The sequence below is a fragment of the Urocitellus parryii genome, chromosome 12 (genome assembly GCF_045843805.1).
Source record: "Urocitellus parryii isolate mUroPar1 chromosome 12, mUroPar1.hap1, whole genome shotgun sequence".
NCBI classification, from domain to species: Eukaryota; Metazoa; Chordata; class Mammalia; order Rodentia; family Sciuridae; genus Urocitellus; species Urocitellus parryii.
The window spans coordinates 30,001,615-30,255,371 of NC_135542.1; the positions used below are offsets into that span (position 1 = coordinate 30,001,615).

A 253,757-nucleotide genomic window follows, 5' to 3' on the forward strand; every position below is an offset into this window, starting at 1 on the left:
AGCCCTGTTTTGTATTTTATTTAGAGACAGGGGCTCACTGAGTTGCTCAGCACCTCACTGTTGCTGAGGCTGGCTTTGAACTTGAGATCCTCCTGCCTCAGCCTCCCGAGCTGCTGGAATGACAGGCGTGCGCCCAGCTTACTTATTTATTTAATGTGGTGCTGAGGGTTGAACCCAGTGCTTCACACACAGTAGGCAAACATTTTACCACTGAGACACAACCCCAGCCCTCAAAACCAAGCCTTGGGACTTACTTAGGGCCTCTACTTACTGCCCAGGAGGACACACGGGCTGAGGGGGAAGCACAGTACAGAAGACGGATGTGTGGGGCAGGTGCTGGGAGGCCACCAGCTGAGGTCTGGAGGCTGAGCACCCAGGAAGGACATGGGGGGTTAATTCTGCCTTGTAAAAAAAAGAACCATCTGGGATTCTCTAAGTAGCACTGAGGGCTGTGGGTCAGGGGGGCCCCCAGGGAGCTCTGGATTGCCTTCAGAGCCCGTTTCCAAGATGAAGTCCTTCCTGTAACTGGTGGGAAGTTTAAAACCCTCTTCTAGGCAACCAGCGCCTTACAGAGGAGAATGCGGGACCCACACAGGTTTAAGAAGACCGATAGACTACAGAAAAGTGTGGTGCCCTGTGGTGCCTGAGCCGGACCCAGAGCCCAGGGTCAGAGGGGCCCTGTAGTGGCACTGATGCACCGTGGCCCTGATCCACCCCACCCCTGCCCCGGAGGACAGACTCAGAATAGGCAGGGCCGCCTGGCTGTGTAGCAGGGTAGCAGAGGACAGGGGAGAGGTGGACACCAGCGGCCACGCGGTGGAGTCGGGGCCAGAGGAGCGCCAGCCTGCTGACCTCAGGGACCAGGCCCTCCAGAGGATACCACAGCCTCTCCAGAAAGTCCTGCCGGGGGCCAAACAGCCCGTGAGGAAGGCACCCCGACCCTGTCCCCCCTGCTGCAGCCTCCAGGATCCCTGCGGGGAGTGGCCCCCAGCCAGACAGTTTCAGGGAGCCTCAGACTCATTTCCTTGAACAAATAACCAAGCATTGCAAGGACCTCCTCACTGGCCCTCACACACTTCATTCGTTCCTGTTCTCCCTCTCTGGCCAGCACACTGCTTGGCACACCCCACCAGGTGAGCATTCACACATCTTTAAAAAAAATGTTTTAATAAGGAAATTATAACACTGGGAGATTTCATTTCAGTATTTCAGAAAATGTGACTGTTCCTGAAAAGGGCGTCTCCCCCAACGCTGGATACCAGAGGCTCTTTCCTGGTCTTTATGACTCCCTGACGCTGGATACCAGTGCTGGTCTTTATGAGCCACCTCAAACCTCTCACAGAACCTAAGTGCTCTGGAAGGGCAGGACTAATGTCCTCAAGAAGGCCGAGAGTCGCTGTGATTGCCGGGACGACCGTGGCCTCCACGGCCCTGGGCACCACACAGCACTCAGGGTGGGCCCTGGCCAGTGTCCCTCCCCCAGCAAGACCTCCAGGCTGCAGTGGCTCAGTGCCCAGTGCCCTCCTCAGAGCCGCTCTGCTGTGCCACCCAAGGAGCGGAGGACCCGAGAAGGCAGGCAGTCAGCAGGTCTTCAAGGAGTGAGCCCGCCATCCACCGCACCACCTGGTATTCCGTGTGCAATGTGCATGGTCAGAGCTTCTACAGATTAAATTACTTTCTTAAAAAATCCAATAAAATACTTCATACAATTCTCTTTGAAAAGTCTTTCCATTTTTGAACTTATAAAATGTTGTGCAAAAACAAATACTGACTTCAAATAAATAGGAAAAGAAGTGGGAAGACCTGGACATCTTTTAAATTAAGGTTAAAAATACCAACTGCTCTTCATATTATCTGCAGGATGAACTGCACAGAGGAGGCCCGATACAGCCCTTGGGGCACAGGCGCCCTTCCTGGTGAGGTCGGTGTGCTCAGAATTCACAGTGGACGCCCCCGGTGAGGTCCTTCACTACGCCTCCCTTGACCAGCCGCAGGAGGAGCCTGGTCTCCGTGGTCACGTTGTGCATGGTCTGCCAGTTCATGGCCGCCATGCACTGGCTGTCGAAGTAGTGCAGGGGCATCTGGGGGCGGCTGAGGTCATACCCAAAGCCTGCCAGGCTGACTTCATCGCACAGATGTGTGGCCAAGATGACGGCCACGGCGCCCATCGTGGGGACATTCTGAAAAAGAGCAAAGACCAAAGTTCCTCATTCGCTGCTTTGTGGTGCTGCAGGGGCTATGTGGGCACAAAACTGCCCGCTGCAGGGGTGGACCTCACACTACTTCACCTGGACAGCACAACTCCCCATGGGGGTCAAGGAGCCCATCTCCAAAATGTAGTCTGTGGATGCTCCCAATGTACCCTTGAGGCGCAGCTGGACAGGGCTCCTGGTCCTAGCTCAAGCTGCTTCCCAAGCTCCGCCTCTGCTGGGCGTCCTGAACCAGGGCAGGCCCACCGCCTTCTCATGTGACAAATATCCCCAGGCAACCAGAGGACCTGCCTGTCCCTCCCAGGGCCTGACCTCTGCTGGGACCCTGTGGGGGGCAGGCTGTCCCATGAACATCAGTCCTGCTGCTCTATGTCCACTTGGCCAGCTGCTGTTCTGCAGACCACATCCAGCTGAAGCCAGCTCCTTCCTACCCTCTGCTCAGGCCAGCACAGTTTTCGACCTGAATCAAGGGCTTCCTGTCTGTTCCTTTTAGACTGGACCCTCCCCACTTGGCCTAGCATGCCCAGGTCCAGGCCACTCGTGGCTCCCTGGGCTACTGCTCTCTTCCTGTCCTAGTGGCCCATGCCACCTGGAGGGTGCGACTCTGCATTCTGCTTCCCGCCCTCCAGCCTGGTCTTGGGTGAAGACACAGAGAACAGAACTGGCAGCCAATCCCAGGGTAAGCAGCCCTTCCGGACACGCTGGGCCAGTACTGCTTCAGGTACTTGGGGACCTTGGGATATTTGCATATACATAAGACACCTTGGGGCTGGGACCCAAGTCCAAACACAACACCCTGGCTTCCTGTGCATCTCACATGCAGCCTGAAGGCGACCTCACCAGCACCCTCAGGGTGGTGGCCTCGAGGTCCCATGAACTCTGCCCTGGGGTGTGGGGTTGGTGCTCAGGATGCCTTGGGTTTTGGACTGGGGATGGGTGACCTCTCAAGCTCTGCTGTGTGGCTCTCACATGCACAGGGGCTGCCTTCCTGCTGTCTGGGCCCCGGGGGCTGCCATAAACAACCCTGACATGGGAATGGGGTTCTCTCCAGTGTGCACTGATTTAGGCGGGGACAGCGAACACAGGGACCATCATCACTCCTTAGAAACTGCTCCCTGCCGTGATGTGCTCATCTCCCTCAGGCTCCCTCTGGGGCTAGGCAGGAACCCCATGGCCAGCCCCATGGTTGCCATGGAAACTAAGAGGAGTGAGGCCTCAGGGCGCCTTCCTGCTGGGCAGCCTGGACCTGCACTGCGAGCCACCCTCCAGTACCATGCTGGCTTATTCTACCTCCATCCTGACAAAGACCTCTCAGATTTCCCAGCCTCTGCTACGGAGGAGGCAGGAAGGCCAGGCGGCTCCTTGGTGCCTGTGGGGCTGGTAGTGCCGAGTCCCCTGCACAGCATTCTTTGCTCATGCCAATCTCTCCTGGGGACGCCTGTTGGTGTGTTTGCCCTGGTCACTGGCACACCTCTTCTCGTGGATTGTGAGGAGCTCTGTGTGTTCTGGGAGTACTTATTATACCTGTGCTAAACTTAACATTTAAGAACAACTTCCATGCAAGTGTTCAGAGTTCTACACACTCAGTTGAGCGACTCAGATCCCGCAGACCAGCTCACGGGCCCATGAGGAGTGAGGCTTGGAGAGCGAAGTCACCATCACTGTCACCGAGGTGATGGTGAGTGCCACCTTGCACTGAGCGGCTCACCGTGTTCAAAGGAGAGAACTTTTCTGGCCAGTGAAGTGCCTTCCGGGGTCCTGCAGCTGCATGGAGCCCTGGAAAAAGAGCACTGTCCCTCACACCTCAGTGACACAGTGCTGACCATGCCAGCCAGCAGTCACCACACCAGGAGGCGCCCGGAAGCCAGGGCCCACTCAGGCTCCTCCTATGGGGAGGCTCCTGGGTTTCTAGTGGAGTCTGCGGGAACTGTGGACTGTCTCCCCTTGAATGTGGACAACGCTGAACTATGCAGCAGGAGAGTACCTTGTCTCGGCCCCAGAATCTTGACTGGGGCTCTGGGTATCGCAGGATGTCGAAGGCCGTCTCCTGGATGATAACTGGATTCAGAATCCTGAAATGTTTTGGCTGTAGGGGGATTTTTTCTGCCACCTGCTTCCAAAAGAAGAGTCGCACCCAGAATGGCTAAGGAAAGAAAGTGAGCCCTTGTTAGGGACTGGACAAGGTCACCCCGCCAGCAGAGGGGAGCAAACGCCCACCCGCAGGACCCACAGGCTCAGCCGCTGCTGAAGACCGTGGAGCCACTCAGAACCAGCTACCGGGAAAGCAGCAAGGCCCAGAGACGAACAGCAGGGCTGGGTGTGGCTCAGCTGGCAGAGCGCCCACCTCCTGGGCACAGGGCCCTGGGCTCAATCCTCAGCACCACAAGAAAACCAAAGCAAAACAACAAAAACGGTGCTTTGGACAGGACAGGAACGTCCATCAGGAAGCCCTCCTAATGGAGGGCTCAAACACGCCTATGCCTTCCACCAAGGACCCCTGAGAGGTGGTTTCTGCTGCTTACCAGGGTTTCATTTTTTGCCATTGCTTGAAGCCAGTTGAAATCAACACTCTTAAATAAAACAGCAACAAACAGGTCAGTAGCGTGATACTCAGCATCAGAGAGTGGGGCGCCCTCTGGGTAAGTCATCCGTATGGTAGTTTTATTTCCAACATGCTCGGAATAGCCCTCAATGGGCGCGCTGTTTAACCTATTCAAACGAAAAGAGAGACACAGTGACGAGGCCAGCGCCACCACCTGGCCACACCCCACAGCACCCAGGCCATGTTCCCACACTGTCTGGGACCAGGACATGCTAGGGTGGGCATTCTGCCTGCCACCTTGGCTGGTATGACAAACGCAGCTTCAGTCACAACAGAGCGCCAGACCTTACCTCTGAATGACCAGCGATTCTACCCACCCAGGACCTGAGCCCACGAACACATTCCATCCTGGGCTTTCTTGGGGTGCCAATAAAGTTTCCTTGAAAGATTCCCATTGTGCTCAAAATATTCCTGGTTCTTGTTAGAATTTCAAAAGGAAGTCAGAGGGAATCAATCCCCACGCTAGCACAAGGCAGGCACAAACCCACGTGCAGCGGCCGAGGAGGCGGGGCTCAGGTGGGGCTCCTGGCATGTCACCAAAGCCTTCACCAGGGCACTATTTCCAGGAGGTTCTACGAACCCCGCAGAAGCAGCGCCACAAGCAGCTACGCTGTTCTGAAATCTCAAGAAACATGCCTTTGCTTCTTCCTGTGTGTTGAACACACCTGCATTTAACCTTTCCCCTCCTTCCTGCGGCCACTTCCTCTTCCAGAACTCCTGACCTCATGTGCTGTCCCGTGGGCTGTCCCGTCACTTGACATGACAGTACCACATGCCAAGGTCCTGGGCTGGCAGCACTCTGGTCCTTTCTTTCCTCTGTTTTAAATAAAGCTCATTTGGGGACCATGGATGGAATGTAAGTGAGGGCTCAGGTAAGGCCTGTCTCCTAATGAGTACGTTATATTAGCGCTGGGGCCTGTTCTCAGGACAAACACACTGCACTGCCTAGGGGCAGAGGGCTGCTCTCTGCAGGAAGCCACCAGGGATTACAGGAGGATCTTCTCTCAGTGTGGTAGCCAGGGAGATTTAGGTTTGGCACTGTGCACTATCTATGGCTTTCCCGCAGCAACAGAGTGCCCAGTGCATGTGACCTTTATCTCCACTCTTGTTAGCTCTGGAGATGGGTGTTAACCTGTTGGGAACTGGACAGCCCACATTTAGCCTTTTTTGGTGAGGAACATTCTATGGAAGGCTTTTGATGTTTCCTGATGTAAATAAAGCAGCGTGGCTCTGTTTTGCAGAGTCCAGAAGCTGGACCCGTCTGTGGGGTAGCCTGTCCTGCCCCTGCTTTGTGGAAACATTTTCTGTGCCCTGTGGTTCTCTCGCCGTTCTATTTTTCCTAGCTCTTACTTCCCAGCCAGCCCATTCCACTGAGGGCAACCCCACTTCCACTGCCCGTGCGGGATGTGGGTGGAACCTATCTGCAACTCTCAAAGAGTCCAGAAAAGAATGGCAATGCAGGTAGGTCCCTGTCAACAGTCCAACTTCAGTCCCTTGACTTCTCGGTGGCGCAGAAGAACATGCAGGCGGCAGAAGCCTGCATGTCGTCCCAGGCCAAGGACACGTGGTTCAATACTCAGCTGTGATGCTGGGCAGCAAGCCACGGCTCCAGGCAGCCTCAGGACAAGGGGAAACTGGCCAGGCCAGGGGGCCACATGGCTGGGCCAGGGCGCTCTGGAGGGCAGGTGGCTCCAATGCATTTGGGACCTAACAGTGCTTCCCACTCATGATGGGCCAGACTTGGGGACCAGAGGGGGGAAGCTCTTTGTGCCATTCTTGCAGCGTTTCTTGATAAGAAACAGGTGCAGAGCAGTTAAGAAACTTGCCCCATACCACAGGGCACTATGTGGGCGTATCTTCACTTTCAGGATTCAAATGTCCAAACCAGATTTTATTACTGTCCCTCACCAACCACAGATTTTTTCACTTTCCCCATTTCTGACAGTGATTCCACTAATGCCTTTGACCCCCGATTGGAAATCTAGATGCCCCTGTCACCACCAGACTGTAGGAAGTGCTGCCCTACCTCCCAGGAGAGCTCCCTCTGTCCCCAGGCTCCACACCCTGAGCCCGGCCCTCCATGCGCAGGTCCCTCTCCTCTGCCTTCAACCCACCCATGTGCAGCTGCTAGGCAAACTGAGGTGGGCTGTGGCCCCCCAGGCCCAGGCTCTGCTTCTCTGTAAAATGGAGACAGGCAGCTGAGTGCAGTGACCCAGGACCTGGGGACAGCCACCTGTCTTGGAACCCACCACCTTGCTTTAAGGAAGGTCTCCAAGGAAATGATGGCAGAGGGACATGGAGACTCAGGGACAAGGATACGCAGGACACTCCACAGTAATGAAAACTGAGACCATCCAAGTGCCCCCAAAGAACCCCCGAGCCCTCACAACACCTTCCTGGAAGACCTGCCAGGAATTTAATGACCTCAGAAACCACTCCTAGTGTCTAGTTCAGAAGCACCCTGCAAATCCACGAGTCACTCAGGATCAGTGGGAACTCTGTGGGGAGCAGCGGCTGCAATTTCCTCCCCTCTTCTTCTGAATTTTAATAATGAACATATTTTACTAGTATAATTGGAAAAACAGGTTTGTTCATTTGCTCTTTCTGTGGTGCTGGGGAGGACAGGCAGGTGCTCTACCACTGAGCTACCCCATGGGAAAACAAATTTTAACCCGAGCAGAACCTGACGCCAGCTCCTCACTGCGGGTCCTGCTTGCCAGCCCCATGGCCTCACCAGCCTCTCGCCGCCTTGAAGACAGGGTCCCCACCTTGCTCTGACCTCCCAGGCCTCTGTTCCCCTGGACCTGCTCATCCTTCCAGCCCCCCCCCCGCCTTGACTGTGGCCCCTGCCTGCTGCCCCTGCAGCCTGGGTGCTGAGAAGTCCCTCGGGGGCGTGGACCCGAGCTCCACCCTCACTGTCCCCAGCAGTGGGCTGAACCCCAGCAAGAGGCTCTGGAAAGCCAGGTACCTTATCACGACGTCGAACTGGTTCAGGGCAGGGCCCAGCCCCAGGCCGTGCAGTATCCCTCCGCTGCCGATGACCACGCATCGCCGGCAGGCCTTGGCTTCCCAGTGTCCGGGAAAGCCGTGCTCGGGCAGCGTCTCCAGGAGGCTCTGGACTTTGCTGGAGAACTTGCGGAACCCGAAGGGAGGGTCGTACTTGTACTCGGCCCCGCTGGCGTCAGGGGCCTTCTGCACGAAGGGTGCCAGGTCCGCGCTGTACCGGCCCTCGAACAGCTGCACCATCGCCCTCTTGGCAAACGCCGGCCGGCACTCCCTCTGCAGGACCTGCTGGGCATGTCTCTGGGCTCTCTGCAAGGCAAGCGCAGGCTGAGTGGAAGCCGCCCCTACTGGGAGCACCACCCCTCTGGGGGACAGTCCGAGGGTGCCCATCTCACTGCTCCTGGAGGCGGCAAGGGCTCTGCCTCCTGCCAGTCTAGCTGAAGAGGACCTGGGGAAGAAAGCACCCAGGAATGCCAGCAGGCTGGTGTGCTGGACAGGGGCACCTGTCGCAGCCCACGGGGAAAGCTGGCTCACGTGACCCCTCCATGACCTATCTGGTCACCCACAGATGGACAGTGCCTGTGGGGAGAGGGAGCTGGCACAGCTGCAGAGGGCTATTCTGGCAAGACCCATATCTGGAGAGCTGCTTGGCCTCCAGGTGACCATGCTAAGGTGCAAAACTGCAGGTGTAAGAGTGGCCAAGAGGAACCAATCATAGTTTTCATTTGACCACAATTTTTAAAAGGTTTCATTTTGTAGATTCCCATCCTGCAGGATAAGGAAAAGGTTTCTTTAGCAGTTGGGTAACAAGCTGTGCACAATCTGGGGGGTAGTGACCTGAAACATGGTTAGGGACAGTGGCCTGTTAGCAGCACCTGTGTGGTTCGTGTCAGCTAGGGGCAGCTGCTGAGCCAGGGGCCCTTCTCCATCTCTCTGCCACCCCGGCCTTCCTCTGAGCACCTCCTTCTGCACTGCCATGTGCACGTGTGCGCAAGTGTGCGCTCCTGTACTCCCCAGGGTGTTACATAAGGGATTTACCAGGTCTTTTCAACTCCGCCAGTGTTGTTTTATGAGGACTCGTACAGCAGCCGAGTTCTAAATGCTACCCCAGTGTTCCAGCCTAGGTCTGCAGTGACCTCCAGGGCTCTATTCCAGCCTAGGTCTGCATTGACCTCCAGAGCTCTGTCCCAGCCTAGGTCTGCAGTGACCTCCAGGGCTCTGTCCCAGCCTTGGTCTGCAGTGACCTCCAGGGCTCTGTCCCAGCCTTGGTCTGCAGTGACCTCCAGGGCTCTGTCCCAGCCTTGGTCTGCAGTGACCTCCAGAGCTCCCCGCTGCAGGCTTGTTGTCCTGCAGCCCATTCAGAAGTGGGACTGGTAGGTAGCGCCTGGATCCCAAGGGCTCTGGACTTGACAAGGGACTGCCCCACAGAGGGTGGTGGATCACAGGCAGGAGAAGGGGGTCACTAGGGACGTGCCCTGGAAGGTGTATCTTGTCCCTGGCCTTTCTCCTCTGTTCTCTCTGCTTCCCAGCCACCAGGCTGCAGGCAGTGTGCTCCACTCTGTCAGGTTGTGCCTCATCTGAGACCCGGAGCAACGGATCCAGCCGACCATGGAGCAAGGCAGCCTCCAGAGAGGTGTGTGCGGAGTGCCGACCGGGCTGACTTGCAGCCCCTGGAGCGACAGGAACCCACAGAAACAGCACACGGCAGCCCCCGAGAAGAGCAGTCTGCACGTGATCAGTGGCTCCAAGAGGAATCAGGCCAACGAGGGGACACCGTGACCTTGCACCCGGACAGCCACACCAGCAGTGGGGCCACCATACTGTCTACACTCACCCTACTGTATGCACCTACCATACTGTATACACTCACCCCTACTGTATACACTCACCATACTGTATACACCCCACCATACTGTTTACACTCACCCCTACTGTATACACCCACCATACTATATATACTCACCCATACTGTATACACTCACCCCTACTGTATATACCCCACCATACTGTACACACTCACCTTACTGTATATAACCCACCATACTGTCTACACTCACCCTACTGTATACACCCACCATACTGTATACACCCCACCATACTGTACACACTTACCCTACTGTATACACCCACCATACTGTATACACCCCACCATACTGTATACACCCCACCCTACTGTATGCACTCACCCTACTGTATACACCCCACCATACTGTATACACTCCACCATACTGTATACACCCCACCATACTGTATACACCCCACCATACTGTATACACTCACCCCTACTGTATACACTCACCCTACTATATACACCCCACCATACTGTATACACTCACCCCTCCTGTATACACTCACCCCTACTGTATACACTCACCCTACTTTATACACCCCACCCTACTGTATACACCCCACCATACTGTATACACCCACCATACTTTATACACTCACCCCTACTGTATACACTCACAGTATATACCCCACCTTACTGTTTACGCTCACCTCTACTGTATACACCCACCATACTGTTTACACTCACCCCTACTGTATATATCCCACCATACTGTATATACTCACCTACTGTATACACCCCACCATACTGTTTACACCCACCCCTACTATATACACCCTACCATACTGTATACACTCACCTCTACTGTATACACCCCACCATACTGAATATACTCAAGTACTGTATACACCCCACCATACTGTTTACACCCACCCCTACTGTATACACCCCACCATACTGTTTACACCCACCCCCACTGTATACACCCCACCATACTGTATATACTCACCTACTGTATACACCCCACCATACTATTTACACCCACCCCTACTATATACACCCCACCATACTGTATATACTCACCTACTGTATACACCCCACCATACTGTTTACACCCACCCCTACTGTATACACCCCCCCATACTGTATTCACTTATCCCTAGACTCCAGGTCTGAAGGTTGTAAACAGTGATTTTTAGAAAACAAAGGCTCAAACCTCCCATCACAGTGACATCTCAGGCATCTGGCTTTGCACATCTCCTTGGGTGGAGGGAATATCTGGGAAGCACCGTGAGAGACCTGGGAAGCTTCCCCTGCCTGTGGTGGAAAGTGAGGTTGCAGTCTAGGGAGGGGCACAGCTCTGGGGCTGAGAGCCTTCTCTAGGAGTTTCATTGGAAGGGGTAAGACTTCATTCCTTTTCCATTCTGGCCAAGAGTTCAACATCAGGCTCCAAGCCACATTTTCTAGGCTTTGAGCGGAGTGCAAAGCCCAGCAGTCACCTCTGGCTGCTGCCCTCATGGGCCTGGAGCAGGCTGGTGCAGGAAGTCAGTCTGAGCCAATGTGCCTTCTAAATGCCACGGAAGCCGGGACAGCCGGTGCCGTTCCCTTCATCCACTTCAACTCAAACGTGTAAGGAGCAGGGAAGGGACAGGTCAGGGCCTCCTTCCTGAGCTCCACCCGGGCTCCCCTTCACTGCTGCCTGAGCCCAAAGCTCCGAGGAGAACGCCTGGGAGAGGCACCCTGCGCGAGCTCTGCCGTTGATGGCTCCAGAGCTGGAAGCCAGTGCAGCCAGCAAGGGGCACCCCGGGAGGAGATGGTGCGGGGCCTGGGCAGCGGCCAGGGAATGGGACGCTCATGCAGGACACATGATGCCTGTCCTTCCCATCCTCAGCGTCTTTCAGGATGTTCACAACTAAAACTAAACCGACACCTGGCACCTACAGTTGTGAGGTCAACGCCGTGGCAGTCTGCCACGGAGAACCAGGGTGAAGGTCCTGGCCTCCACTTCACTCCACTCCGCGACGTTCAGGATCGTCCATCTCAGGAGCATAGGCACGGGGCATGTTTGTTAGTAAGAGGCGAGATTCTGTTACGGTCATCGCTTCAAAAAAGCACTCAGGAGAGGGCACAGCGCTCAAGAGGAAGGCAACCACTGGAGGGAGCCCACCTGCCGGGCACCGTGACCTGGGGCCTCGGTTGCCTTGGACCACTTCCTTCTCCCCGTCTGGAAACTCGAGGGGAGATGCCCCATGCACCTGCCCAGAGCCTGACACAGGGAGGGCTGGAGCTCCTGAGTCATGAGCCCACACTATGCGCCTTCTGCAATGTCACCAGGTTTAAAGCAACACAATCTAAATGACCAAGTCACAGAAAGAATACTACAGTGAAAACTTGGCCAGTTGCCTGGGCCGGGGGCCGAGCTGAGGACTGACTGTGAGGGATCATACACTGACATGTGTGAAGCAATGTCCCCAGCCTAACTGCGGCCACAGGGGCGAGACCCTATAAATTACCTTTATTTTCATCAAGGGAATGAGTCCTACCACTTACAGTTTACCACCACCAACTCTTAAGGAAACCACATCTGGCAGACATGGTGGGGGGACGTTCCAGAGCCTTGAGACCAGTAATGTTGCCTTGGTCACAGTTGGTCACATCACTTTCTCACCTCCCAGACATTCCAGGGAGGGGAGACAGGGCATGGGTGCTGGTGCTGTGGCTCACTGTGAACCCAGGAAGCAGAGGGCCATAATCAACTGTAGTGGGCTGTGAGGGGCAAGGTCACACACTTGCTCCACATGGCACATAGATGAGTGAGTTAGCACCACTGACCACTGCAGGGCAGGTCCAGCACACAGTGAGCACTGACTAATGAGGCCTGAGCAAGTAGCTCAGCCCTCCAGGTCTGGCCTCCCCAGCAGAAGGCAGTGATAGTCTCAGGAGAGAGCCACACAGCCCAGTGTGTCAGCCACCATCCCTAACGTGCCCCCTAGTGAGGCACCTCTTCCCACAGGCAGGCCCCAGGCCTGCTAATCCAACCTCGTCCATGGCCAGCGGGATCTCTGCTGAACCGTCAATCCATTACCTGCTAGAAAAGTGGATGGAGAGAGAACTCAACACAGGACCTCGTGAGAATGGAAGAGACCACCGGAGGGACGAGAGCTACCCTGGCGCGTGCTCCCCTCTGCTCAGAACGGGTGGGCAGTACCACACTAGCAGCCCCCGCGCTGGCACACTAGTGGACCCCCCACCCCCACCCCCACCCTGCGGCTGCGGTGAGGGGCAGCTGGGCAGCTTGCAGGCAGCGGGGCCTGTGGGGAGGCATCTGGGTGGATTCCTGCATCCAATGTCCATCACCCGGGGATGGCAGCTCACCTTCATGCGTTCAGGGTCCACGTACTGCATCTTCCGGCCGCCGCACTCCTCCGAGGTGTAGCTCAACTTGAGGATGTAAAGGAGCCACACTCCCAACACCAGCAGGGAGCACCTGGAAGAACCAGGTAGGCAGTGACGCCGACCCCCACGCAGCTCGTGGAAGGAGCCACTTCCCTCAAAGCCAGCTAGTCACCCGGCTGTCCAAGGACCTTGATAAAACCTAGGCCACAGTGCAGATCAGAGACTGGACAGAAGCACGCTCTGGGTCAGGGCCACAGAATCTAAGCTTCTGGGTTTGGCTTCTTTAAAATACTGTCAGTCCTTCCAAAAACAGGAACACGAAAGAAACAATCTACTCATAATACTTCTAGAAAGTTCTACCAGGAAATGAGGCTGACTGCAGGGAGACAGCACTGGATATCTCCCTAGGACCACCCAAAAACTGTTTTCAGAGATGTGAGCATCCACACTGTCATGTCCACACACACGTGCACACTCACAGAGGTCTGGAGGAAGAGCTGGGTCTAGGTTCTAGGGGTCTCATTTTTCACGAGCTCCCCAGGGCCCTGATGAACTAAAGGTAAGACCACCCACACGGGTTTAAGGTTTAAGTACCACAGCTTTCCATGACCCACGTCTGCCAGGGAAGGAGGGAGCCGGGCCACGGGGAATGGTCCCTGCGCCAGGTGAGGGGCAGCTTAGAGCAAAGCACCCAGCACGCGCCCTCTGCAGGTGCCACAGTGGCAGAGCTGGGCGCAGGCGGGAGGCGTGGCAGGCAGGTTTTGGTCTGGTTCTTGGTGCTGGGAGTGGAGCCAGCCCCAAGCACATGGGCAAGTGCCCTACCCGCAGCTGCCCAGCCTACTGGGCAGTCAGGGTCCTCTCTCTCATTTCAGGCTCCCTGTGGACACCTGGACACAGATCTGAATTCTTCCCTGAGACTAAAGACCATGAATGACCAGGATCCTGCCACTGCTGTGTGGGAACAGGACAGGACACACAGACACACAGGGGAGAGCACAGACACACAGGAGAAAACACACACAGACACACACGCACTCACAAGAACCCTGCAGCACGGTGGTCCTGAAGGGTGGAGGGGACATGGGGAGCAGGCTGGGGGACCTGTGGAGTCCCTGTGCTGTCTTCTGAGTTTCAAGCCTTGGGACGTGGGTGTCCCTCTCCCTGGCCCCCAGAGTCCTGCATGCTGAGTGCCCGAGGCCTCTCCTATTTGCCCCATTTCCCCTCTGGACACCTTGGCCGGCCCTGGGCGGGCACTCACTTGATGACGTCTCTCAGCAGCAGGCTGGGTCTCCGCATCCTGCTCTGCGCACTGCTGTACCATTGCAGGGGGGTCCTTGAACTGTCACTCCTGGGCTTCAGAGAGTCGCACTCACTGGGCATTGCTGCAGGAGAGGGCACAGCGGGCACAGGGTGTGTAAGCCGAACTGGGCTGGCAGTGAGGGGACAAACTGGGGAAAGTGCCACCTGGGCCTAGGTAGAGGGAGTCGGTAGTGACAGCAGGGCTGCAGGCCATGATTCCTGAGCTCCAGAATGACAGCCCCGTAGAGAGGACCCGTGGGGGCGTCTGGGGCTGGGGGGGGGACACGTGGGAGGGACATGTCGGGGCTTCTGGGGCTGGGGAGGGGGACACATCAGGGTGTCTGAGGCTGGGGACATATCAGGGAGGCTGAGGCTGGGGGGGACACATCGAGATGCCTGGGGCTGGGGGGTGGGGATGCGTCAGGTGTCTGAGGCTGGGGAGGACAGGGCGTCTGGGGCTGGGGAGGGATGCATGGGGGGAATGCGTCGGGGTGTCTGGGGCTGGGGGGTGGGGACGTGTTGGGGTGTCTGGGGATGCATGGAGATGCATGGGGGGCTAGGGATGCATCGGGATGTCTGGGGCTGGGGATGCATGGGGGGGATGTGTCGGAGCAGCTGGGGCTGAGGGGTGGGGGCGCATCGGGGGGTCTGGGGCTGAGGGGTGGGGGCGCGACGGGCCAACTGGCGCTGAGGGGTGGGGGTGTGATGGGGTGTCTGGGGCTGAGGGGTGGGGACGCATGGGAAGGGGATGTGTCAGGGCGTCTGGGCTGGGGGTGGGGACGCATCAGGGTGTCTAGGACTGCGGGGTGGGGACACGTTGGGGAGTCTAGGGCTGCAGGGTAGGAACACGTGGGGGGTGTCTGGTGCTGGAGGGTGGGGACACATCAGGGTGTCGGGGGCTTCAGTGATGAAGATGTTCCCTGTCTTGTGCCTATGTAGCCTCCCAGCTATGACGGGAGCCTCATAGGCACCACTGTCGGGGACTAGGAAAGGCACGGAGGCACCCCGAGGTATCTCATGAATTTACGATTATTCCAAAATGTTTACTCTTTTTACCTCAGTACTTGGGCTTGAGCTCAGGGTACTCTACCACTGAGCCCCAGCCTCCTGTCCCCCATTTTCCATCTTGAGACAGGGTCTTACTACATCCCCAGACCTTTTTATTTTTATTTGTGACCTTTCAGGCATATGTGGTAGCATATACCTATTATCTCAGGGACCCAGGATGTTGAGGCAGGAGTGTTGAGAGCCACAACCAAGTCAAGATGGCACCTGGCATTTTGCCAGAAGGAGTGATTGAGGGGTAGCGCCAGCGAGCCATTAGGATGATGATGGTTAAGTTAAGCTGTGTATAATTATTGGGATGATGGCTGATTGCTGTAACTGGATGATGCTGGATTGGGGCAGGCTGTGTATTCAGTTGTGCATATGGACCTCTGCTGTCCGGCAATAGGGCGGCTCCTGCTACCTTGGGTGCCCATTACTTTTGAGTTCTCGCGGAGTTCCCGTGGAGGTCTCGAATAAAGTAGTTCCTGTTTGAACCTACAAGTGGCTCATGACCTCCTGGTTATTTTGTGCCCAGCCAGACTGGAGGATCACAAGTTTGAGGCCAGTCTCAGCAACTTAGTGAGACCCTGTCAGAGAACGATTATCTAGATGTTAGTAATCATTCTTTAACTTGTGCACAACCAGTGGGTGACAAGCAACTTGTGAAGGTTGATACAGCGGGAGCCGCTTTATTGCAAGACGGTTGAGGTATTTATACATAACTGAATACACAGCTTGTTTCAATTTAGCATCATCCAGTTACAGCAATCAGTCATTAAGGAATCCTCATCATCTTAATAATTATACACAGCTTAACTTAATTAACATCATTAGATACAGCAGTCAGTCATTAAGGAATCTCCATCATCTTAATGGCTCGCTGGCGTTACTTTTCAAACCACTCCTTACAGCAAAGTGCCAGGCGCCATCTTGACTTGGTTGTGGCTCTCAGCATACTTCCCCTTCTGCTTATGATTTTAGATCTTGTGATGTTTGTTTATGATTTTGAATCACAGCAACAGCCACTTATGATTAATATGGTTTGGACTATAAAGGTGTGCTCTAACCCTGGGAGCTGGTGGAAGGGTATAGACTTGGAGCCTGCCCCTTGGCCCACCAAGGTGGATCCAGACCACGGACTGGTGAATAAAGTTTCCATCTCCTGCTTTAATATCAACTCAGTGATTGATTGTAATCTCACCATCACCTAAGTATGATTATAAAAGGGGACTTATTAGGTTGATTTATGTGACCAGAGATGGACAGTCCACATGGCCGTCTGCAGGATGGGAGAACCAGTAGCTGCACAGTCCAAGAGGCTGAAGCTCCAGAACAAGAGGATTCACGGTGCTGCCCTAGCCTGAGAGGGAAGGCTTCTGGGGACCACTGTCAGAGTTCGCTTTGGAAGAGTTCGATATCCTCAGATGATCACAGAAGCAGTAAGAACCCATTCGGGCTGGGGCTCAGTGACAGAGCATTGCCTAGCATGTGTGAGGTACTGGGTTCGATCCTCAACACCACATATAAATAAATAGAAAACAAAGGTACATCAACAACTAAAAACTATTAAAAACAAAAGAAAACATTCAAGAAGAACTGAGCTTGCATCTGCTGCTGCTTCCTTGTTCTTCCAATTTTTATTCCATCCAAGCTACCATCCTATAGGTTGATGCTGCCCAAGCTTAGGGAGGGTCTCCATTTCAGTTGGCTATTCCACATGCCAGTCATTCCTAGACACAACCTTAAAGACACATTCATAATCCTCTCAACTCCTGGCATCTCTTAATCCAATCAAATTGGCAATTCAAATTAACTGTTACAAGTCCACCCCTTTTCAATCTGATATCCAAGTATGATTCTTTATATCATACTTAATCTCCAAGTAAACACAATAGCCAGGTGATAATTCTGACTAACATAATTATCCTTCCTATAACTGAATACACTAGTTCTTTCTCCAGAATAGAAAAAACACAAACATTACTGATGTTAAGTCATTACACTATTACATTACATGATGAATAACAGGAGAGTAACAACATTTCCTCTTAATGTATGTGTAAGTACACCTGAACATATTGTTAATGGAACAGGGAAGAGTCATCAGTGGCAATTACAATCCTCATTTCTGTAACTGTCCACGTGGCCACAGCTGGTATTTATGACTAACTTCTACCACCCGCTGTGTATTCCCTCAACCTTCAGCAAGTATTTCAGCAGGTCTTGGCTCTTTCCCTGAAGGTGGGACCCACACCTTCATTCCCGAAGGGTCTGAGACTTTTGTCACCTTGCCTGGATTGGGTCCCTGTGGTTTCCCAAGTACTTAACAACAGTACCAGGAGACGCCCTAAGGGATCTCCTGCACTCCAGGAGTGTGCTTCTTTACCTCCATTGTGGAGTGACAGACAATGTCCCCTTGGGACTCTGGATCAGTCATCCCACCAGCACGGTGACTCCCTCCTTAACTTGCTGACTCAGTTCATGTATGTGCAGGGGAGGGGAGCTTAACTTCCAGTTTAATGAAATCACTGTTGCATCTCCAGGCAGAAGCATTCCTCCTTCTGGAACTAAGACTTCCAGGCTGCAGAGTATAATGTTGCAGGGACAGGAAGCTCAAACTTTTCTAGTGGGTCCCTAGGGGTGATGGTGAGAGGTACCATTTCCATCTCCATCCATAAATTCATTCCTGGACCCATGAATTCTACCAATAGGAGAGACAGTACCATAGAGTGGATGCTGATTCAGAGTATAGACAGCCTTCTGAAGTTCTTTGTCCCTGCCCTGCACTGTATCGCCACCTAGCTGGCACTGTAACGGCATCTTCAAGAGTCTATTCCAATGTTCTACCAAACCAGCTGCTTCAGGATGGAGCAGAACACGGTAAGACAGTGAATCCCATGAGCCTGACCCCACTGCCACACTTCTTTGGCCATGAAGTGAGTTCCTCGGTTTGAAGCAATGCTGCGTGGAATCCCATGGCAATGGATAAGGCATTCTGAAAGCCCATGGATGGTAGTTTGGGCTGAAGCACTACGTGCAGGGAAGGCAAATCCATAGCCAGAATAAGTGTTATTTTGGTAAGGACAAACCGCTGCCCCTTCTGGGATGGAAGCAGCCCACTATATTCAACCTGCCTCTGGTTGCTGGCTGATTTCCCAGGGGAATCATGCCACTAGGGGGCTTAGCGTTGGTCTCTGCTGCTGGCAAACGGGCTGTGGCTGTAGCCAAATTAGCCTTGGTGAGTGGACGTCCATGCTGCTGAGCACATGCATAACCGCCATCCCTGCAACCATGACCACTGTTCATTGCAGGGGTGGCTGGGGAAAGAGGTGGACTGCTGTCCACAGTTTGGGTCATACCATCTACCTGATTATTAAAATCCTCCTTTGCTGACATCACATTTGGTGGACATTCACATGAGACCCAAATATCTTCACATCCTTTGCCCGTTCAGACAGGTCTACCCACATACTTCTTCCTCAAATGTCCTTGTCACCAATTCTCCAATTATGTTCTTTCCACTTCCCTGACCAGCTAGCCAACCCCTTGGCTGTGGCCCATGAGCTAGTGTTTAATCACACATCTGGCCATTTTCCTTCCAGGTAAAATGCCCAGCCAGATGCTACCACATCTGCCTGAAGTTCTGCCCACTTTGAAGGTTTCCTTTCACCAGTGTCCTTCTGGGCTGTTCCAGAAAGGGGCAGCAGTGCCACAGCTGTCCACTACTGGGTGGTACCTGGGTATTATGCAGAACCATCCTGGAACCAAGCCCCAGTCTTCCCTTCCTCTGTCAATTGAGCATAAGGTTCATCCCACGAAGACACAGGTTCATTCTGAGGGACAGAAGGTACTGCAGCAGGAGCAGGAGCCATGGACAGTTGGCTACTTCTTCATGCAGCCTACTTGTGCCTTCAGGTCCCTCCTGTGCTCAATGGCGTAGGTACCACCTCCACTTGGTGATGGAGTACTGCTGCACATGTCCGACTTCATGGCTTGGTGGGTCTGATACCACCCAGCTCATAATGGGCAGCTCAGGTCACATAGTAACCTGCTGGCCCAAGGTCAGGCGTTCAGTTCCCACTAAGGCCCAGTAGAAGGCCAAGTGCTGTTTCTCAAAGGGAGAGTAGCTGTCTGCAGATGATGGCAGGGCCTTGCTCCAAAACCCAATGGCCTCCTCGGTGATTCATTAATGGGGGCCTGCCAAAGGCTTCAGACAGCATCCCTATCTGCCACTGACACCTCAAGGACCATTGGGTCTGCTGGGTCACATGCCCAAGTGGCAGAGCAGCCTGCCCAGCAGCCTGGACCTGCTGCAGAGCCTTCTGTTCTGGACCCCACTCAAAGCAAGAAGCTTTGCCAGTCACTCGCTTGATGGGCCTAAGTGACACACTCAAGTGAAGAATGTGCTGACTCCGAAATTCAAACAGGCCCCCCAGGCCTGGTGCTTCTTTCTTTGTAGGAGGGGCCAGATGCCACAACTTCTCCTTCACCTGGAAGGAATATCTCGACAGCCCCATATCACTGGACTGCTATAAACTTTACTCAAAGGCCTTGAATTTTAGTGGGAATAGTTTCTTACCCTCTGATACACAAATGTTTCACTAGCAAGTTCAAAGGGGTTGCTACCTCCTGCTCAGTTGGCCCAATCAACACAATGTCATTGGTATAATGGACAGTGTAATCCCTTGTGGAAGAGAAAGACGCTCAAGGTCTCTGCAAACTAAGCTGTGACATAGTGCTGGGAACAGCCTGAGGAGGGACTGTGAAGGGCTGCTGGCCTGGCCAGCTGAAGGGGAATTGTCTCTGGTGGTCCTTATGCACCTTGATGCAGAAAAAGGTATGTGCCAAATCAGTAGCCGCATACCAGGTACCAGGTGATGCATTATCTGCTCAAGCAAAGAAACCATATCTGGTACAGCAGCTGCAGTTGGGGTCACCACCTGATTAAGTTTATGACAATCAACTGTTTTTCTCCAAGATCCATCTGTCTTCTGCACAGGCCAAAGATACGAGTTAAGTGGGGTGTTGTGGGAATCACCACCCCTACACCCTTCAAGTCCTTGGTGGTGGCACTAAGCTCTGCAATCCCTGGGATGGGATATTGCTTTTGATCCACTATTTCCCCAGGTATAGGCAACTCCAGAGGCTCCATTTAGCCTTGCCCAAGATAACAACCCTCACTCCACAGGTTAGAGAACCAGTGTGGGAGTTTGCCAAGGGCTAAGCACGTCTTTCCCTATTATACATTCCTGGACTGGGGAAATAACCACCGGATGAGTTTGGGGGTCCCCTGGACCCACTGTGAGTCGGACCTTGGCCAAAACTCCATTGATCACCTGACCTCCATAAGCCTCCACTTTTACTGGAGGGCCACAAGGACGTTTCGGATCTCCAGGAATCAATGTCAATTCAGAGCCTGCGTCTAGTAGTCCCCGAAAGGTCTGATCACTGCCTTTTCCCCAGTGCACAGTCTTCCTGGTAAAAGGCCTTAGGTCCCTTTAGGGAAGGATGGGAGACACATTAACAGGAAAGATTTGTGGTACTGTACCAAGGTCCTTCCTCAAGAGGACCTCGCCTTCCCTTCATTCACGGGGTTCTGGATCAGTAGATTGACTCAAATTGGGGAAGTGGTTGAGAGGTCGTGATTCTCTGCTCTTATGATCTGGGGCAGACTGTTGGACGTTTGCCCTGGAGTTTTTCTGCTTATATACGTCAAGTAAGAATGTGGTGGGTTTTCATCTATTTGGCTTCTTGATTAAGTAGTCAATGCCAGAGATCTACAGAAGTCAGGATATTGTGTCCATTTCTTCCCCTTTGTTATCCATTATGGTAACTATGACCATGCTGTCTTTGGCAAGTGAGGGCTGCCACTTGGCCTCTTCCTCCCCGAGATCAATCATGCCTATTGCATTGAAGTCTTCCCATTGACTGACAGCAGCTCCCACAGTAAGGCCTGGCACGCAAAGAGCAATGACAGAGCCCTTCAGGGATGCTGGGGCTCCCCTCCCGAATTTGTTTCTTACAGTTCTGGTGAAGCGCAGACACCCCAAGAATGGAGGAGAAGGTTGCACGGGACAGACCTACTCCAGCATTCTGATCTCTCTGAGACTCTGAATTCCCTCATCAACAATAAACCAAAGAATGTCATGGATTTCCGGCTCATTTACAGTGGGCCATCTTTGGACCCATAATTCAGCCAACCAGCCAAACTATTAGTACCCTTTTTAGCACTGTGGGCTAGTACATTAAACCTAGAATCTCTGCTTAATGGGCCAATAGCAATAAACTCAGTTTGATCCAAGTTGATGATCCTTCCGCTATTATCCCACATCCTTAAAATCCATTCCCACACGTTCACCCGACCTCTGCTTGTATGAATTAGAAAACTCAAGAAGTTTCTTGGAGTGGAGCGGAGCTCCTGCTGGTCACACTCAGTACCTCACCTCTAGGGGCTACTTAGACTGGGCTCTAGTTATAGGCCTCAGGCAAAAGGGGTGGTGAGGCTGGTTCCTGAGAAGCAGCAGCATTCTCCTGCTGAGCAACTGGATCAAGGAAGGTTTTTACTGTTTCCACAAGCAAAGCAGGATTAGTTCCCTCCAGGGAAGGTGGAGAAGCCAGTGCCACAGAGGGTGGGGTAGGAGTGACTGTCCTGGCTAAGGGTGGAGACTCAACAACTTCTGGTCAAATAAACTCATCAGAATAGGGAGTTCAATGACCGGCGCCTTCAGGCTCCTCCCGCACGTCACCATCCCAATTTGCAGGATCCCTTCTTTCCAAAGCAGCGCCCTCACTTTGACCAAAGACACCTCCTGAGGCTGAGAGTTAAAGTTCTGTTTTAATTCACCAATTGCAGGATTAGAGTCTGTGTCTGGTTTTCAGCAACCTTAGCCCTGTGACGACAAGAGGGGAGAGTCTCCTTCAGAACACACCGAGCAGCTTTCAGATCAGTCGTGCGCGACTTCAGCTGAGAAACTGACTTGTTGAGCTCATGGTTCTCCTTTGTGACTTTGTCCAGGGAAGCCAGGAGCGCCAAACAACGTCATCATATCTCTTAGTTTTCCAGAACTGTTCAAAGGTATGACATATAGTCACTAAATGCCTCACTTTTTACAAGTGGCAAATTGGGAGCATCCAATGCATTTACTTTACAAATCTCTTTCAACAGTTTACACCATGGATTATCAGCGCTCTCCATGGTACCAGGAGGAAAGACTTTAGTAACTTTAGGTCTGAACAATTTAAACAACCAACTCCAGAACCCACAGAACCAACTAAGGAAAACCATCCTTACAACTCTGCTTCTCCAGAGCCAGTCCCGTACCAAGGTCTGTATTAGTCAGGTCTCTCCAGGGGAACAGAATCAGCAGGAAGTATGGTTATAAAAGGGGACTTATTAGGTTGGCTTATGGGACCAGAAGCTGGATTGTCCACATGGCCATCTGCAGCTAGAGAGATGGAGGAACCAGTAGCTGCGCAGTCCAAGAGGCTGAAGCCCCAAGAGGGATCAATGGTGCTGCCCTGGCCTGAGACCCAAGCCTTCTGGAGAATCACTGACAGAGTCCACTTTGGACAAGTGAAGAAGTGAGAGTCTGATACCCTCAGATGATCGCAGCAGCAATGAAGAGCCCCTTCAGGAAGAATGAAGCTTGCATCTGCTGCTGCTGCTCCCTTCTCCCAACTTTTGTTCCATCCAAGCCATCATCCTATTGGTCAGTACTGCCCACACTCAGGAAGAGTCTCCATTTCAGTTGGCTATTCCACATGCCAATCATTCCTAGACACACCCTCAATGACACACCCAGAAGCCACTTAATCCCTGGCATCTCTTGATCCAATCAAGTTGACAATTCAAATTAACCATCAGACCCAATAAAGAGTAAATACACTCAAAGTATGTCTCATAACTCTATTTTCCCCATTAGGGTTTTGCCATTTTCTTTTGGGGAAAAATCTTTTAATCTGAAACTAAACGAACACTCAAGTATTCCTTTTTATTTTTCCTCACTAAAAACAATCTCAACTCCAAGTCTAACTAAGAAGCAAGAGTTACCAATTCTAAACTGTCATTCTGTTTGAGTAGTTTTGAAATACAGCGCACAAGACCTAATAGGACCCCTCTGCTGAAGAATCTACCAAATTCTCCCATGAGCACTGAGAACATCCAAGGCATGGCATCTGACAGCGTGACCTGTGGTTAGCTGGTACAGTGCAGCCAAGCGTGGGGACCTGACCCACAGCCAGCGCACATAGAGCTGAGCTTCTGAGCCGAGGACTATGATCAGGACGCTGGTTCACAGCGGGCACACAGGGGTACGAGGAGCGGGGAGCACACCTCACCTTTTCCTCTCAATGCTACTACTGAATCCCATTCGTTCCTATCTTCAGTCCTAGAAAATTAAAACGTTTTCATTTGGGGGGAGAATCCTTAAGCTATCACTGATGCCACGCTATCAGGAGATACAAAAATCACCCAAACAAAATGCCTTTCGGAACCCTGGAGCACCTCCAGAATGTCAGGGACAGCAATCTCAGGAGTGGAGAAGCAGGAACCGAGTTCCTGGATTTCAGAAGAAGCTTCATTAAGAAAGGACCACGTGTCTGCTGAGCTGGAAAACATACATCTAAAGAGAAAAAAGCGCTGGACACCAGCAAGTCCAGCCTGCTGGGCAGCAGAGATGGCCCACCCTCTTCTGCAAAGCCTCCTGGGCTTCCAAAGCGCTGGCCAACAGAGAACGATGGGCCCTACCTGCAGAGGGCTTGCACGGCCGCCCGACGCGGACTACATCACGGGGCCAGCTGGGGCAGGAACTGTCACACACATGTCCGCACTCCAAAGCCACCCCTTGGCCAAGGCCATGCGTGCACACAGCCCTATCCATCTTCCTGTCAATTCAATTAACAGCAGAAGTCAACTCAGTTAATTTTCATAACAGGAAAGTGCCTGGGCTGGACTAACAGGAACATGGCTGCCCCAGGTTTACTGTCTTCCTAATGCTCCTAGGAGACACTTGTTCCCCACTTCATGATAGGATCTGTCTCTGCCCCCCATGCCTGTTCCTGCAGTGGGGTCTTTGCTGTGCACACTGCTGTGGTCCCCTGCTGACAGGCAGGGACTGGGTGTCCACACTTATTCACTGAGTAAATTCTCAGTTTCAGGCTGCAGGTGCTGCCCCAGGGCTTCTGCTGGCAGCGACAGTGGGCTGGTCCTCCTGCTCTCCTCCCTCTAAGTGCTGGGCTCCAGCACATCACTCTGACCCTCTCCTCGGGCCACCAGGGTGACAGCCCCCATGTCGCGGCTGCACCAGCCACTTTTGTGCAGGGAAGTCTTGTCTACTCCACCCACAGACACACCAGGGTCTTCAGGAGCCTGCAGATCTGATGAGGAAACGGCCCCTCGTGGCCCCGGTGAGCACACGGCACGCGTCTCTGTGGACCACCGACCTTTCACAAGTTAACGATGAACACTGACGAGCAGGAACAACAGGACTGGATGGCGCTTGCATAGGAGCGGCGGGCAGAGCCTCTGCTGGGAGGGACTCCCCTGCACACGGCCCCACCAAGTCCCAGAACACCTGCCCCCTGTACTGTGGGGGCACTCAGCCTGGCAACAGACACCTGGGAGAGCAGCAGGACTGAGCGCTTGGCCCGTGCCGTCCACTCCATGTCCACCTCACACCCTGACTGTGCACCCCTGCGTCTAGGGAAGATCAGGGGGGTGTGGCTGAGTAACAGGCAGGCCAGGACAAGCTGAGAGAGAACAAAGCGGTGCTGGGCTGGGACGGGCCGTCTGGGAAGGTGAGCGGGGACAGCTCCAGTATCACAGGGCAGCACAGGGCGGTCCTGGGGGGCAGCTCCCAGTGAGAGAAGGCTTCTGGCTGCAGCTCTGGCAGGGCTGGGGGTGGGACCACACAGGCAAGAGGGCAGGAGGGAGGCAGAGGAGGACATGCAGGAGTCTTCAACACCTGCAGCCTCCAGGTTAACAAGGCAGGGACAGCAGGAAACCCGGGCTGCCTTGAGGGGCCAAGAGCTGAGGTGTCAGCCAGGGGCTGTGCTGGCTGCACACCAGACACCTGACCTCGAAGGTCCTGGGCTACGCCACAGACCAGGCGGCTCCGCCATGTCTGAGTGTCCCCAAACCCTGCCTTCTTGGGCTCCTCCAGCATCAACCTGAGGCCGACCTCTCTGCTCCCCCTTCCAAATAGGAATAAAGGAAGATGGGAAGAGAGGGCACCTGCCTGGAGACCCCAATTGCATCCACCTAGGTTTCTCTGTTCATCAGTACCACGGCTGCCCAGCTGCAGAGCCAGCCCAGAGGGCAGGAGGGAGGGGACTCACAGCAAGTCTGCTCAGCCAGAGGAAGGCCACGTGGAAGGGTAGGCCATGGCTACCCAGAGAGCTAAGGTCCCAAGAGCAGGAGGGAAGCGCCCATGAGCCCTGCCCTGGGAAAGCCACCCCGAAGAGGCTGAGGAGGGAGACCAAGAAGACCTGCGACTGTGAGGACACTCTGAAGTTCCCCCATCACACCGCCACTCAGTGCCCCGCTGACTCACACAGGGACTGGTCTAAGTTCCACGAGGTCTGTGCCGTGCTCTGTGCTCTGTAAGGACGCAGAGATAAGGTGATGGACTGGTCCCTGCTCTCAGGAGACCTACGGCCAAGAGAGGACACGGAGGGAGGGCGTGAGAGAAGCTGTGCCCAGGGTGTGGCTGCCACCAGCAGATGCCCCTCTGAGGGCACCAGCATGAAAGCAGCCTGGGGCCCAGGTCCACTCCTGCCCCAGAGGACAGGCTGCTTGGTGGGATAGGGACAGTGATCCTGCCATTTGCCACAACAAGGGCAGACGTGGAGAACAGGGCACCACATGAAGTAAGCCAGAGAGACAGACAGACAAAGGCTGCATGAGCTTGCCTTTATGTGGAATTTAAAGAGCTCAAGACACAGAGTGGAACAGGGGTTAGCGTGGGCGGGAGGAAGTGGGGAGATGCAGGTAGGAGGCTGAGGGTGAGAAGCCCAGAGATCTCAGGGTTGATGCTGCTGTTGAGGCAGGGCCTTCTGAGAAGTTAGGTCACAGCTGCTGCTGTCCCCAAAAGCAACCACATGAGACAACGGAGGCACCTACCTGCTTCACCACAGAACCATTCTGCACCTACACGCATCCCACAGCATCACGTGTGAGCCACACACATGCACCTGAACAGCAGCAGTGTGCCTGCCCACGTGGGGCCTGGCCTCAGGCCTGCCAGCCCCTCACACGCACTTCTGAGGAGTCCAGGGCAAGCCCGCCCTGAGCAGGCAGGTTTCCATCCTCCACTGCGCTGGCAACGTGCCAACTGGTGTCATCAGAACTCTCCTATGACTGCTCACCGAGAATCCTAACACATAGCAACGGGGCTTACTCCCAGGACCCCAGAGGCCCTCCTGCAGGGCTTCTACACCACGGGGCTCCCAACACTCAGGCCTGGCAGTTCTGTAAGGTGGGGGCTGTCCACCCCTGGCCTCCACCCAGAAGATGCCAGCAGCACCCCTGGTTCCCCACCTACCCTTTAGTGGTGTCAACCAAAAACGTCGCCAGACACCACAAATGTTTCCTGGGGACAAGATCACCCAGCCCTGACCACTGAGATCATCATCATGTACATTAAAATTTCAACATTGTCCTACTTTAAAGTCAATGGGTGACTGTGCACAGCAAGACTGAGATCAAGGGTTGAGATCAGGGTTTTAGTCTAACCTTCCGGAGGTCTGTTTGCCTTGCACCATCTAGAGAATCCTGATTCATCACACTTGTGGTCTTGTCCTCACCTGCTGGGGGCATGCAAGCCAACCGCATGGCCAGGCCCAAGTCCATGCCCTGAACCAGGTGAGGCCCCAGCAGCAGGCCTGTGGTGGACGGAGACCCAGGCTTACTCCTGGGTGCCCAGGACCCTAGCAGAGTGCCTCTGGCAGCCTCAGCCCACCAAGGTAGGCCCAGGCCACTATTCCAACCCTTCCCCTTTTCCACTGGGTGGCAGCATCTCACCGGACTCTCAGGAGTGTGAAATCACACAGGAGATCAAAACCACAGAGGAGGTGCCGAGACCTGACCCACCAATGCCCAGGAAACCTGGGTCAGTCTCAGTTATAAACGCATCTGCCACCATCCCTGGCAGGGTCTCTTCTACCCGACCAAGCACAAGACCACTGCAGGGTGCTGGCAAGTGGGCAGATCCCCAGGCCCACTCCTAGCTGCAGGGCCAGGCAAGGACACCCAGCGGGCATGGGTAAACAGGGTCCCTCCAGCCAGGGATGGGCAGCACTGAGAAGCCTGTTCCCCAGCTAGCTCTCCCCGGGGACAAAGCAAGTGGTCAGCAACAGGCTTCAGCCCACAGGTGTCCAAGTTCTCCCCCACACTGGGCAGAGTGGTCAGGGTGAGTCCTCTGCATGGAGAGTGAAGGTGCTGCTGTCCAGATACACAGTCCACCCTGAGCCTGACGTGACACCATGACCACAGTCCACAGGAGCCCGCCGTGATGCCATCACTATAGTCCCCATGGAGCCCACTGTGACCATCCACCAAAATGCTAGCGCTTCACCGACTGAGGCCTTTTATCCAACAGGTGCTCCTCTGACTGGGACCCCATCACCACTATCAAGCGCGAAGGGGAGAGGTTCCGAGCCCCTGGAAACACAAATGTCCCCCACACTAGAACTGGCCCAGTGACCCCATGTGGCTCTCTTCCTGACCCACCAAGCCACTGCGCTCTGTGCCGGACTGCTCTCTCCTCAGGGGCTCTCAGGCCCCCCTCGCCTTCCCACCCTGTCACCTTCTCTTCCCCGCTCCACTCTGGCACACACCCACAGCAGGCCTCTGCCCTCCAGAGACATCCTCCACCATCCGTCCTGGTGTCTGCACAAGCCTGTCCTCCTCTAGAGCCCTCTGCAGAGAGCCAGCAGCCATTGCTCCTTAGCACTCACTACTGGGCACTGCTGTACCTTGAATACATGCTCCCCAGGGGCAGAGACTGTCTATTTTGTTCACTAGACTAATAAGGCACCTAAAGCCATGCCCACTGTGGAAAAGGTGTCCAACAAGTACCTGGGGCATATGTGAGCCGATGCTGGCACCAGAGCTTGCCACCGGGTGCCCACAGGAAGCTGATCAAAGCACCCCATGTGCCGAGGCCGGCGGGAGGCCCAGATTCCTGAGTGTCTACACGGGTCCCACCAGTACCGGCTCGTGGAGAACAGGGCTCAGGCCCCTTTTCAATCAAAATCCACGGGGTGGGCCTGTGGTGGGAAGGGCAGGAGAGCAAATTCCCCAACTGCCCACCATCTCGGGGAGAAGCAGCAGCTGCCGCTGTTTGATTTTTTTTTTTCCCCTTAAGAACAAAAGAAGAGATCAAATGCTCAACTGTGGGCGATTTCATAGCGGCCAAGTCACTCAACCCTAGAGGATGTTTGCTAATCTGTGAAAAGCAGTGTTGGAAGAGACACTTCTACCATCCTGGCCCCACTCAAATGGCAGATTCTCACCAACTGTTCCACAGAAAGAGGAAAGCTCGCCAGTCCCACAGGCACCAGCACTTCAGGCCCCCGTGGAAGAGGAAGAGGGCACCCAAGAAGATGGGGAAGGGGGGAGGCGGGAGGAGTGAGGGGAGAGGAGTGGGAGGGCAGGAGTGGGGGGACAGGAGTGGGGGAGACGGGGGAGGGGGGAGACAGGGGGAGAGGGAGACGGGGGTACGGGAGGAGGGAGGGAGATGGGGGGAGACAGGAGGGGGATGGGAGTAGGGGGAGACAGGAGTGGGAGGGGCAAGAGTACGGGGGACAGGAGTGTGGGGGGAAGACGGGAGAGGGGAAACAGGACGGGGGAACGGGAGTGGGGGGGAGATGGAAGTGGGGGGGAGATGGAAGTGGGGGGGAGATAGGAGTAGGGGGGAGATGGGAGTGGGGGGATGGGAGGGGGAGTCGGGAGAATGGGAGGGGGGAGTCGGGGGGGATGGGAGGAGGGGGAGACAGGAGTGAAAACATAGTGAGGGGGACAGGAGCCAGGGTGGGAGGACAGGAAGGACAGAGGAGCAGAGGCCACACCTGCATTGGTGCAGCGGCTGCGCCTGGGGCTGGTCAGTATCACTGGAGCCCTGCAGACTGCAATAAGCAGGCCCACCCAAAAACCTACCAGGCCCAGCCAGATGTCCTCCCTGAACCCCTGCCACCGTCTCCACAGGAGAGCCCAGCCAAAAGCAGAGATGCCTGCCCCACTGCATTATACAGCGGGGGCTGGAAAAGCACCTGTCCCCAGGCAGAACAAGCCTAAGCATATACCGGAAGTCAGGCCGGGGACAGGCCACCCTTTACCAGCAAATGCTTGCCTCAGAGGAGGCTTGACCTCTGTGAATAAACACCTCCACCGTGCTTCAGTGCCTGCATGGGAAGTCTCTTCCCAGGACAGGGCAGGTCTTGTCAGAGGCCAGGTGCTGGGTCAACCACGGGCAATGGCGTCTAGGAACAGGGCCGCAGCAGGCCGGAAGAAGAACCTGCAGGCCTTCTGCCTGAGTCCTGCCAAGGCCAGAAGAGGCAAAGCACAAGTCAAGGGAGCTGGACAATGTGGGAAAGGACGCTGGCTATGACTGGGAGTGATCACTCCCAGGGGATGTGCAGCACTGGGTCCTGGCGGGCACCCAGCTTGTAAACTTCCTTGTGAAATGATTTCATTTACATAAAACCTACACAAAGAGAACGAAGAAGTCTCGTCCAACCTCAGCCCAACTGTCCACCACCAGCCCTGCAGCTCCTACAATGTGAAAAACACCCATCACTGAGCCACTTAAAAGTGAGGGGACAACACGGCGATAGCTACCCTAAGTATTCCATATTTCCTAAAAAAAGGACATTCCTGAGACCACCACAGCACAGTGACAGAAGTCAGGAAACAATGGTGGATCTGACGCTGGAATCTAGCAGAAAGCTCCTCCAGACTTCTCCACTGACGGCCTTAGAACAAAACTGCCAACGGAGGCCCTTCCTGCTCCGGGATGCAGTCAAGGGCCACACGAGATATTCACTGTCATGTCTGAGGCCATTCCTTTATCTGTCTGACCCTGTCCTTCTGCAGAGCGCAGGCCACCTACTCATGGACAGTCTCCCAGCTGGGCTGTCCACTGCTGCTCCTGTGGTTTGACTTGAGGTGGGCCCTCCTGGCTGGATGAGGCCAGAGAGAGGCCGTGCCTTCCGCAGCGCTGTCCAGGCATGTCTGCTGAGCGTCCCCACCTCAGGGACGCCTGGTCTGATGGGAGTTAAAGGGGCCATGCTTCTCCCAGTCCAGCTACTGCTTTCCCTTCGTAATTAGCAGGTGACTTGCAGGGAGACACAGAGGCCCAGGAAGTGCCCTCTTCATCATGCCTGAATCTTTGGGCGCCTGCTGGTAGATTCTTGGGTGAAGGTAAAATTGGTGTAAGGTCAGACAAGTTCACTTAGGAGTAAAACTGGGGCTGGCTGATGCAGTGGCTGGAGAGAGAGGAAGTGAGACTCCTATCCACTAAATGCCAACAACCCCAACTTCCTGGCAGGAAGAGTCAAGCAAACACAGGGCTCTAGGCTTGCTTGGGAGCATGCTTGTGTCGGGAGCACGACAGTGGCCCTCTGGTGCTCCCACCTACTACAAACCCAGCCCTTCAGGGGCAGGTGTCCCCAGCAGCAAGAGCCCCTTGTCATACCAATGCCCAGCATTCCAGGGACAACAGGGTGGCTCTACTCGGTGACTCCTGGGCCACTGCACAGCCCGTGGGGCTGAGTTTAAAAGCAGGAACTCCCTGCGACTCAGACTCTGCAGGACAGGATTAGGAACTCCAACTGGCCTGATCCAAGAGCATTTTAAAAACCGATAGAGCAAGTTAGGAGCCTCACAAGTGCACAAAGGCAGCAAGACCCCTAAAAGGCCCTGTTGTCCTCCCACCTGGTGACACCCTCCACTTGCCTCCAAACTTATGCACCCCGTGGAGACAGGGATCGTGCCGTCCTCTGCCCACCTCCTGTAGGCCCAGGGCTAGTGGGGAGGAGCCCACAGCAGAGGACAGGGCGTCTCTTTTCTCCCTTCTCCTTTCAACAGTGCCTGAGGATCATCTCAGAACCTGGGGAAAGCTAATTCCTGACAACACAGGCAGCCTGGGGCACTCGGGCCTCAGAGAAAGGGCTCATCTGTGCCACTGTGTAACCTGTCTTGTTCACCTGATGATCATTTAGGTTATTTAGTAAGCACAGCAATCCTCACATACCAGGAACTGAGAATACAAGAAGTAGTAGGACGCAGCCCCTTTCCTCTTCAGATGAAGAATCCACCAGGAAAGTCAAAGCACCCAAACACTTGGGGTTCTGGAAACATCGAACAGGGGCTGCGGCTCAGCCTGGGCCTTCTCAGGAACCAGGGGCCTTGCCCAGGTGGTGATATGTGAATGGCCCTTGTGGGGCGGCCAGTCAGAGGTACCTGAGGAGCACTGAGGCTGCCCCCACCGCAGCTTACAGGGAGTGGTCAGAGATGCAGCTAAGAAGAAGCAGGGCCTCCCAACAGCAGCTGGGGGAGGAGACAGTGAAGCCCTACCAGGGTCACAGGGCCACTGACATCATGGCCACCGGAGGGACAGAGCGGCTGAGTCAGAGCCAGCAGGGCCAGGGTGGCCAAGCAGAGATGGAAGAGGAAGATGCTGGCCTGGGGGCTGCTCTCAGCACCAGTGCAGCCAAGGTCTGCCACAGAGCAAGTTCAGGTCACAAAGGGAAACGTTTTAAGAGGCAAGAAGAAGGCTCGGGAGTGCTCGTGGCAGAGCTGCTTACGCAGCCCTCAGGCAGAAAGAGGCCAGAGGAGCAGGACAGGGCACCAGGGGTCGGAGGGAGCTGCCCACAGGATTTCCCACCCTGGGGTCCCCGTAGCCTTAACCAGTGCCTTATGAAAGAGCTGCCCGTGGGGGCTGTGATGGCACAGCACAATGCCATGGCCACCTGATGCAGAAGAACAAGTCACCGCAGCCCCACAAGGCCCCCAACAAGCCAGGCACCAGCTGACTTTTCAGCACAAGGCTTCCCTCTTAATCTGCAGGGGACAAGTCTCTGGCTGAACAGTCAGGACCTGAAGGGAGAGAGAGGACCTCAGGAGGATGGGCAGTCCACAGAGTGACAGCATGACCCGCAGGAAGGGCTCCGGCTTTAAGGCTGCCTCAGCCACAGTCCAGTGGGCACTCGAGACAGGACGGCAGGAGTCATCTGTAGGAAATCACAGTGACTGGGATGCCACATGCCAGAAGAGGGCGAGGCCACGGCCACAAGGTGCTGGCGTCTGGCAGTGACGCTTCCAGTGGGCCTCAGAATCAGTCCTCGGGGAGCAGCTGGCTGGGGGCAGGGGTTGGGGTGGGAGGCAGCCTGGCAATGACCATAGCATTCAGAGGTCCTCCTGTCCTGTGGGAATGAGTGAAAGACCCAGAGGAGGCAGACAAGGACCCAAGTAAGAAAGCAACCACAGAAGGAAGGTGACCAGAACAAGGGGGTGGGCAGCAGCTGGCCGCTTGGGGGCTGAAGGAGAGGGAGACAGAGAAGATGCCTTTCCCACACAAACACACAAAGTTGACATGCTCCTGGGCCTGTGGGAGGAGTGACCACAGCCAGTGCCTTCCTCTCACACTAGTCACACTGCCCTTCTACTTGGCTCCACACGTGCGGGAACTCAGCATCTGGCAGGCTCCCGACGGAGAGGGTGTGATGAGCAGCAGCCACAGCCCCTCCTCCTAGGGTCCAACGCTCCTAGGGTCCCCCTCTAAGGGCAGGACGGGACCTGTCAGTGTGTCAGAGTGTAACTCTCTTTTCTGAGACAGGCTTGACTGTGCTGCCCAGGCTGGCCTCAAGCTCAGGGCTCTGAGCTCCATCCTCCGGCTCAGCCTCCTCAGAGGTGGGCGACAGGTGCCACCTCTGTGCCCAGCCACAGTTTTTCTTCTCATTCCACGTTGGACAGAACAAGCACCCAAGTGTCACACTTTAGAGGTTTGGGGAGGGCGTGTCCTAGAAGAGGCTCCCCTGGGGAAGGAAGTCTGCCGTGGTCTGAGTGGGAATCTGGGAGGAGGAGGAGGCAGGCGTCACTGGCACAGGGAGGGACAGCAGGCGCACGGGGAGAAGTCTGAGCGCAGAGCTCTAGAAGGGACCAGCCAGGAGGGCACGAGATGCTGGGAGGACGCTGGAAAAGCAGGCAATGCTCACCACGGGCTGGGATTTGACCCAAAAAGCAACAGGAGCAGTACAGGGTTTGTGACTTGGACCTGGGGTTTGGAGAGACCACCTCAGGCTGGACTAAAGTAGGAAGTCCTCCTGAGGGGCTGGACTGGGAGGAGGCTGCCATGCAGGGGCGGCAAGTGGTGCCCAGCCCTCATCCCTAGACAGGACAGGGCCCTCCCCGCCACATACCAGGCATTGGGACTCACCGAGGTGAGTGGTGGGACCAACTGCACAGACACGGCCCAGTCGCCTGGCCATCTCCAGGCCTGAAGGCCATGCTGCCTTCACTGTTTCCAAGCTCCTGGCCCTCTCTGACTCACCCCCTGCCCCACTAGGGGGGCAGCAATGGTACCAAGCTCAGGGCTGTGCTGAGGAGTGAGTGAGCTGGTGCCAACACATCCACAACAGGCCACGGTAAAACTGCCCAGCCAGGTCTCCTGCCCTGCCTGTCCTGTGCCAGCCAGGTTGGTCTGCAGGAGAAGTCTGTGAAGACTTAGTCTGAAGAATACAGAAGAATACAAAGTAGCTCATCAATAATGGACTCGATACCTTGCGCAGCAGCAGGGCTGAGCGCCCAGGAGCCTGCATCTTCCTGGAACATTCAGGCTTGGATCTGCGCTTTCTTTCTTAACACTGCAGGTGAGCTCAGATGGTATGTCCATCGCATGGCACTGACCTAGTGGAAGGACAAGCAAGAAACCCACACCAGCCACTAAGCCCTGGTGACCAAGAATCTGAACTCAGAAAATGACAAGCCAAGAAGAGTATCGGAGGCCACACTGGCCTCCTGACGTTCTTGTTGCTCACATCCAGATAAGAAAGGAGAACAAGATGTTTGTGAAAAACTGAAAGAGGGCGAAGAACAGAACTCAAGAGGGAGGCAACGCTAAGGCCCAGGAGAAGAAAAAAAAAACAAACTCTCCGGGTTTAAAAGAAAACACGTCTCTGCCCGGGTGGCGACAAGCCTGTCATCATGAAGATAACAGTCTTAGAAACAGCCTAGCGTTCAAAGACGTAAGCACACCCCACCAGGGTAGGCCTTTTAAAGTTAATTGGCTATTTTTATCAAGCCTACCAAATTCTATCACATGATATTTAATTGTTATAATTCCAGACGTTTAAAACTGAAGGAAGGGGTTGGGGCTATAGCTCAGTTGGTAGAGTGCTTGCCTTGCATGCACAAGGCCCTGGGTTCAATCCCCAGCACCACCAAAAAGAAAAAGAAAAAAAAAATAAAACTGAAAGAAAATGGTGACTTCATGGGTCCAAGAGCTGGTGGCCATCTCACCACTGGCTCCTGGATGTCTCTCCATGCTGTCACAGAACAGAAGGGTCTTGTGTGGCTCAAAAGCCCAAATAAGAAGTGGCTCTCCTTCTAGGTCAGGGGAATTCTTGAGCAGAGCGCAGGGGTCGGTGGACACAGCAAGTTGACAAGGCACCTAGTACCACCGTGTCACCAGCTCCAGGGTATGGTCTGTTGCACAAGAGGGGCAGGAGCTTCCAGGAGTAAGGCGAAGGGCAGCAGAAATTCTTCCCTCATGCCAGGGGGTATCAGGGCCAGAGCCCCCCCCCCCCGTGCAGCTAGCCTGCTGTCCACCTGAGAGCAGCCTGCAGCTGGAGGGACTGCCTCTCCCGGACCTTACCAGACTGCTGGGAGATCCTGCCTCAGTCCCTGGAGACTGCTGCTCCGTCTGGTAGTGAGCACCTACCAATGTGGCTACCCCAGGACTGGGTGACAGCTTTGCCTGAAGTCCCCAGAAGGAGCAATACATGCCCAGGACCCAGTAATCCCACTCCTCAGCACGGACCCACTGGAAGTGCGCATCACCAAAGCCAGACACTCGAGCGGCCACAGCTGCAGCACCAACAGTCAGATGCTGGAAGGGTCCAAAGCTCAAGACCATGTGTGGGAACCTAAGTGTTCACCATCAGCCTCCATCGAAATGAGTGTGGACATGCCACAGCCACAATGGCACCAGGAGGGGCTCTCAGACGGCTGGTACTCACACACAGACCTGCAGGATTCTAGTCACATGACACTTGGGGAAGGCAGGTAGATGGGGTAGACCCAGGGCAGGGGGCAATGGCTAGAGGGAGAACAGGGAGATAGATACCAGGGTCCTGGATCTGAATGTGACTGCATGGGTGGGTTCAGCATGGAAAACCCGCGGGGCAGTACGCTAGGATATGTCTATCTTTCTGGTATCTATGCTATACCTAAAAAAACATAAAACAGTTCCCCAGTCTGGAGTCAGGGTAGGACAGGCGTGCAGTGTCTTCTTGCCCCTTGTTCATCCTCTCCCCCCCCCACACGTGTGCTTCAGCGTGGTCTCTCTCCTGGGAGGGCCTGTGCCACCATCTGTATTTATGGCTTCCTTCCACCCAGGCCTGAGATTCACCACTCTTCCCGGGGATGCCTGGGCTACCTTATGCCACTCATGCTGATCCAGACCCGGCCTCCCCTTCCTCAGCTCTTAGAGTGTTTGCATTATTATTAACACGTGCCAATTCCCAGTTGTTTTATTCCTGCCAAAGCGTCCTAGCTAGACTATAGACACAGAGCCTGCCCTCTGGGTGATCTCAACCCTCCCGTCTCCACAGGCAGCTAGCCTGAAGGGGAAGATCCTCTTCTATCTGCTACTCACTGCCAGCCTCCCTCCCCACTAGGAAGAGCCCATGTGGGAAGCCAGAAGAGTGGGGGGGGGGGCTAACGGAAGAACAGGTTTGTCCTCAGTCTGCCTTGAATGCACCCTTAATGTTTACCACACCATCTACTTTGATTACATGGACCATCTGCAATGTGTGCCCAAATTGTAAGAATCTTCCACAAATGTGAGCTTTCAGAGTTGAGTCAGGCCAGTCCCCTCTGTTCCACAGAACCCTTGTGCCTTCTCAACAAACCCATTCCTTTTGTTGCCCAGAGAAAGAATGCCACACATCACCACGGCTGCAAGGGTCATCTCATCCTACACAAACAGCAGCACCCACATGCTGGACACATGTGTGAAAAGACAGGACATTCTGAGCACTAAGCCTCGGGTTCACTGCCATCTCTCCTATCCAAACAAAGGCTGGAAGTCAGGTGATTCCTTGTGGCTACTTGGATTGTTGGAGCCCCTCTGAGCCTGGGCCTTCAGTTACCCTGGGAAACCCTACCTTTCCTGTGTGGGAGCTCATGCCCTTTACTCAGGAGAAAAGGATCCCTCTTCCCAGTTTCAGAATGGTTTTCTTCCGCTCAAGAGGCTTAAGGGTCCTAAGCCAAGGGGAGGGCTCTGCTAAACACCAGGGGACAGGAAATGAGTCTCCTTTCTCTTTGTGACCCCAGCCCAGCCCAGCCCTTGCCACCAGGGGCAGGCAACCCATGGGTGCTACATGCAGCACACAAAACCGTTTTCCCTTTTAAATGAAAGACACATAATGAAGCAAAGGCCACATACATGAAGTAAACAGAAGAATACAAACACACTCATCCTCTAGTCTGCAGAGACCTCTTCATTCCTTAGTGTGGTTTAACAGCAGAACCAGGAGCCGGGCCTGGGAGGGATATCGGCCACCGCAGACTAAGCCTCCCAGCTGACAGGAACCCCAGCCGCACCGGGGAGGAGGGAGGCGCCAAGGTCACCAGCAGCGTGGGTAGGGGCAGGAACCCTCCTGTCCATCGCTGAGATCCGGGAGACACTCCCGAAATCCTTGCAGAAGGCGCACAACGAAGGCATGCCCGTGTCAAGCCACAGCTCAGGGCTCCCAGAACCCAAAAGGTCGCCAAATCGTGCCTCCTCCACAGGGCTGTCCGCAGAGGGGGCGGGGAGGGCCAGCAGCGGACCCGCACCGTGGACCCACGCGTCGCGCCTACCGGACCAGGCAGCAGGCGGCTTCGGGGCTGCGGTGGCCCCGCAGAGGGCCCCGCACCCTCTGGGGAGCGAGTTAACTCGGCTCCGCCAGCTCGGAAGCTTCCAGCAATGAATTATCCAGAGCCGCTGCGGAGAGCGGCGGCGAAAGGCCACCGCGGCTGGACCGGACCTGCCGCCGGCCTCTGCCTCCGCCGCATCCACACCTGAGCGGCGGCCGGGTCTACGCCGCCCGGGCCACGACCCCCGCCCGCGGCCCCCGCCAGGCTAGCCCGCGGCCCCCGCCAGGCTAGTCCGCGGCGCGGAGCCGACGCCGCCCGCGGGCTGGGAGGAGCCGTCGGCCAGCCGCGCGAGGCAGAAGGCCGCCCCCCACCGACCCGGCCCGGCCCGGCCCGGCCCGCTGTGCCGGGAGCGCGGGGCAAGTACCTTGGCCAGCAGGTGCCGCCGCCGGGGCCCGCGGCTGCAGGGGACGCCGCTCCGCCTCCGGCCGCCTTGCGCGCATCCTAAGGAGCGGGCGCCGGCCGGCCGCCAGCCCCGGCCCCGCGCCCCCGCCCGCCCCGGCGCCGCGCGCCCATTCACGCCCGCCCGCGGCCCGTGGACGCGAGGGGCGGGGCGGTGTCACGGGGCCTCGGCGGCCAATCGGGGCGCGGGAGTCCGAGGCCCCGCCCCGGGGGCCCCCACCCGTTCGGGGACGGGCGCCCGCTGGGACGGCGGGGGGCGCGCGCGACCGGCCTGGTGTCCCGCGTCCCGCAGCTCCCCGGGCTCCACGCGGTGACGTGGTGGAGCGCAGACAGGAACAAAAGGTGCTTGGATGACAGGGGCTCGTGCGACTCCTAGGTGGGTGGTTGCTGGGCCGCTGGACCAGGGGCTTCACGCAGTCACATGCCGTGCCCGCCGGCGCCGCTCCGCAGCCCTCCCCGGCTTCCTGGGATGGGGTAGGTGTCCGTGGGGCTGCACGGCCGCCTTGTGCTGGTCCACGTGCTGGAGAGAGCGCGCTGATTACCGCCAGCCGACTCGCTGAGGCCCGGGGAATGTGGTGACCTTAAGTCATTGCCGCGTCGGGACCTGGGCTTCGGTAGCGCTCATTTCCACAACTCCAGAGACCTCCTCACCTGTGTTTGATTCTGGAGAAGAAAGATCATACCGTTTTTTAAAGCACAAATATTAGCCCCAAAATTCAGAAACTAAAAAAGTTTTTTTTTGTTTTGTTTTGTTTTTTGGTGGCCTTTACAGTTGAACATAATGGTGGGATTTCTTGTTACATATTCGTCCGTGCACACAAAGTAACAATATAATTTGGCCAGTGTCATTCCCAGTATTTCCCCCTTTCCCTCCCCTCCAACCCCCTTCCCTTCCTCTATGTGACTGATCTCCCTTCAACTGGAATTAATAAAAGTTTAGAGTTCTGACTTGTACTTCTTTAACGCATCAGTGTGTGCATTTTGCTCCCCCAGCATCAGTGCTAGGAAGCAAAGGCCACATACATGAAATAAAACATGTATGAAATAAAACCCCTCCCCCGTGTGGGTGTGGCTGGGGTTCCTGTCGGCTGGGAGGGTTAGTCTGCGATGGCCCTTAGTCCCTCCCGGTCCCCGCTCCTGGTTCTGCTGTTAAACCACACTAAGGAGAGAAGAGGTTTCTGCAGAATCGCTAGCCGGCATAGAGGACGAGTTTATGTATTCTTCATGTATTTGGCCTTTGCTTCATTACGTGCCTATGACACCCCTCTCGGATGAAAAGGAAGATCGTAGCCCTTATCCACATGTATTTGCATGAGCCCAGAACCTTGGGCAGCCTGTAAGGAGCAGTTGGTTTGAAGCTATCTGTTCTTCCTCTGGTGGGGCAGGGTTGCTGGGACATTTGCTATCTGGGTGACCAAGGTCAAGAGCAGACACTGAAGGAAGTGGGGAGGACTCTGCTTCCTGCCTCCCAAGGGGGCGTGCTGTAAAAATATTTCTGGATTATCCTAAGGTGAGGACATGGGAACATTTAGAACAAAAATGGAGGAAGAGCTGTCACTGGCAGCTAATGGCCTCAGGTTGGCCCCAGCTAGCCAGACAGAGCAGCTGCCTTGGGCAGTGGCGGCTTCGAGGAGAATGCGAGCACCTCACCCTGTCCCTGTTGGAGGACAGCTGAGGCCTGCCTGCTTGGTCAGCTGTTGGTGAAGGCGATCCCCCACTCACTGTCTTGACAGGGTCACAGTGAGAAAAAGTGTTGGCAAAGCCGCTCTCCCACTGTCTTGACAGGGTCACAGTGAGGATGAATGCTGGCAAAGCCACGCTGGTTGGTGGGTAACCGAAACCATGAGATCCTTTTTTTATGTAATTGGGACTTTGCATTTTCATGCTTATGTTTCTCACAGGAGGCATGAGTATGTTAAATGCCAAATAAATTAAATTGCAGATGGCTAGAACAGAACAGGTAGTTCATGCCTTGGAAGCTGTTCTGCTACCCACCCCTCAGCATATCAAGGACAAAATAAAAGGCTATTCTTCTATCTTAGTACATTGTGGACAAACCTAATAACAGACAACAATCATTCTCTGAAAAACAAACTCTATGAGAACTAGTGCACCTTGACTGAGAAACAAACTCTTTGAGAACTAGTGTACCTTGACTGAGAAACAAATTCTTTGAGAACTAGTGTACCTTGACTGAGAAACAAAAGAAACTCTCTGAGAAAGCAGCTCAACCAGTTTTATGAGAATAAATTTAGGAATTAATTAAAATAGTTTTATAAGACACAGTTTTAGAATAATGTTAAAAATATTATTTTATTTAGATTCCTAAGTTTAGAAATTATTAAGTCTTTAGTTATATAGGTTTCTGATATGCTTTAAGAATGATTCATAAACTTTAGGACATTTTAAATATAAGATTTAAAGGGACTTTTTTAGATGGGAATTTTAGATTAAAAATAAAGTGCAGGTGTACTTTAGGTTAATGATTAATTAAGAAACTTAGAGTCTGGATACGTAGTTTGACATTAGTTAATAAGGAAATAACATATCTTGGGAAAAATAGTAAATCTTGGGAAAATCTGAAGGATGTAAATTGGTGACATGTTTTATTGATGATTCTGTACTTTGATGATTGTATGGCTGGGGGTCATATCCTGGAAGAATGTAGATCGGTGTGCTCTCAATCATGGTTAAGGAAATGTCATGTCTTGGCAAAGTTTTAAGTTATATAATCAATGACGTATTGTGAATCTATAATGATGAGAAAAATTGTAATAAAAAGGGGACCCAGAGAAAGCAGCTTTAGCTCTCTCTCTGAAGATTGCTCAAAGGGAACGACTCCTGTCTCATCATTTCGCCGACGCCACTCCTCCTTCGGGACTCCCTGGACCCCGCCGGGGCTGGCCCCCGGCAAGCTGTCTTTCTGCTTCCCTCCCAGGTCCCCCATCTCCCAGGTCCTGGCTGCCGTGGGTACCTGCTGCACCCTGGCTTGGAAGGACGGGTATAAGGAGGGTGAGGAAGGAAAGGAATCTGACTGCCTCCTGTTTCAGCCCCCAGGACCTCTCGTGAGCACCCACTACCTCATTCACCCACTCACATTTGGCAAGGAGTGAGGAATTGACTCACTCCAACTGCCAAATGAGCCCTTCCCCAAAGATCCCCAAATGGGGTCAGCTGCCAGGTCTCAGAGCCTAGCTGGTGTCTCTCCAGGTCAGTGTCTGAACTCAGAGAAGCTTCTAGATTCTGACTAGCAAGAGGGAGAAATCTGGGATGGCAAGTATGGTTTCCTAAATTTTTATTTCCTTGGCCTATTACTTGGGTCAGTCTGATAGCAGGCATCCCAGGGGCCCAGGCCCACGTAGGTAAGTGTGCCCTCTGAGTGCTGAGTGAGTTTGATGGGTATGAGCCACTGGGTTCACAGTCCCAATTGAGGGCCCCTGGGGGTCCTGAGGCCTTGAAGCCTAAGCTGTCTCACACTAATCTGTTTCTTACTTTTTTCATAAAGATGCAGCAACAAAGGTGAGAGAGGCCACTGGAGCCTCCACCAGGCAAAGCAAGGCCCAAGATCATCACAGCTCCTACCACTGAGCTCCCATCTTCTTAACACTTTCGGTGACAAAAGGGAACATCCACACGACACGCTGTCGAGTTGAGGTGCGGAGTGGTCGGAGGGGAGCACGGGTGCTGCCCACGTCTGTGTGGCAAGCAGCATAGTCACTTTTCTACATGGAACACAACTTTTACTTGAGAAAACCTCCCAAGCTGTGGTTATTCTGACTTAAGAATTTGGAAGCTATTTTCTTGAGAATCAACTAAATGCACCTGTGGTCCTCAGGAAGCCAGTCAACTGTTGCCAATGATGAAAATATTCAGACTTTGAAAGAAGCTTAGAATTTTGGAAAACTTGTATCATCATGAGTTGACACATTCCCAGCATTTAGGGACTTTTCTGTTGAGATCAATGGTGATGTTAGGGAAATGTGATTTTGGATGATCTACAACAGGTCAACGTTTGGAGGACCTACGTTTGCTCAGCGAACTATTACTTTCAGATGGCTCATGTACAACGTTACAAAATCATATGTGGGAAAAGGTCCATTTAAAATACAAGGCAGACAGTGTTTTGCTTTTTTTGTTTGTTTGTTTTAGTTGGGGGGGGTTGTTTTGTTTTGTTTTGTTTTGGTACAGGAATGGAACTCAGGGGCACTTGACCACTAAGCCACATCCCCAGCCCTATTTTGTATTTTATTTAGAGACAGAGTCTCACTGAGTTGCTTAATGCCTCGCCATTGCTGAGGCTGGATTTGAACTTGTGATCCTCCTGCCTCAGCCTCCTGAGCCGCTGAGATCACAGGTGTGGGCCACATTTATAACATAGTTCATAATAAATTTCAGGTTCCCACAGTGAATCAAATCGTTCAGAAGGTACCTCTTGCAATCCTCCGTCAGAGATGTGTAGTTTTTGTAGATGTGTTGTATCAAAAATATCCACAGTTAGCTTAAGAGAGTATTGAGGGCTGGAATTGTGACTCAGCGGTAGCACACTTCCCTGGCATGTGTGAGGCACTGGGTTTGATTCTCAGGACTGCATATAAATAAATAAATAAAGGTCAACTTAAAAAAAAAAAGAGTATTGAAATATCCTTGTCCTTTCCAGTTACATATTCATGTAAGGTCGGGTTTTCTTCATGTATTTCTTCGGAAACAATTTGCAACAGATTAAAGGCAGAAGCAGATATGAAAAGCCAGCTGTATTATATTAAGCAAGACTTAAAAGAGATTTGCAAATGTGCCCAAAAAGGACACAAAATCCATTCTTCTCATTGATAGTTTTGTTTTGGAAAACATAGCTTTGAAAATCAATTTATTGTGTTAACATGTGATGGGTTTATCTAGTTATTCAGTGCTGCTGGGAAAGGACCCCTGGGCCCCACACATGCTAGGCAAGTGCTTTACTGCTGAGCTATGCCCCCAAACCCTAGGTTTATTATTTTTAGTGAGTTAATAAATACTGTAAAAATATATCAGGTTTAATTTCTAATCTGACAAATTTCAAGAGATAAAATACTACATTCAAAATATTTTTTTTAATCCAAAGCCAGCTTCGGTAAAAGCGAGGCATTAAGCAATTCAGTTTCTGTCTCTAAGTAAAATACAAAATAGGGCTGGGGATGTGGCTCAGTGGCTGAGTGCCCCAAGTTCAATCTCCGGTACTGTACTCCCCACCCCCTCCAAAAAAAAAAAAAAAGATTTTTTGAGATCTTCAGTAATCTCTACAAGTACATAGGGGTCCTGAGGCCAGTTTGAAACTCACTGTCCAAGTGACCGAGAGAGTGCCATCTGTGACCACAGGAGCCAGACTAACCCAATCAAAGGAAATCTCAGGTCTGATTTGCTGGAGGATGAGAGATGCTTCCACTTCCTGCTAGAGAGGAATCAGGCAGTAAGTGGGCTCTGGAGCTGCTGATAAGGTAGCCACAGGAACTGTGTTTTGTCACTGTGACCAAAATACCCAATACAAACAACTTAGAAGAGGGAAGGTTTATTGGAGGCTCAGGTTTCAGAGGTCTCAGTCCATTGCTGTGGGCCTCTGGTGAAGCAGCATGTCATGGCGCATGGGCACAGTGCAGGAGAGCAGCTCTAATTGTTCCAGCTAGGAAGCGGAGAGACAAGGAAGATGCACGCTTCCTGGACATGCCCCCAGAGACCCACCTCCAGCGACACCACACCTGCCTATGCTACCAGGTGATTCATTCAAACTAGGATGGACTAATTAGATTACAGCTCTCATAGTCCAATCACTTCAGCTCTGAATATTCCTGCATTAATAGAAACTTTAGGGGACATCTCATATGCAAACCACAGCATCCTATCCCTGGCCCCCAAAAGCTCACGTCCATTTCACAATGCAAAATGCATTAGTTCATCTCCAAGGGCCCCATAGTTTTAACAGTTGCAGCATTGCTCACAGATCCAGTTCAAGTCCAGTCTCCACTGAGAGTCAAAGTGAACTGTGAGCACCTGTAGAAAACAGGTTCCATATATCCAATATACAGTGACACAGAGTGAACATTGCTATCCAAAAGGGAGGTATAAGGGCACAGGAAGAAAGAATGGGACCAAAGCTAGCCTGAAACACACTGAGAACTACCCACTACAGAACTCTGTCTGTAGCTCCTTATACAGCACCTAGAACACATGGCCATGTGATGTGCTCTCCATAGGGTTTAAGCAGCCCACACTACTGGCCTTGCTCATTGCAGTGCATGTGGGCTCTCTGTCAGCCTGGCCCTCTCTGCAGCCAGGAGCTTTTCTCAGCAGACGCCCACGTTACTGGCATCTCACCTTCACAGCTTCACATGTCACCCTCTAGGGGCAGCTGAACCAGCACTATGTGGAGGAGTCCAAGGTCTGCTACCAGCCTGTGCAATACCTGGACGCCCTGGAACCCTGGCTGCAGTGGTCTCTGCATACCTGTGCAACTCAGCATGATGAGTAAAACAACTCCTAGGCCTCCCTAGGCAAGCAGGGTCTTCCGTGATTGATCTCTTCTCAAAGGAATTTTTCCCTCTACACCCTTGAGCCTTCAGTGAGTGTGATCTTGTAAATTCCTGGGATGCTCTCAAACCATATTTCCTGTTTTCTCTGTGCAAACTACTTAGCATCTCTTTAGGGTCTGTAGTCTCTTCAAAAAGCACACTTTCATTGGCCCCAGCTTTTCATGCACTGTTCTGGCCAAACTGCAAGTTTTTAAAAATCCTTTAGATCTGTTTTTTGCTCCTAATTGTCACTGTAAACCTTACTAAAAGCTGCCAGCAATATCCATACCACTGACCAAAGGCTGTGCCGCTCTGAAATATCCCCCACCAGATTTATTAGCCCACTACCTTTAAATTCAGTCCCACAGTCTCAGAACATGTGTGAAATATAACCAAGTTCTTTACCAGAATATAACATGAGTCCAATTCCTGGTAGCAACCATTTCCCTCTGAAACCTCATAAGCACAGTCCACATTCCTATGAGTATCCTGGTTCTCGAGTTCCCACCAGAATCATCTATTATACTCTGCTTACAATATTCTAAAGCTTTTCCCACTCTGTGTCTCTAATCTTTTCAGAATTCTTCCCACAAACCAGTTCCAAAAGTTCCTGGACCACATGGTCAGGTTAATCACAGCAATGACCCCACTCCTGGGACCAATTTCTGCTTTAGTTAGCTTTTGCATCACTGTGAACAAAATACCTGCAAAGAATAACTTAGAGGAGGAAAATTTATTTGGGGCTCACAGTGTAAGAGGTCTCAGTCCACAGACAGTTGACTCTTGCTCTGGGTCCAAGGTGAGGCAGCACATCATGGTGAAGGGCCCCATGGAGGAAAGCTACTCAGCTCATGGTGGGACCAGGAAGCAGAGAGGACTGGGGCAGGGAAGGGGCCGCCGGGAAGATACACCCTTCCAGGGCACACCCCCAGAGACCTGCTCCTCCAGCCACGCCTGTCCTACCTAGAGTTACTATCCACTTATTTAAATGAAGATGAACTGATTAGGTTACAGCTCTCACAGTCTAATCATTTTACCTCTGAATATTCCTGCAGAAACACAGGAACTTTGGGGGCCACTTTATAGCCAAACCATACAGTCTAAAAGAGGACCTGACCCTAGGAAGGAAGGAAACTGGGAGCAGAGGAGAGAGATTTGAAAGAAACCTTTTCCTTTAAGACATTTTTGAGTTGCTAGATCAAACCAGTCCTACAGCTCCTACAGCCTCTCTACATTCCAGTTATAGGAGACAATGCATTCTTCTGTGAGTTAAACCAGAGAGCTTCAGGTGCATGTGAGGCCCTGTGTACCTGTTCACCCATATTCTACCTAGACCAGTGCGGTAGACCTCAGGATCTCTGAGATTCACATTCAGCCGTCATCATGGCAGCACAGATCTGGGGGGGGAGGCATAGTCTGAGAGGAGAGGGACCCAGCGGCCACTCTGAGCTTGACTGGCATACTAGAGCAGAGTTGATCTTGTGGTGTTTCATTATTTACAAGTTGGAAACATGAGCATTGTCCAGCCCAGGGCTGCACATGCCCTGCTGCAATGAGGACCCAGGGAGAGGTTTGGACATTCTTCACATGCTCCTTGGGGGCAGTGGGACACAGCAGAGGGCCACACGTGCCTGCTTCCTGGGGGGATTCATGGGACAGGGTGCATGCCCCCACTGTGCCGTGGCTTTCCTCGGGGTTTGTGAGTACACTCCACATCTTACAGTAAGAAAGTTGAGACTCAGTGGGGAGTGGCCAGCGCACCCCCCACCTCCACCTCCACCTCCACCTCCACCCCCACCTCTAACCCACCCCCCACCTCCACCCCCACCCCCACCTCTCCCCACCCCACACTCCCACACCCCCACCTTCACCCCTACCTCCCCACCTCCACTCCCACCCACCCCACCCCCTATAACCACAATCCTGAGAGTCCTGCTTTCCCCACTGCAGGCTTGCTGGGCCCCCATCAGTGCCTACCTGGAGAATCACGCATTGCTGTTACATGAGGAACAAATAGAACCTCTACTGTTACTTTTTAAACAGCACCTTCCTGGGGGCACAATCTCAAGGAACAGGTTCTGAGGGTCAGGGTAGGGCAAGAGAACTCCCAGGCTACGGTGCCTAGCAGGGGAGAAAGATGGGAAAGTGATGCAGGTGGCCCCCAAAACAAACTACTTACAGCTTTGCCAAGACCCCACCTTGGACATCAAAGCCAGGAGCCAGATGCCGTGGGTTAAGGAATTCTTAATTATGTCTCAATGCAATTGGCTGGAATTTTGCAATTGAAAGAAAAAGAGGGCAGTATGAAGATCTCAGGCAACACGGCAAAGGCTTGGGATGTGATACTCAGTGAAAAGAATAAAGGGGAGGGCACAGATGGTGTGCCACCTTCTATTTTGCAGCCCCCAATTGGAAGGGAACTTGGAGAAATGACACCCACCGTGGGGTGTTGGGGTGGGGAAACTGTGAATGGGGTGTTCATCCCCCCTTTTCAAAAAAGCTTCTTCAATGTTGTTACAATGTTGTTTTTAACAATAAATAAAATGAGGGAATTCTTGGTACAAAGTAGTGATGCCCCCAGGTGTCCAGATGGCCTTATTCTCTTTACCTACCAAAAGCTCCCTGCCTACACCCAGGCCTGGAGAAGCTGAGCCTCCCTCAGGGCCTGGGGCCTTCAGAGCAGGAGGGGTGGTGCTGGAGGCACCAGGAAGAGGGAGTCAGGGGGCAGGGTGCCAAGGCAGTCAGAGGGGCTGCATGGGGGGGGGGCGCCTGGCCCCTGCAGGCCTCCGGGGGCCTGCTGAGGTGCTTTGATGTCTTTTGTGGTGGCACTGCACCCCTTGTGCCATCTGGCTCCTCCTGAGCTGCTGACCCTTGCTCAGGCCCCCAGGGACCGGAGCCCAGCTGCAGACACAGCAGACTGTCTGCTTCCTGGGGAACAGAGGAAGTGGCCCCTTGAGGCTTTTCTGGGAATGTTTCCAGTGAGCAGCCACCTGGAGCAGGAGGGGAGCAGACAGAGCAGGGCAGACTCCTGGCAGTGGGAGGTTGGAGTTGAGCACAGGTTGGGGTTGAGCAGGGATGCAGGAATGTGATCCTTCTGCAAGCACAGACACTGTCCCCGGATTCCGGCAGGCCTTGAGGGTGGTGGAGGATCATTCCCTCACCCGGGTGTGCATTGCAGGAAGGTTTGCTCTGTGCCTGTTATCCCAGCCCTTTAGCTCCCTTAAGTCATTTCATTTTGTCTTCTCTGCACCCCTTTGAGGCACAGTCCTCTTATCCCTGCATCTTACAGTAAGGAAGTTGAGACTCAGATGCTTAGAGGGTGGAATAACTTGCCCAAGGTCACACGGCTAAGAGGTCACAAAGTCGGGACCCCAGAGCCCATCTACTGACAGGTCCAAATGGCCTCACTGAAGAGAAGACACTTTAAAACAGACTAGCCAGCCCAGGAACTCAGCCAGACAGAGGGAAGGACTGTTGACCAAGATAGGCAGCAGGGCGGGGCAGCAGGGCGGGGCACAGGCACCTGCCCAGGGCTCCAGGAGGCTCCTGAGGGTGATTCCAAGGGAGTTTAATTGGGGGTTGTATTCACTTTCTACTGTTGTGTCACAAATTACCACGAATTTAAACTAAAACAACGTAAAAGCGCTATCTCACAGACCAGATCTGTGGGTGCAACTGAACTCTGTAGGGTCTGGAGGGACTGAAACCAAGATGGTGGCCTGGGATGGGGTTCTCATCTGGGCCCTGCGGTCTTCATTCAAGCTCACTGGTCTTGGGAAGAGTTAATTTCCTCAGATTTCTTCCCTCATTTCCTTGCTAGCTGTTGGCAGGGGGCCCTTGGCTCCTGGGAGCTGTCCATACATATTTCCTTGTCGTGTGGCCCCAAAGGAAGTTCGAGGTGTTGGATGTTTGCTTTTTTACCAGGCAGCATGGTTTATGGCTTTCCGTTCACCACCTGTTAGACAAGACTCGGCTCAACATCCTCACATGATTAGCTGAGACCAGGCAGATAAGCTTTTCCTCTACAGTCGGCTGATTTAGGATCTTAATTACATCTGCAGACTTCCTTCATAGCAATATCTAGGTTAGCACTTGAAAGAGCGGGAGAAAGTGTGTGCGCACCGGGGGCCAGGAATGTGAGAGCCATCTTGGAACCCTGCCTACTACAGTAGAATTCAGCAAATGCAGAAGACACGGACATGCAAAGGAGGAAGAGGAAACAGAATGAGCAAAGAACTCTGAGAGATTGTTGGGAATGAAGATAGGAATGTGAGCGCCGCGCTGGCGGCAACATGGTGGACTAGATTCTGGAAAAATCTGCTGAGTCAAAATCTCTAAGATGCTGGGGAAATTGTTAAAAGGTCCATGTTACATAGTAGGGCTGAGCTGGAGGGTGGGAAGAAGCTATCTGAGGCAGGAGAGACAGCCTGGCAGCCAGTGCTGGGGGGACTGGAGATCTCAGTACCCACCCAGCCCCAAAGGGCAGGAACTCCAGAGGTGGCAGTGGGACCTTGATCCTCAAGGAAACAGGGGAAGTGCACCATAGATGGCAGCTTGCGTGGAGATGCCCCCTGTGAGCTCAAAGTGGAACCAAAACCAAACCAAAAGTTTCCCCTGTACATTTCCCCTAACCCAAGGCCACTCTCCTGCAGGCTTGGCGCTGAAATTCACAAAACCTTTCAAGCTGAACATTACTTTAAAGTAGTCCCAGGCTGGTAGTTCCCCTGGGCACCTGCAAAGAGCAAATCACCTCCAGGAGCATGCTCTCTGGACCTAAGCCTAGGATAGTCCATCCCAGGTTCCAAGGAATCTGAGTTTGCAACTTAAAACTTCACAGTATTCATAAGAGGAAGCCCCTATACAGGAGAGCCAGCAGAAATAATAGAATAAAGGCTCAGAGAATGGAGTAAGGAGAGTGAAAAAGTGAGGCTGTTCATGGTGATTCTAGAAAGACAGATGTCAAAAGTATACTCAGTATACTGAGACTAGTACTGCAGAGAATAGAAATGAGACAAATAGATACCGAAGATAGGATTGAAACCAGAGCTTCTCCCCTCCTACTGGCAGGTGGGTTCTGCGTAAGCTGCAGGCCTCTGCAGTCAGGAAAGCCTGTGTCTGGACTTGCTAGGCCGCATTAGCAGCTAACCAAGGCAGGGGATGCCTGCCTGCCCCAGCTCTAAGGCTGTAGCCGGCAAAGGCCAACTCTCCTCCCAACCACAAGGTAACATGCTGTAGCCCCTGAGGGTGGGCTGTGCCCCCTCTGTGTCACAACAGACCTCAGCAACTCACTGGCAACTTCTTTCTGGGTTCCAGTCTCACAAATTCGAAGAATCAAATTTATAGAGTAGGAAGGGTGAGTAAAACAGTAGAATCTAGTCACATGGGAAGAAGAGAGACAGCTCTCCTAGGGCAAGAGGGTCCTAAGGGCTGCGGGCTGAGTGCGCTAGCCTGGGGTTTACAGCAGGGCTCAGCACTTGGTTAGTTCTTAAGCCTGAACTTTCAGGCCTGCCCCACCTCTCAACGCTCATCAGGATGCAGGAGGTTGAGGTTGGTGGACTGCAGATGACGGGAGGGTCAGGGCTAACCCTGGGCCTGGGCTGGGCCATGCGGTGCACCAGGTTGGCTACCCTGGGTTGCCTTGGCCTGGCTCCCTGAGCCCAGGCCTGCGCCTGCTTGGCTGGTTCCCTGCAGCCTTGTCCTTTCCTCACTCATGCCCCAGCCTGCCCCGGCTGCTCTCTACAGCTCTGGCTCCGCCATGGCTTCTTGGTGGGGAGTAGCAGGCCGGGTGTGTGGCTCAGCAGCTGGGAGGTGGGTCAGAATGAGTAAGGAAAAAGCTTGCACATGCCTGACCAGACTTTTAGTAAGAAAAAACAAAAAAAAGAGCAAATGATATAGAGGCAAGAACTGAGGAAGCCATGACCGAAGACTTTTCCAGAACTAATGAAAGACACAGTCTTTAGATGAGGGCAGACAGCAGTTCACAAGCAGGAAGTGAGAAGACGAATCTCACAACAGAGGCTGGGGTGGGGCTCAGTGGTGAGCGCCTGCCTAGCACATGTGAGGCCCTGGGTTCCATCCTCATAAAAATAAATAAGTAAGATGAAGGTCCATTAACATCTGAAAAATATTAAAAAAAGAAAAGACCTTCAAGGCAGCCGGAGGAAGGGGACAAGCAGAGAAGCAGCAGCCACCCAAGGGCTCCTGGGAGAGGGGAGATAGTGTCTGCAGCATCCGGGGAGGAAATGGCTGTCGGCTCAGCTTGTACAATAAAGGAGTCATCTTTAAGACCAAGGGCACAGAGAGGGGCACAAGTGGGTAGGAAGCAGGAGCTGGGCAGCTGCAGCCCCAGGGAAGGGGCTGCCTGTGCTCCACCTCTGCCGGTGCTGTCGCGGCCTCTCAGCACCCTGGGCTTCCAGGTCGTCAGAGCTCCCAAGCAAACCCAGGAGTTGGAATCTGGGGGTGAATTTGCCCAGTTTCTAAATGTTTCAACACAAAAAAAATTTTTAAATTCAACTTTAAGGAAAATGAACACTGTGTGGGTGCAACAGAACTTCCCTAAGGGCCCATGACTTCTGCAGGGCTAAGGGGGACCATGTGGGAACCCTGGCGGGTGGAGAGAAGTTCAGCTGGAAAGGTCTGCCCCAGATGTCCTCTGCAGGCACTAGCTTGCTGAAGTGTCCAGGCAGGCCGTGGTGTAAACTCCAGGAAGCTCTCATGGTCCCACCCGGGAAGCTGGAGGCCCTGTGGTCAAGACCCTGCCTGGCTGGGGTGACTGAGGCATCTCTTGACCAGAGTAGCAGGCATCCAGTGCCAGGCATGAAAGTAAACAGTAACGAGACACCAACCATGGGCCGGAAGCAGGCCCCCTGACCTGTTTTACTGGCACTTCTAAAGCTAGAGGCCAACATCAGTCATCTGGTCCACCAGGTAGAACTGGCTTTAGAAGTAAGAACACCCTGATGCTGATCACATGGCAGCTGGGTCACCCTGTGCCTGGCAGAGCTCCATGAAAGAGGGGGTGTCCGCAGGCTCCTTTGCCTGCACACCCGCCCTCTGGTATTTGGACATGCAGCGAGAGGCCCTGGAGGAGACCCACGGGGTCTGTTGCTGTGGCCACCAGCCTCCGGGTCCCTCGGTGGTGCCTCATCCTCTCCCGGCTTGAGTTCAAGTCCAGGAGTGCTGGTGGCTCTGCGGTGGCTGTTGCTGCAGACTCCTGTGTTTCCTGTCCCTGTAGGCTCCCTCAGGCCACTCTCTACAAACAGGCCCTTCCGAAAGCCCTCCTTGACGTCCCCATTCAGGCCACCTGCTTTCTGCTGGGAAGAGTGCAGTATCAAACACCACAGGGGCGGGCACACTCTCCCTCCCCAAGACCCCAGCCAGGACAGCAGGGCTGGCAGCAGCCACCCTGGTTCCATGCACTTCTCACTGTGGACACTGTCCCTCACAGTTCTGGTGACCACGCCCAGGGGTCCAGAACGGCCAAGTCCTCTTACCAATCCTTCTCCTTCACATTCCCATCCTATCCTGATCGGTGTCCTGCTGGGCCCTGGTTGTAGCTGTGACAGGGATCCTCTCCCCTCCCGATGACTACTTAGCCCTGGCTTCAAGTGCACCTGCTGCCCTCCACCAGCACCCTGTGCGCTGCTCTGCTCACAGTGGATTCTGTTTCCCATCCCAGCTCCACCGAGCCCCACTCTGGGAGGCCCTCAGCATGCGGTGGGTTCCTGAGCACGAAAAGCGCTTTGTGGGTCACACGTGGGCATTTGGCCCTAATTCTTAATGATATTTATTTTTAAATATAGTAGGTGCTGGAGACATGGTATGGGTCAAAGGTAGGCAAGGGTGGGACTTCCCCGTCTGTGGCAAGGCCAGAGGAGGAGTGGCCATGTCCTCATCCTGGGTCTGCAGCTGAAGTCATTGGATGGGCAGCCTTGGACCTGCTAGTGACCAGCAGGGCATGCAAAGGGGGACATGGGCGTGCACAGCATAGGAGCACGTGGGAAAGCTCAGGGTCCTCCTTGGGTGCCCAAAGGGTCCCAGCTCCAGAGAGCACTTTGGCCTTCTCTAGAGTTAAAGAGAGTCATACTGGTCTCCATTTCTAGGTCAAAGTACCCCCAAGTTATAAACTGTCCCTTCCCCTGGCATCTTCCTCTGTACATGGATCTCCCAGGGGTCCTTGAAGAAGGATGGCTTTGCCTCAATTCCAGCTCATCTGGGATCTAGGTATTTGAATCAGAATTAAGGCCAATTTTTGGTCTTTCAGGCCCAGTTCCTGTGAGCTGCTGTCTAGAGTCTGGCTGGGGAGGGAGCCTCATCTGTGCACAGCATCCAGCTCTGTACCACAGGCAGTCTCCCACGTGCACCAGGTGGCCGCCACTCCAAGAGGTCAGCTCCCACCTCCCAACTCAGAGGGACCTCGGCTCTGAGTGAGGATGCCGCAGGAGGGGCCGCTCCAGAGTGACCTGCCTCTGACACAGAGACTCAGTCCTGACAGCGGCCCAGCTGGCATCCCAGGACAGGGGAGAGAATGAGGGAGGGGTGGCTGAGGGGCCCGGGTGGGGCTACTGCCCACTGCTCCACTTCACATCTCACCCAGTGCTGAGGGAGGAGCTGTGGCTATGGGGAGATGCAGGGAGATTGTGTCCAGCCAGCAGGTGGCGAGGGACCCAGGAGCTCCCTGATCCTGTCCTTCAGGCCCTCTGGGCACTCTCTGCACCCCAAACCTCTCAGCAGCGGCCCCACGTTCACCTTGGGAGGGGTGCCAGTCTAGAGGTCAGGGGCCCTGGGTTCAGGTCCAAGCCGTCTGCCTGTTCTTCTGCAAGCCCCTGACCTCGACCCTCAGCTGACAGAGGGACAAGGTGCTTCTACTGGGCTTTTGGCCTTAATGCAGGGATGGAGATGAGTGCCAAGGTCCTCAGGTTACTCTAAAGTGCCGTCCATAGTATTAGTCCTTGTCCTGGAATCCCTGCCTTCCTTTGGGTCCTGTGCATGAACAAGGTGTGCATGGCCAGTAACGGGCTTCTTGCTCCATTTTCTGGACGGCTATCTGCACTAGAAACCAAGGCCTTTATTCAGAGTTAGGCAATAGACCCCAAGTTTGCAGACCCAAAGTGTGTCATAGGCAGGTGGCTGATTCCTGCACTGGACACTTTGCTGGCCTGACATCTCTGTCCTAAGGGGAAGGGCCTTGGCACTGTGCCAGGGAAGTCCTCCTGCTAAAGGCTGAGTGGAGGAGTGTCCAAGGACAAGCCCCTGGCCAGAACCCTCCAGTAGCTCCTTCCCTGTGCACAACTGAGCCTGGGGTAGGGAAGGGGAATGAAAGCCCCCGGGGTGGGGAGGGAAGAGGACTCTTTCCTGGCCCTCAATGAGGGCCTGCTGAGAGTGGCAGTAGACTTGCCTGTGCCTCCTCCTAGGACGATGGCCTCTGGCCCCATAGTCTGGCTGCTGTCCCTCGCTCCCACCTGCCATCGGAGCTCTTGTCTCTCAACCAAAGGGCTTAACCTCGGGGGCTGGAGCACTCCCACCCCCTGGCCTCCCACGGCCTCTGCACCCTGTGAACAGACACTCATTTGTTTTTGCTTTTTTTACAAGGTGTTTTTTCTCCTTTGAGATTATAATGAACATGGTCACACCACAAGTAAAGTCAGAAGTAGGACAGAGAACGCTCCAAAGGCTGGTTTGGTCATCCGAGATCATTAAAAATGGCTGACCCCTAACAATATGTACAAAAATATAAAATGTAAATAAAAAATACAAACAAATTTTCCTTTTTTAAAGTACTTTTAAGAAAAAAAGCAGGGCGTTGGAAGTTTTGGTTCTTTTTTCCTCCCCTGTTGCAAATTCACGTTGTGGTTTTGGTTGGGTGGTGAAGAGCGCACGTCATCTGCCGGTGGCACTGCCCGTGGTGGGCAGGCGGGCGGGCCTCTCTACTCGAAGGTGACCACGTTTAGATTCTGAGATGGGAAGCGGAGGGTGAATAGGTCATGGTGGCCTTTTATTTTTAGTTTAACTTTTCCTTTTTTCCTGTCTAGTCATCCTCATCGGTCTTCTTGGTATCAACATCATCATCCTCGTCATCTTCAGCTGCCCGTTTGCCCGTAGCTGCCTCAGCCTCCTCATCTTCATCTCCATCCTCTTCCTCACCATCACCTTCCTCCTCCTCCTCTTCCTCACCACCCTCTTCCTCTTCTTCATCTACCTCATTGTCAGCCTCCTGCTCCCCATTTTCCTCATTAGCATTCCCATTAGCAGGGGCGTCTCTTCCATTCTCTGCCTCCTCCACAACTTCCTTCTTCTCCTTTAAGTCCTTGGTGGTGATTTCAGAGCTAGTGTCCACGGCAGCATCTGACATGGTGGGGCACGCCGGCGATCCGATGCAATGGGTTAAAAAGGAAACTAGAGTTCAGGGACTCTGGCGATAAAGCTGCCGGAGTCTGCAGCGGAGGAGGAGGTGCGAGGCGGAGGTGGTTGCGGCGAGTGGGGAGCTGGACCCAGGAACAATGCAAAGATGGCTTTTCAGAGGAGCCCGTCGTGGGGTAGTCTTGTTGGGCACCATGCCCTATTCTGGGAGTCGCCTCACTCAGGTGGCTGGTGTCGATGTCACCTCTGGTGGCTGTCACTCTGAGTGGCTGCCTGGCTGTGTTGCGGAGGTGAGGAGGAAGGCTGCGCTGGAGGTGGAGCAGCCGAGGACCAGAGGCCCTATGCCTGCAGTGCCAAGCTCAGAGAGGCCGGGCTGAGGGCCGCACTGCTCCCCGGCTCTCACAGGTACAGACGGGACCGCCCTCCTGACTGGGAAGAACCCCACCCCTGGGGGCTGAGATGCTCCCCTGGAACTATGGGGACAGGAGTGCAGGTGTGTGATCTGAGCCTCACTGGCATTTTGAAACTAGATGGAGCCACGTGACTGGAATCCCAACGGCCCAGGCATCTGGGTGGTACCAGGGCCTGGAGCACACCATGTGTAAGAGGCCACACGTTGTAGCCAGTGGGTGGCCCTGGTGCCCACCTACCTGCAGCCCACTTTGTCAGGACACAAGATCCTGTGGGTGACACTGTTGGACAGGGTTTCGCAAGAGCAACTACACTGTCCAGCATGCGTGTGGCCTTTGCAGTGTCCCTCTTTCTTCTGGGGCCCTGGTTGCCTGCAGCCTCTGCCTCCCCACTTTCTTGGCTTCCATCCCCAGCACCTTGGGTCACCTCTAAGAGGATGAAGCAAAACCTCTCCCGCTCTCTTCCCCTGTCCCCCTCCTGCCCTCTGCCCAAACTCTGTGAACACAGGGAGTCGTCTCTTCCCCTCTGAAAGCCGGGAGAGTCTCCTGCTGCACACGTTGGGCTGGAGTTGAAGACTGACTTCCTCCATGCTGAAGAGAACGAGGCTGTGGACCTGGAAAGGGCGCCTTGGGAAAGCTTGTCTGAGTCCTGAATCAGACCGTGGGTCACCCGCACTCACTAGTAGGCAGTCACAGACTCGTTTATCTCAACCTTGATTTTAAACCTGATACACGCGAGTGACACACCAGCCTTCACATAATGCTGTCCAGGTTCACAGGTCACAGAAAGATCAAGAAGGATTATGATGGCCACAGAGCTATACAGCACGCTGAGCCCGAGCAAGGCAGGGGCAGAGTCACGGTGGGTGGCACTTTCAGTTGCAGAGTGTCAGCTTGGTGGGTCTACACAGGGTGTCAGGTTGGAGTGGGCCCTGTGTGGTCGCTATGGCAGGAGAACCTGTGCTTTGCTGCCTCCTGATAGGACAGGAAAGGGGAGATTTGTCCCCGCGGCAGTTTTCCTGGAGAAGGTTCATGATGAGTGACCAGGTGCTGGGGTCAGGGTGCTGCCGTGCCCAGGCTTGGGGGCTCCTCCTTTTACACGTCTTACGTGGTGTTGATAAGCCTCCCTGTCTGGTGTTCCTGATATCATCTGGAATGTCCCCAAGTCCAGGTGATCCTGAATCAGTTTGATAAGTTGGTACATGTAAGTCATTGACCAGTTTGTTCCTTAAAGCTGTCCTTAGGAAATGGTGTTTTTTTTTTTTTGTTTTTGTTTTTTTTTTTGTACAAAGAGTAGTCCTACATTGAGGCTTGCATTTAAAATGGACTAGTTTATGGCAAACCTCCACTTTACAAAATGGGGAACTCAGGGTTAGGCAGAGTTGGAAAAATGCTTTTTTATATACCTTGGAGTAATTTAGGAGTATGGAGCAAAGCCTTGAGAGCTGCTGTTCTCCCCACCAAGGAGTCACTCAGGGTGGGCACGGCCTGAGGACTGCTGTCCTACACACCATGGAGTCACACAGGGCGGACACAGCCTAAGGACTGCTATTCTACACACCATGGAGTCACTAGGAGGCGCAGCCTGAGGACTGCTGTTCCACACACCATGGAGTCACCAGGGCAGGCACAAACTGAGGACTGCTGTCCTACACACCATGGAGTCATCAGGGCAGGCACAGCCTGAGAGCTGCTATTCTACACACCATGGAGTCACTCAGGGCAGGTGCAGCCTGAGGACTGCTGTCCTGTATACCATGGAGTCACTAGGGCAGACACAGCCTGAGAGCTGCTGTTCCACACAGCATGGAGTCACACAGGGCAGGTGCAGCCTGAGGACTGCTGTTCCACACACCAATGAGTCACTGGGCAGGCACAGTCTGAGGACTGCTGTCCTACACACCATGGAGTCACCAGGGCAGGCACAACCTGAGGACTGCTGTTCCACATACCATGGTGTCACCCAGGGCAGGCACAGCCTGAAGATTGCTGTTCCACACACCATGGAGTCACTCAGGGCAGGCACAGCCTGAGGACTGCTGTCCTGTATACCATGGAGTCACTAGGGCAGGCACAGCCTGAGGACTGCTGTCCTGTATACCATGGAGTCACTAGGGCAGGCACAGCCTGAGGACAGCTGTCCTAAACACCATGGAGTCACACAGGGCAGGTGCAGCCTGAGGACTGCTGTTCCACACACCATGGTGTCAGCCAGGGTAGGCACAGCCTGAGGACTGCTGTTCTACACAGCATGGAGTCACTAGGGCAGGCACAGCCTGAGAGCTGCCTTTCTACATACCAAGGAGTCACTTGGACCGGCACAACCTAAGGATTGCTGTTCCACACACCATGGAGTCACTGGGCAGGCATAACCTGAGGACTGCTGTTCCACACACCATGGTGTCACCCAGGGCAGGCACAGCCTGAGGACTGCTGTTCTACACACCATGGAGCCACCTAATACAGGTGCAGCCTGACGACTGCTGTCCTGAACACCGTGGAGTCTCTAGAGCAGACAGAGCCTGCTCCCAAGATGCTCCCTGTCTGGCTTTCTCTTGTTCTTTCCTCATCCCTCTGTAACTGCTCTCCTATCCCCACCTGTGGGAGTCCCCAAGAGAACACTGATGAGTAAGCACGTGTGCAAGGTAAGAGAAAGAACATTGCGCTTGGATTTGGGGAGCCTGGGTCGTTCCCCAGCCTGGTCCCTAGCTCTCTGCAAGCTGTGGGTAGCTGGCTACCAAAGTCACAAGAACAGGAACTGGGTGAAGGCCTACACAGGAAGCATCTCAGCTGTGAACAATGAGCCTTCTCTTGCAGATGGTCAGCAGTGCTGGGAAAGGCAGCATTGCCCTTGGCCCCCTACCGAGGCTTCCCGGAGCCCCTGCCCCTGCTGTTCCTGCACCACTCCTGATCTACTTCCTGGTGCTGAAGCTCCGCTCTCCAGGTGGTAGCCAAGCTGGCCCAGCCTCACGATAGATTTTGAGGCCACGAATCCTGTTTGGAGCCCCACCAGCCGCCCCTCAGGCTTTCCTCTGAGGTCCTGCCAAGGGAAACGGGGCCTCCAAGGACTCCTTCTCGAGGGACCTGCAGACATTTCCTCTGCTGGTCCAGCCAGTGTCAGAGCCTGCCCATTCCTATCCCCTTAAAAACAAAGTCTCCATGATGCCAGTCTGTATTCAGGAATCACTGATGCAGCTTAGAGAGACATTCTGAGAGGGCGAGGGTGCAGACAATGAGGCCCTCGAATCAGAGAATGCTGTGTATGTTGGCAAGGAAAACACCGAGTTTACAGCGGTGAAGATTCAGAATTCAGATGAGCTTTTCGAAAGGCCAGCTTTCTCCACTTCATCCTCTCAATGTCATCCTGCTGAGTTGGAGTCAGTTGAGCTCAGGCAAAACTCTGGAAATGCAGTGAACCTTTCAGCCTAACCTTCAGCAAAGCTCGACGTTGCTGTGTGGCTTAGTCCACTTCCCAGGAATATGAAGGAGCTCTTTCCTGGGTGCAGGCCACAGTTAGCCCTCTGGGACTCCTACCAGGAGATGGTTGATTCAGCAAGTGACAGTCATTTCCAATAAAGTCACCACCATCCTCTTCCCGTGAGGTTATTTTTTGTCTGTCTCTTTAGTACCAGGGATTGAACCCTGGGGTGCTTAACCACTGAGCCACATGCCCAGCCCTTTTTATATTTTATTTAGAGACAGGATCTCTCTAAGTTGCTTAGGGCCTCACTGAGTTGCCGAGGCTGGCCTTGAACTCACAGTCCTCCTGCCTTCATCCCCTGAACCATTGAGTTTAGAGGTGTTCACCGCTGCGCCCAGTGTAACTTTATTCTTAATAGTCAGAAACTGGAAAAATACAAATGTCTATCAACAGATAAAAAGATAAACAAATCCTAGAGGATGTGTACAATGGATACCTCCTCAACAGAGAGGAAAGGCTCCAGGGAATCCTGCAGGTGGGAGGGGACAACACAAATGCCCGTGCGCTACGCAGTTCCACTACACCACACCCCAGAGAAGGCAAAAATCAAGAGTGTTAGGAATCAGAACAGTCAGGGTGTTGGGAGAGGGCAAGAGGGAGCTTTCTCTTGCTGTCTGGATGCTGGGTTCCTTGTCTCTCTTCAGCAAAGAATTGAGGAACAGGACACAGAGATAGCAAACCAGCAACAGGTTTATTGCAAACACAGCAGAGATACAGAGAGACTTCTCCCAAGAGAAGGGGTCCCAGAGCTGGAACTCTGGTGGGGAGCTTGGGCCTGTTCTTATGGTCTCTGGACTTCCCTCCTGTCCTTGTCTCCTGCCCTGTCCACGTGCTCCTCACTGTTATTGACTGGTGCCCTGCTGCCCATGCCTCTGATTAAGGTTTTCTATTGGATCCCTGGCTTGGGGGCACGAGTGCTGAGGTGCCTTTCTGATTGGGTCCCCGCTTGTGTCCACGAGCACTTTCGTAAAGTGGGAAGTTGACCTCACCAGGAGACCCTGTCCATGCGCCTTGGTCTTGGCCCTGCCCTGACCTCCTCACTGCCTCTTGCCTGGGTGCCTAGGCCCTTCTCCATCTCCCTCAATCCCCCCTCAGGGGAAACCCCGACTACTGCTGGGAGCTGGGGCCACTCTGGCTACCACTCTGGCTACTTCAGGCTGGAAAGGGGCATTGAGGGCCTGAGTCTGGGGGTTCTCCCGAGGGAGAGGTCAGGCAAGGAGGCATTGTGAGGACGGTTCAGAGGCCCTTGGTGGAAGCTGGCCAGCACTGTTATTTGGGGTTTATCTGTACAGCCCTTCTTTAGATCCTAACATACAGATACATATCACAACATCAAAGTGAGATCAACACTAAAGCAAATACTGTTATAGGGTTAAACAGAGCAGAAAAATGTCATCATGCAGTTGGGGAAACAGAAAATCATACCAATGATCAGTGTCAGTAATTATTAAATGTCAAACATCAATTAGTGTAGAATAATTCGTAATTTGCATGTGTTTTGTGTTGATTTAATTGATGCTGATTATATTTAAATCTTTAACTTCATACAGTACTTTTATTAAGGACATCTATTAGGGGTTGTAAATTCCCAAGTGGGGTAAAGGTAATGGTTTTGGGGCCCAAGTTAAGTAACATCCATTGGTCGGGAGAAAGGTAAAAGATGTCACCCTGCCATCGGAGGACCTCGAGGTGCGCCATACACCCAGCAAGAGGAGCGAGTTGATTAAGGACATTTAAGTCAGGTTGACTATTAGTGGCCAAGGGGACACATGGAGCAATTACTTCATAGAGCACAGAAAGCCATGCACAGGATTCATAGTGAGGTCACGTGAATCAGAGGAACGGATGTCGACAGGGCTCCGCCCGCCTGCTCAGCCACCACGCGTTCCTCCTTGATCACACCTGACACACTCAGATGGGGATCAGCCAAGGCAACGGGGCATGTAGGTGACAGGCCAGAGAACGACACAGAGCACCTGCAGACGACTTTCACAGTGCTGTGGAGTCGCAGCACAAAGTGAATCAGAGCTTTGTCAATTAGGTGCTGTGAAGTCCCCCGGAGCTCTAGGAATGTAAGTGGTAAATAAGTTCCTAAAAGTGACCTCGTGTCTGGCAGGTACGAGTGTCCATTTTCTTTCTGTATTAAGGTGTACAGGTCTTTCAGGGCCGTCCAGTTAGCCAACACGCTGACATTGTGTGTACATTCAGACTAGTAAGAGTAGACCTGCTAAACAGGCCAGGAGCAGCTCCTCAGGTCAAGGGCGTCTTGGTGACGCATGACCGGCGCCACGTCTCATCCCACTCTGCATTCTGCCCACCCAGCTCTCCAGGTCCATGGAATTCACTAGGCCCAAACCAGTCTCAGCTCTACCAAGCCAGGTGTATCACACCAACTTCTTTTTCTCCAATTACGTTGTTTTAAAGTAGGGAAAGTCAAATTAAAATGTAATTGCTGTTCCTGATAATTTTGAGTGACATTTACGCAAGATCTGGGGACTCTATTTGGGGAGGCTGTACTTTGAGATTAAACAGTAGCGCCCTCCACCCACACTGTGCGGTTGCAGGTGGCTGTAGCGTTAGCACATAAAACAGTCTGTCGTTTGTTTATGTAATGTTCCCATTAGTGCAATTAAAGACAGGATAGCTGAAGCCATTGTGCCTACCGAATGCAGATAAGAGCGACCCTGGGCAGGACAAGTGGGCCATAAAGAGGGAGCAGTGAGGTTAGACCCAATGTCCAATGTAAAAGGAAGCCTTCCCTGGGCCAAGGCACACACAAGTGGGGATCCTTGTTGTGCCTGAATAGGTTAAAGCTAGGAATAGCTCATGTGAAGGACCTCCGTCCTGCGGAGCAGGACCTCCATCCTTTGGAGCTGTCCCTACTAACCTGATAGCAAGCAGCACAGCCACTGATGTTGCAATCAAAAAACCAATAAAACCAAACATGCCACTTAGCTTGTTTAAACAGGAACTCTCCCTTACCTCTACCATTTGAAAGAGGCCATACTTTTACCCTAAAACAGGAAATGTTTTCAGGAAAAGGCTTGAGGGATGTATGGGGTATGATGTATCAGGGGTCTTGTCCTGCTGCCACACGGCCACTAAGGGGTGGACCTGATTACCAAGTAAGGACCCTCCCAGTTGGGAGTATGTAGCCCCTTACTTGGATTTATGATTTTTACCTGGGCAGAAGACAGGGGGCCTTGATCGTCTCCCTCAGGAAGTTCTAGTCAGATTTCTGGAAGCACCTGTTGAAACCCCCACTAACTGATACTAATGGAGAGGTCTCAAAACCTGCAAGTAAATCGTTAGACAAAAAAGGCCTTCTGCACAGAGATGCAAGTGAGTTAGACCCTGTGGGCCAGTAGCCTTATCAGGGCCAAGGGCAGAAGTTTAACCCGTGGAATTTTAGTTCCCTGAAACAATTTTCTTAAGTGTCTCTTAAGAAGCTCACTGTTTTTTTCCTACCATGCCTGAAGACCGAGGTCCCCAAGAACAATGAAGATGAAATTCAATTCCTAATGCTTGTGTTACTTCTGCCTTAAAAGTAGGTCCAGGGCTGGGCTGAGGCTCAGCAGAGTGCTTGCCCAGCACGTGTGAGGCACTGGATTCCACCCTCAGCACCACATATAAATGTATAAAACAAAGGTATGTGTCCATCTACGACTAAAAATATATATATATATAAAAAGGCCAATTATATCTCTGAAGACTCTGAGGGACACCACGTTAAGGAATGATGTCCTGAAGTAGACATTTTACAAGTTGCCTTTCCAGTTCTGCAGGGAAAGCCTGCCACCTGTCCAGGGAATGTGTCCACCAGAACTAGTGAACGCTTCGCATTTGGTCCCTTGGGCACATGGGTAAAATCTAGCTGCCAGTCCACTCCGGAATGACAGACAACCTGCTCCTTGGTGTCCATGAAGGCGGAGGAATTTGTTAGAGGAATAACCCTGCCGGCAGACGCCACAGCTGTGGATGATCTGATGGACTGTATCTTCAGCTTTTTCCTGAAAACATCTCCCGTTTTAGGGTAAGAGTATGGTCTCTTCCCAATGGTAGAGCTGGGGGAGAGACTTCAAAACCTTCCATCAGATGCTGGGGAAGTAATAGGGTGCCCTCAGGAGAAACCCCATCCTCTACGACTCAGGTGGGGTCCTTGAGGCCCAGCCTGTCGGGCCTCTTCCAGCAAGAACTGGGGTGTTCAGAGGACAGGAAAGAATTTCCCATAGGAGAAGGGCGGCTGTGGGACCCGATAAACAGCTGCCTTGGCTGCTATGTCTGATGCCCAGGAGCATGGACACCTGCCACCTGAGAGGGCAGGAGGTGGCCTCAGGAGGCGAAGAGTTCCTCGGTGTGCCAACAGGAGTGTGCGGTGGGTAAGCAAGCCCCGCTCCCCCAGGCAGCGGCGTGAGCATAGGTAAGAGAGAGGCTTGTTTAGCTCCCTGTGCACTTCGACCCTCTTGTCTTTAAAAGGCTCTAGGGCCAGGGGTTGGGGGGACAACCAATTCTGGCACCTGCTCTCTGGCATTAGCAGGAAGTGGCCCTGATTCCACCTCAAAGTCTGTCCCTGCTGCGTACCCAGATCTCCGAGTCCCGTCGATCACTGATGAACTCCCAGGGGTGGATAGGGTGCGAGCGGAATATCTACAGGATGATCAGGTGCCTCTGGCCTGGCAGCGCAAGTGTCCACTAGAACTCCTCAGGGGAGTGGAGGGCCTTCCTCTACCTCAGGTAAGAACCTGGCTGCACCGAGGTCATGACCAGCCTTTCAGGTCATTTCAGGTCCTTCCAGCAGGGCCTGCTGCTGGAGAGTGCGGCTGTCCATAGCCAGAGCTGCCCTTAGAGCTCAGGATGCCTCCGATTCCCTGGGAGGGCAGTACAGGAGGGGCCTCCCAGGGTGAGTTTATGTGCCTCGGGCACCAAGAGCCCACTGCAGCCACGGCTCCAGGATACCCCGTCCAACTCCTTACTTAGGTACCCCACTGGCTGGGAGGGGCCCCCAGTGATTGAGTGACATTCCCAGTGCCACTCCGTCCCTTTCTGCCACACAGAAAAGTCGACTGGACGGCCAGCCCAGAGCAGGGGCCTGGGTAAGCGCTGACTTCCTGTCTCTGGAGTCCAACTAAGGACTGCCCGTGAATGTCCCTGCGCCCCCTTAAGGCACTCACAGAGGGGCCTCACCTCTCAGCACATCCAGGCATCCAATTCTACAATGTCCAGTTGTCCTGGCCAGCCCCTGAGCTGCTTTACTGTCCAAGGAAGGGGGTGCAGGAGTGCGGGTGGGATTCTGGGTCAAGCTTTCGAGTTTCCCCTTCCAGTATCATGTCTAAGTCAGACCTGGGTCGGCACAACTGAGCGCCCCTGGGGAGACTTTATATCCCCAGGGCCAGGAATTGGGAAGAGAGCCAGTGCCCTCAGAGACCATTCTCCTGAAGGTCCACACAAAAGAAGGTCGCCCTCACACTGAAGGAACACTGTGTCCAGTATGACCAGTCCAGGAGGCCTCGCACCAGGTCTTGCCTTACGGGTAGGGTCCTCAAAGGCAAATAGAGATGGGCTTTTGGACATAAAGGACAGGTCTGGGAGGCAGTCCGGCAGGTGGTCAACACCTCCGGGGACAATCCTTTTAGGAGTGGCCTTCTTTCCCTCAAGAGAAACAGGACTGGAGGAGGCTCCACTCCTGTTAGAGGCCTGGAGAAGGAGAACAAGGAGGACAGCCCGCTCACAGGCTGCCATCTGTCCTCCCTGTCCTTTGTCCTCCTTATCCTCCTTTCCCAGGCCTCTATTATGAAAGACCGCAGCAGCCTGGACCAAAGGTCCAAGGTTGTGTCTGGCTCCACAGCCCGTTTGCGCAGCTCCCTCCACAGGTCTGAGAGGACTGGGTAAGAGTCTATCTGTAGGAGTGACTTCCCCCTCTGGGACCCAGAGCTAGTGTGGAAATGGCCTCCCAGAGGAAGGTCACCGTGGCTCCTCTCCCCCTGGAATCACAGTGGCCAGCGGGGCGTAAATGGAAGGCTACCATGGGCTCTCCTCAGCCCTCCTGACACCCAGTGTATACAGCGACGTTCGTACCAGGTCCTCAGACCTCCTGACACCCAGTGTATACAGTGATGTCCATCTAGTCCTCTGTCCTCCTGACACCCAGTGTATACAGCGACGTTCGTACCAGGTCCTCAGACCTCCTGACACCCAGTGTATACAGTGATGTCCATCTAGTCCTCTGTCCTCCTGACACCCAGTGTATACAGCGACGTTCGTACCAGGTCCTCAGCCCTCCTGACGCCAGTGTATACAGCAATGTCTGTCTGGTCCTCGGCCCTCCTGACACCCAGTGTATACAGCAACATCCGTCCCCATCCTCAGTCCTCCTGACGCCGGTGTATACAGCAATGTCCGTCCCAGTCCTTGGCCCTCCTGACTCCCAGTGTATACAGTGACTTCCATTCCCGTCCTCAGCCCTCCTGACTTCCAGTGTATACAGTGACTTCCATCCCTGTCCTCAGCCCTCCTGACACCCAGTGTGTATAGTGACGTCCGGCCCATTGTCTCTGTCAGCGTCCCAATGTGGTTCAGGGTAGGGGCTCCGGGTTCCTGCAGGGAGGTCCCACTCTTGCCAGCCAGGATTGCTGTCCTCCTGCTGCAGCGTAGCCGTCTCTAAGACCTTTGCTTTTCAAGGAAGGTAAAGTGTAACTCAGAGCAACAGGACACCTTCCTGCACAGTCATAGAGACTGATAACCGCTGGAAGGTCAGAAGGCGGCTCTGGTTCAGTGCAGTTCCCTAGGCCTTTCTTTATGTCCTTGAATTCAGCTAATGAAAAGGGGACATGTACTATCTCAGGTCCAAACCCCCTGCCTGGACCAAAGGTCCAAGGTTGTGTCTGGCTCCACAGCCCGTTTGCGCAGCTCCCTCCACAGGTCTGAGAGGACTGGGTAAGAGTCTATCTGTAGGAGTGACTTCCCCCATCGCCCTGAGAGGAAACAACCCTGAGCAGCTGATTTCCCAGCACCTCTGGGATCACAGGTGGAGTTGTCCCTGGAGGAGGGGGACTGGGCTCCAGTCCTTTTGAAAGGGTAAAGTTTCTAAGCTGCAAAGCCTGAGTTAAAATGTAAAGGACCAAGCGTTGTAAAGCTGCTTCTAAGCTGCAAAGCCTGAGTTGAAATGTAAAGGACTAGGTATTGTAAAGTTTCTGAACTGCACACAGAACCTGAAATTCCTGAGGCAGTTAAGACAATGCCCCACTGACCATTTAGTTGATTAATAGCCTAGAACCCTGTGCAGCTTGGCACGTAGGCATTCAGGGCCCGAAACAATCAGTTTGAATGTAACCCCCTCCTTAGGAATGACCTATCACTCCAGCCCGACCTGTTCCCGCCAATGAATGTACTAATCAAGTCTAAGAATTGTTGTTTGATTTTCCTGCGGTGTATGGTGATTTGTTAAAGGAGACTGTGATATATGTAAAGTCCCCGCCCTCCCCAAAAAGTGTACTTAAGCACTGCTCAACCGCTGCTCTGGGCTCTGGGCTGCTCTCCCTTCTTGAGTGAGCACGGAGCCCCAGCGCGCTGGATCAATAAACCCCCTTCTGCGTTTGCATGAGTCGGTCTCTTGGTGGTCTCTTCCTCCAAGGTTCGCCGGACCCTTACACTTCTAAGTTGGGACGTAAAGGGGAAGTCGTCTTAGGATCCATTACCTTTCCTTCCTATGGGGCCGAGGGGACTTCCTGTGCAGCTGGTCCCCTTTCTTCTGTACAAGTTTTCCTGTTCTGGGGTTTGGTGTCTGGCTCAGGGCAGCAGACTAGAGTCTGAGGGTCAGGCTTGTAGTCCTGCTAGCTCAGGGCGATGTCTCAGGTAAAGGAACAAGTGGACCAAGGAGCTTCATCCATTTACCCTCCTACTACAGAAAAGGTCTCATTGCTGAATAGTTCTGTGATTTAGGGTCCCCTCAGGGGGCCACTGTCCTCCATCTCCTCTGGGTACTGGGGCCAGGCCTCAGTGCAAAAGATCAAAGGTTTTCCTCTTTAACTGGAGTCCAAACTATCCCAGTTCTAGAGCAGATGGGAGAGGGGTGAGCTCGCAGGATTTTGGAAGAATGGGATCCCATCTGGAAACAAAAAGAAAGAGGCCCCAATGGGGGCCGTCCACCCCCACCTCACTCTGACAAGTCCACAGGGTAGACTGGCTTGCCCACGGGGGATGGTGTCCAGGTAGGGACCAGCCAAGCCTACCCCTGGCCTGCTGTCCACATCCCCAGTATTTCTTTTTATAACCCAGATCTTTCTGATGCTTTCATCCCAGAAAGCATGAAATTCCTGCCCTAATCCTGCCAGAAAGGGGTTCAGAATTCTCAGGAGCACAATATCTGAGGGGAGGCTGTTGAGGGCCACAGCCGAGTCAGGATGACGCATGGCATTTTGCCAGAAGGGAGTGGTTGAGAGGTGATGCCAGCAAGCCATTGAGATGATGATGGTTATGTTAAGCTGTGTATTCAATTGTGCAATAAGGCAGCTCTTGCTGCCTCAGGCGCCTGCTATTTTGGAGTTCCCGGTTGAGTTCTCCTGGGGGTCAGAGAGAGTAGGGGCGGAGCCAGGTGGAGAGGAGAGAGAGTTCCCGGGAAGTGTGCATGGAGTGCTGATGGAGTTCGGGCAATAAAGTTTCCTGTTTGAACATACAAGTGCTTTGTGGTGGCTCAGTGATTTGTGCCCAGCCAGACTGCGGCATTTGGTGGCCCGTGGGGGGTCGAATCCGCGACCTTGGCATTATCAGCACCAAGCTCTAACCAGCTGGCCTCCTCTGAAGAACCATTACACTGGAGTCTGCGATGAAGAGAGCCCCTGAACCGTAACCGGACAGCCCAGCCCACACTACAGGTCTTTTTCCTGAGCAAGGAGGTTCCCAGCAGCTACTATAAGTCAGCCCCAAGAGAAATCCTGGGGTGGTCATGATGACCTCCCCTTTCTTTCTTTCTTTTGGAGGGTCCTTAAAGCCTTTGGGAAATAATTGGGTGGTTTCTCAAGTGTCTCAAAAGATAGTGAGTTCCTCTATTATAGTTTTTTTTTTCTTTTTGTACTTGTAGATGGACAAAATGCCTTTATTTTATCTATCTTTATGTGGTTCTAAGGATGAACCCAGGGCCTCACACAGGCTAGGCAAGCACTCTGCCACTGAGCCCCAGCCCCAGCCCCACTACAGGGCCTGGTGACCAGAGGTAACTATCCTGACAGAAAGGACAAGGTCTCTGCGTGAGGTAAAGGCAACTTAGGAGAAGTCTAGTCGTAACTGACAAACTGCGTTTCCATAAGGAGGGGAAGGAATGTCGCTGATTCTGTCATGATGTGATGGGCAGGGGATAGAGGGGAGAAGGAAAAATTAGTCAGGCTGGGAATTCAGTCCTGCTAGTTGGGGTTGGGGTCTTCCCCAGCCTCAGAGAGCCACAGAAGTGCCAGACGATCACCAGTCACTGTCCAGGTCTCATCAGCCATTTCACATGACTGTCACATTTGAGTCATGGTTTTGATCCTAGCCAAGCCCCCAGTTCTGTTACTGTCTGGGGTGCTGGGTTGGTTGTCTCTGTTTAGCAAGCAATTGAAGAACTGGACACGGAGCCAGCCAGCCAGCAGCAGGTTATTGCAAAAGAGAGAGACTTTGAAGAGAAGGGGCCCCAGAGCTGGGAGTACAGTGGGGGAATTCTGGCCTCTTCTTTTTATGGCTTTGGAATTTCCTCCTTTCCTGTCTCCTCCCTGTCCACCTCACTCCCATTCATCGGTGTCCCCTGTGACCATGCTACTATCTTAGTATTTTTATTAGCTCCCCTGCATAGGGCACGAGTACGGAGGTGTCTGTCTGATTGGGTCCCTGCTTGTGTCCACGAGCACTTTCGCCCAGCTGGAGGTTGACCTCATCAGAAGACCCTCTCCATGCTCCTTTGTTCTGGCCCGGCCCCCACTTCCTGGCTTGCAGTCCTGCCCTGGCCGCCTACGCCCTTCCCATCCCCCTCATTTCTACGAGACAGGGCGGCTCGGGTCTTGACGGGAGTCGGGGTTACCCAGCGTATACATTTGCCAACGCATTCAGACCCCTAGGTTCCAGCCAAATACTTCACTACCTGCACATCACTGTGTATCAACCGTGCGTAGAGTAGATGTTTAAAACAGATGATTTAACATTGCAAACAGGAGATCTGTGTCGCTAATGTACCTGGGGACTCTGGGGACCTGGAACAGGAGCCCTGGTGGATGGTGTTTTCATCTTAGACCACCACTTATTCATTCATGTAGGGATTTTCTGAAAATGGACATGAGGTCCATCCAATTAGGTCCATGAAGTAATTTTGCAAATGAGTCAGTGTGGTGGCACTGCCCATAATCACAGCTACCTGGGAGGCAGGGGCAGGAGGATCACCTGAGCCCAGAGTTCCAGGGCAGTCTGGGCCACCCAGTGAGAGCCTGTCTCAAAACAACAATAATGATTTTGCAAATGGACCTCAGTAAACCCCAAGTGTCGCTGTTGTAGGTGGATTGTACGTGGAGGGCCTCTGACACACCTCTGTGGGGAGCGGGGCTGGTCTGAGTCCTCAGGCCCAGGCCTGGCAGGCTGTGACATGCTGGTTGGGCAGAGGCATCAGGCAGCACACCAGGTCAGGGGTGCCAGAGGGTTGGAGGAGACCCCAGATCTCCTGTTAGCTCCGGAAGGGGCCCAGGAAATGTGGGGTGACTCTGCCCTTCTAATAAACTGCCCAGACCAATAAATCCACCAACAATCACAGCCAGACCAAGGAGTGGCCTGGCCTCCCCCTCAAGCAGGTGCCCAGGAGGATGCTCCCTGACCCAAATCCTTCATGATCACAAGCCACCGTCCCTGCCAGGAAGGAACAACTTCCTGAGCTGAAGGCCTTGCCTTGTTGATGTGGCCTGGCATGGACCCTGGTTTCCCAAGGCACTCGGCTGGGCCAGCGCCTTGGCACAGAGCTGTTCCCACAGCAAAACCAAACAGAAGCCATGCTGGAGTGGGAGGGCGCTGGAGAGCCTTCCTTCCATCTGGCCAAGTCTTGCTGCCCCAGGACCTGCTGCCTTCCCACCCTGCAGAGCCGGGGAGCCCCTAAGCAGGTGGCAGCACTGCGGGGGCCCGTCTGGACACCTGGAGGCTTCCCTGTCCACTGAGTCCCTGCCCACCCTACTCACTCGGCTGGTCACGTGCAATGAGGTGTGAAACCTGGCTAGGTGGGAGCCCTCGCTCCGCTGTCTCCAGGACCTTCAGGGCACGCGTGCAGGGTCTCACCTCCACGCCACACACCCCACACCCCAGGTAGAACACCCAGACCCCCCACATCCCTACTGCTTTAGGTAGGAACCAGGTGGGGGCTTCCTGAGCCTCGAGTGCTTCTTGAGCCCCGGGTCAGGGAGGGACATGATGGACTGTCTCCTCAACTCAGCTGTGAATGGTGCGCTGGTCTCCACCCACGATGCTGATTTAGGCAACCAGCAGCAAGCTTCTCCCTGTTACTGAGCCTGTCCATTCCTGCTCCATCTTGCCGGTGACCACGGTGGCCAGTCACCTCGAGGAAGCAATGCTCACAGCTAGAATGTGCAACTGGGTAAAATACTGAAACTCTTCTGTGCGGCTGGGTGTCCCTGCTCCTGAGCCTCTGAAGGACATGCTCCCTGTGCTCTGGCCCCCTCCAGAGCCTCCAGGGACTCAGCAAAGGAGTAATATACAAGTGTCTACTAGCAACTCTTTTTGGTTGCCTAGCAGTGCCACAAACTCACCCAGTATTGGGGACATGTCACCACAAAGACCACGCAGAGGCCCAGGGCAGCTGGCTTTCCACACATCCCCACAGTGGTGACCTGGTCACTTACGGCACAGGCACAGCTGGCCAGGCAGAAGCTGGTTTTCAGGACAGAGTGGGTGGTAAGTGACTCCTGCCCAGTTCTGGCCCAGGCAGGGGGCTCACAGGTTGCCGGGGGACCGGGCACTTGGCTGCACGCAGCGGGCAGGGTTGCTGGATTTTAGCAAATAAAGATACAGGATGTCCTTGTACCAAATGGGAAGTCACCAGGTGGAAAATGTCTGCAGACGTTGCCAAACACACCCTGGAGGAAAGGGAGGCACAAATCATTCCCTATCCAGAACCCCTGGTTCTCATCAAACCCTTTGTTAACTGAAACCAAGGGAGCAGATTCTATGGTCAACCACAATGGTCTCATGAGGAAGGAGCCTGCTGAGGCAATGGGACATTTTGTGCATCTCTGAACAATGTCACCAAAACCATTGCAGAAACAAAGCCCAAGTCAGAAGACTTGCACTTCCCGATTTCAAAACTAACCTCAAAGCTGCAGTGATTTGGGGTCTGTTTGGTATACCAGAACAGACAGACATAGATCCCTGGAACAGAACTAAGAGCCCAGAAGCAAATCCTCACATTGATTTTCAACAAGGTGTCAAAACAAGTCGGCAGGGAAAAGGAGGTCTCCAACCAGCGGTGCAGGTAGCTGTGCGCATGCTGAGCGGAGGCTGGACCCTGCTCACGCCCCACACGTGTGCACAGTGTGGCAGCCACCATCACAGAGCCCTCAGGGACAGCAGGCATACATCCTCAGGACCTCGAACTAGCGGCAGCAGCACAAGCACAAATGAGGCAAGGAAAGAGCACGCACATGAGACTTCCTCGAGGTTAAAAGCGTTGGTGCTTCAAAAGTCACGCTCAAGTGGAAAGACGACCCACGGAGAGGGAGATTTTGCAGATCGTGGGTCTGATCGAGGGCTTGTACCTAGACTATGTCAAGTAGAGGGCTCCTACCACTCAGTGAAGGAAGGACAGCCAAGCTTTTCTCTATTTATGTGGTGCTGAGGATGGAACCCAGGGCCTCGCATGTGCCAGGCGAGCACTCTACCCCGAGCCCCAGCCCAGCCCCAGCCAGCTTTTTAGTAGACAATGGTCTGAATGGACATTTCTCCAAAGAAGATGCACAATCGATCAATAAGCCCTTAAAAATGTGCACCATGTCCTGAGCAAGCAGGGAAATGGAGACCAGCACAGTCGGCTGACGGCTGGCAGAAGAGAAGCCACAGGAGGCAGGAAAGAGTCTCAGCCTCTTGAAGAGTGGTGGAATGGGGAGATGGCAAAACCCACCTTCACAGACCCCTGGCGATGAATTCCGGGGGAATGTGGGTCTAAATGCAACAAGTTTCTCAAAAAATCTTTTAGAAGAGACTTTGGGGTCACTCTCTCCATAAGCTCCTGGAAGCTGTCCCTGGGCTTCTCTGGGCTCCTGTGGCTGCTGGCACCTGGCTCACGCTGGGCCAGTCCACTCTGGCCCTGTCTCTCCGTGCTTCTCCTGTGTGAGTGTCTGAGCTCCCGCTGCCTCTCTTACAGAAAGACTTACGATGGCACTCAGGGGCCATCAGGAAGTCCGGGACAATCTCGTTTGCTTGAAATCCCTAACTTGATCACTTCTGCTACGCTGAGCACAGTGTAGCCCGCTAAGGCTGGTGTCACTGTCCTCAGGTTAATGCGCAGAAGATGCAAACTACCATCCCCTAAAGTCACTGCACACCCACAGGGAGCAAAAGCCCAAGGGCAACCCTGGCAGGTGGCACCTGGGATCCACCAGAGCTCCCACGCAGCCCTCTGGGAAAGCAGATCAACCTGCAAGGATCACCCTGTGGTGCTGGCTGGCAGGATGGCAGCCGAGCAGTGTGACGAGACCCAGAAACTCTGGTCCCTGCAAGTGCGGTGAGAGTCCTCCCAGGTCCTCCATCAACAGGGGCGTCTGCATCACTGTCTGCCTCTTGGAGGCTCAGCCCATCCCCTCCGTGGAGGCAGGGTGGGGAAGACCGTGGGGTGCCTGAGGATGGCTGCGGGAACCCCCCCCCTTCTGCTTCCCTTGTCAGAATTCTTGGTCTCAGCGCCCCAGGCCCCAGGCAAGGAGTCTGACTGCACACGGCTTCCCACTGCCCGGGAGCCTGAGCAGGTAGACCAGCTGTGGGAAGGCGGCCTCACCTGCTCGCCCTCCCTCACACACCTGTGAGTGAGGCAGTCTGTAGGTGCCACGGCTGCCAAATCACCCCCTGTGCTTCCCGGGCAAGGTGGCAGGGACGGGCATACCTTCTGCACCCTACCCCAGCTCCTCACCCACACTCCTTGCGTACAGTAAGCCAGTAAAGTTTGCTGCCATGATATTCTGGGGTGGTTTTTCAGCAGCAGTAGGTAGGACAACACCCAAAGGAGACTTGTGTAAGTTAGTCAAGTGAGAAATCCAAGAAAGCTCACAACACCACTATTTACGCTAACCCCAAGTGGGTGATGACCTGTCAGCTTTCCTCCCTGTAACCCAAATACCCAGCAAGAACCACTTAGAGGAGGGAAAGTTTATTTGGGGCTCAAGTTTTCAAAGTCTCAGTCCATAGGCGGCTGACTCCTTTGCTCTGGGCCCCAGGTGAGGCCGGACAACAGGGTGGAAGGACCCAGCTAAAGGAGGCTGCTCAGCTCGTGAGGGTCAAGAGGCAGAGAGAGCTCTTCTTCCGGGGACGGTGTCTTGAGGCACTCAGAACGGTTCAGCGCTTGACAACCGTCATAGGCTTTCCTACAACACAGCCTCTAACAAAACCAGGCTGTCTCCAACCCCTGGTAACAGAATTGCTGATCTTTCTACAAGGAATTTGGGAAAGCACCAGAATCTATGTGTGGTGTGTGCCCAGCAGACCTCGAGGGCTCGTGCTGTGAGACCTGAAGTCCTCATGAGATCGTCCAAAACAACAAAAAAAATATGTCAGCAGGGCCTATGGTGGTCCCCTGTGTGCGAAATGTGTTGGTGAACAGGTTCAAGCGGGCCTTCCTTATCAAGGAACAGAAAATCACTGTGAAAGTGTTGAAGGCACAAGCACAGAGTCAGAAAACTAAATAAAAAAATGAAGTTTCTTTGAGTAATAAAAAGTCAAAAGGCTTTAAAAAAAAAAAAGCAGCAGAGAGAGGGAAGGGGCCACAGGAAGGTGCACCCTCCCAGGTTACCACTCCTCCAGCCGCACCCCACCTGCCTACAGCCACCACCCAGCTGTGTAAACTAGGACAGACTGCTCAGGTCCCGGCTCTCACCCTCGAATCGCTCAGCTCTGAATATTCCCGCATTAACAGGAGCTTTTAGGGGACACCTCATACCCAAACCACAGCACACCACCGGGGCCCTAAACACCCATGTCCCTATCACAGTGACAGTGCACAAGTACCTCTCCAAGGGCCCCAGTCTCAGGCTCCAGCATGGCCAAAGTCCAGTTTCTCTGAGGCTCAAGGCGAGCTCGTGCCATGAGCCCTGCAGTGACCCATGCCCAGTAGGCACTGGCACAGAAGATACATGCCCAGTTCAAAAGTGGGGCTGGGGCATGGGAAGACAAGATGGGCCAAAGCTAGACCACAACCCACATGGGCGACAGACCCTGCCTCCCTGGGTCCATGTAAAGCCCAGGGCACGTGGCCAGGTGGGCGCTCTCAGAGGCCTGGCAGCCTCCCTCCGGCCGCGCTGGTGGCAGTGCCCAGGGGCTCCCCCAGCCGTGCTCTGCGGCTGGCAGCTCTTCTCAGCACAGTCCGCATCTCTGGCATCTCTTCATTCCAGGGTCTCCATGCCAGCTTTGGTCGCACCCTTTCGTGGGCAGCCTATGGGACTCTGGTCACCTGCTGCACTTTGCCAGCCATGGAAGAAGTCCCCTTGGTTCCCAGAGGAGGGATAAGGCTCGGGAGCCTGCTCGGTTATCAGGGAGACCGGCCTACCAAGCCACCCCAAGCCTGGCCGCCCAGCCTGTGGCAGGTGAGAGCCCGCACACTCCTGCTCCCAGCCTGCAGGCCAGAGGCCCCTGGGCACACCACCAGCTCCAGAACTACCCCGTCCTCTGCACCCAGGGACAGGGACATGGTGACAGGGAACAGCCTAGGCAACAGCCTAGAGAAGGGAGCCGTGCCACTAAGGACAGGGACATGGGGACAGGGGACAGATGACAGCCTAGGGAAGGGAGCCGTGCCACTAAGGACAGGGACATGGGGACGGGGACAGGGGACAGCCTAGGGAAGGGGAGCCATGCCACTAAGGACAGGAGCCAGGCATTCACCCCAGATGGGAGATCTTGGGGCCACTGTAGGGCTGCCCAGTGTCTGTCCCCACTGCCAGGGCTGAGTCACCACTAGTCCCACCCAGCAGGACTTGGCGGTCGCTGTGGGCCATGCTCCTTCCTCGCCATCTAAGACACCGCCATCGCCCTGGCTCTCCCCTCGGTGGCAGTTTTTTGGATGGACTGTCTTGTTTACAGGCCACTAGAACATGAAGAGCCCGGGACTGATGGGAGGAGCTGTCTGCGTCCAGACATCTGGACCTCGTTGATTTTCCCTGGAGGCTGAGCGTGGCGGCTTGTAGGAAGGGATGTGAAGTGGGGTTTGGTGGCCGAGTGGAAGCCCTGGGAGAGACTGTGAGCTGCCACCCTGAAAGCCTCGTTCTCCTCCTCCTTATGACAGGGACGCAATGTAACCTACCAGAGTCCTTTGATTTCCAGTCTCCTCGTACCTATGCGGGGACATGTGACCAAAGTTCTGGGCACTGAAGTACAGGCGGTAGTGTGAAAGACTTCTAAGAGAAAAAAGGACAAGCTCTCCTTCCCGCGCGCCACCCTGAGGACTGGGATGCAGGCGTGAGGGCTGGAGCTCAAGAAGTCAATGGGACCTTGAGAAAGGAGGCCTCGGGCCCCAGGGGGTGGAGCAGAGATGGCCAGCCCGCAACAGCAGAGCATTCCCCCTGCACTCGGCCGCCTGACCGTGAGAGCAATTGTCTCATCTTTACAGGTCACAGATATGTTGAGTTCTTTGTCGCATGTTCTTGACTTGCCTCTAAACGGTCCACCATGAATTGTCGGATTCAGGAGCCCCCCAAATCCAGGGCAGCAGAAATAGGTGAGACTTCGTGGTAGAACTGCAGAACCCCAGGGACTGAGATCCCTAAGGGCAGACGGGCAGAGTGACAAAGTTGACTTCTCCACTAAAAGTCAGTGAGAACAGCAGTGGTTTGAACAAGCAAGTCTGCACTTGCTGGAACCCCACAACCTCCGTGTAGGAAAAGACTCTTTCCAAGGACTCCAAACATGGGGGTGGGAAGGAGAGGAGAAGGAATCGGACGTCCCCCAGGTGCGAATCTGACTGCGTGACCCGTGGATGCACGTCTCAACAACCAGAAGCCTGTGCAGCTCTACTCCGTTCATGTTTGAGGTGTCAAAGTGCATTCTACTGCCATGTAGAGCTTATTAGAACAACTTTTTAAAAATTTAAAAGAAAATCAAAAAACCTCAAGATAGTTTTTCAGGTCTGCTGGACATGTGGGTGTTGGGAGTCTCCCTGAGAACTCCCCGGGCCTTTCAGACATGGCGGCAGGCAAATTGCCCATGGGCGGCTAGAACTCCCGGGGCCTTTCAGATAAGCAGCCCCTAATGCAACATGGCGGCGGGCAAGTTGCCAGTGGGTGGAAAACACGTTATTTTGAAAATTTTCTAATTGGCCCTCCAGTCTTCCACACTCGTGAACAGTTCTTGCCCCCCATGAATCTTATGCAGGGCAGACGTGCGAGCACCGTAGGTGATGACCTGACCTTTACTATGATTGGCCCGGGGAGCTTCCTGGTTTAAGATAACTGACTCTCACTTTCTATATAAGCTAGTACCAGCTTGCAATAAGGTGCTTCATCTTTGTCACTGCTATCTGTGTGTGCGTTTTAATCTCCGACAATGAGCCTTGGCCTTTCAGTGGGCAAAGTCGAAATGAGGTTCCAGAATTAGCATTTCTGTAGAACAAGGAAGTCCCCTTGCACCCACAGCCACGTGTCAGTCCTATGGCCTGGCCTAGCTCACACACCCGCAGTGGCACGGTCCACCTGAGACAGACAGGAGGGCCTCAGGGCTGGTCTGGGCCAGGGCTTCCTCTGGAAGATGGAACAGGCTCCTGCCCAGGTCAGAGAAGAGGAACTTCTGGGAGGGAAGGGGACAAGCAAAGCCACCTTCTCCCACAGACAGCAGTCTAACTCCCCCGCCCAGCGTCATACCACAGCCACACAACAAATCCAGCCACCAAATCCCGCCCGGTGCCAGTCCAGTTCCCAGCCAACCAGTCCCGGATGACGTCTTCCCCCTTCACAGGACTCCAAACCAGCCTTGCCTGGGTTTGGCAGCCCCTGGGACAAAGATAGACAGCCACCAAACCTGCCATCCACACAAGCCTAGGGTCTGGGGACAGGAAGGCAAGAAAGACAGCAATGCAACCCCCACGGGCAGTGGGGGAGATGGAAGGCAGGGGTGCCACGCTCTGCAGGCAGGAGCTGGCACAGCCGGGCAGCCCACCCTGCCACCCTCACCCCGTGTCTACTATCACAGGAAGCCCCTGTCCAGGGTCTTTGTGGCCACCTGTGGGGAGTGAATCAAGGAGCCTGATGAGCTGATGACCTTGGTGCCCTTGTGCTCAGATTCCCCCGTACAGAGGTAGCACAGTCCACATTCCTCTGCAAAGAACAGGGTTGACATTTCCCAGTTGCTAGGGTGACGCCAGCCCTTGGTCTCCCTGGGCAAACATCCAGAGTCACCAGCTTGTGTTTTGGGTACTGGGGATTGAACTCAGGGACCCTTGACCACTGAGCTACTTCTCCAGCCCTATTTTTTATTTTATTTTGAGACAGGGTCTCACTGAGTTGCTTAGGGCCTCACTGTTCTGTAGCTGACTTTGAACTTGTGATCCTGCCCCGGAGCCTGGGCACAGATGCCAAGTTCAACCTTGAATGACCACATGGCTCCCAGGGATAAGGGATGCTGAGCATATCAAGGTAACAAGAATGTCTCCCCCTTGTGCTGTGACCTTCAAACCCGCCTGCTTTCCAAAACTTTCTCACAAATAACCTTTGGATGATAAAACCTATAAAATAAAGGTGTGGAGCTGCCTCTGGGTCCCTGTTCCTCCATTAGAGGATAGTACCCACCTGGCCTCACCTTTTACTCTCTATGTGTGTCTGGGGTGCGCCGGCCTCAACCTGCCCTGGGCTCCTTAGATGGCCACTTGCTCTGTAATGGGAGGGAGGGGACTGGCCCCGGGGTGGGGTGATGCAGAGCACTGGTTGCTGGGGACACATCTCCTCATCCCAGTGGGCTGCTGTTGGGCTTGACTTTCAGAAATTCTGTTAAGCAGTAACCAACTCCAGAGAGCTAAGCCTGGCCGAAGTCCATGAACTGCACTGGTCCACGGGCTCTGACTCAGCCAAAAGCACTGCCCCTTTGGCCTTGTGTGCAGATAAAGGGCTTCCTCTGAATGGGGCAGAGCTCAGACCCCCTGCTGCGCCTCCTTGTGCACCTGCTAGCTCTGGCACTGGGCTGGAGGACAGGCCACCGCCGTGGGAGGTGAAGACGCAGGGCAGTGGCATCTACTCCAGATCTAGGAGGACGGGACGAGTAGCCATTTCCAGCAGAGGCATGGCATCTGCAAACACGGAGTCATCAGGAATGTGGCATGTGATGGGCGGAAGGAAGGAAGTGGAGCCACGTGGGCCGTCTCCCCCACTGGGACCGAGAGTGCTCAGGGCTGGGGAGGTGATGGCGAGATCAGCCCTGGCTGTCATGGGCAGGGAGGGCTCAGGGTGGGGTTTCACACAGTGGGGCGGAGGGAGGCCTGCCAGGAGCCTGCTGTCTAGAAGGTTCTATGCAGACCTTCTTGTGCCTGGATCCCAGGACCCCAGGAGAATTCCATGGTGCCAACTCCCAACAGGCCGTCTTCCTCAGGTCTCTGCCTGCCTCCGTTTACCCTCCAGAGGGGCCATGTCCCCAGAGAGCCCAGGGGAAAGTGAGGGCCGCAGCTGGCACGTGCGGGGGGTCACGTCACACAGCCCGTGTTGGAGAAAGAACTCAGAGGGTGGGGTGAGTGGCAAGCCCCTTCTGTGGCCGTGGAGCGGCTGCCCAGACAGGAGACACCCAGGCAGCAAGCTGGCATGTCCCAGGCTCCAGACACTGCAGGGGACCTTCACCCCCAAGAGCCACCTCCTCCTGCTGGGCACAGGTGCCCCTGCCCTTCAGGGAAATGCTTCTGGACAGCCGCAGGGCAGGTCGGGAGGGTGAGAACAGTCAGGTACACGTGGAGTAGCCAAGGTCCCGGGAGGTCAGCGCTGGCCCCTCCCTGAGCTCCCTGAGCAAATGTTCCTAAATCCCAGAATCCAACATCCAGGACACCTCTGGTCCCGAGTGTTTTGGTAAGGGATGCTCAGCCATGTTCTCTTTGGGGGCATTTCTGCCTGGCCTCCCAGGGGCTCACATCAGGGTGGGGCCCTGAGGCCTGGACAGAGGGAAGTGCTGCCTCTGGCCTCCTTCCTCTCCACTCCCTTCCCTGAGGCCACACACCAGGCTCTTGAATGGACGCCTCCTGGTCCACAGACTCTGAGGCTTCCTGGCCAACACAGGGCTCCGCTAGCCACAGACAAGCAACTCCAGAGGCTTTGTGTCCCCTGGGTGAGGTCACCAGGCCTCAGAAAGAGGCCTGGTGACCTCACCCAGGGGACCACTGCCTCTCCCAAGGACACAACCTGGGCTATGACACACGGGAGGCCTGTGGGAGGTGGAGGGTGGCAGGAGGCCTGTCAGGCCCAGGCTGCAGGCACAGCCGTCCCCACGAGCTCCTCCCCTTCCTTAGGAGAGAGCACGGCTGGATTCTAAGCCTGGCCAGAGGCTCGGGAGGCCTCGGGGGGTCCAGTCAGTGCCGCTGGCCACAGGGTCAAGGGGGCTCTGTGCTCCCTGGGGTCCCTCAGTGGTGTCCCTCTCTCTCATCCTCTCCCTGCCACCTGTGGGCACGGCCTTCCTGGGTTTGATCCAAGCAAGAAACTGCAAGGCCACCACTGCCCATGCTGCCCACCACTGCCCACGCTGCCCAGCTACAGCCTGAGGACCCTTGAGGCAGGGCGAGGCCTGGTTCCTGGCCCGGGATGGTGGAGGCAGGGAGGTTCGGCCTTGCCTCTGAGAGCCTAAGAGCTCACACCCCAAACACGTCATCAGCGGGTGACACGTACCAGGGAAGGACAGGCAGGCAAGGGCCGCTCCTTCCACGAGTGGCCCAGGCGCAGAGCAAGTCCCTGTCTCCAGCTGAGGCTCGCCCGTGGCCCGCATCACCCAGAGCTAGATGCAGGCCTCCCTTTGCCCTAGAATGCAACTCTGCCTCCAGGCCTCCGGGCCAGGGTCACTCTTGCCCTTTCGAGGTGGACACCTGCTTGGCCCGCCCTCCCAGACCGAGCTGCCCTTGATGTGCGCTGGTCCCCTCTCAGGACAGCCAGCCTCAGCGGAGTGACCATGATGCTGAGGTCTCTGGGGGTGAAGGGCCAGGGCAGCTGCGGTGCTGGCCGTGCCTGGCGGTGGCCTGTGGCAGACCTTCTGGCCCTGGCCTCCCACCGTGGCACCTTCCGCCCGGTGGAGTCAGTTTCTGCAGCTTCCTCCTCGCCGGGTCCTGGAGTGTCCTCTCTGAGGCTCTGTGAAGGACGCTCTCTCCTGTCCTGCACCTCCCTCCGCTGCACCAGCTGCTGCCGCGTGGGGGACAGCAGCCCAGGGGATGGCAGCCAGGGGACGGCAGCACAGGGGATGGCAGCACAGGGGACGGCAGCTTGCTGGCCTTTCCCACTGCCGCAACCCCCTCTGCCTTGACACCCCAGGGCACTGCCCCTCCCTAGTCAGAACCGCAGCTGTCAGTCAGGGTCCTCCACACTTTGGCCACCAACAGAGAAACATGTCCAGGCTGGCCGGTCTGGGACTGCCCCATCCATTGCGACTGCTTCAGGGCTGAGACTCTCGGAGCCCTGGAAACTGAAGGGGACATAGAGTTCCACATCTGTTTCCCCAGAGGAAAGGCCAGTTCTAGAAGGGCTGCCTCGGACAGGTCTATGCACAGGCTGCACACCTGTGACTTGCCCTAGGGCCCGGGAGGCAGGGCTGCGCCATAATGCTCTAATTTTAAAAAGAAAAAATGAAGCAAGCAAGTGAGCCTGGCCACCCCGGAGCAGTCCCCAGGACTCCAGAGCAGAAGTGGGCCTCTCCTGGGGCTGGGGGTCTGCAGAGCTGCCGTCCCCCCGCCACCCGCAGTCAAGGCCAATGGGCGGCAACTTGCAGTTTCATGAAAGTTCTTCTTTTTCTTACTGGAGTGATGAGGACCATCAGCAGACTCTTTAACAAGTGAACACGGGTGATCTTGTCTGCTTCCTGAATTTTCTCTGGGAACATTGTTAGTTGTCATCACTGAGTAGGATGCGGTCTGCAAGTGTTTGGTAGTTAGGCTTGATCAAGGTGCAAGAGCTCCCTTCTATGTCTAGGAATTTCACATTTGTATTCTGAAATACACGGACATTTTACCAAATCCACTTATGAAAGCACTTATTGTAATGGGAATGTCTTCAATCTATTAATGTAGCAAATTATCTTAATAGAGTCTCTGCTTAAGACTATTTTTGCATTCTTTATGTATAATCCTTTTAAAACATCATTGAATTCTATTTGCTAATCTTTTTGGGGGAGGGGGTACCAGGGATTGAACTCAGGGGTACTTGACCACTGAGCCACATCCTCAGCCCTATTTTGGGGTCTCAATGAGTTGTTTAGGGCCTTACTAAGTTGCTGAGGCTGGCTTTGAACTCAAGATCCTCCTGTCTCAGCCTCCTAGGCTGCTGGGATGACAGGCGTGCACCGCCGTGCCTGGCAACTTGCCAATAGTTTTTATTTTGTTGGGGGCATTATCTCTTTCCTTTAGGTTTTTAGTGGAAGGAGGCTATGGGTTTCCGTTGGTTTTGTTAATGTGCAGTGGCAAGACAAGGGCTTTCTTTTCTCAGGGTGTTTCCATGAGTAAGCAAGCAGAGGGAGGAACGGGTGGGCACTTCCGCAGGCAGGCCTCCTGCCCAGCAGCCTTTGCTCTGGAGATCTTGGGGTTCTGCCAGGGTCCCCTCAGACCTGATGAGCCTGACAGCTCCCTGCCCTTCCTCTTTCCCAGGGTGACAGTGCTCCCTCCTAACCTCAGGGTCTGCTTCCCAAGGCCGGCGCCCCCAGTACCCTTGCCAGCTTCGAAGCCAGCTAGACTGCCAGTCATTTCCTGGGCTCTGGTAGAATTTAGGCTTCCTGGAAGTCATGGGTCCCCAGTAAAACCCTCCAGGCCTGTTTGGGTTGGATTTTCTTTCTTTCTTTTTTTTTTTTTTTTTTTTGCAGAACAGGGAATTGAACCCATGGTGCTCTACCTCTGAGCACCAAGCCGTTTTACTTTCTATTTTTGAGACAGGGTCTGGCTAAACTTCCCAGGCTGGCCTTGAACCTGTACTCCTCCTGCCCCAGCCTCTGAGCCACTGGGATTATAGGCATGGCCACCGTGTCCTGCTGATGACTGTTTTCATATTTTTAAAGAATTTAAAAAAAAAATCAAAAGAAGGGCACTACTTCATGATGCTCTGCCTTTGGTGTTGGTCCCTGAAGTTCCCCTGGAGCATGGCCAAGCCCGCTCTCGAGCTGCCAGGGGAGCCCAGTCGTGGACACGAAAACTAGCCAGAGGCCCTTCACTGATGAGGAGCTGGCCCCTTATCTACTGTGCCTGGACCTCCATCCCAAGAAGGTGGCTGTCTTCCTCCTTGGCAGCCTCCCTCCACGTCACCCTGGTGCCACGTTTAGGGGAGATTTGAGTTCCAGGAATTGGAAACCCCACGTCCACACACGGGTGAGTGGATCGAACACATCACGGTGCAGTCAGCAGGAGGGACTCCTCCTCATCTGTAAGGAGGGACCACTCACGGCACGGAGGGTCTGCAGAGGGCCTTGCTCCATGGAGGGGCCGCAGGCAGGATCACCATGTCTGCCCAACAGCGTTCGCCTCACCTTCTGAGAAAGCAAAACTACAGCACCAGACAGCAATCCGTGGGCCCAGGCCTGGTGGGGAGCAGAGCTGGCCACTGAGGAGCATGGGGCATGGGAAACGTCACAGGGAAGAGATGGCAGCTGCAAAGATGTGTACTTTACATCTGAGACTCTGAAAATTAAAATCTGTGACTTTTACCACGTGTGACTTTTAATTCAATACAGCTAACTTAAAAAAGCTTTTCAGAGAAAACTAATCTTTAGTTGTAAAGGTAAAATTTCTAAACTGATTTTAAGCTGCAAAAGCCTGAGTTAAAGTGTAAAAGACTGGGCATTGTAAAGTTTCTAAATTGCAAGGCCTGGGCTAAAAAGTAATAGACCAGGTATTGTTAAAATTCCTCTGCTACCCCGGAACCTGTAATCTCTGTAGCTGTTAGGACAATACTGGAACTGCCCAGTAAATATTTTCATTGATTTCCTGGTTGTTTAATAGCTAAGGGCTCCAAGTAGCTCGGCACGTAAGCATCCAGGCCACAAAACCAATCAGTTTAAATGTGTACCCCACTTAGGAGTGACCAATCACCCCTGCCCAGACTGTTCCAGCCAATGAATGTGCTAATCATGTCTCAGAGTTGTTGTTCAATTTTCCCGCGCCTCATGATGATTTGTTCTGATGTATGCAAAGCCCCCCGCCCTCTCCAAAAAGTGTACTTAAGCTCTGCTTGACCTCTGCTCTGGGCTCTGGGCTGCTCTCCCTTCCTGAGTGAGCCTTGAGCCCCAGCATGCTGGTTCAATAAAACTCCCCCCTGCTTATTGCATGAAGTTGGTCTCTTGTGGTCTCTTTCTCCGACGCTCCGCCGGACCCTTACATAGTGGGGAAAACAACCTGTGATGGAAGGAGGCAGGGGAGGCCCCTGGGAAGGGTTTGCGATCCTCAGTTTAACACATCCCGAGAGACTCAGCTAAAGCACTTCCAAGGTGTGTGCATTTCAGGACACAAAGGGAATTCACACCAGAGAGGACTTGCCCATCACCAACTCCAGGAATGAGACGGGAGGGCACCAAGGTCCCACTTTATTTTGAAATAGGAAAGAAGGACCCACGAATGGCTACCTGGGTAAGAGATGAGCAAACATGACCTGAGCTGTGGCCACAGCTCTAATCCCAGCCAGGCTGGGCCACCTACTGAGCCCCTGTCATATAAAACAATAGGAAGTGCCTGGGGAAACCCAGGCAGGGGTGTCCTCCACAACAGGAAGGTAGTAGGCAGGCTCTGCCCAAGTTCAGCACTGATCTGAGTGGCTGTGGGCCCAGCCTACAACCTGGACCCAGCCTCTGTATTTAAGCAGGCCTCACGTGTGGAGAACATCATGGACACTTTCATCTGGGGCACACACCTTCCCTTTTCAGAAGCCCCGGAGATGCCAGGGACCCTGCACTCCCCTCCCGTCCGGGAGCAGCATTGTCCTGGGCCAGGCGTCCAAACAGACCTCCTGACCTGCCACTGCAGGAGCTCCGGAGTGGTACCCTGGCAATGTAGAAACTTCTGGAACAATGCCTTGTGGGAAGAGCAGGGTCCTGATGTGTCCAGCCCCTGGAGAACCTCAGACACCAACTCTCATAGGAGGAGGTCCACGAGGCCCAGTGGCCTGCCCAAGCCTCCTGGGTAGCTGATATGGCTCGACGCCCGGGACCTCCACCTCGGCTGGTGCTGCTTGGGAGGCACTGCTGGGAGGACTCCTGGGGTCCATGAGCTGGTAACAGCCTCCTTCTGGGTCAGGCCCTGTTCTGCGGCTGGGTTCCTCAGTGACACAGAGCAGCACAGCCTTCCACCCTGGGGGACCGTGAAGTCCAAAGGAAGCACCATCCAGGGAGCTGTGTGTGAGGCCGTGATCTGCCCAGAGAGCTCGGCTCTGGCTCTGCTGCTGTGCCCAGCAGGTGGCTCTGTCCTCAGGACCACCCAGGCCTGCAGCTCAGGGCCAGACACCAACACATTTCCCTCTTGTGCTCCCCAGGGGTGCCCGCAGTGGTTACCCCAGACAGATCATGTTCATTGCTTCCTTCGTCTTTCCTCAACCTCTGCTTCCTCCCCATGCCAAGTGGGTGTAGGAAGGGGATAGCGGGAGACAGACTGACCCCTGGATGAGAAGACCGCATAGGAAACCACATTTCCCGGCAGCATCCGGAGCCATCTAGAACGACCCCGACTCGTCGTGCACTGGCAGATGAGCCAGTTAACAGATAGGCCTCACTTGCCCTAGTGAGTCAGTGCATGGCCACCTGGGGACACGCACCCAGACCTGCTCAGTCAGCGGCAGGGCCTGCGGTCACGGTCACGCACTGACGGCTCTGCAGGGGACTCTCAGCCCAGCTGTTCTGAGGGACCATCTGAAACAGTCTGAAGTCTTGCCCTTCCCCAAACTGCACCAAAGTCTGGCTGAGGCTCCCAGGGACACGCAGGGTGCAGCAGGGGAAGCCCAGCTGCTTCTGCCTGAGAGGAAGTGAGGGTGCTCCATGGCCACAGGAACGGGCCAGAGAGGTGTGCAAAAGGGGCCTATTCTTGGCACTGCCCGGCTGGTCGGGAGCAGGCTGGCTGGGAGCAGGGCTGGAGGGTGGCCTTCAGGACAGGACTCAGGCCAGAGCTGGGCCCAGCTGATGCTGAAAATACCAATAATAATAATAATAACGTCCCACCAGCGACTGCCACTGCCCTGTGCCAGAAGACTGCCAGCATCCAGGTCAGGCGGCCTGCCTCTAACTGCCCTTGCCCTGTGGTTTCCATATGGTTCCAGAGTCCCCCAGTGGTCCCTGGGTTGAGAGACTGATCCCTGTGTGGCACTTCGGGCACTGAGAGGGTCTTCAGGAATGGCTCAGCAGGAGGCCCATGCGGGGACCTGCTCTTGGCAGGGGGCGCTGAGCTGCCATCACACTGGAGCTGACCTGCTCCCTCCCGCTGCCTTCCTCTTGGCTTGTCACTGCAGAGTGCCTCAAGGGCCCTCTCAGAGCCTGTGCAGAACTGCTGGACTTTCAGCCTCCAAAGTCAAGAGCTAAATAAACCTCTTTTCTTTCAAAAGTCAGCCTGCCTCAGATATTTCATTAAAGCAAGCAAGGACAAAGTGACAGATGGGGGCACACAACTCGGTTCCTCAGCGGGGGGAGCCCTAGGTGTTAAGGTACCTGACCTGCCAGGAATGGGTCCACACAGTTGAGGGAAGCCCTTGCTTGGCCCTTGTGGTAAGAGGGCAGCCAGATCCAAGCTCTTGGCCTTTCTGTTAGCCTGGGCAGGACGGGAGGGTCCCGGGGTCCCAGAGTCCCATGGAGAACCCAGAGCTGGGGCTTGGTATGGCTCCTCTATCCTGCAGAATGCCCCATCTGCAGAGCGGTATGAGCCTCCCTCCTGGGCCCAGACCTCCCTGCCTCCCCAGGGTCTCTCCTGGTTCTCCTTGCACTTCCATCTCGGGCCCTGTGCCTGCTTCCGGGAGGACCATGGCCTTCCCAGCTGTGTCTGTGTCCACCACTGGTTTGTGGGCAGGCCAAGGGGCGCTGGAGTAGAGTTCCCTTCACAGTTGGAGCATGGCACTAAGAGAAGGTCAAGGCCAGCCTGCAAAGGCTGGCCTCCTAGGGCACTCCTCCACGTCCCCGGTGAAAACATCTCTTCCTGAGCTTCAGTTTCTTGGCAGAAGCCTCAGTGGTCCCCAGGCCCCAGGGAGGGGGCAGGTGCAAGGGATGCCTGGCTGTCCACCAACTGGTATGGACAGATGGAGGTTCATGGGCATCCCCTGAGCTGTTCCAGGGCCTCAGGCTGGGAGCACTCCTCTTCCTTTTCCTGGTGCTCCTAGGACAGGGGTCCTCACACAGGGCCCCACGATACTCAGGACCCTATCCCACAGACACCGCAGAACCAGCCGTGTGTCCTCAATACCTCGCTAGGCTTTGGTCCTAGGATCAGCGCTACTGGGACTCCTCTGGGGGAGTCTCAGAGCCCCTTCTCGACAGATGGGCTTCTCCAGTCTTTCTGTTACTGTTCTCCGGCCGCCTCACTCCCCGTTCAGACTCCCCTCCCCCAGTGAGGCCACCAGGGTCCCACACAGCTGAGGCACCTTCTGGGATCCTTGCTCTGGCAGGGACTATCAAAGGGCACTGGCAGGGAGAAGCTCCTTCCACTTCTGGCCCCTGTCCAGCCGGGTCCAGTGCCAGCATGGGGCTGCTGGGAGACGAGGTTCTGCAGGGTATTAGCAGCAGAGCTGCATTTAATAAAAGCCAAAGAGCTTCCGAATACGCGTGTTGGAGGAAAAAGATGCAGTTGGAGCTCAGTAGCCACAGAGCAGAGCTGGGGCTCCAGGTCCTCAGGGTCAGAGACTTCTTGGCTTGGCTGGATCATGAATCCGTGGCACAGGCACTACTGGATCTGTTCTGGACCCTGGGGCTGCAAAGATGTGTGACCGGTGGTGGGAGATAAGCCCAGGGCTTCTCTCTGAAAACTCTCCTCCCAGCAGGAAACACCACCTCCCAGCAGCCTTGGTGGGACTCTTAGCCTCCATCCTCCCACACTTCCTTCCTCCTTCCTCCCCTCCTCCTCTCCCCACCTCCCCTCTCCCCCCACCCCTTCTCTCTTCTCCCCTCCCCCTCCCCCACCCCTCCTCTCTTCTCCCCTCCTCCCCTCCCCTCCCCTTCCCCCTCCTCCCCCTCCTCTCCTTCCCCTCCTCCCCTCCTCCCCTTCCCCCTCCTCCTCTTCTCCCTTTCTCCCTCCTCCTCCCCTCCTCCCTCCCCCTCCTCCTCCTCTCCCCTCCCCCCTCCTCCTCTCCTCCCCTTCCTCCCTCCTTCCTTCCCTCTCTTCCTTTGCTCTTTCTGTCTTCCTCCCCCCCTCCTCAATGGCTGTGGAGGGCGATGCCCTGGCCTGAGCTGACCTCAGTCCTGCTGGTTTGCGTGTTTCTAAAGGTCACCTGACTGTGGGGTGGAACACAGATTTAGTGATCTCCCTGGACATGACCTCAGGGAGAAGAGTGTTTTTGTAAACAAAGTTTTTTAAAGTTTAGCTTAAAAGGCAGCCCTGCAGACAGGAATGGGAAGTGAAAGGAGGGCTCTGGGAAGCCCAGGCAGCCACTTCCCCTGGCCAGCCCAGGCCCCAGCCCCGGTGGGCAGCACCTCCCCTGCTCTCCTCAGGCCACCTCCCTCCACCCTCCTAAGAAACTCTTGCCACCCACCTGGAATCTCCTCATGCTGCCCCCTTGACCCTGCCACTTACTGTAGTCCCCCGGCAGCCCATCCTGCTGTCCATGAGGACCCTTGGACATGGTCCCTGGCCAGGTAGCCCACCCAGCCTCCTGACACGCCCTAGCTGGACTCACTGCCCCAGGCTTCCCCCTACGACCCTGGCCTCTGACTGCAGACATCGGGTGCCCAGGAGCTACCTGGACCCTTCCTTGGTCATGGACGGGGCTGCAGTTAGACCTCTGCCCAGACTCCAGACTTGAACATCAGTGGACTCCCGACTCCAGGGAGCTGCAGGAGCCCCCTCGCCCCCAGCACGAGCCCCTGGTCTCCTCCCCTGGGTCCCAGCCTCCTGTAAGGCCTGCGCAGCCTGCTCCTCCCTCCTGCCTCTGCCCCTTGAGCAGCTGAGTCCAGGACTCCCTCCCGAGGCCCTCAGCAGCACCTCTCCCTTCCCAGTGCAGCCTGAGCTGGGGGAGGAGCCCTGAAGGGCCTGAAGTCAACTTTTTCTTTTTTTAAGTTTCAGACTCAATTCAGAACATCTTCCCCCTTTGCCCAAAACCCCCCTGTGGCTCTCATCTCCTGCTGTTGGGGGACAGACGGCTGGACGCTGAGGAAAAAGCAGGAAGCAGTTGTATCCCAGGCAGCCAGGTTCAGAGGGAAACGGCTTTCGCTATCACCCCTCAAGCCTGAAACAGACAGCCTCAGGCTGACACCCAGCGCGGGGAGGGTGAGGGGCTCCCGTCTGCCCAGGGCCACACAAAGCAGCGTCTCCAGAACAGTGGAGCCAGGCCTGGTGCCCACCAAGGGCACCCCGCTAAAACCAGCACCCAGGAAAGGGAGAGCCCCTTCCCCTTTCCTTCTGCCTGTGGGCTCCTTTGGAGGGCAGCGGCCTCTGGGAAGCCCCCCATTACCCCCCAGGCTGCAAATCCTCTGACAGAACTTTTTTGCTGAGAGTATCAGAACCATTATCATGAGGGTTCCCGGTGAGCCTAGTTAAGATCTCCTGTGGAGGAGGGGACCATACACTGCAAAATGAGAGCCCGGATCCTCAACAGCAGCCTCTCCCACACCCACTGCCCCAGCCTCCTGCCCCGCCCTCCTGGGAGGCCCCAAGGGCCCTGGGCTTTCCCCAGGACCAAGTCCCCACCACCGTCCCATGTCTAGCCCTTCACCTGGTATGAAAGGCCAGCCCCTCCTGTCTCCTTGCCCTTGGGAGTCAAAGGCTGACCCCTAAACCCAATTCCTCCAGTGGCCTCTCCACCACCTCTGCCCAGCCCCACGCCCACAGCCAGGCTGGCCTCCTCAGCCCACTGCTGACGCCAGGTGCCCACAACAGTCACCGGCACAGAGTAAGGGCGCGGGAAAGACCCGGTGCAAGACCAAAGAGCATCCAGAGGCTGAGGCTTGCAGCAGCAGCTGCTGCGGCCAGCGAGAGGTCCTGAGGTGCCGCTGCCTAGGGACACTGTGGCCGTACTGGCCACCATGGCAGAAGGGCCTCGAGAGCCCTCCTCAGGACAGGCTGGACATCAAACAGCACACTGACCAGTGGAGGCTCCCACAGGGTCTTTATTAGGGTTTCACAAGGAAATGCAGCCGCCCCTTTTCCAGCTTTGGACACAGTGGCTAACGCAGGTCAGGGGCCTCCCGGGGACCTCGCCCACGTCCTTCTCTCATTTGTTTTGGATCCTCCATCCACTTTAAGGGCCTGCAGGGGCTGGAATCCCCCTTACAGATAAGGTAGATGCCGTAAATAGGGGTCGTAAGGGACGAGGACCCAGGGGCAGCCCAGAGGGTGGGAGTGCTGCCCAGGAGAATAGCATGGTGCCCGCAGAGCCCCAGCCTCCTCTCCATCCCCCAGCCACTTGCCCAGGGCCTTTCAAGGGTGGGCTTCACCAAAGATGCTGGGGACAGATGACCTGTCCTGAAAAAGGCTGAAGCCGTGTCTGCAGGGAATGGGGTAGACACACTGGAATTGCCAGCTGGGGCGTCAGGACACTGAGCCAGGCTTCCACAGTGACCTGGGTCTCTGGTGGCCCCTGGAGCCGCAGCCCCCCAGCAGAAGAAGCAGAGATCCCCCTGTGCCGGGCGGAAGCTGGACACAATCAGGCCGCCTGGGGACACAGGGGCCCATCCGCCTGCTGCACAGAAGCTGTGAAAAATGTGTTTAAGATGAAAGATTGTAGCACTTCCAGAAATGCTTTAGAGGCAAAGAGGAAGCCTGCAAAGGTGCTGAGCTTTTAAATGTCTCATTTCAGAAAGGAAATGGTTCTCTATTCCCAAAGCCCAGGTGTCCAGACCTCCAAGGAGCCCCTGAGGGAGGGAAGGCCTCCAGCAGCCAGAGGCTCAGAGGAGCCCTGAGAAGGAACAACACTGCTGGAGTTCCGGAAGGACGAGGCCCTCGCTGCCCCTCACACCCCAGTCTCCCTAGGCATGGAGTCACCAGTGTCCAAGTCTGGAAATCCACAGCAGATAGATAGAGATGAGGTGGTATGTGCCCACAATGGAATACTATTCAGCCTTAAAAAATAGAAAAAGGTCAGGGGCCTTTGTGACCTTTGTGACCAACACAGATGAACCTGGAGGACTCTGCTCAGAGGAATCGCAGAGAGACAAGCATCTTGGTCTCCCTTACAAGCAGAACCTGGAAACCTGGACTCACAGGGCGGAGGCTAGAGTGGCGAATGCAGGGTGGAGACACTGGTCAAGGGCTTGAGTCTCAGTTCAGGAGGAGTCCTGGAGGCCTGGCGTGCAGCTTAGGGACGATGGCCAATGTGAGCACTGGGAGGTCCCTAGGAGAGCAGGTTTTAAACACTCTCCTCCCTGGAGCAAGTGTGCGCTTGATTTCCTCCTTCTCCAACGCATGTGCACGTATCAAAAACTCATGTTCTAGGCTGAGGCAGGAGAATCTCAAGTTCCAAGCCAGCCTCAGCAACAGCAAGGCGCTAAGCAACTCAGGGAGACCCTGTCTCTGAATAAAATGCAAAATAGGGCTGTGGCTCAGTGCCTTGTCCAGGGCCTTGAGTTGGATCCCCAGTAACCCCTGCAAAAAAGAAAATCACGTCCTACGCATGGACGTAATGCTACTTGTAGTTTAAAAGGAGGTCGGGACACAAGGACTAGGAGGTCCCCCCTGGTCTGCAGCTGCATTCCTAGGGAGATCTCGCAGGGGCTGTGAGCTCTGCTCATCCCGACCTGATGCTCGACTAAGAACGGCACTGGTGGAAGTCAGCCCACTGTGGATGGACCCCTGCCTTCCCCTCACCTCACGTCCTCCACCATCCTGGGGGTCTGTTTGCTTTGAGCCAAGGGCTGGAGGCCAGGGGGCTTGGTGCTCTGATCCCAGCTGGCCCTGTCCCTGGCGGATGGGAATCATCAGAGGTCCCAGGTGCACCTCTAGGAGAGAAGGTGGTATCTGACGGCAAGGCCTGCCAGGGCCTGGGCAGAGGGAGGAACCACCCAGTCACAGCCCTGCCCCCGGACACAGGCTCCCTCCTCTGACATGCCCACTTAGACTGTGTCAGTCAGCCTGCCGCCGAGGTGACCAAACTCCAGAGAATCAACTGGAGAGAGGAAAATCTACTTTGGCCCACGGTTTCGAGGTCTCAGTCCCTGGTCAGTTGCCCTGGTCAGTTGGCTCCATGGTCAGCTGGCTCCATTGCTCCTGGGCCATGTGAGGCAGAACCTTACGGTGTAGGACCAGGTGGCAGAGGCCACCCACCTCCTGGCAGCCAAAAGGCAGACAGAGAACCACACCTAGGGACAGAACATGCCCTCCAGAGCCACCCCGAGACCTGCCTCTTCTGACTCATGGCTTGAGTTCTCTCCCACCTCCGATAGTGCCACCATCTGGGGCTACGGTTTCAGCTTCGGGGGACATCGCAGATCCAAACCACGATGGATGGGGCTCCCCAGGAGACTGCAGCACCAGGGCCTGTCCCTGTGCACATGGTTTCCCTGAGAGGGACACCAGAGGTGGGTGAGAGGAGGAGGGAGACTGGACAGGAGGCAGGAGAAAGGAGCCATAGAGGCACCCGCGGTGGCACCCAAGGCTCGGCAGGGACATCTCAGGGAGAGGCCAGGGGGGTGCCTCTGAGTTCCCGAGGATGGGGGAGGGGTGTTCACGGGCAGTGTCCCATACTCGTGGCCCCAGGCAGAGGTCACAGCACCTGCTGGAGAAGGTCCCTGTGTGCACAGAGGGGTGCCAACTGCATCTGCTCCAGCGTCCCCTCAGCTGGGAGTGGTCACCCTTCTCTGATAATCCAGAGCAGGCAGCCAACCCCAGTGGACGGGAGGCAGCGTGGTCCCACAGGGCATGTGCAGGCTCTGGCGTCACCACGGCAGGTCACATGAGGCTCCTGCTGGGTGACCTGGGCAGCTTCTGACTTCTCGGTGCCCTCCTCGTAGCCCAGAGAGACAAGTCCTGCTGGCTGGGCCTCGGTCTCTCCCCTGATGCTCAGCTCACCCAGTGTCTCCTGCCCTCCCCTGCCCTGCAGGCCCCACCCGTGTGAGACAGAAAAGATCCATTCTTTATCGGACATATCAGAGCACATACAGAATTGCCTGGAGCCCTTAGTTTGGGCAGTGATTTAGCAGAGAAAACTACACATGACATACATATTTTCTCTACACTAGAAGAAGCTACAAATTTTCATAAAAGGTTCCATGTCAATGCTAATACTTTACAAAAGCTTTTTAAAATAACTAAGGAACAAGCTAGACAAATAATAAAACAATGTCAAAATTGTGTGACCTTTTTACCACAAGTTAATCTTGGAGTCAATCCTAGAGGACTGATACCTAACCATATTTGGCAGATGGACGTCACACACTTGCCAGAATTTGGAAAATTAAAATATTTGCATGTTACAGTTGATACTTCTTCAGGATTTTTGATGGGCTCCCTTCATGCCGGAGAAAAAAACTAAAGATATTATAGCTCATTGCTTACAAAATTTTGCCACTGTGGGCGTTCCAAAACAGTTAAAAACAGATAATGCCCCTGGTTATACTTCTACCTCTTTTAAACAATTTTGCTCATCATTTGGCATTACTTATATAACAGGAATCCCTATCCACAAGTATGGCTGTATGCTGGACCGGTGGTCAGTGATCCAATTGCAGTGGTACCAACCTAAGACAGGAGGCTGATGCCTTGAGGTCAGCTCATCCGACGACGGGTAAGGACCATATGTAGTATTGGACAGCCTAACAGGCACGGTCCCTAAGCCACATTGCTTGTTGTTTAATTAAACAGAAGGGGGGAGATGTTGAGGGCCACAGCCGAGTCGGGATGACACATGGCATTTTTGCCAGAAGTAGTGGTTGAGAGGTGACGCCAGCACCATTAAGATAATGACTTTTAAGTTCCCGTTGAGTTCCAGTTGAGCTCTCGCGGGGATTCCTGAAGAGTTCACATTGGTTGGGGAAGTGCCGGAGGAGGGAATTTCCGGTTGGTGGTTCCTGGAGGAGCCCCGTGGTGTTCGGGAGAATTCCCCGGGAGCGTGTGTGGAGTGTGCTGGTGGAGTTCAGAAATAAAGTTTGTTCCTGCTTCAGTGGCTCGTGATTTGTGCCCAGCCAGACTGCAGCAGTTTAAAATGCCCGTCCACCCGCTGCCAGACACTCCAGTGCACCATCCCTGCTGTGAGCTGTCCCGGGGGAAACATAGTGGCACAGAAGAGGGTGTCGTCCACCACGGCCATCCCCAGGGCAGGACCGCCTCATGGAGGGCACTCACCCCCCAAAGGGCCCTGAAGTGGCGGTCACTTCTGGAAGCATCTAGGGGCTGTATCTTTAAGTTTGTGTCTGTGGGTCTGATGGGAGGGTGCGGCGGGTGCCCCCTTGCCCTGGCCAGCTTCAGGGACTGGCCTTGGGCAGCAAAGCCAGAAGCCAGAGTGGAGCGCAGGAGCCCAGGGCAGGCTGTGGTGAAGGCCTCACAGGCCCCGGAGACTCCTGGGAGTCCTCTCCTGGGGTCTGCTGACTTAGCGTGGATCTGCTTTAGAGAAAAATGCTAAAGAAATGAGTCCCGAGCAGTGTGCAGACGGACCCAGGACAACCTGCCCACACTGCCCACCCTGGCTGTCCCCAGGCCTGCCAGGCACAGCAGGCTCTCAGTCACACTGTGGCCCAGCCTGGGCTCCCGATGGACAGAGCCATGTCCTCCAGCTGGGCACAGGGGACGCTGAAGAACGGGGACTAGAAACCAGCAGCCAATGGCCTTGGATGTCCAGGCCTGATGTTCACCCTCGAGGGTCATCACCCCTGAGAGAGTGTCTCCAGCTTTGCCTTCTGGTCACCTGCCACTTCACCAAGGCAGTGGGCCACTTGCTTTGCAGGACAGAGGCTGGGACATCACCCATGGCAACTCTAAACAGGTCAAGAATCCACAAAGTGGAGAAAGCGAGGATATATCCACGACGGCCATTGGCCATGCGCAGCCTAAGTGCACCCCATGGCCCTTCCTGCATCTGTGTGATGGGGGACCATCCCTGCAGGCCACCGAGCCTGCAGGAGTGCCTCCGATCTCCTCATCGCTCTCGAAGGGTTGCGTTCCCAAGTTCCGTGTGTGTTTTAAATGGGCTGGACTTTCAGCACCCAGCCCACAGGCCTGAGGACGGTGTCCAGCTCATCAGAGGCCGCAGTGCCCACGGCACCGCCCAATGGCCACCGCTCCTGCACGTTCTCAGCATGGTTGGCACATGTGGTGTGTGTGTGTGTGTGTGTGTGTGTGTGTGGTGTGTAATGTGTGTGTGTGTGGAGGGGGTGTGTGGGTGTTGTGTGTGTGATATGTGTGTGGTATATGTGATTTGTGTATGGTGTGGGTGTTATGTGTTGTGTGTGTGTTGTGTGTTGTGTGGTGTATGTGTGTGTTGTGTGTTGTGTGGTGTGTGTTGTATGATGTGTGTGTTGTGTGTGTTGTATGTTGTGTGTGTGTTGTGTTTGGTGTGTACGTGGTGTGTGTATGTGGTATGTGTGTGTGGTGTGTGTTCCTGGCCTCCCTGCCTCCACTTCATGGGCGTCATGCAGTGGAGGACTGGGGACACCCTCTTCTCTGAGCTGCCTACCCTTGCTGCCCTTGTCCCCGCTGGGGCTGCAGAGGCCTGGCCGGCCACCGTGGGGCCAAAGATGGACTTGCTGGCCCCTGGCTATTCTCTCACAGCAAGTCTAACCTCCAGGGAAAAGTAACTGACTCCAAAATCTGAAGAGAAACTGGGGGATGGACGCAGATCCAGGTCTGGCTGTGTGCCCCACAGTGGACACTAGGTCAACTTCCTGAACTGACCCGGCCTGCTGGACCCTCCCTACACCAGCATGACCTGCCCAGGGAGGGCCGAGAAGGAAGGAGAAGAAAGGCCCTCGTGTCCTTGTGTGGCTATAGCAAAGCCACCGGAGCCATCTTCAGATCCGCTGGGACTTTAAAAACGCACCCCCACGGCAGCTGGCTGTCCCCATCTGAACTCGGCCATGCGCATCTGACAGCCCTGCCCGCGTCCTGAAGGGGCACAGCCCTCCCACGAGCCCCCACAGCTGGGGTGACAACAGTGTCCCGGCCCAGATGCCGCCCGCGTTAGGCAATGGACGGCAGCCAGCGCGGGGTGAGGGGCGGGTCTGCAGGTCCCATGCAGATGCTATGCCAGTGCCGGGGCCTGTGTCAGTGCCCATGGGGCCGTCGCGGTGGCTTCTATCGGGTGTGTTGGGGTGGGTCTTTCAAATCACGCGGGGACTGCCCTGGGCTGGCGTGGAGCGTGAGGCCGCGGAACCCCCTTGAACACACACCTCAGGACTCCTGTCAACCCGCTGAGGAGAGAGGGCACCCACCCGACTTGAATAGGGAAATCCGCTGTGAAATCAAAAATGAGGAGGAGACTGAGGAGCAGCCCGGAACCCTTCAAGAAGGCCCAGACTTACTCAGTCCCCAGACTTGACAGGTGTTTGATCTTGGGCTGGAAGTTCCTGAAGGAAAACCACAGATCACCATCGAATTCGACAGACAGGTGGCACTGGCTGTCCAGAGGCCGAGGCTCCGCTCTGTGGGGTTCCGCTGTCAGCAGTGCCCGCCGTGGTATCTACCCACTTCCTTGGCTCAGAGAGTCTCGCCTCTAGTGTGCCCAGGGCAGTGGGACTTCACCCACCTGCTCTTGGAGTGGCTTCAGGGAGAGGCCTGGAGGTGGGCAGTACCCTTGTCCTGCTGAAGGGGAGCATGAAGCTGAGGAGCTGCGCAAGATGAGGGTCAGCCTGGCCAGCAGCAGGTGTCGTGAAGATGTTTTCAATTACAAAGATCTAAGCCTTCCAAGTTGGGGATGGTTGTGCTGCCCGGCCCTGCGAAGGAAGGACTTGGGAAAACCAAGGTTGGATAGGAGCTGGTGGGGAGTCTGCCTTCCTGGGGTTTGGTGGAGGCCTGATGACACCCAGATGCCAAGAACGGAGAGAGAGGCGGTTTATAACACTGGGCACAGCCTCTGGAGGACGTGGGAGACTCTGAACACACCCGGAAACGCTCAGAGAGCTTGAATCTAGAGGCTATTAACAAACCGAGGCCCGTGGAGGGAGCCCTGAGCGAGCAGCTCTAAAATAGCTCTTAAGAACTATGTTCAGGGGTGGGCACCATGTCAGCGACTCAGGAGGCTGAGACAGGAGGATCTCAGGTTCAAGGCCAGCCTCAGCAACTCAGTGAGGACCTAAGCACCTTAGAGAGACAGGACAACAACAAAACAAAACAACAACATTCAAAGAAGAAAATGAATAATATTAAGCCGTTCTTGATTGGGCCGATAGCTTCTTTTAGGTAATTTTTTTTTCTTTTAGCCTACCACATTTTTATAAATTTGGACCAAACTATGAGTCTCCAAAAGCTGAGCAGAATAGGGGTGATGTGGGTGAACTCGTTCCAGCGTGGAAATCTTCCATGTGTAATAAAAAGTTGAAGCCAGGTGTGGTGGGGCGCCCCTGTAATCCCAGTGGCTCAGGAGGCTGAGGCAGGAGGATTGCAAGTTCAAAGCCAGCCTCAGCAACTTAGTGAAGCCCTGACTGAAAAAAAATAAACAAAGACAAGTTGAAAGAATGAGAAGGACATATAGTATGGGTCCCTTGGGAACGTCAGAAGTTATAGAGTGAGACAGAGTAGCCAACACCACCCACCCACAAATTCTGTGGGTTCTGGAGAAAAATATGCAGGGGCCCAAGCCACAGGGGCCTTTGGGCGCCCTGTCCTGTGGGGTCAGCACAGCCCAAGGGACCCGTGCACAGGCAGGATGCCCTGCTGTGGACTGGAGGCCAGGGTCACTCTAGGTTGAGAGGAAGCTCTTCATCTAAAACGGCCCCTGCACGGGGGAGGTTCTGGAACCCGGAGGCTCAGATGCGGAAGTGAGAGCTGGCCCAGAGGAAAGCCCCAGCTCCAGGGGATCTGCAGGCCCCTGGTTCCACTGCCACCAGACCTTAGATCCCCTCACACGAAAACGACTTCCGGAGAAATCGCACTTCTCCTTTCTCTAATTAAAGGCCACGTGTAAAGAGTAGGTGTCTTCGGAGTCCAGCTCAGGGGCTGTGCACTCATCCCCTGGGCTGGCACATGAGGTCCCCGTCCCTGGAAGGCTGCTGCCGCTCAGGGCTGCTGCTGCCCCTCTGGCAGACACTCTGGTGCTTGGCCTCCTTGCTGAACAGTGCCCGTGAGGTCCCCCTGCTGCTAGGGACGAAGCCCTCACTGGAGTTGGTAGGACTCACTGTGCCAGGCATATCTGGGGCTGCCTGTCCATGGCCCTGTCCTGTAGGCTGGCCATCACCACCCACCTTCCTCCCTCTCAGCACAGCTCTGGAAATGGACGGAGGAAAACCTACAGTGTGGGTGCAGCGTGCCCCTGGGCACAGGGCTCCTGGTTCTCACTGTGTGGGTGTGGCATGCCCCTGGGTGAGGGGCCCTTGGTTCTCACTGTGGGGGTGTGGCGTGCCCCTGGGCATGGGGCTCCTGGCCTCCCTGCCTCCCACTCCTGGGTCTCTGCCCAGGAGCTTCCACCCCTCCACATGACCCTCACTGCTGGAGGGCAGGGCACACTCCATAAAGGGAGGCTGTGGTTGGGGGGGGGGGTTGCTGGGGATAAGGGCTCTCAGTCGGGGTGCACTTCAGATCAGCCCAGGCCTCCGCCTGCAGGGCCCCGCTCCAGGCCAGGGCTCCCCACAGCCCAGGTCGCTGCCCAGTGCTCTGTTGTGTACCCACGACTGCACTTGCCATCCACTGCCCTGAGTCAAGGGTGAAAACAGTGGGGGGCAGCCTGGCCTCAGGGCTCAGTAGCGGGGCCTGGACCACAATTGGCCACTCCTGCAGTGAGTCCTCAGAGGGGGGTGATTCGTGGTTTAGGTTTGGGAGAAATGTATGAAAGAGTGGGTGTCATCCCTTCCCAGCAAGCACCCCTGAAGCTGGCCAGCCCAGACCTCCTAGTCCCACTTGGAGAGGAGGAGGGTGGCCAGTGGCTCCCCTGCCCCTGCATGCCATCCCATAGCCCGGTGCCAGGGGCCTTTGCAGGCCACAGGGGCAGGTCCTTCCCACCCCCCTGTCCCCAGCCCAGGGAGATGCAGGACTCATTGACTGTGGCCACGGACAGCTTCTGGCCGCTGTGGAAACCTCCGGGAGCCCAGTCCTCCCACAATGAGCCCACTGTCCCCTGAGCAGGCCCCTCCCCCGGAGCCCCCTTCAGCACCTTCCTGAAGCTCCTCTCACTGGTCCAGGCTGAGGAGGCCAAGGTCTCATCCACTAGGGGCAGGATCGCCCACACAGACCCTGCCCACCTTGGCCCCTTCCCCCTCCTCGGGAAGCCAAAGTCAGCCCAGGAATAAGGCCAGGCCCTGGGAGGGGAGGGGCAGTACGCTGCTGTCCCCTGCAAGCTGGAAAGCAGAGGCCCTGATAGCCAGCAGGCGGCCAGGGCCCTGAGCAGGCCCTCCCCTGCAGGAGGCCAGGCCCTGGGGACTGCTTGACCAAGGCTGAGCTGCGGAAGTGCCCAGTCCTCCTCCCACCCTGCCTACAGGGAAGCGGTTGAAGGGAGGTGCTGGCCAAGAGCCCGGGAGCAGCCCTCACTGGCAGGACTCCCCCCAGGGCCCTTCTCCCTGCTCCTGCCACCAGGAGCCTGGAGCCCAATGGATCCCAAGGGCAGCCACAGCCAGGGTGGGAACCCTTAGCCCAACCCAAAGCAGGTATCATCAGCGAAAGGGAGGGCACAGCCCCCTCTCCCACCTGCAGCCATTCCTGTCCCCAGATGCCACCTTCACAGATAGCCACAGGGCCAGCAGGGCGCCTGCCTTGGAGCAAATGGGCCCTAAGCTTTGTGGCTCTGGGATGCAGGGGCCCTGTGGGTGGACAGTCCAGCTGGGCATGGGACCAGAGCTGGGAGACCGCAAGCCCCAGCTGGTGACCTGGACAAGCTGTGTCACCTCGGGACCTCACTGTGCCCCCTGTAGAGTGATGCCTATCTCCTCACCTCACTGGGTGGTGGGGGATCGACTCTGAGCCTCTACATTAAAGGGTCTGGTGCCCCTGAGGCCCGCCGGTGCGTCCTGCTGAGGATGTCTGTGAAGTGGGTCAGTGCCCTGGCAGCCCAGTGTGGAGCTGGTGGGGAGAAGGAGACAGCCAGTGGGCGGAGGTGCTGGCGGCCCTCCCCGACAAGGGCCCCTGACATTCCTGCGGGGCTTAGCCGGGGTGGCCAGCTAGTTCCTGGAATGTCCAAGAAAAACAAGCTGGTTATTCCGAGGGAAGCTGCGGCCCAGCCTGGCTGCCAGGGCTGCTTGAGATCAGACACAGTGTTTCTGAGATGCCTTCATCTTCCTGCCACTGAGGCTGGTGGGGACGGTACCTCGCCTCACCTTCCTGCTCTGAGGAGGGGAGGCCGACAGGGGCGGCCTGGAGCTGCGGTGCTGGGAGCCCGTGCCCCTGGGCTCCTGTCGGGCTGGAGCAGTGGCCGTGGGGCAATGCTGAGGCTACCCTGTCCTTGGCCTCGGGCTTGAGAACCCTGGCTGGGGTTGCAGGTCCAAGGTGACCCCTCTTGTCCACTCTCCTCTGTGTGTGTGTCCCGCTGGGCAAGTGCCGATGGGATGCTCCAGTGCCCACAGCCGGCCAGCTCCCTGCTAGGTGTCCTGGCTGGGAGTGGGGCTCCCCTCTGGTTCTGGAAGTTGCTTTGGCCAGCTCAGCCTGTGTGTGGAGTCCAGCCCAAGTGGGCGCAGTTCCCTACCAAGCCACCTGGTCCCGCTGGGTCCTCCGCTGGTGGGGGGAAGTGGCGCCACCTCTCAGGGCGGTCCCATGGCTTCCTGGGAATTCAGTGGGCTCCAGGCTCTGATCCCCCTGTTTCAAGTGATGTGCACCCAAGAAGGGGACTTTCTCCAGCTGCCCTCCGTGGAGGGGAAATCTGTGTGGGATCAGGGGATTTTTGTGGAAAAAGGCCACACACACACACACACACACACACACACACATACACATACACACACGGGCCTCTTAGAAAACTGGAACCAGGAACCAGAGGGCCTGCAGCCCCCGCCTTTGCGGGGTCCCCTCCCCGCAGACCCTCCCCACCGGGAGTCAGACAGCGTGCAGCAGACTTGGAGCTGGAAGGCAGAGTTCAGGAGGGCCCTGCTGCTGTGTTTTAAGGACAAGGTCGGCAGGCTCCTGCTGCAGAGCCACCATGCTCTTCTCCACCTGGCCTGTCCCCAGGACCAGCTGTGGGGCTGTATCCATGGAGATCCTGCCCCCCCCAGGGCTCTGGCTGAGTTGGTCCACTGCGGGTGCCAGCAGGACTGGGAGGGCAGGGGCAGCCGCCAGGCCCCTTGCGCTGGCCCTCCCTGTGGAGGTGGCAGGGGTCTGGCCTTCTCGGTGGAGGTGGTGAGGTCTGGCCCTCCTGGTGGAGGTGGCGGGGTTCAGGTGGTGGGGGTCTGGCCCTCGGGGAGCAGCACCCCTGCTCTGGCTGCCATTCTTGTTAGGTCCCGTTGGTCTCGCCGTGCTGCGGACCACCCTGTCCTCCTAGGCCCTCCAGGAACTGGAGGGTGACTTTCTTGGCAGGTGGGGAGGGAGGATATCACTGGCGCTGAACTCGGGGTGCTCTGCCACTGAACCACACCCCAGCCCTTTGTATTTTTCATTTTGAGACAGGGCCTCACTAAGTTGCCCAGGCTGGCCTTGAACTTGCGATCCTCCTGCCTCAGCCTCCCAGGGATGAGATCTCAGGCCCAAGTCACTGCCTGGTGAGGGGTGACTGGTGCTGTTCCTCCAGCTCGCGCTGCAATAAGACCCGGGGAGGCGCCTTTGTCTCCCTGCCCTTCCTGCCCTGTGGAGGTGAGGGTTGGAAGCTCTGGGCTGGAGAGGAGCACTAGGAACTGAGTAGACTCCAGAACTCATCTGGAAGAGAAAGCCGTGGCCCTGCCCTGGAACAGCCTCTTCTCTAAGGACCTGACCCCTGAGGCAATGGCCTGCCTGTGTGAGTGTTGCAGACCCAGGCCTCTCTACTTCCCAGGGGGGAGGCTGCCAGCCTCCTGTGTTCAGCCTGACCTTCGCGGGCTGGTCCCAGGACTCCCGAGCTCCCTGCCCTATCCCGTTGGCTCCTGCACCTCTCACTTGGCTGCATATGACTCTGGCCTGGCCTCACTCTCTCCACCTGCCACTCAGTGCCCATCAGAACCTTACCTCCGGGGAGGAGACCCCTCCTGTTGAGCCCCCGCCACCCTGAGGAGCAGGCTCTTGGGGTGGAGGAGCCACCACAGCAGTCTGTGCTCCCCAGGAGCCCTCTGTGAGCACCCCTCTGTGAGCACTCCACTGTGAGCACTCCACTGTGAGCTCCCCTCTGTGAGCACCCCCTCTGTGAGCACCCCACTGTGAGCATCACCCTGTGAGCACCCCTCTGTGAGCACCCCCTGTGTGAGCTCCCCACTGTGAGCACCCCTCTGTGAGCAGCCCACTGCAATTTTGCCAAGTCTGTCCCCGAGGAGCTGCTGGCTCCTGCTGGTGTTAGACTGGGCCGCACCCTCACCAGGACCTTGTCACCTGGACTTGCTCCCTGGTCTCATCAAACCTCCCTCTTTACAGGCAAATCTGGGCCCCTCTTGTCTCAAGTGGTGGCTGGGATTGGAGGTCAGGTCAAAGTCTGCGGGATTCCTGGTGTCACCAGGTGATGCCTATGTGGCTCAGCTGCCATCTCAGGCGGCGAGCCCTGGCTGCCCTGGCACAGCCTGCGTTTGCACACGTGGGAAGCGCCAGTGCTCTGCTATTCTGAGGTGATTTCAACCATCGGATGGCTTCAGCCATCTGTGGTCACACGCACACGCACACGCACACACTGAGCTCTGAGTATTCACGATGCCTCCATCTGAGCTGCAACAGTCCCACATAACAAAGGCCCATCCCTGGACACTGCGGTGATAGATGTCATGCAATCAGGTTCTGGTGACCCATGAGACATACCTGAAGAGACCTGCACGTTTCTTTCTATCCCTGGTAAAACCCTAGAATGGTTGGTTGGTTGGTTACCCTGAGTAATTAGAAGAAAGTAGAAGGGGCATTGGAAACCAGAGTGCATTCACTCAGGGCTGGAGACAGGTGGGGGTGGAGGGCTTGCCGTGTGCGCGCGTGCGGGGTCCCTGGTTCTGTCCCCAGCACTGACAAGAGTTCATTAAGAATTCAGCTGCCCAAGGCCTTTCATTTTCCTTTCTTGGAGTCTGGGACTAGCTTTACTGAGGACATCGGTCCACGCCTGGGGACATCTCGAGTCTCCTGGAGGGCGGAGGCTTCATGGAGCCAGTATGCACCCAAGGGCCCGACGCGTGAGCAGTCTTGGCCAATGCGCTGGGTGGGAGGAGGCGCGGGGCTGAGGGAGCCAAGGCATCCCTCGTGCCCCCTCCTCCACAGACATGGCCTCGGCCCCTCTGAGCCAGCAATGGCCTTCGGAGACAAAGAGGCGCTAAACAAAACCAGGAGCTTCTGGTGACTAGGGGTGGGCTGCTAGAGCCTGGCCCCAGAGCTAGGACCCAGGCTGGGGTCAGAGGTAGGAGGCGGCCAGCTTTGGGCCCAGGAAAGCTGGTGGGCAGAGGACAGAAGGTGAGCATGATGGCTGGGGCAGGGCAGCAGGAGACACAGACCAGGTCACACAGAGCATCACAGGCTGCTGTGGTGCACAGGGTGAGTGTCCCACAGGATTGGCCCCGTGTGAAGCCACTGGGATGAGGTGGAATCTTTGGGGAGGCCCTGGGGTCACTTGGGAACTGTGGATCCCAGCCCTCCTCGCACTCTTGGCCTCCTGGCATGAGGTGGCTGCTTTTGCTCCCCCTCACCCTGGCAGCACACTGGCTGTCTCCCCACAGGCCCAAAGCCATGGGCCGACTGATACCGAAGAGGACCTCGGAAACTGAGCTGAGACAAACCTTTTCCTTTGATAAGCAGATTCTCTCAGGTGTTGTGTTACAGGCACAGAAAGCTTTCTCACACAGAGGCTGTGCATGGCAGGCAGTGTTCCTCCCCGTGGAGCCCCTCCCCTAGAGTGTAAGTGGACCTGTGAGAATGATGGGCTGTCACCCTGTTCTTAGTTTACATTCATGTCAAGGTAGAGGATTTTGCAGATGTAATTAAGATCTAAGTTGACTCTAAGTTGATCAGGAGGGAGTCATGGTGGGCACGGTCACTAGGCCCAGATAGGTGAGCCCTTTAAGGAAGGGTCTATATGCCAGTCACAGAAGGGAAACCCCTGAGATTCCACTGAGGTGAGGTCCTTCAGAGACTGAGGTCACAGAGACAGAGAGCAAAAGGCTGGGTGCCCAGGGCTGGGGGAGGGGCACGGGAACTGGTATTCAGTGCTGCAGGGGTCCTTTCTCAGGATAGGGGGTCTGGAGGTTGATGGTGGTGACGGTCACACACCAGCCTGTGCTTGCTTAATGTTGCTGTACCCCTGAAAATGGCTGAGATGGTTGATTGTAAAACCAGATGGACTTCCTCACAGTAAAGGCAGTCTAGAGGCAGAGACAGCAGTGGCAGGTGCTCTCTTCCTAGCCAACTGCCACACTGGGAGAGGACCCTGTGCCAGGAACATCAGGCGTCTGCAGGGGCTGAGGGTTGGTCCTGCACCTCAGGGACCTGCCAGAGGGGACCACAGCCTCAGGCGACTCCGCCAGCAGTCTGCAGGGCTCTGGAGCAGGTACGTTTGCTGCGGCTGCTCAGTCCGTCCTGATCTGTCACAGTAGGACATGGACACACCATAGGGCAGCTGAAGAGCCTCGGCCCCAGGGGAACCGCGAGCAGCTTGCAGGCTCTGTGACAGCTGGCTTCCCCCCACCCCTCAGCCTCCTGGGGTGACTGGGGGCCTTGAAAGCTGTGACAGTGACTGTGGCACCACAACTCTCACAGCACCTGCGGCTTTCCTGGGTGTGCCCGTGTCCTACTGCCATGTGACCCATCACCACAGACTGAGCAGTGGCAGACGCAGATGAGTGTGGCCGGGAGGGTGGGGGGCAAAGCCCAGAGCAGGGGGCTGAACCCTTCTTCGAAGCGCGTGAAGAGGGTTGATGACGTGCCCAGGCGCTAGGCAGGAGTAGCTGCGACAGGAGGTCCCACGAGGGCCCTGGCATCCTCAGGAGAAGTCCCTGTGCTGTGGGGAGTGCATTCAGCTGCAGGTGACAGGAACCCAGAGGAAGGTGTTGACCTGTTCCAGGCATCAGAGGCCTGGAGGGGGTGTTCCAAGTTCGCCCTGTCATCTCAAGTTACGGAAGAGGAGCGTGCTGGCTCTCAGTGAGGGACATGGTAAAAGGCAAAAGTGAGGCCAACATCCTGACTTTAAGATCTGATGCAAAATCCAAGTGGGACCCAACAGGCTGACCATGCAGGAATGGAAGGATGTGTAAGAACGCGTTTTCCCAGATGTGGGGAGCAGTGACAGTTAATGGGAGACCAGTGTCTGAGATTGGGGTTCCTGATGACTTCATGGCTGTGGCATGCGTGGTGCCTGGGAAAGTTTCTGTGCACAGATGCAAGTTGCTATGGTAAAGCCCTCCACGAGGAGACTCTGTGCTAGAGTCTTGTCGGCCTCGACCTCGCTCTCAGGCCCACAGCTCCTGGGAAGGAGGGAATTCCCTGTGAGACCACCACAGTGTCTCCCCAGCTCTGCTGCTCTTGGACTCTCGAGAGCTGCACAAAACTCCTAACACTGCACATTGCAACTGCAGAATGTAACTGGGGAAACAGCCGCATCCTGTTGCTGACGCTAACTTTCATGAATGATGCTTGCATAGTCTTTAATCTGATTTAGAGACATATGTATAAAGATTGCTGGTGTGATTCCAGAGACCTGCTTTTCCATCAAAGCAGCACTCCACCAATCCCAGCTGTTGTCTTCACAACCTGTCTATTTCCCTAACCTCCCATTGCCCCTCGCAAGAACCTGCTAGTTTGGCCATGCTGGTCGTGGCACCCAGAGGCTACCTGTGGGCCACTGGCCAGGGCTGGAGGGCCAGAGCAAAGGTGCGGGGGCTGCTGGGATCATTGAGGGCCCATTATGGCCAGCCATGCTGTAGCCTGGTTGAGACTAGGCTTCTGTTGGCAAGAGAGGCAGTGTGGGCAGGAGGTCTGTATGGAGTGGGGTGATGCTTCCACGAGCTGCCTTGCTGTAGGTCCCTGGGGGGGCCACTCAGCCCTGGTCCCCCCCCCCCCCCAGAGCCCCCTGTTGACGATACATGATGGGCAGGAAGAGATGTGAAAAACCTTGTTGTTTACAATGCAGGAGACAGAAGAGACACCTGGGACCCTCAAAGGCCTGGCCACTTCCCAGACACCTCCCAGGGGGTGTCCCCGAGCACAGCACCTGGGCAGCGCCGAGGAAGGCTCACCTACCTAGTCTGCACCTCCGCTCCTGGGCAGCTCTCTCCTGGCTGGCCGGGGGGCTTTCAGGAAGACACAGGGAGTGCAGAGGCCAGCACCCTCCAGGTGGTCTCCTGTGGGGAGTGATGGGATATACTGAAGAAGTCTCTTGAGTCTGGTACAGCCACACCCAGGTCCTGAGACCTTGAATAACACCTAGTTGCCAAGCCTTGTGACATTTTCTCAAATCTCAAATGATACCTCTTCCCTGATTGTGGTTTTGGCCATAGCCTCAGGCTCCTCATTCCTCAAGGTGATTGTCACTGATTTCCCCTGGGAGCTGCCAGCCCCAACACCTCATCTGCAGCTCCCAGAGGCACTCCTGGGCCTGCCGAGGGCCTGCCGGGCTGCATGCAGGGCAGCCGCTGACCAGGACAGCAAAGGAGCAGGCCCAGGGAGACTGGAGCTGCCCAGGCATGTGGCCTGGTCTTGGACCTGCACTCCACGGCACACTTGTGACTATGTTCTTGAGTGGCTGCTGCTGGGGAGGGACGACCTTGGCTGGGTCCCAAAGACAGGGTGAGTGGCAGCTGTCCAGCAGGTGTGGCGAGCTTCCAGTGAGGTATGTGACCCAGCTCAGCAGGAGGCAGAGCAGGCAGGGGTGGTGACATAGCTCCTGTCTTCTGGTCATCTTCCACTTTCCCAAAGTCCTGTGGCATGCCTGAATACATCGTCACAAGGGCAGTCTTCTGTTAGTCCCTCAATGGGTAGTTTGCTATTTGGGCCAATCTCAGAAAATGAGATCACCTCAGAAAATGCTTTAGCTGCCGTAACTCCAGTCTAAGGGTGACCACTGCTGGGGTGTTGGACAGGACCTTTCTTGTTTTGTTATTATTATTTTTGAGTCAGAGTCTTGCTATGTTGCCCAGGCTGGTCTCATACTCCTGAACTCCTCCTGCCTCTGCCTCCCAAGCAGCGGTACCACCGGCATGGCCCTCCATGCCAGCCCAGGGCCAGCCTCCCTCCTGAAGGCTGTACCACAGTGTGGTTCCGGGCCGAACTCTTCACGTGCATCATCTCACTCATTTCATGATTTGAGAGAAACGTTTGTAATGCAGATTAACAGAGTTGGCTTCATCTACCAAAATAACAGGTCCTTAAAATCGACAGTAAAAGCAACAGGAACACTTTGGTGGAGAAATGGGCAGAGGATGTAACAGGCAGTTCTCAGCAGTGCAAATCAGAACCACCGACAGCATGAACAGGCGCTGGGCTCCTTCACAGGACCACAAGCTGTAGCAGTACCCAGGAGCGCTGATTAATAACTGAGGCGGTTGGGGTGCACACAGTCCAGCGGGCACAAGAGACTGCTTGTCCATGTGCATAGGGCAGGGGTCCCCTCTACACCTCTGTCTCCGGGGCTGGATGACGTCAGGGAACAGAGGTGCAGAGGCCAGGTCACTTCCAGTGGGTCACACGGGAAGTCTAGCACCTGTGGCTCAGCCCACTGACCTGTTACAGCACAGCCTCACAGCTCCACTGTCTTAAGGGTGGGCTGGGCACACGGATGCAGAGGGGACAATGTGCTCATCCACCCTACACCTGGTCCTACGGAGTGCCCGTCACCCCACGCCTGTACACCTCAACATCTGGCCCGACACCACAAGGCCTCTTTCCTCTTGGCTGTTTGGAACCCTGAGCCCCAAGCTGCAGGAGGGCAGGGTCTCATATCTGCCCAGGGAACACCGAGGTGGATGGATGTGGGCTGGGGCAACGTCTGGTGCAGAGGAATGCCTGCAATCTCTGGGTGGAAACAAATGGTGAAGGGCCAATGAGCACACAACCAGCTGTTCCTACACTTGCCCGAGGACAGTCACCTCAGCAGCCTGACACTCCAGGCTTTGCCTTGGGGCACTGTGGGTCCTAGTAGGTCTGGCTCCCTCACAACCAGAGCCTGAGGACAAAGGTGCTGCCTAGAGACTGGGTCTGATTCCCACTGGTGAAGATTCCGTTCCTGAGGTGCAAACTTCTCACGCTGCTGCTGTGGCTAGGTGTCCCCCTGGGCCCCTAGAGACTTCTAAGCCCAACTCCTCACCCAGGGCTGGGAGGCAGCCACTGGCTCCTTGCTGCTGGAGCCCTGCACCTGTCCATCTTGCCAGGGGCCCCTGGGGCAGCTGACAGGACTCCCGGGAGCCCCTTAGCAGGGCACCCACAGGGTACCTGTGGAGAGCTTTGCCAACTCCTGCCTGGTGCCCACAGTCCATGCTCTGTAGGTAGGGACCATCACTTAGGAGAAACTATCACACTGAAAGGTGATGAGGCTGCCATTTCCAGTTAGGGCTCAAGTCCAGGGCTAATCAGTTGCACATAGGACCACCCTGGGACTGTGGGTTCCTAGGCCCAGCCAGGCCGATGACATCAGGACTTTCTGGGTGTGGGCCTGGAACAGTCTTAAAGGCTCCTCCAATCTAAGTGGGCCTGGACACCAAGGGTGGGGGGTGGGTGGCCTGGGAACCTTGGCAGCTTTGGCCCTGCCTATTCTGGTGGCAGGCTAGAGGGAGCCGTGGGGGGTCAGCAGCTCTGCTGCCTAAGCTGCTACCTCAGGGCCAGGACACTCTCTAACCAGCCCCCAAGGAGAGGCCTCTCCTACCTCAAGAACACTTTCGAGACTCCCACAGACAAGGCTCTGCTCAACTCTAAGCTCAAAAACTGAAGTCTGAGGCTTCCTACGTGGGTTCCTAAGCTTAGGTGGTCTGTGGGTGAAGGTCCACGGAAGGTCCCGGCCCTTCATTGAAACAGCCCAGATCAGCCACAGAGGAGAAACCTCCTCACACCCACTAGAATGGCTACTGAAAACAGGCCCAACAAGACAGGGCCAGAGGACGAGCCCCACGCACACTGGAGGGAAGAGTGGAGTGGCTGCTGTGGGAAGGTCTCACACCATCATCTACTTCTGGGTGCACAGGACAGGGAGAAGGGTCCCTGAAGATACCAAGCACCGTGTCCACGACAAGCTGCTCAATAGCCTGATCTGGTCCAGCACCTGCAGAACTGTGGGCAGATCACCCTTGGCTGAGAGTGCCCGCCTGGGGGGTCCTGTCCCGCAACGCAGAATGGACTCAGGAGAAGGAACGTTTCCAGTTTGGGAAGGGGACTGGGAAGGTGCCTCATGCATTCCTGTTAAGTCTCACATGACTGAGGATGGAAGGTCATGGGCACAGCTGCAGGGCTGCTGAGATGATTTTGTCACTGTCACCGAGAAACCAGAAAGGAGAGAGTAAGTGAAAATGAACTACTCTGAGAGGAAAGTAGGTATGAACCTGGCCATGCTTGAGGCAGGGCCAGGGGTGCCAGGAACTGTGGCTGGCTGGCCCCATTCGTGGACGCCCTACAGTCTCCTGTTTCAGTTAGAATGACTCTGCAGCCTGATCCTCTTCCTTGGTCTTGGCGAAGCACCCCCAGGCCCAGGATGGCCCCTGCTGCTGACCAGTACCACCCACGGGCCACGATGGTCCTTGCCTCTTACCAATACCACCTCCAGGGCCAGGATGGCCCCTGCTGTCGACCAGCACCACCCGCAGGGCAAGTGCACCCTAGGACGGCCCCATCTGCAGGGCGAGTGCACCCCAAGACGGCCCCTCATGCTGCCCGGCATCACCCACAGAGCAAGCACTGATGGACGCAGGTGGTTCCCTAGGGACCAGGACCTCAGCAGAGTGAGGGTGTGCTGAACCTCAGCCTGCTCCTGCACCTCATGCCCAGGGCCTGGGTGGGCTGACACCTGGCAACACTCAACTGTAAGATCACCTGGAGGTCTCCACCTAGCAGGCTGTCCCTCTTCAGGAGGGACCCCACTCCTGTGCCCAAGCCTTGCTGAGTCTGGAAGACCCCACCATGAGGTCCTGGTTTCCACTAGTTTTGCCTGTGTGCGCAGAGGTGGCACGGCTGGGTCCCACCACAGGTCGATGCCCTGTCTCCCTGGCAAGGCCCACCTTGAACCCCTGACCACAGCCCAACATACTTCCACACCTAGGCTGGCCTAGGTCCTCCCACACGCTGTCCGGCACTGGTCTGCAAGGGGCACTGTAGGGGCAGGCGGGAGAGGCAGTGGGCTAGATCTCCCAACACATTCCCAAACCAATGCAGGAGGAAGGCCCTGAGGCCCAACTGCCAAGAAACTCCTGCTTCAGACTTCTCAATTTCAAACACAGAAACCACAAACAGGGGAAAAAATTCTAGAAACAGTGTTTTTTTCTTCCTCCTAATAGCTAGTCCGCAATGTTTATTATCAAGCCTGAGCTGGAACAACACCAGACAAAAGCAGAAACTGCCTCTGGTGCCACCAAGCGCCTGCACTGGTCCTCTCAGTGGCTCTGGTCTGAGAAGGGTGCCTGCTGTGGTGCTGGGGGCACAGCTGGCAGAGCCCAGCCCCAGTGGGGAACTTGGGCTTGGTGGGAGTGAGCTGCTGGACCCTGGAGAGGTGCTCCCAGCCGTGGGACCAGTCTGGTCTGGGCACAGCAGCAGGGCCAGGGCCCCACCCCAGGCACAAGGTGCCACGCTGCTCTCAGCCTGGAGTCCTGGGGCAGCAGTATCCATGTTCCTGCTCCTTAGGAGACCCCAGTACTGGGCTTGTCTGGGATTCTGCTGCCAGGTCTCCTGCAAGAAGAGGGAAGCCCTGGCCCCATGGGGACACAGGAGACATCAGGAACCTCGTTAGAGACCCCGAGATGGTAAGCAAGGATGAGTGCTGCTGGTGCCCAGCCCATGGCAAGCTGCTTTCTCTGCCCTGGAGCTGGAGCTTCTGGTGCTCTTGGGTGAGGGCCAAGCCATGCCTGTGAAGCCTCCTGGTGGGCAGCTGTGCAGCAGTGACCATTGCTACCTCAGGGGCTGCTTGAGCTCAAACAGGCCTGTTCCACCCTTGACGACCTTCCCGACCACGAGGCAGGCTGAAGGGGACCTCAGCTCGTCATGGGACCCTGCAAGAGACACGAAACCCATTTCAGAGGGCCGAGGTTAAGTTGGGTGTGAGGTGAGGACACTGGGGACTTCACGTGAGGTGGTGTGACTGGGCCCAGGACCTTAGTCCCTGAGGTTGAGGTCATGTGTGTGGGTCTGCTCCAGGGGGAGCTTCAGGAAGGCTGCCACCCTCTACCCAGAGCCCGCCCTCGCATGTAAGGTGCAGTGGAAAGGTCCCCATGCGAGGCCAGGAGGCATGCCTGGCACCAGCCCTGCACTGACCCATCATGGTGGCCTGCTTCAGAAACTGGAAACTGGTCTCAAATGTCATCTGCTGGAGAGGGGAGGAGTTCGACTGGATGCCAAAGCGATTCAGGGGCTTGTAGACCCCCTCGAAGCACATGTAATCAGCAACCAGGGAGAGATGGCGAGGATCGACGGCAATGCCTGTGGTCAAGCAGAGATGGAGGACGCTGGCCAGACTGCCTCCAAGTCGGCACTGGGGCCTGGCCAACGCTGGGCTCTCCTCAGCTCCCTGTCCCCTTCTGCCTCCCACCAACCCCTGCAGCAGTGTAGGATGCGAGAACCAACCACAGTTCTCCCTGGGAAGGGAGCCCGGCGACAGGACAGGCCAAGCCCTGCAGGGAGCTCCCTGAAGAGATGGCAGACCAGACGCAGCCAGGGCCTCGCTGCCAGCACTCTGAGGGGCTGCACCCTGAAGGTCTCCCTAGGCGCTCGTACCATACACGGCAAATACGTCCTTGATCTCCTTCTCAATCACCCGCAGGGCGGCCTCGATGCCATACGCGCTGGCCATGGCATGGATGTCATTGGAGTAGAGGCGGCGCAGGTCCAGCACCTGAGGATAGAAGGAAGGAGTACTGCCCTGACCCCCACCCTTGGAGCTGGTGGCCGGGTGCAGCATGGCAGGAGTCAGGAGAGGCAGGCTGGCCATGCTCCAACTGCTGGCTGTTCACAACCAGAGTGCAGAGGTTCAGGGTGGAGGGACCTCCTTCACTACTCCTCTAACACACCCTAGAGGAGGAGAGCCCCCTCAGCAGACGACTGCACAGGCCTCCTCAGGGTGCACGGCAGACAGGTCGGCCACGGGGTTCTACAAGGCCTTGCCAAGGCCTGTGGCTCCAAGCCTCCTGCAGGCACCCAGGCTGGAGGGGGCATGGCCTCAGCAGAAGCCACTGTCCACAGGAGCCAGGAGGGACAGGCACCTGCCTGGTCCTTGTTCAACACACCCTGCGAGGGAGCCACGTGGAGCCTCGAGGCTGGCTGGGGGAGTGCGGGCTCTTCCTGCTCAACCTAAGGCTCCTCAGACTTTGGAGAAACCCTGGTACCCATGAGCAGGCTGGGGGTACCCAGGTGAGCAGGGCAGCAGTTTCTAACAAGTACTTTCAAAAGGTTGTAATTTCAAGAAATAAAATTGTACTCAGACGGGTCTGGGAAACTCGGTCTACTCAGCAGGCTGAGGAGGGGCGTGCCCAGGAGCCCCAGAGGGGGCGAGGGCGCACACGGGGTCCGGCAGGGGCACAGTACCTCAGCATACTTGAACAGCTCTGGGAGGTTGATCCCTTCCGTGCTCAGCATGAGCTCCTTCCCGTTCCTACTGGAGGTCGTTTCACTCAGGAGGCACCGGGTGATGCCCCTGGTGGAGTAGACCACGGTGCTGCGGGCCAGGGACGCAAGCAGCGAGCCCATGTCAAAGTTGGCCTTTACCAGAGGCAGCTTCATGGTCACCTACAGCAAGAGCAGAGCTAGGTGGTCGCTCGCAGCCCCTGGCGTGGCCAGGCAGGGGATGGTGCCTGGCCACAGGGCGCTGAGCCCCACCACCACGTTCCTGCAGGCCTGGGTGCCTGCAGGAGGCTTGGAGCCAGAGGCGGCCAAGACTTAGGGGCACTCAATTGCACCCTGCTGCCTCTCAGTGGAACCCCTCAGCTGGACCCAAGGGAGGATAGGGACATCTGCAGAGGGGTGGTGGCCAGGGTCCCTGGGGGGAGCTGATGGGTCCTGCTGCTGGGGGGAAGCAAGCCTCAGTGTCTGGGGGACTGCGCAAGGGCCCATGTGTAGAAGACACCGTCCCTGAGCCACCAGAGGAACGCGTGTGGGCCGTGCTTTTGGGTAGAGGTCTGTGTCACTGCCAGGTTCTGGAAGGGCCCTGGGACGAGGCCTAGAGACCACAGGCTCTCAGGGACTGTATGCAGGGGGAGCCCAACCATGGGCTGGGCCCAGCTGGGCGCTGCTGACCTGGCACCACAGGCTCTCCGCGGTGTCATACTGGTAGTCCTCTATCATAGAGTGGGCCTCCCGCACAGCCTGCACTCGACGCTCCACAGCCTCGGCTCCCTGGAGCCCTGAGCAGAGGGGAGGGCTCGGGGGCGCGTCCTCATTGGGGCCCGAGCCTGTGGCCTCATCTGGCTCATGGGCCTGGGGGCCACCTTCACCGTCGGCGTCCCCTTCCTCCTGTGCGTCCTCCTCCTCCCTTTCCTTCTCCTCCTCCTCCTCGCTCTCGTAATCCACCTGGTGGAGACGACAGTGCATGGCTGCCACCAGGGCCCACCAGCCCTGCAGAGCTTGTGCCCCCTGTTGTCCACACTCCCAGCTCCCTTGCCCTTCCCCAGGCCACGCTCAGTCCTCTAGCCTGCCATGTCCTGGCAGGGACTGTGACGGGGACTGGCTGGGGAAGGGGTGCGCCACACCTGCACCATAACAAGGAGATGGCCTGACGTCTGCCCAGGGTTCCCTAGTTCTGGGGGTTTCCAGCACGACACAGGGTGAGGCCTTGGAGCTGGGGAGAGCCCTGGAGTGTCGGGAATAGGGCCTCACCATGCTTGCCTTAGCCAGAGCCTCACCTCCTCCTCCTGCTTCTGCTTGCGCTTGGCATCGGAGGCGTCAGCATCCCCCTCCTCGGCGTCAACATTCACGATGTCCCCTTCCTCCTCCTCCTCCCCTTCCTGCTCACCCTGCGGTTTGGGGCAAGGAGAGCAGTGATTGGCTTCAGTGCCAAGCGCCCTGCGGATCCATAGCCTCCGGCCTCCTCCTACAGCTCCTCTGGGCACCTGCTGCCCTGGGGGCCAGCCTCCTCCCTCATCTTCACCCCCTCACGCACCACTTCAAAGACGTGCACTTCCCCCTTCTCATGGTCCTGGGAACTGAGCCCAGGGTGCTCGACCACTGAGCTGCAACCCAGCTCTTCTGCTCAGACAGGGTCTCGCTGAGCAGCCCAGGCTGGCTCCAAGTCAAAGGCAGAGCAAAAAGAGGCCAGAAGAAGGACTTCAAAGGCTCAGTGCAGGCCAACACTTAACGCCCACCCTCAGGCTCCTTGAGAGCAGAGATGCGTGTCCCCAGGCCCCAACCTAGGGCTGGCCGGGACCATCACATCCGGGAATAAACGTGGCTTGCTGGTGCTCAGAGACCAGCAAAAAAATGCCGAAGACCAGCCTACCTGGGGAAGTGCCCTCAGAGCACTGAGCAGGGACGGACCTTCCCGGAGAAGACTTCGAGCCTGCCAGCGCCCAGCCCTGAGTCTGGCTGCGTGGCCCCACTCACCCGCCTTGTCTCCGACTCCCCCGCGCCTTCCAGGTCCTGCTGTGTGGCTCTCCGAGTGTTCACGCTTCTGAAGCTGGAGTCCTTACTGTGCTTCTTTCTGACGGACTCCATCAGGAGCCTGAAGAACCTGTGGTGAGAAGGCGGCCACACGCCTCCATCAGCACCAGCATGCCTGCCCTCCCCTGACTGCCAGGCAGGAGGTGAGTGATGCCCACAGGGACAGCACTCAGCAGAGCCAGCCTCTCCTGTCCGCTCGCTCTGCCCTCATCTGATTGGCACTCAGCATGACAGGAAGCACCAGCCCCAAGGCGATGGGCCTGCTCTGCAGAAGGTGCTGCTGGACCCAGTGTCACGGCTCTGAGGTGACACTCTGCAGGCTTTCACTCACTCCCTGCACACCTTTGCCAGGGGAGCCCCGGTGGCTTTCATTTAACCAGGATGCCAGAACTGGCCATAGGTCAGGAAGCCAGTGGCACCAGGACCTTCCCTGCCTCTCCCCGAGCAGCATCTCCAGAACACACTCCGACCAGAGGAGCTGCTCCTGACTGCGAGAAGGAAGGCCTGGGACAAGTGACAACCTGTTCTGTGGCAACCAACCATGTCTATAGGCTGGAAGCAGGCCAGTATGACCAAAGTCAACGGTCACCCAGAGGCTGGGGCCTTGCCTCCAGTCACCACTTAGAGGGTCCCTCAGAGCCTTGCCTATCCTGTCCCCACAGGAGCTTTTCATCAGACCACTGAAGCACACCCAGCTGGGGGACAAAGCCTGCACATCCAGCCAGGGGTCCACTTGAGTCCACCCTGAGTTGGCCCAGGGCATGGCAGGGGTGGCAAGATGGGCTCCTGGCCTGCAAGGAGCTTCAAAGGCTGCTCTGCAGAGCAGCAGTCACTGCGTCATCTCTCAGGTGCCCCTGAACTGTCTAGACTGTGGTGGCCTCAGCTCTGAAGCCACCTCCCCAGAAGGCTGCTAGCCTCAGCCCCAGGTGTTGTGGGGCCTTGGCTCGCAGCCCACCTGCTGGAGGCACCACTCCTCAAGGCGAGGTGGGACTGCCAATGTAACACCTAAGCAGCCTCCCTGGCCCCAGCCTGAGCTTAGCCTCCCTGACCTCCATCCCCGTCTCCAGCGACCAGGACTGGCTGAGGGAAGTGGACGGGCCACCGGGCAGCACGTGGAAGGCGTGCTACAGGACGTTTTCCTGGTGTGCATATGCTCTGCCTCTGTGACTGCCCAGAGCAAGGGAAGCGATGGCCCGTGGTGACAGCTTCCAAGGTCAGCTGTCAGTGAGCAACTGAAAGGAGCCTCCCACCCCACACGACTGACAACACACTGGGAACATGACCCTCGGCAGTGTCCACAGGGGCCTGGCTACGGCCAGCACTGCTGCTCGGAGAGTCAGACTTAGCAGAGACACCAGCTGGGACAAGAGGCCAGCGTCGACATCTCTCTGCTTCACCCTTGGTCTGCCTTCCAGACGGTTCTCAGAGTCTCCAAGCAATAGGCACCCGCAGAAAGGGCCACTGCTCAGGCATCTCCCTCCAGGGATGCATCCCTGTCTTGGTCCTAGAGCTGGGAGGGGAGGGGAGGGGAGAAGCCAAAGGAAAGGGGGAGAGGGAGCAGGGAGGAAGTGGAGCTAGGAGGGCAGCCCCAGGGAGGCTGGATCTTCTGAGTGCACTCGTGGCCCCTGGGGTGTCCTGAAGGCTCTCTGAGGCGGTCATACGGCTGCATCCCTGCAAACCGCAGGCCAGACACAGCCTGCTCCTTCTCTATCTTTGCCGGAGCTCCTCTGCTGGAGTCACCAGGACTACTGCCCCTCAGAGTGCCCGCATTGGCCGGGTCCATCACAGCTTTTCAAGTGCACAAGAAAAACCCAACTTGGAGCTCAAAAAAATCCTTCACTTCTGAACAAAGCAGGGCCGTCACTTACAGGAAGAAATAAACACAAAAAACAAAGCGTGATTTACACTCTCCACTTCCAAGAGGCACCACCAGCAGAAGGAGCTCAGTCTGTCCTGGGGAGGCCAGGGCCTCAGGAGAAGAGGGCCGGCCCGCCCACTCACCCTCGTGGACTATGCTCCTAAGTCCCACGTCTCAGAAGAGGACTTCCAGGACAGCACAGAACTTGGCCATACCTGCTCCTCTGCCGATGGGCAAACTGGCAGGCTGGAGCCTGCATGAGGACTGCCTCGCGGAGTAAGCCTCCTGCCCGGGGAGGACGCTGCTGCAGGGGACGCCCAGCCAGGGACTATCCACAGGGCTAAGCGCACACCCAAGATGGTTATCCCCACAGCCCCTGCCCTGAATGCCACATGGCCAGTGTACAGGGCCACCTCGTCTTTAGGGCACAGGGAGGTGGGGGCCGAGAGACAGAAGAGAGTGGGTGGAGGGCAGGGAGCGCGCTCCTTTGCTTGCCACTGTCTTACACGTGAGAGCAGCTCTGGGAGCACCCGGGAGAGGTTGGGGCTAGAGCCAGGGGCTAAGTCCTGCCAAGACAGGGATCTGTGTAAGCCTAGCAGCCTTCATAAAATGGGAATTAGTTGGTGGTATTTCTAAAAGCAAAAGTATGTGATCATATCACCAAGGAAAATTTTAAAAGGAGGAAGGCTTTTTTGTTTCAAAAATCAGAAAATATGGCCACGTCTGGCCTGTACCTGCAAGGGATAGCCACTCACTAAGACAGCCTGCACACTCAAGCCTGCATGGGCCTGTCCTGACACCAGCACTCTTGGCATATGGCCTGTGTCCTTCTCTCCTTCATCTGATACAAATATGTACACATGCTATTTAGTTTTGCAGTCTGAGAGATCCAGCCTACGCCTTTCCAATGTCCAAGGAAGTTCATTCCCGTGACCATAAGGGGCCAGAGGCTCTCTGTGATACTGGTGGCAACCCTGGTTACACAGGTGGGCTTCTGGGCAGCAAGGCACTGCTGGGTGCTCACCAGGCCTCGCTGCTGCGTGCACCCACAGCCCACCCAACACCAACACCACGCTGGCTCCTCCTCTCTGCTGGACACAGTTCCACGTCTCCATGCTACAGTGAGACGAACTGCTCCCGCCCCTTGGCACAGGAGAGGACCCGGGTTCAGGGATTATAAGGGCCAACAAGGTCTTTGGGTCATCCCCACAAGCCAGACTGGACAAGGGTTCCAGATTAAGTAGCAGGGCCCGCTCTTTTCCTGAACACTTCCTTGCAGGGCTCAATAGACAAATGCACCCCACCCCTGGAGCCCTGGAACAGGATTGCTCTTTGCCTAAGGTCAGTTACAAGCATGGCCTGAGCCCTGACCTCGTTTCCATGAAGTGCAGGATGTCCTCGGGCCTCAGGCACTTCTCCTGCTTGTAGTACTCGTGTGGCAGGAACTGGAACCGCAGCTGGTACACCCGGAATTTGTTCTGTTTTTCACCCATACAGAAGGACTCCTGGACGTCAACTTTCTGCAACACCTAGAACCAGATGGACAGATGGACCTGACTCGTCCCAGCCCCATTGACCACACTGCAAACAGGAAACCTAGTAGGTTCTGGGGCGGGGGGGGACAGCAGCTGGGCCACAGGCCAAAATTCTAAGGAAACTCCAGTGAGCTCTGCTAGCATGGATCCTTGGGGGTGGCGGAAGCGGACTCCAGCAGCTTCCAGAGGACAGCGGGGCCTCAAGGCCCAGGCTCCTGCAGGGCTGGTGAGCCGTTCTTGTGGGGACACGGGGTGCCCTAGAACTAATGGTTATCTCCAGAGCCTCCTGATTCATCCTGCTCAGCACCTGGTAGAGATAGCATCTCTCCCACTGCTGGGACTACAGCCGAGGGCTGAGCAGCTGGGATGGTCTTTGCTGCAGAGGGGACAATTCAGGATGGTGTCTCTACCCTGAGTGCAGCTAGGCTGAGTCAGTTACCTCCTCTAAGCACACCCTGGTGAGCTGCTTCTTCAGGCTCCTCACTTTCCTTAGGGCTTTCTTGGTGTTGAACACGGGCACACTCATCATGGGTGTCTTGATGTTGGCGCTGGCCACCATGAGAATCTCCCTCAACCTGTCACAGAACAAGGGCCCAATTGCTCATGACAGGTAACCAGATTCCTTGTTTGCATGAAGCTTTTTCTAGAAACATCAGCGGTGTGCTGGGATGGGAGTGGCCTTGCAATCTCATTGAGCAATATGCTGAACCAGACCCCAGCTCCTGCCTGCTGTGAGACGGTGAGGGACTGTCGAATCCCTCTCAAGGATAGGGCTGAGCCTAACTCTCACAGGGTGACTGGGACGCAGGGCACTTAGCCAGCCTTCGGGCCCGTCTGGCATGTCCATCAGGCCTCGTTCACTCCGCAGGCTGGAAGCCATCAACCAGAGTGCAGGATGGCGGAATGACTCATGTTTTCCCCTTGCCTGGTGGCTGTCTTACCACAGTGTGCACACATGCACCTGGCAGGTCAGGGTCAGGGTCAGGGTCTACATGGGCGGTGTTCCTGGAGCTGGGCAGCAAAATGGCCCTGTGCAATTCCACAAGAAGGCCCAGAAACCTGAAACAGGACTGGCAGAGAAGCAGCGGCGATCCTCGAAGGCCGAGGTATCCGTCTGGCCACAGAAACCAGACCAGCTCCCCCAGTTCCAGTGCTGACCTCCACTTTGACAAGACCCTGCCTGTCACATGCTCGCTCACTCTCACAAAGTAGCCTCTTCCATAGAGGGCCAGCCCTACACCCTTGTGCCCGCACCTTGGGATACCCAGGGTGACGTTCATCTCGCCTCTGCCTGCAAAGTGGAAGGTGTTCAGGGTCATCTGCGTGGACGGCTCCCCGATGCTCTGGGCGGCCAGCAGGCCCACAGCCTCACCCGGGTCGCAGAGCGAGCGCTGCCATTTGAGATGCAGCAAGGTCCTCAACCTGGAGGTGGAAAGGGCAGGCATGCAGTGGCCATAGTGCCAGAAGCCTCTTTCTAGGCTTCCTAGGTGAAAGATCCCATTAACCTCTGGGTCCTGGCTAGTGACCTTGCAATGTCCTAAAATTACATGATGACGTCTCCAGCTGGGGGTGCAGCACCCGACATTCATGAGAACGTCACACATCCACCCAGACCAGTGACTGCAGGTCCCCTCGGCTCTGAGGACTTGTGGCTCATCCCTTATTCCTGTTTCCCATTGGCATAGTCTGGAGAGGGCCGAAGCCTCCTGGTCCAGACAGGAGAGGTCAGGCAGGTTCACAAGGCACCAGGGCCAAGAGGAGCTCCATTACTCAAGTGGCTGCAGACCACACGGGGGTAGCCATGCTGTGCTTCTGCTGACCACACCCAGGCAGGACGGGGCTTGACAGAGGCGGTATGGGCTGCTGCAGGTGAATGGGGGTGTGCGGCGGGCAGCAATAAAGCTGCACCTCCTGGTAAGTCCTTCCAGGCCCTTCCTGAGCTGCAGGAACAGCCCGGCTGGTGGCTGAGGTAACCATGTCACAGTCCATATGGAGAATCTGGTCCCCAAAAATCAAATCCTCCACTGCTCCCCACCTCCTGGCCAGTGTGAGCTCACTCCTGACCCCGCCAGCCTGGGCATGAGCTTCACCAGGGAAGATGGCCTCAAGGTCCTCAGGAAGCTGGTGGGAACAACCAGGACCAACGTCTATTAGGCACTCCTGGGCCCTTCTGATGCAGTGACCCATCATGCTGGCTCACTCAGCCCATGGGCTCTCTCCCTTTCTGCAGAATCCCTCTGAGCTGAGGCCTCCCCTCAGCCCCTTCATAGGCTGGAGATCCGCAGCTCAAAGGATCACTGCGGTCACGGGATCCACGTCCTCATGGAAAGCTGAGGACAGTATCCCTGGGCAGTGAGTGACTCACCCAGGGCCACAGAGTGCCCAGGAGCAGAACAGACTGACCCTGACTCTTAGCCACGTCTACCCTGCCAAATGGAGCGTCATTTATGCAGACCTCTGTCCCAGCGGTGCCCCTTTCAGGTACTGGTCCAGACGAGAGGAGTGCTCTCTGCCCTGCTCTGGCCAGCCTCAGGGTGTGCTCGGTGCCCTTGTGGTCTCGCCTCCCTCCCTCCTGCTAGAGGCAGCCTTGGAGGTGGCCCTCTTCCTAGGCTGGGTGGGGAAGGGCCTGAGAGGCAGAGCTCCTCCCATACGCACCAGGCAACAAAGCAAGGTAGGTCATCACCTGTCCAGAGAAAGCTCCGATTTCTTGTAACTCTTTTCTGCTTCAAGTGCCCATTCTTGACTGTAGTCATCAATCTTTTTTTCAAAATGTTCTGACACAGACGCCAAGTAGATATCTGGGCGCCAGACAGACAGACTGGGGTCAGGACAAGGGGCCGCCTTCCTCTGGTACTTCTGCCGGCTCTTCTCATCTAACTTGTACCACATCTGCAACACCTGCAGGAGGGCAGGAGGGGTCTCAGCTGCGGGAGGGCTCTCTTGGGGTTCCAGTGGCATGGGGGCTTAAAGGCCCTGGTTCCAGGAGAGGGGAGGGCAAGAGGAGGATGAGCCTGCCTGTGTGAGGTCAGAAGCACCCCGACACTTAACACAAGACAGCCCTCTGTGCAGGGCCCGCTGCGTGACCATGACCAGGGACTCTTTGTCCTGGCTGCAGGCACAGGCAGACCGCCTCCAGCGTTTACTGCCTAACTGCGACTCCTCTATGAAGTCAGAAGGGCAGTGAGAGGCCCAGGAGAGGCCGAGATGGGCCTGCCCTGGGCCAACCACACCAAGGCTGCAGAGGAGGCCTGGTCAGGTCCTCCCACACGGGTGTCCCCAAGGCAGAGAGCCGGCTTCTGGCTCCCAGCTGTGCTCTACCACAGGAGGATGCAGCAGCATAGGGAAAGAGCAGGGAGAGGCCCTGGGCACCATTGCTGTCCCTCCCAGGGTCCCACCAGGGCCCGCCTCCAACATCTGCACCAGCCCAGGAGAACCCTGAGCCCCAAGACACCCTGTCAGAGACCCAACTTACTACCCAGTGAGTGCCACTTGGTCTTGGCCTTGTCACCTCACGTCCTCTTAGGAGCAGCCCCCACCCTCAGCCCTGATGGTGCCCAGAGCCTGGAAATGCTAGGCGCTGGGGACACAGCACCCTAGCGTCACCTGCTGGGCCTCTGGGCTGCGACCATTCCTGTTCTCGCCTTTCAGGTTCAGCGCCCTCACAGCGTCCTGGACCTTCTGGGAATAGCTCAGGAAGGCTCCCCTTCTTGGTGGTCCACTGGAATGCCTGCTGTGCCATTTTTTGATAGCTCTGAAGTGGCGGAGGGCTTTTTTGGGATCTGCTCTGGATAAGACTTCATGGAGGTGCTTGGATCTCATTATCACCTGATGACGAGGACAAAGGACACAGGTACCGTGAGGGACGAGGGGTGGCAGAGGGCCTGAGCACAGCCTTCTGGGGCCCCAGGGAGCCTTCAAAGTGCCCCCATGAAGACGAAGCACCACTGCCAATCAGGGCCTCAGCATGTTAACAGAGCCTCAGCGGGGCGGTGTCAGGAGCTGCGGGCATGCAGGAGGGACTGGCATGCTCAGGGCCCTCCAGGAACAGGGGGAGCCTCTGGGAAGAAAATGTGGGGACAGGGATGGCCCCAGAGAGGCAGGACTCTGCACCCAAGCACTCTCAGAGGGCTTGGCTGTTTTCACTCCCAGTCTACACTATGGGATGCTGAATCAAAGGCAATGGTCACTACTGGGCCACGTGGAAATGAGTGCTGGGCCTGGGTTCAAAGGCTGCCTCTGCTGTAAGATGGGCAGGCTGCTGCCTACCTTCCCAAGCCATGGTGAGGCCGCCCCTGGACAGTGTCCAACGAGCACTGTAGCTCAGGACCTGGTACACAGCACCTGCCTCCACCCCGCAGCTGTCGCACCTTCTCACGTGATCCAGGTCACAGGGCTCTGAGATCCTGCTTTACAGCCCTCCCACTGGATTCCAGAGGCCACACGGCCATGGCGGCACCCAGGGTGCTCGGGCCCTCAGACCCCGAGTGCAGCCAGGGCAGACCCGGGCAGTGGGCCTGGTACTACCTCGTAGTTGCTGGCCAGGAAGGGGAACTGCTTGGGCTGCAGGAACTGCGTCTTGGGGATGTCCAGACCGTCCTCTCCATACAGGAACTGCACCACGCTGCCGTCGCTGTCCCGGACCGTCAGATCGTACTGGACTACCAGCCCCTCCAAGTGTTTGATGATGCACCTGTCAGGAGGCCACCTGAGGGCCAGCTCTGCGAGGGCTGGCCATACAGCCCTGCTGCTAGCACCCACCCTGCACCCCAACAGCCAGCCTGCTTGCAGTGCCCCTGCAGATGCCTGTGCCTGGCCTCCATGGCTCCTGCCCTTCTCTTCCAGCAGGGCCTAGTGCCTCCTCGTGCGCACTCTGACGTCAGTGGGCCTTGGGGCTCCTGCCCGCACATGGAGCCAGGCAGGACCAGAACTGCCTGACCACTCATGTCCTGGGTTTCCTAGGCTACACGTGTGTTTCTGAGTGGCTGGAGATGGAGGCAGAAATGCTGCTCAGGAAGGAGTGGCCGTGTGGCCAAGCCATGGAGCGTGGCCACCGAGCCTGGGTGCACTGAGCACTCCCCATTGGGCACTGCTGACTGCACGCAGGCTCCTCCCCAAAGGCCACTTCAACTCTACTCTCCCCTGTAGCCTCTGGAGCCAGGGGGAAGCAGAAGGAGGGGCAGAGCTGGAGCCTGCAGGAACAGCCCCACCCTGCTGGCCAATGGAGCTCCCTCAAGACCCAGCCTGAGCACTCTCCACTCCCAGCCTGGGTCCCAGCAGGGGGTTCTCTGGGCACAGTAGGTCCCCAAGGGAGGGTCTCTGGAAGGCAGGGCTCTGCCACCTGTCCTGCTGGCTCTTTGGAGTCAGGACTCGTCTGGACTTGATCTTCGACTCCTACATGCCCACCGTGGTGGGATGAGGACTGCCTGTCCCCTTTCTAGGCAGGGGAAGACACCAAAGGGACACCTAGGCCCAAAGGGACACCAACTGCAGGCTCAGAGGCAGGCACAGCTCATTCCCACTCAAGATCCTTGCCGGCACCCATGTCCTCAGGGATGGCAGACCAGTAGGTGGGAAGGACACCTACTGGTGTGTCTGGCCACCCTGGAGAAAAAAGTTGTCATGATCCCAAGAATCGTCCTCAAAGGTGGAAGCAAGGCCCTGGGATGCAGGCCCTGCCGTAGGCACACGGTTCTCACCTCTGCAGATAGCCGGAGCGGCTGGTCTTGACTGCTGTGTCCACCAAGCCCTCACGCCCCGCCATGCAGTGGAAGAAGAACTCCTGCGGGAGAGTGGGACAGGAACACCACAGGTACTGAACGTGCACTTGGGGACCTGCGGCCTTTCCTGACGGGTGTCTCTCTCCTTCCCCAGTCTCCAGGGCTCTTGGCACTGGACAGCTCCAGTGGCCTCTGCCTTTTCCTGCCCATGGCAGGATCAGAAGCATCAGCTCCCATCCTTAGGACAGGACCCCACATCCCACTTGGCACTGTCCGCCCCACGCCCGCTCTACCTTCCACCCCAACAGGCAAACAGAGTGGTGTGGCATGCTCCAAGCTTCTGGAAGCAGCCCACAGTCAGAGCTCATCACCGCTGTCCTCAGCCCACCCCACAGGAGCTGGGGAAGGCAGTGGCTTCCTGACCCCCCTCCTACTCTGTCACATACAGCAATGCTGGCCACCACCCACTAGGAGGACTCTGCAAGCGCTCGGGGCTGCAGCCTACGAGAGCCTCCAACATCCCTCACCAGAGATCACGATGGCCAGGAGAGCCTGGGGGCCTCCGTGGCCTTGGATGACTGGCACTGGATGGCGGTCTACCCTGGTGGCCTGACACATGGGGATTGAAAGGCACTAACACCCAAAGCTGCTCCACTGAGGTGGGGAGCAGAGGGAGCTTCCCTTCCAGAGGAGGACTGGGCATGTTCCCTGGCCAGCACCTCCCGCCGCGAAAGAGCCCAGGGTGGGACGGGGGCTTTGTGCAACGGACCTGCATGTGGTTCCCTGTGGCAGCCCAGGCTCCTGGGAAGACAGAGGCCCCCTTCTCCAGCTCTTATGGCAGTTGAGAGGATTGGAGAGGCTGTGTGACCATGCTGGGCACCTCCTCGATATGGGTATGCCTCTACTGGGTTAAGTTCTGCCCCCCCCCCCCACCAGGGTTGTGTCCTCCAGGACCACAGGTCTGGTAGGCAAGTAGCAAGTAGCCTGACATTGTCCTTGGCCACTCTCATGTAAAGCCATGGTTGGGGCCCAGGTCACTTGGCACTGAGTCTAGGAATAAGGAGATGGCACACGGGAAACCCACACATACGGAAGGCTGAATGCCGGTGAGGAACCTCCCAGTGACGAAGCCGCCAGCCCTGGGGGTGAACCTGTAGGGCTCGAAGCAGGGCAGCGACTTGCCGGACGCCATCAGTGGGGGCCTCCGCCCCTCTAGCTCGATCTGTCCCAGCAGGCATGAGATCTGGGGAAGGAGACCAGGCCAACTCAGGTCGGGGTGGGACACCCGGGAAGCTGCCACCTCAAAACACAGCAGCTGAGTCCCCTTTTCCTGACTGAGGTAGACTTCCACATCTGGGTTCACAGAAGGAGTAAGGCTGGGAAGGAAGCTGCCACCAGAATCACCACTGCATGTGGAGGGTCTGTGGTGCTGGTGGGAAGTGCAGGAAGCAGCAGTGCACTGTGACCCTCACCCTAGGTCCAGGGAACCTCGCACGCCCCATGAGGGCGCAGTGCTGGGGCTTCCCACCGACTGGGCCTTCTGGAGGGTCCTTGGTCACTTCACCCTCCTGCTGCTCACCACTCACCCAGGGACAGGGTGCTGTAAGACCCACTCAAGTTCGGGTTTTTGAAGGGGACTCAGCTTATCTGTCAGGAGTGGTGTGTTTGTGTGTGATGAGTTGCTGCTCTGCACCTCACTCCTTCAGTCTCACCACGGTTCTATGTGGAATGTGGAGCCTCCCACTGCCAGCAGCCCGCCCTCTGTGCCCACCTGCATCGTGTTCACGGTTGACCCTTTGGCCCCCGACTGCACCATCATCTGCAGGTTATTCTCTGGGAACTGCCTGTGCAGGCCAAGAGGCATACACGCCTGTGGAGGGAAGCAGGCGCGTCAGGGCTCCTCCACCTCCTGCCCCAGGCCCGGAGTCAGGTGGGCCCTGGAGCGGAGGCCATCTGCTGTAACATGTGCCAGGTACAGGCCACGCCCTGCACAGGGCAGGGGAAGCCTCAGTGGGCTTCCACCCCCATGCTGCCCCCACCTCAGCCCTTGGCCACCTCACATCCCCAGCCAGGAGTGGCAGGCTCCATTCACTGGTCAAAGAGAAGCAGGAGGAGGTGCCATCAGCTGGTGGCTCTAAAAAGGTACTAGGTGGGCATAAAATCGAGGTGATGCCCTGCTAGGCCGACCCAGTCCTCACCACCAGGTAGACCACTAGTGTCATACTGTGTCCACATGAGCACCCAGTGGGGAGCCTGACTATGGCTCCAAGGCCAGCAGATGCTGGCAGACCCACAGGAGGGGACATGGGAAGATGCCAAGGGCACCTGAAACCCAGCCCAACATGGAGAGGCAGGGCCTGGGTGGGAAAAACAAGAAGGACAGGAGGTGGGGACAACAAGCCACCCAAGGCCACTTCTGATGATAAGTCCTCCAGCCCAGCCTTCTCATCAGGGAGCTGCGCCTCCTGGCCCTGGCCCTGCTGAAGGCGCCCAGAACACCACCTCTCGTGTGCAGGGGCCCACAGACAAGGCTGGCGTGAGCTGGGCCACAGTCCGACTGCCAGGGGCCTGGTATGGCTTCCTGTGCACAAGCTCCTGCTCGTCATGTCCACTTCCAGGCCAGGCCCCAAGCAGGCTGCCCCACATGCGCCTATGGGCACATGTGAGCACTGAGCAGTCAGACCCGGAGCAGGTTTCTCTCTGGCGCTGCTGCACCCTGCACGTCCACCTGCCGCGGCCCACAGGAGGGAGCCCCCCTTCAGATCCCTTCGATGTCGTCACTCCATAAGAAATACTGCACAAGTGAGTCCCTCTCAACGCCAGTCCAAGGCCTTCCTGGGCCTGCCAGGGAGGCAGGACATGGTCCTGGGCTCTTCAAACAATGGATTCTGCCATCCCACCTCAAATCCTAACCAGTCACCTCTTAAACAGCCATCTGCCCCAAAGAATCCTGAGTGACAACCAAATGGAATTAAAAAAAAAAAAAAAAAAAGCATTCAAACAAGTGGGGACAGTCCATGCACCTCCAGACTGACCTTGTTAATCTCATTGCTGTAGCGGTTCACCTCCTCCTTGAACTTCAGATCGATCATGTTAAAATCCCTCTGGTCCTTGCCCAGATGAGCATCCTGCCACTTCCCTTGGACCTCATCACATGACGCAGCTTCTGGCAGGTTTAGTGCAGCCCGGACAGCCTAAAGGAAGTGAGGACATGCGGGGATGCAGTCAAATGAGGAGGTGTGGGTTTCATTCTGCAGGACTCTGGCCCAAGGGCAGGCCATGGCCTCCCAGCCCACTTACCTGGGGCCCACAGTGGGTGGATTCCTCAATGATCCTACGTCTCTTCACATCCGCCTTTGGCCTAACCAAAATGTCTTCCACACCTGTGACATGAAACAGACATGCTCAGGGTGGACGAGCCCAGCCTCTCCCAGCCCGTGAACTGGGGGATGTTCTGGGCCAAGGCCAGACACAGGAGCGCTGGGCACATGGCATCTCAGATCGCCACTATATCTGACCTTATCATCTTTTTCTCACAAGTGACAAAACAGGCTGAGACCTGAGTCCCCAACTTGTGCTTGTAGACACCCACTCTTGTGCTGTCACCCAGTAAGTCCCTGTTAGATGGACATGAGGGGGTTTGGGATAGGAAGCTAGGTTTAGGGGTAGAGGAAGGGTTGGGAATATCTCCACAAGGGCTCCCAGCAGCCTCATGTCCCGGGCCACCTGTATGGTGACTATGGTATGCAGGCACAGAGTGTCTAGCCTGAGCCAGGCTCCCCCATCCCTGCTACAGCAGCCTCAGGAGGCCAAAGCTGGTGATTTCACTCAGGTCTACCCTAGGGCCCATGGGCTATAGAGCTGCTCACACCGGTAGAGCTTGCTGCCCACTTTACCACATTTTGCCTCCACCTGTAAGTGCAGCAGGACCCCAGAGTCCCCCGGCCAACATCCGAACAGGAAGGCAAACACTGACCACTCAGAACTGGGCTCAGATGTCTGCAAAGTCTGATGTGATGGCCTGAGACCCGGAGGCCTAAGACATGAGACCTGGAGACCCGGTGGCCTGAGACCTGAGGACTTGAAGCACGGAGCCTGGAGACACAAAGCCCGAGACACGAGGGTGTGCAGAGAACCCGAGTGGGTGGGGAGGGATACATACTTCAAGAAGCCGTGACCAGGAGTGGGCCTACTATGGGTTCTCTAGGCCACCCTGCCCAGGCGACAGCTGGCCCACCCATTCAGAGCCCTGTCCCCAATAGGTCTCTAGCATGTGTGGTCACTGCATAGCTGTGTTCTATGCCAAGCCAAACAGGGCTGCTGGCCTGGCCCTTGGCTGCAGCTTCCACCCAGAGAGCTCTTAATTCTCTGGCCAGTAGACAGTCCCACTTGTGCCAGGCCACTGGATGAAACGGGTTCCAAGGCTTCGCGCTGTACCTTCCTGGAGACCCTGGGGCCTCCAGTGTAGTTTCCAATGAGAAGAGGGTGACCAGCCCATCACAGGAACCAGGACGGGGACGGTGCCTCTCAGCTCAGGCAGACCAACAATTTGCAATCCTCATTCTGATAGATCAACTGGATGTATGGGCCCAGACACCTGTCCCAGGGTCCTCATTACCACAATGGCCTGAAAACTCACACCAGCCTAAATGTATGGTGACAGGGATGGCATAATCACCCCACAGGACAGCCTAGCCTCTGAGTTCTGTGGCCTCCGCCAGTTGCAACCACAAATATCTAAGGAAGAAATAATTACACCTATAGGAACAGCCACAGAGGCTTCCAAAGCAGCCTAACAGCTGTTCAGACGGCACTTACGCAGCAGGAGGTATCTGAACTCTGAGACGGTTTTAAGTCTAGGGGAGGATGCACGTAGGTTATATGGAAACACCACACCACTGCACATGAGGAGCATCTGTGGATTTTGCTATGGGGGTCAGCAGCTTGGAACCAATATCCCTCAAATACTGAAAAACAAGTAAACATCCACACTAAAGGAATGACTTGTAGTCACTAGTCATGAGGGTGTGGATTGATAATAGTTGACTCCAAAGGTCATTTTAAAATATATTTGGAGTGGTGGTAGAGAGGGACTAGATTACAGGACAGTATGTAGTAAAGGGTTTCATTTCCTCTGAATATATCTGCACTGGAAAAAAGTCTAGGAAGATACACTTCAAGTTGATACTAATGTGTTTCCTTGCAAATGGAAGCGGGGTGTTGTGTTCCCACCTATGGACATTACACGTTTAAGCCATTCCAGGTGAAACATGTGACTGAAGAGTGAACTGGTGCTGCGCCGCTCCACTACAGGCTCAGGGCTGGGCCCCTGCAGCAGCCTGTGGAGCACATCTGCACTGAGCAAGCCTAGGAAGCAGAGCGGCTCCCTCTGCCACGGCGGAGCCCACCACGGTATCCCCCGGCCCCCTCAGATTCCACTCCAGAGACAGGATGGCAGTGCAGAGAAACAGCACACCTGTTTCCTGTGTCAGAGCCAACTCCCCACGACAGTGCCTCTTGCTTCCAGGACACACTGGGCTCAGGGTCAGCAGACCCACCTACCCCAGTGGAGTTCCCAGGCACAGGCGACCACTAACAGGAAAGCCCTCAGCACAGGGAGGGCCGAGGGAGTCCAGGAGGGTGTGAGGGCAGGAAAGGCCCAGCGGAGCGAGCTGCAGGGAGGGCCAGGGCAGAAGTGGCTGACCCGTTGTGGCTATGGGTGGGGGGCCAGGCTCACCCAGGGTGAAGCCTCGGTAGAGCTGCAGGTAGGCGGTGAAGAGCCGGGCCAGGCAGGTGAGGACCCTGCCGCTGGTCTCGCCCCCGTAGACCTCGTGGCAGCAGTGCACCAGGCCATAGGCGGAGCTCCCATAGTGCGCCTTGTCCAGCACTCCGCAGAGCAGCTCCCCGTCGCGGATTAGCACCTGTGGAAAGCACCAGGTTGCAGGGACATCTCCACGTGCCCTTCTGACGGCACCAGCCTCCCTCCAGCTGGGTGCCTCTTGGTGACCTGCCTCGAGTCCCTCAGAGAACAGGAGGCAAACACACCAGCAGTTGCTGAAGTTTTCTCCAGGGACCACACACACTTTCCAATGTGCTCAGTGTCCCTGCTCTCCCACCCTGTACTGAGGTCAAGTACATGGAAATGAGAACCAGAGCTGCTACGTGGCCGCTGGGAGCCGGGCTTAGGTATCCCTCCCTCGCACCTCCCTGGAACCCTTCGGGCAAGAACAAAACCCTTGGAGCATCCTCTCAACCCGAATCTGCACTCTCATGGAGCGGGGCTAAAGGGTTAGAAGCTAATTAAAAGAAAAAGATTCCTAGCACCATGAGGCCCACCGGTGACATGCAGTGGCCGTGGGCATGTTCCACTGGCCTGCTCTCTTGAACCAGCATGGGGCACCCAGGTTTCACTGCCCTGGGAGGCCTCTTGACCCTGTCATAAGGCTTGCAGCTGGGGTGTTGGGACCTCAGAGCATTCAACTTTCTTAAGTGGTCTTGAGGGAAACCTGGGCTCTGCATCTCAAGCTTGGCTGGCTCACACCAGTGGGCGCACAATGCAGGCTAGATGGTAGAGACACTCTGGATCCTGCCCAAAGCAATGGTGGACAGCAACCTGGGCACAACCTTGGCTCCTGAGGCAGGCGGCAGTCCCATCATGCCTCTACTTCTGTCTCAGCCTTGGGGGCACCGTCTCCAACCTGCACCGAGGGCGCCCTACCTGGGACTCGCACATAGAGTCAGGGTTAAAGCCAGGAACAGGCCGAGGAGTCTCCTTCACCCAGGCTTTTCCGCTGATTTTTGCCTTTCCGGACAAGTTCAGTGGGATGTAGTCCTTGGGGATTATGTTTATGAGCAGTGTTGACACGACCTGGAGGAAAAGGGGAAGGCTGAGGGTAGAAGAGGAGCTGGGCCCTGTAGGCCTGCAACCACAAAGTGCTGCTCTCAGGCAGGCGAGAGGCAGCTCCCCTCCAGGGCACAGGTCATAGGTCACCCTGGACTCGCCCAACGACACATGAGAGGAGATGAAACACCAAGCAGCCCCTGCACTTGAACCAGACTCCTGAGCAGGCCAAAGGAAGAAAGGGTAGAGCAAAGAGTGGAAAGAAAGAAAAGCAAAGAGAGGAAGAAATGAACAAAGAATATTCAGCCCCCCAAAAATTTGGGGCTGGGGTTGTGGCTCAGCCATAGAGTTCTTGCTTAGCATGTGCAAGGCCCTGGGTCAATTCTCAGAACCACATAAAAATAAATAAATAAAATAAAGGTAGTGGGTCTAATTACAACTAAAAAACAAATATTAAAAAAATTCAAGACTCAAGACATATATAGATTGAAAAGAATAGAAAATGATATTCCAAGCAAAAAGAATCTGAAAACAAGCAGGTATAATTATACTTATATCTGATAAAAGAGACTTTAAGACAAAATCAGAAGAGACAAACAGTTGCTATACATTGTTCAAGTGAACAATTAATCCAGAAGATACAATTATAGTTTGTATGAACTGAATGTTGGACACCCAGTTTTATAAACAAACACAAAGAGACCTAATAGATAGAGAAAGGCCCCAACACTGCAATTGGAGTGACTTCAACACCCCACTCTCACCAGGCAAAACCAAGAAAACAACAGAATAAGCAGAGTTAAATTACACTCTAGATAAAGTGGATTTAACAGACATCGACAGACTACCTCATCTGACAGCTGCAGAATTCACATGATCTCCGTCAGCACATGGGGCTCTGTCCAGAATAGACCACATATTAGTTCAGAAAGCAAGTCTTACCAAATTCAAAGAAACTGAAAGCACACGCCGCATCTCCTCTGATCACAATGGAATAAAATGAGAAATCAACAGCAAGAAAAATTCAGAAATCATACAAACACGTGGAGACTGATCAACATACTTTTGAACGAACAGAGGATCACTGAAGAAGTCAAAGGGGAAATTTAAAAATCCCTTGGATCAAATGAAAATGAAAGTACAACATACCAAAACCTATGGGATAGCGCAAAAAGCAAAACTACGAAGTTTAAAGCTAGAAAAAAAAGAGAGAGAGAGAGAGATCTCAAATAAATAACCTAATGATGCTGCATCTTCAAGGTCTTCGAAAAACAAGAATGAACCAACCCCAAATCAGTAGAAGAAAAGAAATAATGACAATCAGAACAGAAATAGTGAAACAGAAGCTAAAAACAAAAAAAAACCAACAACAATAACAAAAGCATAAATGAAACAAAGAGTTGGTTCTCTGGAAAGATGAAACTGACAAGCCTTTAGCTAAAGTAACCAAAACAAAGATCCAAGTAAGTAAAATTAGAGATGTCAAAGGAGACACTATACCACAGAAATTCAAGATATATTGAAAAATAAGTGCAAATAAATTGGAAAAATCTAGAAGAAATGAACAAATTTCTGTACATGTAGGACCTAAGAAATTGAACCAAGAGAGTATTAAAAACGCTTAGGAAGGGCCGTGGCTGTGGCCCAGTGGTGAGTGCTTGCCTGGCACGTGTGGGGCACTGGGTTCAAGCCTCAGCACCACATAAATAATCAATCAAAATAAAGATATTATGTCTATCTACAACTAAAAAATATCTCTAAAAACCAACCAAACAAAAAAACCTAAGTAGACCAATAACAAATAATGAGACTGAATCAAAATAAAAAGTCTCTCAACAAAGAAAAGCCCAGGACCAGACCAGACAGCTTCTCTGCTGAATTTTAGCAAGTGTTTTGTTTTGTTTTGTTTTGAGGAAATAAAACAGAAAGGGAATGAACCAGGGACTGGGATTGTGGTTCAGTGGCATGCTGGCCTAGCATGTGTGAGATACTGGGTGCAATCCTCAACACCACATAAAAATAAAATAAAGGTATTGTGTCCACCTACAACTAAAAAATAAATATTAAAAAAAAAAAAGAAAAAAGCTCACTTCATGATGCTAGCATTACCCTGCTATTGAAACCAGACAAGGACATGAAAAATGAAAACTATACACAAATATCCCTGATGAACATAGACTCAAAAATCCTCAATACAATACATGCAAATTGGATTCAAGTGCACATTCAAAAGATCACATATCATGATGAAGTTGGTTTCATTCCAGGGATGCAAGGATTTTTAGGACTCAACATACAGAAATCAATAAATGTAACAGAGAACATTAAAAAAAAAATCAAGGACAAAAATCACATGTTTAGGGCTGGTGATGTGGCTCAAGCGGTAGCGCGCTCGCCTGGCATGCGTTCGGCCCGGGTTTGATCCTCAGCACCACATACAAAGATGTTGTGTCCACCAAAAACTAAAAAATATTAAAAAATTCTCTCTCTCAAAAAAAAATCACGTTTATCAAAAAAAAAAAAAAAAAAAAAAGATGCAAAGAAATCACCTGGTAAAATTCACCATCCTCCATGACAAAGTTAGTAAGCAAGGTCACAGCTCCACGTGAGAAATGCCATGGAGGACAAGTGCACAGACAGCACAGTGAAGGGGAAGCAGCCTTTCCCCCAAGCTCAGGAGCAAGGCCAGGCTCCACTCTGACCTGTCTTACTCGGCCAGAGCAATGAGTCAAGGCAGGAAAATAAAAGGTATTAAACAGGAAAAGAAGGAGTCAAGGCTCCCCTCTCTGCAGATAGGACTCTATACATAGAGAACCCTAAAAACTCTACCACTACTAAAACTGGTAAGTTCAATAGAGTAGCAGGATATAAAATCAACATACAAAATTCAGTAGCTTATCTCTATGCCAGTAATGAATTCACTGAGAAAGGAATCAAGAAAAGTAATTCCATTTGCAAAAGACACACACACACCACTAGCAATAAACCTAAGGATGTGAAAGATCTTTAAAATCAAACTACAAAACACTGAAGAAAGAAACTGAAGACACCAAAAGGTGGAAAAGATTGGGAGAATCACTACTATATAGCTATACTATCCAAAACTACCTGGATTCAAAGCAATCCCCCAATTACCAATAATCCTAATAATACACATGGAAGCCCAAAAGATTCTAGATAGCCAATGCAATCCTGAGCAAAAAGAGCAAAGCTGGAAGCATCAAAATCCCTGATTTCAAGACATACCACAAAGCCACAGTTTCAAACACAGCATGCTCTTGGCATAGAAACAGACACACAAACCAATCAAACAGAACAGAGGACCCATAAAGACATCCATGCATTTTCAGCCAACTGATTCTTCACAAAGATGCCAAGTATACACTTGGGAGCAACAACTATCTCATCAACAAATGGTGTTGGGCAAACTGGTTATCCACACTCTCTCTCTCACCCTGTACCGAAGGCAACTTGAATGGATCAAAGACCTTAATGCAGACCTGGAACTCTGAAAACTACTAGGGGAACACAGGGACACTCCAAGACAGCAGCACAGGCCACGCTGCCTGGGTAGAGCTCCACAGCACAGGAAATAAAGCAAGAATTGACAAATGGGATCACAGCCAACTGTAAAGCTTCTGCACACAAAATAAATGATCAAAAAAAAGAGAGACAGCCTGCAGCACAGGAGGTGGCTGCCAATCTGATGAGGGTTTCCATCTAGAATATGCAAAAAAAAAAAAAAACCCCAAAATATTAAACCACACACACAATCAGCAACAAAACACAAGTAATCCAACCAAAAAATGACCTCAATACATGCTTCTCAAAAGGAATAATACAAATGGCAAATAAATATGTGAAAATGTACTCCATATCTTCAGCCATCAGGGAAAAGCAAACCAAAACTACAATGAGATTCCATTTTACTCTAGTTACGTGGCTATTAACCAACCAATCAAAAATAACAAATGCAGGCGAGGATGCGGTGAGAAAGAAAACCCTTCTTACTAGATTTCACATCCAGCTAGAGCCACGAAGGTAGCCTAGCACAGTGAACGCAGCCGAGACCTGCGGAGCTGCAGGAGTCCGGCCCTGACCCACACCACTGCCTGGTGCGTGACTAGGAGACACTGAGGAGCACTGCAGGACTTTTCAACAACAGCCGTCAAATGAACATGGGAGGGAGTGACCCCCCACCCTGCCTCACTCCAGAGCTAGGCATGACAGGTGGACCCATGAGGCTATGGGCGACAGTGCAGGGGCAGGCAAACCGTCCCGCCACAGAGTGCAAGGTCCAGGGACTACGGAATGCTACAGAACCCACCATTAGAACTAGGGGAAAGGTAACCATCAAGTAGGCGCTTCCAATCCATGCATCTAGCAATGGACTAACACCAAAATACATGTTTTACAGCTCTTCCCTGGGCCTGGGGGACAGCTCAGTGGTAGGGTGCATGCTTAGCAAGGAAGAGGACCTTGGTGCAATCTCTAGCACCAAAGAACCCCACACAGACAGACAACAAGCCTTTTACCTACAATAAGACAATGACAGAATAGGGAACAGGCAGAAGACTCTAACAGGCCCTTCACAAAAGATGATATCCAAATGGTTACTAAGCACGTGGAGAAACGAGAAGATGTCACTATGTCCCCATCCAGATGGCTAATCCAGTAGGCCCCAACCCCCAAGCCCCACCCAGCAGTAAAGCCAAGTTCTGCTGAGGATGGGGCAGCCAGAAGCTTCGTGCCCTCCTGGTGAGTGTCTCTCTGAAGCACTTTGGAAAAGTGAGGTGGCCTCTGACCCGGCAGCTGTGTTCCCTGGTGTCTGCCTCTGAATGACACTTACCAACAAGACATGTGCTGGGGTTTCCGAGTAGCCCTGTGTGAAAGGCCAGCTGAAGATGGCCAAATGCCCACCCACCCAAGGAAGAAAGGTGACACATGCACATGTGGGACACTACAAAGCAAGGATGACGACAGCCCACTGTGTGTGACCACACGAGTGGCATGGGTGGCTCAGAGGGAGGACCAGCCATGCAACTCCATTCGCATCAGGTTCCAAACGCGGCCCCAGCTGCGCAGGGGCTAGAAGGCTAGGGCTGGCCTGGGTGCTGGACACTTCCTCTGTGCCCTTCACGCAGCTGCCTGCTGGGAGCTGCGGAGACCTGCAGATGCTCTTTCTTTCTTCCTTCCTTTTTTGGCACTGGGAACTGAACCCAGTGCTCTGCCACCGAGCCACACCTACAGTCCTGTCCATTTGTTTGAGGCAGATTGCACAGGCTGTCTTGAACCTGGGACCTTCCTGCCTCAGCATCCCCAACAACTGATTACAGGGCTGCAGGCCACCACACCCACAAACGGGGCTGCAGAATAAACTCAGCTCTCCCTTCCTGACTTCAAGCTGGCCTTCTCTGCAGAACCCTTGGCCCCTGAAGGAATCCTCACCACGCAAGTGTTCCTGCCTTTCTCACCCACCTGCAAAGAAACAGCCCGACATCCTCCTGGTGGGGGAGGCACTGAAACAAGCATGAGTCTGTGTTCTAATTTTGTTTGTTTCAAGTAACCATCACAACCCAGAAATATTAAAAAAGAGAAAGAAGCTGTCCCTGATCCCCCAAGGCAGCCTGCTGGGCTCTTCTTCCCACAACGCTTTCCCTGTGTGCCCATGCAGGCTGAGCGGGTGCCGAGAGCCCTGCGGCACCACAGCAGGGGGTGTGCGTACCTGGCAGCTCTGGTGCTGGGCAAGCTGGCTTTCTGCTTCTCCCAAGCAGCCTGCCCATAGCCCGATGCCGTCTCAGGCTAGACTCCCAGTCACAGGGAAGGAATCATCTGTGGGTTTGGCTATATATTCCCTGTCCGCTGTCTGGTTCTATTTTGAACACACTACTTAATTTTTAAACAAAATACTATTAAATTCAAGACAATAATTACATAGAAATCCACTGACTTCCAAGATAATTCGATGGCTTATAAAATAAAGACAAATAAATAGGAATAGAGGGACAAACACAAATGGCAAACTAAGCCAGGAGTTGCAAACCATGGCCTCCAGGCCAGATGTGACCCACTGCACTACCTGCTTCTGCAAATGAAGCTAAGCTGGGTCACGGCCATGTCCTTCCATTTCCACACTGTTCTTGGCTGCTTTCCTGTTACAGTGGCAGACCTGAGTAGCTGCAGCCCAGAAGATGGCCAGCAAAGCCAAAAATAAGTACTTCTTGGTCTTTACAGAAAACACTTACTAATCCCTGAGAATGCTGATCTGTACAAAAATTTCAAACTGCAAAATTCTCCATCCAATCTGCTAAATCAACCTCTATGACTGGTCAGGATAGAGCATGTGACCTGATTTAGCCTCCCTCAGAACTAGCAGCAGCATGAATATGCACCGGTTTTCAAGACACTGGACATCAGGCGAGGAAGCAAACGGTCAACAGGGACACAGCAAACCACCTACCAGACAGACCATTTTCAACCCCTAACACAAGTCTCAATAAATTTAAAAGAATTCAAATCATCACAGGTATGGTCTCTGGCCACAAAGCAATCAAACTGGAACTCAGTATTGAGATACTGGGAAAATCCTTAAATATCTGAAAACAAAATATGGTACTTAAAAATAATTCACGGTCAAAAAAATCAAAAGGGAAATTAGAAAGTATTCTGAAGTGGACAAAGGTTTTAATATACCACGAGTTGTGAAATGCCTCTTAAGTAGAATATAAGTAGGAAACTTACTCACAAAATGTCTATATTTAAAAAAAAGATCTTAAAATCATTGACTTCAGTTTCAATCTTAAATAACTAGAAAAGGAGTGGAAACCCAAAGCCAAAATGAAAGTTAATAAAGATCAGAGAGAAATCAGTGAACCAGAAAACAGAAGGCCAGAGATGTCAGTGGAACTAAAAACCGGTTCTTCTAAAACAATAAAACTGATAAACCCTAGACAGACACATCAGGAACTGAGAAAGACACACTACCAATGTCAGAGTGAGAGAGATGGAAAAGGATGACAAAGAAACACCACGAGCAACCTCATGCAATGAGTTCAACGACTCAGACGGAGCGCACAAATCCTTGAAAGCTCACTCAAGAATAAACAGAAGCCCAAATAGCCACATATCTGTCCTGGTCCAGTCTGTGCTGCTGCAACACACCACAGGCAGGGGATTCATAAGGAATAGGAATGGATTTCCTTCCAGTTCTGGAGGTTGGGGAGAAGGCACATGCAGCCCAAACTCATCCTTTATAAAGACTGACTCCCATTGTTGGGTAGGAGGTGGGACAAGGGGAGGAGGCTCCTAGCTCCACCCAGAACCCTCCCAATAATCCACCTGAAGCCCCTTCCTGGGGTTAAAATGAGGAAGTCAGATGACCAGAAGGGGACTTGACCTCTAGTCTTGGGCTTGCACAACAGCCCAAGGGACTGTCCAAGGGTTAACTTATTGCTAGTTAATGTATTATTAGCATTGCAGTTGGCTATCCTTCTGTGCCATTTTCTACAGGAAAAAGGAACTTATACAGGGGTAGCAGAAATTACATAAAATTCAGCTGTCAATCAAGCTGCCAATCAACCCCAAGTGCACCAAGGGAAGCAGGTGGGGGGCAGTAGTACAGCCCAATAAAAGCGAACTCCACTGTGCAGGGGGGTGCTTGAGCCACTTCACAGCTCCACCCACTCTGCTCTCGCAGTGTTACCTTTACCTCTGGTAAACCTCTGCCCTGCCTGCCAGTCTCTGGCACCTTGCACAATTCTTTGCTCTGGATGCCAAGAAGCTGGACCTGAGCCCCTGGAGACCCCGCTCTGGTGCAAGTGACCCCACAATAGCAGCCAGAATCCATTCAGGAGAGCAGCCCCCGTGGCCCCGTGGGCTCACGGCTGTTCCGTGGTGCTGCAGACAAAGCCAGGGCCTCTCTCACACAGGCCAGGCAGGGGCCCACCACTGACGGACCCCAGGTCCCGCTTCCTGATCAGGAGTCCAATTCCCTGTACATGAACTTTTGCAGAAGTGTTCAAAACAGCAATCTATTAAAGAAACAGGAATTCAATAAAACATCCTTCCCACACCTAAGTCAAACAAACTTCTTTTCTTTTTAAAGTTAAAATCATCATACAAAGAAGCTCTAGGTCCAGATGCTGACGCCGGTGATTTTCAACAAGCATTTAAGGAAGAAATGACATCAATTTTACACAAATTCTTACACAAAACGGAAGAGAGAACACATCCCTTATTCTCTAATACCCAACTCCAGATACCAAAACAGCACACTTAATAACAGACACTATTCTACGACACCTAATACCGTGACTCCACAACCAGACAAAGATATAAGACGCCTGTTGTCCAATAGCCTCAGGAACAGAGATGCAAACTCCATGCTGAACAAAACAGCAGCAAACTGAATCTAACAGAATCTCAAACAAGGACCAACAGAAGTGTATCCAGGATGAACCTCACCCACTGAGATCCCCCAGAGAGCAGAAAGGGCGGGAGAGACCACTGGCTACAGAGGAGGAGCCAAGGTCCACAGGGGGGAGCAGGAGCTGCCCAGTGGGCAGGCAGCTGAAGGCGGAGGCCAGCCAAGAGTGGAAAACACACCTGTCTCACCCTAGTGTCACACACAGTGACTTGGTCATCTCCAGAGAAGTATGGTGTGCCACTCTGGAGTTGGGAAGTCCGGGATGAGTGTCTTCGGTCTCCCAAGTGTGAGATTACCACCTCCCTCCCGCAGACCACCAGCTGCAGGTTGGCCATGAGAGGTGAATCTGGTGAGGCATCTACCGAATTCAGCAAAGCTCTCATCACGTCTAGCAAATGTCACCACTGCTGCCACCAACGTGGCTGTGACCAGCATGTTTGGATTACAGTAGGTCAGAAACAGAGGACAGAAACCATTCAGATGGAGGGATCCCAAACGAACAGACAGACTGATTTAGGGTTTTGGTTTGCGGCTCTGAGGACGGAACCCAGGGCCTCCTTCATGCTAGGCAAGCGCTCTACACTGAGCCACACCCCAGCCTTAGGCGTCTTCCCAGAACAGTCTCTGTTCTGGGAAGGTCACATTTCTCACCCACACTGACTCCTTCCACTTACCTGCTTCCCCGTCCACAGTGGAAAGGGCTTCAGGATGGCAGGAGGAAGAAGCTTCACGCGCCCCGCTTTGTCTGTGAGTCCTCGGTACAGCAACTCCACGTACTGTTCCCGGGTGAAAAAGCAACCTCGAGTGGTCATGTTTGCACCTGAAACCATGTGATCCTGGATCAGCCCTGCCAATGGCTGTCCATCCTGTGAACCAAAACACGAGAAGGACAAGATGGACTCCAAGCCAACTCTAGTTCTTAATCACAGGCTCAGAAGCCACCTTCTAGATAGAACGAGCCCACCCGTAGCTCCCATAACTCCCTGCTCATGCCCGTACCAGGCTTCCCTAGCCGTGACCACTGATGGTTCCTGCTCTGGCCAGTCGGCCACTGTCCTGTGTGAAAACCACTTAGAACTTGTTCAGCTCCCCAGGCCTTCAATGCCTAATATCATCTGGTTCTAGTTACTCCAGCACATTTTTGACATTTATGCATAAATCTGGTCTGGCTGTTGGTAGCTGCAATTTTGTTTTTTTATTTTGGTTTTGTTTTAGTATTTTCACACACTTCTGGCCTGGTTCTCCTACCTATCAATCATCCATTCAACAAGTATTTGCTGAGAGCCTACTGTACACATGCGGGCCCACTCCATGGACCAAGAAAGACACAAGGAACAGCCAGGTGGGAAGCACACACTGACCAACACGTGTCCCATGGGCATGGGATGCAATCCCAGGACAGTCCATAACGTGGGTGGGTGGAAGGGGGCACTGCAAGGGGTTAGGGCCCAGGCAGGTCCTGGGTAGGGCCAGAGGGCCTTGCCTGCACAATGTCCAAAGTGCCGCATGTGGCTCAGGGTGGGCCCTGCAGACCACAATCTAATGGAGGGCCAAACAGGGACCTCATCAAACTCAAAGACTGGTGGCACAACACTTGAGTGTTTGAGACCCCAGGCCCTGGGTTGCACTTGTCAGGCTCACGTGCATGACAACAGAAGGCACACTCAAGCCAAAAAGTCACCATGCTCATCAGGAAGAGGCAGCTTTCAGACTTTCCCATGATTACAGGAACTTGAGGAAACCTGACCTTGGCTCTGAAGACCTCTCATCTGATTACTGTTAAGTCATAGCCAATATTATAGCCAAGTTCCTAACGAAGGTGGAACTGCACCTACAGAGAAGCAACAGGAATCTGACTGCACATACCAACTATCAAGGGATCTAAATAGGACAGGGATGGGTTCTAGAGAACCCAAAAGCCATGATTCCAGATGAGCTGAGAAGGATCCAAGGGCACAAGGGTGAAGGCAAAATCAGGGCACATGGCCCTTCCAAAAAGGCTCCGAGTTCCTAGCACAAGTGAAACCTTCGCTCCCGTACCAAAGACAGTCTTGTTGGGCTTGGGGGAAAATCCAGACCAACATTATGCATTTGACTTATCCGAGGTCCTTGGGGGAAGACCCAGACTTTCTTTGTTTTTCCTTGTAAAGAACATAATCAGGAGTTACACGTGAGACCATAACTATGGTGCCTTCTCTCAGTGCAGACTCACACATGACTGGAAAATTACTAAAAGGGTCTTCATTACAATAATCACAAGTTCTCAGGAGGAATTCGGATTAAAACTATTGCTAAAGATGTACATGTAATCCCATTTAGGATTAGCTGGTGTGTTAGTCAAGCCTGTAATCCCAGCAGTTTGTGAGGCTGAGGTAGAAAGATCACAAGTTCAAGACTAAACAACTAAGAGAGACCCTGTCTCAAAATAAAATTAAAGCTAGATGCAGGGGTGTACACATATAATCCCAGCAACTTGGGAGGCTTAAGCAGGAGGATTTCAAACCAAGGCCAGCCTCAGGAACTTGGTGAGGCACTGTATCAAAATAAAAAGGGCTGAGGATGCAGCTCAGTGTGAGAGTTTGCCTTACACATGTGAACCTTGGCTTCCTGCCCAACAGAGGGAAAAAACACCTGATTCAAAACCCAGAAAATTCTCAGCTATCTTGTTCCACGACATCATAGCAAAATGACATTAAAATTAATGTCTCTGGTCAGAATGCTTAGATAACAGAATACTTTGTGTCTTGAATTTGCTAAGGAAAAGTCAGGAAGCTTTGTTTAAAAGCTTTCCACAGAATTTGGCATGGTGGAGCATGCCTATAATCCCAGCAGCTTGGGAGGCTGAGAAAGGAGAATCAAAGCCAGCCTCAGCAAATTATCGAGATCTTAATCAACTCAGTTGAGAACCTGTCTCAAAATAAAATATAAGAAGGGCCGGGGATGTGGCTCAGTAGTTAAGTGCTCCTGTGTTTAATCCCTGGTACTAAAACCAAACAAAATCCCCACATCTCCAGAGTGTTGACCCTCAAAAAGCACAACGAACAGAAGAGGGCAGTTTAATCTCAGTGAAATGACGGCATTTGCTGGTAAGTGGGTGTGACACAGGCCAGCCTGAGAAAGTCAAGAGCAATGTTCCCCTGTCTGTGGAAGGCAGAGCAACACCAGGGAAAGAGGTGGCAGGAGAAGATGGGGTAACAAAAGACATGGGGTGATCAGGAGAGCAGCAGAAGCAGAATGAGAGGGAGGAAGGGTAAGGGGCAGAAACTGGGAACTAAACAACAGCAGCTAATTCCATACAGGTGTGAAGGTACCAGAAGGAATTCCAGCTCTGTGTCTACGCAGAAAATGCCAATCCAGCTGGGCGCCGTGGCACACACCTGTAGTCTCAGTGGCTTAGGAGGCTGAGGAAGGAACATTGAGAGTTCAAAGCCAGCGTCAGCAAAAGGGAGGTGCTGAGCAACTCAGTGAAACCTTGTCTCTAAATACAATAAAAAATAGGGCTGGGGGTGTGGCTCAGTGGTTGAGGGCCTGAGTTCAATCCCCAGTTATGCCCCCCCCCCCCGCAAAAAAAAAAAGAAAAAGAAAATGCCAATCAAACATAAATAAGGGAGTGAAAAGAAGATTAACACAGGAAAGGACAGAACGGGGAGGGAAGGGGAAGGGGGGTGGGGGTTGAAATCCTTGCATGTATTATTTTGTCACAATGAACCCAAATACCGTGTATAATTATAATGCTCTTAAAAATAAATAAACGAAGTTTAGTTGTTTTCTTGGGAAAGAAACGGCTGACATCCCCATGAAACTCTACCTGATACACACAGCCAACAATAAAGTACCCTTTCATCTGGTTCTATGATCAGTTAAGGAAGAGAACTTCAAAACGGTAAAAGGGAAATTAAGAACACACCAACAAAATGACCAAAATACCTGGCACATGTGAGCCCCGAGTTTGATCCTGATATCACAAGAAGAAAAGGACCAGTTTAATCAAATTGACACTTGTCATCTCAGGACCCTGTCACCAAAGACATGTTGCATTTTCATAACCTTGAACAAAAATAAGGGTTCCACTTCTTGGTATTTATGCTAACGACTGGATTTTATGGTCAAGTGTCAAAAGGCTTGTTTTCCGACAAAAGTGAAGAGAACTCTCAGGCCTAGGATGTGAACTCACCCACCTGGGCTCCCGTGGCGCACAGGCGACGGGCCCTGTGCTTGGCAGGACACGGGGTGCGGGAGCCTCCTGCTGCTCTGCACCCACTCACTTACATCAGGTGCAGAGCCCCACCTCACTGGCTCAGGTCTGCAGAACGCCTCCGGTCCCCACACAGCCAATGGCCACAGGTTGCTCCCCAGCACATGTTGCTTCCTGGCAGAGTCCCCGGGGGTGAAGTGGCCGTTTTGGAGGGGTCTGCTCCGTGCTCCCACCCACCCCTGCCATGACAGGGGCTAAGCTCATGTGCAGTGGAACACAGGAGCTGGATGGAGCCCTGGCCTCCTCATTGGCTAGCGGGCTTCTCTCTTGGTGCTCCACCTCGTAAGGCCGTGGAGAGGCTTGGCAGGATAACGTGTACCAAGGCCTGTCAGCGATGGGCTGCCTTTGAGCTGCTACCACTGTTGCAGCTGCCCAACTGCAATCACTGACGGGAAAGGACCACAGGGCATTTCCTGTCAGCGCGTCTCTTTCTCCAGCTGCCCAGTGACCGAGTTGGCCCTCAGCACCGTCCTGCCTTCCCCTTTGGCTCCCATGAGATGCTGAAGCACTGAGGTGGGAGCAGGACTCCTGGACACCTGGGAGGGGCCGCTCCCAGGGGGCATTTGCGGGTAGCCCAGGACCCCTGGGTCGAAGCCTGCCCATGGAGACTTGGGAGCACCCTGCCCGGCCCTGCCCAGCCCGGTGTCCTCAGCCACGCTCCTGGGACTGTGGGAAGGTGGAGCGCAAGGCCGGTGGAACAGCACCTGTGCTTCGAATCAAACGGCCAGTCCTGCCAATCTCCCCACAACCCAAGTCAATGACGCACAACTGGGAATTGTTGCGCCTGGCAGGGCCTCGGACCTCTGCGCAGGTGGAGCACCCTACCTGTTCTGTATCCCCGCCCAGCTCCAGTTCCTCCCTAAGCACTCCCCACCCTGGAGCAGGTCGGCCAGTGGCCCAGGCGAGGCTGCCTCCTTCCCAGTCTGTAGGGACAGCTGTGACCCCATGGGCTGCCCGACGTGAAGCAACAGATTCAAGGAGAGGATGCCCTCAAGTGCTGCAAGGGTCAAGTCGCCTCCTAAAACCCGGGTGAGACACAACCCAGAGGACCAGAGTTGGCGGTGGTCACCGCACTCAGATGCCGATGCTTGCCAGGGGCCAGTGAGCCATGGAATCCAAACCCAAATCAGCACCAGATAAGCCCTGCTGTGCAGCTGCTGAGCTGGCTTCCTAGGACGGCCTGACGACGACGTCAGAAAGCCCAGCTGCTCTCCTACCGAGGCCCTTCCCTACCTGTAGGCCACTACAGGGCTGAATACCCACCCAGAGGGACCCAGCCCTCTGTCCCGTGGGCCCTACCCTGGAGTGGCCCAAGGGGCCCAGTGCAGAGAGCCCCTTCTGCTGGCATTGCCTGTGGAGGCCGTGGGGCCAGGCCTACCTTGGGAACGAGGTACTGCTGGTCAGTGCAGGCCAGCACGCAGGCCTCGGCCCGGCCCAGCTCGCTCTGGGGGAAGTGGGCGTTCATCTCGTCGCCATCGAAGTCAGCGTTGTAGGCCTTGCAGTTGGCGTAGTGCAGCCGTAGGACCTTCTCCCCCGGCAGGACACGGGCGTGGTGGGCCTGGATGGAGGGCCTGTGCAGGGTGGGCTGTCGGTTCAGCAAGAGGATGTCCCCATTCTTCACGTGCCGGCACACCTGGGGTAAGGCAGACAGCAGGTTGGCCAGGGGAAGTCAGTGTCCCTGCCCCTCAGGGGTCACCTGACCTCGGCTGAGTGGGCTCTACCTGCCATAGGCTCCAGTCAACTAAATACAAAGCCCTAGAAATCTGAGAAATGCTCTGGCTCCTGGCCCTGGCCCTGCAGAGCCCACGTTGGTTCTGTGCTCACAGGCCCCAGGAGCAGGTGAGGCCACAGTCTGTCTGATAACTGCCACTTCTTCAGGGACATGCAGCCTTTCCAGGGTCCTGCGTTCCAGAGAGCTCATCTCAAGAGTCATGGACATGAGTCCTGAAGGCCGAGGGCCTGTGTGGAGCCAAGGAACCCCCAGGTCTGAACGAACCTGCGGTCCTTTCACCCCTTAGTCACGTACCGTGTGATTCTAACGTGGTTCCTTCCATGTTTTAGAAGCATGAGCCGACTTCACATGGCAGGAAGACAGGAGTCTGACTCCCAGGCGCACGCCCCCTGCACACATTTTCTACATTTGAAAAATCAGTAAAATGCCAGGCGTGGTAGCTCCAGCAGTCCCAGCCAGCTGGGAGGCAAGATGGGAGGGCCACTTGAACTCACGAGTTTAAGACCCCTCTGGGCAACAAAGCAAGGCCCTGCCTCCAAACAACAACAAAAAACAAAAGGCATAAACTGCCTCAGTTGTGTGGGGACACTGTTTGAAAATAACGATCAGACCATTTGAAACGCATTTCCTCGGAGCCTTGCTGAGCAGAAACAGCGCCAGACTGAGCTGCAGACTCCATGCACATGGCAGCGCTCACAGCAGCAAGACTCAGAGTGCTGGAAGCCTGAGGAGGGGCAGGACATCATAGGGTGCATGCACACAGAGGCCTCCTTTGACACACCAGCCTGTAAATGGCAACAGGGATGTATGGCAGCCAGAGCAAAGACCCAGGCAGGCATGAGCAGCAGGACAGAACAATCCACACCTGCCTCCTGGCTCACCTGGGCACACAGGAAGGACGAGGGCGCAGGTCAGCACCTGACCCGACGCCTCAGGATGCCTCCTCTCATGTGCACAGGTGCCATTTCCATGCAATCTTTAAAAGACCTTCAGTTACTTTTGAAAAAAGCAAGAAACAGTGTACAAGCAGTGTTCTCATCATGGAGTGAAAACCAAAGGCAGACTGGAGAGAGCAAGAACCGTGTGTGATTTACCCTTGAAGCCAACTTCCCAAGTCCACCAGTAGCTGGTCTCTCTGACAGCACCCAAGGCCTGCAGAGCCTTCTACCATCTCACGTTCACGACCAGGCTTCCCAAATAACACCCCGCAATGACACCCAAAACAACTGCATAAAGCTGAACTCTAAAGCATTTAGAATTCATTTTTTTCTACTAGGAACTAAACCCAGTGGTGCTTTACCACTGAGCCACACCCCCAACCCTTTTTATTTATTTTGAGACAGGGCCTCACTAAGTTGCTGAGGCTGGCCTTGAACTTGCAATCCTCCTGCCTCGGCCTCCTGAGTCACTAGGATTACAGGTGTGCACCGCAGTGCCAAGGTCCTCCTCAAGCATTTTGAAGGGCCCTAATTAGTAGCCCATAGGAACTGGGTGATGGGCACTTGGTGATAACTACCCCTACCCTGAATCTCCTCCAGGTCACAGCAGACAACAGGCTGGGGGAAACAACAGATAGCTCGAGCCTAGTGTTCTCTCACGTTGCCCACGTTGATGAGGCTGCACTGGAGAGGCCAGAAGGTGCTTCCCCCGCCTCCCACTTCCTGGCCTGCTGGCCTCAGGCTCTGGAAATGGAGAGAGCAAACCTTCACACACCAAGTCTGTCTTGTTACCGCTCCCAGAGGAATTTGAGCCTTCCCTTCCCCACATTTCCACAGAGATCTCAACCCAGGGTTCCCGTGGGCATGTGCCAAGGGCACTGGCCGCTGGCTGGGTCAGATAGCCCAAAGTCATCTTTCTTCAGCCTCTTTAGGGAACAGCTCCCAGACTTGTGGCTTAGGCCCAAAAGCCCAGGCAGGGCCTAGACCTGAGTCCAGCCAACTACCTGCATCTGGGAAGGCCTGCGGGCCAGTCTGACAGACACCAGCCAACCCAAACAGACACCGCAGAGGATAGGCACTCCCCTGCCCAGACAAACCCCAGGCCCTTCCTTTCTCTCATCTGTAAACAAATATCGTAGTGAAAATCAGCATGCCCTAGTGTCCAGGTCAGTCTCCAGGCAGGTCTGGGGCCAAGGCTGACCTCTGCAGCGCTGGGCAGGGAGTGAGCTAAGGCCATGCTGTCCATTCCCTCCTGCTTTGTGAGGCCCAGGAGAAAGGTCAGTTTCCCACCTCCAAAGGAACGGAGCCCAGCCTCTCTCCTTCTTACCTACCTGCTGTTCACTCTCACCAGACCTCAGTCTGTCCTGCCCAGACGCCTCCTGGCCTCAGCCCTGCCCTAATCTTTAGGTAACACAATAACCAAAGTCTTGAAGTGACCACCCAGAAGACTGGTGTTTAACTCCATGAAGCACCGGGGCATCATGGAGACGGCGGAAGACGGAGCAAGCTGTCCTGAGTGCACAGGTCTTGATGGAACAGCCACTTCTTTTTTCCCCCAGTACTAGGAATTGAACCCAGGGGTGCTTGGTCTCTGAGCCACATCCCCAGCCCTTTTCATTTTGAGACAGGGTTTCACTGAGTTGTCCAGGTTGGCTTGAACTTGTGATCCTCCTGCCTCAGCCTCCTGAGCCCTGGGATTACAGGCATGTGCCCCCATGCCCAGCTCTGTTTTTCTTTTATAAAGTTCCTTCCCATCTTTGCCTCTGAGTCTGATCATCAGATCCAATGTGGTCCTCACACCTCAGAGCCTCCTACACCTCAAGCTGGATCTGTATGCCACAAGGTGGTGTCCTAAGTGCCTCCTACACGCAAGGTGCTCAGGAGGGGGCGCAGAACACACCCTGCCCTGGAACTCCTGGGATGCAGCAACTCCAGGGAAAGGAGCTGGTGTGCAGGTGGTGAGGACAGAGCAGTGGAGTGATGAGGAAGGATGTGGGAGCGGCCAGCTGGCACCTGGTTTCATACATACACTTCTACCAGCAGAGACACCATTCACCTGCAGCCTGTGTGGCCAACGAAGCCGGGAATCGTACTCTGATTGAGGGGGAAAAGGGGCTTTGCTGAAACCTGCACATTCCGCCAGAAGGCCAGGCACTCAGGAGGCAGAACAAGCCTACGAACCTGAACACAAATCTCACCTGACACATCAGGAGAGAGCTGAGAGGCGACCTGGTATCTGTGTGCCGGGGAGAATGTCACTCCACCTGAGCACAGCCATAAGGCAGGAGAGCAGGAGGCTTAGAGGCCTGCAGGCCAGCAGCCTTGGGGACAAGGCCAAGAATATGTTACTACCTGTTCCTTCAGAGTCTCTACAAGGCCACTAGAAACTGGAGCACTTGAACCCACTGCCAAAGAGGAACCAACCAGTCAGCCACACCTAGTGCATACAGGCCCTAGGTTAACCCAAATCGAATCCACCTCGTCTAGCAACCTCTGCCTCTGTGGCCTGGCCAGGGCTGGTGGCCTCCCCTCTCAGCAGAAGAGTGCCTACAAGGCAGGCAGCCCTGAGGCCCCCAGCAGAACTGCTGTCACTCACACACTCTCCCCAGTGGGACACGACTGTGACAGCACCATGAGTGGGTATCACCACTGCCCCAAACTGAGGCACCACCTAAGACTCGCTGCCAGGAGTCTCCTTGGCGTAGAGCACTTCTTAAGGTGCAGCATGGAGACCTCTCTGGAAACACCATAGAGCAAGGTGCCTGAGCCCTACCCCAAGCTCATCACACAGCACAAGAAGTGCCCATTCCTCAGACACTCTGGGGATACTGCCCCTGCTGATGTGAGGCCACCCTCTTGAGTAGCCCTAGGCGAAGGCATCATGGGGGAGCCAGATAGGAGCTGTCTGGGCCCCTGACCAAACTTTCCCACTACTCACAATTTTTGTCCCCTGGGGCTTAGGTGCCCCTGTGGCTGGTGTCAGGAGCTGTTTGGCCACGGCTTCGCGCTGGGTTATGTCCACGGCGCTCAGGGCTGTGCGACTGCCATCCTCATTGATGACCATGGAGGCTCCCGGGTGCACATTGGGACCATTGATGACTGCCTGTCTCAGTTCCTGGACATTCCAGGGGGTCACTGGCTGAGGGTAGGTCAGTTTTGTGGCAAACACCTAGAAACAAGGAATAGGTACAGAAATTCAGGTCACAGGGTCTGCCCAAAATCTGCTTCCATAGTCTGTATGACATGCCCATGATATGGGGAGCAGTCTGCATCGTCCAGAGAACCCTTTAGCCACCGAAGCAATGTCCTGTCTGCACCTGCTCTCTTATGGGCATGCACTGGCCTCCTCCTCCAGCAGTCTAAGGAGCATGACTGAACGCTACAATTTACCCAGTAAAACATTTTTAGCACATCATTAAATTTTATCCTTCTGTCTTGTGCCAATGAGTTCAAAGCACCCACAGCAGGGATTAAAGCAAGAGACGCTTACAGGAGATGGGTGGCAGACACCTGCCCGGAATCCCACCACACCCCTCCTGCCCGTAGACACCACAGGCTAAAAGCACAGACATCGCATCGGGAGCCCTGCCTTTGGCAGTTCCAGCAGCCGCTGCAAGCATGGAGGTGCTTGAGATGAGGAGGTTTTGCAACTCTGACTCATGAGAAGATGCGGGTGCCCCAGCGACACGAGGCTGCGAGACGCCCCGGGAAGAAGGCGCTCCCTAGCCAAGCGAGGCCCCAGCTGCTGGACACAGTGCACGAATCCCTCCAGGACAGCAGAGGCAGCTCCTCCAGACTTTGCCAAGGTGTTCTGAGGCCTCCTGGCCAGCCGTGCTCTGCTCCCTGCACTCTCCACCCTGACAGTGCTGACACAGCTGTGTGGCTACCACCTGACTCCACCCTGGGAAACAGCTTTGAGAAGGAATGCGCTGTCTCCTCGTCTCCCTGCCCGAGCTCTGCCTCCAGCTCTGAACACCTACCAGCAGTGCTATGCAGGAGGGCTGTGCTGGCGGGGCCCACCTGTTCTTTCTAGCTACCCTTAGGAATGCTTCCAGGCCTCTGTGGCCCTGAGACGTGGAGCAGGTTCAAGGCACCCAGCGGGTAACCTCAGAGCCACTCCTCTGGGTACAAGCCATTATTACCACATGAACCTAGATGTAGAAGAGAGAAGCCCACCAAGAACCCTGTGGAGGAAGTAAGACCACACTGGAGGTCTCCCTAATGCCGGGGAGGCTCCAGGCACCGGGAGGTCAAAGCCAGCAGGGCAGCTCCCACCTCTGGCCACAGAGGGTGACCAATAGGCCCAAAGTCTCTCCTCCCTGGGCTGGGAGGCGTGGCTTTGTAGACTTTCCTTGCCCTGGCCCAGCCTTTGGATCAAGGACAGTGGCAGTGGGCATAGGAGTAAATTGTCCCTGCCTCCTGACACATCACACCCTTGCCCAGGAAGCTTGTGTGTGCCCCAGAGAGAACTCTTCAGCTCAGCTGTGCTCATTACCAGCACCTTGGAGAGGTTGGGGGGGTGGTGCAAGGAAACGTAACTGCCCAGTGGGAAGCAAACCACCTCCACCTGACTGACCTCAAGGTCCATCAAGGGGAAGTTGATCAAAGGGCTGCTGCTAATGAGCACATGCTCGGACTAGGGGGGAAGTGAGAAGAGGAAGCCTGCTCACCCAGGGGACACTAATGGGTGGGGGGCAAGGCACTGACAGCAGGAGCAGCTGAGGGCGGGCAGCGTGTCTCCTCTGGGTTCTCTCCAGTCCCCGGCCAGGAAACAAGGGCATGTAAGCTGACAGGAAGGAAATTCCCTTTGCCCCCTTCCTGTCATGCCCTCATTAAATGGGAGACTAGACAGAGACAGGGGAGCAGGGGCCTGTGATGTGGCAGGCATGGGTCCCCTCGTGTGCAGGTGTCTGGAGGCCACCAGGCAGCCTCGAGTCCCCCCAAAGCGGTTTTCCCACGTGGGAAGAGATGGGCACCATCCCAGGTGAGCCACTGTGGCTTCCTGCACCACCAGCAGCCCTCCTTGGCACCACTGCCTACCGCCTGCAGTTCCCAAAACACGCACCATGGGAATCCCGATCTCGTTGGTGTTGATGTACATGTCTGGGCAGATGACAGAGCGGGCCGCGTAGTCTACCCGCTTGCCCATCATGTGCTTTCGGAACAGGCCTTCTTTCTTCTCCAAGATCTGTATGGAGCGAAAGCCCACCGGAAACATGGTTTAAAAATTTCACTGTTTATTGCTTCCTTGTTTCAACATTATTCACCTTGTCAGCCAGTAACGGGAATCCAACCCATGCTCACCTGTCTGATGCCAGGGTACTTTTCCATCATGAGTTTGTCCATCTCGCTGTCAAACACAATGTTGACGTGGCTCTGAAGGCGAATCCAAATGTTGTACAGCTTGTCTGTGAGAGTCTGGCCTGGAAGTGTACTTAAAAAGGACCGGTCCATAGCCACCAAAGAGTCTTTTTCCTGGGAAAAATAAGGCCAAGAAACAGGGATGGTGGGGGAAAACCCAGGTTGGCTTCTTTTACTTTTCTTTCCTCTCCCAGTCCTGACAAACACGCCCTGAGCTGCCTTTGAATGGAGGGACAGGTGGGAGTGCTGAGGAGCCTGTCTTCCCAGTGTGCCCCATGGGCTGCAGGCTCGTCACACGCCCACCAGCCTCTCTGTGGGTAGGATGAGCTCAGTGTGGACACAGGTTTCCTTCTCAGGGCAGATGCTGAGCACCAAAAGCTGGTGCCCAAGGAAGGGGAACCCAAGTTTTTCCCACATCCACACTTCTCTGGAAGCTGTTATCTTGCCACATAACTAAGTTGCATATGGAATTTCAGTTTTAATTATGGTTTCACAAAAATTTAACCCTATGTACTTGTAAAAATGAAGGCAGAACAATTCCTGAAGAGGAATAATGTTTGCCACAGTATTCTACGCCATTAATTATGATTAGGTCCCTAAATAGGCTAAGTTGTTGGCTAATTCCTAGGCCTCTGAGTGTTCAAGCAATGAGCACTTGAATATTTCCGGCTTTTTTTTTTTTGGTACTGGGGATTGAATCCAGGGGTGCTTAATCACTGAGCCACTAACCCCTTTTAAAATATTTTGTTACAGACGGGGTCTTACTGAGTTGTCGAGGCTGGCTTTGAACTCGTGACCCTCCTGCCTCAGCCTCTCAAGCAGCTGGGATTACAGGTATGGCCGCTGTGCCTGGACAGAAAATTTGGATATTTCTGCCCTGATTCTGTCTTTTCCCTCCACCAGCACAGGAGAGATAAATACACATAGGCCACAAACTGCCCTATAGCACCACCTACTGCTGGTGGCTGGCCACCATCTGTTCCTCTCTGGCTGCACATGACCCAGGAGACAATCACCTGAGTCCTCCAGTATGGGTCACATGAGAGAAGAAACCTATGGGGGGGAAGGTGGGTCCAGAGGAAGTGGATGAGACTCCTATGGGAACCAGCAGTGAAGTGGGCTTGTCCCCAGAGGAGTCTTCAGTTACAGGGAAGGCAGTTATCTCTGCAGGCAGCATTCTGTCCCCTGCACAGGACGAGGTGGTCCCCCACCAGCCTGACCCACTGCTTAGGACATTCACTGGCTCAGGGCCCCAAGGTTACCAGTGAAGTGAGCAGGGCCTGTCCCACCATCAAGGCAATGGAACAAGGGAGCCAAAGGGAAGAAACAAGAACATGCCCATCAATCAGAGGGAAACTGACCTTGGAACTGGGAAGGATGCTATTTCTGCAGAGACCAAGCCTTTTCTTCCCAAAAAAGGTGTGCTCCAATTTTCAAGGGACACCAATATGAAATTTTCAGCCCTGGTCATTGGATCTGATTATCCTACAGTCTTCCCTCTCAAACTGGACTAGCCTGTAGCTGGCAGGTCTCTCTTACAGGGGGATGTGTTAAAATATTACAATGGCTGATCCAAGAAAGCTCCAAGAAGAATATCTGGGCAACCCAGAGCACAAGGTCCAGGGAACAGTGGTGTCACCCAATGACAGACCTGGCTGGCAGGCACCTGAGGGCCCTGTTACCCAAGGCTGGAGATGGCCATGTCTATCTGCACCCAGAGAGTACCCTTGGGCTGGGAAGTCCTTGAGTGATCTCAGCAAGCTGAGTGTCCAATCCATCAACACACCCACTGAAGACTCAGTGCTGAGTGGGCTCAGGATTGGCAGCTGTGACAGTCCTACCCTGTAAAACTGCCATTCTAAACACTGGCTTCCGGATCCAGTGAGCCCAAAGCAGAGTTCCAGTAGTGTAACCCAGGAGGGAAGGGGATGTTTCTCCTGGAGCTGCCAGCAGCTGGTGGCTCAGAACAGCTGAGGTGTGAACCCACCACAAACCACACACAGAATTAAAGGGACTTAACTAAAGGGTACCTGGTATGGCAGCAGGGGCAGAACGCAGACCACAGCCCGACCTTTCCAGGCTCTTACATGTCCCCAAACCCACAGCCCCACCAAGGGTCCTGTCAGCACTCTCCACAGCGTGTGGTCCTGACCTCATCTGTGCTGAGCGCTGCCACCTCACAGGGCAGCTGCTGTTCTTGCGCCATCAGTGCCAGAAGTTTTCGGATCAGAACGACATCCTTCATGACAGCCTGCAAGTTCACCGTCTGGCCATTGGTAAACATCTGGTCCCCCAGGCGATTGACAGGGCGATACCTGCGGGGACCACAGGGCGAGGAATGCTCAGTGTTAGAAGGGCCTGTCCTGCGGCACCCACCCTGCCTGCTGTGGGCAGCACACACACCACACTCAACAGGGGCCACCCTCCCGCCCGGGCCTGCAAGGAGCCCACCACACAGCCTACAGAGGACTGCTTTGCGATGGTTAGCACATGACCCTCCCGGGGCCTCCCCAAGTCCGTATTCACGCCACAGCCAAACTTATCAGGTGACATAAGGTAGGGCATTACCTGGAGGGAGGCACCACCACGAAATCTAGAAAGAACATACTCGGATTGAATCTGGATTCCATGCCAACATCAACCAGTCCCGAGAAAAGGTAATTCAGAAAGAACCCTGTGTTTGAAACAGAGAAACCAAGCAGACCATGTCAGTCTGTACGTGAGGACAGCCACGAAGCCATTGATGAGAGGAAAACTTGAATAGAGGACATCTGCCCTCCCATGGTACCCTTTCTCCTCAAACCAAACCGGAGACAGCAAGACAGCAAATGCTGCTTCCCAGAGGCTGAGGGGCAGGCCTGGGAAGCCTTCCCATTCACATGCCCTCCCCAAACCTGAAACTCCTATATGGTTAAGGATCTATTCCCCGGCATTTACAAAACATCCCATGCAAAGGCAGTCAAGAGGCTCTTCTGTGATCAGAGATGTATGAAGTTTCTAGTGATATAAAAAAGTGCTCAGAGAAAATGAATCCAACGTGCCAGGGCTTGTCACAGGAACGTCAGTCCCTGGAAATTTCCTGATGCCCTTTAGTGGGGCCATCATTCTGACACTACTTCTGGTGTGTCAGGAGCGCCAGAGCCTGATCATGCTGCATAGGCCCCGTTACAGACTCAGAGAGGAACGGGGTGTTCCTTGTTATAGGGAACTAAAATGTATAGACACCCTAATTAAAAAAAAAAAAGTTCATTCTTAATTCTGAAAAGGAATCCCCAATCTTTTAAAAGGACTTTTACAAATGGGCACTTAGCATAAGGTGGATCACTCTGGACCTTCCAACACTTGTCAATCTGCATTAAGTGAGGCCACTGAAGCTCTCACCTAATGACCAGGCTCAGTTACAATCAGGGCCAAGTTCTTAGTGCTGGGCTCCTACTTCAAATTCAATGTACTCTGAAGCTTGTCCCAAACCCACAGGTCTACTTCAGGAGACAGCGATGACAAGGGCAGCCTTAAGAAAAACAGGACTAATAAGGCAGGTTAACAAGCGTGGAGATGATAGGGGCTGCCCGGCAAAGCACCTTCATTCTTCCAAATGGAGAAAAGATGTTCCCGGGCACTGCTGGGTGTCAAGTACCCTCGTTTTCCCATCTGAGTTTCCTCAATTCCTGCAGCAGAAGAGGGGAAATCAGAGCACTGTGAGTCAATACCAAGTCCTCCTTCAGTAATCGGATTTATCAATGTTTTTGGTAACCAGGGATTGAACTCAGTGGTGCTTATCCACTGAGCCTTATCCCCAGACTTTATTTTATTTTTTGAGACATGGTCTCACCAAGTTGCTTAGAGTCTTTCTAAGTTGCTGAGGCTGGCTTTGAACTTGGATTCTCCTGCTTCAGCCTCCCAACTACTGAGATTACAGGTATTCACCATCATGCCTGGCTGATTTTATCAATTCTTTGTCTTTATTCTGCAAAGCCTGCAACTTGACCACAAGTCAATCTTTAGGACAGGATATTCTCAGCCCTGGACTTCCCCCTTACTCTAATCTAAATTAATGAAAACAATGTAGCTATCTTATAAAACCTGAAAAACTGAGCAAAAGAAAACAATATCTACTCTCCTATCAAATTCACAACCATTATTTTTTGGGCCGAGTGGGTGTTGCTGGGAATGGAACCCAGGGCCTGTGTACACTAGGTAAGCGCTCTACCGCTGAGCTATACCCCAGCCCTATCACTTTTATATGCTCTTTTCTAGCCCTCTGGTTTATATAAGAGCTCGATTAGCTGACTGACAAGGATAACTAAGCAGTATCATTTTCTAGTGTCAAAACAACCAAACTTTTCTGAGATATATTCACTGAAATTGAGATTGCTCCACCTGATTGTTCTTTGTGGAAGAATCAGGGTAGGAACCATGCCTTGCCTGTGCTCCTAAGCCCTGACACAGCGTCTGGCTCACAGCAGATGTTAAAGAGCCACTGGTTTAAGCACGTTGCACCCTGAAGGTACCTATACTGGAAACTCTACTCTTAGTCAGGTGCAATGGCCTCGCCTGCAATGCCAGTGATTCATTCTAGAGGCTGAGGCAGGAGGATCACAAGTTTAAGACCAGCGAGGGCAACTTAGCAAGAACCTGTCTCAAAATAAAATAAAATAAAATAGAAAAAGAACCAGGAGTAAAGTGCCCCTGGGTTCAATTCACCAGTACTACAACAAAAAGTGGGGGAGAACACCCCATCCTCTTGCCTTTTTCTATACTTTAAGATCTTAGTTTCAGCAGCAGCTTGGGAGGCTGAGACAGGAGGATTGTGAGTTCAAAGCCAGCCTCAGCAACAGTGAGGTGCTAAGCTACTCAGTGAGACCCTGTCTCTAAATAAAATACAAAACAAGACTGGGGATGCGGCTCAGTGGTTGAGTGCCCCCGAGTTCAATCCCCAGTACCAAAATAAATAAATAAATAAATTTTAGTTTCATTCTATCTCTATTTCTCTCATTACTTGCTTTATAATCTGCAGAGGGTGTGTCATCAGAAGCTTTCAGAGAAATCTGTGGTTTGGACAACAATAAATGTATCATAATTTATTTAACTAGTCTCTATTAATGGGCCATTAAGTCGCGTCCTACTTTCCACTATTTAAACGTCGCTGTGGGTTTTTTAATTTCTTAGGATAAAGTCATATGGAACTGCTGGGTCAAGGAGTTTGCACACTTGTTTTGACACCCATGAAACAAAACATTTCAATAGTGAACGCAAGTGAAGGAAGCACAGGCACAGGAAGAGGAGCAGCTCTGACCTCGGGGAAGCCACAGACTTGGAAAGCTGAGCGTGCAGTGGGAAAATGGAGCCCATTCCCTTCAGAGCAGCTCTGTGCTCCTTCTGGAAGTGAGCATCTGACTCTGCCCCCTGGACAGGCCAGAGGGCTCAGGAAGCCTGGTGGAATCTCCCCAGCTCCGCCCAGTTGTGTCTCCACTGCTGTGCAGGCCACCCTGAGGCAGACTGATGTGTCCAGCCACAAGAGGTCACCTCCTCACATGGGCTCCTCACAAAGCACTCCCACCACCTGCGACAGTGCCGTCTGCCCAGCTGGACCTCAGAGAGCCTCCTGAGGGCTTCCTTTGCCTGCAACAGATGCTAAATGGGAAATGTCTGGAGGTCAGATAATCTGGGAAATCCCAGGTCTCAATGGGTGGGGCTTCTTGGGTGCCAGAGTCCTTATTAAGTGCTACTATGCTAGAGGGTTTGGGGGTACAGAGTGCTTCAAGCACGGAGGGCACTCCATACGGCTCAGCGGTCTAGCAGGAACAGGCCTCACTTAGTGGCTTTCTGTGGTCTACAGAACATGACCAGGCCATGGAAAGATACCAAACTGCTCCCTGAGCCACTGGTCACCTGCAGCCTCCTCCAAGAGCAGAGGCCACATGGCCTAGTGTCCATCTTGGAGCTGTGTCCCCCTTGGACCCTACAGTCCTGGGCATGATGCTGAGTGTCCAACAAGCAAATCTCTGTTAAACACAGCGATCTAACCCCAGAGCTGAGAGACTACTGCTTCACATTCCCAGGGCAGGGACCTCTGGCCGCACCACCCCTGCTCAGGGTGGCAGTGAAAGAAACTTCAGAATTCTCGTACAGCTGAAAGCACTGGAGACTACTGCTAGAAATCGGCCCCCAAAACAGCCATCTTCCAGAATTCTGATCATCTCTGTTCTCGACCTATTAGCACTTTCTAAAGCATCCTAAGGGCCACAGCAGCAAATCCCTACTGGTTTTAAGAAAAAGCTGTCTTATGGGCTATTTCTGGGTAAGCGAAGGAAAACCCACTCTTGTGCTGCTGTTACCCACTAATCTAAGTTGGCTTTCTAAATGCAATGTGGTATCTGGACTGGTCCTCGAACATAAAAATGCCAATACTGAAAAAATTGGAGAACTTCAAATAAAGCCTGTAATTCATTCAATAGTATTGTGCCAGTATCAAGCTTTTAGTTCTGACAAATGCACATGGTGACCTGAAACATTAGGGCAAACTGAATAAAGAGTACACAGGGACTCTATTTACCATGTTTTCTACTCCTCTGTAAGTCTCAAATGATTTTAAGTAAAAAGGCTATTACAAAATAACAGGCAGGTTTGTTATTTACTGCCTGCCTTGCCAGAATCTTCACTGTGAAAGACAAAACTCAAATGTCCAGAAGAAGAATCATGTCCCTGCCCGCTCCACCTAGAACCTGGGAAAGGCACAGAGCATCTGCTGTGGACCTCTGTTCATGTGACTCCCTCTACCTGGGCCAGAGATTTGTCATGGTCACTCCACGGAGCTGGAATCAAAGCTCCAAGAAGCAGCCATCGCTGAGTCGCTCGCAGCACACAGCAGAGCCGACTACAGTCACAGATGTGCTTTCCTGCCCTGGCATGTTAGTCTTGACTAGAAACAGACACCCACAGCACATACACTGAGTGACAGGCACTAGTCTCAGTACTCCCAGGAATACTTTATGTAACCCTCACCATTTCAGAATAAATTAAGAAAAATATGAAGCCTACCACTACAGAAACAGAAGAGTGAACACCCTCAGTCAGTCCTAGTTAGTTCTCAACTACCCAAGGGCAGAGCAGAGCTAGGAGACTGCCCACAGGGTCCTGGTGAGCAGCCACAGCAGCCTCTTTGGAGAACTTCAAATAAAGCCTATAATTCACTCGATAGTATTGAACCAAACTGCGCTTTTTGCTAAACGCTTATAGTTGTTAAAATTATTTGCCCACATTTTACTCCAAAATAAACCTACATTTGTTTTATACTAAAATGTTTCAACATATATGCAAGGCATATTCTGATATTTCTTATTCAAAAATCTTTCAGAAAAATAAGCACCGAGGACAGAGGCACTGTGGGGCACTGACCCACTGGGTTTCTTGGGTGAGAGGCCTGGACGCCATTCCTCTGCTGGCCCTACAAACACATGGCAGAGGAGCATGTAGCAACAGGACCAGGTACTCCCAAGGTGTGGGACACACGATGGCCACACAGGAGCAAAATTGTCAAGGAGCCCCCTCCAGACCCCAGCAGCTTACCCAGGGGCTCGGCATCCGTCTGGCCAGACTTCCTGTGCACCACAGCTGGATACGTGATTGTCAGCTTACTGTTGTGCTCCTTTCGAACAACTGACCGCCCAGTCCTGAGGGTAAGGACACAGTGGTGAAGGAAACACTGCCCCACAAGACACTCGGGAGTGCGGCGAGAGACCAGCCAGCACCTTTTATCCTAGGGAAGGGAAGGCAGGTGCCCAAAACTCACTTGCAGTGGGGACATCGCTTAGCAGACATGTGTGCCTTCCAGAAGTAAGCAATGAGTTTGCTTCTGCTCTCACACACATTTTTCACCTGTCACAAAAAACCAGAGGACTTGCAGTGCCATTTTCATCTCATGGTTTCCACCATTTTTAACCACAGGAAATCACCCTTACTTTCTTAGATGAAAATCTCCCAAAGCTGCTGGCGGGGGCAGGGGTAGCTCCATGGTAAAGCATTTGTCTAGCATGAGCCAGGCCCTGGGTTCAATCCCCAGTACCACAAAAAGTACTCAACAAATGCCAGTTACTCTTAATTTTTAAACCAAAGCTTTCTGGATGCAGCTGCTGTTTGTGCTGCTGCCACCTCAGGTGGCCTTGGGCTCTGAGAAAGGCACATCCACATGGTTCTATGCCCAGTGCAAACAGGCCCCAGGAGCTTTGCAACCTACACATGGGCCCCGCCCCAGACCAGTTAAATCAGAACCTCTGGTGGGAGGACTGTGCACAAGATAAACCAGGTCTCAAGATCAGTACTGCAGTCAACTGTCTACCCTATTCGTTCATTCAGTGACTAAATGGATGCTTACACAGTGCTGTGGAGAGGTGGCCAGGGCAGCAGTGGTTTAGAGAGGCACTGGAGGAGGGAGAGAAGGAAACAGCTCATATTCTCAGAGTGGGTGCTGGTGGACACTATACCTGAATGTCACCCCCTATCTTTGGTCCTGCAGCAGGCAGTAAAGATGGGAAAATGGGCATCTAGGGGCAGTTACATAATTTGCAAGGTCACAGGCCTCCAAAGAGTTAGAGCTGGAATTTAAATCCAGATATATTTTGGGTAGCCAATATTTGCAAATGAAAGTACAGAGGGAACCATGGTAATAACACCAAGAACCCGGTGTCACAGGAAGAGACACAGTGACAACTCACGTGTGCGCCCTGAGTCCCCAGGAGGTTGTTCTGCAGAACCTTGGTTGTGTACTGTTCTAACTCTTCCTGAATTTCAAAGGCAGAAGGATCAGCATTTTCTTCCAGAAACTGAAAACAAAAAGAAAAACTGTATTATCAGAGCAAAGAAAGCACATGTCTGACGTGCAGCTCCGTCAGGCACACTCTGCCAGGGCGAAGAGCGAGCCTGGAGGAAGAGCAGCACATGATGCCACACTGCACCTCAGAGCAGGGAGGCGCTGTGACATCCCAGAACACCTGCTTCCAGCACAGATGAGTTGGTTCCACAGAGCAAATCAGCATAAACCACGACTGCAAAGGACCAAGACGAATATGATGGCTTTGTAATCTTAACCCTCTGAGGTCCTAACAGGACAAACTGAAGGGAAAACAGAAACCTGGCAAGGTCACAGAGAACATGGGCATGGCTGAGCACTCTGCCTCCAAGGAAGATATGGACATAGAAGTCCACAAGGCTCCCTGGTGCTATGATATGACAGCACTTGGCACATTTTCCAATTAGCAAATTCTGACACCCTCAAAAAGTGCAAGAGACAGTGATCAAAGCCTAGAGCCAATGCCAGGACAGAAATCTACCGGACATCGGCCGCGACACACAGTAAGAGAGGACCCAAGGGCCACCCCCTTAGGATCCCCAGCCCTCACACAATCACTCAGGTAGTCCAGGGGAGCCTTAAGCTCTGAGCCTGAACTAGAACAGTACAGGTTGGCAGTACGGCCAAACACACGGCAGAAGCAACCAGACACCTCTCTGGAGGAAAGCAGCAGCATCCCAGGCCTCGAACTCTTTCCTGACAGATCTCTAAATACATCCAAAGTCAAAAATCACTGCAGAAGGACAGGGAAGAAGAGGGGGTTTCTGAATGTGGGCAATATCTTCATTTTGTAAACGATCACATTTTTATGTGCATATTTTTAAAAAGAATTTCAAAGACAGTAGATACCTCAAGTAATTTAGTGCATATAAATTTAAAACTTTAGATGAGATGAACAAATCCCTAGAAAAATGCAACTTACTTAGAGTAAGTTTTAAGTAGAGTAAAGGTTTAAGAACCACCCCCCTTGGACAAATTTGACCCTGGGTTACCTTTTTAGCTCTGTTCCCCTGGAAATGTGGCTAAATGTAGAAATGTAACTTGTGTTACTAGGCAATACTGCTGAGGGCAAAAATGACTCCAACTGGTTGGGACTGCATCTGGACTAGAAAGATGATGACCTAGAGCAACATCCCCTAGCCTCCCTAACTAGGCATGTCCTTGGGGGGGGGGGGTTCCCGGCAGCTCAGCCCACAGAACTCTGAAGACATTGCTTCCTCTTGGGGCATGGAGTTTCTAGGTCAGGTGGCTCCCAGAGCCACAGCTGGGGTCTTGTTTTGCTACTCTACAGTCAAGTGGAGATGACTGTAGGACATTGCCAAGGAGAAATGCCCAGTACTATCTTGCTGACACACGGTGAGTCCAATCTTCCACAAACTCTCCCTGAGCATTTTAGGGAGAGAGATTCCTTAACTCATTTTAAGGCTGAGAAAAATCTACATTTCCAAATTCAAAAGGCCAATATGTGAAAGCAAATTGACAAACCAATCTCACTCATGATTATTAATGCAAAAATCATAAAGAAAATATTAGGAAACCCAATCCAGTAATATATATAAAAAGAAATACATCAAGAACAAGCTGAGTTTATGCCAGGAATCCAAAGTCACCATTAGAAAGGAATCAAGTAATTTCACCATGTTACTTAGTTAAAAGAATAAGGAAGCAGTTGGAGATACTATTGCCCATTTTCCTATAGAAATGGAATGGAGAAGTTGACTGTGGAAGTGTAACAATGTCTACTTTATGCTTTGAAAGTAGCCCCTGCTGCTCTGCCACTGCAACAGACTTTTTAATGAATGTCAACTCCAACAGAGAGCACAGGGAATGCAGCCTTTGAGTCACCTCTTTAAAAGCCCCATGTTCCCACTAATGCGCAGAATCACATCCTTTGGAACAGAAGTCCCCTGTGTTTCTTCTTTCCTAGCAAAGTAATAAACCTTCTTTTCCTTTTTCTCAAAAACAAAACAAAACAAAACAACAACAACAAAAAAAACAGAAAACAAATAAAAAAAACAGCAAAGCAAAAAAACTTGCAAATCAGTAAATTGAAATTAATAAAACACTACCACCTAATCCTCAGATACCATTCAAGTTTTGTCAGTTCAGCAATAGCATCCTTGTATAGCAAAAAGCATCCTGTTCTGGGCTGGGTTGTGGCTCAGTGACAGAGCACTTCCCTCACACATGTGAGGCATGTGAGGCACTAGGTTTGATCCTCACTACCACATGAAAATAAACACACAAATAAAGATATTGTGTCCATGCACAACCAAAAAAAAAATTAAAGAAAAAAAAAAGCATTCCGTTCTGAGCCACCTGTTACACTCCTTGTCACGTTTCGAATCTCTCCCTCTCAACAGCTCCTCAGTCTCTGAAGGCACTGAGGCTTCTGCGCATTACAGGCAAGGTCCATGACTGTACTTCAATTCAGGTACAGTATATTTCCTCAGGGTCAAGGTCAGCCGGGCCATCTTGGCAGAACACCCAGAAGCACCATCCTTCTCCCTACGTGAGGGAGTGCCGACCTCCCCTACTGTGGAGCCCCTGCTCCCCAGCCTCTGCTGTTACTGAAGACGATGGCGTGGTGCTTGAGTGTATGAGGGCCCAGGACTTGCACTTCAGACACTCACTCTTCCACTTACACCAGTGAGAACTCATGGGTTCCTATTCCATTCCATGTGTTGAAATCATTTACTATTGTCACTTATTTTTGTTAGAATTGTCCCAGATTCAGCTAATGTGTGCCTTTGTGTGCTCTGACGTGTTCCCCTTACGCTCTGAGCACGATCGTGCTCTCTGGCACTTGCCGTCCCAGCCTCAGGATGGCCATCTCTTCAGAGGCCCTGTCAGCAGGGCATGGTCTCGTGCTACATGTGTGCATGCGACCACACTCCAGACCTCTGAGAGGCAAACCACGTAGCACCGGCAAGCACACGCACGCACGCGCACACACACATCTGATCTCCACACTGCAGGACGAACTCTAGCTTCCTGCTCTCCCTGACAGGGGAAATGCAGCCGGCACTATCCTTCACTTCCCATTGATCTGATCAACCCCTTTCCATGCACACGACCCTCTCCCATGGCTGCTACCACCCTCTTCTGTGTGGAACCCCCATATCCACGCCAATCCAACCCCTTAGCCGGCCTCTTCCTTACCCTCTTTGGGGTCACCACACAGGTACCTTTTCACTGACCTGGCCTTATATCACATGCTGACCCTTTATTCCAAATGAACATCCCTCACCCTGTCTGAGCACTGGCATTCCTTGCAGGGCTGCCCACACATACAGGGACCCCTTCTAGCTCTGTAGGCCAATGCTTGTGCTAGATGCCCCCAGAGTGCTTTCCTCTCCTGCTGGAGGGTACACTTCTACCCTGGGCCCCGCCACTGTGGAGGCACTTTGTTCTGCCCTCCTAGAGTCTTCAGGACTTCAGTACTCAAGAGGAGTGCGAAGGAAAGGCCAGCGCCTTCTCTTTGTGAGAACAAACAAGATGAGGACGTCCACTACCTCTTCAACCTGGTAACACAGACAGCCACCGGAGCAAGGTACACCAGAGAAACAAAGCAGATTTTGCAGGTGATGTGACTGCGCTTAAAATCTGAAAGCAGCTACAGGAAAAGTATTAAAATTGATAAAACAATTCTGAAAGGTTTCTTCAAATGAAAATTAATAGTATTTTGGTATTCTAACACAGAAAATGAAATTTTTAACAAGGTTTTTAAAATAGCACCAGAAAGCCTACATTAAATACCAATTATGAAAGGAAAAAAACACTCTTTGCAGCACAGAGACCTGGGGATCCCCACCTTATCCCGAAATAGCCACACAGCACAAGCATCAGTGGAATAACCTGACGCCATACATCCCCCGAAACAACACAATACAAACTCTCCCCGGTCCTGGTGATTGCACTCTTACCAGAGGCCAATCTAATGAGGAATAATCTGACAAATCAGAGTGTTAGAAATGCTGTGGGACAGCTGCCCCAGAATCTTCAAAAAAATTCACCATCACAAAAAAGAATTTCCTACATTAGAATGTTCTACAGCCCAAAGGGCTGTAATAATCAAAAGGCCTGGGTCCCTTCAGGATCCTGGGTCCCGGCAGGAGATGGCTCACTATACCACCTCTCCCTGTTGTCCTCATTAACACTACTCTGACCACTGTAGAGCCTCAGTTCTTATGCCTAGCTCCTGTAACCCAGTTATAAAGATCACATATTCTGGGGACTAGCAGGGTGGCAATTAGGGACACCATACAAACATCTCAGTTCCCACCATCTGGCTTTCTGCATTCCCATGGCCACCACTTTCCACGTACCCTGCTCAGAATTCGCTCCAGCTCATAGACTGCTTGTAGGGCCCCAACTTCCAGAACTCTCAGCTGGCAGACCAAGAGGTGAACCACAGCCCGGGGACAAGTCAGCATGTGGCAGTTTAAACAGGAGCCTCGGAGGAGCAGGTAGAGTTTCTGAAAAGAGAGGATAAAAAGATACAAGACATTAAAAAGAGAAAAGTGCTCACGGGATTCCCAGGGCACTCACAAGATTCCGCTCCCTTAAGAATGCCACAGCAGCCTAGACATGTAGAAAGGCCTTTCTGAAACTAATTAAATGTTCTCCTCTCTTTTTTTAAGATTTCATTTTAACCCATTAAAAATTGAAATTTACTTCCTAAGATGTATAGCCTGAGGTTGGGAATTACTTTAACTCAACTACTTAGCAGAAACAACTTTTCTTAACAGATTAACAGACAAATCACATCCACGTACGCCACCACCTCAGCTTAAAAAACACTCCTGGAGGTTGGGTTAGCTGATGTAAAGAGCTAAACATACACCCTAGACAGTAGCTCCATTTTCATCTAACTCCTGGGCTTCCTGGGGCTTTGCTTCTCCTGCCACTGAACAAGACCCTACAGACTCACCAGAAGGACTCAAAAGCCTTTCCACTCAAGTTCCCTGTTACTAGGAAGAGCCACGCAGGTTTTTGAAAGGCACAAAGGCCCTGTAACAAAAGTTGCAGAAGGTAAATCTGAACATTTTCCCCCTAAGTGAATAGAATCATGCTGTGGTTCTTCTCAATTGGAATCAAGCTGAAATTTCAGTTAGGGCTACAGGTAAAATGAAGCTAGAGACTAAGTAGCATCCCTAATCCAAAAATCCCAAAGTCAACACTTTTTGAGTACCAACATGAGACCAGAAGGGGAAAATTCCACATCTGACCTCATGTGACAGGTCACAGTTAAAACACAGGCATTTTAGAAACACTTCATGAAATTGTCTTTAGGCTGTACATACAAGGTGCATGTAAAACATGAATGAACTTCATGTTTAGACTTGGAGGCCATCCCCAAGAGGTCTCAACACGTATGTGCAAATGTTCCAAAATCTGAGAGTAAAATCCACAGCACTTTTGGTCCCAAGAATTTCATAAAAAGGACCCTGATCTGTGTTGCATTTTGCTATTCAAGGTACTCCCTTTCTTTCTAGAGAACACTTGAACTCACAGTATAGGAATGCAACCTCCTCCCACACACCCTGCTGGGGAGATGAGGCCCTCACAATCCCATCAGCACACAATCCCAAGACCCATGCGCCCTGGGCAGCACATACATCAAAGAGGAGCGGGTTGTACACTGTGAGTGGCAGTTCGATGTGGCCTAGGTGTCCGGAGCAGTTGTTAAAATCTTGCACACAGGTGGAGCACACCTCTTTGGAATCCGCAGGGCCCAAAGCTAAGTCATACAGGCCGTTTGCTGATGGGTTCCCCAAGCTGTCCAGGTACCGAGGGTTTGTGATGGATTTAACGCTTAATTTCCTAAGGAGATAAAAGAAATCAAGAAAAACTCAGGTCACCAAGTGCTGAGCATAGCTCCTCTAGCCATTCACTCACACACTCAACAAGCACCTACTGAATGTTTACCATGGGCCAGATGTAGGTTTGGGTGCTGGGTAACAGACAAGAATGCCTGCTTGTAGGCCTTCCATTCTAATGGGGGGAAGAGACAGAAAATGCTGGAGAAAATAACGCAAGGGAGGGAAGACAAACAATGCAGGGGTAGGCCAGTGGCCAGAAAAGCCCACGCCAAAGAGATACCTGGGCAAACGCCTGAAATAGATGAGGAAGCAAATGCAGTCACTGAGCAGAGAGGGCTTTATAGAAACAGCAGGAAAGTGCAGACATTCTGAAGGGGGTGCATGGTGGGATAGGAGGCCAGGGTACCTGGAAGAGAGGTGAGGTCAAGGACCAGAAGAGTAGAACGACCCTTCCAGGTAATTTTAAGGACTTGACATTTACTCTGATTGAAAGCTGCTAAAATATAACATGACATGATTAGAATTTCCAGGCTAGCACATTATTATCATTGATACCTGTAGCTCGGGAGTTTGTTTATCTTTTTATTCAACCAGATTCAAGGATAAAAACTGAATAAGACTGAGATGGAAAGCTACAGAGCAAAACGTTGGTTGCCAAAAAATAGAGGGAGAGGGGCATGAGGAGCGATTGTATAACAGCTGTATTAGCTTTACATTCAACTCCAAATCCAAACATGTCTGATCTTAGCAATGGATATAAATTTGCTTATGCTCTTCTCTGAAAACTCCACAATTATCTTTTGAAGAATTCAAGCAACCTAAAACATTTTTGCTTTTGGATGAAACTGTACTACAATTTCTGGGTGAGCATGTTACTGACTAGACTGGTAGCTCAGGAATTCATCCATGCATTCAACCAGACTGGAGGATAAAAGAAAGGAAGGAGACATACAGGATATTCAAGGATAGAGAAAAGAACCGAATATAAACATGCATGGAAAGTAGGCAGGACACACAGATCTCAGAAAAAAAAGGACACTAAACCAAGACCTTAGGCTTGGTGGGGACAGAGTGAAGTGAGTCCCTCTGGCTAAAAGGATGTTGCATGCAGAGGAAACAGCTTGAAGATGCTGAAATATGACAGCAGTTTCTGCAGTATCCAAGAGGTCCAGGAGGGCTAGAAAAGGGTCATGCCATAGCTAAAAATCAGCATTGGACTAATCATAGGAGTCTAAGTGAGCTATGCTAAGAAAGTAACTTTTATCTGAGGGCAACAGAAAACCTTTGGAGAGTTTTAAGGCTAACAGTAGTATGATTACATTTACACTCTGAAAGAATAATTCTGACTGTAACTTGAAGGGATTGGATAGGCATCAGGGTGAAGAGGAGAAGGTGGGAGAAAAAGAATTCAAATTCCTTAGAAAAGAATTCCTAATTTCTTAGTTTAGGAAAGGATCTAGTCTAAGGCAAAGGCAATGGGGGTGAAAAGAAGGATGACAAATATGCAGGTCACACACTGCAAGAGTTCAGTAAGAAAACTACGCATCAGGACAGAGGTATCACCATTTTGGAGATGCAGGTTTCCCTCAGCTGGAAGTGGGGAATGAATGTTGATTTTTTTGATGTTTGAGTTTAAGATCTCTGTGAAATTCAAATATTTATTCAGAAACAGCGCTCAGTAAATGGGAAATCAGGTGACTTATCAGGAAGACGTTTGCGCTGGAGATTTAAATTTGAGTCCCAGTAGTGAAAGTGTTGACACTGTATAGGGGGCAATATTTACAAAAAAAGAAAAGTGACCAGAGGAGGACCTCCGGGGACGCCAACATTCATTCCCCAGTGAGTGGTTCGCGCCGCGGTGCGCGACGAGCGCACGTGGACGCTGGGAAGCGTCAGTGGGCGGACAAGCTGACCACGAAGCAGGGACCGCAGAGGTACTTCTCATGAAAGGAAAAGGAGGACGTGTTCAGAGTATAGTCGCGAGTTGGAATGCTACGGTCCCGACCCGGCGGCCAGGCGGGACACGCGGCGGGGTGCTGGCAAAGCGTGATGGCTGGAGCCAGCCCCGCAGGGTGCCCTGACAGGGAACGGAGCCGACGCGAAGCCCACCCGCAGCCCGCCCGCCTACCTGAGCTCCTCGGCCGAATACATCCCGAAGGAAACGCCCTGCAGCCGCCGCCAGGGCGTGTGCCTGGAGCCCGACATCCTTGCCAGCGCGATGCCGGGGTACCTCAGCGGACTCCCTCCCAGACTCTGGTCGGCAGCCAAGCTGCGGTTCTTACTGCGCATGCGCGGACCCGGCCTCCGGAGCCTGCGCGGACGACACCACTCCCGCTGCGGGGGGGACAGGCAGAATGGCTTCGGATTCCGACCCCATTTTACCTTGAAAACAGCCAAAGAGACGCAAGACGTTGAGGAACTACTTTAAGAAATTCCTTGGAGGCCAGTGAGGCGCTCTGACTCCGCTCTGTAGATGGCCTCCCAGCCGAGGGTGCAAGCGCCCCCCTTCCCGGTGGCGCTTCCTGCTTCCCAGGCCCGGGTCGGGGGCGCGCTTTCCCAGCACGCTCTGCGAGGCGGCGGGATGGCGGCGGCGGCTTCTGCGCGCTGTCTGAGCGTCCGCGGCGCCCTTCGTCTTTCTCTGCGGGGTCGGTGGGCGGGCGTGTGTGAGCCGGAACGCGGCTACAGGTGAGAGCATTGCGGGTCATCCACGAGGGAGGCCTGGATCAAGCTGGCCCGGCTTCCCCTGGGGCTGCGGGGTCGGCGGCACTGACGGCGAGCGCATGCGCGAGCTTGGGGGCGCGCGGTTGGCTCTTTGCAATCCCGCGGCCAGCACCTGCGCAGAGCAGGGGACTCCTGGCGTGGATGGCCGCGCAGTGGGGGACTGCTGCCAGACTCCCGAGTTAGGAAGTCGCCGTCACGCCGCAGTTCAGCCGCGGCGCGAGGATCCCGAGCACTAGTAGGCGTTCCCGAGTGAGGGAGCCGTCGGCGGCGACCACGTGCGCTGCACCGCCGCGGGACCTCGACGAGGAACTCATCCGCCTTTATAAAAACGGAAAAGCCCCAAATGCCTGGTCACATAACGTTTCGGTCTGGGAGCAGGGCTGAGACACGCGGCTGTCCACGTAACCGCTGAGCTCAGTACACAGGTGGCTCGTAGAAATGAGAGGCCGTCCCGAGGGGCGAGAACCCGAGGGAGGCCTGTTTGCTTTACCTGGTGGCTGATGTGAGGGATTGAATTAGGACCTCACGCTCGCCCGCGGAGCTGTCCCACCCCAGCCCAAGAAAAGCCTGATGTTAGATTCGATATTTGCGTTTTCCCAGGTTGGATAATAGACAGATTTTCTGATGAGTGGATTGTAGCTAATTAGAACCATCGGAAAAAATTCTGCGGAATAAATGGGATTTGTAACTTACCATGTGTGTTTTACATGTCCTTTCCTCAATTACCCTCAAATAGGAGGAGTCACCTCTACTGGTGTTGCAGAACCTTCCGCGATTCAATCCTAGCGCTTGTTTTCCTGCTCTTGCCTAGAGTTGACATTCTTCTGTCTGTTTTCTTTGCCTGACACAGCACCTGCCTTTAGCACTGATGGTCAAGGCAATACTGATCTCTCGTTCAGAAATGATGTGGTTGGAAAACAAAATAATCCTTTTCTGAAACATCCTTAGCATAGAGAGGTAATATTTTAAAATGATGCCTGAGACAGACACTCAAAGAGGAAGTTTTTTTTGTTTTTTTTTTTTAATGTTATCCCAGTTTACTTATCTAGGTAGTTTGGATGCTGTTTAAGAAGGGAATTTCAAAGCTGGGCCACGTGGCACAAGCCTGTAGCACATGAGGCTGAGGTAGGGAGATCATGGTTTTGAGACCAGCATGGGCAACTTAAACCCTGTCTCAAAGTTTAAAACAAAATGAAAGGAGTCGACCAGTAGCTTTGTGGTATAGAGCCCTGGTTTCAATCCCCAGTATGCAAAAACCAAAAAACCCACAGGATAATATCAGCTGTGCATACTGTCTATATGGTGTTGATTAATTTCTTAATATGTTAATAAAGTAGAAATATGGTTATCCTGAATGAGAATGAGACATTTGAAAATTGAATCAAGCGTCAGTGATTCTGTATTTGGGGTAAATAACAATTTCTGAGTCTCTGGGAAGCTGTCAGCAGTTCCAAGTCTAAATTATGCCTCATATATTTAGTATGTTCTTGGTTGTTGAAGAAAGTGGAGTATAAGATCATTGGTGATCTTAGCTTTGCCATGATTGAATGCTACAAAGAGGTAGGCCTGTTTATAAGGGCAAGATCACTAAATTGTTCCTCTTAACCTCAAAATATTATGAGTCCCCAGAGTTAAAGTACCTTGTATCTTAAACCAGCTGCTTAGATTGTTTAGTGCTATTAAAAATTTCTCTTTTTTTTTCTAATTTTTTATGACGAAATTTCTTGCTTCAAAAAATTCTGTTTTGTGTCTGTATCTTGTACTCATTCTCTGGTAATAGTGCCACATGCTGATTAGGCCATGTCTTCTTGGCATACATTGACTTATACATAGAGTTATCCAGTCTGTTGGATCCATGGTAACTGGAAAATTTGGGCTCAAAATGCACATAAGTGAGGGTAAGCTAATTGATTGACGAGCATTAGCTTTCAGGTTTTTATTTTTTGCAGATTTTATTCTAAGAGTGCAGCCCTACCAAAGGATGAAGGAACTGATGTAACAGGTATGTTTAAGAAAACTATTGAAGTAGTTCCAATTTTTAATCCACATGTTGTATTTTGTTGTAGTTATAATAGTAGGAAACTGATTCATTTTTTTCTTCTTCTCATTAAGGAATTGAACAAGTAGTCATTCCAAAGAAGAAAACTTGGTAAATATTCAATTGGTGTTCATTCCATAAGTGATTGTGTGCTTAGTGTGAGTGGGACGGAGGGAGGGTCAGTTTCGGAGTGGTGATGCGGAGTGCTAAGGGAGTAGCCAGAGGGGAGAGACCTGGGAGTGTGAAGGACAGACAGAAAGATGGGTGGAGAGCGAAGAATGAGATTGATTTAGGCATTCAGAGACCTTCTGAACTGTCTGAGCTAGTGTGTACAGAACAGTGGTTAATCACGAGTTTCAATATTAGATCAATCTCTTTTTTTAAGTGAGTTCTCTCTCAGGTGGTTGGGAAACCAGACAGAAGTTAGCTCTTTTATTCACTGGGTAGATCTTTAAACAGATTGCCTTGTATCGCTTACACAGCAATTGTTGAATATGTAAGAACTGAAACTTCTCAATACTGCTTGTTGTAATGTGATTTTGTTGAATACACTTAAAGGTGCCTCAAAAAGCCAAGTCTTAGAATTCTGACTGTAACTTAAAGACTCAGGTTCATTTAAAAAAAAAAAAAAAAGGCTTTGTTAAATTACAAAAGTAAGCAAGGTCATGGTCAAAAGAGGAATGGAGTGATAGCTCTAACATGCAAAAAGGAAACAGAATCACTGACAGTCCCACGTCGCTCAACTTCCTGCCAGAGTGGAGTGTGAATAACCATAGTGCTCACCTAAGGGGTTAAAAGGGCATTGCAAACAGTGCTTGTTGCAGAGATGGCTGTTTCCAGTGTTGCATTGTGGTCTTTTTTTTATATAAGCTGAGCGTGTGACTTTAGAATTGAACCGTTAGATGTGATTTTTATTCTCGGCCTTTAATTTTTAGCAGCCATGTAGTATTTCACTATATAGATACACTAAAGTTCACTTCTGTCTTCCCTGGACCAAAAATCAGAACCAAGAGAAGAATGTAGTTATCCACAAATGAGACATTCCCCCAAGGGCATTAAAGTCGGAAGCCCTTGACCCATTTTACCTCCTGGCCCGAGGAGTGACCTGCAGGAAGTCCAGAACAGGGAGCTTTCAGAGGGTGTGCTGCAACCTTGCTGAGCCACCTTCACATGTTTCACCAAGTAGTCCTGTCAGTGTGGACCATGCACAGAGTTAGAGGGATGTGGAATGTGATATCCAGAGTGGGCATGTTGTGCTCATTGCGTTGGTTTCTTTTGAAAATGTAGACATTTACCAGTGTCTTCGAATGGGTGGAGTCATCTTATTGGCATCAGAATCACCTAGGGATTTTGCTAAAAATGCATATTCCTGCCAGTAGTTCTTATGGATCATAAAGTATGTGGCCCACAGATACAGAGGCCAGCAAGGCAGGGGTATGTGATTGTGATGCACCTAGAGGTCGGAGTCCAGGCCAGCCTGGGGAGAAGGTGCCAATAGAACAGGGAAATGAGGGGTGCACTGGTCAGCAGACTAAAGCCAGATTTTGTGTTTTCCAAGTTGGAAATGATTTTTATGTTTTCATACAGTTGGGAATATCAAAAGAAGACAAGGTAACATAAAAATTACATGAGACTCAAATTCATGATACATGCTTTGGGCAGCACAATCTCACTTATTTACATATTATCTGACTGCTTTTATGCCACACTGGCAGAGCTGAGAAGTTTAGACAGTACCCTTTGGCTCCCAAAGCCCCAAATCTGTATTCTGTCGCTTTACCCAAAAAGTGCTTCGTTCCTGCTAGAGCCTCTGACTTCCAGGTCAGGACTCCATGTTTTTAGGACAAATTCTTGTTGCCTGATTGTAGAGATGAGGCATTTTAAGGCTCTGATTTCCCAGATCACACAAGTGTCTAGAAGACTTTGATAAATTGTTGAGAGTAATGGTGAGTGAGTGTATGTGAATGTGATGCAATAAAGGCAGTGTTCTGAATGGGTTAATCTGAACTGGGCACTTATTTTAGAGAGAGTGGGAGCCAATTATGATTAGTGCATAGGCAACTGGACTCATTGAAGAAATGTAATTTAAAACCTATTAGATTAGCAAGGAGAGGATTTAGAGAGATGAGAGCTACATATATTTATTGATGGACCAGAAAATTGGAATGACTGGAGGGAAATTTTTTTGAGTCAAAATTTTTAAATGTGAACACTGATTGGCAAGAAGTACACTTGTGTATATACCCAGAGATGTGAGTGAACATATTCTCCATACCTGGGAATAGTAGCAAATTGAGACAACCTGCATGCCCATCGATGACTGAGTAGTAAAAATGGTCATCATGTGATGTGACATTTAAAGGAATTAATTAGGTCTGTTGTGCCAGGAATAGTACATTCGAACTTTTATAACGTGCAAAGTGACATGATTTTTCTTTTATGGATATATGTGTGTGTAAAAGTACCTATGAAAATCCTGGGATTATACCAGCCTCGTGGATGAGATCTTAAGGTGATACCAGGCACTTTAGATTCTTGTAAACCTAGATTACTTTTCAAAGATAATATGTTCGTTGTGATGACTTCTAAAAACAACCCTTTTTAAAAAGAATTGGTGGTAATTGGTGAGTTTTTTCACTGCCATCCGTTAGTACCTTATGAAGAGACTCAGTTATGCCAGTATAGGGTTTAGTTAAGGAATCCTGAGTGCTGAGAGAGTGTTTCTTTATCATGTGCTGGAATTGTATACATGTGACTTTAAAATTGATAGAAAATTCAGTAGATGTTATGTGCATCAGAGAATTAATATAAATTTTTTATTTAGTACTAGGGATTGAATCCAGGGACTCTTAACCACTGAGCCACATCCGAAGCCCTGTTTTGCATTTTATTTTAGAGACAGGGTCTCACTGAGTTGCTTAAGTCCTCACTAAATTGCTGAGGCTGGTTTTGAACTTATGATCCTTCTGTCTTAGCTTCCCAGGCTACTGGGATTACAGGCGTGTGCCATCACACTTGGCTCTATTATTCTTTGGTCTCTGGTGACTTATGTTCTTATGAATGTTAGGTCAAACTTTAATTAGAAACAGTACTTCTGGTTTGTTAAATTTACTGTAATTCTTTTGGAAATGGACCACATTAAATCTAACACGGGAGTTAAAAATAGAATTGAAACCAAAATATGTCATTTGTCATTGATGCCAGTTAAGCCTTTTCCAATAGCTGAGTGACAGGTGCCCAGGACGGCTGGCCTGCAGTTCTCCCATGGGGTTGTGTGTGGTGGAGAGCTGCCCCACACTGGGAGGCACATTGGAGTCCTCTGGGAGTCCAGTGAGGAGGCACATGGCCATCCTCCGTGTGTCTGGGGGCTGTGACTCCATAGCTGCAGGTGGAGCCTGTGGTTTCTTCTCGTGGCCTGAGGAAGAGCCACTGTTGGCAGTAAGACAAGAGTGTCCACACAGCTGCAACCCAGATGCAGAGGGAGGGAGTAAGGAAGTCAGCAAGTGGTGTGAGGAGCCAAGAGTGCATCGCTCACTCTGGGTGGGTACTGACAGTGAGGAGGGCATGTGCTGACCACCTGCAGGCAGAACAAGAGGACCTGGCCCCGTCTTCTAGCTTGCACTCTTGAACGGGAGGTACAGGTGCCAGGCCAGGCCTGAGCTGTTACCAGTGACTGCCTGAGTGTAGGATCACTCCTTCCCTTCGTGTTAGGAGTCCAACAGGGTCAATCTGTGATTCTTTTCCTAGGGATAAAGTGGCTGTTCTTCAGGCGCTTGCATCCACAGTCAACAGGGTAAGTGGGACTTCTTGGTTTTAATATGGCTGTTAACACATTTGATCTTCATTATTCAGAATTAAAGTATTGCAAATCCATGAAGTTTATTTAAAATTAATCCAGTCTTTTCATTTGAAAAGTGAGAAAACTTAAGGCCATTAAAGTGATTGGCCAGGCTATTTCCTGCGTTAAAATCTTCACTTAACTCCACGCCCTTTGTTTCTGACTGTCATGTTTTTCTGTCATACCAAGGATTGTTTTAAGGTGCTGGGAATTGAACACAGGGCCTTGTGCATGCTGGGCAAGTGTACTGCTGCACTGTACCTCCAGCTCCACACCAGGGGGTTTGAATCACTGGTCGAGCTTGTTGAAATGTCTGTCTCTGAGGGATAGTGCCTTGGTAACCATAGATGTGGTCCCTGTGCCAGCTTGGAGAACTAGTGCCCCTGCCATGAGGCTGCAGCTTGGCAGTGAGTAGCAGAACCAGATGAAAGGAGCCTTGCTGAGGTGGGGCTTTCACAATGCTGCAGAAAACTAGTACAGGAGGAAGAGAAAGAAACCTGCCTCCAGGTCCCAGGAAGAACCCCTTCCCTTAAGGGCCTCAGATCCTGGAGGCCCCTAGGGCACAGAGGAGAGCTGCGGAATATAAGTTGAGCTTTCACTGTGAACAGATCCCAGAAGGCCCCAGTAGGATCAGCCTAGAACAGTAGAGGAGGGATTGTGCTGCTGTTTCTAAGTGGGGACCTTAGTGCTGGAGGGCAACTTTGACAAGTATAGAGCCTTGGAACACTGCTGTGCACAGCCCAGAGGGCCCAGTGGTTTCCTGCATTTGGTGAAGGGAACTTGCGGGTGGAGTTCAGCCTAGATGGGCAGTGACCACGCTGTGCAGGAAATCCTGTTCCACAGAGTGGGTGCAGAACTTTGTAAAGCAGAGGATCCTTCAGTGGTCCCAGTGGCAGTGCACTCACACCTTAACAGTGGCCTGGGTTTGGGCCATTGTCTGCGTTGAGGTGTGCATAATTTTACGCAACTCTTGCAGAGCCAATGGAATAGTATAGGTGTCGATGTGTGTGGCTTCTGTCTCTGGGTGTGTGTATGTTAATGTGTACCCACGTGTATGTGTTCCTGCATGTGAGTATATATTAAGACTTCTTGTGTAGAACTTGTGATCACTGACACTGACGAGCCCCCTCCCAACCCAGGGTGCTGTGCCACTGAGCTATACTCCTAGACCTGTTTAATTTTTGAAAGAGGCTCTTGCTCAGTTGCCCTGGCTGGTCTGGAACTTGCAGGCCTCCTGCCTCAGCTTCTGAGTCCCTGGATTTACAGATGTGTGCCACAGCACCCTGCTGGGAGATCTTAACGGTCTAGCTGGAAGATTGCCTGTGTCTTTTCCTCAGGACCCCACGGCCGTCCCCTATACATTTCAAGATGACCCTTACCTTATACCAACGTCCTCTGTGGAGTCGGTGAGTATGTTCATGCAACTTTTCTGATGCTGTTTTTTTTATTTTACTGGTTTGTGTATAAGAGTACATACATAATTTAGTTATAGAAACCTTTGAAAAGTTTGTAGATGCTGATAAATTGATGGACTTTATAAATCCTACTTTTATCGAAAAGATTTTGATTTTTTTTCTCTGGAGAGTTTTGGCTTGGTTTTTCATGTTAGGACTTTTTCACATGGAGCGGACGTTTGGGTGAGGCTGTGTTGTTTTTGTACACGTCAAGATGTGCTGCGCGGGGCCTGAAGTCAGGCCCACTCAGTAGAGTGTGGGAGGCTCTGTAATTGGGGTTCTCATTGGGAGTCCGTGTATTGTGGTGTCCTTTCTTGTGGGGGGAGAATAATTCTTGCTCAGAATTTACCTTTGAACTTATTTGAGTCTAAATTACATGTAAATTCCAATTTGTATCTAAATCTTTTTTTATACAGCGTTCATTTTTATTGGCAAAGAAGTCTGGGGAGAATGCAGCAAAGTTTATTATTAATTCACATCCCAAATATTTCCAGAAGGACATAGCTGAACCTCATATACCGGTAAGGAGGGTGGTGCCTTTTTCACGTAACACTATATAAATGTGACTTAGACCAAGTTTGGTGGCCAGTGACAGCTCTTGGTGCTTAGTACGTGAGTGAAAGCTTTACTCACTGTTCAGTGCCTCTTGCATGCGTTTGCTTTTCATCCTGCTGTCTCTCTGGACTTCTGTGATGCCACACTCTGGGGTCTTCCCTCTGTGCTGCTCCTCGGTCTCTGCACTGCTCAGGCATGGGTGTATCAGGCTCTGTGTGCGGGTCACCACCTCCTACCCGTCTGCTCTGTGATGGTCGCCACCTCCCACCTGTCTGCCCTGTGTGATTGTTGCAACCTCCCACCTGTCTGCCCTGCGTGACGGTCACCACCTCCCTCCTGTGTGTTCTGCTGCATTAATAGTTCTTGCATTTCACTTGGCCTCTTGCACATCCAGCCCCGACCCCTGTGCTTGGAACTTCCTGTTTCCTACAGCCTCTGGGTCCTATAGCCCCGTGGTGAGCGTTTGTGCAGTGCCTGCTGTATGCTGGGCCGTGTGCTCCGCATCAGCACATGGAGAGCAAGGCTGGTGCACCTTTCCGTGAGCGGAATGCTAATCTGGAGAGTCATCTTGTCTCCTGTCATATCACCCTGCTGCCCAGAACTCAGACCCAAGGATAGCCTGCCCGTCTCATGCTGTGACTCCCATTGACAGATTAGGAAGCCAGTGTGATTGTGAAAATGTTACAGTCCTGAGCTAGGACAGTGGCAGCCGTGGAGTGACCACTTGTTGGCCCGTCCTTTCCTCTTTGTCTTTGACTGACAGTTACTTTCCTGTGCCTAATTTGGTTCAGCTCTGGAGCCACTCTTGTGTGAAGCCTTCCAAGGGTCCCCTACTTGTGTGGTGGGCAGCACCATTCACATTTATATTGTATTTTGTTTGTTTTTTTTGCCAGTGCTGGGGATTGAACTAGGGCCTTGTGCAAACTTTCTGCCTCTGAGCTGCATCCTCGGCCCTGTCATGATTTCTGTATCTGCTTCCATCATTAGACCAGGAGTGTAGAATGCCTTTCTTTCATCTCTGTGTCCATGAAGCCCACCTGAGTGCCTGGGATAAAGTAGTACCCATTCTAAAGAACTAGAATCAATTAGTCAATAAGTGAAGCCAGTATTCCTTGGTGGTATTGAATGTGTAGAAGAAAAACCATTCAGGATGAAGGTTCTCTGCCTGAGGGAACTAGATGTCCTCTGACATCTTTAACCAAGCTTGGGCCTGGAGGAGGAAGACAGTCTTAGCAGGGAAAATAAAGTCAGTCAGCCTGAAGCTGGGAGTTTAGTTGGAAGTAGGGGTCTTCCTGAACGGTTACGTTAGGGTGTTTTTAAATCTTTAAATCTTAGGGTAGGCCATGCTGAGTAGTCTGTTTTGGAGTGGAGAAAAGGTTTTGTGTCTGTCCTTGGTGGTTTCTAGTTGGGTTTCCTAGTGAGGCGTGCATGTTAGGAGCTGGCTGAGATCTGGTGCAGGAAAGTGCATGGGGCTCTAAGGTTTTTGCCTGTGGGTAGACATCTTGTGTGGCTGTCCTGTCCCGTTTGCCTCCTATGATAATGTCCAACATCTTGTCTTCCCAGTGTTTAATGCCAGAGTACTTTGAGCCTCAGATTGAAGATGTAAGTGAAGCTGCCCTGAAGGAACGGATAAAGCTCAAGAAAGTGAAGGCGGCTGTGGACATGTTTGATCAGCTCTTACAAGCAGGTGACTCAGTTGGGTTAAAGCTGCTCTGGGAACACAGATCACAGTGGCATGAGCCAGTTAATGTTGAGTGAAGGGTAGGGGCTCTGTGCCTTCTGCTGGATGACTGTGTCGATTCCGTTTGCATAGTTAACAAACCCCCATGTTTGACATTCTGCTCTGGCTGCACAAGGAAGGTAGAGTTTCAGCCCTGTTGATTTGTTGTGCCCTTGTACTGTGGCACTGTGGAGAAGTGATATAGCTGTTCTTTGTGTCCACCTCTAACCTGAGATCTGAATGTACCGAATTCAGTTTTCCTGGACCCTTTGTATTTGGAAGGCAGGACCACACACAGTTGAAAAATACTCCAAAAAGAAAGCATACTAAGCTGGGATTGGGGACTTTGATATTGGTGCTAGCTCTAACACTGAATTATCTGTGACCTAGAAAAAGTCATTCATTTCCTCAGGGCCTCTAGGTTACAATCAATCCTGTGCACTCTGAGTTAGATCTGATGGGCTTCCAGGAAGACACACCTGGAGAGCATGACTGAGGAGCTCTGCAAGTCATCCTGGTCAGCTGGCAAGAGTTATGGTTTTGGAATCTGAAACATAAAAATCCATTAAGCATGGAAGAGATGGAAAGTAAGCTGAAATAAGCCAGTACACATTTGAACACAAGAAACATCTGCATAATGCTGTGTGCCAGTCTTATTGTGTAGCCTACTAACACCAGGTGTGCAGCAGACAGTGACTCTGTGAGCAGCACCTGCCAAGAGCCTGATCAGAGTTCCTGGTGTTAAGGCTGGTCTCTTTCTAGTTTCACCCCCACTGCATGGGTGTGTGCAGATATTCACTGAGCATCCTATAAAGACAGTTTGTCAGAACCGTAGCTCAGTAATAGTGCATCAGGGAGGGACTGTAGAAAACTTTGTTATCAAACACTTAGTATGTCCCAGATAGTCTGCTAGGCCTCCCATGTACCTAATCCTGTGGCACCTTGTGAGCTGGAGTATCCTATGGTAACTTTATAAAGGAAACTGCCTCGAAGGCTATGTCCCAGGGTTTCATAGTGCTGAGACTGAGGGTCGCTCCGTAGCCTGCACCCGCCTCTTCTGCAGTTTGCATTTTTCAGTTTCCTAGTGGGCAGTTTTATAATTTTTAGTGTATTTTGTTAGAAGCTTGAGTTGCCTTTTTTTTTTTTCATATTTGTGTTGTAGGTGGACACAATAACCTTTATTTTATTTTTATGTGGTGCTTAGAATCGAACCCACCACCTCATATGCTGAGCCACAACCTCGGCCCTTGAGTTGCTTTATTATCTCTCATCTTTTCTCTGTCCTTTCTCCCTTTTTGGGGGGCAGGGAGGTAGGGGATGTACCAGGGATTGAACCCAGGGGCACTCCACCACTGAGCCACATCCCCAGCCCTGTTTTGTATTTTATTCAGAGACATGGTCTCACTGAATTGCTTAGCTCCTTGCTTTTGCTAAGGCTGGCTTTGAACTTGCGATCCTCCTGCCTCAGCCTCCCGAGTTGCTGGGATTACAGGTGTTCAGCACCATACCCAGTCTCTCCCTTTTTAATGAGTGCCAAAATAGGAGCATAACATTTTCACAAGTTTTTTTTTTTTAATGTTTATTTTTCTATAGGACTTACTTATGGAAGATTAATTTTTTAAAAAATATTTATTCTTAAGCTTTAGGTGGACACAATATCTTTGCTTTACATTTATGTGGTGCTGAGGATCGAACCCAGTGCCTCGTGCTAGGTGAGCGCTCTACCACTGAGCCACAACCCTAGCCCTTCACAACAGTTTTAAAAGACTGATCTAATTAGGCAGTTATGCTCGTATTTCTGGGCCAGTGGTTTGGTGGAGGGGTGTGTGTGTATGTGTGTTTTCACATGGGTCTGGGCCAGGGTAACTAGCAGTAATTGGCAGTGTTCTGTAGGAAATGACTGTTAAAGCCATGAGATAGCATCTCTAAGTATGTACATGAAGTAACTGGGCTCAAGCTTAGCCTTCCTCTTGTATTTTAATCTTTTATGTTAGACTTCGAGGGTAGTTGGGATTTTTTTGATGTCTTATCAGTCTAGGTGTTTGAGTCCATGCATATTCAGAAATTGGTAAGGTGGGATATATTAAATATGTATCCGAAAGCACACTAAGAGAAATAATAGAGAGTTCTTCTTTTGTTGTTATTTGTTTTTTTTTTTTTTTTTTTTTTTTTTTTTTTTGGTGGTGTGGGGATTGAACCCAGGGCCTTATTCATGTGAGGCAAGCACTCTACCAACTGAGCTATATCCCCAGCCCTAAGTAGAGAGTTCTAATGTGCGGGTTTCAGTTTTTGGATGTCTGAAGGTTTCTTTCCCTTCTTTTCTCCTAACCACAGGAACTACTGTGTCCCTTGAAACAACCAACAGTCTCTTGGATTTACTGTGTTACTATGGTGACCAAGAACCTCCAGCTGATTTTTATTTTCAACAAACTGAGAAGTCAGAAGAATTGGTAATGGCTTTTCACCTTGTTTTTTATTTGTTCTTTTTAAAGTTCTTTCTTGAAATTAGATGGGTTCCCATGCCGTGTGTCAGTGTGGTTGTATGAGGTCTGTACTGAGGCATGGCATGGTTTGTATTTATCATAAAATGGCTTTGATACAAAGTGGAAGGAGAGCTGGTTGCTGTGGTGCACACTTGTAATTCAGCTATTGAGGGCTGAGGCAAGAGGATCACAGTTGGAGGTCAGGCTCAGCAACTTCACAGGCATTGTCTTAACACAGAATAAAAAGGGCTGGGGCTGTAGCTCAGTAGTAGAGCACTTTGCCCAGCTTGGGTAAGACCCTAGGTTTAGTTCCCAGTATGGTGGGAGGGGGCGTACGATTATTTTAACCCTAGTCCCCTTCTTTGAAAATTTTTTGTTCACCCACTACATATTCAGGCAAAGCTCTGACCAGAAATGCCCTTCTGTCAGTTACGATGCCAGCATGATGTCTGGTGGTCAGGGAAAGCCTGTGTGGCGCTGGCACCCTCCTGCATGCACGTGTGGAAGAGCAGGGAGAAAGGCGCTGGGCCTGTGTGCAGGGTTGCTTGGGTGGATTTGTACGTAGACTCTCAACCCACAGGTTTCTCTTCTGGAAGTTGATTCCAAGGAACCCTCTGTATCAAGTAAGCAGAAGCAAGGCTGACCTTGTTCTTGTGGTCTTTATACCCGTAACTGCTGAGGTACTGAACATAATCCATGTCTGTCCACTAGTGTGTGCTGAACTCTTTGAGGGGGTAGGTGGGTGTCAGTCACCCTTAAGATCACTCATGCATGGCTGAGTGTTGGTAGAGTCACCGACTAAGTGGGACAGTGTGTACAGCAAAGTACAGGCAAGCATCCCTAGTCTGAAATCCCTAACCCAAGTTTTTGAAGGCAGATGCTCCAAAATCTGAACTTTCTGAGTGCCACTAGTGGAAAATCCACACAGGACTACTTGGATCACCTCAGGTACTAGGAATAAATATTACATAAAATCACCTTCACTGTTTAGTGTCTAAGATGTGGATGAAACACAAATGAATTTCATGTTTAGACTTGGATCATTGCCAAGCTATCTTGTTATATACATGCACGTATTTCGAAATGCAAAAGATCTTAAATTTGAAGGACTTTTGGTCCCCAGGATCTTAAACAAAGGGATGTTCAACCTGTGTTTTTGTGAAAGTGCTTCTCTCTGAGCGCTGGGCTTGCCTGTAGTGGGCGTGGGTCATTCGTCAGCATAACTGTTCTGCAGTGCAGGACACAGGGTAGTGCGTGAGTCCTCCTGGCCTCCTAGTGTCCCCTTGTCCAGCCCAGGCAGTGCTGGGCAGTGTGGCGCCAGGAAGCGTCGACATCTGTTGGCCCTGGTGCTGGGTTTGAGTCTGTGTCTTCACTGGCTTGTGCCCTGATGGGGAACCAGGTGTGGCCTCTGAGACGTAGGCTGTGCTCTGGCGTGCAGTTCCAGCTCTGTCTTGTTTGGGCCGTTCAGGGCCTGGGCTTTTCCTCATTCTCTGGAGCCAACTCGTTCTTCCTCTGTCCTCTGCTGATGCTTGTCTGGGCACAAGCATTTGGTGGGTTTCTCTTGCCTCCTCCTGGATCTGTTTTTCCTTTTTTCCCTGAGTCCCTGCTGCCTTTTCAGTGGTGAGCCTGGGAGAGTGCTTTCTGTGGTCTAACCTTTTATTTCTGTTGATGCTTCATTGCAGGAGCAGACCACAGAGGAAAATAACAAAACAGCCAGTGTGAAGGCTGCTCATCAGGCTGGAGTCACTTGGAAGTAGGTTACATAGAATCGGAATCCTGTATTGCAGCTTCTCTGGGTGGGTGGGATGTGCCCCAGCACCCCCAAGAGGATGTGATCTGCTGCCGCTGTGAGGTTCAGAGTCCTGTGCATGTGACGGAGACCTTTGTCTCTCCCAAGGGCGTCACCTTCAGCCTGCAGCACAGACATTTTGCGCAATGCTTATCGTCCTGGTTTCCCCATTTAGCTCAGTGTGGCCGTCACCTACTCTGGTTCCTGTGGGGGTCTCATCACTAGTGCTACTTTGGAATAAGTATCCCTAATTCTGAAAAGATTTGAAGCTTTTATTTACTAAAAATGCAGATGCTAGAATATGGTGCCAATTTAGGCCTACCAACCAAGTAGTTGTGTCCACAGTTCTGAAGGACTGTGCATAACACTTGACTGCATTTGAGAGCATACACAAACCTGGAGGTGTGGCCATCTGGAAAGTGAAAATGCGTTGACATTAGACTCCCTGCGGGAGGGATGAGTCTGAAAGAGGATGGGGCAGATTTCTTAGATTGTGATGATTAGGAATGCTGAAGAGCATGGCATTTGGAGTCTGGGCTCGAGTCCTAGGGTAATTTGTATTAAGTGCTCTCTCTCTTTCTAATAAAGGGAGAGGGGGCATGCATTTGCTAGACGATGACGGGTTCGGAGCAGCTGTTGTCAGTGTTTCCCCTGGGAGTTCCTGGGGGCGGGTGCCGCACCACACGCCCTGTCTCAGGCTGGCCTTTATGTCTGCAGAGCCCTGGGTGGCTACTCAAGGTCCTTGAGACCAGGGCACTGTGTCTCCCACTCTGGGTGTTGGGACCATTTGATTTGAGACTGCGCCTGCGGTGCCTGGGCTTGTAAACCCGCAGTGCCTTCTGCAGCTGGACATGGGCTGCCCTGCGCCCTGGCTCCTATTTGTTTTCCTGTCTCTAGAGCCAAAAACAACGCTGAGAGGATCTTCGCACTAATGCCGGAGAAGACTGCACATTCCTACTGCACCATGATCCGAGGAATGGTGAAGGTGCTCGGTTTTATTTATTTATGTTCCTCTGTAAAGTCCACTGGGTCGGGTTTCTCATCCTCAGAGCTACAGGTTGCTTATCCCTATGCAGAAGGCTTGGGACCAGGAGTAAGCGTTTGGAATGTTTGCATCTGTCCATGACGTCTGGGCCTGTGTTATGTCTTTCACGTTCACTCGAGGTCTAGGTGGTGGTTTCCCCTTGCAGCTCCGCCAGTGCTCAGAGGTCTTGGGCTTTGCGGCTGTTAAGGTTCCAGATGCAATGCTCAGCCTGTGCTGATGTTTTGGGTCAGGTTGTCACGGGGGCTGTCCTCTGCTTCATGGGGTGTTTTAGTGGCTCCTAGCCCACTGGACATGGTGGTGCGATCCTCCCTCACCCTCAGACTTGACACCTCAGTCTCCAGGCAGAGCCTGGGCCCTGAGTGCGAGCCTTGGGGAAGGGGCTGCTCTGGTGCTCCCTGCTACAGTGCCACCTGGAACATAGGGGGCGCAGGCCTCTGATGGAGCAGCCGATGACCCTTCTCCTTCCCTCCCCCTCCAGCACCGGGCATACGCACAGGCGTTGGACTTATACACCGAGTTACTGAACAGCAGACTCCGAGGTGAGCTGGACGGCTCTTCCTGTCCCTCTCCTCTCCTAAGAGCCCTTGGGAAGTCCTTGGGTCTGGCCTCAGTCACGGGCCTGCCTTTTGCCTTCCTCTGTGGCTGTGGTCCAGAGGTCCAGTTATGTGGGCATGTAGATTAGCCCAGGGACACGCTGGAGACCACTGATCAGAGGAGAGCCTCAGCCCCAGGTGTTGTTTTTCTGGTTTTCTTTTCCAGCTGACGTTCACACCTTCAACGCATTGATTGAAGCGAGAGCCTTGATGGCCAACGAGAAGTTTGAGGAGAAGTGGAACGGCATGCTGGTAAGAAGGGTGGGTCGCCTCGGCCCGCGCCACCCCGTGCTCGCTGCCCTCGGCTGACGTTCTGCAACAGAGCGTGCGGCAGGCGTTCAGGACACCCCTGTCACTGCCTCACGTCAGTGTTGTTGCTGTTGTGTTGTGTGTCTGTTGTGAAGTTCCTGTTGGATGAGTCGCATATGATCGTTGGCCTGCTTCAAACACAGCCAGAACGCTAAATTTCTCTCTCCTTTTGTCATTGACATTCTTTGTACGATGTTCATTACTAATTGTCCACCCAGGCTTAAGAACTACTTCGTGCTTCTGATTCACCTAGGAGCTGCTGAAACACATGTCTGTGCAGAAAGTCAAACCAAACCTGCAGACTTTTAACACCCTTCTGAAATGCCTCCGGAGGTTTCATGCCTTCGGGAGAATGCCTGCCTTGCAGACCTTGCGTGAGATGAAGGCCATTGGAATAGGTGAGGGCACGTTTGGAGTCCTCACTGAGGGCCAGAGACTGGGCAGAGGCAATCTGTGCGTTCTGGTGCAGGTTGCGTGCTGTGAGGGGTTTCTTCCCAACCTGGGCGTACTCAGTTGGCCCTTCAGAGCCCTGGGGTTGAGGAGGCCTTGATCCTCTGAGGGTCTGGTGCTGGGGTTCGATCCTCTGGGCCGTTGCCCTGTGGATTCCCAAGGACAACCAAAGTACTTTCATCTTGGTGTCCTTTAGAGCAAATTAAGGTACGCTTTTATAGCTCTCGGTTCTGAGGAAAGTTGATCACTGTTGGTTAGCTTTAAATTGCATGACAGACATTTTCCTACGACAAGGGGTTGAACCTACATGCTGCTGGTGTGGTGTGTTCAGAAAGGGCTTGTGGGAGGGTGCTCGGGCATCGCTTTGCACCATTCTGCCCTGCTGCTCACGGGGAATCTGCTTGGTGAGGTGTTAGGGAGAGGCTGCCGTCTTGGGTTTTGCACCTCTGCGATATTGAGACAGCGGGCAGGATCCCTCAGCGTTCACATCCCTTCAGCATGCTGCAGTGAGCTATATTTTGAACAGCTGTGTTTTTACTTCCATTTCTTATTTTTTCCATCCACCTGGTGTTTTGAGAACCCTCGCTTGCAACATACCACCACATCATTCAGGTATTCTACCAACCAGGTATGTATGATAATCTTATTTTAATTTGGGTAGAACAGCTCCCTACGTTTGTGTGATTAGTTGTTGCAAATTATCTTCTGTGCATGTGAAGTGAGATTAGAGAGTTCACAAATTAACCCCTGTAGCCTGAGCGAGAAGCTCTTCTTAAGGTGGTCACCTTGTTGTGATGTGAGATGTGAACTCGGAGCTGGAGGGCAGGTTTACAGTGTACTTGTGTTGTTGGAACAGAAAGAGGGTGGACAAAGAGTTTCAGCCTGGAGTTCCTTTTGGTCTCTAGAACTGTGAATACAAAAGACAGTAGCTGCATGTGGCTGGTTAATTAAAAGAAAGGAAAATTTAAAGTTTTGGTGCCAGAGGGCTCAGCAGTCCTGTGTAGCTAGTGGCCGCCATTCTCGGTGATTGTGTTTGTAGCCTTTGGGAGGACGTCATGCTCCCTTTGTCACCTGCGTTAGGTCAGTTCCTATGGGAGCTGTGCGTGTGAGGCAGTTGGAACACCAGGTTGAATTTCAGCTCTCTCATTTAGTTACCACCCCTGTAGAAAGGGACAGGGTGACAAGTGACAGCAAGAGAGTGGTGATAGTGTCTTGTCCCATGCTTCGAAGGCACATTGCAGGCACTGAGGAATCTTAAGGTTCTTACTCCCTTGTCCCTAGCCTGAGAAGGAGCCCTTGAATTCAGAAGTGACAGCTGAAGCCATTCCTTCCTGTGGTAGGCCTTATGAAACAGCAGAGGGAACCTAATTCTCTGCCTTGGAGAGCCAATTTTGCAAAGTGTTCACCCTCATCTATAGACAAGGGTTTTTTGGCTTTAAGAAAAAACCAAACATGGGGCTGAAGCTGGGGCTCAGTGGTGCTGCGCTTGCCTAGCACATGTGAGGCACTGAGTTCAATCCTCAGACCATGTGAAAATAAATAAATTAAAGGTATTTTGTCCATCTACCACTAAAAAAAAAAACAAATACACAACTGGTTTATTTTGGTGACAGACGAAAGTTTCCATGATAACTGTGACCTCTAGAATTCTACTCAGCCCTGATCAGACCGCTGTGAAGCCAGTGCTCTGAGCCCAAAGGCTGTTTCTCTTCTCTACCATCATGCATGACTTGGCCTGTTGCTCACCTGAGTCCAGGTTGTTTGTGTTTCCTAAATGGACAGCTGTGGCCGTGGTGGGCATGGGAGTATTAATTGGTCTTATATACATCAGTTGGCTTTCTGCATTAGTAATTCATAGACTTACCCAAGGGAGAGAGCCCGAAGTAACAAGAAGTACACTTAAAATGCAATACTGTATAACTAGTAGAAAGGAATGTTAGCAAATGGCCACATGCTTCAGGATAACATAGCAAGATAGCCCTGCACTTATTACTGGTATTTTAATTAGGTGTGGAGAGGTAGGGAATATAGAGAATTATCTGACCAGAAATGTTGAAGGTCAATTTTTTGACCTGTTATAGTGAGCTCATATGTTCCATTGCTTGTGCAGTTGACCTTTTCTAAGCGCATTGGTTTGCTGAGGGGTATGTTATGCACAGGGTTTTGCTCCCCTCCAATGAATATCTGAGCTGCTTGAGAAGAGGCTGAGACAGAAAGCCAAAGGCTAGGGCTGGAACTTGTGGACAAAGGCTGACTTGGGTTTTGGGAGCACTGTGCTCTGTAGGGGCAGTGGTTGGTTCCTGTAGCAGGCGTTTGGCCAGGCCTGAGGCTCAGTGCAGGAAGGAGGCAGCCCTTTTGTACGGGCTGCTGTGAGCTGGGGGTGGTGCAGGAAGTGGATTTGGTGAACCCCTTCGCTTTCTTGTTCTGTAGGGAGCTCTGCAAAAGCACCATCCCTCATCATCTATGACATAGTGAATGAATTAGCAGGAAAGGCTTTTTCTCCAAAGGACCTTGATGATGGTATGTATAGAAATCGCTGATTTTCCCTCCTGGCCGCAGGCAGCTCTTGATGCCGGTTGGCCTTGGCAAGGGCAGGGTTTGGGTGGTGATATCTGAGAAGGCCGGCTGTATACTTCTCATAATTTTTTTTCTGTTAACTTTACCTGGCACACAACCTACTTAGTTGTCAGAAGTTTTATTAATGTTACTGACTTGAAAATACATTTTATTCCTTGTAACCAAAGTTCCCGTGGACTTTTTCAGATATGTTCTTTCAGTCGGCCATGAGTGTCGTGAGTACCAGTCTTTGCTTAGCTTTATTTTCCCAGTTTAACTGACCTAACTGGAGGGCAGGGCTCTCCCTGGCCAGACAGGTCTTGGCATGTCTTCACTTCTGTTTTTCCTCTTTCTCCAAAGTTTATACTTTAAGTCACATGGTGCCTCTGTTCAGATGAGCTTTTGGAGTATTTTATGTTTGCCTCTGAGTTAACCTTTTAAGTTGGTAAAAATTGATTTTTATTTTGGTCTCATTTTGTCATATTAATCAGGGGAAATTTCACGTGGCTTTAGGGTGAATGGGGTGCAGCCTGCTTCCCGAGGATGCTTGTGTTGCCGTTTAGTGGCTGTCCTGGTTTTTCCTCTGGGTGCTCAAGTGTGTGTGTGCTCAGACCCTTTTCCCTGGCGGTGTTTGTGTTGACAGCAGTGTTTCGCAGGAGAGAAGAGCTATCACTCTCCTGGGTGGCTATTTTATGTGGGTTTTGCAAAGTACAGTGGTGCTGGACTGAGGGCTCTCTGTTTCTTGTAGGATTTATTTCTGAAGGTAAATTGAATTATTTTAAATAAAATGCACAAAGCTTGGGATTTATTTTTCTCCCTATTTATTATAACTTATTTGCTGTCAGTAAATTGATTCAGTATAAGCATTTCTGAAGAGAGCTGTACTTTTCTTTCTGAGCCACTGTTTGCCTTATAAAACATCAGTATTCTGCTTGCAAATTTTCAGTGCTCATCTCTCAAGGATCTAGAACTTGCTTATGAAGTACATGGCCTTTTAAATACAGGAGACAACCGGAAGTTCATTGGACCTGATCTTCGTCGGAATTTCTATTAGTAAGTGTAGGAAATGTGTTCTTTATTTATTTATTTTTAATATTTTATTTTTTTAGTTATATTTGGACATAATACCTTTATTTTGTTTATTTTTATGTGGTGCTGAGGATCAAACCCAGGGCCTTGCACGTGCTAGGCAAGCGCTCTACCTCTGAGCCACAACCCCAGCCCCAGGAAATGTGTCCTTTAATTAGATTTTGCAAGTGGGAGATTCTTGGCCCTGCATATCTCACCTCTGGTTTTAGGCAGCATGCCTATTATTTAATAGGTCGTGTTAATTGAGCACTTAGAAATTAAAGCAGTGCCTAAATTGCCAGATTTTGAAGTCTCAGGTGTGTATGCTTTGAGATTTTATTTTCTTCGTAACACTTTAAAATTTCTTGTCTTTTTCCTTAATGCCTTTTATATTTTTTAAAATTGTCGTAGTGGGAATTCCCTAAAGATTTCTTCCCAATACCTTGCTTTTATTTAAATTTTAAGATATTGGAATTGGGGCTTAGTAGTAGAGTGCTTGCCTAGCATGTATCAAGCACTGGGTTCTATTCTCAACAACACATATAAATAAAGGTACTGGAGCTCAGAGAGCTTACATTATTGGGTTTGCTTTTAGGCAGATAAAAACATGAATTTAAGCCAGACATGGTGGACGCCTGCAATTCCAGCTACTCAGGAGGCCTAGGCAGGAGATAACAAGTTTGAGGCCAGCCAACACAACTTTGACATTGCTTCAGAGTAAAATTTTAAAAAAGAGCAGGGGATAGCCAGATGTGGCCCATGCCTGTGGTCCCTTTGGCTAGAGAGGCTGAGGCAGCAAGATCACAGGGTCAAAGCCAGCCTCAGCAACTTCGCAAGGCACAAAGCAACTCAGCAAGACCTTGTCTTAAAAGGCCAGGGATATGGCTCAGTGATTAAACACCTTTGGGTTTAATCCCTGGTACCAAAAATAAATAAATATATAAACAAGCAAGTGTGGGGATGCAGCCTGGTGTGCATGCTTGTCCACTGTCTGTGAGGCCCTGGGTTCAATCCCTGTACCATTAAAAAAATACCATCCCACAACTCCGGGGACATGAACCTAAGGGGCAGCCTCCTGTCAGTGTGGGGACTGTTTTCTTGTGCCCAGACTCTCCACACACTGCTTTCAGTATCTGCTTGCCAAGACCTGGAGTGCATGGACAAGGCAGCTAGGAATGGCCAGGTATTGATAGGGCAGCCGTGCATCACACTGGTGTGCATGCTGAAAACTGCCCAGCCTTCATCGTGTAACTCTGCTCTGACTTCACCGATCATGACCTTGTGGTTAGATGTGGAGATTTTAGACTAAATGTACTTGTTTTCTCCATTACAGTTCCAAGTTTTTCGGTCTGCTTTGTCTAATGGAACACATCGATGTCACCTTGAAGTGGTACAAGGACCTGATACCTTCAGTAAGATGGCTTATCACTGTCCTGTCCTTGCAGATGGACCTGTGGGTGTCTCCACTGATCAGTGCTTTAAAATTGTATCTGTGTTCCTCTTCATTAGGTCTTCTTTCCCCATTCCCAAGTGCTCATAGGTCTTCTGCAAGCATTGGATGTGGCCAATCGGCTAGAAGTGATTCCTCAGATTTGGAAAGGTCAGTGTTGGCTTTGTGTCGAGGCCCGTCCTACTTCAGTGGCCTGAGTTTTGATTGAGATGCTAACATTATTGTTAGGGATAGGAACTTCCATTTTGGCTGAATCAAGAACATTCCTTGATGTCTGTTTCAAGGTCATCTGCTATGTTTCCTATTGTGTAAGGAAAGTGTGGCTGTGTTGAGTAGCCTGTGTTCATCCCCTGGTGAGGGGAGCAGGCCCAGGCTTGTGCCGCTGTTGTGCTGTGACCTGGCGGAGGGCCGTGCTCGTCCCAGGCCAACTCTAAGTCCATGAATGTCACTCTGGCTCCTCTGCATCCCTGTCTCTCAGCCGTGGGTGTGAGCCTGATCTGCCTCACGTGCAAGTCAGCGGCAGGCTGAGACTGGGACATCTGTCCCTCTGCCTTGGGCGAGCACCATGTTAGTATGAAGCTGGTTTTTCTCTGCCTTGGTTTTGTGTGAGAAACCCTGGCCGCAGTCCTGCTCTGCTCCTTCACTGTGTCTGGGGGAACCCTGGAGGTTCCCGGTGCTGTGGGACAGCGGCTCTTGAGGTGCTGGTGGCACCAGGAGGGCATGGTTGCTGTGCTGAGCACTGAGCACTGGCTGAAACGTGGGGTTTGGCCCTCACTGCTCCTCTGGGGGCCACTCTGGTCTCTGGGATTCTGGGGTCACTCTGGTCTTCTGGGACTCTGGGGCCACTCTGGTCTTCTAGAACTCTGGGGGCCAGTCTGGTCTTTTTGGGACTCTGGGGGCCACTCTAGGACTCTGGGGTCACTCTGGGGCCCACTCTGGGACTCTGGGGCCACTCTGGTCTTCTGGGGTCACTCTGATCTTCTGGGATTCTGGGGGTCACTGGGATTCTGGGTCACTCTGGTCTTCTGGGACTCTGGGGTAAACCTGGAATAGGTGACGTCAGCAGCTTATTGTTTTTACCCCCACAGGATAAAAGTGGGAGCTGAAGGGGACGAAGGCCAGCCAGAAGCTGCTTGGGTGGTCACTCTCATGTTTCTTTCTGTTCTTAAGACAGTAAAGAATATGGCCACACTTACCGTAGCAACCTGAGAGAGGAGATCCTGATGCTCATGGCAAGGGATAAGCACCCTGCGGAGGTAAGTGGGACTCAGCTGCAGCTTCGTCACCCTTACAGTACATGGGCACCAGCCGCCTTGACCTCTGTGCTGAGGTCCCTTGGGAGTGTTCTGCCACCCAAACCTAGGTTTGGGTTAAGATGCATGTAGACATGCTACTGTTAGTAGAGTCCCTTCCTGAAGTCACTGTCTCCTCTGGCCTACAGCACACAGTGGGGGTGTCTTGTCCATCAGTGTCCTGACAGTGAACAGCAGCCTGCTTTAGAGAGAGAATGCATGGTGGATCTTGAGCAATATGGCTGATCAAATGATTGAGGATAGGCTCTTTATCTTTTTACTGTCACTTCTTATGTGCCGTGCATGCAGCAAGGTCAGCTGATAGAACACATGGCTCAGAGACCTTTGTTGTTCTCTGCTTCTCCTGAACTTAAATTCCCCGGGGAACCAGGTGGGCATTTCTGCTGACCCTCAGCCTTTCAGCTCCAGGCTGCATTTGCTGACTGCGCTGCCGACATCAGATCCACCTATGAGAGCCAGGAAGCCAGGCAGACTGCTCCCGACTGGCCCGCCACCCCCCTCAACTGTGTGGCCATCCTCCTCTTACGGGCCGGGAGGACCCAGGAAGCCTGGTGAGTACCCAGCCTCAGGCGAGTGTGAAGAACACTTATCCTACCAGGCCAAAATCAGAATGCGGGAGTTTGGGATGGGAACTTAGAGGTTCCAGGTTAAAAATCAGAGTTTTGGAACGCCAACATGCACGGTGAATATTCGAGAGGAGGGCATGGTTCAGATGAACTCTCTTTCCTACCTGGCTTTTCTGCTTTCTGGGTCTGTGGGCTTGGAAATGGAAAAAAGTGGTCAAATATGTTCATTTTGGAAAATGCCTTGGTCACTTGGGTTATTGACGTATTACCTGCAAGCACTTTGTCCGCACTGTCCTCTACCTTAGCATGTGGGCTGTATGTGGGACTGGTGAGAAGGCATGTGCTGCATGCCCTGGCCATGTGTCTGTCAGCACCGCCTCGTGCTGGCTCAGTGTCCAATGGTGTCCCTTCCTTCAGTATCAGGAAAGTCGGCCGAAGGCTCCGCGTAGGGTAGCTATAGGCAGACAGAGCTGCCGAGTTTGTGTTGGGTTCGGAGGTGGTCAGGTCTCAGGTTCAGGAAGCAAGGGTGGCCCCTATGCCTGCCTCCTGACTTGAACATGGGACCGCCATTCCAGAGTATAGTGGTTACTTCTGTGTCTCAGATGGGTGGCTTCTCTGCCACCCGCCTGTCTCTAGGGGTGGAGACGTGCGTTTCCTATGTTGGCTGGTGTGGCAAGCCACAGGCTGTGATGATTGGCGCAGGGGTACGGACCTCAGCTGAGTCATGGGAGCTGAGTGTGTGTGTCTGCCTCTGTCCTGCATGTGGCAGGCTGGTGGCGGCACCTACACGAGACCGCGCAATCTGAGCCTGCTCTGCACCACCCTGGAGGAAAGCTGTTCTCTGCAGAAGGACGTGGCACCAGCAGTTTCTGACACCGGTCACGTCCAGACCTCTTGAGGAGCTGACCATGTGGAGTGTGGGTTGGGGTGGTTCTGAAAGATGGGCAGGGCAGGCACTGGCCCTCTGCCTCCTGCTCTGCTGGTCACAGTGTCTGGTCTCTTCTTGCACAGGAGGATGCTGGGGCTTTTCAGGAAGCACAATAAGATCCCTAGGTGAGTGGATGGGCAGGCCTGGCTGGGCTGGGCTGGAGCCAGCCACTCAGGCTTGTCTGGGGCCAGTCATGGGGCCCACAATTTGGGCGCTGGGCACGTGGAGGGCATGACCCTGGAGGGCGCTGCGCCTGCATGCTTCAGAAGGCCTCCATCCCCTGAGTTAAGTCCCCAGCACTGCAGGGTCAATGGTCATGTGCGTGTCTTGTCTGCCTTCATAGAAACGAGCTGCTGCGTGAGTTCATGGACAATGCGAAAGTGTCCAGCAGCCCTGCCCAGGCCCTCGAGGTCGTGAGGCTGGCGAGTGCCTTCAGCCTGCCCATCTGTGAGGAGCTCACCCAGAGGGTGATGGCGGACTTTGCAATCAGCGCAGAACAGAAGTGAGTGGGGCCTGAGGGAGCAGCCCTTGTCCTCTGCGTGGAGAAGGCACAGCTCCCTCTTTCCTGAGGTCAGGGAGGCCTGCGGGCAGGGCTGGGCTTCTCCTACCCCGTGGTGTACACTGAGGGGCGACTGCAGATGCCTGCTGACTGGGACCATGGAGTCCACCCGCAGGTGCACTCAGCAGCACCTCGCCTCTCCCCACAGGGAAGCCCTGGGCCACCTGGCTGCTCTGAGCAGCGACAGCGACAGTGACAGCAGCGACGGGGACAGCAGTGATGGTGACAGTACCAAGGGCAGGTGAAAGTGAGGTGGCCTTGGCCACGCTGCCAGAGCGTTCACAGTAGCCTGAGGAAGCAGGATGTGGACTTGCGGCGCAGTTGACATGCTGCTGTGCTGGCTGAGGGAGTGACCCCCAGCTGCCACCCTCCTGGCTCCCTCACTGCCAAACCTGACCCCTGCGCCCCGGATGCTGGGACTTCCCAGGTCTCGGGGATAGACGGGAGCTTTACATGCAGTACATCACGTCATGATGACTTCATTAACCTGGAAATGGCCATTTTAGGTTGTGCAGTGGTGTGCATACCTGTCATCCCAGCTGCTGGGGAGGCTGAGGTGGGAAGAGCCTGTGAGCACCCCTGGGTTCAGTCCCCCAAGCACGAGGGCCGGCGAGTGGGGGTGGGGGGCAAAGTAAACCCAGCGATTGGTATGCGTGACTTGTGTGTCTGTCCTTTAAAAAACCCACAACAGCCTTCGCCATAGGCTGCCCACTGGAGGAGCAGGGCTCATGGTGGAGCCCAGGGCTGTCCCCAGCACCACAGAGGACAGTGTCTCGGCTCTCCTGTTCACTGGCCTGTGTGCTGCACTTACAGTTTGAGTGCAGGCCCGTCAGGGCAGGTGGTGCCCTCTTGAAGGGGTTGGTGCTGCTTGTAGGGCTTCTCAGGAACATCCGCCCCACCAGGACTTCCTCCCTCACAAGCTGCTCTGTGTGCCCCGTGCGCTGCCCTGGACCTGTGCGGTGTCTGTCCTATGTCACAGCCACCCTGCCATCCTCCCTAGGACCCACACATCCTGAGAACCTGATTCCCATTTTCCCTGGAAGCGTCTTAATGGAGCACACAGGGTGGGCACTCCAGTGTGGTAATCACTTAGAAGTGGACTGGGGTCAGGCAGAAGGCGTGGTGCTGAGTGGGACCTAAGGGAGAGGCTGGTGGCCTGGAAGTCTGCCAGTGGGACTGGCCTTCATCTGGCTCCTTAGCACCTGTGGGTGGCCAGCTGGCAGTGTGCCAGGGTCCTTGGCTGTGTGGCCTGCCTTTCTGGTGGCTCTCCATTTACTCTGCAGCTCAGCTTCATGCTGCTCTCCTGAAAGGCACTTGTTTTAAAATAAGGGCGTCTTAGTGCCACAGGACCCCCCCCCTTTTTTTTTTCTTTTTTTTAATGATTTTTTAGTTGTTGATGGGCACAGTACCTTTATGTGGTGCTGAGGGTCGATCCCAGGCCTTCACACAGGGACAAGCACTCCACTGCTGAGCCCCAACCGAAGCCCCAGACCCCTCCTCTTCAAAGACCCACTCCAGTAGAACAGGACCACAGACATTCCTCAGCTGACCCTTACCTAGGGAGAGTTTGTGTTTACAAGTTTAGACATATGGAGGAGAAGTTTAAGCTGTGATTCAGATCCAGCTAGAACCAGACTTGAGTTCAGAAAAACCTCAGTATTTAAAGGAGATACACTATGCTGCTCTTGGTGGGTGACCCCAGAGCTGAGGGGCACATAAACAGCCGGGATAAAACCCAGGAAGCCTTCAGCCTTTCCTGAAGCTGGGACAGGCACAGAGACACACAGAGACACAGCTTCTGCAGGAGCAGCAAGTGAATCCAGAGGAAGAGTTGGGGGGGGGGGGGGCGCAAGGCTTCCCTGGGACAGGAGGGAGTGGGCCTTGGCGCTACTTCAGAAGGACACCATCTGTGGGTGTGAGCTACGGACTTGCGGGTGCCTGGCTCAGTAGGACATTTTGAGGACTCCTGCTGTTTTACCACATCTCTCAGTGTGCAGGCAGGAGATCCCAATGGTAGTAAAGGCCGACTCCAGTCCGCCCTGGAGTCCTAGTAAGTGCTGAACATCACCCTTGGCAGAAGATTCACTGATCCCAGCCACTGTACGGACACTGCCAAGTACGAGGCCAGGAAAAGTGAGTGTAGGGCCCAGGCTGTGTGCCCATGTTCTGCACAGGACAGTTGTCCTACAGGACTTGAACTCAGCTTTGGTAGGAATGACCGGACCCTCAGCAGGGGAGAAAGGCGTGGTGCCGAGTGGGACCTAAGGGTGGCCCTCACGGGCAGTTGGGAGGTGCCTGTGATGTTCCACTGCAGCAGAGATGAGCACACAGGGACCTACTTGTGTAGGTCCACAAGGTTGAAATCTCAACGACTTGTTGTCGTGATCAGTGGGATCTAGGAGTGTAAGTGGGCAGGGCCATCTCAGACTTTGTGCAAGGGAAAGGTATATTGGCTGGTGTCCAGCCACATGCTAGGACATGGAATAGTCAAGGAATACTACCCAAGGTCTGTGCAGCAAGCACCTGAACAGCCTGCTGGTTCACGGTGGAGCCCATCACAAAGTGCTGGCCAGCTGGACCTGGCCAGCCGTGGACACTTCTGAGGAAGTACTGCTAGGGATCAAGCCCAGGAATGCTTTCTAGAGCTCAGCAAAATTCAGGATTTTTACAGATGAATGTCCAAGAGCAGTAATTTCAAACTTCACCACTGGTACCAATGGGGTCTCGCCACTCTTCCAAAACCAACACACTGGGCAGGATGGCACGTGCCTATAATCCCAGTGACTCAGGAGACGGGAAAGTCATCCCCAGCAATTCAGCAAGACCCTGTTCTCAGTAAGGGACACGGATGTAGCCCAGTGGGATCCCTGGGCTCATTCCCCAGTACAACCCCAAGAAATCTCCCCTCCCAGAAGGCTGGAGGAGCCAGCACCCCTCACACACTGGCAGGGGACCCCCTTTTCTCCATGTCTAGATCCATCAAGCACAAACCTGTGGTCAGGTGAAGGGTGACCCCTGGACCTGGGAAGATAAGTGGCCTGTGGTTTTTCTTTTGTGTTAACTCAATGCTCTTGTTGTGCATCCTTTGGGGCTTGGAGACTATCCTCTCCAGAACCATTTAGAGAAAGCAGAGGGTGAAAGTCAAAGGAATACAGAAGTAGTTTTTAAAAAGCCTAAAGTTACACATTCCTCTAAATCACTGGTTCAGAAGCCTGAGTGACTTTCAGTATTAAGTTGGGAAGTTTGCATTGAGAAGTATTCACACCATCCTGCACCAGTCAGGCCCAGGGCAGCGGGAGATCAGATTGGGACTGAGGCACATGGGCAGAGTGGGAGTTTCCTCTGAGTGGCCTTCAGCTAGCAGTGACACCAGCAGTTCAGAGACTGCTGCAGTGCAGCCAACCTGTATGCCCTACCCTGCCCACCTCCCCAGCCTGGTCGTTGGCTGCCTCTTCTTCAAACAGCAGAGAACCCAGGCTAAGCAGCCTCCTCTTCTCAGCCACACCTTCCTCCTACCTCAGCTGGGGTGGTGAGGAGCTGAGACAGAAGTCCGTGGTTTTACATGGAGATCCAGCCTCACCCCTCAGTGCTGCCTGCTTCTTGTCAGCTCAGATAAATACACCTGAAGGCCATTCTTTGGGGCTCCAAGAAAATTCCTTACAAACCATATTTCCCCGAGTAAAGTAGAAATTTCAAGAACTTCTGATGTGACAAGTAAGCTGAACTTTGCAAGTGGATGTACTTACAGTTCTATGCCACTCCATAGGGTCCGGGAAATAGCTTGGAAGGCTTTCACCCGCAAAGGGCCTGCCACAAAGCCAGGTGTCCCAGTCCAAGACTGGATGTGTTTTGAATTAAGAATATAAGGAATATTTTGGATGGAACATAAGGAATGTTAACATCCATCTAGGCCTATCTATCCCAAAATCAAAGACGAGGTCAATGCAACTTAAGTTCAAAGGCTGGTGAATACCAGCAGAAATATAAGAAGCACCTCACCATAATTTGCAGATTGTTAAGCAGATAAAAATGCCTCCTTAGTAAGTTTATGAACATATAAACCCCAATAAAAAATGACAATTTAGGGAAAAAAACGGGCAATATTTTTATGTAGTAGTGTTAGTCTTCAGGGAGTGAAAGTCCAGCAGTAGGAAAACAGGCTTGGTTATCCAACATGGCCATCACCCCCATCTTTAACAAGGGGAAACAAGAAAGTCCTCTGGGCCTAGGGTGATCCAGGTAAAACCCAAAATTATTCAATCCCTTTGCTAAGACTCCAGGCTCACTACCCCTACCCCGGTCAATAGCACAGCCTGGGCAATAGCACAGGACAGAAGCAGGGGTTGGAGGACTGCTCTGTGAGGCTGCACAGCAGTGGGGGCACAGTGTCCCAAGTGGAATGACTTCCTCCTCCTGCAGGTGGCAAGCAGCATCACAACAAAGATGGGTCCCCAGTTATAAACACACAGGTACCTGGCACATACATCCCTCCTTCAAGTTGGACCAGCAGCAATTGCTTTACTAAAACTTCAAAGCCAAGAAAAGCAAGACTTGGTCTTCTGGTGACCCTAGCCCACAGCCTGGACACTGGGACCAGGATTCCCAGGTCTGTGGCTGCTGTTGAGGAGTGTTCTCTGCACACAATAACAAACTAGCAGTGGCACTTTTAAAAAGTGACAAGACGCTTGGTTTCCACTGTGTCGCTTTATTCAGTTTGCTCCAAGGGCAGAATCAATAGTGGGGATCACAAACATCATTGGACTGGCTCACGAGCCTCATCAGTAACACCTGAGAAGCAGGACACATTACACAAGTTGCAAAGAGGGCAACCTGGAGTTCAGTGACATGATAGCAGGTGGACTGAGGGTAGATGCAACAGGTGTGGACACTCACACAGGATCGGAACCTGGTTTCTAGACAATTCTGGGACCCTTGCTGCAAACCCCTTCATCTAGCGCTGCTGTCTCCGATGTAAGCGGCGACGCTGCCCACTCCCCAGGCCTCACTCTGGCTGCACCTGAGTGGTCCCTATGCCCACGGCACTGGCATAAGCTGTCAGGATCTCTACTATCTGCTTTGTCTCTAGCGTCACCCGGGCCTCCTTCAGCCAGTCCTGGGCCACTCGTCGGGACTCCCCCTTCAGCTGGTTGACAAACTTGGCCGCCAGCTCCAGGTCACCATGCTCGATGCAGTAGGAGGCGTATGAGAGTAGTTTAAAGGTGCTCATGTCCTCGGGGTATAGCTCTGCTGGCGGCTTCAGCTGCTGAGGTGGGAACAGGAGCAGAGACTGCAGGTAGGACAGGAAGTACTGGTACAAGCTGTTTCTGGTTTCGTCAATCATGGCTACCCTGCTGGCTTGTTTCTGAACAGTGTAGAAACGAGCCCTCAGGGTCTCTTCACTGTAGACCCCTCTGGTCAAGGACTCTGGAGGGATGGCCGCAGTTAAGGCTTGGGCAAATTCACTGTCAGAGCAGTTGGCTCTTATGGCCTCCACCGCAGCGCCCAGTGGGACAGTGGGCGTGTCTGCGGATGAGGTCTTCATGCTGTACTTCAGTGCCTCCACGGAAAGCCAGAGCTGGTGGGCCTTTCTGGCTTCTTCTTCAGCAACCGCATGGCCTGCAAAGGAAGAGAGGCAAAGTCTTTTCTCGATGCACTCAACAGCAGGCCCGTCCCTGAGGGCAGCAGAGGCCCCAGGGCCTCTCAGGCAAGACAGCTGGCTCAGCACAATTCCACAAGGATGGCTGCTGGAGTCATGGAGATACCAGGGGACTGTATGTAGCAAAGCCCTGACTCTTCCCCTCTCCCCCAGGCCCCAGGCCAGAACATGGTCAAACTGCACACACGTTACTCGTGGGCTAAGTCAGATATTCAGTGTTTAGTACTTGAAAAGCAAGATGGTACTATTAAGATTCATTTTAAGGTCACCAGAAATTGTGCTGCAAAAAACATGGAATACTTCCGACCTGTCATCCCAGCCATTTGGGAGACTGAGGCAGGAGGATCCCAAGTTCAAGGCAACCTGGGCTTTTAGGGAAATCATGCCTCCAAATAAAAAAATAAAACAGGCTAGGAGTGGAGCACCCCAGGTTCAACCCTCAATACTGGGGGCAGAACAAGGAGGAAGAATTCCCAATGAACTCACAAGACAGGATTGAATTTTGAAAACTCCCGAGTACTGTGCTTTTTTGTTTTTTAATATGGCAAAATGAGATTCTATTATATCCCCCAAAAATGTATTTCACAGGACTCTCGCCATCAGCATGAGGCCTCAGCATAACTCCTATCCACTTCAGGGGGGTTACTTAGCACATCACCTCCAGAAAGCCCTCCAGTGCCCAGGGAGGAGAGCAGGTCCTCCCTGGCCTTCACTACCAAGTACACACACAAGCAAGACTGTGGGGTGACAGGCCTGAAAACTATCTCATGTCTGTAGTACAGATCATTCAGAGTTGGTCTTTAGCACCCCCTTATCTGATTTCCTCTTAGACACCTGTTAAATGCTTCTCAAATCTGGGGCCAACGTCCCAGGAAATAAGCGAAATACAGGAGAGTGACTTTAGAGTCAGCATGCTGCCCGTGACACAAGACCCCAGGGAGCCGCACTGAGATGAAGCGGAGCGAAGAGTCAGGGACTTGCTCACTCTGCACAGCCTGCTCGATTCCTCTCAGTCTAGCATAGGCCGTGTTGATGTCCAGGGTGAAGTTGTCAACTTGCTCTTGACTGAGGCGACGGAACTCTAACTCTTGTTCTGAGAGTTTCTCAGACAGGTCCTGAAATGAAGCACGAGTGGTTGGAGAAGAGCCCCGCTGCCCCAGAAGGGGCCTTCCGTCCCACCACGGTGGCCCGCACCCCAGGAGCAGGCTCAGACGTGGCGCATCGACCTCTCTGGTTTTCTCATGGGACTTACTATTCAAGCTAGAAACCAACTGCCAACTGCAAAAGTCAGCCACTGTGTTGCAGGTAACACTGAGATCGTCTTCTAACCCTCTACTGAAGAAATTAGCCCTTCATGTTTCTCTGAAGAAAAAACCCAAATGGAACTTAAAATATCTTGTCACAAATTCCAATTTCCTAGCTTTCCTTAGTTAGAAAGCCTCACTCCTTAGAAGACAGACCCGCTCTCGTTCCTGCAGATGCCAGGAGGGGAGGAGCGAGCTGGGATTAGAGGCATTAGACACTCTGCTGTGGCCTCCACGTCTCGTCTCTCTGGGAAGCTCTTGGTCATCAGTCTGAGCACAAGCACACGCTTGAAGTCCATGGAGAGGAGGCAGGAAGGGCAGCCTCACACGACGAGGCGCACCCCGGAACTCCTCGACCACCCCACACACAGACCCCGTGATAAGAGTGACAGTTCTGTAGATACACACAGGCCCCACAAGGCCAAGTGCACCATTGGAACCCTAGAGGGAGAGAAGGGCAGTGTGGCTCAGTGGCAGAGCGCCCACGCAGCATGGCCAGGCCTGGGTCCATCCCAGCACCACACAGGAGGAAGAGGCCGTGGGGCAGCTGAGCTTCACCAAGGGGCCTCACCTGCTCAAACTCAAACTTGAGCTCTTGTTCTTGTACCCTGAGGACATCTCGTAAGTGGTCAGTGTGCGCAGCCGCCTGGCGGCGGAGTTGGGTCCTCATCTCATTCTCCATAGCATCTCTGACTTCCTCCACCTGTGAGGACAAACATGGCAATGATTACTTCTCAGTTCTCCACAGGAGAAGCAGAAGACCGGGTGACCATGGCGACAGTGGCTGTGTGCTAATCCTCCACGAGGCCCATGCAAACACTCTTATTCCCTGGCTCCAGGACTCCAGGCTGAATCTGCCAAGCAGCTCGAGCAAGGCCTCACAGCTGGATCTAGGTGGGGTCCATGTGGCCTGGAGACTTGTGCTTCCCTCACATACTAGGCTGCCCCTTGAAAACAGAAAACACACACAAACAAAAAGCTGTTCCCCGAATCACGACACCCTGACAAGCAAGAGACTGCAGAACTCTGGCCCACGTGACCTCAGGGAACACTTTAGGCCTCCACTTTATCAGTGGTGAATAATGAGATAACTAATATCTTGCAAGTAATTTCTTCTTCTTCTTTTTGTTGAGGAGTGTGTGCTGGGAATGGAACACAGGGCTTCATGCCTGCTAAGCAAGCACTGTACCACTGAGCCACGCTGCCAGCCCCGCCAAACAATTTCTTCTAATCAAAGGTGCTGGGTTAAATTCTCAGCACCACATAAAATAAACAAAATAAAGGTATAAAAAAATTCAGAATTCAAAAGCTTCTTCTGATACTGCTTTAGGAACAGACTGCTGAGAAAGATGAACTAGATCATCCTGGATCCAGGCAGTGCTCTCCAACAGCTTATTTTCAAATGAATTTAGACTTAACATGGGCCACATCAAACCAAAAATATGAGAAGCCAAGCAGGTCTTGCCTAACAATTAGCCATGAGTCATTACACGCCACTGAGCACTGAGGACCTTGAATTCGGGGCTCTTTTCTGAGGCACAGGATATGAAACCTGAGAGCCCACTCTAGCGTCTGCAGTACCAGCTGTGGTGGACACCGAGGCACTGGTGTTCAGGCTGGCACACTTCTCACCCGCGCCCCCCTAGCCCAGGAACACCCCATGCAGACAGCCCTCTCCAGGTGTGGCTCTGGGCAGGAGTGGTCAATAGCGGCTCCCACCTCCTCCTACTCAGCAGGGACACACAGGGTGGAAGGGCAGAAACTCAGTCCAGAACTGTGCTGTCCACTGAAGGCCAGGAGGGCCTTGCTGTGGAGACCACATCCAAGTTCAGAGCTAAGGCTAAAAGATGTGGCAGGTGAAGAGCAAGAAGATCGAGGGAAAAGAATATGCCGGCAGAAAGCTCAGCAGAGAGGTGCAGGGCAGGGTGCCTTGTGACCGGAGGGGGGGGACCCAGAGCCCTCAGGAACAGCTGGCCAGGACTCTGAACTCCTGGACTCGGAGTTGGAGGTGAGGCTCAGAGGGAGAGTGCTTGCCTACCACACACAGGGGCTAGTTCTGATCCCAGAACCACAGAAGAATCTGGACTTGACATCAATGGAGGGGTGTTCAGCAGTGTGGTGCCGACCGGTGTTTCCTAAGGGCTAGCTGCCTGCGTAAGTAGATGTGAAACAGGTACAAAAACCTATAGTCACCTGGATGAAGGGGGAGGTGATGGAAGCCAAGTGGACAGGTCTGGGGTCTACTCTGGATGAAGACCTGGCATGGACTGGACGTGGGGCAGCGGGAGAATAACCACGCAGGGCTCTGGTTCAAACAGGGTAGGTGGTGACTCATTTAGAGAGAAGCAAGCCAAGGGGCTGGGAGGCAGGTGCTCTGACTATGGAGCAGGCTGCTGTCTGGGAGCGGGTTGTCTGATATAGATGGCATTTAGCCTCCCGCCACAGGAGGAGAGCAAGCGCTGGAGGCAGCAAGCGGAGACAGGCTCCACAATGTGCCAGCGAGGGGGAGAAAGGCCAGGAAGGGCAGGCTCTACAGCTTGAGAAGAGCAGGCTTGAAAGGGAGGATGAGCTGCCGTGCCTGCCAACCAGAAGGATAGCTCAGGAGCTGCTGCCTTCATTGGTAACTACCACCCTTCACTAACAATACGGCAGAAACACGCAGGGCTGGCTGGGCGCGGACGCAGAGCGCTTGACTAGCATGTATGAGGCACTGGGTTCACTTCTCAGCTCCACATAAAAATAAATAAAATAAAGGCCTAAAAAAATATTCAGAATTCAACTGATTCTTCTGGTAATGCTATTTAGGGACAGACTGCTGAGAGAGATGAACCAGGTCAACCTGGATCCAAGCAGCTTATCAGCACTCACACTTCCGTATCTGCTCAACCTATAGGAACTCCACTAGGTCAGTCCTTCCCGGAAGTACTGACCAGGAGAACAAGGGCTGAAGTGCCACTGTGAAGATGGACAGGTGCAACTCCTGTCTGGACCTGGGGGGAGCTACCTGCGGACCAGGGTCTGGCTGGACGCCCTAATTATTACTGGTCAAGCAGTGAGTCTCAGACTCTACCTTTCGGTCCTGCTCAGCCTGCACTTCGCTTCGGTGATGCTCTAATGCCTTTGCCACTGCAGAATCAAACGCCCGCTTTTCTTCCAGCTTCTGTTTCTCCAAGGCCAACGCGATATGCTGCTTCTCTGTGGCCTTCTGCTCTGCTAGCTCTCTGTTCAGCTGGTCAATGCGACGGTGTGCATGCGCAATCAGAGAGTTCAGGTCATCGATAGACAGCTTGTCAGCTAAACAGATAACCACATCAAGGTGATGATTCCACCAACACTATACAAGGGCATTTGCTTCATTTGACTATGATTTTACAGCTGTAAGGAAAGACAAAATGTAGCTAGTGTGAAGAGATTTAAAGTCTCCTGATCAGTAACTGACAGCCAGTATCCAACAACTGGCGTCTGTCAATTGCAAAAAGAACTCAGGTGAGCCTTAGGTGTGCCTGACCAGCTCTTTTCCAGAACCCAGAGTAGCTCTTCAAACCTGAACCAACTTAAGTCAGCTTTCCAATTTACTATCATTTTGCTTCTAAACTAAAGTTTGCCAGGTGTGATGGCAAATCCCTGCAAACCCCATGACTTGGGAAACTGAGATAGGAGGATGGCAAGTTTGAGGCCAGCCTGGCAGCTTAGCAAGACCCTGTCCATAAAAAATAAAAAGACATAGAGTGGGGATGCTAAGCAGGGACAGCTAAGTGACAGAGTGCTCCTGGGTTCCATCCCCAGTACCAAGAAATAAAGCTCATACATACTAACACTTCTACACCTTCTTTCACGCATAACTAGTACTGGTTCCAACAGCCATCCAAATAAAGACTGTGTTCTACAAAACCCAAATCAAACTGAAATTCTCTCACTCTTGCCTAACAACAGTTAGTTCCTTTTCCTCAACACAATTTATCTAAGACAATAATCTGCAAGCAGAGCTGGCCACAGAATCACTTGTGGAGTTTTTAAAAATATTCACACCTAAACATTCTCATTTGGACTTAAATCCATATAGTACTGGATTTTTTATAGTTTTTTTTGTTTTGTTTTTCTTTTTCAATTTCACACTCCACGATGGTGCCAAAACATGCCACAGGTCAAGAACTATAACTCCAACAATGAAATACAAAATGTAGGGAGGGGAGTCTCTATGACAAATAACCCAGTAAAAGGTAAGCTGAGAAGCAACAGAGCCTAAGGGACATACTGAGTGAATCCAGTGGGTGGCCCTCCTCTGGACAGAGACATGAATAAACTGTAAACATGCACCACGTGAGGCCACTGGGCCAGTGGGGAGAGGTCTGATGACAGGATGGGATCAAGTGTCAGCAAGACAGTGTCACAGTGACTGCTTTCAGAAACATACTAGGAGCACTTACAAGTGCAAGGACGTGAGCTAGGGGAGATGTGGCACAGGAGACCAGGCTGGCCCGGGGCTAACGACTGCCAAGGGCGAGTCATGGGTCTGGGGGGTTCACGGTGCCTGTCTCCCTGCTTTCAAGCATTTGGAATTCTCCAAAACAACAGCTAAACATAAGAAAACACACACACGCCCTCACATCTATAGCTCCCAATCATTTGGAACACATTTGTTCCCGAGAACAAATGGTTGCCAAAATTACCCAATTCAGACTTATCACATGTAACAATTCTACTTGATATTAATTAGATGGCTTAGAATAATAGTCACAATCAAAAGACTTGAGTTTTTAAGACTCAAAATAAATTCCTTTAAACATTAGGGCTGGGGTTGTGGCTCAGCGGTAGAGCGCTCGCCTAGCACAAGGCACTGGGTTCGATCCTCAGCAGCACATAAAATAGTATAATAAATAAAAGTTTAAATAAACATAAAATACACATTATTACTCACCTAGGTCAGAAATACCTACAAAGAAAAAGAAGAGCCATTTAAAAAAAAGAAATGTACATACTTTGCTTACTGATCATTGAACAGAACATCCAAAAGGGACAAGGAAGAACAAGAAATTTACACAAGGAAAAGGTATTTTAACATTAAGATGCAAAAAATAGTTTATTTCATAAAATTTAAAGGGACTTTAAAACAACACATATCAAGGTAAATTATAATATTTTAGAAACAAGAGAACCACTGATACTAAAATTAATCTTGGTTTTAAGGGGACTCATTTCTCTTTGACCAAAGTGATCAAGTTATCACAAAAATCCCAGCTTTCCTCCATCCCTCCCATTTGCATTAGTTCAGAGTAAGCCAATAGTCCTGCTTGTTCTCAGAACCAGGCCTGACATTCCAAATACTCAAGAATTGTTTTCTTTCCATGGAAGTTCTTGAACACTTGCACATTTAACCTGTGCAAAAAAAAAAAAAAAAAAAAAACTATGGCTGTCCAATTTGAGGGTAAGGAGAAAAAAGAACCTTGTAACCTTGTGAAGTTTGAATGCTGCTCAGCCAGAGGGTGAGCCCCAGGCCAGAGGAGAGAAGCAGAGCTCAGAGAGCTCTCAGCAGGCACTTCCTAAAGACCCTGCAGTCCTAAAGTCAACTGCCTCTGTAAGTCAACCAAAGGAACAAGGATCTGCCCAACACTGCAGGAAGGACTGGAGAGGCTCCACAAGGCGAGGGCGAGGCCAGTCTTGATGTGGCACATACACATGGCTACGTGTTCTGTGGTCCACTGCCAGGAAGGGGAGGTCCCCTGAATGCTGACAGTCCACCCGGCAACACCCAGCTGCCCCTCAGTGGCTTCCTCTCCCCACCCCCATAACGTGAGCTCTGAGCCTGGAGCTCCTGGGGCAGGTGCTCTGGTACGAGCCTACCTAGATTTCTTACATATACTCGGCTTTGTTTTTCATGTTCTTACAAACTCCATGACAGTGAAGGACCCTGTCCTCAACGTCTGCACTGGAGAGGGTGCTGAGGCAGATCCGCAGTTCCTGCATAGGCCTGAGTACCCTGCAGCAAATGCCGAGCTGAAGCGCTGGGCCAGGGCTTGCACGCCTCGCCTTCTCCAGACGCTGGGAGCCACACTGCAGCCCAAGCTGCTCCTCGTTGTTCCTACCCACTCCACTCAGGGCCTGGGACACAGAGCAGATGCCCGTGCCACTCTGCCCACAGATCATGGCAACAGCTTTCACCGGGCCTCCTACCCTCATCTCCCTATTGGGAAGCACATCACTCCTCTTCTCAAGGCCAAAAGGATGCCCCACGCTGCCAATACAAATCACTCCAGCAAAGGACAGTGTGGCCAACAGGCAGCAAAAAAATCTTGCCTCCACCTCTAACCTGGGCCAGATTACTTGGCCTCCTAGAGTCTCCATTTTCTCCTCTGTAAAATGGAGGTCATAACAACACAGCTCACAGGGCTGCTGTGAGCCATAATGAGCCAATACAGGAGGAGTGCACAGAACACAGGGCCAGGCACAGAACACTGCTCAACAGTGCTGGCTGCACATGTGTGACACTGTCCAGTTACAGAGAGCCCAGAAAAAGGACTGGACATAACGAACACCACCAGGACACTTAAGAACTCAGAGAAATGAGAACACTGAGGGCAAAACAATTGGTAACAAACGTACTAACAGGTGTGGTGCAGGCCCTGAGGAGTCCCCCTGAGGGCCGGGCATGGGGAAGCCATGTACTCTGCAGGGTACACAAGGATCAGTCACTGACTACCCTCAGAGGAGATGGCATGGCCATGGGCAGAAGTGAAAAGCAAAGCACACCAAATGCCATGTGGGTCTTTTAATTTTTGTGCCACACGTGAATATGTGTTTTAAAAATTAAACATTTTTTAATCTTTGATCATGACCCAGAGACGGCACTGCAGGGGCCTGACTGTTCTTGAGCACAGGGCTCCTCCACCCTGCAGTACTGACATTCTGGGCCAGACAGCCCTCTGGAGCACCAATGGCCCTGTCCCACCCTGCAGTACTGACATTCTGGGCCAGACAGCCCTCTGGAGCACCAATGGCCCTGTCCCACCAGAGGCCAGGAACACTCCAGCTGTGTCATCAAAATGTCTGCAGACACCGCCCAATGTCCTCTGGGCGAGGACCATACTTTAATGTCTTCGTGTTTTACTAGACCTTTTCCCCAGCAGCCTGAGCTCTCCTAGGGACAGCCAAATGGTTGGCTTCCTTCTCTAGAGGAACTGGGGCCCAGGGGAATTCTCAACATGGTGCTATTACACAAAGCAGTCACAGGTGTGCTTCAAGCAATTCCTTACAAATACCTTTAAAGGACCAGAGGACTGAATGATCCCAAGGATGCAAAGCATTTTAGTAGAGTCAAGATTGTCCATCATGGAATTAAACACTGGCTGATGCTGTTCGCCAGGGGGAAAGCTACAGAAGCAGTGACAGAGCATGCCACTTGTCACGACTGGTTGAAACAGTGTGCTGTACCAATGACAAGTTTCAGAGGAGCGTGGAGTCCATGAATGGAGTTGAAGCAGGTGTAGCTGAGCAGTGCTAAAAGTCAAAGGGAGAAAGAAGCGTCCCAACGCATCAATGGTACTTACTCATCCCTTTCCACCCAGGAAGGACCTCGGGAGTGATACTCTCCAGTTCTCGTCTGAAGTCATCCCGGGCTTGGACCACCAGCTCATGGTACTGCGACACCACCTTAGCCTCGGACTGAGCAGCCTGGACCTGAACAAGCACCAGGGGTATCATAGGTTAAACTGAGCAATGAGGACCACAGACGTCCCTCAGGTCTGGTTAGGAATGTGCAGGCAACACCCGCAAACCAAAGCTCAGCAAAGAGGGAAACGAACCTCTTCTGTCTCCTTCCAATTCCTACTCCAATGCCAGGGACAGTCCCTTTCCCATCTTATTGTTCCCTCTGCCCCCTTTCTCTGGGTCTTGCAACTACCCACATAGATCACCTGAGTGCAATCCTAGCCCAAGATCTGCCCCAAGATGGAAGTTTACCTAAGTGACAACAGCTGGAGACCAAAACCACTATTATTATAGAAAGTGTCAATAATACTGAATAATCTACTTCACATTCAAAACAGGTTTCTAAAAACAGTAACAACTAAATGGCACACACCCTGTAATCCCAGCTACCTGGGGTCTGAGGCCAGTCTGGGCAATTTAGCATGACCCTGTCTCAAAATAAAAAGGGCCAGGGAGGGCTGGGGATGTGGCTCAGAGGTAGCGCGCTTGCCTGGCATGCGGGTGGCCTGGGTTCGATCCTCAGCACCACATACAAACAAAGATGTTGTGTCCGCCAAAAACTAAAAAATAAATATTAAAAATTCTCTCTCGGGGCTGGGGATGTGGCTCAAGCGGTAGTGCGCTCGCCTGGCGTGTGTGCGGCCCAGGTTCGATCCTCAGCACCACATACCAACAAAGATGTTGTGTCCACCGAGAACTAAGAAAAAATAAATATTAAAATCCTAAAAAAAAAAAAAAAAAAAAAAAAAAAGTTCACTCTCTCTCTCTCTCTTAAAAAAAAAAAAGGCCAGGGATATAGCTCAGTGGTAGAGAACGTGCCTAGCCTATTTAAGACCCTGGGTTCAACCCCAGTAACTGAAAAAATAAAATAGTAACAATAGTCTTTGCAGGGGAAGGGGAGGAGATGATAGAAATCTTTATTGTTTTCCTGAATTCTTAAAGTATTTTGATTGAATAACTATATTTAAAAACATAGAACACTGCAAAGACTTAGGAAACTGACCTTCTGGACCACACTGTCCAGACCGACGATCATGTCGCGGAGCTTCCCCTCTGCGGCTATAATGTGAGGCTTGGCTCCAGCAACCTCTTTTCTCTTTGCATTTTCAATGACACTTTTCATCTTCTCTAACTCCTCTCTGGAATCCAATAAAATAAAACACAGTTTAGTACAACTCCTTATCAACTTTATCAAAGAAAACACCATATACATTTGTTAAAAGTCCTAAGAAATATAATTCCAAAAAAACAAAAAAATCACTTGATGTTTTTTATGGTCAATAGGCAGAGAAGCCTTTCTCACCTAGAGCTGAAACCCTCAGCCGAGGTCAGGGCGGCAGAAGACACACTCAGGGCTCTTGTGTTGCAGCAGATAGACTATGACCCACCTTCTAAATTCTGATGGAACTTCCCAACCATTCCAGCAAAATTTTGAGATTATAGCAGAAGCTCAGGAAATGTGTAGACACACCCCCTAAGCAATAAGCCACAGCAAACCTGATTTTATGAGATCCTTTATATCAATTTCTGCCAAATTTATTTCGGCTTAATTATGTTTCATTTTCTCTCTTCTTGAACCTACGTGTTCCTGATTATGCCAGTTCAGATAAGAGCACAGAAGAAGGGAGAAAGATTTCTCTGCCTCCTCTTTATTCCATTCAGAGGGTAGAAAACCTCCAGAAGGCCCTAATTACTTGTCCAAGTCCATGAGTAATTACTTGGCTTTGAGAAGGGCATCAGCAGCTTCATCCACGGCCTTCCTGCGCTCCTTCAGGGCACCTTCCACCGTGCGCCACTGGGCAGACTTCTTTTCACCTGCAACCTGAACAGAAAATGCTGATCACAAAAACATGCCTATGTGCTGGGGACGGCCATAGGACAAGCCAAAAAGAGGAAATACAGAAGTGTGTGACATGAAATTCAACCGTAAATATTTATATGCCAAGTTTCATCACAGTAGGAGATCAATCTGAGCCTCCTGGTGAGGCACAAGAACTCCACAGCCGCCCATGTCAACTGTTCTTCACAAGATTATGTGTAAACAAACAAGGACACAAGAAGTATGCAACCCAGTGCATACAACTATTTTCCAAAGAGAGATATTTGCTATTAAATTATCAAAAGAAAATATGACCCAGACCTTTCCATGAATTGTTCATGAATTCTAAAATCATTCTTCAATAAAGTGCCAACACTTAACATTCTCTTAACTGCATAGGTCTGACTACCAGAATCATAGTCTAAAGCATTCTTTAATGTTTTGGAGTAGTGCAGACTCCCTAAACATTAAGGTGTAAATCAATGATAGTTTAAAAAACAGAACAAAACAAAAAATCTCCAGAGGTGAATTTAATTGCATGTGATTATATATATATACATACATACACACACACAAACTTTTTTTTCCCCTTTGATACTGAGGATTGAGCCCAGGCTCTCACTGAGCCACATTCCCAGCTCTTTTTACACTTTTTATTTTGAGACAGGGTCTCGCTAAGTTGCTAAGGCTGGCTTTGAACTTTCGATCCTCCTGCCTCAGCCTCCTGAGCTGCTGGGATTACAAGCGTGCACCACTGCACCTGGCTGTGATTTATATGTTTTTAAAAGGGGCTTCGAAGGGGCGGCTCAGTGGTAAAGAGCCTGCTCAGCCTATGCAAGGTCCCGGGCTGAATTCAAAGTGCATGTGTGTGCATCTCCCTTTGGCAGATCCAACATCCCCCTTCCGTCCCCAGCTTTGGGAGTAACTGTGGCTTTTCAGCAAACCTGGTTTATATTTGGGGGTCATGGCATATTTTTTAAAAAATCTATAATCACACTCAATGCAACATGTTGCTCACACTGAGGTGCCAGGCAACCCAGACCACTGTGGTGTGGACTAGTGACAGCTCCGTCCTCCCCTAGATCGGTAGCACACACCGAATGAGCAGAATGTTACTGGGCTCACTTTTCCTCTTTCCTTTTTCCAAATGCATATAGTTTAAACTGCATGCATTACATTCAGGTATGAAGCAAAATCACCTTCTAGCCCATTTTCTTGACACTATGCAGGGAACCTGGAGATGAAGAGGAGCACACTAGATTACCAACAGATGCAATACTCGCACCTAGGAAGAATTGTCTCAATAATCGAGTTTCAAAACATCTGTATGGGGGCTACTGCAGCCTGGATAAGGAGTGCAGACTCAGAGAGGGTCTGGGCCTGCATGCTCACCCCGCATCTCCAGCTCCGCCTCTGCAGCCCTGGGCTGCTCCAGAGAGGGCTGGCAGAGGGACTCTCACTCAGCCTCAGTGACACTGGATCTGGCCTCCATTTTAAAGTCATACCTACCCATCATCAACAGAACTTGGAGGCCAGTCCCCCTGAGGCAGGGTTAACTGTTTTCAGTGCACTGGACCACAGAGGCAGTCTGAGGAGCATCTCAGAATAACATTTTTAAATCCTTCAAATCAAACTACAAAATGTTCAAAACGGAGCTCGAAATACACTGAAATACAATCATAAAATTATTGAAAATTTTGTGAAATAGTAACCAAGATCTAGAAGAAGAAATATCCCAACTGAGAAGTAGTGATGAGCAGACATATTGAAAAAAAAAGCTGCAAGCACCACAATGCGGTGTGAGAAGCGCTTTCTGTTGTGACCCAAGTGGAAACTGAACTACAGCAGCTTTCATAGATAGTCATACCTCAAGAAAATGGTTCAGCATTTCAACTTCAGGCTAGGGAAAATAAAAATGTTCCAGATTCAACAAGCCACTAAATTCTATCCACAGACACAACTTCAGGTTCAGACCTCTGCTATAAATATTACATTGTTTATTTAATATTTAAATAAATAATAGTATTGGAAGAAATTTTTGGTACTTTTCTGTGTGTCTATTCACTGGGGACTGAACTCAGGGTCACTCCACTACTGAGCTGCATACCCAGCCCTTTTTATTTCTTATTTTGACACATTGTCTCACTAAGTTTCCCAAGTAGGCCTGGAATTTTTGATCCTCCCATCTCAATCTCCCAAGTAGCTGTAATTACAAGTGTGTGCCACCACACCTCTAGTGAACTGTTACAAGGAAGTGACAAAGCAAATTCAATGTTATGGCGTGAATAATGAAGCTGCTGTCTTCAGTGAATCCCTACTTCAGCCATCCTCAAAGTATACCAAGAATGGGTGCGGGGATGGGCACTGCTCAGTGATGGAGCACTCTGCCTTGGTTTCCACCCAGCACTAAGAACAAAAGATGCTATGGTGTGGGCTGTGCGGCATCTTGTAGGGAGTAAATTTTCTAAGACTCTAGCATATGCTGTTACCAGGATCTCGTCTTCCTAACCACTAGACAGACTCGTCAAACAGGCCAACGTCCATGGCACGTCTGGGGGTCTCGCTGTCTTTCTGAAGGTACTTCTGCTACAGAGGTCCAAGGGGCAGCCACCCCACTACAGCCAGGCAAGTCCAAGTATTCTAAATACAGCTGTGAGAGAGAGAGAGTGATTTGGAATGTCGTATAGATCCTATATGCACCTACAGCTTCTTTTACAGAAGAAAGACTTAAATCCATCTTTAATATTTGAAAAAAGTGGTCATACGTTTTCCTAATTTTTTTCTAACATTAGCTAACACTCCCTAATCTTAGTTAACTGCTATATTCATATAGTGTCCTTGAGTAGTAAAATCTTGATTGTAACAGATTTTTGTGCTGTCAAACATGCACTACACAGTGTCCATTCACTGGGAAGAGGAAACACTACCCCACATGGCCTTACACCAAAGTGGAAACAGGCATTTAAAGGTCCCAGCTGTTTCTTCTGAAAGCACATTCACCTCTTGGGCTGTAACCCAGCTCAACACCATGGAATGTTAAGCCTTCTCACATCTGTATAAACAGCACATTAAATAGCCTGGGCAGTCTCCACTGTGCTAACTGATCAAATTCTTATATTTATATTTTTCCTTGAACTTCAAATAAAATGCAGCTTTCTCTTAAGTTTTCAAAGGCTGTAGTTTCCAGCAATTACTGTCAGTAGTCTGATTTAACATGCTGGAGGTACATATCACTGAAACAGTATACAGCATGCTTCAGTGCATAAACACCCAACCAGTCACAATGCAGTGCAACTTTACAAGTCATGCATGATCTTTGCCCTGGGGTGTTTCAGGAGTTTATTTTGTTTATTTGTTTGTTTGTTTATTTTTGAGGAGGCAGTGGTACTAGGACTTGAATGTAGAGGCATGTGACCACTGAGCTACAACCCATCCTTTTTTATTTTTTACTTTGAGACAGAGTTGCATTAAAATGCTGAGGCTGGCCTCAATCTTGTGACCCTCCTGCCTCAGTCTCCTGAGATGGTAGGATTACAGGTATGTGCCACTGTGGGAGGCCGTTGTGCTATGTGACCAGCAATTTTCCTTCCTGATTGGTGAGGCTCTGTCGGTCACTTCCCGTGATCTGGTCACATCAAAGTGGCCGTAGACAGTGGCCTAGATTTTGAAAGTCGTAAAAATGTAACAAAATGTGTCTTCATGCATAGGTGTGCCTTCTTGCAGCCCCATGGGTCGAGTTGCGCTCACCTGTTCCTTTGTGATATTACCCCTTTGCCCTGTTTGGGATAGAATGTTCCATGGAAATGCCCTTTGTGGGTCCCCTTCTCTTACTCTGCCTTTGGGTGTGGCCTTCCTAGATCTTGGTCAACCTGTTGACAGCAGACACCACAAAGCTACACTCAACCCCCTGAAACCTGACTCCTTGCCTCATTTGAATGGCTTCTCCTCAATAAAAGGGGTCAGCATATGCTCACTCTCGTGCTCTCTCTGCAAACCCTTAAGGTCAGAGGAGCCATCACAGGACCCCAAAGAAAAAGGTATCTCTGTCTCTTGTGTGGTTATTTCGTGCAGCCCAGTTCCTCTGGAATGACCCTGAGTGTTTCATGCCAGGAATGTGACATGCCACCATGCCCAGCTGAGATTCACAGCTTACTGCTTTATTTTTTGAAGTGTTTAGTGTAAGTTAAACAATCAGCATAAACATTAAGTGGTGTTTCATGTACACATGTACATACTCTCTATTATTTTTTAAAATTGCATGTTGATCTAAAAGTATCCTGAAAAAAAAGTTTATTTAAAGAGATAGTTGCCAATAAAAAAAAAAAAAGATAATGATATTCAAGAACTACTAAGATATAAAATCAAGCCAGGTGTGGTGGCACGCACCTGTAATCCCAGTGACCTCTGAGGCAAGTTCAAGGAGAGACCCCCATCTCAAAAAAAAAAAAAAAAAAAAAAATAGGACTGGGCTGGGGCAATGAGTAGAACACCCATGGGTTTAATCCCAACACCAAAAAACAAACAAACAAAAAGAGTATCAAAGCAAATCTGAACTATACCATATTAGTATTATGAGATAAAAATAAAGCACCACACATAAAATTGACTAAAAAATTTAAAGGCTTTTCTTGGGATTTTTTTTTTGGGGGGGGAAGGGGTGGTGGTGGTACTAGGGATTGAACTCAGGGACACTCAACCACTGAGACACATCCCCAGCCCTATTGTGTGTTTTATTTAGAGACAGGGTCTCACTGAGCTACTTAGTGCCTTGCTTTTGCTGAGGCTGACTTTGAACTCGTGATCCTCCTGCCTCAGCCTCCTGAGCTATTGGGATTACAGATGTGCACCACTGTGCCCAGCTCTCAGCTTGTTTTTTTAAAGACAATTATTCTAGACTGTTTCTGCTCAGCAGGAGAAAGCCAGAACACGAGGAAGAAGCCTGTGTGGTAGATGTCAGACACCTCAGCCTCCGGCTCACCTCGGCATCGTCCATGGCTGCCTTCAGGACGCTGGAGTGGGCGTTCACGGCCTGGACGGCGGCGTTCTGGGCTGCAATAGCCTGCAGAGTGACGGAAGCAGTTTGGCTCAGAGCATCTTCTAAGCTCTTGGCTAGAGCTAGAGGAAAAAAGAATAGTTAAAAACAAGTCCTTCCCCCTAATGACCTTAAACACTCCTTCTTTCCTACAAAGTCTCCATTGCACTCCCCAAAACATCCTTCTTTCCTACAAAGTCTCCATTGCACTCCCCAAAACATGTAAAACAAAATAAAATCACAAGGGACCCAAACTGTAGGTTCAAAGTTCACTTTAAAAGTATGGTAAACCAGTCTTGCTGGTATAATCCCAGCTACTTGGCAGATTGAGGCAGGAAAATCTCAAGTTTGAGGTCAACCAGAGCAATTCATCGAGACACTGTCTCAAAATTAAAAAATGACAAGGGTTGGGATGTAGCTTAGAGGAGTAGCACCCCAGAGTTCAATCCCCAGTACCAATAAAAAGTACAGTAAAATGTTGATAATAATATAATCTGGATGATGGATCTATCAGATTTATTACCTTATTTCTACTTTTATGAACATGTGAGATTTTTCAAATAAAAACTAGGGATTTTAAAGGAAAAAATTGCTTAAACAAGGCTAACACATTTCAAATGGAAAAAACAAGGAAAGAACCCATTTATAAAGGCTATAAACATCACCACCAGCTTTCCTCATTTTAAATAACAATTGTACAGACTGACTGAGAAAAAGAGGTGCCTATTTCAATCCCTTAGCAAGAAGGAAAACCCAAGAGAAAAAAATTGTGTATTACCAAGATTCAAGATGAAATAAATGGGGGAAAAATGTGTGTGTGTGTAAAAAACATAAAAAAAGCATAAAAAACAACAAAAAAAGGAAAGGGAGCTTGCAATGGAAAGTGATTTTAGGCAAAAGGGCACAAGAAAGAGCAGACATCAACACTGGAGGGGTTGCCACCTACGTAAGATCACATCTGTATATGCTGCCTCAAAATACCTCCAAAGAAACTTCAAGACTTATACTCCAAAAGTAAAGGGATGATTTTATACTAAATTGGAAACAGCTATTTAAAGAAAGAAGGCCATGAGAATACCAATTTAATAATAACTGCTTTCAGAGATGACCCAAAACTACAGAAACACCGGGCAGATGATATAAAGACAAATGGTGAGCATGTGCACGAGCAGCCGAGCCGGAGATGAGGGGAAAGTCTGCGGAGCACAGGGCACATCTATAACACAGGTGAAAGGAGGGGGCTGCAACGGGGCAGGCAGAGAGCAGGGGGAGCAAGTGGGGGCAAGGGGCATGCTGGCCTCCAGGGTGGATGTCCAGGCACAGCAGCAGGCCGCTGCCTCACAGAGGCACATGGCACCACAGCCTCCACCACCTGTTCACCACTCTCTGCTCCATGGTGAGAATCACACACCCCCAAGAGTAAGGTCAGGGAGGAGACTGAGGGTCAAAACCTGACATTCCCACTTTGCTCAGAAAATGAAAGGCAGGAGAAGCTGAACGAAAAAATAAAATAATAAGGAGAAGATAAGGCAGAAGACATCGAATCTCAAATTTATAACTTAATTCAAGATGCCCATATGATAAAGGGAGAAAACTGAACAGTGAAGAAACATACAAATTTAAAAATATTCAACGAAGTGGGGAAAAACATACTGAAATATTTCACTTATTGAAAAGTAATTTATTTAACATCCTTAACTATCTGTAACATGGCCAAGATCTCAAAAGAATGCAAAAGAAACAAAAACTAAACTTCAAATCTGAGCCAAAGTGATGCCCTCTACCTATGCTCACTCTTCCCTTTCCTAACATGGGGGCTCCCCAGAGCCACGAAGAACCAAGCTAAGAGTAGGGAAACAGGCAGAAGGCAAACAACAGGGACACTCTCTGGAGAAACGAAGAAGTCACAACAGCTGCCATCTCAATTTTAAACCAACACACAGGCAGTACTGTACAGACAGGAAATTTGAGGTAGCTATTATCTTTCTAAAAACTCTTGAAAAATAACATAAAATTAAAACTTAAAAAGGCACATGTTTGTGAGCTGAAAACCAGAAATGTGCACAATGCCCCATATCTCACCAGTGACAGACATGAGCACTAACATGTCTGCAGAGGCACACACCTGCAATCAATCCCAGGGACTCGGGAGGCTAAGGCAGGAGGATCACAAGTTTGAAGTTATCCTTGGCAATTTACCAAAACCTCTCAAAATTTAAGGAACAATGAAGAGAGAACATTCAAGAAAGAAACTAAAGAAGATCTTAAAAGATTGAAAGACCTCTCATGTTCTTGGATAGGCAGAATTCATATTGTCAGAGTGGCTATACCACCTGTAAAAGAGTAATCAGATTCAGTGGAATCCCCCCATTAAAATACCAAATGTTCTTCACAGAAATAGAAAACAAAACAAAAAACCTAAAACTCATTTGGAAGAATAGAAGACTCAGAACAGCCAAAGCAATACAGGCAAGAAGAGCAACACTGAAGGCATCACAATACCTGATTTCAAAGTAACAAACACAGCATGGTACTGGCACCAATACAGAAAGGAAGATCAATGGAATAAAGAGACAGACACAACCCACAACCTTAAGCCATGTGAACCTTGACAAAGGATCAAACACATATATTGGAGAAAAGATAGACTTTTAAACAAATGTGCTAGAGAAATCAGATATCATATGTAGAAGCACAAAACTACATTCCTACTTCTCATCCAGCACAGAAATCAAATCAAAGTGGATCAAACACTTTAGTGGATTTAGACCAGAAACTTTGCAACTACCAGAAGAAAACATATGGCCAACAGTCCAATATACTGGCACTGGTACCAACTTCTTTACCAAGACCTCCAAAGATCAAGAAATGAAAACAAGAATCAATCAGTGGGACAGCATCAGATTAAAAAGCTTCGGCACAGCAAAGGAAACAAAAGCATGAAAGAAAACCTATAGAATGGGAAAAAAATCTTTGCCAGCTACTCCTCCAACAGGGGACTGATTAACATTCAGAATATAAAAAGAACTCAAAAAACTTAACACCAAAAAAAGGCAATAAAGAAATGGACAAAATAATTAAAAAGACATTTCTTAAAAGAAGAAATACAAATGTCTAACAAACAAAAAAGAACTGTTCAAAATCTCTAGCAATCAGGGAAATACAAATCAAATCTCACTCCAGTTAGAATGGCAATCATCAAGAATACAAATAATTATAAATGCCAGCAAGGATGTGTGGAAAAAGTCACTTATACATTACTGGTAGGACTACAAATTAATACAACCACTTTGGAAAGCAGTATGGAGATTCCTCAAAAGAAACAGGAATGGAACCACCATATGACCAAGCTATCCTGATTTTAGTTCTTCTGGATAAATATCTGGATACTCTAGTGACACAGTCACATGGACGTTTTTAGCAGTGCAATTAACAACAGCAAAAGGAACCAACCCAGGTGCCCATCAACAGATGATAAAGAAAATGTGGTATATATACACAAAGGAATTTTAGTCAATCTCAAAGAATGGAATCACAGCATTTGCTGGTAAGTGGATGAAACTGAAGAACATCATGCTGAGTGAAATAAGCCAGACTCAAAGTCAACAGTTGAATTCATTTTCTCTCATATGCGGAAGCTAGAGCAAAATAAGGGGAAAACAGGCAGTGAGGCAGATCCCAAGCAATAGAAGGAAGGTAAGTGGGGCAGAAGGAAACTGAGGAGGTCATGCTCTGTGCACGTCTGTGTGAATGTGCCACAGGGAATTCCACCTTTATGTGTCTCTGTAAAGCACCAAGTAAAAAAACCCCAAAACAACAATAAGTAGAAGGAGTAAGGAAGTAGAAGGAAGACCAGGAGAACAGAGAAAGGGGAGCAGGGGGACGGAAAGGAGAGAGGAGGAGATAGTGCTAAGACTGGGGCTGGGGCTCAGGGGCAGAGCACTTGCCTCACACATGTGAGGCACAGGGTTCTACTATCCTCAACACCACATAAAAATAAATATGTACTGTGTCCATCTACAACTTAAAAAAAAAAAAAAAGTAGTAGTACTAGGGACTTAAGTGGAGCAAATTAAATTCCATGCATCTATGATGTCAAAATGAACCCCACTATGACGCACTAATAAAAATGTTTAAAAAAGATCAATGGTAAGCTGATATTTACCCTTGTGGTTATGACAGTCTATTAAAATAATTTATCCTCCTTTGAAAAACAGCTGGGAATGTAGCTCAGGGGTAGAGCACCCTTGAGTTCAATTCTCAGTATCCTCCTCCCCACACACAGGAAGAACAGGGTTAACAGTGAGAGTCCAGAGACTGGGTGACAAATAAATTTACAAGTTTAACATGCTAAAACATGAACAAGCAACTTCTATTCCCCAGAGTATAAAGAATACAAAGAGTATAGAGAATCCTCACGATTGGATATGGAGGCACAGGCCTGTAATCCCTGCTGCCCAGGAGGCTGAAGCAGGGGGATCCCAAGTTCTAAGACAGCCTGGGCAACTTAGTGAGACCTATCTCAAAATAAATAAAAAGGGCTGGGGATGCATCTCAGTGGTGAAGTGCCCCTGGGTTCAATCCCCGAACTCAGTGGAGGGGAAAAAAGGATATTCAGCACTAACAATCATAAAACAAATGGAGAAAGCGCACGTATTATTTGGAGTGTTTGTCAATAGCACACAGCCCTTATTGCCTGGGTGGAAGCAGTTTAGATGAAGAACACAAGTGGTGAAGAGATGGTGGTGGAGAGCAATGACACTAAGGAGACAAACAGCACCACACTGTGAGTGACGATGAGCCTGTACTGCTGGTGTGCAGCAGCAGGGAGGTGACCCGAGGTCCGAGGCTGCCGCTCTACATACACGAAATCTCAACTTGCTCGTGCTTTTCCTGCTGTGCCAGGCGAGCTGCGACTTCTTCAGGTGGCCGCTCCCTTACAGGGGATGAGGGTGCTTCCTCTTGCAGCAGAAGTAAATAAGAGGAGATTAAGTTTCAGACAGAATTACACACAAGAGCTAACAGGACATAACCACTTAGATCAGCCCCGGGGCATTCTGTGGCTAAGAATTCCAAAACCATGTCATCATCTCAGCAATTCCAAGATGAAGAAACAAGACTCCACCGCTGACTTCTTTATTTTCAAAGATTTATTCAGACTTACAAACTCTGAAAATGTCCTAAACAAGTCAGCAAATTTAAAAGCAATATAAATGTATGTTTACATAGTGTCTATGTGCTGCCTAGGCATTAAGTGGTTCAGATGAGCATACCATCTATGATACAAGAAATGTAAATAATTAAACTACCTGGGATTACAGGTGTGGGTTTTCCTCCACCAATTTCAGGGCGATCAGTTTTTACAGATTCCTCATGCTGAACCGCAGGGGCTGGGACGGAAAGTGTATCACCTGCTGCAGAAATAATTTGAGCTGCCTCTGTAGGTGCTATAAATATATATTATTCAAGGTATTATAGAAATCCACTACCATGGACTAGGGATAAAGCTCAGTTGGTAAAGTGCTTGCCTTGATGCCCACTGCTCTGTTCAATCCCCAGCACCACCAAAAAAAAAAAAAAAAAAGAAAAAGAAATCTACTACCATTACTGCCCACTTCACATCTGGCTTCTTAAAAACACAAATGCATCTACATGTTTGTGTGTGAGTAACACACAAACAGGGCACGGTCCACTGCATGCATAACACACACAATTGAGAAAGGGTGGGAAAACACGAAAGACAGAAGTCTTGTCAGCATCCATCTGCATTTTTACCCTCCTCAATCTGACACAAGACTTCTAGCCCTGAACACATAGTAAGCCCTGAACACACAGTAAGTGTGCAGGAGACCTATGTACTGTGGAGAAGAGTAGCACATGAAAAGAAAGCCTGCAATGAAAAGGCACAGGAGAGCAATGAACCAAAGGCTATTTTAAATTGCTCTGAAGAGTGGCAGAGATAAAAGAAGAGGTATGAGCAGGAACAAGATGACAGTTTTAAGACAAAGAAGAAAATGTCACAATTGACAGTAGGTTTGGAAATAAAAGAAATTAGTCCAAGAAAAAAAAATCACATCAGAAATGATATTTTTAAAAAGAAAGGCTAAGAAATCAAAGGCCTGCAAATTTATAAACAAAGAGAAAAATATCATTCTAGAAATGAAATGAGAAAAAGCAATAAAATAGGACACAAATTGTTTTTTAGAAACCTGAAGGCTCCACTTGAGAGACATTACCTCATCTGCTCCAACAACAGTGAGCCCCTGTTCCAAGTCAGGTATCACTCCCCGGCTGGGCACCCTCCAGCACTCCCACCCCACTTGGCATGTGAAGCAAACTGTGTGGGATGGCCCCAGGCTGCCACACGGGCCTGCTGCTCTCCCTCCCACTCCACCGAGCTTCAGCAGCTCCTGGCACTAAGGAGCCTATTCCTGGGATGTGTTTCCCCACCAGCCTCCCTTCTCTCCTTCTAACCTCTGTTCATGGACATCTCCCAGGTCAGGTTTCCTCACCCACTCCATTTAAAATGGCAACACTCTCTCCCAGCATCCCGACACCATATATATTCTGCCTGTTTCATTTCACATGATCTCCCTCCCTCACCCCACCAAGAGTATCAGCAGAGATTCTGAGCTATTTTGTTCACTGCTATGTCCCTACTACCTAGAAGAACGTCTGACATGCAACAGATTGTCAGTGAATACTTGTGAATGGAGTCGGGTGATTAGTCATGGATAGGACTAACCAAACAGAAACAAGGAGTTGAGGAGTGTACTGAACAGAGCTATCAGCCAGGTACTGTAAATTAGGACAGGATTACTGGTAAACCCCAAAAGCAAGCGGTACTGCAGGGATTATACAAACACTTTCACTCCAGGCGCACTGGCACCTGCCTTTAATCCCAGTGGCTTGGGAGGCTGAAGCAGGAGGATTCCAAGTTCAAAGCCAGCCTCAGCAACTTAGCAAGGTCCTAAGCAACTTAGTGAGTCCTTGTTCAAAATAAAAAATAAAAAGGGACATGGCTCAATGGTTGACTGCCCCTAGGTTCAATACCCTATATCAAAAACAAAAACAAACACATCATTAAGAAAGAAGACAGGATTTAAACTTATGAAGAAGCAGGGGGGGAAAAGGTGGGAAAAAGAGAATAAATCTTAAAATGCAAATGGGGGACAGAAAAACAGAGGGAAGAGGGAAAAGGAAAAATAAAATCACTGTAGACAAGACAATTAGTGCTCAATAACTATTCACAGTAACACCCAATTCTGTGCCCCACGCAACCCCTAAGATAAGCAATGGTTCAGGTGAGACTCCTCCTTTTCAGGATGTGAGCTGGGTCCCTGAGCCCTTATAGGCCGGGCCCTCCCGCTGACTCTGGGTCTAAATGCACTGAAATGACCCATGGCCTATGGTCTCAGAGGAATGGTTCTAACACGTGTACCTGTTGTCGAGGCTGGAGTATCTCCCTTCTGCTTTTGGAGCTGTGACGAAGGCTGTCTGGATTCTTTCATTACCTCTGACACACTAGAGATTTTTAGTGGACCGGATTGAATCTTGGAAATGAAAACATTAAACATTTAAGATGTAATCCTGTTTTTAAAAATGGTAGCATAGAGTAATATTTAAAGTCAAATCTTTCAGGCTTTTAAAATAAAGTTATCAACATTTGCAACTTATGTTTTATTAACCAAACTGAGAGAAGCCATCATCCCTCGCCCACATTTCAGCAACACCAAAGGCTTCTTTTCAGACAGCTGAGGGGTCCACTTGGCCTCCCTTCCACATGCCACTGTTTTCACAAGCACGACACCAAGGTATTTCCACTCCTTCCCAAATCACATCACGGTGTCTTCAGAAGTAGATGACTAGTTAGAGGCATGGAGTCAAAATGAAAGCCAGCTGTTTCTTTGTTCTCCAGGATTCCTGTGACTACACACTAAGTTACATGACTAATTCGAAAGCAAGACCTGCTCTCCTCTCTCCCAGTTACTGCCCACCTTCAATGTAAGGCACTATTCATCAAGAGGACTGAAGGTGACTTGCTGGAGAACACTGCTGAGTGAGGAATGCTTACGCTGACCACCTATGCTGTCCCTACTTTTTCCCAGGACTTGGCAGTGGGTCTTGTGAATCCCTAAGATGACTGCTGAACAGAAGGGGTTCTGAAATATACCACTAGAAATATGTCCATTTTCTCAACTAGAAATATAATCATTTTCTTTTTATTAAAATGTTATTTTTGCCCCAACACTGCAAAGAAAAAAGTTACTTTTGAAATCAGGAAACACGCACTCACTGTAACAGGCAAACTAATGTCAACATGCACGAGTGGTTGTTCCGTGCCTCGCCAGCTGGTCCTCTTCCCTCCCCCACGTCTCTGCCATGAGGTGAGCCACTCTGCCATCACACACTCCTTCACCTCAGGCTCAGAAGCAACACACCCAACTGGTCATGGACTGGAACCTCCAAAACCAGTCTAGCTGACCTCACAGTGAAGACATCAGGACCTGGAGAGTCCTATGGCAATTCCTTCCCTCGCCAGAGATGGTGTCTTTCCATGGGCCTCTTTTCTGGCAGTTCTCTCGTGTTCCGCCCTCTAAGCTGCAGTCATCCTGACCTCCCTAGACACAGCTCTACCTGCTTCACCCTGTAGACTCCCAGGTTTTGCTTGGGATTATCCTCCTATGCTACAGTCTGGAACCCCCCCCCCCCCCCCCGCAAGCACCAAGAGCAGGCGGTCCTAGGGATCACCTCCAATTCCCCTCTAGCACAACTATTCTATTGGTGGACAGAGTCTGAAAACTTGTTTTACACAAAACACAAAAGTGCTTTATGCCGGGTGCAGTGGTCATGCCTGTGATCCCAGCAGCTAGGGAGGCTAAGGCAGGAGGATCACAAGTTCAAAGCCAGCCTCAGCAATTTAGCAAGGCCCCAAGCAACTTAGCAAGACCCTGTCTCTAAATAAAGCTTATAAAAGGGCTGTAGATGTACCCCCACCAAAAAAAGAAAAAGTGCTTTACATGTTATAATTAGTTTATTTGTATTTTGTCCAGTTTTATATAGATTTTTCAAGCAGCAAAGTTAAATCAGGTCCCTTTGTTCCATCTTGATTAGATACAGAAGTTCCATGGTAGGGTTTTTTTGTTGTTTTTTTTTTTTTTGTACCAGAGATTGAACTCAGGGACACTCAACCACCCACATCCCCAGCCCACATCCCCAGCCCACATCCCCAGCCCTATTTTGTATTTTATTTAGAGACAGGGTCTCACTGAGTTGCTTAGTAACTAGTTTTTGCTGAGGCTGGCTTTGAACTCGCGATACTCCTGCCTCAGCCTCCTATGCTGCTGGGATTACAGGCCTGTGTGGGCCACCATGCCCAGCTCCCACTATAGGTTTTTAAAAATGGAAATGATAATCATTTTTTAATATAAATGTTAACTGTATTTTATAATAATATTTTTTAAATGATGTGCTACTGAATGCAACCTGTGCCAGTTAAAATGTAAGAAAATTAAACATTTTGTCACCATTCAAAAATAGTTTGTGAGAACAAATGGCAAGATTGAAGACAAGTTATGATATAATGCTAAATTTTGAAAAAACATTGTTTAAATAAGTAAAAAACTGTTCATAAAACTTTATGTTTAGAAAAATAAAGAGTAGCAGAAACAACACTATATGCACTACAGAGTAAAATCACAGGTAATCAAATTTCTTGCAGATTTTCTGTATTTTTCAGCTTTTTGTTAGGTATTATTTTTATTATAAGAAAATAATGTTTTGAAAAAAAAAGTCTCAAAGGGCACTGGGTCAAAGTTTCAGAAATTCAGCAACAGACTCTGGGCCAAAAGTATGCATTTCATAATCACAGATAGTAGTTAAAATTCTGAATTTAGGCAACTGTAGGTTTAAATGTTTTAATTTTTATGACTTTGTCAAATTTTAAATTTAGCTTTCTAAATGCATCAACAACTCTATGAAAACCATATTAAGCAAATGCCATATTTGCCAAGTAACAAAGCAAAATTATGTGTGTGTATAATATGTAACTATATACAACTCTTCCCTTAAACTAAAATATGGTTATATTACAAAAATTAACACGTAATCTGATTTTTTTTCCATTCAACAATATATCACGAACATTCTCTTCCAAGTCAAGAATCGTTTGGTTGCATACTATCTTCAAGTAAGGGTATCCCCAATTTAGCCAACTAGTTTACTTACAGACATTCAATTATTTCCTGTTTTGTTTTAGCTCTACAAACATCACAGCAATGAACGTCATTGTCCGCATACCTGAAGAGCAGCCACTGCTGAGGGCTTGTTTGACTGACTGACTGACTACCTTGTGATGCTGGGGATCCAACCCCAGGCCTCATGCACTGCTTCTCTACCACAGTCCAGCTGTTACTCTTCTCCCCACACCCCACCCCCCGCACTAGTATGGAACCCAGGGGTGCTCTACCACTGACCTACATCCCAACATTTTTATTTTTTATTTCTATTTTTTAAAATATTTTTTTTAGTTGTAGATGGATACAACATCTTTATTTATTTATTTCTAGGTGGTGTGGAGAATTAAACCCAGTACCTCACATGTGCAAAGCAGGTGCTACCCCTGAGCTACAGCCCCAGCCCTTTATTTTATATTTTGAGACAAGGTCTTTCTAAGTGGCTCAGGCTGACCTCAAACTTGCAATCCTCTGGCCTCAGCCTCCTGAGCAGCTGATTAGAGATGGGTGCCACTGCGTCTGACTCCTCATTTCTAGTCCTATGCCAAACCCTGTTTCATTCAAGCAGCACTATAACAAAATCAACATTTGGAAAAGTGTCCTCTGACCCACCCTACCCCAACACTTTTCCAGAATGTTCCTGGCTAGTCTTAAACATCATTACTTTGTCCATATGAACTTTAACAAAATTTCTTTCTTATTTATTTATTTTTGGCAGTACTGGGGATCAAACTAAAATCATCTCATCTACTTCCTTACCATTTAGGAAAATCCATTAGAGTTCTTACTAGAGCTGTGATAGTGATTATATGTGTGTGTATATATGATAAAAGGACTTCTCTCAAATATATTCATATTTAAGAAAAATTTGAATGAAATAGATATGAGAAATGACATTTTTGAATATTAAGTTCCACCAAAGGGGCTGGGGCTGTAGCTCAGTGGTAGAGCATTTGCCTCACAGGTGTGAGGCCCTGGGTTCCAACCTCAGCACCACATAAAAATAAATAAATAGATAGATAGATAGGTAGATAAATAGTATTTATTAAAAAAAAAAAAAGTTTCACCAAAGAACATAACATGTATTCATTTAGATAAGTCCTATTCCACGTCTCCCAAAGATTCTGTTTTAGTAAATAATCATGCTGTTACTATAAGGGATAACATTAAAATGCATATGAAATGCATAGTTTTTGAAAGCAACAAGTTGGTAACAATGCACAATAGTAGAATAAATGTTTTAAAAATAAAAACACTAATACCATGGAAATTCAGCTGAAGAGCAGATGCACATAGGCCCATGCAGTGAAGGACAGAGGCAAAGAAGTGACGCCCCTGGGTGGAAGACGCCCTCAGGAAAGGGCGCAAATTCAAGGGACTTCTGTTTGCTTCTCTGCTGTAACCAGGGCTCTTAGAACAGGACCTGGAACTAACTGCCACTTTATTAACACGGAGGTGTGGAAAATACAAGGCCTTTGTAAGGCCAACTGGAATAAAGCTGAGGGTTTACATGAGAACCACTCAGACCCAGACTGCCGGGGTACCACATGGCAGCCCACTTACAAGCAAAGACCACTGACCCGGCAACAAAGGGCCCCAACGGCTGCGTGCTCCTTACTCAGAGTGCAACGACCTCTAAGGGCACTCTACCTTTCAGTCTGTGGTTAAAGAATAGAAAATGTGTGAACACTCCTAATAAGTGGCATCATGAATGTGATAATGCTGATTTCACAAGGCTCTCTGGCACTGACATGAGAACGGCCTAGATTGTTTCAGGAGGAGAATCTAGGAGTGGAGACTGGGAGGAAGATGGGAAAGACTGTGGAGAGAGAAACAGGTCTAGCTCAGAAGATAATTGGATATAAAGTGACAAAGGCCAGAATAGGGTGAGGACAGTGGTGACAAAAGAAAAGGAATATAAACAAGATAGGAGACTAGGAGAACAAGGATAATGATGAAGAGAATTCTACACCAGCAACCTGACAGCCTGGGACTACCCTCAATTCAAAAAGCCAATCAGAGGACTGGGAGTGGAGCGCAGTGACGCTCAAGGCCTAAGGCTAATCCTCAAGACCACCCAAAAAAAAGCAAACCACGAGAAATGTGATTTTTGAGGTGGTGCAGTGTAGCCATGCCCAGCTATCCAAGTGGCAATATTCTGTGAGATACCTAAGCAGAATGGCAGGATCCCACAGTCATCTAGAGAGAGGGCATTCATCTTCAAAGAAGGACACCTGAAGTCCTGCTGAGCAAACAGATCCCACTGCTATCCACTGTTCAGTCTGACCCCAGAATTGTGTGTCCCCAGAACTGCTCCCAGTCATTTCTCTGGGGTGCTATAGCTTAAAATAGACCCAGGATTTTAGATCAAATCCACAGGATTCTGCTCTTGCTGTGCAACTGTCTCCCTCTGCCACAGATATTTTAAAGTTCCAATGAAAGAATAAATGATGCAAAAGACTAGCAAGGAATACTTGAAAAAGTGGAGTTGGGGTGGGAATGGGGAGGAAATTTGAGAATATCTGTATTTCCAAATATTTTCTGTGTTACAGGCTTTGTCAAGACCATGTGAGATTCTGGAGAAAAGAAGACCACACAGTTCCTAAGGAAGAACTGATAAGCCACATCCTGCCTCACAGCATAAAAAAATGCCTAATACCAACGCCACAAATCCATGCTCGTGCGTGTGTGTGTGTGTGTGTGTGTGTGTGTTTAAAGAAGAAACTGTGTTTCAGTGAAGAAATATTTAAGATGAGTTTTTTAAAAAGTTAAGCCTCACCAGGTGTGATGGTGCACACCTATAATCCCAGCAGCTCTGGAGGCTAAGGCAGGAGGATAGAAAGTTCAAAGTCAGCCTCCGCAAAAGGGAGGTACTAAGCAACTCAATGAGACCCTGTCTCTAAATAAAATACAAAATAGGGCTGGGGATGTGGCTCAGTGGGTGAGTGCCCCTGAGTTTAATTTACCCCCTACCCCCCACCAAAATGTTAAGCATGGTGGGGTGGGGGGAGTGGAACTCTAAAGAACATGGAAAATATTCCTGTCAACCAACCAGCATATAGCTGAAAATTCTGTGACTCTGTTTTAGAGTCTGAGAAGAGCCCCTGCTGCCCACACCAGGGGGTTCGGTATCATGGCCAGTCTCCACTATATTTTTAGTGTTCCAAGTAAGAGCCTGAGAGTTGCTCGGATACAGGCTGCCCTCAAACACACTGTACCCAGTTACCTCTGCCATGCACACCTCCTCCAGTCACCCATGTGGAATGCATAGTGATCATCCTTGTGGCCCCATTCATCCTTGTGGCACACATTCAGAGTATCTGTGAAACTCCCAAAGGCTAGAATTCACCTGTGCAGATTACTACCAGCTCAGTCTGAAGAGAACTAGCATGCACCTGGCAAGCTGCACTGAATTAGACATGTGTACTATTTTCAAGATGAAAACAGCTTTCTTTATAAAACTATTCCATAGGATACAATGAAATAATGTTTAAAACTCTTACCGGCTTCTTTGGCAATGGAACATTATAAGGTGCAGAACCAAGAACCATCTCAAAGAGTCTGTCTGAGTAAGGAATGGTTTTCTCTACACTTTCTCGGAAGTGGGAGTCCCACTTGGCATATAAGATGGTACCTCCAATACCACCACCAACAAACAGCAGACCAGCTCCAGCGATCCTGCCTGCAGTCAACCTGGGTGGAAGGAATGGAAGCACATACATGTATTATTTCCTGGCTCTCCTGCATCTACTTGCCTCAGGGAAGGAGTCTCAAAGACCTCTGACCTCTGCTTCTCTACCCCGATTCACCATCACAGCCAAACATCACCTTTACCTGATATATTTTTTTTTAAAATCCTGGGGATAGAACCTAAGGATGTTTTACCACTGAACTACATCCCCAATCCTTTTTATTTTTACTTTGAAACAGAGTTTCGCTACGTACCTGAGACTAGTCTCAAACTTGATTGTCTTGCCTCAGCCTTCCCAGTTGCTGGAATTACAGGCATGTGCCACCATACCCAGCTTCCTGATTTATTTATAACATGTTTGCAATAGAATAACATTTATTTATTGGTAACAAAAAACAATAATATCTAGGACAGAAGGAATGAAGCAATCTATCTTTAACACTTAAAACCCAAGATGTTCACATTATTTCCTTTGGCTCCCCTAAAAAGAACTATTAATAATGTTTAAAGCTCCTGTTCCTTGATTAAGCACTTGTATAAACACAATAAAGTAAACCCTTTACAAACATAAGATGAAAAAATATCAAACAGAATTAACAAACTTTTCCTGTGTTATAACATGCTGCTTTCAGGATGGGAACCTACTGCTATAGCATGGAAGACCACCCTGGGAGGGCGGGGTGGGGTGGGAGGTCTGCCTCAATGCCTTCCAACTACCACTATCCAAAAGGAACAGCATTAGCAAAGTTTCACCTACAATAAATAATGCTCCAGAAGGCATTCCAAAAATACTATAGCCAAGTTTCAGTGTACGTACAGTAGTCTCCTTTATTCAGAGGAGATACATTTCAAAACCACCAGAAGATACCTGACGTTGCAAACAGTAATGAATTTACATATGCTATTTTTTCTAAACATATATATCCATGATAAAGCTTAACTTATCAACTAGGCACAGTTAAGAGGATAACAATAACTAATAAAAAAATAGAAGAATTCTAACAATATACTATAAAGGAGGTTATGTGAATATGGTCTCTTTCTCTCTGAGTATGATTCTACTGAGCTCAACCTTCTTGTAATCATGTGAGATGTTATCTCAGTTGACCACAGTTAACTGAAACCATGGGTAAGGGGAAAGACTTCGTTCCTTAATAAAAGGTTTTAAGTAGTGATTCCTATATTCAAAGAAAACACATATATACACCACTCAGTCGCATACAGTAAAAAGCTAGTTTTCAAGGAGGCACTGCATACCCAGAACCGCTGGAAGTTGAGTATCTTCGGCATGGTCGCAATGGACGGAGGACAAGCTTCCCACAGAGACAAGTCTAGAAGAGAAAACACCACAGTGTCATTACTAATATCTTCACTGAACAAAATATTATTTTATTTTCAAAGATCAATTTTCTGCTAGGCACAGTGTGGTGCATGCCTATAATCCCAGCAACTTGGGATCCTGAGGTAGGAGGATCACAAATCCAAGTTCAGCCTCAGCAACTTAGCAAAATCCTGTCTCAAAATGAAAAATAAAAAGGTCTGGGGATGTAGCTCAGTAGTAGAGGGCCCCTGGGTTCAATTCCCCAGTACCACAGAAAAGGGGGGAAAAACCAATTTGCAATGAAAAACATTTCCAGATTTTTTTAAAATATATTTTCAGATGTTGATGGAGCTTTTTTAAAAATTCATTTTTACTTATATGTGGTGCTGAGAATCGAACCCAGTGCCTCACACATGAGGTGCGAGCGCTCTTCCACTGAGCCACAACCCCAGCCCTCCTGATTTGTTTTAATCAAAGTAAAAACATAAACCCAAGTCAAAGTAAAACACAAACCCAGGGATGGGGTTGTAGCTCAGTGATGGAGTGCTTGCCTCACATGTGTGAGGCACTAGGTTTGATCCTCAGCTACACATAAAAATAAATAAATAAAATGAAGGTACTGTGCCCATCTATAACTAAAAATAAAGTATTTTAAAAAAAAAACTAAGTGTTTCTTAACAATCTGTGGATCCCTACAATCTGTGAATTCCTTATGAATTAGCATCCAAATACTATTTGGGGTAGGTGTTGATAAACTATTCACATATATCAATTTGAAATTTCAAACTAATTGCATTGATATATTTTTTAAAAAAAAATTTTTTGGGGGGGTGCTGGGGACTGAATCCAGGGGCTCACGTAGGCTGAGCAAACACTCTACCACCAAGCTACACCCTCCACCCTAAAATATTTTTTTTAAACCATGTGGAAAGATCAAATTGCAACAAGTCAGGAGGGAAATGCTTTCTCTAGGTTCCTTAATAAAATTGTGTCTAAGAGGTGGGCTTGAATGCATGCACCAGTCCTATCTACTTGGGGGTGGGGAGTGAGGCAAGAGGATTATATTCAATTAAAATCTGCTTGAGCCCACCAGTTAGAGACCATCCTGAACAACAGAAAAGGCCCAATCAGTTAAAATATTAAAAGAAGAAAAAAAGAAATTATACCTAAGGAATACCAGAAAAACACAAATTTCCCTTTCCAAGTATTTTTAGTTATTAGAAAACAGATCACATGATCACAGAATACACATGAAATGACTGAATATAGTTGCAATTTACAACTGCCTAAACATAAACAGCACAAACTTCTACTGTATTAATGTATATTGAAACGAACAGATGATTTAAACATAAAGCATATATAATTGGTATTTAAAAGTAATTCTATTATTACCAAAAGTGTGGCATTCAAAACATTTCTGAACTGCTTTTAACAGAAAGGGGTGTTTTCCTTCTATTCTGCAAAGCAGGTAATAGGAAACCGAACAGCTCTATCGTCTAAGTCAGTAACTCCACATGTGGGTTAGGAAGGAAACACCAGGAGACCAGTGAAGTTGTTTGATGTAAGGCTGTTTTTTTTAACCTCTGAGTACGAACAGGCATTGGGGTTAAAAGTTAAGGCGCTGTTGGCAGTGGCTAAGGGGCTACCTGGAATATCAAACAGCAAGCATCCTGAAGGACACCAGACTCCAGGAAAGATGAGCTAAATTCAACACTCAAGTCTGAGAACATCCTAACTTACGAGAACAGTTTGCAGCCTGTTTTAAAATCCATCTTCCATATTCTTTTATCTTGACTGTCTACTTTCCCTTTTATTTGGCTGAAGTTAATAGTTACTAGTATTAAATTAAAATCTGAAATTTCAAATCAAAATTCAAAAGCTTTAAAGGTGACAAATCTCACTTATGCTTCTGTTCCAGTTCCCCTTGCCACAGGCAGCTGATGCTATGGCCTGTTATCCAGAAATACTTCCTGCACATTACCCCTGTGCTCTCCCAGCTTCCCACTTACACAAACAATGCCATGACCTCACAGTCCTGCACGAAGGTTCATTTGAGAAAATTTATGTTAGGTACAGAATAGGCAAAGGCAATCCATGGTAGAAAGAAACACAAGTAGTGGCTTATGCGTGTGGAGATTGAGAGTAACTGGGAAGGGGCCTGGGGAAACTCTTATGAGTGATGCTAATGTTTTACTATCTAAAGGGTCCTACAGCTTCTGGGTTGAATTGTGTCCCAAAAGATACATGTTCATACAAGTATTTGCATTTATCAAACTTCAGAAAGTGAACATTTAAGATTTCTGCATTCTACTGTTAATTCTACATCAAGAGAAATACAATGCTAAAAATACATTATGTATTTTAGCATAATGTTAAAATATTAAAAGAAGAAAAATAAGAAATTATACCTAAGGAATACCAGGTATAATTATGTGTGCATATATACATGTGTGTATATATATATATATGTATGTATACGTACACACACACACACTCTCTCTCTCTGTAATTTTTATTGGGTTACCATCTAGAATTTAAAATTATCCAGGCACAGTGGTGCCTGCCTGTAAATCCCAGCAGCTCGGGAGCCTGAGGTAGGAGGATGGCGCGTCCAAAGCCAAGCTCAGCAACTTAATGGGGCCCTAAGCAACTCAGTGAGATCCTGTCTCGGAATAAAATATAAAAAGGATACAGTTCAGTATCTCAGTGGTAGAGCACGTGCCAGGCCCGGGGTTCGATTCTCAGAACCACATAAAAATAAATATATAAGATAAAATTATTATATCCATCCACAACTGGGGAAAAAAAGATGCAGTTCAGTGATTAAGTGCCCCTGGGTTCAATCCCCTCACCAAAAAAAAAAATAATAATAATAATAAATAAATGAAACTGGATGGAATGTAATATAGTCCCAGCTACTCAAGAGGCTGACTGGGAGGATCACTTGAGCCCAGGAGTTTTGAGTTCAGCCTGGGCAATGCAGTCAGATCTCATTTAAAAAAAAAAAAAAAAAAAAAAGTAAGAGTTTTTAACAATGTAATAGAGGTTGACAACAATTTTTATTAGTACAAATGTGTTTGTATAAATTTGTAGTTGACCAAATATAATATGTACACAACATATAAAGTTAATAAATATAATAGTTATATTTTTATTTAGGTGTATCTTACATCCCTGCTTTCTTTCAGAGATTGAAAAAAGAAACCCTCACATAGGAACTCATGAGCCAAAGAAACTGAGGTGCTCCTATTGGCTACTACCTATTTCTGGCACTTGTCACAGAAGGACAGATGCTCCTCCACTCACAACACAGCTCCTTTCTCACCACTGCAGAAGCCCCTGCTCTAGTCATAGGTCCACCAAGGCCCAGTTCTCTAGTTCCACAATCAGGTCCCTCTACCCTCCACCCACTCCTCCAAGGTAGGTGTTCTAGTGGATTCACTGATGTGAATCAACCTTCTGCTAGAGTAGACATTACTGTTCAACCTTCCTCCTTCCCCCAGGGTCAGAAGTACTTTTCAAGGCAAAGTCATCAAAACATCCTGAATATTCAGGGGATATTCCCTCATGCCACATTCTCCCTCGGCTTGTACTCTGCATCTTAAAGTACTTTATATAAGAGGGCTGGGATGGGGCTCAGTGGCAAAGCACTTGCCTAGTAGGTGCAAGGCCCTGGGTTCAATCCCCAGCCCCTCCCCACTCGCACAAAAGTACTGTATATGACAATTTACACAAACTGCATAACACACAAAAAAAGTGCTTTTCAGTAATAATCCTAAGCTCTGGACACCGACCTTAACAGGGCTTCTACCAGGACCACTCAGAGAGGACAGAAACTCTTCAGAAGAACATTTGCCCACAGAAGTAACTGAGACAGGGATTTTTTCCTCTCTCTATGAAATAAAAAGAATTGTTGGGCAATTCCAGATGCTAGCCAGAAAGAGAAAAGGACCAGGTCCTAGAACTAGTGTCTCTAACTACGTACAGCAAGGTTAGGTAGCCATTGGAAAAGTGTCCAGACATGGGATTTTTACATTGGCAATTTAAAATATACAATCCACTGTTCTTTATTTGATCAAGTTTAACAGGGCAATGACCACCCCCCCCCCCAAAAAAAAACCACAGTTGGACTCACTAAACTATTTACCAACCACCCCTTCCCTGTGCTGCTGTTCCATCCACAGGTCACTTCATTTCAAGTCACATTTTCTGAGATCCCTTTAACAATAACATCGTCTTTCTACTTCAAGTTGTTCAGTCAAAATAATCTGTTTCTCCAAAGGGGAATGGCCTCTCTTTGAGATCTTGCCTCTTGTCAGTCTGCCCTGAAGCCTCTGCTGGCCCTGCACAGCAGTTACCATGGCTGGGGTCAGCAGCACCAGGAGGCCTAGTACTGCCTTTGAGCTCCTCCATGTCCCATGATGGTGGCCCCCAGTGCCCAGTTCAGGCTGGTGTCCACCTAAATTCTTCTACAACCTTGACTTCCTATTCTGTCCCACTGATCTACCTATTCATAACTAAAAGCAAACTTTTAACAAGTAAATCTTAGAATTAAGTTTATACTCTGGTAAGGTTAGTCCTCTCACACTATTTTTTTTGGAATGTTTGTGGATATTGTTGCTTTTTTAAAGGTTACCTTAAATTTTAACTTTTTTCATAAAACATTGATAAGAAATTTATTTTATGTACCACCATGAAAGAAAAAATGGTTTCTATTAAATGACACACCATAAGTTATAAAATGAACCCTGATTTAAAAAAATGTGAAAAAATTATCTTTTCTGGCCAAAAGAAACCCAAAATGGTGACAAAAGGAGTTTCACTTCTATTTGAAAAAAAAAAAAAAAAAAAGAATAGAAATCACTTTATCATAATATTTTTTTTTCCCTTGATACTGAGGACTGAGCCCAGGGGCACTTTACCACTGAGCTATATTCCCCAGCTTTTTTTAATTTTTATTTTGAGTCAGGGACTTACTAAATTGCTGAAGCTGGCCTTAAATTTACACTACTCCTGCCTCAGCCTCCTGAGTTGCTGGGATTACAAGCATGCACAACTGCGCCCAGCCTTTACCTACTTTTTATTTTGGTTGTCTTTCTAAGGTTAAGTTGTAGGAGTTCTTTGCCTATTCTGAACACTAGACTCTAATCAGATATATAATTTGAAAATATTTTTTTCTCATTCTTTTTACTCTTGAGTGTCCCTTGGTACACAAAATTTGAAATTGTAATGAAACAAAATTTATCTTCTATTTTCTTTTATTGCTTGTGCTTTTGATGTCATATCTAAGAAGTCCTTGCCAAATACAAGGTTGGCTCCAGAGTACTCTCTTAAGTACTGTTACAGTATCTCTTTATTTGTAAATATTGGCTACTTTTTAGTTCTTGAATTCCTTTTTATTAATAATGATCTAGGATTTAAAAAGAAGAATACTGTTTCAAAGAAATACGCCTGAACATATAACTTTGTAATAAGAGTTATAAAGTTATCACTGCTATTCATAATGTGCAGAAACATGATTTTAACAAAAAACAAACAAAAAGGAAAACATCCAAACCTCTAGTAACATTCTTGCAGGGTTCCTCTATTCCCTTAGTTCTACCAAATTGAAGTGAACATATGAAAGAAATCACACTGCAACATCAAAACCTCGATGTGAAACCTGTAACAACAGACTTCAGAGGAACCCTACCTGCAGGTTCCAGGTTTCCTCCACCGACTCTGCTGGTTGCCATAATTGACTGTTTGGTGTGTCTTGTCATAAGGATTCCTTCCACCAAAACCAAAGGCACCTAGAAGTTAATGGCCCCTTGCACACTTGGTATACAAATTAACACATAATGTAACTTTTACTATGGTTAACTTAAAACATTTTATAAGAATCAGGCATTAGGCTGGGGATGTGGCTCAAGCCGTAGCGCGCTCGCCTGGCATGTGTGCGGCCCGGGTTCGATCCTCAGTACCACATACAAAGATGTTGTGTCCGCCAAATACTAAAAATAAATATTGAAAAAATTCTCTCTCTCTCTCTCTCTCTCTCTCTCTCTCTTTAAAAAAAAATGCATTAAGGCTAAAAAGTACATCCATTAAAAAATTCACTGAGATTGAAACTGAAGCAACATTATCTCTTAATATAAACATACTCTATGTCTAAGAGGAAAACTACTCTTCAGTTATGGCAATGGCAGACTAAACAGCACTGCAGAAGAGTGAATGTGCATCCTAGACTAAGGGAGATGCACTGTGGTTTACTCTTGACTTACATGGGTAAACTAACCTGAAACAGAAATATACTTTGGTTAATTCTGAAACGTGTCATTTTACAAAACAATCCTAAAAAGCAAAACTAAATTGTGATTTATTAGTTAATTTTAAAATTGTTTAGATGGTTTTGAAAAAACAAAAATAAATATGACACTTCTTTGGTCACTGTGCGTAACATGAATATTTTATATAATCTCACTCAGGTATACTAAATTATACAAGTTGTATTTCAAAATTGTTTGAAAGCTATTAGTCTAGGAATATGAAAATGAGGAGTGGTTTAAAGGATTCCAGTATCAGTATGGGCAAACAGGCTGCACCATCTACAAAACCTTTTCTAGCACATGTGGTCAGCAGCCTACCTCTACTACAGGCAATTTTAATCCTAGACTTCGGAACCTGGTCTCAGTTAAATAGGCGGGCTTAGTTGACCCTGAAGGACAACAGCGTTCCTCCCTCTTCTTTTAGGTACTCGCAGAAGAGACCAGTGCATGTGAAGGAAGCGATACCGCAACTGAGAGTAAAAAGAAAGCGCCAGAACTGAGAAGTAAACTCAGGAAGGATCAAGGTTCTACAGCTCATTTCTGGAAAAGAAAGAGAACAAATAATTTTTCCTGAATACTCCCGTGTAAGGAATTTAAGAGTGAGTCCAGACTTGAAGAATAAGGTCGATACCATCTGTGATGGGTTAGTTTTGGGTCAAGTTGGCAGGTGTTTTTAGAAAAGATTTACCATTGAAATTGGTGACCTGCGGGCTAAAACTGTACTACTGGCTCTCCTGAGACTAGCCCATAAGCCACACTAAAGGTGTTGGACCTGCCAACCTCCATGACCACATGAACCCACATTATCATACATAAATAAATACACACTCACATAGCCTGTTGGTTCTGTTTCTCTGGAGAGCTTAATACACCATCAGAGGTTCCAAAACCAATGGGAGATTTTAAAGGAGGTCACATTTACTTATGGAGATTAAGAAAAATTCATGAAACACATTTCTTTCTTTACTCAAACGTCAAAAATACTTATTTATTAAGAATCTAGTAGGAGCCAGAGACTATTGTCAGTACTGGAAAAATGGCAGTGAACCATATGGACACAGTCCCTTTGTGGAACTTGCATGTTAAATGTAGCAAACACACAAATACACATTATGATGTCAGGTAGTGCTAAGAGCTACAAAGTAAAACAAAGCAGGGTGAGGGTAAAAACAGTGTTGCAAGGAAAGAGAGTGGTCATCAGTCTATTTTCTTTGTTAATTTTTAATTTTTATTTTATTTTTTTGCAGTATTGGAGATTAAACCCAGGGACACTCTACCACTGAGATACAGCCCAAGGCCTTTTTTATTTTAAGACAAAGTCTTGCTAAAATGTCCAAGCTGGCTCCTCCTCCTCAGTCTCCTGAGAGGCCGGGATTACAGCACCATGCCACCACGCTCAGCACTTAAGTCTACCTTATAAGGAAGACTTCTCTGAAGAGAAGCTTATATTTGAGAAAATACCTGCACAATGGGAGTGAGCTACGCAAAGATGCATGGGAAGTTTGGGGGCAGAGAAACACCCATGAAGAGAGGCATGTGATGGAGACACCAGAGAGTAAGGCAGAGTATAAAAAATGGGATATGAAAAAAAGCCAGGCCATAAAGGACCTGGCAGGAGAAGTAGAGACTAGATTTCATTCCAAGTGTGATGGGAATGTCACTGAAGAGCATGACAGGAACTTTTCTGTTGTTCATTTGTGGAAGTGGGGATTGAATCTAGTGTGCTATCAACTGAGGTAAATCTCCAGTCCTTTTTTTTCAAATTTTTATTTGTAGACAGGTTCTCATTAAGTTGTCCAGACTGGCTTAGAACTTGCAAACCTTCCTACCTCAGTCTCTTCAGTAGCTGGAATTACAGGCCTCTGCCAGCACACCTGGCTATGACATGTTTGCTAAAGCCCTTACAACCACTATATTAAGGACTGACTCTAGTTGGCATGGTGGCACAGGCCTGTAATCCCAGACTCAGGAGGCTAAAGCAGGAGGATGACATGTTCAAGGCCACCCTGGGCAACTAAGCAAGACCCTGTCTGGAAATAAAAACAGAAAAGAACAGGGGGAGGTAGCTCAGTGGTAAAGCACTCCACATTAAAAAGAATTATCATGGACTGGGGTTGTGGCTCAGTGGTAAAGCACTTGCCTAGTATGTGTGAGGCCCTGGGTTCAATCCTCAGCACTACATAAAAAATGAATGAATAAAATAAAGCTATTAAAAAAAAAGTTGCCTCATTTAAAAAAGAAGAACTGATCTAGAAGGGAACAGTAAAAGTAAAATCAGAAAGACATTTAAGATGGGGTTTGATGAAGTGGAATAGTATGTATAAACTGATAAATTTCAATAAAAATTCAGAAAGTTGAATACAAAGCTACAAAGAAGAGTCTGAAGAGTCATCTGCTTAGGGATTAAAGTTCTGAGAGTTAATGTCATCCCTAATAAGAGTATATAACTAGGGCTGGGGATGTGGCTCAAGCGGTAGCCCGCTCGCCTGGCATGTGTGCGGCCCGGGTTCGATCCTCAGCATCATATACAAAGATATTGTGTCCGCCAAGTACTAAAGAATGAATATTAAAAAATTCTCTCTCTCTCTCTCCCTCTCTCTTAAAAAAAAAAAAAAAAAAAAAGAGTATATAACTAGAGAAGGAAGAGTGTATTTAAAGGTTCAAAAATGAAGCTGAGGAGGGGGAGTAGTAGAGAATAGGACAGACATCAGAATACATCAGACACTAGAAAGGCAATATGTCAATCAATGGAAGGGAAACTGATGTGATACAGCAATTTGTATACGGGGTAAAAGGGGGAGTTCATAATCCACGTGAATCAAACCGTGTAATATGATGTATTAAGAACTATGTAATGTTATGAACGACCAATAAAAAAAATAAATAAATAAATAAATAAATAAATAAATAAAATGAAGCTGAGGGCTGGGGATGTGGCTCAAGCAGTAGCGCGCTCGCCTAGCGTGCGTGTGGCCCGGGTTCGATCCTCAGCACCACATGCAAAGCGAAGATGTTGTGTCCGCCGAGAACTAAGAAAAAAATAAATAAATATTAAAATTCTCTCTCTCTCTCTGTCCCCCTCTCTCTCTCACTCTCTCTTTAAAAAAAAAAAAAAAAAATGAAGCTGAGGATGTGGATCAATGGTAGAGCACTTACCTTACATGTATGAGGAGCCACTGGATTTGATTTTCAACACCACATATAATTAAATAGATAAAATAAAGGACCACTCACAACTTAAAGAAATATTTAAAAAATAAAAGTTCAAACAAGAAGTTGACTCAGTTAAAAAAAAAAAAAAAAAAGATACAAAGGGTAAGATGGAACCCAAGAGAGTACTTGAGAAGCCAAAGGTACAGAGTTACACAAAGCTACACTATCAAATCTATAAAATGATTGAGGAGCTGGTAAGAATAAATCAAAGAATTTTATAAGATAGTGATTTCAAGACGGTTAGAAATCTTTGTTGAGACCTAGGAAGTATGTATATTTTACTGTGACGTTTCTTAAAAAGTTCACTTTGAATTGACTGGCAAGGAAAGTTATTGAGGTGGGCCCAGCCTAATCATATAACCTTTTAAACTAGGTCTAAAGAGCAAAGGCAGGGAAATAGGAGACTTTGAAGTCTGAGAGACAAGCTCCTGGTAGCCTGCAAAAAAGCAAATATGCATATTACTGAATGGCCTATGGAGGCCTTATGGCAAGAAATTGATGGCGCCTCTATAAGCCGAGGGCAGTGTCTGACAAGAGGTAACAAGAAAATGGTATTGTTTTCTTCTTTACTTCCACAACTGCAAGGGACTTAATTTTGCCAACAAACTGCATAAGCTTGGAAAATAATCTCCAAATAAGAACCACAGCATGGCCATAATTCTGATTGCAGCCTGTGTTAATTCTGAAAATCCAAATCATTCACAAAAGACTTCCAGGCTAAAAACTGTCAGGCAACCAATGGGTGTTGTTTTAAGGAGCTAAATTTGTGGTACTTGTAGCAATAGAAAATTAATAAGGCCCCACTTCCCTGTGGAAGAGGCTGCTTCTTTTCTTTTACCCCAGCAATGAATAGGGAGAGAAGCTAACTAGAAGAGAAAAACAAGGCTTGAATTTTATGATTTCTAACTCACTAAGGCTAGGGATTTTATTTGATTAGTACAGGAGTCACAATATCCATTTCTTCAATACAACATTCTGCCAAAATAATAACGATGTTCTGCAAACCGTGAGCAATGGAAATAGGTCTCTTATTTTCAATTTTAAGAAGTTACTTTGATAAGTTATGAAAAACTAAAAAGAAAAGAAAGAACAAAACTGAGTGCCAGCCACAGTCGTCCCAGCGCCTGGAGACGCAGAACCCCAGGCTCATCTCAAAATGAGCACAAGGTCATGACTCTGTCCTTCCTCAATCGAGCACCAGGGGTTTCAGCTCCATCCACGACAAGCTGCTCTGCAGAGTAAAAGAGCAGCCCGAGGTGTTCCTAGCCATCCCGAGTCCCTCCGGCCGGTTACAGCCGGGACCCTCGAGCCGCGGGCTCCGGGGAGCGCAGACCCCTCTGCGTTAGTGATGCGGCCGGCCACCGCGCGGCCAGCCGGGAGCTGTAGTTCTCCACCTGACCTTCACATCGGGACCCGCCGCGCTCAACCGGCGCCGGGCCTGGGGGCTGGCCCTCGTCGACCCCGTCCCCGCCCCGCAGCGGCGACAGTCCCGGCGTCCTGCGGTCCCGCGCACGCCCCTGCCCGACCCGGCGGCGCCCGGCCCGCTCTCCGCTGCAGCCCGGAATCACTTCCTACGCGCGCTCGAGGAGCCCGCGCTCACCTGGGCGGCGGCGCTCACGCCAGACAGCTGACAGGCCCTCAGCATCCCGACTTAGCGGACGGCGAGGCCGGTGTACGCGGGAGCGGCCGCGGCGGCGCGAGAGAAGCAGTGAGTGCGTGCGTGCGTGCGTGCGTGCGTGCGTGCCCGCGACTGCTCTGCCGCCGCGCTGGGGCGCCCGCCCACTGCGCACGCGCGGCCCCGCCCCTCGCCCTGCGGCGGAAGGGCGGGTTCTCCTTCCGGGCAGTGCTGGGCGCAGTCCGGTAGCCCGAGCCGGGGTCCCTAGGTGAGCAAGCCTGGACCCCGAGCTGCGCGGTGCGGCAGGTGCGTGTGCCTCTCGGGAAGGCTAAAGCGAGAAGCCGCCCGCCGTCTCCTACAGCTGGAGGTTCCGTAGGAGGGAGGCTACTCGGCTGAGTTGCGTAGACAATGGAGCCGACTCGCTTTGGGGTGGTGCTGCAGCCGCGGTGCGGGCCGGCCTCTGCCTCACGCGCTCGGGTGGGTCTAGGGAGAACGCTGGCCGCGGTTTAGGGTGGGCTGGAGGCGAGCCGGCGTGGTCCCCGCTTCACGCCGTTCCGCCGAGCCTGGTGAGGCCAGCACGTGGGCTTGAACACGAATTAGGCTCCAGCGAGGCGGACTACCAGTGCAGTCGCCTGATGTCCTAGAGACCACCGGTGTTGGATGCCGTTGTTCTCGCCAGCACGTTCAGGTCCTGCTAGTAACTTAGGGCGAAGGAGTGTGTTACAGAGGCCAACCGCGCTACCACTCGTTGGCAAAACAGAAGTTAGTTTGGAAATTATCTAGAATAAGATGATTATGGCTGTGTGTGTTCTGTGCGTTTAGAAATCACAGGATACTCGGTTTTCAAATCCCATCACCTAAAGGCTCCAGAGCAGCCTCCCGTTTTGTTTAGTATTTTGACAGTCCCGCCGCGTCCTTGAGACCCAACACTCGTCCTTGAACCTCTCCATGCCAATGAGCGCTTACGTACTCCTATAGCCCTGTCCAGCCACATCCACAACTTACACCTCAACCTCTTTAGCAACCTCTTCAGCTTCAAGATCTCAGCCCTAAAAATTAATTACTTTTCTAATTCCTCGTGATATCAAATCCTTACTCCTCAGCCTCCATGTGCTTCTGATTCTCCTGCCTCAGCTTCTCAAGTTGCTAGAATTTACAAGTGTGTGCCATTTTGACTGGCTTATCATTTTTAAATAAATTACTAAGTGTGACAAGCAGAATAATGGTCCCCCAAAGATGTCTACTTTTTCCTGATCTCTGGAGTATGTTATCTTACATGATAAAAGGAATTCTGTAGATATGATTAATGATCTCTTGCAGGGCTCTGTAGTGCACACCTGTAATCTTAGGGACTCTAATCCCAGGGAAGCTGATGCAGAAGCATTGCAATTCAGGACCAACTTCAGCAACTTAGTAAGACCCTGTCTCAAAAAAATATGAAGCTGATAACAGCTCAGTGGCAAAGCATACCTGGGTTCCATCCCCAGCACCAAAAAAAAAAAAAAAAGTTGAGAACAAGACACCAAGAGATCAGCATTTGGCATATATTGATTTTAGCCCTGTGAAACTCATTTTGAACTTCTTACCACAGAACTATAAGATAATTTTTGTCATTTAAGCAACTGTTAATGACAACTTGATAGAGCAGTCATAGGAAATTGACACAATAACTTTAATTTTTCTCAATTTTCAATACCATAAATACCAATAGATGCAATCCATATAAGTGAAAGCTCTTGAGGATGAATTTTTTTTTTTTTTAATGGGACTGTGCTTTTTTTGCCCAGACTGGTCTCAAACTCAAGACCTCAGTGATCCTCCTGCCTCAGTCGCCCAAGTTGCTTGTAAAGCACAGACTGCCATACCTGGCTCCTCAGTAACTTTTAAGAGTGTAAAAGGTTCTAAAACCAAAATTTTAAGAACCACCCCTCTAAAAGAATGTCCTTACCTTAGTTAAAATCCTCCCCATTGTTAAGGTCCATCTTACAATGTACCTCCTCATTCCAGATGGCTCCAACCAGAAGCCTCCCTCCTCTCCTTTGATCTGCCCCAGTGAGCCCCTATCAACCTTGTCTTAATTATGTTCTATACTTGTGACCTTATTGAGTGTGACTCCTTGAGACAAGGTGTTTGGTCCTTACCCATTTCCACCAGTCAATAAATGTTGTATATGCATGGACTATCTGGGTGTTTCTTACGAAGATGTCACAGAATAGGGTTTCATTGCTGGTTTTCCCCATTTGAATGAATGAATATCAGAAAAGTATGTATGATTACTAATTTTCAGGAATAAAATAAGGAATGTAGGATTATTGAAGCAGTTGAGATGCTACTGTAAAATAACAAGTGCGTGTTACTGAATTTTAAAAATACACATGCTTCTGAGGTTTTAGATCCTTGGTAGAGAGAAGCCCCAAAACAAAACTAAAAGTGTGTGTGTGCAAGATGTCTAGGATATTTACATTCACTTGATTTATAATTGCCATTCAGTTTTTTTTCCAAAAGGATTTTTCATCACATTTGCTATTTTTTTTTCCCGTTCATTTATCCTAATATCTTCCAGTTTGGGAAGATTAACAAGTATTATTCTCCAAAATAAGCTCAATAAAAGAGCGGAAAGAAAGTTGTTTCCAGTACGTTTTGTGAACTTTAAATAGATCTTTCCATCACACATTCAGAACTTTTTTGAGGAGCCTAGTGCGGCGGTCGCTCCAGGAGTCCCAGCTGCTGGGAGGACCAGGCCAGAGGACGCTCAAGCATCCCAGCGAGACTCGCGTGCTCTCCCTCCCTGTCTCGGTTCCTCCTGCTCACTCTCCCTACCTGCGGAGGCGGCGCTGGCCACACCCTCGTCCCTCCGAACTCCTCCTACTCGGCCCCGGGGCTGGCCTGTCCCCTGTGCTTCGGCGCCTTCAGACCCAGCGCGGCTGCCGTAGCGAGGGCGGCAATATGGCCGCCTTGGTCTTGGCTGGCGCCCTGAGAGCCGCTTCGGGTCGGTGAGAGCGGTGCGCGGTGCTCCTGCTTTCGCAGGGGCCCGGCGGGACGGGGTGGGCTTGGTGGCCGGAGGCTGAGCGGAGAGGCAATGTCTCCGCGCTCCTGGAGCATGGTGCGAGCGGGCGACTCGGGTGCACACAGCCTCCGCCGGGTCCTGGGGCTCAGGGTCGCGGAGCGCCGCGTGCGGCCGGGGTGCGCCGCGGGCAGAAGGCGAGGCCGCGCCTGTCCCCGCCGACTGCAGTCCAGACCGCCCGGCCGGTGAGCGGCTGACCCTGTGTGTCAGGATAGCGCTCAGGAAGGAGAGGGCAGGCGGCCGTGCGCGGTTCCCCGCCGCTGAGGAGAACTCTCAGGGGGAACAGTGTGTGAGTGAGTGTGCACGAAAAGAGAAGGCAGCGGTGCGCGGTTCCCCACCGCGGGGGAGAGCTCTCAGGGGGGACAGTGTGTGTGAGTGTGAGTATGAGTGTGCACGAGAAGAGAAGGCAGCACTGCGCGGTTCCCCGCTGCGGGAGAGCTCTTAAGTGGGACATTGTGTGAGTGTGAGTGAATGTGCACGAGAAGAGAAGGCAGCAGTGCACGGTTCCCCGCTGCGGGGGAGAGCTCTTACATGGGACAGTGTGTGTGTGAGTGTGCAAGAGAAGAGAAGGCAGCGGTGCACGGTTCCCCGCCATGGGGGAGAGCTCTTACATGGGATAGTGTGTGTGTGAATGTGAATATGAGTGAGTGTGCCCGAGAAGAGAAGGCAGCAGTGCGCAGTTCCCCGCTGGGGGGGGGGCGGGGGCGGAGGGAGAGCTCTTAGGTGGGACAGTGTATATGTGTGTGAGTATGAGTGAGTGTGCATGAGAAGAGAAGCAGTGCTGCACGCAGTTCCCCGCCACAGGGGACAGCTCTTACATGGGACAGTGTGTGTGTGTGTGTGTGTGTGTGTGTGTGAGTGTGCACGAGAAGAGAAGGCAGCAGTGTGTTGTGTACACGCACACAGATTATAACACCCATAAGAGATCATTCATGTGGCTTACCAGCTTCGAGGCAGACCCCTGTAGCTCACACCCATGTAGCTCACACCTGCTCAGGACAAGCCCCTCTGCCCCTTCAGGCCTCCCCAGAGTGCCCTGCTTCTGCGCTTGTTACCTGGCTGGCCTTTCCCTAGTGGTTTTAGCATCTGTTATGTGCACCTCCTAGTAACGCACAGAAGTTCCCTTGCCTGTCTTGTACTGTCAGGCGAATTCGTACAGCACACGCTCTGGCATCTGCCTCTGTATGAGATGGTTCCTGTCACACGTAGCTGCAGTGCTTTCCCGTTGCTAGATGTAATATTCTCTTATGTGACTACTCCATGACCCTCCATTCTGTTCTTGGCAGATACTCGGGTGATTACAGTCTGGGGACATTCACAAAGCTGATTGATCTTGTGTCCCCATGCACAAGTGCAAGTGTTTCTAAGGGTGTCGTGTGTAAAACTAGCTGTGGGACTTCTGGGCCAGCGTATGTATGTATGTATACTCAGCATTGCCTGGTGTTGCCAAAATGCTTTCCGACACCATGTACTCATTTATGGTTACCCCAGTAGTGGAGGCTCCCCATCCTCACCAACACTCAGTATTGTCACACCTACACATTTTTGTCAGTCTGATGACAATGTAGGGGTGTCTCAGTGAAGTTAAATATGTGTTTCTCTGATTAGTAATAAGCCTTAGTATGTTTACACATGTGTAATTGCCTTTTGAATTTATTTTATGAAATATCCACTTAAATATTTTGCTCATTTTTCATTGCATTTCTCACTGACTTTAGCAATGCCTCATGTGTTCTGGGAATGTGTATTCTTTTTGGTTAGGTGTGTCCAGTGTCTTCTCTAACCCTGGCCTGTCTTTTTTCTTCTTTCTTTTTCTGTTGTCCTTGTCATGCTGGGGATTGAACCCAGGGCCTTGCACTGCCAGGTGGGCCCTTTACCACTGAATCACACCTGCAGCCTTTGCCCCCTTTTCTTGAGACAGGGTCTGGCTAGTTGCCCAGGCTGGCCTTCAACTTGCAGCCCTCCTGCCTTAGCCTCCCAGGTAGCTGGGATTGAAGTCCTGCCCCACCATATCAGACTCCACAGCTCTTGGCGTTCATTAATGTATTGTTAGGCCAACCACTCCTCCAATCACGTTAATGTTTTATCTCATTTAATTCTCATTATCACTCCATAATTAACCTAACTTAAATTTGAGGAAACTGGGGCACAGGGAGTTAAGTAACCTGCCCATGGTTACCCTGCAAGTAATAGAGCTAAAACCAGAACGCAGACCCTCTGAATCAAACCCTGGCACTTTGCTTCCGCCCCCACTTGCCTGTTTGTCAGGCGAAACCAGTGCAGTGGACAACAGGCAGTGGTTCTGGGTCCTGGCTGAGCATCCGACTCATGTGGAGCTTTTTCAGAAACCACCTTCATTGTGGTAGAATTTGCCTAATCTAAAGTTACTAGTTTTGTGTTCAAGTTAATAGAACTTCTAATAAGTTTAGCAAGTTGTGCAGCTATCATGCACTCCAGCTTTAGGACATTTCAGTCATCTTTGGAACTTTTTTAGCAGGTGCCTTCTTTTTTTTGTTGTTGGAGAATGGGTACCGGGGATTGAGCTCAGGGGCACTTGACCACTGAGCCACATCCCCAGCCCTATTTTGTATTTTATTTAGAGACAGGATCTCACTGAGTTGCTTAGGGCCTCGCTAAGTTGCTGAGGCTGGCTTTGAACTTGCAATTCTCCCTTCTCAGCCTTCTGAGCTGCTGGGGTTACAGGCGTGTGCCACTACGCCTGGCCAGCAGGTGCCTTCTTGAGTCCCACAAGAGACACAGTCTAGTGGACTAGTGCAGTCACAGCTCAGAGAGGTTCTCATTTGCATAATGGCCACACAGTGACGAAAACTGTACCCACCCACACACCTCTGTCCTCTCCATCCTGCCTTCTGACCTGCTCTGCCTCATTTCCCACTGCTTGTCCCCAGGCCTCTCTACTGCAGCCCAGCCAGCAATATGCAGCTTCACCACAGATCTGGTCTCCTCCCCTGTGTTTGTTTCCCGCCCCCAGGCCTTTGCTGCCGCAGTTCATCTTACCTGAAGTTTGTTCCTCCCTTTTGGGACTGGGGATTGAACCCAGGGGCTCTTTTTATCACGGTGCTACATTCCCAGCCCTTTTTCATATTTTATTTTGAAACAGGGTCTTGCTAAGTTGCTTACGTCCTCCTGCTTCAGCCTCCCCACTTGTGCTTCACCACAGCCAGCGGTTCTGTGCACTTTTGAAAGGAAGCTCAAGTGCCTGTTCTGTTCTCGCCACTAATGCTGCTCTCGAACTCTGTTCTTTCCACTGGGGTGTCTGACCTGCTTGCTGTTCCCCCTCCCCAGGCTGTAAGATCTGTGGGAATGAATCTCCCACATACCTTGTCCTCTAGTACCAAACACATCAGCCTGGACCACAGTGACAGTTGTACAGTTCTCTAACTTTTCTAAAAATCATTGAATTGAACACATAAAATGGGTTAAATTTACTATATGTAAGATACACCTCAGTAATAAAGGGGGAAGCTCCCTGGGTGAGTCTGATGCGCAGAACACTTTAACCACATTCACCCCTTGGCGGCTGTGATATATTGACTATAAACTTACCTTGATGTTGGTTTTGGAGTACCAGAGTAAGCACATGCGCTCCCTCTTTTCACAGGACTCCTGCGGCCCTTGAACATCTTGGCATCCTCAGCCTGTAGGAACAGTGCCAAGAGTGCCTGTGTTGACTCTGTGCTGTCCACTGGGCAGCTCAGTCACGTGCAGACGCCCGTCGTTTGCTCTGCTCCCAGGCTTGTGGGAAACCTGACGTGTGGGCATCTTACAATCCTTAATAGGTAGAGTGTGTTTCAATAAATGTAATGCATGAAAATTTTAAGAACATTCATGCCTGGGCTGGGAGTGAGGTTCATGGTAGAATACTTGTGTAGCATACCCAAGAATTCAATCCCCAGCACCACAGAAAATAAAAAAATACTCATTCCTGTCAGACATCAGAGAACCAAATGATGTGGTTTGCCTGTCTGGAGCTGATTGTACGGCTATGCCTGACCGAGTGGGAGGCTCAGATTGACATCCACATACCCAGGTGCCAGCAGTGGAAATTGCCAATCAGAGCACATTTTTAAAAGTTTGTTTCTTTCCCCCTTTGCAATGCTGGAATGAAACCCAGGGCCACATCCCCAGCCCAGAGCATTCTCCTGATGCACAAGTGGTTTCCTGATAGAAGCATCAGGCAAATCAGAGGCTGGACAAGAGGCTCAGCCTATAAGGCTGGGCGGTGTGTGTTCTTTACCTGGTCAGCAAGTAAGCACCCTTGGGTGCCCAGCACCATACTTGGCAGAAAGGACAAAAGGACACGTTGAAGTCCTCAAGGAGTTTATATCTGGTGGGTAGTTGGATTAGAAATCAGGTAATTAGGGGGCTGGGGATGTGGCTCAAGCGGTAGCGCGCTCGCCTGACATGCCTGCGGCCCGGGTTCGATCCTCAGCACCACATACCAACAAAGATGTTGTGTCCGCCGAGAACTAAGTAAAATAAATATTAAAAATTCTCTCTCTCTCTCTCTCTCTCTCTCTCTCTCTCTCTCTCTCTCCTCTCTCACTCTCTCTTCAGGTAATTAAAATATAGTCGGATAAGTTCTTTCACGGTCTGAAGAAGGAATGGGTTTTATTTATTTTTGGTGCTAGAGATTGACCCCGGGCCTTGCTTGTGCTATGCATGTGCTCTACCACTGAGCTGCATCTCCAGCCGGGTGGATTTTAGAAGGCTTGCAGTTGGTGAAGGTTGATATTCTTTTTAAAACTTATGTATTTATTTTTGCAGTAATAAATTGAACTCAGGGGTGCTCTGCCACTGAGCTACATCCTCAGTCCTGTTTATTCTTTATTTTGAGACAGGGTCTGGCTAAATGGCCCAGGCTGGCTTGGAACTTGCTCTTTTACTAAGTAGTGGGATGGCAGGCACAGCCACTGGCCCAGCTGGTAGTTGCTGTTCTTATTTGCACGTAGTCCGTGGAATCATTGGAGTATATTGTATATTAAAAGTTCCCCTCCATTTAAGTTGAACAGCCTTACTCCTGAATGCTGTGTGGAACTAGATGTTATCCTTTAATCAGTCTGATCACTCATTAACATTTTAAAATGTATTCTAGAGTGGCCCCTTTGCTCCCCAACATCCTCAAGCCTCCCGTCAGAACCTTGACATACTGCAGTACTCGGAAGGGCAAGAGAAAGACTGTGAAAGCTGTCATCTACCGGTTTTTAAGACTTCATTCTGGCCTTTGGCTGAGGAGAAAGGTGAGTCTTCCTTCTGTTGCCTTGTTGAGTACATCCTGATGCAGAGTTCCACCTCTCGACGCCGTGTCCTGCCTTACCCGGAGCTCTTCTGGCTGTGGAGCCTGGCAGGCCTCTGCAATGATCCCATGAGACAGCGTCCCTGTGTTGCCCACAGTGTTTGCTGTGGGCGGGCCCCTCCTCGTTTGACAGATCATCCCATTTCAGAAGCGGTCCTGGATTTGTTGGTAAATGGTTGGCTAAAACTCTTGAGCCCATTTTTCCATGGAGGAGCAGGGTGGCGGGCCGTGTCCCACAGCCACAGCAGTCAGCAGCGCCATCTTCCAGGGAGGAGCAGAGTAGTGGGCCGTCTCCCATGGCAGTCAGCGTTGGGAGCAGCTGAACTGAGTTCTGAGGGTCAAGTTTTGTGGAGTCCTTAGAGATAGTTGCTCTCCTTTGTGATCATATTAGTTATCTCCAGCCCTCGCTGGTCCTGCGTAGAATGGCTGGCTTTCCTTCCTTCCTTCCTGTATCCCTTTTACTGGGCTCCAGACCCCTCATGTGACTATAAAGGGCCTGATAAAACTCTCCAGCCATAACTCCTGCTCCAGTTCAGTGCCCCCAGCAGTATACTGTGTGCAGAACAACCTGCTTCACCAAACTGTTTTTTTCTTTTGGAACTGAGGATTGAACCCAGGGGTGCTCTACCACTGAGCCACATCCCACACCATTTTTAGTTTTGAGACAGGATCTTAGTAAATCTCTCAGGGCCCCACTAAACTGCTGAGGCTGGTCTCAAACTTGAGATTGATCCTTCTGCCTCACTCTACCCATTCACCACTATGCCTGGTTCAAAGAAATGTTTCAAAAAAAGACAACAAAGAACCTGCATTGGTTAATTCATACTAATGTAGGAAAACAAAGTATTTTCTTTGGCATAGCTCCACCCAGGTGTGGCTAATGTTCATTATTTATTCCCTCCTTCCATTTCTTAGAAATTGCCTAAAAGGTTTATATGTTTATTTTTCTGTCTCTTTCAGTACTGAGGATTGAACCGAGGAGTGCTCTGTCACTGAGCTGCCTCCTCAGCCCTTTTTATTTTCTATGTTGAGACAGAGTCTAACTAAGTTGCCCAGGCAGGCTTTGAACTTGTGATCCTCCTGCCTCAGGATCTCGAATCACTAGGGTTACAGGCATGCACCACCCTGCCCAGCCTATTTTCTGTGATTTTAATTTAAATAATTTTTTCTGAAACATTAAATTATCTGTTAATATATATGTTTTTCAAACTGCAAATGCTTCTTCTACCCTCTCCCCACTAAAAATGTCTCCCCAAAGCTTCTCAGCCCTGTGGAAGTCTGGGTTTGTTCCCACTGGGCCCATGAACCGTGAGTTGTGAAAGTAACCTGTCATTTCCTACATAATGTGATATATGTCTGTAATATTATCTCACAGGCTGGTTATAAAAAAAAATTATGGAAAAAGACAGCTGCAAGAAAAAGACGCTTGAGGGAATTTGTGTTCTGCAATAAAACCCAGAGTAAACTCCTAGATAAGATGACGACATCTTTCTGGAAGAGGCGGAACTGGTACGTCGATGACCCCTATCAGAAGTACCACGATCGCACCAACCTCAGAGTGTAGAGAAGAGTCTTGGCTCCTGTCCCTGAATGTCCTCTTTGTCCTCATGATGCCATGCTAACGAGTGAGCTAGGACTTGAAGTGAATTGTACTGGCTGATGTCAAACACATAACACCAATATTAAACCTGAGGAAGTCTTACAGTGAGTGCGTGCTGGGATCTGGCCAGGGAACTGGAGTTCAAGGTTGTGCGTGGTTTTTCACCTCAGTGCTGGTTTCACTAGTCACCCCAGTTAGGCTTCTTTAGCTGCAAGGAATCTAAACTGAGGGCGAGGTCAGAAGACTAACGCCGGCTGGTGAGCCCCAGCAGTGACCCCATCTAAGGACACAGCCTCAGAGGAGCTGGGACCCTCTCGGCAGCCCCACCTGGGCAGGAGGGGAGGCTGCCACTCTGCAGGTGCCTGGCTCACCACTCCTGCTGGCTCAGCACGTGGGCAGCCTGACTTCTTTGCTCCCCTCGCTCTGCAGGGCTTGTGCTTAGGAGTAGCTCCCATCCCCTCGCAGTAACTGCAGCCTGTAGCCTTGAGGTTCTACCTCCTGACCTTCATCTGCGGAGAGATTCCAGCTGGGGGGTTCCCACATACCCAGGCCTCACTGGTGTCACCTCTGGTGTAGGGATCAGGAGGTAGAGCTCCCAGCCCATTTGGTTGTCTGTCCCTTCACTGGGAGCAGAGACTGGTGACAGGAGCAGTTTTGCTTAGAGGTGAGCACAAGAGGCGCACGCCTGGCCTCTCGAGTTCTGAGTGCATGGTTCACGGGGGTTCTCATGCAGTTTTTTGGTGCGGGATGTTTTCATAGAAGAGTAAATGCATAACCTTTCAGTGTGAGGTGCCCTCTTGAGACAGAGCTGTACAAGACAAAGACTTTGTACCCACGTCTCAAGGGACACTGTATTTCTCAAATTCAGTTTGACCTTTTGAGGTTTCATATTTTCATATGTAAGAGTAAACTCTTCCCAAAATACTCCAAAAATGCATTGTAGAATTGAGAGGGGGAGGTGATTTCAGGAGCGATGCAGGTGGCTACACAGGCTTTCTGTGGAGAGGGCTGGTAGTGGCTCTCAGCTCCCTCACCAGACTCCTCGGGAGGCGCTTCAGAAAGCACTGTTGTGTCAAAGCCACTGCTAAATAGAACGAGGGGGGTTGCTGTGCTGGCCCCTTCCTCCAGGGTTGGCAAGATGGGCTCCTCTCCTGCCAGGGTGGTAAACACATTGAAGTCAAGGTGCATCAGCAGGAAGTTGGGGGTCATTGAGTGAAAAGGGGCAGCAGTAGAATGTTCTGAAGCCAGAGGGCCATGTGTGTCTGTTACAGGCTCTTGCTCTCTGGCACTCCTCTTGTGGGGTGAACAGGTGTCTTAAAAGCCAGGGAGCAGGACCCTTTCCCAGCCCCCATGGTGATGTGAACATGGACGACTAGTGTCTGTCGCAGGCCTCAGAGCAACTCAGCTTCTCTAGGCCAGGGACAGCAGGGGAGAGAGGAGGACCAGCAGGCAGGGCCTCAGCACCCAGAGATGGGTTGAGATGAACGGGCCCGTGGGCACTCCATTCTGGGGATAGGAGGGCTTATCAAAACTATTTTATAGGGGCTGGGGCTGGGGCTCAGAGGTAGAGTGCTCGCCTAGCATGCGTGAGGCCCTGAGTTCCATCCTCAGCACCACATAAATATAAAATACAGATATTGTGTCCACCTGTAATTAAAAAATAAATATTAAAAAAACTATTTTCTAGTTTGACAGTAAAACAGCTCTCATTAAATGATATTCAAGCATGCTCGTAATTCAGAAAGTGTGTGGATAGTCTATTCAAGTATAGAATTTATTGGACACCCGCCATGTCCCAGTGTAGTTATAAGACTGGGCCCAAATCACAGAGCTGCTGAACTCCATGCCAGCCATGCAGAGGAATCACCGTGGACTCCTGATTTAAATTAGAGGACACAGAAACTCAGCATTAAATAAATTTCCCACAGGTACGCTCATGCGTCCCAGGACAGGAGTCAGATTCCTGGGGTCCTCTCTGTCGCCCTCAGTCTTCTGACAGCAAAAGGAAATTCTTAATCTAAATCAACAGTGACTGATGTAGTACTATAAGTACTAAGTCATTTGTAACACTATTACTTCACCTGTTTTGGATTTGTTTTTATAGTCCTGGGTGAACCCAGGGCCTCACACATGCTAGGCAAGCACTCTACCCCTGAGCACATCCCCAGCTCTGGACTTGAACTTGCCCTCCTGCCTCAGCCTCCCAAATAACTGAGATTACAGGAGTAGCCACTGCACCATGCCTAGTTCATCTTTGAAATTTTATTTGCTTATTTATTCTTTCTTTTAGAGACAGGGTCTCACTGAAGTGCTTAGGGTTGCAATAAGTTGCTGAGGCTGGCTTTGAGCTTTCAATCCTCCTGCCTCAGCCTCCCAAGCTGCTGGGATTACAGGTGTGGCCACAACACCCAGCTCATCTTTGACATTTTATAACTGCTGTTCTGTTATTTGTCAACTCTTTTTGGGGGGTGGGGTATCAGGGATTAGACTCAGGGGCACTCAATCACTGAGCCATGTCCCCAGCCCTATTTTGGATTTTATTAAGAGACGGGGTCTCACTGAGTTGCTTAGTTCCCCTCTTGCTGAGATCAGCTTTGAACTCCTGATCCTCCTGCGTCAGCCTCCCGAGCTGCTGGGATCACAGGTGTGCCCCACTATGCCTGGCTATTTGTCAATACTAATCTGTTGGCACTGGATCTGGCTCAATGAAAAACAGAATGGATTTCCAGCCTTCCCATCCCCCCTCCTCCCTGCTGCCCTCTGAACCTGCTTCTTTTCTGCTGCCTCTTGTCAAACAGGCACAGTCCTTGTGTCAGACAGGTAGACTCTGGGACTATAAGAACAACAATAATGGGCCTAGCTTTGATATTCTCAAGTCTCCATGGCCACCCAAGGGGCTTGAGCCCACCTGTTGCTATTGAAGGGTGGGCCCTGCAGGGCTGAGTCATCACTACTCCACCTTGTGCGCTGTGCATGCACG

General features: G+C 51.3%; 5 protein-coding genes, 1 long non-coding RNA gene, 1 other non-coding gene and 2 pseudogenes across 15 annotated transcripts; 5 read left to right on the top strand and 4 right to left on the bottom strand.

Moving 5' to 3' along the window:
* Nucleotides 1-1,150: 1,150 nt before the first annotated feature.
* Nucleotides 1,151-37,958, bottom strand: St3gal5 (ST3 beta-galactoside alpha-2,3-sialyltransferase 5). Of its 2 annotated transcripts, none has more exons than XM_026409477.2 (7): nucleotides 37,849-37,958; nucleotides 14,259-14,382; nucleotides 12,980-13,091; nucleotides 7,781-8,124; nucleotides 4,733-4,919; nucleotides 4,195-4,353; nucleotides 1,151-2,180 (listed from the first exon to the last, which is right to left on the bottom strand). In XM_026409477.2, exons 1-7 carry the CDS (start codon nucleotides 37,922-37,924, stop codon nucleotides 1,932-1,934), a joined length of 1,251 nt encoding a protein of 416 aa, XP_026265262.1. In that variant the 5' UTR covers nucleotides 37,925-37,958; the 3' UTR covers nucleotides 1,151-1,931. The 2 variants fall into 2 exon arrangements, with proteins under 2 accessions (XP_026265262.1, XP_026265263.1); XM_026409478.2 differs by lacking the exon at nucleotides 37,849-37,958 and adding an exon at nucleotides 37,012-37,334.
* A 196-nt stretch (nucleotides 37,959-38,154) lies between these two features.
* LOC144249882 (uncharacterized) lies at nucleotides 38,155-42,004 on the top strand. The gene is made up of 2 exons (XR_013342334.1): nucleotides 38,155-38,225; nucleotides 41,389-42,004. It is a non-coding gene; the product is annotated as an uncharacterized LOC144249882 (long non-coding RNA).
* A 12,445-nt stretch (nucleotides 42,005-54,449) lies between these two features.
* On the bottom strand, nucleotides 54,450-54,773 carry LOC144249888 (prothymosin alpha pseudogene; annotated as a pseudogene).
* A 17,581-nt stretch (nucleotides 54,774-72,354) lies between these two features.
* LOC113197248 (large ribosomal subunit protein eL34 pseudogene) lies at nucleotides 72,355-73,578 on the top strand (annotated as a pseudogene).
* A 36,243-nt stretch (nucleotides 73,579-109,821) lies between these two features.
* On the bottom strand, nucleotides 109,822-167,716 carry Polr1a (RNA polymerase I subunit A). 2 transcript variants are annotated; one of them, XM_026409498.1, is made up of 34 exons: nucleotides 167,589-167,716; nucleotides 165,257-165,461; nucleotides 163,964-164,113; nucleotides 159,502-159,609; nucleotides 158,580-158,665; nucleotides 158,357-158,460; nucleotides 154,369-154,455; nucleotides 153,356-153,461; nucleotides 152,940-153,102; nucleotides 150,731-150,901; nucleotides 150,492-150,614; nucleotides 148,365-148,595; nucleotides 144,135-144,389; nucleotides 139,176-139,367; nucleotides 129,954-130,103; nucleotides 128,973-129,156; nucleotides 126,536-126,618; nucleotides 126,271-126,429; nucleotides 125,007-125,105; nucleotides 124,326-124,478; nucleotides 123,215-123,297; nucleotides 122,043-122,208; nucleotides 121,122-121,343; nucleotides 120,202-120,416; nucleotides 118,773-118,940; nucleotides 117,958-118,093; nucleotides 117,355-117,512; nucleotides 114,069-114,195; nucleotides 113,372-113,482; nucleotides 112,767-113,039; nucleotides 112,059-112,259; nucleotides 111,252-111,369; nucleotides 110,793-110,957; nucleotides 109,822-110,530 (listed from the first exon to the last, which is right to left on the bottom strand). In XM_026409498.1, the coding sequence occupies exons 1-34, from the start codon at nucleotides 167,663-167,665 to the stop codon at nucleotides 110,430-110,432; spliced, it is 5,130 nt and encodes a 1,709-aa protein (XP_026265283.1). In that variant the 5' UTR covers nucleotides 167,666-167,716; the 3' UTR covers nucleotides 109,822-110,429. The 2 variants fall into 2 exon arrangements, with proteins under 2 accessions (XP_026265283.1, XP_026265284.1); XM_026409499.1 differs by lacking the exon at nucleotides 154,369-154,455.
* Nucleotides 167,717-167,988: 272 nt separating this feature from the next.
* Nucleotides 167,989-193,552, top strand: Ptcd3 (pentatricopeptide repeat domain 3). Its single transcript, XM_026409500.2, has 24 exons — nucleotides 167,989-168,145; nucleotides 170,131-170,183; nucleotides 170,294-170,330; nucleotides 173,967-174,012; nucleotides 175,395-175,463; nucleotides 175,928-176,032; nucleotides 177,630-177,753; nucleotides 180,121-180,236; nucleotides 181,952-182,022; nucleotides 182,956-183,043; nucleotides 183,582-183,642; nucleotides 183,863-183,948; nucleotides 184,259-184,403; nucleotides 185,033-185,083; nucleotides 186,886-186,975; nucleotides 187,219-187,247; nucleotides 187,958-188,064; nucleotides 189,413-189,491; nucleotides 189,589-189,679; nucleotides 190,700-190,785; nucleotides 191,245-191,393; nucleotides 192,420-192,461; nucleotides 192,680-192,838; nucleotides 193,044-193,552. The coding sequence occupies exons 1-24, from the start codon at nucleotides 168,042-168,044 to the stop codon at nucleotides 193,138-193,140; spliced, it is 2,085 nt and encodes a 694-aa protein (XP_026265285.1). The 5' UTR covers nucleotides 167,989-168,041; the 3' UTR covers nucleotides 193,141-193,552.
* On the top strand, nucleotides 192,089-192,219 carry LOC113197255 (small nucleolar RNA SNORD94). The gene has a single exon (XR_003302664.1). It is a non-coding gene; the product is annotated as a small nucleolar RNA SNORD94 (small nucleolar RNA).
* Nucleotides 193,553-197,580: 4,028 nt separating the features above from the next.
* Immt (inner membrane mitochondrial protein) lies at nucleotides 197,581-240,934 on the bottom strand. 7 transcript variants are annotated; one of them, XM_026409462.2, is made up of 15 exons: nucleotides 240,782-240,934; nucleotides 229,594-229,667; nucleotides 228,149-228,338; nucleotides 221,852-221,963; nucleotides 219,720-219,857; nucleotides 219,276-219,371; nucleotides 214,357-214,493; nucleotides 209,278-209,381; nucleotides 208,563-208,698; nucleotides 207,400-207,529; nucleotides 204,774-204,788; nucleotides 202,926-203,149; nucleotides 200,427-200,558; nucleotides 199,537-199,666; nucleotides 197,581-198,511 (listed from the first exon to the last, which is right to left on the bottom strand). In XM_026409462.2, exons 1-15 carry the CDS (start codon nucleotides 240,824-240,826, stop codon nucleotides 197,898-197,900), a joined length of 2,277 nt encoding a protein of 758 aa, XP_026265247.1. In that variant the 5' UTR covers nucleotides 240,827-240,934; the 3' UTR covers nucleotides 197,581-197,897. The 7 variants fall into 7 exon arrangements, with proteins under 7 accessions (XP_026265247.1, XP_026265249.1, XP_026265248.1 ...); XM_026409464.2 differs by having other exon boundaries at nucleotides 219,720-219,821; nucleotides 240,782-240,933; XM_026409463.2 differs by having other exon boundaries at nucleotides 219,720-219,824; nucleotides 240,782-240,933.
* Nucleotides 240,935-243,574: 2,640 nt separating this feature from the next.
* Mrpl35 (mitochondrial ribosomal protein L35) lies at nucleotides 243,575-250,885 on the top strand. Its single transcript, XM_026409486.1, has 4 exons — nucleotides 243,575-243,785; nucleotides 247,483-247,660; nucleotides 248,977-249,121; nucleotides 250,553-250,885. Exons 1-4 carry the CDS (start codon nucleotides 243,743-243,745, stop codon nucleotides 250,739-250,741), a joined length of 555 nt encoding a protein of 184 aa, XP_026265271.1. The 5' UTR covers nucleotides 243,575-243,742; the 3' UTR covers nucleotides 250,742-250,885.
* The last annotated feature ends 2,872 nt before the right edge of the window (nucleotides 250,886-253,757 follow it).

What these genes read in the sequence shown, in the direction of transcription:
- St3gal5 (XM_026409477.2), bottom strand. Translation starts at nt 37,924, where the DNA reads ATGCGCGCAAGGCGGCCGGAGGCGGAGCGGCGTCCCCTGCAGCCGCGG. An exon ending in GGCGGCACCTGCTGGCCAAG is followed by an intron (nt 14,383 to 37,848) that starts GTACTTGCCCCG and finishes CCTCTCCTGCAG; the next exon opens with CAATGCCCAGTGAGTGCGAC. An exon ending in GATTCTGGGGCCGAGACAAG is followed by an intron (nt 2,181 to 4,194) that starts GTACTCTCCTGC and finishes GCTCTTTTTCAG; the next exon opens with AATGTCCCCACGATGGGCGC.
- Ptcd3 (XM_026409500.2), top strand. Translation starts at nt 168,042, where the DNA reads ATGGCGGCGGCGGCTTCTGCGCGCTGTCTGAGCGTCCGCGGCGCCCTT. An exon ending in TTGCATCCACAGTCAACAGG is followed by an intron (nt 174,013 to 175,394) that starts GTAAGTGGGACT and finishes TCTTTTCCTCAG; the next exon opens with GACCCCACGGCCGTCCCCTA. An exon ending in ACAAGGACCTGATACCTTCA is followed by an intron (nt 189,492 to 189,588) that starts GTAAGATGGCTT and finishes CCTCTTCATTAG; the next exon opens with GTCTTCTTTCCCCATTCCCA.
- Mrpl35 (XM_026409486.1), top strand. Translation starts at nt 243,743, where the DNA reads ATGGCCGCCTTGGTCTTGGCTGGCGCCCTGAGAGCCGCTTCGG. An exon ending in CGCCCTGAGAGCCGCTTCGG is followed by an intron (nt 243,786 to 247,482) that starts GTCGGTGAGAGC and finishes CTCTTTTCACAG; the next exon opens with GACTCCTGCGGCCCTTGAAC. An exon ending in CATCTTACAATCCTTAATAG is followed by an intron (nt 247,661 to 248,976) that starts GTAGAGTGTGTT and finishes AATGTATTCTAG; the next exon opens with AGTGGCCCCTTTGCTCCCCA.
- Polr1a (XM_026409498.1), bottom strand. Translation starts at nt 167,665, where the DNA reads ATGTCGGGCTCCAGGCACACGCCCTGGCGGCGGCTGCAGGGCGTTTCC. An exon ending in ACTCTATGTGCGAGTCCCAG is followed by an intron (nt 129,157 to 129,953) that starts GTAGGGCGCCCT and finishes TGCTTTCCACAG; the next exon opens with GTGCTAATCCGCGACGGGGA. An exon ending in GTCACCCTGGGTATCCCAAG is followed by an intron (nt 118,094 to 118,772) that starts GTGCGGGCACAA and finishes GTTCTGTGACAG; the next exon opens with GTTGAGGGAGATTCTCATGG.
- Immt (XM_026409462.2), bottom strand. Translation starts at nt 240,826, where the DNA reads ATGCTGAGGGCCTGTCAGCTGTCTGGCGTGAGCGCCGCCGCCCAG. An exon ending in TTCCATTGCCAAAGAAGCCG is followed by an intron (nt 221,964 to 228,148) that starts GTAAGAGTTTTA and finishes TTCATTTCCAAG; the next exon opens with ATTCAATCCGGTCCACTAAA. An exon ending in CAGCCATGGACGATGCCGAG is followed by an intron (nt 209,382 to 214,356) that starts GTGAGCCGGAGG and finishes TTTTCTGTTCAG; the next exon opens with GTTGCAGGTGAAAAGAAGTC.